Consider the following 288358-nt stretch of genomic DNA (forward strand, 5'->3'; position numbering starts at 1 on the left):
AAAAAGGAATTGGAACAAATTAAAACAGATGTAGAACAAACTAAATCAGAAATAAAAAATGAAGTAGAACAAACTAAATCAGAAATTAAAAATGAAGTAGAACAAACTAAACGAGAATTAAGTAAGGCATTGAATGAACACAAGGTCGAAGCTAATAAAAGGATGGACGAACATAGCAAACAGTTACAAGAATTATTTAAGCAAAATGAAAGATTTAACAAGCAGATAGAGGAACAGAAAGGGACAACTAAGCAAAACAAACAAGAGGTAGAAAAGAAATGTGTAGAGCAGAGGAGTGAGTTGTTGGGATTAATGGAAAAAGAAAGCAACAACACTAGACAGGAGTTAGAGACACAGGTGACAAGTATTAAAAATAAAGTTGAGATCCAACAGGAAGAAATAAAAGAATTTAAAGATCAGGTACAAAACAAGATCGATACCGTTAAGTGTATAATAGAAGACAACACTAGGGAACAAAGAGAAAAGTTTGCGATAGTAGAAGGCAATACAGTAGAAATTAAGACATTGAAAGAAAAACAGAACACTGTAGTGAATGAAATTGAAAGAAGAGATAAAGATGTAGATAACCGCATAGCGATGGCAGAAGCACGCATACGACGAGAAGTAAGAGAAAGGCAAGGTAACACTGAGAGACAAAGTCATGGAGGGATTTACAGTAAGGAAATCGAATTACCGAAGTTCAATGGGAAACAAACTAACCCATTAGAATTTCTTAAAATAGTAGAAAAACTGTTTGGGAAACGGATTGAGGAAGGGTTTATGGACTGGGAAGAGGTGATCGACATTATTGATCATGCTTTTGTGGGAGAGACGCGTTCCTGGTTTTCAGTCTATAAAAGTAACATGAAAAGTCTGGAGGAATTTAAGACGAAGTTCACAGACAAATACTGGAACGAAAACGTTCAAAGCCGTGAAAGAGAAAGGGTAGTATTTGGGAAATTCAAACATAATGAATGTGTCTCTATGACTGAGTATTTTTTGTCACATGTTATGATTTGCCAGAATTTAGACGGAATCACGGCTGATTCAGATGTAGTCAGATTACTGTTACGACATTTTCCAGACAGGGTACGCGAAGCAGCGTGTATGCAAAGTATAAAAACTATTCAGGAAATGGAGCAGTTATTAGGGAGTTTTGATGCACTAGGAAACATTGGGCATAGAACAGGAAACTCACATAATTTTGTTCCTCATAGTGAACCAAGGGACAATAGGAGACAGCCAAACTACGAGAATCGTAATCAGTTTCAGCCAAGGCATAACGGTAGGGGAGGCGCACCTGAAAATAGATCGGAAAATGCCCAACAAGTCAGAGGACAAGTTACTAACGAGCCAAGTGTAGGTACACGATCGCAACCTTTAAAATAAATGCAGGCTGTAATGATGGGTCAGAATTCCAGTCTTACCAGGAAGTAGTTAGGAATTGTGTTATGAAACTATTGCCATATGACCTAGATGTTAAGGAAGACCTTATGTGTGAACCAGATAATAATTATTTAGATTCGGGTGAAGAAGTGATTAATCCTGTGGTTCAATTAGAAGTTTGGGGGGCGTATGTTCACGCGTTAATTGATACTGGAAGTCAGAAATCATGTATAAGTTCAGAATGGTATGACTCTTTAGTTAAACAGGGTATTATGATAGAAGAGATGCCTGTTAAGTCTACATTCATTATTACAGCTGTTGGTAAAAAGTCGAAACAAATATGCAAGCAGGTTGCGGTGCCGATTTGTATGGAGGGTTTTATTTCAGTACAGGTATGTTTGGTTATTCCTCACCTTGTATTTGATCTCATCTTGGGATGTGACTGGCTGACTTTAAAATCGGCTCAGCTAGATTACGATGATGCGACGGTAAATCTGAAGTGGGATAATAAGTATGTCAAACTCGAACTGAAAAATGAAATTCAGAGGAAAACGAATGTTTGTTCTATGTGGAGTGTTATTGAGGTTTCTGGATATGAGGAGAAACCCAGTGAGGGGTTTAATTTATGCCAGTTGTGGTTGAAAGAGGATCAGAAGGATGCCTTATTTGAAGCTGCGAGTAACAGTAAATTAGAGGAAGTCCAGAGGGACGAATTGTTGGCAGTGTTATGTGAACACGCTGAGATTTTTTCTAAGAAACCCGGTAAAACACATGTTTATGAACATTCTTTTTCAGTGCTGGATGACAGTCCTTTCAGCGGGCCACGGTATGCTATCCCACACAAATATGCCAAGGCAGTTGACGATCAGATACAAGCTATGTTAGGTGATGGGATAATTGAAGTGTCTAATAGCCAGTATGTAAATTCTTTAATCGTTGTGCCTAAGAGTGATGGGAGCGTTAGAATTTGCATTGATGGGAGGGATATGAATAGACGTATTTGTACTGACCAGTTAAAATCACAGACTGTTGAAGAGTTAATTCAGGGCTTTGAGGGTAAAAAATAGTTTTCATCTGTTGATTTAAGAAGTAGTTTTTGGCAGATTCCTTTGAGAGTAGAGGACAGGCCTCTGACAGCATTTAGTCATAAGTACAGCTTGTATCAGTTTCAGCGCGTTCCCTACGGGACGAAGACTAGTTCTGCAGCCTTAATTAGAGCATTAAATATTGCATTAGGTGATGATACAGGTGATTTCGCCACGGTTTATATTGATGATCTGGTGATTGCGTCTAGGACCTTTGAAGAGCATTTGTGTCACTTAGAGAAGGTGTTTACTAAGTTAGAGCGTGCTGGTTTTACTTTGAAGTTAGATAAGTGTGTTTTTGGTAGACAGGAGGTCACATTTTTGGGACACCGTGTATCTGCGATAGGGGTTACGCCTGAGAGTACAAGGATTGAGAAAATATTGAATACCAGTACACCTAGAAATATCAAGGAATTAAGGTCGTATATTGGAGTATGCAATTTCTTTAGACGCTTTGTACTAAGATTTGCAAACTTACTTGAGCCGTTTAGAGACTTGTTAAAAGCCGGCAGTAAGTGGAAATGGACAGAAGGTCACCACAAAGCTTTTAATGATTTAAAGGAAGGTTTCAGGCAAGCAGTTGTTCTTAAGTACCCCGTGGCAAATAAGAAGTATGTGTTACTCACTGACGCATCTCACTATGGTCTGGCTGGTGTATTGTGTCAAGAGGATGACAACGGAGACCTAGGAATAGTGTCATTAGCGTCTAGAGGTTTAAGTGGACCGGAGAAACGGTATTCCATTACGGAGCTTGAATTCTTAGCTATTGTGTATTCCTTAAGTAAATTTAGGATGTATGTTTTAGGTGTTAAATTTTAGATTAGGACTGATCACCATGCTCTTTCATTTATACCTACATGTAAGCTATCATCCAATAGGGTTAGTAGGTGGATACTGGCCTTACAGGAGTACGATTTTTCTGTAGTGCATATAAAAGGAAAAGACAATGTCCTTGCTGATATGTTGTCCAGAGATCAGAAATTGTGTGATGAAGGAAGTTTCCTGAAAACACAGGAAGGCATTTTAATTTGTGCATGCCTTAGTAAGGACAATAAGCCTGCTCTAAACAGATTACGCAACCTGTTGGTGGAACAGTCTGTGGACGAAGAATGTAGGGAACCTTTGTCTGTACTTCAGGGAGGTGAGCAGGTTACTGTGACTCGCGGTAGACACGTTTTTAAATTGTTAGACGGATTTCTAGCTAGAAAATGTAGCGAACATAAATGGGCTATATGTGAACCCAAATCGGTACGTGTGGAGTTAATTTGGTTCATCCACAGGGAATTAGGGCATTATGGTGCTAATAAGGTTCTGTATGAAATCCAACAGAATTTTATCTGGGACAAGATGGGAAGAGAAATCAGAAAGGTTCTTGCCACTTGTGTTCTATGTCAGAGAAGTAAGATACCGAACCGTTACTTAGAGGGACCTCGTCAGGCAGTAATTGCAGAAAAATCTGGTGACTTGGTGTGTATCGACCTTTTCGGTCCTATTGTAAAAGGACAATACGGCTTTCAATATATTTTCGTTTTGATAGACGCTTTTTCTAAATTGGTCAGGTTATACCCTATGAGGAAAGCAACAGGAAAATCCTGTAGTCGTATAATCCAAGAGAAGTATGTCCCTGAATTAGGTACTCCTCAAAGAATATTGTCAGACAGTGGACCACACTTTACATCGAAGAAGTGGAAAGCCGTAATTAGAGAATTAGGTATTACTCAGGTCCAATTATCTGACGGTGATTGCATTTTAATGGGTACGTACAACATTAGAAGTTTACGTAAATATATTACGAGTCCTGTGGATTTTCCATAGTGCTGGAATATAGGTCAGTGAGCCAGGCCACGCTTATCTCTTATATAATATACACCTGTCGCAGCGTGGAGTGACTGCTCTCTGGTAGGTGGAGTTTCCCAAGTTTTGTTTTGCTTGCTACACGATGTGTGTGTATACGATTGACACGAGTTCATTACCAAGGTTACGTCTGTTCTCTTTACGTAACGCCATGTATGGGTAATTTAGTATTTGATTTTATATAACGAGGATCATTAATATTGCAGTTTAAAATTTGTAAATTCCCCGTAGACAATAAGAAGTCATCATAAAGACTTGCAATAATTTTACCCTAGGCTAAAACCACGTGAATGTGTTACCGTGTGTGAAGTGATAGTCATACAGCAAGAACGTATAAACACTTGAAAGAGTAATACGATGCATTTTGTTTATGTAAATTTTGTACAGATCTAAATTGAATTGTCAAGTGTTGCATACATTGGATTCATGAAATCAGCAAGAGGTGACGAACATTTGAGAAAGTGAGACATCAGAAACTCGCTAAGTTGTAATATTGTGTTTTAATGGAAATTTTGAAGTGTTATATGTTATTTGTTATTAAGTTGTAGGTGGAATCATCAAGTTGTAATTTTATAAAATAGTGTTATGTTGTATACAGTAATGAATGAATGTACAGTTGTTTTGGAAACAAGTGTAACGTAAGTGGCAAAGTGTGGGTGTGAGCCCTCAACGAAGTACTACTTGTTTCAGGCTCAGAGGGGCGAATGTGATGTTTGGGACATCACTGTACATTTTTAATTATTGAACTATATATTTAATTGATAAGATGTATATATTTAATCACTGATAGGTCATTTTAAATTAATATGTATATATATAGGGCTTTTATCATCCATTTCAATCATCATTTCATTTCTTTGTATCGCGGCTATAACGTATTCTGAACGAACAAATTATTGGGTAATGTATTTCAACATTACGCATATTTATAACTTGCAGTAAATTTTCCAATAGCCGTTGTGAGGTGACCAGAGTCAGCAGGCTAATTTCAGCCCAGTTCCAGGAAAAGTACGTCATCGAGGTTACGAGAGACCTTACCCTCTCCACCTCATGAAAAGACAGTTGATACATTATTAACACCCACTTTTCAAACTCAGCTTCGAGACGCTTTATTTCAGCGGGAAAGTTCAGCCTATGTGAATGAACGTAACGAAGCAACGTGATGGATCCACAGCAATACAAGGGAGAAGGGATGAGACCTCGAATCTTACTGGACCATGTGATATGGCTGATGGAAGGAGACTTGTGAACCGATAAATACCACCGACAAGGGCTGGAGAGGACATTCATTCGGACAGCCGGACTTTTTCATTTATATACTTATTCATTCTACGTCTACACATCGGAGAAGATTTTAACTTAGTTCACTTCGCATCTGAGTATATTCTACTCAAAAGTTACTCTCATTGGGACTTGTTATCTAAATGACGAGAGGTAGTCAACGGGACACCGGTTCTGACTGGTATAGGGGAGCAGAGTTTTTATTATGAGTTTAGCTACGCTACTTTTCCGTAATAAGGAAGAATACAAGTGTATTCTCTCCATGAACATAACCCATGGTGGTTTTGCACTTAAAATTAGGACTCATTACGACTTTATGTAAGGAGTACAGTAGGAAGTGCTAAGGACAGGAAATGTGGATGTAGGACTGGAATTCAACAACAGATGAGGCAGCCTGTACGAGAGATCCACCCATCTTCAGCTTCAAGACAACAGAGTCTACATTTGGTGAGCTTATGGCATAAGTTACTGCAAGTCTTCGCGCAACAGTTCATTTTCTTAAAGTTAATTTCATTCACTTTTCCTTTTGCTTCCGTAAGTTCAGATTTCGTTAATACGCCGTTACGTCACGTTTTTCATCTTAATAAATAGCTGTTTTAATTTGTATTTTATGAAATGATTATTAATGATCCTTAAATTCCAAGTTAGTGTACTTAATGATTTGTGTTCCGTTCACCTCACCCCTGGGAGTTTTTTGAGTCTCATTACGTATTTTTTATTTATTATTATTATTATTATTAATTATCTACTTTTGTTTTCAAGCCATAAACTTGAAGACTGGCGCCCTTGGGATACTGTTTCTGGAGAAACCATGACATATCATTTATTTATTTTAATATTAAAGTGACCCGCCACGTTATAAATTTGTCATTAATCTGTGGGCCAAGTGGGTACGTCACAACTTGAGACAGTAGAGATGGTGTGCTGGGGGCCAAGTCTTGTGTAACATGCTCATGTACTATATATTGTACGTTCAATCAGACCTATCTCTCATCTAAAGAATTTGGGCTGTCCAAACACACCTTCTGTCACAATGCTGGTCTTCTTCTTCTTCTTCTTCATATGCGATTTTCCAACACTGTAGGGGTCGCGGGTTCGAACTGTCTCGCACATGGGGATTTGACCCTGTTTTATGGGCAGGATGACCTTCCTGACACCAACCCTATGTCACAATGCCGGTATCTTGTTCAAGTATTACCATTGCCATGAACGTATGCTCGACAGATAATATGTGCTATTTCATTTGGCATGGAAAAGTCCTCCTAATGCCGATAACTACGCTGTGTCTTCAGCTGACAGCTGGTGGTAAAAGTCAACATCTCTTTTTGAGTCGTGGAAGAAAAATACAAATGAAACAAGGGAGTTTCTCATCTGCTTGATTGAAACACAGATCTATTGTGACTAACTTGCACAATCCGCCTGATTTTCGGAATGTCCCGCCAGCCCTGAGGTATCTCCATATTTATGTGCCAGAATATTGCTATCAGGTGGAAGCAGTACCAGAAGGACAATTAACACGTCGGGTTCATGGTTTATGGTGTTTTATTTCGTCTATCCTCTTCACCGCATATGCGCTTATTTCAACAAGTCCCTCCAAACACTGACTTTCAGCAAAAAACATTAGAGCTCTTCACTTACCGGCTAAAGCGCAATCTGCATGGTATACTTGGGGACAAAACATGACGACCTCACCTCACACCACTCTCCAGCTGCAGCTGGTGTCTTCTTTTTTCATGTATTTTTTTACTAGTATCTTTACGTCGCACCGACAGAGAGGTCTTATGGCGACGATGGGATAGGACAGGCCTAGGAGTTGGAAGCCGCCAATGCCATGCAGAGCTGTGGGAAGCATTAGGTGTGCATGGCATGCCCTATAGAACAGTGGCGAGGTGAGTGGAGACGTTCAAACGGGGTAGAGTATCAACTGCCGATTTGCCTCGCTCAGGCCGTCCAGTGTCTATGGACAAAGATGTACGGATAATGGTGATCGATCAGTGTTTACCAGTGGAGACCTGTCCTTTGTACGTAGTCTCATGCATTTGCTGTCTATACCAAAATAAAACAATGTTGAATTCAGAATTTGTCTTCAGGCACTATGCATAAGTACATGACCTATATTTCCAAATGCATATCGTCGCTGCCGGGACAAAACGTCCTATGTGAAATATTTTAGCTTAGAACTCTGGCTCGTAAGGTTCTGTCATCTAAGGTGCAATATTGTGTGAATGTGGTCAAGGCATTCTCGCTCTTCATAATGTATGTGCTACGGGTCAGTATATCTCCAAAAATATTATCACATAGGAGGTTTTGTCCCGGCAACGACGATATCTTAGATTTTCCGTGTTGTCTCCTGTTCGCGAAAAAAAAAGTTGCCATGACTTATGACTCGACCCTCGTATATCGAATGCGAGTCACTGATTCTGACTCCTGTTCACGTTGTGCTCTATACTTCAGATTGACCTCTTGTCTGAGGGTCAGACTAGTGTATCTGCAAGCCAAAACATTCCTTCAATAGATAAGATTCACAATTATCAGACAGGACCAATTTACAAGACTGGATTACCTAATTAACCTAAGGTCAAGTCACAATTCTACACTCTGGATAATTATACACATTGTCCATTTTATAGTGAATACTAAGGAACAGCTGAATAAGGAACGACCTTTACAGCGCATATGTGTAAAAAACAAGATGAAAGCTGGCTGCTTATGTAAACAACACCCCCGAAGGACCTTGGCCTACGAAGTAACTGCTGTTCAGCTCGAAGGCCTGCAGATTACGAGGTGTCGTGTGGTCGGCACGAAGAATCCTCTCGGCCGTTATTCTGGGTTTTCTAGACCAGGGCCGCCATCTCACCGTCAGGTAGCTCCTCAGTTGTAATCACGTAGACTGAGTGGACCTCAGGCCAGCCCTCAAATCCAGATAAAAATCCCTGATCTGGGCGGGGCCATCAGGTAAGAGGCAGACATGGTACCCATAAACTGCGGGACTTTGTAATAATAATAATAATAATAATAATAATAATAATAATAGTGTTATGGTACAGGAGTGCAGCAGGAATTGTGGAACACCTTACATACTCTAACGTCTCGTGTACCGAGATAAATCAGAACACAGTACAGTTACTGTAAGACCTGGTCTAGAATATTCTGTATAATTAGTTTGTATCATTTCCGAGGTATTAATAACATTTGAATATGGATCAATAATGAGTAATGAGTAAAGAGAATAGAAAAGATAATCAAGTCAGTATTGAAATAAATTTTATTTTAAAGCTGTAACATAAACAATGTGTAATTCAGCAACCATATTCATTCCAAAGTATGTGGGGGAAGCAGTGATTTCCATTCGAGCAATGAACCTTGAGCACGAGCAGATCATTCCAAGAACCTGACTGACGTAACACAATACTTCTCAGTATATCAGTGTTTCCTGTTATTCTTTGTTGGGGATATACTTTTATCACTGGTCAAGTTTATTTCCGGCGAAAAGAACTGTGTTGTGCTACGTTAATTTCCTCCTACTTAGCATCGCTCCGTGATGGGAGACAATTAACCTTGAAACGTACAGAGAACTTCTCGCTGGCGTGACGTATAGAAGAGGCATCAGTTACTCAGAGGAGTTCCCCAGTCTTCTTCTCTGGGCTGGGAAAATATTTTATTCACGCCATACCACGTACAATTCCTTTGCGCTTTGGTTAACAAATAAGACAAATGGAGAATTATTTCGTATGTAGATTCTACCCATGGCTTCGTCCGCGTGGTCATAATTTACAATATTGGAAAATAAATACTTTTCAAGCATGTTGGATAGGGCTCGGATGTTTAGAAAAAGTCGTATATTTTGTCTCAATTTTTTTTGTCTGATTGGATTTTGGTGCAAATCAAGCGATTATCGTCACAATTAAGTGTTTTTTATTGGTCGTATAAATGCATATTTTGGCTATTTTTTGTCATAAAAGTCATATTTTGAGGTATTTTCGTAGAAACATCATATTTCGGCGGTTTGACGACAGCTGTAGCTCTGCAAAATCATCTTCAAGCTACCGAATGCGAACTAATGTTCACAAAACTGAATCTCGGTATCACATCTGCAGTTAATACAAGTGGAACATTCTGACTCTTCTATCAAGATTGCGCGGGAATTGTTTTACAATAGTTGTCGGAAAGTCTGGATTAATGGAATCTGGGCTTAAACGTTCCAAAATATTTTTAAAAATAGATTGATTTCCAGTTTTCTTGTGTTTCAAACCACCACATGTTTTGACTTTTAAAATGTTGTGTGATCTGATAATCTTAGCGAAATTAGTACCGTACTTTATAAGTAGGTATTCACAAATGTTTGATAAGTGAATCAAGGACAATTGACTGAATATGAAATTAAGACTAAATAATTTAGTTGATAAATATGAATCAAAGGGGTTGCCGTTTCAATTTAAAATTTATTTTAAAATGGACATATTCAGATTTAATCACTTTCGGGTCATATTTTGTAATTTTTACGTCATACTTCGTCACTTTTGAGATCATATTCCGTCACTTTTGCGGTCATATTTGCTTGCTTATTTGGGCTATTTTTAGGTCTTAAACATCCGAGCCCTAGTTATTACAAAGAACCTGTGAAGAATTCATGGACAGGGCGTAAGAACCACTTCGATATTACGGGCTTTATACATGGATAGCAATGATGAAAACTACTTAGCATTAGGAAAGCGTAATTTATGATGCTATAATAACAATGTGTGCTTCGAATGAACTATATAGGTAAATTAATAAATCATCTAGCAAGATATATTTGTTTAAATAATAATGCCACTAACTATTGTACTTTTACGTCCGACTGCAGGACTATTGTCGCGGATACCAAATTAGGCGGGTCAGTGAAATTACGCTGTTGCCAAGGTTTATGTAGCAACTGGTGAAGAAATGTTTAATTGAAAACATCATTTTGGAGCGCGAGGCAGTTTGTTCTTTCCCAAGCTCCTGATGTTACCTCCTACAATGTTGCAACATCATTCTGAGGCTGCCCATTCCAAACCTCAATATATGCTCCACTTTAACAGATCAGACCGTTCTGGCTGTGAGTTCACTTTGAAGGATCATAGAAATACATGTTCGTCTTACTTGCTTCATACTTTCTTTCTCTGAAGTGCTCCCTTAACAGACAGAATGATAGTAAGTAGTCTGTATCTTATTCCAGGTCATATTCTAATTGCGTGTACATAATTAATCACTAAATAACTTTAAATTTACAAAATCCTTATGTGTGATATCTTTCTGAAATACTGTAATTCTAAATTAGCAGAGGATGTTTTAATATAAAAGTCTCCTTTGTATATGAGATGGTTTCAAAACCAGACGGTTTTTCCGTTTCCTGAAAAATTTTCAAAATGTCACATAGCCAGTTTTAGAATGCACCGCCCGCCTCATTTATCATTTTAACCATGTATGTACCACCGATGTAAACTGTACCATCCTCCTGCCTGTTTCACTCCATGCGCTCTGTTTTCCTTTCATTATTTCAGCTTTTATAGTGGAAAATATCAGGAGAGGCTTTTCAGGTGAAGTAGGTGAAGTGCCACTTCACCATTTATTTTTACCAGAATGAATTTTTTAAAATTCATTTTCTTATGACATTTGTTGGTTTTACGGAAAGAAAATGTTTTTTATACGGCGTATGGAGCACCATGTGCTCGCATCACTTGATGAGAACCAGGGGAACTCACGGAAGCGCCGGCTGTCGGCCACTCACAGTACGGCACGTGAGACTGAGTGAAGACGAGAGATTCCGCAGCTAAATCTACCTCCCAAGTGCCGCTTGGCCTTGGCGGTTGCCATGACAACCGTGACGTCACCCGCGTACTTTCCTCAAAGCGGAATGTGCAAGTGAAGTTGCCGGAATATCGGAATGTTTCGTCTTGCCTGCGTCATCCTGTGTGAAGTACGAGTACTTACGCATCGTGGTTCATTCGCAGTGTTGTGCTGTTTTATTTAAATATGTATCCTGTTTATGACATAGTGTGTATTTTATTAGAAACACCATTTTCACGTCGGAGAAACGAAGATCAGAATGAAGTTCTACGTTTTGGTCGCCCTACTGAATCACTGCAAATTTGTGCTACAAAAGAAGTGAAATATTCCGGTAAATCTTACAATCGTGGTTTAAGGAATTTCCATGGTTGTGCTCCTCTCCAGCTCAACAGAAGTTGTTTTGTTGGCCCTGCTTGCTTTCTGGCAATAAAAATAACGTTTGGAATAACGAAGGATTTTGAACATAACACGTTCTTTACATAAGCACTCAGACTCTGCAGAACATATAAAATGCCAGCTAGATTTGAAGACTTTGGAAAGAAACCAAAATACGATCTCTGATGCCCTGAAGGAAAATGCTAGACTGTATATTGTACAGTTCAATGAAAATGTACGTTTAAATAGGCTTTTCCTTCACTTGGTAATATAACTTTTCCGGTTTCTAGCGTCAGTAAACAGCTGTGCGTCGTAAATGAAAACACGACAAATGTCCAGCTCTTCCCGAGAGTGCCGCGCTTCCATAATTGTTAGAGTCCCGGTCAGATCTTATCTCTACTTTGCATTGTAGAAGAGCGCTATGACGTTACACAGCGCTCCGGTCCGTATCGTGACCACCGATAGAGGTCTATCGGTGGTCACGTCTGTATACAGTTTTGGTCACGTGCTGGACCCTCCGCCAGTCACAGGTACGAGTACAAAACAACACGTAGTTCCTAAATCTGTCGCTCGAAACAGAACGGGCCGCCACTGGAAAATATGTGTGAAAACATAGCAAAGCATATTTTCCTGGAAAATTGTTTGAGTAGGATGAAAATTCGTATGAACTTTTTTGTAGGAAATTGAATTCTAAGTAGACTCGGCAGGCTCCACTTTAATAGGTCAGACCGTTTAGGCAGCGAGTTCATTTTGAAGGATCACAGAAATACATGTTCGTCTTACTTGCTTCATACTTTCTTTCTCTGAACTGCTCCCTTAACAGAGAGTGTGATAGTAAGTAGTCTGTATCTTATCCCAGGTCATATTCTAACTGCGAGTGAAATTCAATCCAGATCCATCAAGTCGTTCAGGCGTGACAGTTATACAAACATCCAGACATATTTTTACATATATACAGTATATAACAACAAGATACGGCCATTACTCACACGTTGAAGAAGAAAATACGTCATATGGACATGGGCCCGGAAACGCTACCCTGCTGTAGAAACCTAGAGCTGACGTTGCCATGGTTACGGCAGTTCATTACTTTATCCGATTCCTAGAGCAGGGGTAGTGTGGTGCATACCGAGTTCTGTTCTTTGTGTGAAGGGAATTAAATTGAGCTTTGTCTCGTCCTTTGACGACAAATTCGATATTTTGCCTATATTAGCCTATTATTTTATATCTTCCCCCCGCCCCCGTGCCCCCACCTCGAATTGTTTTGAAAATAAAATTCAGCCCATGTTACTCACTGGCAATGTAGTTTCGATAGGTGAAGTAATTTTTAAAATCGGTTCAGTAGTTTTTGAGTCTATCCGTTACAAACAAACACACAAACCTTTCCTCTTTATAATATTAGTATAGATATATCACCAAAACCTAACATGATACAGACATGAAAATTGGTGTTTGGAATCCCATTTAAAAATAATAGAACACAAATATTCGTTTTCAGAAAATCCACTTAAGGGGCGGGGGACTGGGGTGAAAAGAAGTGAGAAAGGAGTTGAATGATTTATATGAGAATACATATATCTCAGAAAATGAAGATGTTACAAACGTTAAAATTGGTACTTGGAATGAGCACACTTTTTTTTTTGGAAAATCCACTTAAAGCGTGAAAAGAATAAAAAAGCGGGTGAATTTTTAAAATGAGTATCTTCTTCTTCTACCGCTTTACCATCACCTATGGAGTTGTGGGTGTGAACTCTGTCGCACAAATGGATTTGACCCTGTTTTACGGCTGGATATCCTTCCTGACGGCAACTGTCCGTGTAGGGATGTAATTACTATTGCGTGTTCCTGTTGTGGTTGGTAATGTGGTGTGTTGACTGAACATGAAGAGGAGAGTGTTGGGACAAACACAAACAACCTGTCCCCGAGCCAGAAGAATTAATCACACACGATTAAAAACCCCGACCTCGCCTGGAATTGAAGCCGGAACTCTGTGAACCGAAGACCTCAACGCTGACCACTCAGCCAAGGAGTGGGGCAGTGTTTATAATGAGTATATCTACATTATATCTCATGAACGTAACATGTTACAGACGTGAAAATTGGTATTTGCAGTCCCCTTTAAAAATAAAGAAACACGTACTTTTGTTTTCGGAAAATCAACTTAAGCTGGAGATCGAAAATAAGTGAACAAGGAGATGAATTCTCTTTATGATGATACTTATATCTTAAAAACTGAGATGTTACAGACGTGAAATTTGGTATTTGGTTTCTCCTTTAGGGGCCGATGACCTTTGATGTTAGGCCCCTTAAAACAACAAGCATCATCATCATCAGCAGCAGCAGTTTCTCCTTTACAAATAAAGAAAACTTTTTTTTGACACAAAAGAGGACTGTTTCTCACACATAGAGTTCGATGTCCCGTGTTCCAGATTTAGCTCTGCCAGAAGCCTGGTCATCTTAGCCCCAAAAGGCAATGCCATAAACGTGGTTTACGAAGAGGTTCTGGGAGAAATGAAATGCAATTTTTCGGTGAGTTTTTATACTTTAGAGATTTTCAGATAATGTCTTAGTGCAGTACCGAGGAACAAGTAATTGTTATCAACTTACGAAATCCTCGCGAACGATGCCGTAGGTAACAGCTAGTCTTATAAATAAAGTTGTAGGGGGTCCGCTGTCTGTAATTTCGTTTGTTTTGCCAATTTTTCAGATATTTATCCGTTTTAGGTCAACTCAAGACCGAATCGGTGGTTTTTACTTTTCGTGTCTGTCTGTTTGTTTGTTCCACCATCACGGCAAAACGGCTGGATAGATTTCAACCAAACTTCATATTTGGAGTATACTCACCCCGAGGAAGGTTTCGATATGCATTTCATTTTAAAATCTTTGATTAGACGGGGATTTATAGGAAAAACAGAACGGTTTTCCTCCGTTTTCTCTTATACTATTGATTTCCTGTAAACTCCGTGGACCGTATGTGAAACGTCTCTTCATTATAAACAACTTTCGTTATGTTCATAAATTACCTTAGTATTCAAATGAGGGAGAAATTTACTATTTTCTGCGGGTATCATGGTCTGCGTGTGTGACCGACAGACCGACAACGAACGTACAGGTTGCCATGGCAACGTCTCTGACTGCTTGCCAGCAGGGAAGTAACGTATTGCCATTTTCCTCATCATACCTTTAAATTCATGGTTGTTCCTTGGGTAGAAGGCAAGAGAAGGCGTCAATCGGCCATTCTACGGGATATTGGCGGAATATCGTTGGAGTTTATAACCGTCCTCGAATAGCTTAAGTAATAACACCATTAGTCATCTTATCTGTTGACCTAAGAATGCCTGCGCCTAAATTTCTCCTCTGTTAACTCTTTCTTATATCCATAACTCACACCAGCATATTTTATTGAGGGGCATTTGATTTTCCAATACATTCACTTGGTATTTACATATTTGTCGTCATCCGGCTGTCCTCAGTTTTAATCCATTTTCTATTAATTTCAACTTTCTTTACTGAATTATTTTCTTCGTTAATTACACCGTATGTATGCGAGTGCTAATCCCGAAAGCTTGACACTCTTTCCTTTGAGGAAATATTCTAAGCTATGCAAATCTATAACTTTCGGCCCCGGAAAATATCGAAATATGGATGCAATTTTAACGACGGTGCACACCTTCGTTTCGGGATAATTGGTGGCTAATCTGTACTGTAAGTCTTATCACAAATCAGAAAGCACAATCGCCTTTCATTTTGGAGAGATCTACAACTTTGGTCCTATGAATTTTTATTGTATTTCTATTCCTTATACGCTAAATCTGTATTTTTCGATTTCAAGTTAATTTTGTACTTTCACACGTATATGTTAACATTAATTTGGCACACTTATAGGAAAGATAGAATCATGACATTCGGCACGCACTTTGGTATGACCAGTGGCAATGTGACAGCCAAATTTTATGATTCTATCTGTCACATGAGTATCACAAATATAAATTAGTATGCGAAAACTGTACAAAATTTCACACCCAATGATTCTAACTCAATCTAAACCATAAATATAGGAGATACGAGAAGATGTCATGGGACCAACCATGTAGAACACTGGAAGAGGCGTCTGATGGTGAGGTCCGTTTGCAGATATGTCGCAGAGTTTCAAAGCAGTAACTCTCGAAATAAAGGTCTGCACTTCTAGAGTGTATCTGTACATTGACTATTTTGGCGACATTTCTGTACAGTTATCCGTTTCAGGTGTAATAATGACCATCTGCATACTTTTAGCTTTGGTGTCTGTTTTTCTGTTTGTCTGTAACTTGGAAACTACTGGATATATTTCCACCAAAATTGATATTTAGAATTCACCTGTCCTGGGGTAGGTTTCAGGGCAAATACTGTTTCTAAATCCATGAAATGACTGGGGGGGGGGGTTTATACGAAACCGAAACCGTGATTTTGCACTCCCACAAAATGTACACAACCAAACTTAATAGAAATCTACCTGCCTTAATGGAAATTAATTTTTAAACCTTTTTTCTCATGTGCATCCTTTCGGTAAGAGGATTTATAAGGGAGATATCATTAACCGGACTTAACTTAAAAACGGGCGCGTGTTGAGCGTATTTCTTACAACTTGAAAACTATTGAAGATATTTGAACCAAACTTTATATTTAGCATTCACCTTTCCAAAAGTAGATTTTAAAGGTCTGGCGGTTTATAGGGAACCGAAATGGTGAATTTACTCTTCCACAATATATACAGTACATGACCAACCTGACTGGAAATCGACCAAATTTGTTGGAAATCCATTTCTAAAACTTTTTTTCATGTGTATTTTCTCGACAGAAAGATTAATAAGGGAGATATCATGAATGGTCGGTTTTGCAGGGTAAGTCCAGCAGACATAGACCAAAAGGTGTTGTACGTGAAGCAGATTCCTTATTTATCTATATAAGTAAAATCCTAACGACTGTGTGCCTGTACATTGACTATTTTGGCGAAATGTTCGCACAGCTACGCTTTTAAGGGGTAATAATAACAACCATCTGCATAATTTTTTGTTTAGTTTCCTGAAAGTCCTAATTTTAACCCTTCTCGCCCAAAATCCACATTGCGGCATAATCTGCCAGACGAACAAGGAAACAGAAATTTGGCAAAATTATACGTTTTAGCCTGTAACGGACAGAACATTTCCAAGAGCTTTAAATTTTTCACTTTTTCCCCCGAAGTATATCGAAATATGGAGGCAATTTTAATGATGGTGCAGATCTTCGAGAAGTCCTATCACATAAGGGAAGGCACAATCTCCGTTCAATTTGGAGTGATCTACAACCTTGGTCTTATGACTTTTTGTTGTATCTGTATCCCTTTTACGTTTTATTTTTGTCTATTTCTCGATGTTAAGTAAATTTGGACTTTTCACATGCATAATTCATACTTTCAGTCACTTATAAGAAAGACAGAATCATCAAACCCTACACGAAAATTGGCCCACCCAGTAGCCATATGTGAGCCAAATGCTATGTATGTAGCTGTCGCATAATTACCTGAAAAGTAATGCAATGTGAGATAATCTTACAAAAATTTTACCCTATTCAACGTTTATAACTTAATCTGACCCATGAATAGATCAGATATCATACGACCAGCCATTTAGTCCGCTAAATCTGACGTCTTATGGTACAATTCTTTGTCGATATGACGTACCGTTTTGCAGCAGTCAATCTGTAAATGAAGGTCTGCAATATTTTAAGCATGCATATACTTTCGTATGTCGACCTATATATATTCACTGATGTCGTGTTGTAGCGATCGAGAAAGGGTGTGTCTGCTATTGTAATCAGTACTCCCCACACCGACTTTGACTGGCAGTAGAAATGGGGTCCTTCTCCAACACCTGTGTAACTGGCATTAGTAAGGAAGGCCTACCATTGTAGTGAATAATTCACTTCTCGATTTGACTTGCAGAAGGCAAGGGAGCATGCATTGTTGTTTAAAAGTCCCCTACCCGATTGTGTTTGGCTGTAGGGAAGGTGCCCGCCCTTATAAACAAATGTATCCATCTAAAATGTGACTGGCATTAGGCATAGTGGCCTGTTATTTTGATGGAAACTCACCAACTTGGTGTGACTGGTAGTAAGCTGGCTGGCTGTAGGAAAAGGGGCCTGTCATTATAATTATAACTGCACAACTCAATTTCGACTGGTAGTAGGGAAGTTGCCAAACATTCTAATGAAAACTGTAATCTGTCTGGAAGTAGGAAAGGGGGCCTGCCATTGTAACGAAAACTCCCAAATCAATTGTGACAGCGCAGTAGGCGATGGGGCCTGTAATTATAATGAAAACTTCCACACTCGATTGTGAATGGCAGTAGGCAAGTGAGCCTGCCGTTATCATCACAAATCCGTAACAAGCACTTTACATTGGAAACACCGTATTTGGAACCTCCCTATGCCGTTTCTCGGATAACGCTAAGAGACATGCCATTTTAAAATCTTATTTACTGTATGTACAGTATTTACTTCGATATTCGAATACAATGTAGAATACCGTAGCGAAGCACGGGTACATTTGCTAGTATTAGATAAAATCAAGGAAAGCAAAAACGATAAAATCATAATACTTGGGTAATGACGACGAGATAAATTTGATAAAATATTCAGAGTTGCGCGGCCTAGTCCAATTAACAATGTTGTCTGAAGCGCCAAGTAAATAGAAAAATCGTCATTACAAAGTGAGATGTAAATACGCCCCAAGAGCTTAACCCTTAAATGCACAGCATTGCACATGGGCAAGGGAGAATTTAGTTGCTTGTTATGTCTGCTTTATAATCTTACAAGTGTGTAATTGCTTCTACCTTACAGATGAACTCGCTAGGTGGCACTATTGTATTAAAATGAAACATATTTTATTTTATGATTTTTCTTGCTAATCAGCTGGAATGAAGTGTAAACTTTAAACAGTTGAGGTAAAACAAAGAAATGTTGTTTACCTCAGATAATTCGTGATCAAGGACATCCCTAAGACTGAAGTGTGACAGTAGATACAGTTTTCCATATACCCGTGCATAAAACATTAAAAACGTTTAACAATTTGATTAATCCATTTACATTAAATAAATAAATAAATAAATAAATAAATAAATGCTTTCTTGACAAAATGTTTTAAAACTATTTTTCTAATAATAATGTATTATTTCTGGAATGAAAAACCATAATATTTGAGAGAAATAAGAAATTGCGCATTTAAGGGTTAATTATTCATTGAAGTAGTTTTAGACCAAGTCCACCAACTTTAACCGAGTGACACGTGTACAGGTTAAACTTGGTGAAGGCGACACTGCTTCCACGTGGCGAGGACAAGGAAACGGCGTTCTGTTTGTGAGCCTTGGATGACGGGGTCAACAAGCCGAAGAGAGCCTTCGTACTCGTATTGCGGAAGGTAGTGAAACCATATGCAGTATGATAGTCCAGGGATAGATCAGCGCATCCGGGATGCAATGAAACAGCAGGTTAATGCGTGTATCAATACTAACGGAAGGCGCTTTCAACACTTCATTTAGGAACAAATTTGATTACTTGGGCATAACCCTCCAGACTTCAGCACGATCATTGACCTATCATATACAAGAAAGGTCAGGGAAAGCCCTCAGAACTGTCCATAAGATCAAAAATCTAACAGCCCTATCTCCCACTACAGCTTCGACACTATTCCATACGTCCAGCTCACTCATTGTGATATATAGTATATAAATAATATGGTATCACCTCACAATCAATGATCTCGAAGGAATACAGAGTGTCAAGTCGCGTTTCTTAAAATATGTCCTAAGATTTGGAAAAATGGCCCCTGCAAGGTTAGTTTAAGAGCTAGCGAAAGAATCCTTCTACATAGAGGACCTTAGGATGAAATTTTTATTGACAGCTACAGGACCATCTACACACCTACTAGAATGCAGACAAGCAAAGAGAAGGGAGATCGATCAAGACTTTTATATTACTGACGCCATGATGGACAGAACGTGGATCAACGAGAATTAAGATCAAAGGCACATAATAACGAGACTCGCCATTCATGGTTTCCACCATAAGATATGTTCAACCAGAACAATCCACTGCCCGAGTGACAAATGTCGATGCGCACTTTTTTATCAAAGATGTACCAAGTATCATCTAACGACGTGCCACAAAAGAACAAATTCTTTAATTTTCACAGTAATAACTAACAAATGTACTCGTGCTTCGCTACGGTATTCTACATTATACACGGATATCGTACATGCAGTGAATAAGATTCTTTCCAACTGAATGTCTCTTAGCGTTATCCAGAAACAGCATGGGGAGGTTCCCATACGTTGTTTCCAAAGTAAAGTGCGCATTGCGGAGTTGTAATGATAACGGCGGCTCACTTGCCTGCCGCCATTCACAATCGAGTAGGGAAGTTTTCATTGTAATGGCAGGCCCCATTACCTACTGCGCGGTCGCAATCGATTTTGGGAGTTTTCGTTACAATGACAGGCCCCCTTTCCTACTTTCAGACAGATTAGAGTTGAGGAGTTTTTATTATAATGGCAGGCACCTTACCTAATGCCAATCCAAATTGAGTTGTGCTGTTATCATTATACTGACAGGCCCCTTTTCTTAATGTCAGTCACAGAGAGTTGGTGAATTTCAATTATACGAGGGTGAGTCAATAAATAAGTCGCAAACATGTGTGTGCCTTATACCATTCGAAATTACGCGCGCAAGTATTGCCAGCAGATGGCAGCATATGTATGCTTGTCGTACGACATCTCGCAGTCACTCAGTCAGTCAGAGTTTGTTACTGTACGATGGCACATATGTTGCATGACTGTACACGAGAAGAACAGCGTGCAGTTGGGCGTTTTCTGTGGGCCAAAGAACTATCCACAGAAGAAGTGCATCGCGAAATGCATCCCGTCTATGGTGAAAACTGTTTCTCACGGAAAGCTGTGTTCAATTGGATCCAGAAGTTTAACCATGGAAGGAAAAGCATCAGAGACGGGGAGCATTCTGGTCGTCCTGCGGAGGTGTCAACTGCAACCACATTGTGGCGTGTGGATCCACTCATCCGTAATGACCGGCCCCTAAAAAATCATTTGGGTGGCCGTAATTTTGACACAGATGATGCCTTAATCTATGAAGTTACACGTTGTCTGCGACAGCAACTAAAGGAGTTCCTTGCTGCTGGCTTTCAAGGACTTGTAAAGAGATGTAATAAGTGCCTGAATGTACAGGGTGAATATGTGGAAAAGTGAAATAAATGTCAGAAAGTTACTTTGAATATTTTTGCCTCAATTCAGTTTTGCGACTTATTTATTGACTCACCCTCGTAATAGCAGGCCACTATGCCTAATGCCAGTCACATTTTAGATGGGTAAATTTGTTTATATTGGTGGGCACACTTGCCTACTCCCAAACACAATCGTTTAGGGGAATATTGAACAAAACTGCATGCTCCCTTGACTTCTGCCAGTCAAATCGAAAAGGGAATTATTCATTACAACGGTAGTCCCTGCTTACTAATACCAGTTATACAGGAGTTGGCCAGTCGAAGTCGATGTGGAGAGTAATGATTACAATAGCCCTCCTGCTGAGAGTCACTATCGATTTGTAAAATATTAAATATAATGGCAGACATACCCTTTCTACATCGCTACAAATCGACTTCAACGAATATATACAGATCGACATTCGAAGTATATGCAGGTTTTCAATATTTCAAACCTCCATTTACAGACAAATGATACGTGATATCGACAAACGGATTGCGCCATAAGACGCCTCATTTAGCGTTCTAAATGGCTGGTCATGATATTTTCTCCTATCTAATTATGGGTTGGAATGAGTTAGAAATGTTGAATAGTGTGAAATTTGGGTAAGGTTTTCTCACAGTGCATTACTTTTGGATACTTATGTGGCAGCTACAAACATAGAATTTGGGTCGCATATTGATACTGGGTGGGCCAATGTTCGTGTAGAATTAGACGATTCTATGTTCCGTATAAGTGATTCAAACTATGAATTATACGTGTACAAAGTGCAAAATGTAAGTACAATCAAGAAATAGAAAAACGAAGGTCTGCACCGACGTTAAATTGCCTCAATATTTCGATATTTGGGGGGGGGGGGAAAGTGAAATATTTAAAGATCTTGGCAGCATTCCGTCGGTTTCAGGCTAATACATATAATTTTTCCAAATTATAATATTCTAGCTCGTCTGGCAGATTGTGCCAAATCTTGCTTTGTGGGGACGGGGGTGGGTAAAAATGAGGACTTTCAGGAAACTAAAGCTAACTAACATGAAGATAGTCGTTAACCCTGCTCTAGATGCAAATCTTAGCTTGTTCCCTTGGCCACGTGGTCTGGGTCACGTACCTGTGAGGTTGTATTCAGGAGATCGTGGGTTAGAAACTCACTGTCGACAGCTGTACCATCTTCCTATTCCCAGCCCTTTCTTATCCCTACCGTCGCCATACGACCTGTCTTTGTCGGTGCGACGTAAAGCAAATATCAAAGGGTCTATTCCTGCACAATTATCATTCTTGAAAGCCTTGAGCGTCAATTCTAGATAGACTGTGTCCAGCAGCAGATAACTGTTCAACGACATACTGAGGGGAGGTCCCCCCACCCTAGATTCAATGGGATCGGCCGAACCCTAACGAGGAAATGAAACGTAATCTTTGTAAATAGAATTATAATATTTAGTCTGTACATTTAAAATCGTTGCATCAACTTTCATTTTATCTCGTATTAGGTTTACGAAAGTCGAACGCAAACTCAGTTCATTGTTAGTTAGTTGGTTGGTTGGTTGGTTGGTTGGTTGGTTGGTTGGTTGCCGGGCTGGGTGGCTCAGACGGTTGAGGCACTGGCCTTCTGACCCCAACCTGGCAGGTTCGATCCGGGCTCAGTCCGGTGGTATTTGAAGATGCTCAGATACGTCAGCCTCGTGTCGGTAGATTTACTGGCACGCAAAAGAACTCATGTGGGACTAAATTTAGGAACCTCAGCATCTCCGAAAACCATAAAAGTAGTTGGTGGGACCGACCTGTCTGCATTCTCACAGCATTTTTCAGAAGTATGTAAAAAAACTAGGCGTTGTCATGAATGACACACTAAACTGGAGTGACCATAAAACAAGTGTCTGCAGAAAGGTATATACATATATTCCCCCTAAACAATCCATTCCTTCACATAGCATGAGAATAAAACTGATTCGAACTCTCATTTTTCCAGTAATTTATTACTGTGATGTCGTATTATCCGATGCAAAATGTAGAACAAACTATGAAACTTCAAAGGGCAATGAACTCTTGCATACGATGTATTTTTTCTTTGAACTTTAGGACACATTTCCCCGTATTGTGAGAAGCTATCCTGTCTGAAAATCTTTCAACTAAGAAATCTGCATATTGTGACACTAATTTTTCGATTTCTGAATGAATCTACGCCTGAATACCTGTCCTCAGATTTTAACTTCCTCTCATCTATCCATGCACATAATACCAGATAGACTTCTACCCTTATGATAACTCTTAATCACTCATCTGTATACAGCCACTCTTTGCAAGTGTCTGGGACGAGGCTATGGAACACTCTCTCTGACAGTATACATAATAGCACTTCAATAGTCTCATTTGAACGTCTTGTCGAGATTTCCTCTTAAATACGTGATCAAACCAAACCAAACCCCATGGCACTACAGCCCTTGAAGGGCCTTGGCCTACCAAGCGACCGCTGCTCAGCCCGAAGGCCTGCAGATTACGAGGTGTCATGTTGTCAGCACGACGAATCCTCTCGGCCGTTATTCTTGGCTTTCTAGACCGGGGCCGCTATCTCACCGTCAGATAGCTCCTCAATTCTAATCACGTAGGCTGAGTGGACCTCGAACCAGCCCTCAGGTTCAGGTAAAAATCCCTGACCAGGCCGGAAATCGAACCCCGGGCCTCCGAGTAAGAGGCAGGCACGGTACCCCTACACCACGAGGCCGGCTAAATACGTGATCAGCTTGTATTAATGTTAGTGTGTATGAGTGCAAGTATGATTTAGAGCTATTGTTAGGTAATGTAGACAGATAATATAATTAATTAAAAAAACATTTATAACATTACTCCATTAATTTAGGTAGTTTATAGAGACTGTTAACAATGTTATTTTTCCAAATCATGTGATAATGTACTGAATGTTGTGGTTAAGTGTAAGAAAGGGCCATGAGCCCTAACTTCGCCGCATGCAAAGGCATAAAATAAATAAATAAATAAATAAATAAATTAAGTGCATAAAGCAAGTAACATTATTATTATTATTATTATTATTATTATTATTATTATTATTATTATTATTATTATTATTATGTTTGTTTGTTTGATTGGGTTTTTTTTCTTTTTTTTACGAAACTCAGTTCTTAAGTTCAGGCAAAGCCGGCTTGTGCACTAATCTATATATTATTGGATTGTATACAGAAGCGTAGTACTAATCTTCTTCTCCTTCTTCTTTCTGGTCTTTTCCTAAATTTATTAGTGTCGGCACTTGGTGCGGATTTGAATAGTTTTTCTACCGATTGCCCTTCCCGTCGCCATTCCAGTGTAGAGAGATGTATTCACTATAGCGTGTTTCTGTGCTGGTTGGTAGTGTGTTGTGCCGCTGAAGAAACGTATTTTAAGACAAACATAAACATCCAGTCCTCGAGCCAGAAGAATTAAGCATGAGCAGTTAAAATATCTAGTCCGGCCGGGAATCGAATCCGAGGCCCTCTGAACCGAGAGTCAATGAGCTGAACATTCAGCCAAAGAGCTGGGCAGTGATGTAGCAATATTCCTGAGTGTATACAGCGTGAGCAATAAGAAAGGACCGAGCTCGATAGCTGCAGTCGTTTAAGTGCGGCCAGTATCCAGTATTCGGGAGATCGTGGGTTCGAGCCCCACTGTCGGCAGCCCTGAAGATGGTTTTCCGTGGTTTCCCATTTTCACACAGGCAAATGCTGGGGCTGTATCTTAATTAAGGCCACGGCCGCTTCCTTCCCACTCCTAGCCCCTTCCTGTCTCATCGTCGCCATAAGACCTATCTGCGTCGGCGCGACGTAAAGCAAATAACAAAAAAAAAAAAAAAAAAACAATAAGAAAGGAGATACAGTACTTTTCGATTTTATTATATTTTTCAATCTAAGTGCGGCCAGTATCCAGTAATTGGGAGATAGTGGGTTCGAGCCCCACTGTCGGCAGCCCTGAAGATGTTTTTCCGTGGTTTCCCATTTTCACACCAGGCAAATGCCGGGGCTGTACCTTAATTAAGACCACGGCCGCTTCCTTCCACTTCCTAGGCATTTCCTATCCCATCGTCGCCATAAGATCTGTCTGTGTGGTGCGACGTAAAACAAATAGCTATATATATATATATATATATTTCAAAAATTTCCAAATATCTTCAGACGGAGCTGGCGTATTTGAGCACCTTCAAACACCACCGGACTGAGCCAGGATCGAGCCTGCTAACTTGGGTTCATAAAGCCAGCTCCGTAACTTTCTGAACTATTCAGGCCGGTAGAAACAGAAGAACTGACCTGTGATCATTACTATTTCTGTTAATAGAGCCTCCATAAGTCCTTCAAATCAATCATTTAACTTATACGTGGAAAAGTTATAAGAATCCTAAGATCGTTAATAGTAGCTTCTGAAACCGCGATCGAACTAGATAATTCCTCAGTTAACTTCGTGAACATGAATTTGCTCTGTCCCAACCCTTTAAAACTGTCTTCAGTATCTGTGGTAAAACCAGGAACCGTATCCTGGTTATACTAACCACAGTACCAGTAAACTCACACTGAGGTGGCACAGCTCTCTTCGGGCACACTTCCCAATGCAGGTGATCTGCATGCACCTTATTAACCACATACCAGCACTCGTGAAATTCTTAAATGCCTAGAAGTACCGGTTATTGAATCCGGGTCCCCGAGCACGGCAGCTGGTAGCGCGCAGACTACGGAGACGCACATAAGCCCAGTGAGACTCGAGTAAGAATGAATGAATCATAAATGTTACATAATTTAACTTATCTACATACTAATCTTAGTACACTGCCACTGACAGATCAGACAAACTGTACCAAGTTTTTTTCCCAATAGTAGGGAACAGTTATTCAAAGAACAGCTTCTCTGACATCTCTTCTCCAGCGAGGATTACATAAGAAAGTTGTCCTCTTGCGGCAAATCTGATATCAAAATAAAAAGTTCCATTGGTGGACGATCAAGTTCGAATGGCGTTTTGAAAAGTTTTTTTTTTTTTTTTTTTTTTTTTTTTGCCAGTGGCTTTGCGTCGCACCGACACAGATAGGTCTTATGGCGACGATGGGATAGGAAAGGCCTAGGAATGGGAACGAAACTGCCGTGGACTTCATTAAGGTATAGCCCCAGCATTTGCCTGATGTGAAAATGGGAAACTACGGAAAATCATCTTCAAGGCTGCCGACAGTGGGATTCGAACCCACTATCTCCCGGATGGAAGCTCACAGCCGCGCGCTCCTAACTGCACGGCCAACTCGCCTGGTGTTTTGAAAAGTGGGGAAGATCATAATATAAAGATAAATTAGGATAATATGAGGATAGGTTGGATCAAATATTCGTTTATGGGAAGAGAAATTAGGTATTGGAATAGCAAAATGTTCGATAAATTACCCACGTCTTAGAAATCATTAAAAATAGAAAGACTAGATAAACAACTGACAGGGAATATGCCACCTGGGTGGCAGCCCTTAATGAAAATCGCTGAGAGATGAAATAAATAAATTGACAGAAGACATCTCCCATTGAGTCAGCCTTGTGGAGTCTGCCTTCTGTTCAGAGGCTCCGCATTTAATTCCCCGCCATTCCAAGAATTTCAGTCTTAATAATAATGTTATTGGCTTTACGTCCCACGAACTACTCTTACGGTTTTCGGAGACACTGAGGTGCTGGAATTTAGTCCCACAGTAGTTTTTTGGGTGTCAGTAAATCCACCGACACGAGACTGACGTATTTGAGTACCTTCAAATACCACTGGACTGAGCCAGAATCGAAATTTCAGTCTTTTTTTTGTTTTTTTGCTATTTGCTTTACGTCGCACCGACACAGATTGGTCTTATGGCGACGATGGGATAGGAAAGGCCTAGGAATGTGAAGAAAGCGGTCATGGCCTTAATTAAGGTACAGCCCCAGCATTTTCCTGGTGTGAAAATTGGAAACCGCGGAAAGCCATCTTCTGGGCTGCCCACTATCTCCCGGAAGCAAGCTCACAGCCGCGCACCCCTAACCGCACGGCCAGCTCGCCCGGTAATTTCAGTCTTACGCCGAGGGTTAGAACGGGATGTGTGTCTAAGAAGCTGTCTGAAATGAATGAATGAATGAATGAATGAATTATCAAATAAATAAATAAATAAATAAATAAATAAATAAATAAATAAATAAATAAATAAATAAATAAATACTCTTCTCATCTAATCAGGTATAACCAGCACCTAGGGCGAGAGTATTCATTTATTGTAGTAGTTATTAACACAAGCAGTTAGATGTAATAGGGGCGTACCCGGTTCACCCAGAAGGTCATAAATTTGATTCCCAGTCAGGGAGTCGAACATAAAAAAGGATATTTCCAGCTTTGGAGAGGCACAGGGCTATGAGGTTCCCTCAGCCTACACCAAAATGAGTATCAGATTAATTCCAAGAGGCAAAGGCGGCCGGTTTTAGAGCTAACCACTCTATACCACTTGGTAAGAAGGTTACGGAAAGTGGGAGCCCGTTACCTTCTACTCCTCCAAGGGCCTCCTTATCCTGGTACTCAGTTTTGGTGTGGGATGAGTGAACCTCAGGACCATGTGCACCTCCGGAAGTGGAAATCGCATGTCTTAAATTTTTCGACTCCTGACGGAGAATCGAACCCACGGCCTTTCGGGCGAACCGAGCACGCCTTTACCGCCTCGGCAAGGCAGTCCCTAAAATGTTACAATGATAATTAAAATATATAGTTAGCGAAGTGGCCGCGCGTGTTATCGCGCTACGGCTATTAAGTCCTACTCTGCATTCGGGAGACGAGTGTGTTCGGACCCCACCGTCGGCTGTCCTGAGAACGGTTTCTGTGGTTTCCCATTTTCACTTCCAGGCAAATTCCAGGAATAGTTCCTATTTAGAGGCCACATCCGATTCCTTCCACCACCTCACCCAATTTCATTTACCATTATTTATTAATCTTTCTTTCTTTCTTTCTTTCTTTCTTTCTTTCTTTCTTTCTTTCTTTCTTTCTTTCTTAATCCATGTACCCTCCAGGGTTGGTTTTTCTCTCAGACTCAGCGAGGGTACCCACCTCCACTGCCTCAAGGGCAGTGTCCTGGAGTGTGAGACTTTGGGTCGGGAATACAACTTGGGAGGAGGATCAGTAGCTCGCCCAGGCGGCCTCACGTGCTATGCTGAACAGATACCTTGTGGGGGGATGGGAAGATTGGAAGGGATAGACAAGGAAGAGGAAAGGAAGCGGCCGTGTTCTTAAGTTAGGTACCTTGCCGGCATTTGCCTGGAGAACAAGTGGAAAACCACTGCGAGAATGGCTGAGATGGGAATCGAACCCTCATCTACTCAGTTGACCTCCCGAGGCTGAGTGGACCCCATCCCAGCCGTCGTACCATTTTTCAAATTTCGTGGCAGAGCCGGGAATCAAACCCGGCCCTCCAGAGGTGGCAGCTAATCACACTAACCACTACACCACAGTGGTGGAGATTATTATTATTATTATTATTATTATTATTATTATTATTATTATTATTATTATTATTATTATTATTATTATTATTATTATTATTCCAGCGGCCTTCGTTTCGATGTTTCATTTTTTAATGGCACTCTACCGGTAGAATTTCACTCCTGCTCCGTTTTAGTCTCAACCAATACTTACCAATTCGGGCAATAATATCTAAATATATTCATCTCTTTGCACATTATTCTCATTCCATCAGTGTATATAAGGCTATAAGTTCCATCATCTTCTCCCCATATTTCTGCTGCTTACAGAAACTTCCCTTTAACTTGTTCTTCCTCAGCATTTGTTCCACATACCAGTGGGGTCCACTGTTTTGGTTATCTTGTCACCAATCGGCACGATCGTGTGCCTAGTCAGGGTGCAGGCCTGTAATCTTAAGATCTTCGTGCAGGACGTCGAGGCAAAACTGCCTCGGTCGTATAACCGGTCTTTGGCACTGTTGCTGCTTCTACTCAAAATAAATGCCCATTGCAGCGTGGAATGTTTCCTCTCATCTTTTAACGGTTTGCTTTAACTACTGAATTAAATTTATAGTATAAGTTATCCTGCACACTCTGGTGTGGGAGGCAGTGGACCCAGACAAGAAAGATAAGCATTGCAACCAAGGACTTCTTCACATAGACCACGTGATGCACCAATATCTAAGCTGGGCAGCAGCTGTTTTGGAATGCCTAGGAATGTAATGGGCTTTAAGTGCCACGAGGTTTGGATTTCTTGCTATTGACAAATGTCGTAGTTTTACAGAATGTAATGCACCAGCCACTGCGATAGCGCAATTACTTCAAGGATAAAACGTAGCAGGAAAATAGATGAATATCAGGAAATAAGGATTAATGATATCTTCCTCGCCTCGTAAAGGAAGTAATTTAAGTTTAGTGTCCGTCTTTCTTAACGTCATACTAACACTTCTAGTTTTCCGGCGACGGTGTGGTGGGAAAGGGCTAGGCCTCAGAAGGTAGCGACCTTTTCCTTAATTAAGATGCTGCTCCGGCATGTGCCTGGTGTTAAAATCAGAAGCGACGGAGAATCATCATCAGGGCTTCTGACGGTGGCACTCGAATCCACCAACTCGCTCAGTCTTCTTGATTCAAAGACGGAGACAGGTGACACAACAGTTCGTATTCCGTTGAATGTTGTGTTACAATGTACGTGGTGAATATCCGCTACATCACTAATAACTTAAGCATACGCCTTGCTGGATTCCATCCACCCACGCATCAGTGGGAGATGCTAAACCGAATCAGGACTGGTCAGGGTAGATTCGGTGCTTTATTCAGCAAATGAGAATCGTGGACATCACCAAACTGTGAATGTGATGACCAAATTCAGGAAGTGGATCCCATAGTGTTCCAGTGTCCTTTCCAGGCTTTCCAATGTAATCTGACATTGTAGTTGTGAATGACGAAGCTATTCGGTAGATTTTCCAAGGATCTGGAGCTGTAATTTTATTCAGTTATCATTCACTAATTAAGTGAAACCCTTTGAGACATAAATCGAAAGCGGTGACAAAGCTAAAAGGGTAGCTGAGGTGTGATTTATCGCCAGCTTTGTAAAGGTAAGTGAGATGTTTGAATCGAGAAATCGCAACGTTATTGTCTGTCTTACAAGGGCTGCACCCGGCTAGAAACAGCCACACGATATTATTATTATTATTATTATTATTATTATTATTATTATTATTATTATCTTGTATTTAGATGAGAGTGGGTTCGAACCCCCGCTGTCAGCAACCTTGCATATGATTTTCCGTTGTTATCCTGTTTTCACACAAGAGAAATGCTGGGACTTTATTTCTTATCCCTGGCCCATTCTCATCTCAGCGTATTAAAGTGACATTGTCCAGCTTCATGGCTGACTGGTGAATGTCTTTACCTGCGGGTGTCGGGGCCCCGGGTGCTTTTGCTGTCTCTATGATTCTGGCAACTAACACACCACACACAACACAATCTTCCACGACAATAACACGCAGTTTCCCCATAACAGTCGCCGCCTACTTTCATCACCCGGCTGTAATGACCATAAGGAATTAACGTTAAACCACTACGTAATTAAAAAGAAGTAAGACAAGAGCTGTACCACGCTTTAAGATTTCCACCTGTGAGCTTGCATCCGGGAGATAGTAGGTTCGAATCCCACTATCGGCAGCCCTGAAGATGGTTGTCCGTGGTTTCCCATTTTCACACCAGGCAAATGCTGGGGCTGTACCTTAATTAAGGCCACGGCCGATTCCTTCCAACTCCTAGGCCTTTCCTATCCCATCGTCGCCATAAGACCTATCTGTGTCGATGCGACGTAAAGCCCCTAGCAAAAACAAAATCCACCAAATATCACGATTTGTTAGTAGAAAAGCAGTGTGGAGACTCGTCTCATTTAAATGGGATTAGTCGAACGTATTCGTTGAACACTTGTCGCTCTCCCAAGAAATCAAATCATGGAATTCCCTGGGGTATACTAAATACCCGGTGGCGTGTCAGATGCGACCGTGCCGCATGCGACCCGTGCCACTAGCGACCGCATAATCTGTAACCGTGCCGGATGCGACCGGCGTTGACAAGCAAATTGTCATTTGATAAGTTGTGTCATCACCCAAGATAAGCTAAGCTAAACGAAGTGCAATGCCATTTCAATAAGTCCTATAAGCAGCTACTGCCCCTACTTTACATAACACTTCTGGGGGAAACTCGTTTTACAACACAAAACATGGTGATGCGTTTACATCTTTTCCCACCGGGCGAGTTGGCCATGCGGTTAGAGGCGCGCGGCCCTGAGCTTGAATGCGGGAGATAGTGGGTTCGAATCCCACTGTCGGCAGCCATGAAGATGATTTTCCGTGGTTACCCATTTTCACACCAGGCAAATGTTGGGCTGTACTTTAATTAAGACCAGGGCCGCTTCCTTCCCATTCCCATTCCTTGCCTGGTGCAGGTCTTTCTACCTGACTCCCTTGGGCGGCCTGCGCGTCTGGATGTGGGATTATGATAATGAAGTAGGGAGAGATAAAACCCGGTTTCGGCACGTAGCCTACTCTTCTCGAATAATACCAAGGGGTCTGCCCAATGCTTTACGTCGCCATCCGACGGCCGAATCACCATCAACAGCATCATATCCCCTCACTCCATTTGAACACTGCGAAAAGGTTTGGATTTGAATCCCGGCTTTTGGCATGCAATCTAGTGATTAGAAACTGTCTACCACCAACTTTCCTACCCTGCCGGCCAACATCCTGATGGTGATTTTTTTTTCATCCAGGCTAAGTGGCTCAGACAGTTGAGATGCTGGTCTTCCGACTTCAACTTGGCAGGTTCGATCCTGGCTCAGTCCGGTGGTATTTGAACGTGCTCAAATACGTCAGCTTTGTGTCGGTGAATTTACTGGCACGTAAAATAACTCCTGCGGGACTAAATTCCGGCACCTCGGCGTCTCTTTAAACCATAAAAGTAGTTACTGGGACGTAAAGCCAGCAACATTATTATATTTTTCCTTTGACCAACGGCACTCGAACCTGCTAACAATGGTGTCAGACCTTTATTTTAGAAAAGACCAAGTTGGCTACTTATAAGCAATCTGCCACTTGGTGACAACCCTTAATGCAGATCAATTGTAAGTGATTGATGGGTCGCATGCGGCACGATGCTTATCCACTCGGTCGCTATTGGCACGATAATGGCCGGGTCGCATCCGGCACGGTCGCATCTGGCACGTAACCAAATACCCTGTACTTGCGGTTAGGTATACATCGACCAAACATGCCGGTCCATTGGTATCGGTATCAAGGAACATGATCGCAATATTCGTCTCAACCAGCCAGACAAGTCTACAATAGCTGAGCACGCTCTATCGTCAGGTCATGATGTCATGTTCCAAGATGCTCGAGCTCTTACCCACACAAGACACTACAGGTCGAGGATTATACGGGAAGCTGTGGAAATACGTAGAAATCCTAACAATTTCAACAGGGACACCGGCTGTCAATTATGTAATACCTGGTTGCCAGCCATTAAGGATTTACGTAGGTAGTTCCCTTCCCTGTCCCTTCACTATTGTTATTTCGTCTCGGTGTTTTCCAATTCGTACGTTCCTCATCACCAGATGTTTTATTCCAGGCTTGTGTCTATATCATACACCTATCAATGTCATATGTTACGTACACATTTATGTGACACTCTTCGACTGATTCTGATGGTTTGGTCAGCTTCCGCTTCAAACGCTAGCACTGTGCCACGTCCGGGGAGCCATCTGGTGACGAAAGAACGTACCATACCATTTCCACTCCTATTATAACGTCTAAATTTTAAAAGTTCATTATTTAAGAAGCCTTTCTCGTGGACAGTCGAGATTTTCTTCTGATGACGCAGAGCACAGTTCTCTGCGAAACGTAAAGAATTTCACCTTATTTTCTTGACACGGCTTAAGCCCCAAAAGCGTATACAGTATCACGTCTATAAGTACGGGCCGTGAAAGCATCAATGGCAACAAATCATGAAATCAATTAATACTGATCTGCATTTAGGGCAGTCGCCCAGGTGGCAGATTCCCTATCTGTTGCTTTCCTAGCCTTTTCCTAAATGATTTCAAAGAAATTGGAAATTTATTGAACGTCTCCCTTGGTAAGTTATTCCAATCCCTAACTCCCCTTCCTATAAATGAATATTTGCCCCAGTTTGTCCTCTTGAATTCCAACTTTATCTTCATATTGTGATCTTTCCTACTTTTATAAACGCCATTCAAACTTATTCGTCTACTAATTTCATTCCACGCCATCTCTCCGCTGACAGCTCGGAACATACCACTTAGTCGAGCAGCTCTTCTTCTTTCTCACAATTCTTCCCAACCCAAACTTTGCAACATTTTTGTAACGCTACTCTTTTGTCAGAAATCACCCAGAACAAATCGAGCTGCTTTTCTTTGGATTTTTTCCAGTTCCTGAATCAGGTAACCCTGGTGAGGGTCCCATATACTGGAACCATACTCTAGTTGGGGTCTTACCAGAGACGTATATGCTCTCTCCTTTACATCCTTACTACAACCCCTAAACACCCTCATAACCAATTGTGCTTGTTCTTGATTATGTATTTAACCATTATCATACACACTACACAGTTTAAACTCCTCCCCGTGTCTCATTAATTCTTCATATAGGTGATAAAATTCTCCTTGAGATGTCATTTTGCTTAATATGGAAATGATCCTATATTCCCTCTGGTTTCGCTGCATTTCTCTTCTCATGAGGTATGGATTTCCTAAGAAGAATAAATCATTATCCATTGTGTAAACCAACCAGTTCAGTTGGCCATAGAGGTGACACTGGCGGAGCGCTATTATATGTATCGGGTGGGATTTAATTCGGCTGCAGTGGACGAGGTTCATCACGGACGACTTGCTCGGCCTTAAGTTGGGCGACCATTTACTCAGACCAGAGGCGTCTCGTGTTAAGGATCATACCGTGGTAATCCCAAACAATTGCAATTTACACGATATGATGAGAACAAGATTTTGTACGTTGAGAAGGTATTTACGAAGTTTTTAGTGCCGATTCACTTTCCGTTTCCATTTCAATCAGCGCCACGCTGCGCCGTTTTGAGCTAAAAGAAGTTCGGCGTATTGCATAGCTACAACTTGAAGGGGCAATGCTGTGGGTATAGCGAAAATGAGCACAATTTTCTGTGTGATCATGGTCTGCTGGCCCGCTTCCAGTTCCTTCTCAAATCCCAAAGATGGCAGCATCTATCGCGTAGTTCATGGTAATGAGTACGGTAAAGGGATGCTTCCAAGGAGTGGCTAATTGTCATTCGCAGGTGTAGTATAATAATTGCTTAATGAACAAAAGAGGCTTTAAGCTAACTGCTTGCTAACAAAATATATTTATACTTCCAACTTGTGTACCTGAAAATATTAATTAATTAAAATTCCTACAATTATGCTGGCAGCCCTTCAGTAGGATAGGAGTATATATTCCTTGAAGTGGAGGGGAGGATTTGTTTTACAGAAATGTTACCGGTATGTAAGTTACTTTTAAATTTCTTATGTTATCTTCATATTTGTATTCATGCCCGTTTATTCTATAATATTATTGGCACCACACTATAGACTAAATAGGCTGCCGTTAACGTGTTAACCGACTGAGGGGAAACTTATAGTTTTTAATCTACTGTTTTCTCTATGTGAACACCCAAAGATTTTATGCACGTGACTCCACTGACTCGGACAAATATGGTTCCAGCATATAACTGCAACCCCTCAGTTACATATAACTACAAAAAACAGTCATGTTAGCTACCTGCCACATAGTCCGGAAGTTCCTGGAGATGGATCCTCCACCAAAGGTCATTAGAATCATCGGTAGAAGTTGTAAATTCAAGTAGCTCATTTGTAAAAGTACGTGCCCAGTGCGGCCTGGACCAAACAATGGAATTTTCAAGACAGAGATACCTGAATCTATTTAATGTTCTCAAGCAATAAATTAAAGTTTCCGTGTGAGAATTTACGTTTTGATTATCGGTAGAAGTTGTTTGTAAATAGCAAATATGACTCTTCATTGTAACTGGTACCGAAGATGTCCTGGACACTAATTGCGGTATTGTGAAACGTTGCGAATAAAATGGTAATACTAATAATGGCGTGTGGCCTCCGGAGATACCTAGTTGACGCCGTAAAAGCGACTTCAGCGTCTGTGAGGATGGGGCCCTACCTACGATGATTTTTTTTTTTTTTTTTTTTTTTTTTTGCAATTTGCTTTACGGCGCACCGACACATATAGGTCTTATGGCGACGATGGGAGAAGAACGGCCTAGGAATGGGAAGTAAGCGGCCGTGGTCTTAATTAAGGTACAACCCCAGCATTTGCCTGGTGTGAAAATGGGAAAAACACGGAAAACCATCTTCAGGACTGCCGACAGTGGGGTTCGAACCCACTATCTCCCGGATGCGAGCTCACAGCAGCGCGCCCCTAACCGCACGGCCAACTCGCCCGGTACGATGAATTCTAATGTGGAAGAAGGCACAAATACCCTGTCCCCGAGCCAGAGGAATTAACTATATACATACACATGCATACATTATAATTATATACCGTTATGCCTTTCAGCGTTCAGTCTGCAAGCATCTATGAATTTACTAAACTTCGCCACAATCCTCTATTTGCAACTAATGCTGTGGCCTCATTCAGTTCTCTACCTCTTGGTCCCGGGCTGAGTGGCTCAGTCCGGTGGTATTATTTGAAGGTGCTCAGATATGTTAGCCCCGTGTCGGTAGATTTATGGGCACGTAAAAAAACTCCTGCGGGACAAAATTCCGGCACCTCGGCGTCTCCGAAGACCTAAAAACGTAGTTAGTGGGACGTAAAGCCAATAACATTATTATTGTTCCTAGACTACAAAACTTTGCTCATCCTTTAACATCAACTAGAGTAAGATACATGCGTATTATCAACTGTCTTTCACGATTCATTAACAGGGATGCAAATAGCAACATATCACGCTTCGATCTTCTGCCACAAAATGATGGCAGTACAATTTAAACAGTATAGTGTATATTAATTTGAGTCATATTTATTTTTATGCAAGTTAGTATCACTAGTGCCTACAACAGAGGCTTGCAAGTTATCCTAAAATACAGTAAGGAAGTTTTGTTCCTGTCATTTAAAAAGTAATTTGATCTTGCCCGTGCTGAAAATAGACCTGACCACCACCTTCCCAGCAGTGTGCCTGGTTGTTAAGCAATATTCTACGAATTGTTCAGTAGGAGCTATTGCTCGTGTATTCCAAGGAAATCATGTCGGTAGACTAGAAAGATTTAGAACATTGACCATGTGGAAAACGTACTGTTTGCAAACAAAATATTGGCACTTTCATTCCCTCGTTTTAGCAATATTAGCTGCCGTCCACGGAGGCCAGGGTTCGATTCCCGGCTTTGCCACGAAATTTGAAAAGTGATACGATTATTGGAACGGTGTTCACTCAGCCTCGGGAGGTCAAATGAGTAGAGGAGCTCGATTCCCACCTCAGTCATCCTCGAAGTGGTTTTCCATGGTTTCCCACTTCTCCCCCAGGCAAATGCCGGGGTGGTACTTAACAGCGCTGCTGTTGTTAGCTTCTTTCTCACTAGTTTTCATCTGCACTGTCTCACCAAGATATCTGTAGGCTGGCCTTTGGTCCAGATGGTCCCGGGTTCGATTCCCGGCCGGTCTTAATTTTTAACCTTAAATGGTTAATTGCCTTGGCTCGGGGACTGGGTGTTTGTGCTGTCCCCAACATTCCTGCAATTCACACACCACGCGTAACACTATCCTCCACTACAATAACACGCAGATACCTACACATGGCATATGCCACCCACCCTCATCGGAGGGTCTGCCTTACAAGGGCTGCATCCGGCTAGAAATAGCCACACGAAATTATTACCGAGATATCTGAAACTGTCCACTTTACTATTTTACCGTACTCTGTTGTTAGGTGTTGTGGTGCTGTTCGGATATTGGTTATGTACTGTGTTTCCTTGAAAGAAATTTGGAGGCCAGCCTTCTCTGGTTGCTCATTCAGCATGTTTATTTGTTCCACAGCTGTCTCTATGTTTCCTGACAGGATTGCCAGGTCATCGGCGAAGGCAAGGCAATTAACTCTCACGCCATTTTTATTTTTTTATTTTTTGAGTCTCCAATGTGAACTTTGTTCAGTAACCCTTTTCCGGCTAATTACTTTTTCCATTCTCGGATGACCTTTTCTAACACGCAGTTGAATAGAACTGGGAATAATAATAATAATAATAATAATAATAATAATAATAATAATAATAATAATAATAATAATAATAATAATAATAATAATAATAATAATAATAATAATAATAATAATTTTTACGTCTCACTGCTCACTGACTCGTTTTAAGGTCTGTGACAGAATTCACCCAACTCGGTGTCTCCAAAAATGTTGAAATTAGTCAGTGGAGTATAAATCTAACAGCAGTATTATTATTATTATTAGTAGTAGTAGTAGTAGTAACAGTAGTAGTAGTAGTAGTAGTAGTAGTAGTCTTATTATAACCTCCCTGCCCGGCTACTTGGCTGAATTGTCAGCGTAAGGGCTTTAGATTAAGAGGACCCATTTTGATTCCTCTTTTTACGTCGCGCCGACAGAGATAGGTCTTATGGCGACGATGGGATAGGAAAGGGCTAGGAGTGGGAAGTAAGCAGCCGTAGCCTTAATTAAGGTGTAGCCCCAGCATTTGCCTAGTGTAAAATGGGAAACCACGGAAAACCACCTTCAGGGCTGCCGACATTGGGATTCGAACCCACTATCTCCCGAATGCAAGCTCACAGCTGCGCCCCTCCAACCGCATAGCGAACTCGCTCGGTACTAGGGAAATGAGGAGTGAGGTAGTTTCCCGTCGCTTTCCTCGCCGAGCCAGAAGTTGCTATTACATATCAGTCTGCCAAGCCCACTCAAGTGCATGCACCAGTCGAACAACATTTTCAAACCGTTCATAGCACGGAGTGGCTGCATAAGGAATGGTATTACTAGCATCGCTCATACCTCAGTCAATTTCATATTGTCAAGACTGAGACAGATCAATGAAAATAAAATATTCTAGCCCATACCAGAAGACATTGTGTACTGTAAACACTAGGTTTCGCCAGCAAGCCATGAGAAAACTAAGAGATCATTAAATAAGTGCCGAGAGAGTTGACCGTGCGGTCAGGTGCGCGCAGCTGTGGGCTTGCATTATGGAGATAGTGGGTTCGAAACCCACTGGCGGCAGCCCTGAAGACGGATTTCCGTTGTTCCCTATTTTCACACCAGGTAAATGTTGTTGGCTGAACCTTAATTAAGCCACGGCCGCTTCCTTCCGACTCCTAGAACTTTCATATTCCATCGTCGCCATAGGACCTATCTGTGTCGGTGCGACGTAAAGCAAATCGTTAGTGGGATTCGAACCTACTATCTCCCGAATACTGGTGCGGCTCGTGTCCAGTATTCGGGAGATAGTAGGTTCGAATCCCACTGTCGGCAGCCCTGAAGATGGTTTTCCGTGGTTTCCCATTTTCACACCAGGCAAATGCTGGGGCTGTACCTTAATTAAGGCCACGGCCGCTTCCTTCCCAGTCATAGCCCTTCCCCGTCCCATCGTCGCCAAAAGACATATCTGTGTCGGTGCGACGTAAAGCCAATAGCAAAAAAAAAAAAAAAAAAAAGAAAAAAAGAAAGGAAATAAAAGTGTACTGAGTGGCTTGTGACCTCTGGTCTCGTACACATCAGAGAAGAGCTAATTATGTCTGCGAACGGCGTCTACTCAATTACGGCTCTGTCACAGATGAGCGTCGCCTGCAGCATGATGTTCTGAAAGCGATCTACTCCCCCGAGTACGCGCGAGGCGATTGTTTCTTGTTTCCATGGTGCATCCAACAAGTGGCCAAGGAAATCACGGTATGTGTTGCGAGCGAGGGGGCTGCGATTGGTTGGCGAGGTATCGATTGCGTCAGGGTGACGTCACAAGCGCGCTGGTTATAACTACACTGCCGGCTGTAGAGACCTGCCTGTTGCCCCGGTGTGCGCGCGCTGTGAACGTTCAGTATCTACACTTAGTACAATATGAACGGAACCGTAGTGGAGGAGAGTAGTGTTGACAAGAAGAGTACCGCATCGCCCAAGAAGAAGCCTCCACAGCTGCGGTCCGTGTCATGGACGGAAGAGGCCGGAGAAGACGGCCTGGAAGTACCAGGAACTCCGCGAACCCCGCGCACATCTACCACTCCAGGTAGGAATCCTGTCATTCTAAAATGACATTTTAAGTTAGCTGTTTCAGCAGTTCTCCAATTATTTTTTACATATTTTAGCGATTGTCTTCTTACGTACTTTTTTCAAATGGTTCTTCGCGTGTAATTTAGTTGCTGTGACGTATGCTCTGCCTTATACTACATGAATTACTATGTTTCTCGTACCCAATACATGGTTATACAATATACCATTAGGTTTAAACAAATGGGGCTTAATGAAAAGAGGATTCATTTCACTTCTTCTACCAAATATATTCTTCATCGTTGGTCACGAGTCGCGATCAGTTGAACAATGGAAATTCTTTAGGGCACTAATATTGTAGAACCTACCAAATAATATGGTAAATATAGCAGTTTTGTTACCTGGAATTTAAGCCTCCAGCCTACTTGGATGGATTATGTGCCATTGGTAGTTTACCTGTACATTATAACTGCAGTATAAGATCACATTTAAAAAAAAGGGGGAATCGAAATATTGAATACATTGACCACATTGTTAGAACGCATGGATTCAGTAACCGGGTGGATTCGACTTTCGAGAAAAGGCCACTTAATACAATGTGTAAGCTATTGGTAGATCAAATAGATATCACAAAAAAGGATGGCGGTAATGTTTGCTGGTGACAGCTGTTTCAAGGAGTAGTTCGGCTCTTTGGCTGAATAATCAGTGAAGTGGCCTTCGGTTCATAGGGCCACGGGTTCTATTCCCCGCCGAGCCTGGAATTTAAGCCGCGTTTGGTTAAATTTATCTTGCTGGAGATCCGGGCGTTTGTGACATTCAACACATCATGCTACAGACCACCACAGAAACATGCAATAGTGAATGCATCCCACCACAGAGCGTTTGTATCAGGAAGGTCATCTGATCGTAAAACTGGGCTTAATTCACATTCTTGCCGACCCGAGTTAATTTGGGAAAAGACCAGGAAAAATAAAGTTGTTTTAAGGCGCAAAACAAGAAGTCCATAATTAAAAAATATGTCCCATTAGAAGAACGACTGTGGTCTTACAAAGCATGGACATTTAATTTTTTTTTTTTTTGAAACGTACTAGGCCCTACTGTTCTAAAAGCAAATTAAGGGATGTAGCACAGGAGAGGAAAGAGAATAAGCTTCACTCAATATTGTGGGAACAATACCAGCTTCAGCTCGAAGCATGTGATAGCTAAACGTTTTGAGTAGTGTGCCCTTGGAAACGGTGACATATTTCAGAGTAATATTATAAGACATACTATATCGGGTTCTCAAAGTAAAAGCCACTGATTTTATTTTCAAAAGTTAGCAGAACACGATTATCGAAAAATAAAAATACAATTTCCTGAAATATGTTGATGTAAGCTAAGCTTGTTCATTTCAAACTCCACCATTAACACTGTCTCTATTTTTAGAATATAATAATGTCATTGGCTTTACGTCCCATTAACTACTTTTCGGTTTTCGGAGACGCCGAGATGGCGGAATTTCGTCCCGCAGGAGTTCTTTTACGTGCTAGTAAATCTACCGACACGCGGCTGACGTATTAATTAGAGCACCTTCAATTCCACCGGACTGAGCCAGGATCGAACCTGCCAGGTTGGGGTCAGAAGGACAGCGCCTAACCGTCTGAGCCACTCAACCCGGGAGGATATTATGAACAGTAATATATTGTGCTGATGTCCACAATGCCTCAGGACTCGAAAATTAAACAATAGTAACGGCTTTTGAAAGAGTGGTAATGAGCGGTTGATCTTTGTTGAACAATCTTTCTTTCATTCGCTAGATCTTAAAGCGCACCCATCAATAAGCGTTCAACAACATTATTTGTCGATGATTAAACATAGGTTAAGTTTCATTCTGTTTTCTAAGAAAACGGTTAATGCCTTTCGAGTTACATAACTGAACTATGCTTGTATCCGGATTTTACGCTTGCTAATATGCTCGTCTGTGGAATGTGACCACTATTCGGACGCCAGTGAAAAAGCCTGGAGTGAAGTGCAATTCGCGAGGTTTTGTGTGTTTTGAATATGAACGCTAGATGAAGTTATAATTACTCCATTTGTGTACGTTTCGTGTTGTTATAAGATATTTGCCAACTTGGGCTCAATGGATATTTCTGCCTAGTTTTTGTGGGAATGGGACGACTGCCGTGTGAGAATGGTACACTTCTGGGAGACTGGAAATATGGAATCACATCGGACGTATCGAATCGGATATTCCATATTTGGAGGCGCAGAATTTGCGAGAGAGTTCTAACTCTTGTTGAGACATGTGACGGGGCTCGAACTCGACTGCTGGTGTTGGGGGAGGAGAGAATCTGTTCTATTTCTTGCGAGATGTGATCAATGTCAGAAAGATTTCTGGGGGCTAGGGAGCCAGAGCCTGGCTACTCAATCCACCGGACTTGTCCTGGAGCCTTGACATGGTGAGAGGGTGGGGGCAATTACTAAATGAAAAAGAGTGTTTGGAGTGGTTTGAGGATGTAGACCCGAAGAGTCCGAAATTCTTCCAGCTCCCATGTTTCATCTTTCCTGTCCGACATTAATTCCCTGCTAGTCCAGGACATCATCAAGAACATTTGAAGGTTGTCATGTGCTCCGTCGCTCACTGGTTAGTGTTTTTGTCTTCAGGGCACAGGGTGCCATTCCCGTCTCGGTTGTGAGATTTTGATCGAGTAAATTTACCCAGATGAACGATGTATCTGCGAACTGTGTAACAAGCATTGTGATCGTTACCACGTCATGATGTGTGAGAAGAGATAAATGTCCATAACAGAGTTCTGTACCAGAGACTAGTTATTATTTACCAGCTTATGCGCATTGTGCGACTTTCTTCTTAATAATAAAAAAAAATATAAATTCACATAGCTCGAGGACTGCGCTCCACGGGTTTAAATAACTACCCCCGCACCGTAAGAGTCTTGAGTCTACTGGTGCCGGTGGACAATTTGAGCTCTACGCCCAGTCTCTAAAGTTTGGGGTATACTTAAAATTTAAATATTTAGAGATTTAGTTTATTTTTGATTGGGTATTTGTAGATTAGTTTTTTTTCTCCTATCGGTTTAACGTCGTTCTAAAACATCGAAGTTTTTTCAGTGACGTAAGGATGGGAAATGGCTAGGGGCTAAAATTCGGAAGGTGGCGGCCGTGGCCTTAGTTAAGGTATAGTCTGGTGTGAGAATTGGATTCCACGGAAAGAAACATCTTCAGGACTGCCGAAGGTGGGATTCGAATCCACCATCCCCCTAATGCAAGCTCACAGCTACGGGACCCTAAGCGCACGGCAACTCGCTCGAAGAAAAGGAAGAAGAGTAAGAAAGATAAATATTAATAAATATAAGTTCAAGTAATTTTTAAGAATTTTCTGGTTTTGAGTTGAAAATGACGAGTCCCCCAGACCTCTGTTAACAGCACAGTGGTTATGAAGCATGACGGACACAGTACAAGCCAGCAGTATGTGGTGGATCTTTTTTTCGTTTTTGCTTTACGTCGCACCGACACAGACAGCCCTACACAAAGGCCTACGAATGGAAAGGAAGCGGCCGTGGCCTTAATTAAAGTACAGCCCCAGCCAGCATTTGCCTGGTGTGGTGGATCTGTGTGGTCACCCATCCAGGTACTGACTACGCCCAATGTTGCTGGAAATATTTGCAACGGAAATTACCATTGGCTTTCGTAAAATTAATTTAATAAATTGATGCTCGAAGTTTAGTGATTTATTAAATTTAAAAATAATTTCGCGTTAATGAATTTTGTGTGTCTACCATTCAGTCCCGTTGCTTGATACGAGGACGGAGATGAGGTGAGATGAATTTATATGGCTTGTTTTTACGACCGGATGGCACTCTTGACGCCAGTGTCAGTTGAGGAGCTAATGAAGATGAATGATGATGAATTAGATTGGGTAAGGCGTGCGTACATGCTATTATGCATTTTACAGAATGAATAATCTAACAAAGAATTGAAGAGATCAATTTGCTATAGTTATTTCTACTTCACAGACCTACACTACAGCATAGCCGCGAATATAATCTGGTGGCATTTTATAAAAAAGAAATGTACAGTAGTTATATTTCAGATGAGGCTGATAGCGTAGATGTCAACTCACTTAACAATCACTACCACCAATCATTTTAAAGGAATATTTGTAATGGACATAATAGTATATAGGCTTTAGGGCTTATGCCGTGTCAAGAAAATAAGGTGAAATTCTTAACGTTTCGCAGAAAACTGTGCTCTGCGTCCTCAGAAGAAATCTCTACTGTCCACGAGAAAGGCTTCTTAAACGGTATGCACATGGGATTGAAGATACGGAAATACTGAGGTCCGAATTTCTACTCCAGATCAGCCTCCAGGCGAACCGAATGCGATTTGATTTGCATTTTTACCCGTTCACTGTTCACAGATGTTGCACCTGTGTTGCCCGAAGGCCTGCAGATTACGAGATGATGCGTGGTCAGCGCGACGAATCCTCTGGGCCGTTATTATTTTCTTTCTAGACCGGGGTCACTATCTTAGTCAGATAGCTCCTCAGTAGTTCTTGCATACAGTAGGCTGAATAGACCTCGAACCAGCTTTCAGATTCAGGTACAAAAATCCTTGATCTTGCTGGGAATCAAACCCAGAGCCTCCCCTTAAAGAGGCAGGCTCTGAACCGAGGGATCGGAAACCATTTGAATGAGGCGCACATTATTTATGAATACACTTATACTGGTGTTTATAGGCTGTATAAATGAATTCACTTCCTATAACGGGCTAGATGAACATTAGTTTTGTATTGGTCATACAGATAATGAGCGTGTAGTAGTAATGATTTAATGAAACTAACTAGCCAGTATTTTAATTATTCAACTTGTTATATAAGCAGTACTACTCTAAATGTCCCAAATACGGCACTTGTTTGACAAGGTAGCGAGGGCAGCGCAATGACCTTGCCTGGGGCTGTTCCACTGTACTTATTACAACAGTGACTAATCAGCTGCATGTTGTGTCAACATTCTTAGCGTTGAACTGCTTGCATAATTACTGACAAATGGCTTAAAATACAACTTGTGAACAGCCTAATGAAGCCGGGACAACTTCGTTGCAGTGCATCTGCTAATCTTACATCTTTATGTGGATTGGGGATCGAGCCGTGGATATCAGGTTAGCTGTCCACAGTACTAACAGCTAGGTCATGGTGACCTGATTTTTAAGAATACTGCGATGTACCCTAATCGTTATAGAATATAGAACAAAAATTAAAATGTGCACATTGTTGAGTTATCTTCTTTTAATTAAAACATGACGGCGTCGGAGGTACAGTCCTGAACCTTCTGTTCCCAGAATATTGACTTCGATACTGGTTGGGGTCGTGGTATCAGAGGATGCTTAAACATAATGTGGGATGAAAATTTGACTTCTTGGCGTCTCCTCAAATCCATTGAAGTTGAAGGGCTCTAAATATAATTATGATTATTATCAGTATTATGAATATTGTTCCGGGGATACCGTGGAGTACAGAGGTGTAAGAAGGTGCGGGAATGAATGGGTAGACAGAGAAAAGACCAAAGCATAATTTAAAACTCTAAAAATTCGAAATGTTATTTCTTTCCTAGTTGTATGTGTGTGTTTCTTTTCAGATGTTAAACTTTGTTAAACAAGTAACAGTGGGATTGTCAGAAGAGGAGCTTTTCAGCTCTTATACAAATAGTTATTCAAATCAGGTACGATAGACATAATGCTTTTTAAGAGATGAGTTAGGTAGCTCAAACGTTACACTATTATCAAGAGCACAACTGCTCAAGTCAATTACAAGTCAGGAGACTGGGCTCCAGTATTTACAACATTAGAAAGAGCGACTTTGCTCCACACAATTAATTAGGAGACTACTCTCCAAAATTTACACGATTCAACCCTCTCCAAAGCACAATCTGATTTTTACAAACAAACAAAAAAACAGTAATCATTGTCTTATAAGCTCAACAGTCTAAGTTACATTTAGATAGGAAAATAAAATAAGAGTAGTTTAACAGGAGAAATAAGTACCCATTCTATATGACCTTAGTGAAAAGAAAAGATTAAAATTATTGGCTGTAAATCAAAATGTTACGAGGCGAACACTTGCACATCTTTGAAATTCACTTGAAAATACTTAAAACCCTATGTGGGCTCATGGCCCGAAATTACAGAGGCTAAGCCTGTACTACGGAGGTGACTAGATGGAAAGGAAGTTTTAAAATTCAAAAGGAAAATTTTAAAGTTTACGAAATCATAGTCTCCTTAATACCTACTTGAAGGGGAATACAAGAGGGTTCACACTCTTTACTCCCTAAGTTAGACTAAGGTCTTAGACCGGTTTGAAAATTTACATTGAATACATTAAGAAAGGATTTTAGAACCTTCCCCTCGAGTTAGCTTTCTGAGATTATTACACGATTTCTGCCATTATCTTGAGCTGGTGGCCCTTCCGGAGATGGACGAGGCAAGCCCCTCCCCCCCCCCCCCGCCATCTCTATGAACACACTCTAAACCTCTTGACTGGAGCGATCGAAAGACAACATGGCCCAAAAAGGTCCCAGCTTTTATAGCGAAGAGGAAGGTTCCAGAATTTTCTCGGTCAAAGCCCTATACATACCTCCAATTTCTATTGGTTACAAAATTAAATTCCCGAAATTTGTGATTGGCAAAATTTTATGCAGGCGGGAAGAGATAGAAGTGGTAGTAACCTTAGCACACCAAAAACAAAATACAAACAATTCAGTTTTGAAAACCTTGACACAACAAAATTCTCTTGAAATTTAATTGTCCATCTCTCACCAGAGGGAGCACATAAATTGACAGTAGAGTCATCTGGAAATAAAGTTCGAAACTTCTTCAGAAATGAGGTTTACTTTGAATGTACGGAATTGGCGTACCTCCGGTACAAATATTATTATTGTTATATTCTTTTTTCAATAAAATGCATTACATGGTATGTTATCAGTATCTTGGTGTAATTTTACCGCACAATTTTCAGTATGTCATCATTCATTTTGGAGCTAGACTAGATCGTGAAGAGTTTATGGTTGTTAATCATTATTATTGACGCGCAGTCCTATAAGAAAATTCTGGCAACAATTATTGTTAATACGGAATGTACCAGATGAGTCACAATTACCTAGCAGTTAATAATGTGGACTGCTGACTAGATGATCTTTAGTTCGATTCCCAGTCCTGATAAAGAATACCAGATGTATTGGAACGATGTTGTCCTGGTTCTCGAGTTGTGTAAGTTCCTATTTTGACGGATTTAGTACATTTAAATTAATAATAATAATAATAATAATAATAATAATAATAATAATAATAAAGTGTTTTAACGTCTCTTCTACTGCAGTAGGTCTTACTGGGATTCTGAGGACCCCTACCGAAATACTGGACCAAAAGTGACCCCAGAATCGAAACCGATATTTTTGGCGCTAGAAGATAATACAAAATTTGGAGCATGTGGTGACATCTGTTTGTCATGTACACCTGTTCATGTACGTTTGAATTACAACTCTTTTTTAAAAGTTTTCGTAATTATAATACGATTAAGCGAATAAAATGCATTTTAGTCATAAACGCCAGAGAATGTCTACGGGTAAAGAAAACACACAAAAAAAAAAGTGAACATGCTCGTTGAGATATTGAGAAACAATTATATAAGCCACCTTACTTCAGTAATATACATTCTGAATCGGAAATTAATGTTAATTTCAGTGGAAATTGACTGAAAGCAAGTTCATCTTGAGTTCAAAATGCTCCCTACTCAACAGTTTTAATCTGATTGCCTTCAAATTTGGCAACCGTATTCGCTCATAATTTTTGGTACCCATTTTAACAACAGCTGGTTAACTTCTAGTTACCTTTTTTTATAAAAAAAAAAGAGTAGCCTATATACATTGTATCCAGTATTAGGTCTGCGTAAGGATACAGTACAGCCAACTTGGATTAACCCATTGTCATATGTAGGTCTTCTTTTGATCAAGAATAGTTCGGTCGTAAATGTGTCGCCAAAGAGATGGGAGCTCAAAGAGAGCCGCACTTTATACGAGCGATCATATCTTGATATCTGCTCGTTAATGAACATCCCACATCCAGAGAATGACGTTGGGATAGGACAACGTTCGTGAACGTGGAAGTAACACGGATGTGATTACGTAGAAGACCGAGACAGTGAACAGACCACGCGGAATAACTAGCTGTCTGATACAGCAATGTGTGAGCTACGCTTGGAAGTGAATTGTATAAGAATACCGAGGTTCATTGTAAGATAGATGAGGCTTATATACATTAGTATTTATTCGAAGTACATCGGGGACACGCGAATAGGCATCTTGAGCCGGTTTCATCGTATTGTGGTGGTTTTCTTTTTTTTTCTTTTGATATTCGCTTTGCGTCGCACCGATACAGATAGGTCTTATGGCGACGAAGGGATAGGAAAGGCCTAGGAATGGGAAGGAAGCGGCCCTGGCCTTAATTAAGGTACAGCCCCAGCATTTGCCTGGTGTGAAAATGGGAAACCACGGAAAACCATCTTCAGGGCTGCCGACAGTGGGGTTCGAACCCACTATCTCCCGAATGCAAGCTCACAGCCGCGCGCCCCTTACCGCACGGCCAACTCGACCGTTCAGTACTGTATAGTAGGACCCCGCGAGAGTTATAATCTGACATGTAGCGCTAGCAGCGAGATGAACTTCACGGACGCTGAAATGGTCTGTTTCCATGGCAACGATCCCAATAATGCCGCATTTTTTTTTATCGCCACGTCGCTTACTTGCTCTCAGTCGCTTTTATGATATCTTTCGGAGTGGTATAGTTTTATTGCTTTACGTGTTTATATTCCGAATATTATTTTGCTGTTAGTTTATTGTTGTTAGCTAAACGGAGGCTTGTTTACAATTTTCCCAGTTTTAGTCCCGATGTGTACCATTAATAATGAGCGTTAAATATTACATATACCGAACGGAATGATCTAGCAAGACATGTAGACACGACCGAGTCATACGCAACGAGTAGTACTTAGAGAGAGCAGTAGTGAAGGAGAATGAATGAAAGATAGTTACTGGGGCTAACTGCTCAAAGATGCCAGTACACAAGGCTTGCGATGTATTTAGTATTGCATTAGTGCGAGTGTCGTGAAGTGTCGGCATCTTTTAATTACCATTTCATACTGAATGGTTAGCAAAATATAGTTTAGAGGTTTACCGCTGAGTGATACGTATTTTAAGGATGGAGGCAAAGAGTGAAGGCGGTAGGTTGAAAGGATCGAGTGTCACATGCACGGAACTCAAGTATATCTCTGCTACGATGTCCCCAGATTGCTTATTGTGTAAAATGAAAGGCATCTACAATGTTGACATTCCAGTATTAAAAGTAATATTATTCCGGTCAGTAAACACTAGAATGGAAATAGACACGCCAGTGAAACATTTCCATTATATGATCACAATCTGAGAGAGAATGATTAATCACTTGTTTTCTTCACGAGTTTAACATCCTACTAACGCTTCAGGTTTTTGGTGACGATGGCATGGGAAAAGGTTTAGGACTAGGAAAGAAGAAGCCGTGAACTTAATTATATTCATTACCGATACCTGTCAAAAAAAAAAAAAAAAAAACTCAACCATAGGTCGCCGAAGAGAAATGCATTTCTCTGCCATTCAAACAGCGTTGTGTACCCATTACCAGTTGGCTAAAGGGTAATCCATCATTAGGTTCCAAATTATTTCATGTTACCTAGCAAGTTGGCCGTGCGGTTAGGGTCACGCAGCTGTGAGCTTGATTCGAGAGACAGTGAGTTCGAATCCCACCGTTCGCAGTCCTGAAGTCAGTTTTCCATGGTTTGCCATTTTCACACCTGGCAAATGCTGGGGCTTTACCTTAATTAATGCCACGGCCACTTCCTTCCCACTCCTAGCCCTTTCCTATCCCATCGTCACTATGAGATTTATCTGTGTCGGTGCGACGTAAAGTCAATTATTAAAAAAGTAGATGTGCCAATTAACAAACCTTTTAAAGATCATATCCGCCGTCTTTTATACAGAATGGATGACGGTGCGTGATCACACACATTCACTCCAGCAGGGACGGTGCGTCATTAAGGGCTAAAGGGGCTTAACCCCACCATATTTTCGGGCATAAAAGAGTTTAGAAATGTTATATTATTTATATTTTAGATAATTAATTTAATGAGACCAAATTAATACCCGAGTACCACTGTTCTGAAGTAATTAGTGATATGAGCAAATGAAATTATTACATGTTTTCTACGTTTATCCTGACACTGGGGATAATTCGCTCTCATTCCTTATAGTGAGTATTGGTAACAGTTTTGAAGGTTAGTGTATCTTTGAGGGAGTGAAAGTTTCAATGCATTTTAAAATGTCAAGCTTGGGGCTAACTTTGACATGTCCGCAATCAAAAAGAATTGTATAGACGAAGCTGTAGAGGCGGGTGTTATGGCGATGTTATTGCAGACACACATGTATTCTTCTAATCTCATGTAACATGTTCTTGTGACCACAGAGTGAAGCTTCAGACACGTTTGGAATTTTAGTTTACAGTTCGCTTTTAGCAGTTGCGAAGTGGAGAGCATAAGTTCTGGATAGTTTTTCCTCAACAGTGTTTAATATGTAGCGTTGAAAATAGTGAATAGTTTGCACCGCAGAAGAATCGACGAGTGCAGTCCCTTTATAAATGAGGTAGGCCCTCACTTTTAGAGTATTTTATTATTAGCATGCATTACAATCAAGTATGCTTAACTGTACTGATACTGCTTATAAAAATGTTATTACAAAGTTTAATATGGGTGTATATACAACAGCAGAAGAAACAAAAACTAATAATTATGAAAATGAAAACCTACAACCTGTTTTCCAGTCATTGACCGGGTCAGGGATGTAATTAATGAGTCATATATAGGCTATTAGTACGATGGAGTCGCCACTCCCAAAGTGATAATAATAATAATAATAATAATAATAATAATAATAATAATAATAATAATAATATAACAATAATAATAATACCCTCATTAGCTTCACGTGCCATTTGAGCCACGAGCCGCTACTTCACTCCGGATGGCAAGATTCGGAGTCTTTCTTTAAAATAAATGTGGTAGTAGAAAGTAGGAAGCTGGAATTTAGTTTCGTATGAAATGGGTACGAAGAGGTTCAGAAAAACGGGAATATCCAACTCTCTGGATGATCTCGAAGATGAATGTGATGATTCATCATCATCGGAGAGGAATGTTAATATGTAGAATGTTAAGTTTGTCCAGCGTTATTTTTATAACATGCACCTTGCATTTTCTTGTACTGTTCATAACGTTAGCGGATGTAGACTACTACTATATTATCCAGTTTATAGTCCGGCTCCATGGCTAAATGGTTAGCGTGCTGGCCTTTGGTCACAGGGGTCCCGGGTTCGATTCCCGTCAGGGTCGGGAATTTTAACCATGATTGGTTAATTTCACTGGCAAGGGGGCTGGGTGTATGTGTCTTCTTCATCATCATTTCATCTTCATCACGACGCGCAGGTCACCTACGGGAGTCACATAAAAAGACCTTCACCTGGCGAGCCGAACATGTCCTGGGACACTCCCGGCACTAAAAGCCATACACCATTTTATTTTATCCACTTTATGCTTACAGATTTGTAGCCTTTCCGTAGCAGTGTACGACATCCTTGGGAAGTAAACTACGCTAGGCTTATTTCTTTTTAACAGATCACCTACATGAGGTGAAGAACGCAACGGGAAACTAACTCCTCATTTCCCTAGTACGCCTCTTCAGTGACGACTAGGCTATTTATGCCAGCTGTTGGCGGAGTTGCAGAGGATCAAACCAGCCTTCGGGCTGAATACCCAACATACCTACATGAAACAAGTGCTAAAAAGCTGTAGACCTACGAATAAACTGAAACCATATCAATCTGAGAACCTTCTTGCTGTTTATTTTCTGTGTATATAATAATCCAGTAATGATTTTATTGACTTTACCGGTGATTTCGGGGTAACTTCAAACCTTTGAGAAAAATCCATAATTTACGAAGCTTGATTTTAAAACAAAAGTTTGGTCAAAAAAGTACGAAAATTACGCGAGCAAATACGGTATGTAACTTAACATTCAGAACAAACCTTATACACAAAGACAACACACAACATTCGGAGCTGGATGTAGAGTTCGCTGGTCTACTTAGCAGTATCAGGAGTAACCATGATTACGTCATTCCAGTCACCAATCGAAGCTGATACTTTATACTCTCGTGTGACATGTTCAACTATCTGGGGGGGGGGGCACACTCACATTCCGGACTTGCTACATTTTTCACTTGAATAGTGAGTCCCTTTATCTTGTAGGTCTGAGTAGCTCAGACGGTAGAGTGCTGGCGTCCTGACTCCAAGTTGACAGGTTCGATCCTTGCTGAGTCCGGTGGTATTTGAAGGTGCTCAAATACGTCAGGCTCGTTTCAGTAGATTTACTGACACATAAAAGGACTCCTACAGGACCTATTCTAGCACCTTGGTGTCTCCAAAAACCGTAAAATTAGTTAGTGGGACGTAATATATAATATAATATATTATAATATAATATAAATGAAAACCTACAACCTGTTTTCCAGTCTTTGACCGGGTCAGGGATGTAATGAATGAATCATATATAGGCTGTTAGTTCGATGGGATCGCCACTCCCAAAGTGATTAATTAATGACTGATAGATGCTATGAAATGATCATGGAGAGTGTTGCTGGAATGAAAGATGACAGGGAAACCCAGAGTACCCGAAGAAAAACCTGTCCCGCCTCCACTTTGTCCAGTACAAATCTCACATGGAGTGACCGGGATTTGAACCACGGTATCCAGCGGTGAGAGGCCGACGCGCTGCCGTCTGAGCCACGGAGGCTCTATTATTATTATTATTATTATTATTATTATTATTATTATTATTATTATTATTATTATTATTATTATATCGTAGCAAACAATAGGGGCAGAATATAATTGAAAAAGAATTCTACTTTCTACATTACTTTCAATGAAGATATGGAAGTGGCACACCTTCTAAATGACTGTAAAGAGACAAAAAAATCAGAGAAATACAGTATTATGTAGATGGGAAAGAACATCCTTGCAGATAACGAGGCGAGCCGTGAGGAGTGTTACGAATCCTCTTGGCTCTCTAGACTGGGGTTACTATTTCACCATTAGATAGATCCTCAAATGTACTGGGGTAGCTCTAAGATCTAGGTAAAAATCTCTGATCTGGCCGGTAGTCGAACGCGGAGCCTATCAGTAAGAAGTAGGCTCTCTACCTGTAGAACGCAGTAGAATCTGAATATATTGTCAACTCTGTGTGCTGTGTTCCATCCCAAAACCATGAGCATAGGAATTTAGAATCTGGTCAGCTATGCTACGCAGTCGCCTTCTTCTTTATCCTAAGCCGAATAAATTATAAACACATTCATCTGTGAAGATAGCACAGACACCGGACGTCATTGACATCAACTACTCGTGGCTGTTGACCTTGATAGTTGTAAATCCTGTCCATATTTGGACCTTGGTGTATCAGCGCGCTATAAAATTGGGTCAGTTGCATGTTTAAAATAGGATTACAGTCTTGTCTTGGCAGAGATTACTCCTTGTTTACATCCGATGCTCTGTTATCCGGCTCTGTCGCCACGTACAGGAGCGCGCTAAATCTAAAATTCCTCACTTAATCAATCGATCAATCCTTGGTGATACTTCTATAACAAACACTAGCGCTGCCTCGCTCAAGTGCAGTCACATTTTGCATAAGTAGGCCTAATACTACTGAACCGTTAGCTGTTCCTGGAGTAAATTCGTGTGGTGTCATCTAGTGGAAAGTGCTAGGACGGCACCTTTCTTAAGACAACGGCCACTTCCATTTCAATATTTGTGAGTTCGTCGTTAAATTGACATAAGGTGGTCGTGATTGGAATCCCCATTAGCGCACCTGAGATGTTAAAAAGTGAAAAGTTACTGCAATATCGAAATCTCCATAAGCCGGTCTTCTTCTTATTTATTTTTTTACACCGGGCGAGTTGGCCGTTTGCGTAGAGGCGCGCGGCTGCGAGCTTGCATCCGGGAGATAGTAGGTTCGAAACCCACTATCGGCAGCCCTGAAGATGGTTTTCCGTGGTTTCCCATTTTCACACCAGGCAAATGCTGGGGCTGTACCTTAATTAAGGCCACGGCCGCTTCCTTCCAACTCCTAGGCCTTTCCTATCCCATCTCGCCATAAGACCTATCTGTGTCGGTGCGACGTAAAGCCCATAGCAAAAAAAAATTTTTTTTATTTGCGAATTGACCACTTAGGATCACGCTACAATTTCATTTTTTTTTTTTTTTTTTTTGCTGAAGTTTCTTCTTCCTCCAGTACTCCTTAATATGGACGCTATGCTGTTTCTTCTGTTCATCCGTCCAGGTTCTTCCTGTCTTTGCAGTTCTTTCGACTTCAAACCCTTCCAAATTTTGAATCATGGTCCGAAATGTTTTCCTGTCTAACATCTGAACTTCCTGGATGTTGGACTTCTCTAGATGTTTACGAACTTCCTTAGTCCATACCGTCATTGTCTTCTTGTTCCGTAGGTAGTCGATCACTTTTTGGTAAGTTTGGTTTTGTCCGTTCTGTACATTTGTCCGAGAAATGATAACTTCCTCTTTTTCATGGTCTCTGAAATTTTCTCCACATTTTTGTAGACTTCATTGTTGTTCGGAAGTTTCCAGCCGGGTTTATTATGGTTTGGGCCTAAGATGTTCAGTCTTATTATTATTATTATTATTATTATTATTATTATTATTACTATTATTATTATTATTCTGCTTATTATTACTGTTACCAGGGATTTTTCTCTCACTTTCGTGGAGCTGGCACTTCGTATGAATTTGGCTCGGTTTTAAGGCCGGATGCCCTTCCTCTATTTACCATTGCGTGTTTCTGTGGTGGTTGTTAGTGTGATGTGTGTAGATGAAGAGATCTGTATTGAAATAACCACCAGCACCCAGTCCCCAGGCTAGAGGAGTCAACCGTACGCCGTTGAAATCCCCGACTCGGCTGATACGAACCTAGGACCCTTAGAACCGAAAGTCACCATAATGACCATTCAGCCAAGGCAAGGTACGGAACTGTCTGTAAGCCAGTAAATATTTTAAAAATATTTGATGCTCTCTTTCTTGAAACTAAATTCTTTATTTATTTTTTTTTTTTTGTTGCAGTAATTAAGAAAATCAAACTACCTCCTCATCTATCATCAACGTAGTTCCTTGTTGCAAACATAATATATCATATTTGAATCTCAGAGATCAATTTAATTATTTGAATAAATCATACTAACTGGCTGAAAATGATTTTATATGTAATTTATATACCTTATCTACACTTCCTCACCGGGCGAGTTGGCCGTGCGTGTAGAGGCGCGCGGCTGTGAGCTTGCATCCGGGAGATACTACGTTCGAATCCCACTATCGGCAGCCCTGAAAATGGTTTTCCGTGGTTTCCCATTTTCACACCAGGCAAATGCTGGGGCTGTACCTTAATGAAGGCCACGGCCGCTTCCTTCCAACTCCTAGGCCTTTCCTATCCCATCGTCGCCATAAGACCTATCTGTGTCGGTGCGACGTAAAGCCCCTAGCAAAAAAAAAAAAACACTTCCTCAGCTCAAAATGTATTACTTTATGACTGTATTTAGATTCTTCGTTATGATTCTGATAATTCCGACGCTGTGGAGTTCTGTACATGCATCCATAGTTACATCTTCGTTGTAGACTGGTATGTCTTTCAGCGTTCAGTCTGCAAACCTCTGTGAATTTCCGCAAGGAATCCCTGGTCTGTCAGGTGGAAGTGGTACTCCATCACTCACACGAGTCTGAGACTTGCTTAAAACATTCTGAGAGTTCTCGATAAGTTTCTGTGAAGTAAGGTGCTAGCCGTAGTTACACGTAGGCCCAGTGACAATATCTCATCCAATGGTTTAGAGACCACGAGTGGTTAGGATAGTCCTAGCCGCCTGAGCGTCACGATTGTCACGACTCATAATACGTCCGAGATGCCCACTTGTACTCCTTAACAACTGACATCCCGACTCAGATAGGTTATTCAGCCATTGTCCGTGGTTTACGGATTACGACGTGATTACAGAAATCCACACTATGAATCGCTTAAATTCTACATATTTACCCAAGTGCGTTAAACAGTTATAACTTGAAAACAATATTCTCTCATCCATGGGTAACTAATGCAGATATCGAGCTCGGATTATTATTATTATTATTATTATTTTACGATCGAATTATTATTATTTTACGATTGTGGTTATTATTATTGCTTGTATGTATGGCTATGAAGGGTTACATCCATTGAGTATCAGTATTATCATTACATGATATGTACATACAATATGATCGCGCTGTTTGTGAGGTTATGTCATGAAACATGTGTTATATATAAATATTCATATCAGATCAGTTAATGAAAATACCTGTAAATTAAAATTAAAATTTATTCTTACCTGTATATATAAATTGTAATCCATAATTGTGAAACACACTGTAACTTCCAGAATGGTAATAGGCACGAGAACGATTGAGAATATTCTGTACATTATAATCTGTGTATTATGCACTCTAGAATATTCACAAAGGTATTGCTTGTAACTTATCTTTCTGGAAGCCTGGCCAGGATATAGGTATAAAGAGACGATCTTGACGGTGAAGTTACAGTAGTTAGTTATGGGAAGTTACTGTTAAGTGAGTTGTTGGAAGAGAGTTATTGTGTGTACCGGACGAGTTGACCGTGCGGTTAGGAGCGCGCAGCTGTGAGCTTGCATCCGGGAGATAGTGGGTTCGAACCCCACTGTCGGCAGCCCTGAAGATGGTTTTCCGTGGTTTCCCATTTTCACACCAGGCAAATGCTGGGGCTGTTCCTTAATTAAGGCCACGTCTGCTTCCTTCCCATTCCTAGGCCTTTCCTATCCCTTCGTCGCCATAAGACCTATCTGTGTCGGTGTGACGTAAAACAAACAACAAATAACAAAAAAAAGTTATTGTGTAACAAGGTGTGGACATGCTTTTAAGCAGTCAACTGTTTTATTTGCGTTCCAAGGTTATATTCGCGATGTGCAGCGATTGGCAGTTGTTATTAAAGGGCGGTTTGTGATGTGAATGTTTTGTTGTGACAGCAGTGATCTAGGTTGTGTGTGTTTAATATGTAAATAAATGTACCAATTGACAGCATCTCGTGTGCGTCTTTTTGGATACGTTAATAGTAATGAAAGTACCAAAATCACTTATCTCCGAAAACTGTAAACCTTAGTTAGTGGGACGTAAAAACTTATTATTATTATTATTATTATTATTATTATTATTATTATTATTATTGAAATCGCTTACAAGATATATATTATGCCACATTACTTTATCCTGAACGTTATGATAAATTTGAAGCCGTAGGGTGCAGTGGCAATGTTTGTCGCAGCCACGGTCTGTCCCTGCCATTCTCTATCAGCCTTTCAAGCGGAAGATTCAGTTACCGTCTCAAACAATATAGATCACAAAATGCAAATGGGAGCAGTGAAGGTGAATCTTAAACTAATTGAAGAGGCTGAAGACTCCATTCACTTGTTGAACCGCTCGCCTGCTGTATAGCTTAATTAAAGCGGAGCACGCACCTGTAAGTCACGTGATACTTTAAATTGGACGAGTCACAGCTGTTACCTGCTGTGCGATATCTCCCTCGCTGGCTTGGAATTGCTAACTAGAGATTAAAGTGGGAGTGTTTATCTACAGGATAACTCCCTACTTCCGACAGACAGCGACATTTAACTGCTGCGTCCCGGTGACCTGAATAGCAAGTGCATGCCATTCATCACATCTACAACCGAACAAGTTAGCTTAGCCCGTTGCGGCACGGCCAGTTACGGTTGCTAGCTCTGTACTCGGGAGACAGGTTCGAATCCCCTGTCGGCCATCCTCGAAGTGGTTTTCCGTATCTTTCTCAAGACTACGGCCGCTTCCCTCCCATTCCTAGCCCTTTAAGTAACACCTACACCCACGGACATCCTCGCACAGCGGTACATGTAGCTCACCACCATGGGAGTAGGCCCAGCGAGAAAAACAGCTACAACAGGCATCGTCAATTGAGAGCGAAATGCCTTCGGAGCCAGTTTGCTCCCTGTTCTCGAGGAAAGAGAGCAGTAGGGGAAGTGCATGACGTAGTATGTACTGCACGTCAGTGGCGCAAAGATATAGCACATCCTTCTGGACAGGTTAGATTGCGACACGATACGCGTGAACTCATGAGAGGTGACACGAGTGTGTGCCCGTCTTTATCCTCACACCACACGACGTTCAACTCTGGTCGGTTAATGTTGCATTTACTATGGAAGAGATTTCAGCACAGCGTTGGCCATCGACGCCAACAAGTTTCAAACTTTCTTGGGAAGAAGAGTATTTAATAGGTCAAGAAAATAACACTGCAAAATGTGTAATATGTAATAAAATATGAAATCACATTTCAAAAGATATTAGAAGAACATAGAGAGGTTTTAATGTTACTATGAGAGTAGGTTTCACAATATTCAAGCATTAGAAAAGGATCTGCAGGTGTTCGGTATTCCCTTCTCAGAGGATGTGCAAACTATTAGATCAGAACTGCAGCTGGAACTGATTGACTTACAGTGCGATGAAAAGATACTGTAGGTTTGCAAACGCAAACAGTTTGACTGAATTTTGTGTTCGTTTTCCTCGAGAGAGATTTCATAGTGTACACATTTAATGCTCATATTGTAAGTACATTCGGATCAACTTTTTTATGCGAACATATGTTTTCATTAATGAAGATTTGTAAATCTAGACACAGAAGTAGGCTCACCGATGTAAACTTGAAATGTCTTTTGCGACTTGACAGTACGCAAACGATAGTATCAAACATTGACACACTACTATCTAAACGAGCCCAAAGGTCCCGTGAAAGAGAAGTTACACAACTCGTATGTTTCAGTTCGTATGTTTAATTTGTTGTCGTAGTCATAAATGCCATACAAATATTGAAATGTATGTTAATGAGAGTGCAAAGATTATGTACAAATCACATGAATTGTATTTTCTTTCGGCAAATGTACGTGTCCCAAAGCTTCAGTTAATAGTGAAAATGTATTTATTCAGGAAATATTGCACACTGCTTTCCTTTGTCAATGAATAATTTTCTTGTCCTGTTATACTCCGTAATCTGTGTCCTGTTCGTCCCATATGATTCATGCTGCAAATTATTATTAATATAATATAATATATAATATAATATAATATAATATAATATAATATAATATAATATAATATAATATAATATAATATAATATAATATAATATAATAGAATAATAAAACTGTTGTTCATATGGTAACATTTCCGAACGGCAGGTACAGTACGGTCACAGTACGCAACCCGCCTGTCCGCTACTCTCTTGTCACGTGACGAACAACCGTCCCGAGCGCAGCAAGTAACACCGGCTTCCTAGAGCAACTACGTGATGACGTCTGAGCTACAGAACTGGCGAGAACATGCCCTCGGACGCTCCTGGCACTAAAATCCATGCGTTTAAAAAAAAAAACCTGACAGGTATAACTGTCGTTGACCTTTTGTTTCGAAGTTAGTGGGTTCATACTCAGTTGAATTGTCTGGTGCCAGCACGTTAAAGAACTCTTGTATGACAAAATTCGTACACTCTACAAATCTATAGTAGGGCGGGGAGGCGAGAGGGGTAGTTGCCCCCTCCTCACTTTGTGAAGAAACATTTTATTATTATTTAAAATAAAAAGCCATTTGTACAAGCCCTGTTGTCGTATCAGCTCATTCTTTCCTTAATTTTCTTTACTTATTAATACAATTATGAACGGAAATATGCACAAAATGTCGTTCGTTGTGGCTAACCGATTTGTATAGCGCCACGTCTAGTAGTGGAGACTTTACATGTGCTGTGAGGAAGGGTAGCAGGGGTATATTTTTTTGCCAAGGTCATGGACACTTGAGATATGATTCACCCACTTGTCGCGCGCATTCGTCAATCTGGCAGTCTCGTTAGTGTTAGTTTGATAGTGCGTTGTCAAATACTGAATGATTTTAATTGTATAATCGCGCCGTGCTTCTATATAATTGTAATACACGTGTAATATTGTTCCTTTGGTGAATGTTTTACTGTATGGTATGTATGTATGTATGTATGTATGTATGTATGTATGTATGTATGTATGTATGTATGTATGTATGTTTAGTCATCCCGAAGGCTGGTTGGATCCTCAACAGCTCCGCCATCAGCTGTCATAGATGGCCTAGGCATCACTGAAAATTCGTACGAGGGAAATGAGGAGAGAGGTAGTTTCCCGTTGCTTTCCTCACCGAGCCAGAAGTTGCTATTGCATATCAGTCTGCCAAGCCCACTGAAATGCATGAACCAAACGACCCTAGGAGCAACATTTTCACACAATTCATAGCAGAGACTGGCTGCATAGGAATAGCATTACTAGCATCACTCATACCTCAGTCACTTTCATTTTGTCAAAGCCAAGGATAAACTTGAGACAGATCAAACAAAGTAACAACATTGCTCTAGCCCATACCAGAAGACATAGTGCACTGTAAACACTAGGTCCCACCAGCAAAGATATTATATTGAATCAAAATCTCAACAACAACAAAAATCATATTATTACCGCACTTAAGTTAGTAGACTGTCAAAACATTCACCTCTCTGTCGAAATTCGCGCAGTGAGCGTCAAAAAACTTCCCATGTTGTAGCTTCTTTTTTAAGTTTTAATGTATGTTATCCCCCAACAATCCACCCCACCCGCTATATCCCGCAAACCCTGGTACTCTTCGTGTTTCTGTATATATATAAAAAGAACAGCCCCCCCCCCCCCTCCGTGCTTCTAAATTCCAATCGCTGCTACTGTGTGGGAGAGGTGTTTAAACAAACATCGAACATAAAAATTGAGATATAATATTTGTAGAGATCCTGGCAATGTGTGTTTATCATAGTCCACTGTCAAATATTGCACGAATTTCATCTTCTCTCTCTCTAAACACCCGTACGTAAAAGATGTGCGAGGCAAAATTCCGGCATTTTTGCTTCGCCGAAAACCATAAAAGTAGTTCGAGGGACGTAAATTCAATAACACTATCTCTCTACAGGTCTTATAAAATTAACTTTTGGACGACATTAATGTATGTATGTATGTATGTAATTCAGTGCGGTATTTTGACAAAGCTCTTTTGCCACCTGCCTGTAAACTCGCTCACTTCTCCCCATGCGATATTTAAAAGCTTGTAACAATAACGTAGGCGAAACTTTCAGGACACATTCCCCACACGTAGAAGAAAATATATTATATGGACATGGATCCGGAAACGCTTTATTAACATGTTAGAACTCATTTTCTACTGTTCGCGTATTTTAACCTTCATCGGTTAATTCCTATAGCTCGAGGACTCTATCTATCTATCTATCTATCTATCTATCTATCTATCTATCGCAAGTTTCCCATGAGGCGTCAACTCGAATCACCTCAATCAGGCCTTTATGGAGGCCATACGCCGCCATTATTAATAATAATAATAATAATAATAATAATAATAATAATAATAATAATAATAATAATAATAATAATATTTTCTGACTCCTTGGCTGAATGGTCAACGTTTGGGCCTTCGGTTTGGAGAGTTCCGGGTTCTTCGATTTCCGGCCAGGTGAGGGATTTTAATCGCGTCTTGTTAATTCCTTTGGTTCGGGGACTGGGTATTTGTATTTGTCCCAACACTCTCTTCATATTCGTACAACACACCATACTACCATCCACCACAGAAACACGTAATAGTGAATGCGTTCCTCCACATAAGATTGGCGTTAGGAAGGGCATCCAGTCGTGAAACGGAGCAAAGTCCAATGTGTTTTGCACAATTCGCACCTGCAACCGCACAAGGGTGTGGTATAAGCGGCAGAAGATTATTATTATTATTATTATTATTATTATTATTATTATTATTATTATTATTATTATCTCCTCCAATTTTTTTCAGTTGTACTTCCTCTTAAAATAAAAATCACCACCACCACCTTCATCTTCTCTGGCATGAACGCATATAAATACAAAGCTATGGAGTGCCGTATACAAAACTAGACGCTGTCAGCCAAATCTGAGCCGATAACTAGTCTTGGTGTGAGGATGGAGGTGGTAGGGAGCAGGGCTGCTCTTCCGATTCTTTCAGGTGAAGTTTACTTGCGGTAAATTCCTTTCTCCTCCTCCTCTTGCCAATAGCACTTGGGCTACTCGTCCAGCTGATTATTATCACGCCCATTGTTACTTCGGATATCTCGCAGAATACGGTGTTTCGCCGTAACGAGGCTGTACAGGGTCTCTCTTACAAACTCAGACCGTCCAGCGGCGTTTTTACTCTCCGAGACTTAAGCAGCTGTGCGGGAGGCGCGCGCATAGTTCTTGACCTTGTAAGGAGCGTTCACGTGTTCGACCTGGCATCAGTAGCCAGTCTGAATCTCAGCTGTTAACATGGTGAGACAGTTGTCATTGCAACACCGTATTTTCGTATGTAAAAGTTATTTTAAGAACGAGTCGGCTCGACGGGGACGCGATGCATTTGTTCAAAAATTTCCTGGTGAAGTGCCACCTTCACGAACACAGATTCACATAATTTGTGAATAAATTTGAAACTACTGGCTCAGTGCTCAATAAGACATGCGCGAACCCGAACAGTTTTAACAGAGGAAAAGCTGGATTACATTGGTGGGAATCTTTGAACTGTCATCGAATAAATCACTCGCTGAATTATCACAACAAATAGAGGTTTCGGTTTCTTCTGCACACAGAGCAACAAAGCTGTTACACATCAAACCGTACAGGTTTACACGGGCCCATAGTTTAAAACCTGCTGGTTCAGGCACAAGAGTGAGATACTGTCAGTGGTACCTTGCGTCACTGATTCGAACACCATGTGTTCTTTTCGGATGAGGCCTGATTTTATCTTAATGGTCATGTGAACAGTCATAACTGTCGCTATTGGTGTGTAGAAAATCTTAATGGTGTTTACGAAGTCCCTCATTGTGAAGGATGACACTTCTAGCATCTTTTATAAGGTAAGATTTTATATAAGATTGTATACACTCTTAAAGTAGGGCGGCTGCATGCGACGTAAGTTAGGCTGAGGCAGCTGCTGTAGCGCACAGTACAAACACTGTGCACTCGGTCTGGGCTTTTAAGAGAGACCCCTCTAGAAGTCAAATACCTCCTATCTGTGTGGATATGGTAGGTTAGAATATGTCATGCTGATGCATATCAATCTTACTATAGTTATGAAGCTCCGTATTGTTCACTCTAGAACGCAGAGAAATTCTCGGAGCACAGCTCATTGTAGGAAATTTTGCGGTTTTCAGCCCACAAGAATCCTGATGAAGGAATGACAATGAAACTTGTTCTTGCCTCCGAGAATTCACTCGAGGTCTGTTTCCTTAATACCTTTCGTATCATTTGTTATGTAATCTGTTCCACTCGCCGTTAGAGCCAGCGGCAGCTTGAAGGACGGTCCTTAGCGGCCGTGAGGCCTCTCGCAGCTCAAGAACGTCATGTTGAATGTACTGAATATGATGCAACAAACCCCTAGGTATTGCCTACAGTCTTAACTGGAAACTACCACAGAGTAATTTGAATGACGTAACACTTGGCCAGCATCCTGGTCTTCATCATTAGTGAATCTGTTTTTCTCATTCTCTTGGAGGTTATGGGTCAACACCGATCATCTTAATTTTCAACGCCGGGAAAGTTGGCCGTGCGGTTAGGGACGCGCAGCTGTGAGCTTGCATCCGGATAGTGGGTTCGAATCCCACTGTCCGCAGCCCTGAAGATGGTTTTCCGTAGTTTCCCATTTTCACACCTTAATAAAAGCCACGGCCGCTTCCTTCGAACTCCTATCCCATCGTCACCATAAGACCTGTCTGTGTCGGTGCGACGTAAAGCTACTAGCAAAATAAAAGTCAATAGATCGCGATAAGCCAGGGTCTCATACAACCTTGTCGGTCTGAGAGGCTCAGACGGTCGAGCGCTGGCTTTCTGAGTTCAAATTGACGGGTTCGATCCTGACTCAGTCCGATAGTGTTTGAAGGGGCTCAAATACGCTGCCCTCGTGTTAGTAGATTTACCATAATGTAAAAGAACTCCTGCGGGACAAAATTTCGGCATCTACCCTAATGGTAATTACCGCGGGCTATGGATAACGAGCCTGTCTCCTATCCGGAGGCCGCGGGTTCTATTCCCGGCCAGGTTAGGGATTTTCACCTGGATCTGAAGGTTGGCTCAAGATTCTCTCAGCCTGTGTAACAAAAATTTGAGGAGCTATCTGGTGAGAGTGCCCCGGTCTAGAAAGCCAACAATAACGGCCGTGACGATTCGTCGCGCTGACCACGCACCTTGTAATCGGCAGGCCTTCAGGTTGAGCAGTGATCGCTGGGTACGTTTTCTTTTTTTTAGTTGTACTTTGGTGTGAGATGCTAGATGAGTTCTCGTATGACCAATAACGCCTATAGACCTGACCTTCCTTAAGACGACGATTGCTTCCTTTCTAATCCTAACCATTTTCTTACCCACCGTCTCTTTTAAAAAAGTGTGAATCGGTGCGTCGTTAAACTGCTAGGAAAAGACTTAATCATCAACAAATATTCCTTTATTCCCCGATATAACTCAGCGTTATAATTTCCTGTGATAACATCCAAATCTATGACAATTAACGATGCCATCTTTCTTACCACACGATTCCCCTTGTATTTAATTATTACCTTTTAAAAAGAGTAAAAACTAAACGGATTTTATGAAAAAATGCATAGTATGCGAGTGGCCGCGTGGTTTGGGTCACGTAGCTGTCAACTTGAATTCGGGAGTTAGTGGGTTCGAACCCTACTGTATTTGATTTATTTATTTATTTATTTGATAATACGAAGGTACACAGGCTAAGTCCAATTACGTTCCTTCATGACATATAGACTTTAAAGTGTAAATACATCAAACAAAAATAATGACAATAGTAAAAATAATAGAAAGAAGTACAGCAGAAAACTAATAAGCAGGAAACATTTTAAAATTATTACTACAATTGAAAAACATAATAATATAGGCTATACATCAGCCATAGAAAATTACTAAACAAGTTGAAAAAGAACACAAACAAAAACTTATGAGTACCTAGCATTTCAGCAAAAAGGAATTTAATAATGATTTAATAAAACATGGCCTTTATTTGCTTATTGAACAAACTAGCGCCAGCAAATAAATCAACTTGTGCACTAATTGAATTATAAACTGACAATGTTTTGACTAGTGGTGAATTAGAGTGATGAACGCTTCTAGATCTTGGGATGTGAAATAATACTTGCTGTCTTGATGTTACTTGTGGTACATGAAATGGAATGAAGGTAAGTAATTCTTGACAGTCAATATTTCCATTCAAAATTTTCCTCAATATATGTAACGAAATTAATGTTCTCCTGTTTTTCAAAGACGTGAAATTGAATAAACTTCTTAAATAGTGGGTTGAAATGTCAAATGGACAAAATACATTGAAAGTTTTATAATACAAATATCTTAGAAATTTATTTTGTACAATCTCAATGTGACGTGTTTGGTCCTTATAAAGGGGGTCCCAGATTACCGACGAATATTCTAACTTGCTTCGTACTAAACTTGTATACAACTTAATAATAACTTCAGGTTGCGTAAATAATTTGGAATTTCTAATAATAAAACCAAGCATCTTGTTAGACTGCCCTATTACTTTTGCAATTTGGCTATTAAAAGTTAACTTGCTATCGAAAGTAATTCCTAGATCATTAATAGACGTTACAATTTCAAGTGTTGTTTCACCAATATAATACGTCGGATTTATATATTCCTTTTTCCTGGTAAATACTAGAACTTTACATTTCTTAACATTTAGGAATAATTTGTTGCTATCACACCATAATATAATATTATTAATATCCTGTTGCAAATCATTCACGTCACTGCATTTATATATGGTCTTATATAACTCAACGTCGTCAGCAAATAACAAACAATCAGAGGAACGAACCATTCCAGGCAAATCATTAACCATAATGAGAAATAGGAGAGGACCAAGATTGGAACCTTGTGGCACACCTGAAGAAGTTACAAAATTATGTGAAATTTCACTTTTAAAATAAACAGATTGCTGCCTATATTTTAAATAGGAACTTAATAGTTGAAGTAATGATTTAGAAACTCCAAACTGATGCAGCTTTATCAAAAGAATTTTGTGGTCCACCTTATCAAAGGCCTTTTCTAGATCCATGTATATTACATCGGTTCTTCTATTTGTGTCTAATGCATTGTAAATCTTTTGAGTAAAACCCAGCAAGTTAGTAATGACAGATCTGCCGGGCATAAAGCCATGCTGACATTGTGATAGCTCTACTTTAATATGGTCGAAAATCCTAGAGTACAGTATGTGCTCATATATCTTCGCTATAGCATTAATTACTGAAACAGGGCGATAGTTAGCTATCATCTCTGAGTTCCCTCCCTTTAGGATTGGAGTAATTTTTGCCATTTTCCACTTTTCCGGGAAGCTGGATGTCTTTAAAGAAAGATTGAACAAGAAGGTTAATTGAGCAACCAGTATGTCAGCACAGCCCTTGATTACGTATGGTGGAATGCCATCAGGTCCGCTGGATTTCTTAGGTTTTAACTTTTTATTAATGACTGTTCTTACTTCATCTACCAGTATATGAGTGATGTTCAATTTATCAACCCTGGGAAGAACAAAAACTTCATTCAAAGAAAGATGTTCCACATTATAAGTAAAATCCGTGTTCACATACACCGATGAAAAGTACTCAGCAAACCCATTTGCAATGTTTCCAGGTGTATAACAATTTTCATTCAGTAGAAATGTGTTGTCACATGAACGTGATTCCCGCTTACTTTTGACATATGTCCAAAACTGACTAATATTATTCTTAACTCCATTTTCTAAATTATGAATATAAACAGCATAAGCCACATGTAATTTCATTTTCAATTCCGACCGAATCTGTCTAAATCTCGTATCGTAATATTTCGAAAATCTCCTTTTTATAGCACATTTCTTCTTTATTTTTATGGACTGAATAATATCACGCGTGAACCAAACTGGATATTTGGATTTTCGAATTACTTTCTGCTTTGGAACGCAGTTTTCGAAACATTTGTACAGCGATGCATAAAAGAAATCAAGAAATGTACCGAGCTCGATAGCAACAGTCGCTTAGTGCGACCAGTATCCAGTAATCGGGAGATAGTGGGTTCGAGCCTCACTGTCGGCAGCCCTGAAGATGGTTTTCCGTGGTTTCCCATTTTCACACCAGGCAAATGGACCTTAATTAAGGCCACGGCCACTTCCTTCCATTTCCAAGGCCTTTCCTATCCCATCGTCGCCAAAATACATATGTGTCGGTGCGACGTAAAGCAAATAGAAAAATAGAACCCCACTGTCGGCAGCTCTAATTATGGTTTTCCCTGATGTTTCGCTTTCTTCCCGCTCCGAGCCCTTTCCTATCCCATCGTCGCCATAAGACCTATCTGTGTCGGTGCGACGTACCTCTTCCGTTTTATTTTAAAAATTGTCCCTTTCCGTGGCTTACTAATCTGTATCTTAACCTTCAGACTTCGGGGCCCCGGGTTTGATTCCCGGCAGGGTCATGGGATTTTAATGGACAACAGTAAATTCCCTTGCCTCTGTCCAGAAGTGTCTCTGGGGAAAAGCCAGGCACGGTACCCCTACACCCCCTGGATAGTGGTTTTTATAAAACTATTCAGGCTACACGATACGATCTATGAAGTCTCGCTGAATGCTTCTTTTCATAAGAAGATAATTAGACTCGAATATTCTCTATAGAACACCAAGTCTACATTCTGATTTACAAGTACGAGGTTTAATGCCTCTAACGGTTGCTGCAATAACATATTTCATGGCCAGAAATTTCTCAACAATATTAAGATTTAATTACTAATTAATTAGCTTGCAGGATATCTTAGTCGTATTTGGAAGGCTTGCCGTTCACTTTTGCTATGAAGAGGAAGTGGAAATTTTCGATCAGTTCTTTTGCCTGTTTGTGCACTTTCCAGTGGCCATGAAGGGAGGCACGTAGCCCCTTTCTTATGTGATAAACGTTGTACAGTATCTTGTCAGTTTGATACTATGCACTTACAGGCCATTACTAGAGGATGATAAGAAATGTAGAGTTCACTTGTTCGATTGTTAACAGTCCCTGATGTAGTATCCCTATCTCCTGTCTTCTGTTCCATATTCGCACGTATTCTACAAGTATGACTATGGAGGTAGTGATTTGTAGTCGAATAGGTTCTTGTTACTAGGAGTAAGTGCCATGGATCTAGCGAACGGTTGTCAAAGCTTGCTCGCTGTAAGAGCAGTGCCCATGCTAGAAATACCTGTGCACACAGGCCCTAGTATCTTCCCCTCAATCAGCTTGCACTTCCTCACGTTGCTGACTCAGTGCTGTGCCCGCTTATCATGATAGGCTCTACAGGGACTACAGGTAATGGTTGAAACGTAGAGCGCCGGGCTGAGTGGCTCAGACGGTTGAGGTGCTGGCTTACTGACCCCAACTTGGCAGGTTCGATCCTGGCTCAGTCCGGTGGTATTTGAAGGTGCTCAAATACGTCAGCCTCGTGTCAGTAGATTTGTTGGCACGTAAAGGAACTCCTGCGTGACAAAACTCCGGCACCTCGGCGTCTCCGAAAACCGTAAAAGTTGTTAGTGGGATGTAAAAACAATAGCATCATCATCATCATCGAAACCTAGAGGTATATTGGTTGAGGCATAAGGATAGAGGCAGTCATTTGTCGGTGTGTGTGTGTGTGTGTGTGTGTGTGTGTGTGTGTGTGTGTGTGTGTGTGTGTGTGTGTGTACTTGAGTACTTTTGTACCAACATGGTTGCTTGAAGAGGTGCTACTTTTATCAGAGCCTCTTTTCTTTTGTTTACATCTATACAAGTATGACGTTGGTAGCGGTATAGTATTCGGTATTATTCTGCTTCGTAATTGTCCATACTGGAATTGAGTAGGTTAACCCCTAAAAAGTAAACGCCTTTTTATTTTGTATTTAATTACTTATTGCAGCCTTTAAATTAATTATAGTTATTTTCGTAGCACACAATGATTACAGAGCATATTGTTCAGCACATTTTACACAAACGCAGTGTTGAACACATCTAATTATGTACGTCCTTATATGAAAGAATACATGCATGTATTGTATGGAGTACCGTAGTTACGTAGTTATTTCTTTCAATAAGTCCTTTTCATCATCATCATCATCATCATCATCATCATCTGTTTACCCTCCAGGTTCGGTTTTTCCCTCCGACTTAGAGAGGGATCCCACCTCTACCGCCTCAAGGGCAGTGTCTTGGAGCTTCAGACTCTTGGTCGGGGGATACAACTGGGGAGTATGACCAGTACCTCGCCCAGGCGGCCTCACCTGCTATGCTGAACAGGGGCCTTGTGGAGGGATGGGAAGATTGGAAGGGATAGGCAAGGAAGAGGGAAGGAAGCGGCCGTGGCCTTAAGTTAGGTACCATCCCGGCATTCGCCTGGAGGAGAAGTGGGAAACCATGGAAAAACACTTCCAGGATTGCTGAGGTGGGAATCGAACCCACCTCTACTCAGTTGACCTCCTGAGGCTGAGTGGACCCCGTTCCAGCCCTCGTACCACTTTTCAAATTTCGTGGCAGAGCCGTGAATCGAACCCGGGCCTCCGGGGGTGGCAGCTAATCACGCTAACCACTACACCACAGAGGCGGATAAGTCCTTTTATTTGCGTCAAATAATCATTTATTCGAGTAATATGATGCTTATGTCATTGCAGTTAACTGTATTCACCAGTAGATGGCTCTATGAAAGTTATCTCCGCTGAGCTTCTATGTCAGTCCGATAGAGCGCTCGTAACAGCTGTTTCTCGTGCACGTAGAGCTGTCAATCAGCTCGTGGCCTTGACATGACTGATCTAATGGATAACAACGTGCTACCGTGACTGTTACACTGGGAAGCCTCTTGCAGTGTATATCTAAGAACAGTTATCATTGGAATGTTAAATGTAGAGCACACCCCCCTTGCGTACAACTGATGGTAAAATCGATCTTCTATTGCGCCGGGCAGAAAGCAGTATCCAAGCAAAACCCCACGACATCTCGGTTCATTCAGTAGAGTATATCCTCTTTACCTACAACCACGGCAGAATCAGTTTTCGATTTTTTCAGGCAGAGAGAATTGTCCTTCACAAAGGACAGGCTCTCTTCCGTACAACCGATGTTGGAATCAATATGCACTGACTGACAGAGCAAATGCAACACCAAGAAGGAGTGGTTCGAAAGGGATGAAAGTTGGGAAAAAAACAGAGACGGCACGGACGAATAATTGATGTTTATTTCAAACCGATATGCAGGTTACACAATGCGCACGGCATCGACTCAGTAGGATGTAGGACCACCGCGAGCGGCGATGCACGCAGAAACACGTCGAGGTACAGAGTCAATAAGAGTGCGGATGGTGTCCTGAGGGATGGTTCTCCATTCTCTGTCAACCATTTGCCACAGTTGGTCGTCCGTACGAGGCTGGGGCAGAGTTTGCAAACGGCGTCCAATGAGATCCCACACGTGTTCGATTGGTGAGAGATCCGGAGAGTACGCTGGCCACGGAAGCATCTGTACACCTCGTAGAGCCTGTTGGGAGATGCGAGCAGTGTGTGGGCGGGCATTATCCTGCTGAAACAGAGCATTGGGCAGCTCCTGAAGGTACGGGAGTGCCACCGGCCGCAGCACATGCTGCACGTAGCGGTGGGCATTTAACGTGCCTTGAATACGCACTAGAGGTGACGTGGAATCATACGTAATAGCGCCCCAAACCATGATGCCGCGTTGTCTAGCGGTAGGGCGCTCCACAGTTACTGCCGGATTTGACCTTTCTCCACGCCGACGCCACATTCGTCTGCGGTGACTATCACTGACAGAACAGAAGCGTGACTCATCGGAGAACACGACGTTCCGCCATTCCCTCATCCAAGTCGCTCTAGCCCGGCACCATGCCAGGCGTGCACGTCTATGTTGTGGAGTCAATGGTAGTCTTCTGAGCGGACGCCGGGAGTGCAGGCCTCCTTCAACCAATCGACGGGAAATTGTTCTGGTCGATATTGGAACAGCCAGGGTGTCTTGCACATGCTGAAGAATGGCGGTTGACGTGGCGTGCGGGGCTGCCACCGCTTGGCGGCGGATGCGCCGATCCTCGCGTGCTGACGTCACTCGGGCTGCGCCTGGACCCGTCGCACGTGCCACATGTCCCTGCGCCAACCATCTTCGCCACAGGCGCTGCACCGTGGACACATCCCTATGGGTATCGGCTGCGATTTGACGAAGCGACCAACCTGCCCTTCTCAGCCCGATCACCATACCCCTCGTAAAGTCGTCTGTCTGCTGGAAATGCCTCCGTTGACGGCGGCCTGGCATTCTTAGCTATACACGTGTCCTGTGGCACACGACAACACGTTCTATAATGACTGTCGGCTGAGAAATCACGGTACGAAGTGGGCCATTCGCCAACGCCGTGTCCCATTTATCGTTCGCTACGTGCGCAGCACAGCGGCGCATTTCACATCATGAGCATACCTCAGTGACGTCAGTCTACCCTGCAATTGGCATAAAGTTCTGACCACTCCATCTTGGTGTTGCATTTGCTCTGTCAGTCAGTGTATTATCTTTCTAAACAAGGAGCAATGTCCAGAAACCTGCGATATCTGGTTTAATCCACTAGAGCCAGCTCCATGGCTAAAATTTTAGCGTACTGACTTTTGGTCCAGAGATTCCCGAGTTCGATTCCCGGCTGGGGCGTGGATTTTAACCTTCATTGGTTAATTCGGCTGGCTCGGGAGCTAGGCGTGTGTGACGTCTTCTTCATAAGAATTAATCATTGGTAGCACCGCATTCTCAGCGACGCGCAGGTCGCTTATACGGCGTCAACTCGAGAGAACTGCACCAGGCCTCTCCGGAGGCCACACGCCTTTATTATTATCCAGTAGAGCAAAACTTCCTTCTCTCTGGAGCGATGTCCAAAGAAACCTCGCGATATTTCACGTCAAATTTTCTTCTCTGCAAGTGATGGGAGGATCAAATCTCCCAGACAGGGAGTAATGTCCAAGAAGAAACAGATATCTCAGTTCATTCGGAGATCCCTCCTTCGTTAGCTGTAGTGGGCCTTGGAAACGGTCGCTGCAAATGCCTTATTTTTTAACTGAATCCCTGGAATCCTTCTTGTCAAGAGACTTCGCCAATTACTCTCCATGCAGAGACTGTCGACTTCTTGTACGGAAATTAAACCCATCCCACCTCATCCCTTTTCCATACTTTAATCCGTGTCCAGGCGTGGAGCTGTTAGAAAACTTTTAACTGACCTCACAGACATAAAGTACCCTCACTAAAAGGAAGAGAATCTGCTTTGTAGTTTAGTTAATCTCACATTATATAGCACTCATCACGCAAGGCTGAAAATGAAAACCTACAACCTGTTTTCCTGTCATTGACCGGGTCAGGGATGAAATCAATGAAGACCCCATCTTGCGGCGAGGATAGGAATTGTGCCGGCTGCCGAGGCCTGTCGCACTCCTCTGGGGCAATGATTAATGACTGACAGATGAAATGAAGTGATAATGGAGAGTGTTGCTTGAATGAAAGATGACAGGGAAAACCGGAGTACCCGGGGAAAAACCTGTCCCGCCTCCGCTTTGTCCAGCACGAATCTCACATGGAGCGACCGGGATTTGAACCACGGAACCCAGCGGTGAGAGGCACTCGTCACATAAGGCTATACACTAAAAAGCAAATATAGCCGCCCAATTATCCTTTATAATGACTTATCACTGCTGCCAATTTGACTATTTACATATTAAAATCAACAGACATAACCATAACAAAGTAACCTCAGTATACCTAGACATCAATAATGGAGTTCCCCTGACCCAAGTAAATGATAAAAGTTATGAAATAAATAAAGATATTGATAATTAAGTCTGTTTTCAAGCTCAATGTGGAATTAAGAATATAAACACTCTCTCACACCTTTACTTTGTTATATATTTCTACCTTCATTTTGATAAAGGCATTACTATGGCCGTATTTTTGGTTTATTCTAGCCTAGTGGGTACAAACCCTACTGTCTGCAGTCTTGAATATGGTTTTACGTAGTTTTCTATTTTTTTTCACCAGGCAAATGCAGGTGCTGTATCTTCACACTCCTAGTCCTTTTCTATCCCACCGTCGCCATAAGACCTAGCTGTGTCAGTGCGACATAAAGCGACTTGTAAAAGTATTCTAGGAGTATGTGGGTGATCCCTTCTTGAAACTTATTCTTTGTATTGAAGTGAAACCACGCTGTAATAGTAAACATAAGCAAATATATTTATATATTACGTATATGCCGTAAGTCAATACAAATACACAAAGGCTAAATCTGCGAACACCGGGCGAGTTGGCCGTGCGTGTAGAGGCGCGCGGCTGTGAGCTTGCATCCGGGAGATAGTAGGTTCGAATCCCACTATCGGCAGCCCTGAAATTGGTTTTCCGTGGTTTCCCATTTTCACACCAGGCAAATGCTGGGGCTGTACCTTAATTAAGGCCACGGCCGCTTCCTTCCAACTCCTAGGCCTTTCCTATCCCATCGTCGCCATAAGACCTATCCGTGTCGGTGCGACGTAAAGCCCCTAGCAAAAAAAAAAATCTGCGAACAGTAATACCACGAAGTCAATATAAGGTTAGGTTATGTTAGATTGACAGTTTTCTCCCGTCCGACTCGTTGGCTGAACGGTCAGCGTACTGGCCTTCGGTTCAGAGGGTCCCGGGTTCGATTCCCGGCCGGGTCGGGGATTTTAACCTTAATTGGTTGATTCCAGTGGCACGGGGGCTGGGTTTGTGTGCTGTCTTAATCATCATTTCATCCTCATCACGACGCGCAAGTCACCTACGGGTGTCAAATAGAAAGACCTGCACCTGGCGAGCCGAACCCGTGCTGGGATATCCCGGCACTAAAAGCCATACGACATTTCATTTCAGTTTTCTCCCCAGAAATTTTCACCAGCCGGGTGGCAGGGAAGAATAGCCCGCCGGTGAATACTACGTAAAAAATGAATATGATAAGTTTTCGATTTATTTCCCTTGGGTAAGACAAATAAACATTAACTGCAAAACTGGAACTATTTTAGTGTTATCACGAACAAGACAGAAGAGTATTTTGAACACCTAATGTCCTACTGTTCGTTCATAATCATGTAACCCGGGACTTACCACTCAGTTGCTGTGGAGTGCTATACGTGTTTGTGACGTCAGGCGCAATCGAGTGCTCACATGCGATTCCACGCTAATCCAGACACCGCTCACACACGACACTGCGTGATAGTCAAGCTAAACATTTAAACTCCCATGAAATTGCTGCATTTATGCTGATAATAATGAAGATTTATAATTTAAATAAACAGTTTTACAGTATTTAAATTTTAATTTGGAACACCTAATGACTCAAATATGTATTGATATTACGTAACTAGCACATATCTAGGTTATGTTAGCCGGGCGGTGTGCCCATTAGAAATGTCCTAGAGAGAACACTGGGTTGATAACGAAATGTCCTTCCATTTCAACAGATCCTCATTATGTCAGAAACTTATCATAGAAACAAGTTTAAAATACATTCTACCCCCGATAATGTTGCAACTCTTGGTATCATTGCCGTATCACTGCGGTATATGTCTTATGTTTGCTATATCTTCCTTTATATTCCTCGTAGATATTTGTGATAGCCTTCTGAAAAGAGCTTTGCAAAAGAGTCGGTTCCCTTTTCGGAGAAGTTCTTGCAGATTTTCCTTGCTTTTCAGACATCATAATTAAATTGCACATAGGAAGTGGACGAAATAAGACCGTAATTGATAAATTTGTGCATTCGTCATTTCGCAAAAACCACAATACGTTATTAAACGCATTATTCGAATATGCCACAATATTCTATCGTCTGATATTATCCAGATCGATTTAAAATCCTACAGAAAAAGAAGGTACGCATTGCTTATTCTCGCAAGTCACGACAAAATTATGACTACATAGTGCCAACATACCAGATGAACAGTAAGACGTCGTATCGGCGAGTTGGGTCCCCAAACTGTATGGTTAGCGGCATTGAATCAAACCCAACAGTTAGAACATAACTATAAATCACTACCTTTAATATTAATAGGAGAGAACGACTAAGGTTGTACCCTTGGTGTACGCGTTACATAACTAGCGTCACGCGGTGGCCCCGGTTTCGATGCCCTGCCGGATCAGGGGTTTTAATTGTAAATGATTAATATCCCTGGCCTGGGGACTGGGTGTTTGTGTCGTCCTTAATGTTCCTTTCCTCACATTCAACGCTTTACAATTCCACCATTTCTAAATACACGCAGGTTCACAACATATGGTGCAAAATAGGGACAAAAGATCTTCTTAGGTCGAATCCCGAATAAATAGCATTTTTAAAAAAATGTTAATTGTTTGTATCAGCAGCGTAGCCAGGACCGACCGACCGGGGGCGCGGATATAGTTTTAAAAAATGATTATGAAATGAAATGGCGTACGGCTTTTAGTGCCGGGAGTGTCTGAGGACATTTTCGGCTCGCCAGATGCAGGTCTTTGTATTTGACGCCCTAGGTGACCTGCACGTAGTGATGATGATGAAGAAGAAGAAGAAGAAAACACGTATACCTAACCCCTGCGCCATCTGAATTAACCAACGATGGTTAAAATTCCCAACCTTGCCGAGAATCGAACCCAGGACACTTGTGGCCAAAGGCCAGCACGCTAACCATTTAGCCATGGAGCCGGACTATAAAATGATACAACATTATGAAAGTGCTTGTGCGTGTGTGGTGCGCGCATGCGTAAGTGTCATAAAGGACAAAATGAAATGAAATGGAGTATGGCTTTTAGTGCCGGTAGTGTCCGAGGATATGTTCGGCTCGCCAGGTGCAGGTCTTTCGATTTGACTCCCGTAGGCGACCTGCACGTCGTGATGGGGATGAATTGATGATGAAGACAACACATACACCCAGCCCCCGTGCCAGCGAAATTAACCAATGATGGTTAAAATTCCCGACCCTGTCGGGAATCGAACCCGGGACTCCTGTGGCCAAAGGCTAGCACGCTAACCATTTAGCCATGGAAATGGACTCATAAAGGACAATGATAGGCCTACAAGTAAATTGTTATTCGGACTGCAGTACTGGTACACAACAAAAACTTAGATTAAAATACAAAACAAGAACAATATGCTCAAGGTGAATAGTTTTACGGCGAATGCTATGTTCAGATTACAATCTAAAATCCACATTTTGGAGCTTCTTTGAGTTAGATTCAAGAAATATGTTGCTTTTGCAATTATGCCTTTGTGAATGTTCAAAAGAATCAACCCCTTGAATCGCCTTCCACTTGTTTATTGTCAGTTTCTGTTTTTCATTTGTAAAAATTCCTTGGGGAAGGTGGTTCTAACCCCCTAGTAACACACCTCCCCCCTTCCTTGGCTACGCTCCTGGTTTGTATATACAGTATTTGTTTGTTTGTATGCTAAGTAAAATTGAGTCAAGGTACAACAAAACTAATGCAGCAATTCGCAGTTTTGTTCAACGGTTTCTGTAAGAAAGCGAGTTCTCGGACGATTCTGTAAGAAAGTGAGTTCTCGGACGAAACTTGTCTTTGGTCTGTTTTCAGACTACTTTCCTGTACGGGGTGAAAGCAAAGTGGACTCAGGATATTTTATTCATAAGTTAGAGGTAACAGAAATGATTGAAGTTACTGGAAAGTTTGATGGCATAAACAGGTGGGAAGAATAGCTGGAAGGTACTCAGAATTAGAAGATAAAGGATAAGTTAGGAATAAACTCGATAGATGCCGATGTACACTTAAACCGGCTTCGTTGGTGGGATTCATGTGAGGATAGGTTGCCTAGGAGAATAATGTATTCGGCGATGGATAATAAGAGAATTACCGACACCAAGTCTAGGATTAGACTCAGTGTGGAACTAAACCACCACAGAGGTAGTTGCAAATAGGATTGTTGAGGTGCTTAGTTAATTTAAGGGTGCTTGCAGACTGAATGCTGAAAGACGTAGCGGTCTATAATGAATATACATGTAGGCCTATATTTAATTTACAGTATTTGTTTGAAATTCCTCTAGATGTTTCTTTAAGAGGTCGCGGAGTTGGAATTTTGTCCCAGGTTTCCCCCCTTTAAACAACCTTCAGAGGACCCTGGTTTCGATTCCCCGCCGGATCGGAGATTTTAATCTTAGATGGTTAATTCCATTGGCTGGGACCGGGTGTCTGTGCTGCCCCCGACATCCTTGCAACTGACAAACCACACACTGTACTATGATAAAAGTATGTACACTAACATGCAGTTCCCTATACATAAGAGGTGGCGCCCATCTTCGTCGGAGGCTCTGTCTTACAAGGGTTGCACTAGGTTAGGAATAGCCGCAACGATTTATTTATTTGTTTGTTTGTTTGTTTGTCTGGTATGAAAATGGAAACCAGCATAAAACTACCTTAAGGTCTGTCGGCGGTAGGATTCGAACCACCACCACCGAATGTAAGCTCACGTTTACGCAATCTTAACCGCACAGCCAACTCGTATGGGCCACACGTATTATTATTATTATTATTATTATTATTATTATTATTATTATTATTATTCGTGAAAGGCTGTTCCGTTCAGCTTATCCAAAGAAAATTCCCGCACTATGTGTAAATTTACCACAATCAGTGGTCTTGTTACCATACCGATTAAATCGATTTCATGTTATACGGAGACCTGCAGAGTATAGCTACGGTACTGACTTATCTGTGGACTGTGATTCAGACATAGATAACGATGGACTGATGATTCAGACGCACAAAACGAAACACCGATGATAGTATTACCAGGTTCCCACGTGACAACATACGTGGCCTCTTGTGTCAGACTGTAGAACCTAACTAGAGGCGATAAGATCTATTCCACAATCCTTCACTCTCCAGAAGCAAGGGTATAATACTCACAGGGCTTGGACTATTGTGTGACTGGTGTGCTGTGTCCTGTTTCGGAGAGTGAACGTTTCGTCATCGAGTATTTGATCACTCTTGTGGTTCTTATTGTTAATTAGTTTCTTTTAGGAGGATATGGTCGAGTTTGTCAAGTTTGACAATTTTCAATTCCTCAATACTAAGTTTGGACGCCACAGTTAAGACATCCACTTGTGTGCTCTAAACCAATGTTTATCAACCTTTTCTGTAAGTGTATCCCTTTAACTTCCAATATTTGTGAAAAATTCCCATATTAAATATCATAATTGCAATAACAAGCAGAATTATGAATCGAAGGCTCTGAAAAATAAGCAGCAATCCAGAAAGGAGTGAGGTGAGCCTGCAGTTTTCCCCCCTCTCTTTTTTCAGTGTTTATATAGAACACGCGGTAAAGGAAATCAAAGGAGACTTTGAAAAGGGAATCGCAATCCAAGGAGAGGAAGTGAAAACCCTGAGATTTGCCCACGATACTGTTATTTTATGAGAGACTGCAGAAGATCTGGAGAAATTGCTGAATGGTATGGACACAGTCTTGAAGAAGGAATACAGGATGAAAAATAATGGAGTGCAGCCGAATGAAGTTAGGTGATGCGGGAAGTAAATGAATATTGTTACTGGGGTAGTAAAATAACTAACGATGGCAGAAGTAAGGAGGACATAAAATGCAGACTAGCAAAGACCTATGTGTCGGTTTGAACCGGGGAGTGTGGATTTGCGACCACGGGGGCCTTAGCTGAGTGCTGGCATTGCTTCTACTTTCTTGTGTCAGGTTCCTCACTTTCATGTATCCTATCTGACCTCCCTTGGTCAACACTTGTTCTTTTCAACCCTGACGGTATTAGGTTGCGAATCCTAGAGTTTTTCATTTTCGCGCCCTTTGTGACCATTGTTTTCCTTTGACCGATATCTTCATTTACTGAAGTGTCGGATCCCTTCCATTTTTCTTTCTGATTAGTGTTGTATATAGGATGGTTGCCTAGTTTTACCAAATACAGTAGAGACAATACACGACACTGAGCGAGATATCGAGGGACAGCTATTGGAACTCACTCTAGCGGATAGACCTGAACGGTACTGATTCTGTCATAAGAGCACGTGTATTTTTGTGTGAAGTTTTTGGTGTTATTTATGCGTTTTCAGTTGACATAATTAAATAGTAGCGTGTGTCATTCCTTGATATCTCCTCTCAACATGAGGGGAAAGGTATGTGCTGTGTTTTGGCTGCAGTAATTACGTAGTAGAGAAAAAATGCGTGCTCGTTCTTCAGGTTCCCTCGTGACAAGAACATGTAAGTAATATTGTGTTTGCATATAAATTCTTCCAGTGACAGAGATTTTTATAGTACTTCATAATCTTCTGACCTGCTCGACCCATGTTTTAACGGGTTTAAAATATAATACGCATATTTTATTGTATAGTGCAGCAGTTAACCTTTAATACTGATGTGTTGTTGTAGGTGTGATCTGTAGGTTGTGAAATGTCACAGTAGCGATTTGGATAAAGTGTACAAGAAAGAAGGGACGTTACGCTTGTATAAGAATTATAAGATCTGTTCAGATCATTTCCAGGCCAGCGACTTTAAAAATCCTCGACTATACAGCCAAGGGTATGTTACATTTTTACTCTCATTGTACGTAAATATTCCTCAAAGCATCACTATCGACAACATTTTCAAACTTTTCTTTCTTTTATCCCTCTTCTCAGATTAAAGCCGGGATTTTATAGATTTTCTTTCTGTTAGTAGGCTTCATGTTAAGAGGAAAATTGTCCAGCTATTAAATGTTCATTCATTGCATCATATGTGTAAGGAATTTGCCGATATTTTTATTGACAAATGTCTTAATGTGATGATACATTGTTTTTAAATGAGGAAAAAAGGCAAATCCAACCGTAAGATTTCAGGCAGGTATGCTAAAGCTAAAAAAGTAATGCATAAATGAAAGGTCAAGCCATTTCACAGCAGTCCATTTCACACCTTGTTTATATGTCTAATTTCAGTCTTTGAATAATAAACTTTTAAATAATTCTTCAATCATTTATCCAGAATTGCTTTAGCAACTTCGAAGTTAATACCTCAATACCACTTTCTTTCTAGACGTAATTTATTTATCCATTTCCGTATATACATTTCCATTGATATTTGAATTTAGCGCGATTTGTTCAGGTCAAGTCACTAGGAGCGCCACCGTCGAATTGTCTCCCATTTTAGCAAGGCGAAATCCGTAAGTGTCGTGTATTGTCTCTGCTGTATTTGGTTTTACTTCCTCTTAAAACAATAAACACCACTACCCCCACGCTCCTCATAATGCCGTGGTATGCTTCGTTATGGCACCGTCATCGGCTTTAGGCTTGCCCTATAACCGCATAACCACGGAGCTCGATAGCTGCAGTCGCTTAAATGCGGCCAGTATCCAGTATTCGGGAGATAGTAGGTTCGAACCCCACTGTCGGCAGCCCTGAAAATGGTTTTCCGTGATTTCCCATTTTCACACCAGGCAAATGCTGGGGCTGTACCTTAATTAAGGCCACGGCCGCTTCCTTCCCTTTCCTAGCCCTTTCCCATCCCATCGTCGCCATAAGACCTATCTGTGTCGGTGCGACGTAAAGCAACTAACAAATAATAATAATAATAATAATAATAATAATAACCGCATAACCCATAACCATTGGTAGAGCTCTTTGAGGATCCAACCAGCATCCGTGCTCGAGAAGTATAAAAGCAACTTCCAGTGCAAAATTCTGCACTGAAACCATTGGAATGATTACGATTCCGAGACCAGTTCAATTAGTCAGTGAGGTAGTGAAGTATTGATTAGCCCTATTATATTCCTCGAACAAATACGTGCTTGACTATCAGCCCTTTGTAGTTCCAAAGAATGTTACGAGACACCTGATTAAGTCTAAGTCCTAATAATATCGCCGGAACCAGCTATAGACAAACAAATACGAAGATGGTCATTTCGTCAACGGCATTCTGAAGAGTTAGAGAGTACGAAGACTAGCAGAGCCACAGTACATGGCCTCTCCAAGTAGTCTCTCTATCTGAGGACCTAGGAATGCATGGAAAAGCAGTGGTACATGCGGAATGGAATTACCTGTTGCGTAGTAATCACATTTTTGGTGTAATGAGAAATTACAGCGTGAACACCCAAATAGGTAGAGCGTCGCGTTTAGGACTCCGATAGTTTCTGTGTGCTTTATTTACTGGGAAACATTTTCCATGCTACCCTTCTGATGATAAAAAAAACATTCAGTACATAATTCCTGTTATCATTTATATCCCAATACAGGATGTAACAAAACGAAAGGGAAAAATTTCGAGAAAGGTTAATAGTGTCGCTGATCTTCTCCAGTATTTGGCTACCCTACAAATTCATAATAGCATAGCATCTGTCGATAAGCGAAAGGAGGCTATGCCATTTTGGTAGAGATTACTTGGAATTTAATTTGCAAAATAAAGTGCTGATTTGTGTAGAAAATTAAAAAATAGACAAAGTAAGGTGTGATACTCATATTTACTAAGATTGATAACGATATAGCCTATGTATTTCAATTGCAAAATATGTAGAGGGTGGTGAAAAGTCTCTACATTATTGCTTCACATACTCCTATCAAGAGAGCTTGTCAGCTGTTACTCTCCGTAGTGACTTAAAACTCCTGTTGTTTGGGTCATCAGTCCATAGACTGGTTTATGCCTACACTTCCTTCAAAAGCCAGCTGAAAATGTCCTGCGTGTCTGAAGATGTGTCCTATCATTCTATCTCGATCTATTCATTCGTGATTCGATCAACCCATCTCAACTTCAGCATTCTTCTATAACACACCACATTTCAAAACGTTCTATTCTCTTTCTTTCTAAGCTACTTATCATCCATGTTTCATTTCCATTAAATGCCACACTCAAGACGAAAGTCTTCAAAAACGTTCTTTCGAACTCCTATATGAATGTTCGAAGGGAGCAAATTTCTTTTCTTAAAAAGGATTTCCTTGCTTGTGCTAGTCTGCCCTAATTTCTTATTCATTTTCAAATCAGTTCCAGCATTTCCCCTGTCTGATTTTGTGTTGATAATTCTGTAGTATTCTGACCAAGAATCCTGCCCTTCACGTCAACGTACTTCGCTTATACCAACTGCATCTAACTTTAGTCTATCCACCTCCCTTTTTAGATTCTCTAATCTACCACAACGATTCAAACTTCTAACATTCAACTCTCCGACTTGCAGAATGGCAGTATCCATCTTCCTGATGATTGCATCCTCTCATGAGTTCCTACCCGGAGATCCGAATGAGCGACACTTTAACCTCCGGAATATTTTACACGGAAGGAAGCCATTATCCGCACATCATTAATACGGAGAGAGCTTAATGTCCACGGGAGTTAGTTACGGCTGCAGTTTCCACTAAGCCATGTTGAGTATTATTACAAGGCCATAATAGTCAATCATCTATCACCCTTACAACTTTCTAAAGGCTGCTACCCCCGTTTGTTTCGATGAGCCATTCGTTATTCTATTCTCTCGACAAAAACCCATCCAATATGGTTGCTCCTACGGCTCGGCTACCTGCTTCACTGGGACGCACAAACCTCCCCACGGGGGCAAGGCCACGTGGTTCACAGGAGAGGACTTAAAACTATGTTCTTATTATTTTCCCAAAACGACAGCTACACGCTGAGTCAAATTGCTCAGCAAAGTAGAACGTCTCAATCATCTTCAAAGATATGTTCGATAAATGCTTGGAAGTCACCCAGTGTTTTGGGGCATCGTATTTGTTTACGATTAGGCTCCTAAAATATGAAGTGAGAAATTAGAAGTGAGGTCTTGGGACCTTGGTGGCATTTCAACTGGTTCTGTACTTCCGACGATTTTCTCATGAAAAACTATTTACAAACTTTTCAGAGAATGGAAGAGTAATGCTTATTAAAAATGTATTGAATTTAAGAACTAATGGTATGTAAAAATGAATGCTATAAATAAATAAATAAATAAATAAATAAATAAATAAATAAATAAATTTATAAATTATTTATAAATATTTATTTAAATTATTTATTTATTTATTTATTTAACAATTACATTCATAAGAATACGACAGGATGATCTGGTTATTTTGTGGTTGCTGAAGAACCCTGTCTTGTTTTGTGTGTAGTCAGAGATTGAAGGCCGAAACCACTTAATTATTTAGGGTGAAAGTTCTACACCAGAATCCACGGGCATTCGAACCTTAGCCACTCTGAATGGAAAACAAGTTAAATCAGTGTGCCTCACGCCATACATACATACATACATACATACATACATACATCGTAGTCAGGCGTTCATCTCCTGCACTGAAGATCTTTAGAGATTGAAGAACATAGTTCCAGCGCAGTCAGTTGGCATTTAAGATTACTATAAACGTTATAATAACCCCAGAGTTGTTGACGAATTACTTACATAATGTAATAAACTGATGGCCACGGAACCCTTGGCCGTACTGAAGTAGCAACACACCTGGTTTCTTGGTTTAGTTTTGTGCAGTTAAAATAATAATGAAATCTGTCTCTACTTTGGTGTTCCTGGCGACTTGCGTTTTACTGTTGCACTTAAAGCTTTAACTTGAATCTAGAGAGATTTTATTTCTTTTTGTCACATGTCTCAGTCCTGCAGCGCTTGTTCGTTGGTAGCCACGCCCATCTATCGATTGTACCACCCTCCCATTCATGGACTTGGGATGAAGCTAATTATTGACGGAGATATCGCCTTTCTTTCTGTCTTGTACATCAATCCGAAAGAAAGAGAAAGTTTCACGATCTAGAGTGTTCGAAACGGTATGAGACGCTTCATTTCCTGACCCTAGAACATACTAAGTGGAAACAGTTCAAATATTTTTACAATCTTAAAAATTTATTTCACAAAATTTGATCGAAGCGTACTTTTGAACATTTATAATTTTCAAGCCTGCAATGCAATGCAAAGAAAAGAAAGATTTTAGTTTAATGTGATTGTTGGTAATCATGATTATAGACAGGGGACAGGACAGAACCGTACGGTGCGGTGTGCCTTTTATGTATCCTGTGGGTCAGATTTCACAACTGTTGCTAATTAAGTTCTACTAGAAGACTCGTGCTTCCCCGCAACATTCGTTATAAATAGGTCAGATAACTCGTCTTGGTATGTCTGTCGTGGTTATATTGTTCTGCCTGCCCTTTTCAATAGTTTTATGAACATTTAATACCGATACATAATAATTGATTGATTCATTCGTAATGTTGTTCATAACATTTTTCCTTTCTTTCTTTTTTTCTAATCTGCTTACCCTCCAGGGTTGGCTTTTCCCTCGGACTCAGCGAGGGATCCCACCTCTACCGCCTCAAAAGCAGTGTCCTGGAACGTGAGACATTGGGTCTGGGGATACAACTGGGAAGGATGACCAGTGCCTCGCCGAGGCGGCCTCACCTGCTATGGTGAATAGGGGCCTTGGTGGGGGATGGGAAGATTGGAAGGGATGTGCAAGGAAGAGGGAAGGAAGCGGCCGTGGCCTCAAGTTAGGTACCATCCCGGCATTTGCCTGGAGGAATAGTGGGAAACCACGGAAAACCACTTCCAGGATGGCTGAGGTAGGAATCGAGCCCACCTCTACTCAGTTGACCTCCCGAGGCTGAGTGGACCCCGTTTCAGCCCTCGTGCCACTTTTCGAATTTCGTGGCAGAGCCGGGAATCGAACACGGGCCTCCGAGGGTTGCAGCTAACCACACTAACCACTACACCACAGAGGCGGACCATAACCTTTTTCCATATAATATTCGCTATGCGTCGACCAATCCGGCGTATCTGTATCCTATCACTTTCAAACGATCTTGTCCGAGATGGTGCAACATACAATTGGCCGCGGCTGAATACTGGTTCGGGTAAGTAGACACCCACTTTTCCTTGCGCTTTATTAATGGTCATACAAACGGCTAGTCGAATTGATACTTTACCGTCTGTGCGTACGTCGACTGTTTTCTCTTAGAGGCATGTGAGTCATTAGGAATGTTCTGCCATCTGTTCAAGCCACCGTGGCTCAGGCGGCAGCGCGTCGGCCTCTCATCGTAGGGTTCAGTAGTTCAAATCCCGGTCACTCCATGTGAGATTTGTGCTGGACAACGCGGAGGCGGGACAGGTTTCTCACCGGGTAATCTAGTTTTCCTTGTCATATTTCATTCCAGCAACTCTCTCCAATATCATTTCATTTCATCTGTCAGTCATTAATAACTGCCCCAGAGGAGTGCGACAGGCCTCAGCAGCCGGCACAATTCCTGTCCTCAGCGTAAGATGGGAGCTTCATTCATTCCATCCCTGACCCGGTCACTGACTTTTCTTCTACAATCTATTGAGTATTTAGAAGCTGGAGAAGTCAGAGAATCAAATAGTATCAAACAGAGAATAGTATTCTTCCATGATCAAAGGAAGTGTAGACTCTCTGGCTTGACAGGCAGTAATCAAACATGGCTGCCTGCAATAATATATATTTTTTTTAAATATTTGTTCGTGGTGTCGACCTCTGGAGATCTTTTGGCACTACTTGCACCATATGATATGAACCTGCGTGTAATTGTTGTTGTTGTTGTTACGGAAGTGTAGAATGTTGAGTATGAGGAAAGGAACATTAAGGACGACACAAACACCCAGTCCCCAGGCCAGGGACATTGATCATTTACAATCAAAACCGCTGACCCGGCCGGGAATTGAACCCGGGGCCGCCGGGTGACAGGCGGACGCATTGCCCCCTACACCGTGGTGACGTACTGCAATCACATTACTAAGGATGAAAATCGTATATATCAGAATATTAATGAGTCTTAGTCGCTTAGCAACCTGCTAAGTACAGAATGTATTGCGGGTAGCGTAAGCCTTCGCCTGTAATTATCGGAGTGGTCATTGAGTGATTTGATTTAAGGATTACTCGAAGTTCAGTGAACTTAGAGAGTTATCATTGTCTAATGATTCACCGCCAGGTATTTCTGGAGATAATAAAAAATAGAACAAAGCACATCGGTCCAGTAGAACGGCCGGACGTTCTGAACGAAAATATTTTTAGTAAACTTCTTTAATATATAGATTATTGTCCTTTGAGGTTCAAACTATATCTGTTGATTCATGATTAATACAAATACACAAAACGAATTTAGGCTGGTGGTCACAAAATACCTTCTCCTGAGTTGGTAGCTTGCGGTTGGCTAGGGTAAAGTATATATTCAAATATTTGTGTGACAGCGCTTCTCAGTAAACTTCATAAAAACATTTCTAGGTTTACCTAAAACTTCCCATATCGTGAATTCGTTAACCATTTATATCCCCTGTATTGGCTCGAAGATAAGGGTAAATTACCAAACGTGTCCCAGGAAGAAGGTTCAACAATAATACTTACAATACCTTACCTTTCTCAGAAAATATCGAAAGAAATTTAATATTGTTCAAGTTGTTTAGGCTTTTCCCTTCCTGTTTTACACCATTATGCTACACCTCTCTAAGAGTACTGGACGCCAGTCTGCCGTTGAGACCCCACTGCAAGGACAATGCACTAGGAGAGATACGTACCTTCACATGTTGTAAATCCCTGGTGAACTCGCTACCACACCGGAACGAATCGCTAGTCATTTAAAAAAGGAAAAGGCTTCCTGATACAATATTCGCTATCTGTGAAATTAAGTGATATATTTTCCCACGGTGGAATTAATTTTTGGTAAGAAACATCACCGAGCAAGTTAACCGTGCGGTTAGGGTCGTGTAGCTCTGAGCATGTATTCGGGGATGGTGGGTTCAAATCACACCGTTGACAGTCCTAAAGATGATTCTAAGTGGTTTCCCATTTTCACACTACGTAAATGCCCGGACTGTGCCGTAATTAAGGCCAAGGCCGCCCCTTCCCATCCTGCATCGTCCAAAATCTTCCATGCGTTAGTGCGACGTTAAACCACTAGTAAAAAAGTTTATTTTCTTGAGGGAAGAATTTCTCCAGTCACCACTTAATGGTCAAAAACACAGGATGCAAAAAAACTTCGTTTTGTAAATTAAGGGCATGACAGATTGTATAAATAAAAGTATTGTCCCTAATTAAAAAAAAACAAATGTTTTAAAACACTGTAGTTTGTCGGTGAAGAAACCAGTCCTGGTATGCACTTTCTGTACATAATGTTCCTTAACCCTTAAGTGCGTGATTTATTATTTCTTTCAAATATTATGGTTTTTCATTCCAAAAATAATACATTATTATCAGGAAAATATTTGTGTCAAAATAAATATTTTTTAAATTTATTTAGATCAGTAAAATATTACGAGTTGTGAATGTTTACGTACCGGTATATGCAAAACTACGATTACCCTTGCTACCGCAACACTCCAGAAGTAAATGTACACTTGTAACTCGCAAATCTATATATATATAAAGTAACTTGTCCTGACTGACTGACTGATTCATCATCGCCGAGCAAAAACTACTGGACATAAAGAAATGAAATTTTGAGGATACATTCATAATAAGATGTAGATGCTCGCTAAGAGAGGATTTTTGGATATTCCGTCCCTAAGGGGGTGAAAAGGGGGGTGAAAGTTTAAAATGAGTGTATCTATATCTCAAAACGTTAAAGGTTTACAGATATAAAAATTGGTATTTAGAATCTTCCTTAAAAATAAGGGAACACGTATTTTTTTGTTTTCGGAAAATCCCAATGGGAGGGGTAAAAAAGAGTGAAATAGTGGTTGAATGCCTTTAATGAGGATACCGGTACTTATATCTCAGAAACTGAACATATTACAGACCTGAAAATTGGTACTTTTGATCTCTTTTAAAAATAAAGAAACACGTATTTTTTTGTTTTAGGAAAATCCAATTAATGGGAGGGTGAAAAGGGGGTGAATTTTTAAAATGAGTGAATCTATATCTCCAAACTTTTAAAGTTTGCAGATGTAAAAATTGGTATTTAGAATCTTCATTAAACATAAAGAAACACGTATTTTTTGTTTTCGGAAAATCGCAATAGGAGGGGTGAAAAGGGGTGAAAAAGGGGTTGAATGCCTTTGATGAGGCTACATATATTTCAGAAACTGAAGATATTACAGACCTGAAAATTGGTGTTTGGGATCTCCTTTAAAAATAAAGAAACACGTATTTTTTGTTTTTGGAAAATCCAATTAATGGGGGGGGGGTAAAACGGGGGTGATTTTTTTAAAATGTGTGTACCTATATCTCAAAACTGTTACAGTTTATAGATGTAAAAATTGGTATTTAGAATCTCCTTTAAAAATAAAGAAACACGTATTCTTTTGTTTTCGGAAAATCCCAATAGGAAGGGTGTAAAAGGGTGAATAATGGGTTGAATGCCTTTAATGAGGCTACTTATATTTCAGAACCTGAAGATATTACAGACCTGAAAATTGGTATTTGGGATCTACTTTAAATGTAAAGAAACACGTATTTTTTCGTTTTTGGAAAATCCAAATATTGAGGGGTGAAAAGGGAGGGGGTGAATTTTTTAAAATGAATGTGTCTACATCTTAAAACTTTAAAATTTACAGATGTAAAAATTGGTAGTTAGAATCTCCTCTAAAAATAAAGGAACACGTATTTTTTTGTTTCCTGTAAATCCCAATAGGAGGGGTGTAAAAGGGTAAAAAGTGGGTTGAATGCCTTTAATGAGGATACATATATCTCAGAAACGGAAGATATTACAGAACTGAAAATTTGTATATGGGATCTCCTTTAAAAATAAAAAAACACGTATTTTTTTTAGTTTTTGGAAAATCCTATTAATGGCGGTTAAACAGAAGTGACAAATTGGGGTGAATTGTTTGAAACATTATCTTGGAAACGTAAAATGTTACAGACGTAAAAAGTAGGTGTTTGGAATCTCCTGTAAATGTAAATAAACATATGTGATTTGTTTTTGGAAACTCCACTTAAGGGGAACCCAAAAGGGGTGAAATTTTAAAATGAGAATTCTTACAGTATATCTAAAAAAACTTAACATGTTACAGAAGTGAAAAATGGTATTTTTATCTGTATTAAACATAAAGAAACGTGTATTTTTAATTTTCGGAAATACCACTTGGGTGGAGGGTGGGTGAAAGTGACTGAAAATGGTGTTGAATTCTTTTAATTAGGCTACTGATATCTTAAAAATGAAGATGTTACAGACGTGAAATTTGATATTTGCAATCTGCTTTAAAAGTAAAGAAACACGTATTCTCGGAAAATCCAATGAAGCGGGGGGAGGGGGTGAAAGAATTGAAAAATTAATTGACTTTAATTGTATGAGAATATATACATCTAATAAAAACTAAAGTTGTTACAGACGTGAAAATTCGTATTTGGATCTCCTTTAAAAACAAAGAAAAATGCGTTTTGGGGGGGAAACCATCTTGGGGGGCGGGAGTGTAAAGGAGTTGAATTCCTTTCATGAGGACACATAAATCTAAAAGTGAAGAAGTTAGTCGTGATAATTGGTATTTAGAAGATCCTTCACTATTAAAGAAACAAGTATTTTTTGCGGGAAAATTCACTTAGGGGGGGGGGGGGAGTAGTTTGAAATGAAGTGACAAAAGTAAATTATATTTATGGGGATACTTATATCTCAAAACTGAAGGTAATAGACGTGAACATTGGTGTTTGGAATCTCCCTTAAACATAAAGAAACACGCCTTCTTTTAATTTTTTTGGGGGGGGGGGTGGCAGTAAAAACTAACGGTGGTGGGGTGTAAAAGGAGGTGAGACCAATTGATTTTACTGTTCTTAATGTACTTATAAGGATCCTCCGTTGCTCAGGCGGCAGCGCGCCGGCCTCTCACAGCTGGGTTCCGTGGTTCAAATCCCGGTCACTCCATGTGACATTCGTGCTGGACAAAACGGAGGCGGGACAGGTTTTTCTCCGGATACTCCGGTTTTCCCTGTCATCATTCATCCCAGCAACACATAATAGTAATAATAATAATACTACTACTAATAATAAGAAGAATAACATTAATAATAATAATAATAATAATAATGTTCCGGACCGTCGTCAAATATGCGGACCGCGCTGGAAACTGCTCCTGGACGGGTAATGACTAAGAATGCAGTCCGGCCGCGGGTTCAGTGCCGCCAAGGCACCCGATATGACACCACGCCGGATCTCCTGAAGGATTTTATCCAGATTAAAAATGATTATAGGAAAATACGGTATGGCAAAGATTTACGGACCCAACTGACCGGGAAGAATACCTGAGCCTAGCCCGGGAAGTACGAAATCGATTGCTGGAAAGGAAGATTGAAAAATGGGAGGAAACGTGCCGTAATCTAATAGAAAACGAGTCAGATCGCGAATTTCGGCGGATTATATATCTAAAACAATAAGCATTCAATTATAAATTTCAGTATAATACCGTAGCGAAGCACGGGTACCTTGCTAGTAATATATAAAAAGCAAGTACATTTTCCTTTACACATATGCAACGCTGTGATACCTTTATGTGAGAGACGCAATAGGTTTACGTTGCTTATGAGCAGTACCCATTTGTGAGGAACACCATGGGTCTGTGTTGCCTGGGAGCGGTGCCATTATATGTGACATACTGTACCCTATAGGGCATAAACAACACTGCAAGGTCGATCTTACCTTCTTACCTGTTATTTGATGAATGCGCCAGCCCAACTGCAGTCGGCAGGAAAGGTCGTTTACAGGGTTCTTGTGAACGAGAGTAGGGAGATAAAAAAAAATTGTACTATACGTATGCTTACGAAATGAGGAACACAAACGCATTTACTGACATATTGAGCCAAAGTTGTGTATTCTTAAACCAACATCTTCTTTTCTTTTATATTACAATTGATTGCACTAATAGTGCTAAAATGGATGCCCAAAAGGCTCACATCATAAATCCAAAGATAAACATCAAAAAAATATACACTGGCTGGTTGATGTCGTGCGGAAAATCGATAAGTGAACCAAGGAAACAGATGTGTCCTTACTCGGAACAGCATCGCTGTACCGACAAATAAAGTATATGATGCCAGGGTGAGAAATTGTCCTGCAGAAATAAAGCCACTAAAAGGTCCCCACACATATTTGGGAAAGTGCATACAACAAAGATAGTAAGTTTGAACCTACTACTACAGGCATATCCTTTCTAATCTCGCATGAAATATATTTTTTATGGATATGAACCAAGGTCCATTAAAACAAACGTTCTATTTACAAAATGTACTGATTAAGCGAGTTTTCTTAGTGCCCAGTTTCTACCTAATGCACCACCAATTACAAACAAATTAAAGAAAGTAAGAGAGAAAGAAAGGATGAATGAATGAAACCGCCGCCGCATGCCTGTCTCGCCTGCGAGAAGGAATTCCTCCCCTCCCCCTGACTATTTAAAAATGGCTGCGAGGCTCCCTGCTGTGCAGGCAGGGGAAACGACCTCAAAGTCCTGGGGCCGTGAAACGCACCCTCACAACAAACAAAAATAAAAACATAGCCTAGTTTCCAAGCATGCGGAACTCTGCTCTTGTCTCGACCTTGTCTCAACACATGACGAAAATCGCCACAATAATGAGTGAGGAATCACATACATTTCTGTAACTGTCCAATGCCCGTGACAGACCGCCCTGGGTCTCGATTATACCATATGGAGTATTCAACTCTGTAATACACATCAACCTCGCCGTCAACCCAATGCGACGTGTTCCTATTAACCCTCAAGTCTAGGGTTCAATCCCTTACTTGGCAGAGTACGAGGGGTCGCAAATATACGTGACATGGCCTACGATGTAGTTTCATTACACTCACAGTCAATCAAACTCAATACAAACACGAAGTAAACAATTAAATCCAGGCCGCATGCGTGCTCTACATTATGCAGACAGATTCCCTTCCCAACATAAGGGTACTCTATCATTAATAACCCATAATTACAAGCAGATATCGTCTGATGCCGGGCACTAAGAAACATTGATTTAAGCTCGTACATAAGCTTCCCTACGACTATGTGTACAGCAACACTGTTATTTAAACTACCTTAATCCTTGCTTTCTATAAAAAATAGAATAAAAATGCATATGCCTTACCCTAAAATATATAAAGAAAATACCTTAATAAATGGCCTAATGGGCCGTAATTCTATTCCCTACTATATTTACAAATTAATCACCGTATTTCTGCATAACAACCCCCCAACCCTACACATATATATTAATTATTGTTCACTTATCTATCATCTTGGAGACCTCTTCCTCACCGTCCGGGTTGACTGCGGATGCTTAAGCAGTCATGGCGGCAGCGTTGTCCCAGATCGATCCCTTAGGTCCCGTCCTCCAGTGTTCATGATGTCCTTTTCCGCCTGGGTAGCCCGTTGGTCGTCTTCTTGGGGTCGTGGACGGCAGTTCGTAACACCAGTCTCCTGCACGCCTCACCGCTCTTCACTAAAATGAAATACTCAGTTTATTCACAGCACAGCACCTCCCGATCCATTTATTCCATTTGACATGGGAATCAGTACTGGATATCTGGAATCTCGAAACTGACTTTACTATTCCTGCTCCACTAATCTAGTCTTCTACCTCTGACCGGAATAATACCAACTATCCTAGCTTATTGTTACGGGTATTTTATTTTTATTTTATTTTTACCCGTCGCTACTCCTCTCTCATCGCCTCATAATGAAAGTCTACACAGGTAGCACTCTTTGCGTCAAATACTAAAACACTCGTCGGTCTCACCGCACATGTCTACATATTGTCCTTTACTTAAATTGCTACCGGGAACTTTACAAATCTCGGAGCTACTGAATTAAATTATCGCCACAACACTTATTAGTCACAATCTTTGTCCTAGACAAAGGTTTCTGGCGCGAGTATCAGCAGAAACGCGACGTGCACGGACAGCGATCTTATCATGGACTGAATACCTCCTTCCACCTTTCTCTGCTCTTATAGAATCCAGGAACCCACGCGACTCGCTGGGAAGTCCCGGGAAACAACTTGAGATTGGCATGTGGCCTCGAAACATTTTCTCACGGCCGTCGGCCTCCCACGTAGTTATTTATTCGATTATATATTAATAGACTTTGAGGTATCTATGGCTTCGGAAAATTCTGGCACCGATTTCCATCCTATTACTTTCCTGTAAAACCTTCAAATATAGGAATTACGACTCAATTTCCGTAGCGTGGTGAGCCTGTCTGTTCCCGCTGAAAATCTCTGTTAAGATGGCAGGTCTCTCCCCCAGACAAAATCCCATCTCTCTTTCTTTCTTCCTCACATATTCTTTCTTCGGCACACATGACCACGCCTTGCCTCGGGAATCCCCTTCAGTTCCCGCGCTTGGTATAGCATCACGCCTCTACAGTCAGCGTCCTGTTGCGCATTATTTTATCAGCGTTAAATATCCATTCTTATAATTAACAGAATGGTACAATACCACGGGTCTAGATTACCTGTGATTAGTACTACCGTGCGAGGAACACCATGATTCTTCGTTACCTATGATTAGCAATAAACGCCCATCATCATCATCATCATCAGAACAACGTTCGTTGTGTTCATTTTCCTATCCTTATGTATCAAGGAAAATGAACCTTACTGTGTCGTACTTTCTTTCTTAATCGGTTTACCCTCCAGGGTTGGTTTTTCGCTCGGACTCGGCGAGAGATCCCACCTCTACCGCCTCAAGGGTAGTGTCCTGGAGCGTCAGACATCGGGTCGGGGGATACGGCTGGAGAGAATGACCAGTACCTCTCCCAGGCGGCCTCACCTGCTATGCTAAACAGGGGACTTGGGTGGGATGGGAAGATTGGAAAGGATAGACAAGGAAGAGGGAAGGAAGCGGCCGTGGCCTTAAGTTAAGTACCATCCCGGTATTTGCCTAGAGAAGAAGTGGGAAACCACGGAAAACCACTTCCAGGATGGCTGAGGTGGGAATCGAACCCACCTCTACTCCTTTGACCTCCCGAGGCTGAGTGGACCCCGTTCCAGCCCTCGTACGATACTACTCTTCAAATTTTGTGGCAGAGCCGGGAATCGAACCCGGGCCTCGGGGGGTGGCAGCTAATCACACTAACCACTACACCACAGAGGCAGACTTCCTTTACAATACCTGTGTAAATATGTGAATCGAAGCAAGGGACGAAAGCAAAAAACCTCATATTTTCCTTCGTTCCCACGAGCATATAACTACACCAAGGATGACTGAATGTAATGGTTTATGACTAGTAGATTGGGCAACAGTGAGGAACTCTTGAATGTCACAGGTCCTTTGGTAATGTGAAGTGTGATTGAATGATATGGACAGCACACGAACTTGTGATGACGTACGGTCACGAAAGTAGGAATCAGCCACACTGATATCTGTTCAGTGCACGTGCGTCTGTTTTGTTTCTCGAGTTTGTTTCATTGTCGTACAAGGTTCTGCTTAGCTTCACTGCACTGTAATTAGTGTTAAGAGATTATGGTTGCCCAGTTGTACGTCCTCTTAAAACAATAGCACCGGGCGAGTTGGCCGTGCGGTTAGGTGCGCGCGGCTGTGAGCTTGCATCCGGGAGATAGAGGATTAGAATCCAACTGTCGGCTGCTCTGAAGATGGTTTTTCGTGTTTTCCCCCTTTTTACACCAGGCAAATGCTGGGGCTGTACCTTAATTAAGGCCACGGCCGCCTCCTTCCAACTCCTAGACCTTTCCTATTCCATCGTCGCCATAAGACCTAAAGCCGCTACCAAAAAATAAAATAAAATACATACACCCTCAGAATTACCGTCCTTTGAGTATTTCCACCTATCTCCAGTAAAATGTAGCAGTGATGAGTCTTCTTTGCTTACCCGTGAGTTCGATTCTCAGTAATGTGGCAGAGAAATTTTACAAACCAGGCAATCATGAAACTGCGGTGCACCAACAACAGATGAGTGCAACACTAGTTATTCTTAGGAGAAAAGGCGGCTGGCCATAAGAACTGACTAATGTACAGTAAATATCGAGGTTAATCGGGAAATGCCTTTATCTTAAGTTCACTGTTGTACCTTTATATGGAATTCAAGGACGGCTAACGGCAAAAAGTAAGCTTAAATTTTCACGGTAATGCGCCGATGATTCGTAAAACAAATGAAAAGAATAATGTTTTACGAGAATGTCGATCGTAGCAACGTGATATCCACTTCCACGTGGAAATCAACCAAGGGAACGTGACTTTCTACTTCTAAACCTGCATTGGCCGGATTTGAACCACGCCCATCTTGTTGAGAAGCCAGTTCCATGACTAAAAGCTTGGCAATATTATTATTATTATTATTATTATTATTATTATTATTATTATTATTATTATTTGAGTCATCAGTCCATAGACTGGTTTGATTCAGCCTCCACGCCACCCTATCCTGTGCTAACCTTTTCATTTCTACGTAACTATTGCATCCTACATCTGCTCTAATCTGCTTATCATATTCATACCTTGGTCTACCCCTACCGTTCTTAACACCTACACTTCCTTCAAAAACCAACTGAACAAGTCCTGGGTATCTTAAGATGTGTCCTATCATTCTCTCTCTTCTTCTCGTCAAATTTAGCCAAATCGATCTCCTCTCGCCATTTCGATTCAGTATCTCTTCATTTGTGATTCGATCTATCCATCTCACCTTCAGCATTCTTCCGTAACACCACATTTCAAAAGTTTCTATTCTCTTTATTTCTGAGCTAGGTGAAGTGAACAAATTTCTTTTCTTAAGAAAGCTCTTCCTTGCTTGTGCTATTTTGCATTTTATGTCCTCCTTACTTCTGCCATCGTTAGTTATTTTACTACCCAAGTAACAATATTCATCTACTTCCTTTAAGACTTAATTTCCTAATTTAATATTTCCTGCATCACCTGCCTTCGTTCGACTGCACTCCATTACTTTTGTTTTGGACTTATTTATTTTCATCTTGTACTCCTTACCCAAGACTTCGTCCATACCATTCAGCAGCTTCTCAAGATCTTCTGCAGTCTCAGATAAAATAACAATATCATCGGCAAATCTCAAGGTTTTGATTTCCTCTACTTGGATTGTGATTCCCTTTCCATTTCCTTTACTGCCTGTTCTATGTAAGCATTGAAAAGGAGGAGGACAAACTGCAGACTTGCCTCGCTCCTTTCTGGATTGCTGCTTTTTCAAAGCCCTTGATTCTTATTACTGCAGACTGATTTTTATACAGATTGTAGATAATTCTTCGTTCTCGGTATCTGATCCCAATCCCCTTCAGAATTTTAAATATTTTGGTCCAATCAACATTATCGAATGCCTTTTCTAGATCTACGAATGCCATGTATGTGGGCTTGTCCTTGATTAGATCCTCTAAGATCAGACGTAAAGTCAGGATTAGTTCACGTGTTCCTACATTTCTTCTGACCGGGCGAGTTAGCCGTGCGCGTAGAGGCGCGCGGCTGTGAGCTTGCATCCGGGAGATAGTAGGTTCGAATCCCACTATCGGCAGCCCTGAAAATGGTTTTCCGTGGTTTCCCATTTTCACACCAGGCAAATGCTGGGGCTGTACCTTAAGGCCACGGCCGCTTCCTTCCAACTCCTAGGCCTTTCCTATCCCATCGTCGCCATAAGACCTATCTGTGTCGGTGCTACGTAAAGCCCCTAGCACCACCACCACCACATTTCTTCTGAAGACAAACTGATCTTCTCCCAACTCAGCCTCAACTTGTTTTTGGAAAGTCGCGTTCCCTTGGTTGATTTCCACGTGAAAGTGGATATTATTATTATTATTATTATTATTATTATTATTATCCGCCTCTGTGCTGTAGTGGTTAGCGTGATTAGATGCCACCCCCGGAGGCCCGGGTTCGATTGCCGGCTCTCCCACGGTATTTCAAAAGTGGTACAAGGGCTGAAACGGGGTCCACTCAGCCTCGGGAGGTCAGCTGAGTAGAGGTGGGTTCGACTCCCACCTCAACCATCCTAGAAGTTGTTTTCCGTGGTTTTCCACTTTTCCTCCGGGAAAATGCCGGGATGGTACCCACTTAAGGCCACGACCGCTTCTTTCCCTTTTCCTTGTCCATCCCTTCACCCCCGCCAAATGTCCTGTTCAGCACAGCAGGCGAGGCAGCCTGGGCGAGGTACTGGTCATCCTCCCCAGTTGTGTCCCACGACCGAAAAGTCTCACGCTCCAGGATACTACCCTTGAGGCGGTAGAGGTGTGATCCCTGGCTGAGTACGAGGTAAAAACGAACCTTGGAGGGTAAACAGATTAAGAAATAAATAAATAAATAAATAAATAAATAGATAAATAAATAAATAAATAAATAAATAAATAAATATTATTATTATTATTATTAATATTATTATCTGGAGTTTTATATACGGCATAAGGAACTGGTAGAGGAACCTGCCTTGCCGAGGCGTTAAGGACTTGATCGGTTCATTATGAAGGGACGTGGGTTCAATTTTGCGGAGGTGGCAAGGATTTTCAGTGCAATAAACCCACACCATAGATGAGTTCAAATTAATGGTGCGTGGCTTCCGAAGAGGCCTGGTGCAGGTCTTTCAAGTTGACTTCGTATAGACCTGTGCGACTATGATGAAGGGGCCTTACCTATGACGAATTCTAATCATGAAGACGACACACACTCCCAGCCCCCAGGGAATCAAACTCGTAGACTCTCTATCTCTATCTCACTTTTATTATTGAATAAGCTGCCTCTGTGGATCCGTGGTAGAGTGTCGGCCTCCGGATCCCAAGATAGCGGGTTCAAACCTGACAGAGGTAGTCGGATTTTTGAAGGGCGGAAAAAAGTCCATTCGACACTCCATGTCGTACGATGTCGGCATGTAAAAGAACTCTGGTGATACATTTGGTATTTACCCGACAAAATTAATTAAATCTCAGCCATAGACGCCCAAGAGAGATCTGGTTTACTCTAGGTCCGCTAGATGGCAGACAGAATAAACCGGAACGTCGAAATTGACGAGCAGACAGCCAGATGGCGTCAAATCGAAATGTCTGCAAACGGTAGCTGAGGCCATACGATTATTATTATTATTATTATTATTGAATAGTTGGAAGCCTTCCACTGCTCATGGAGCCTTCATGAACTGCACAAGATTGTTTCTCTCTGCAGTTTCCTCGGTGAAATATGGCAACACAATTCAACCTTGCGCTATTGTTGGCCTCATCCATGTCACACTTCTTTTTAAAATTGTCATCCCAGTGTTGGAAAATGGTAAAAGTCTGATAAAGTTTGTTTTTTTTCGTTGCAACGACACAGATAGATCTTATGACGACGATGGGATAGGAAAGGCCTAGGAATGGGAACGAAACTGTCGAAAATTTGCCTGGTGTGAAAATGTGAAACCACGGAAAACCATCTTCAGGACTGCCGACAGTGGGGTTCGAACCCACTATCTCCCGGATGAAAGCTCACAGCTGTGTGCCCCTAATCGCACGGCCAACTCGCCCGGCGAGAAGATGTTAAAGCTGAGGGCAAAAGTAGAAATTAAAGGACACTTTGTGTCCTACTTCTCGATGTATCTTTATGGCCTATATAAAGATGGTTTTGCCTCGCACAGCTTGTTTTAACTGAATAATGTGGAAGCTTCTTTTGTTGACACAATTCGCGAACATTCGGCGAGCAACATAGTGCTGGAGCAGCTGCGCTTACTGGTGCTATTAGATATCATTGTAGAACACGTGCTTGGCCCTCAGCCATCACACATTAACTAAGGACGAGCAATCTAGTTCAGCTGGAACTGAAAGACCTACACGTTTCTAAGTTTTTACATCGGAAGAAGTTCTGTATTCCACGTATTGAGAAAGCTTAAGACATTTCACCGCTCGGCATCACAGTTTCTTCTTCTTCTTCCTGACATTTTGTCGCCCCCTCAGGTTGTTCCTAAGATTCTGAGACAGTGGGTGGATATGGTCCGAATAGAGAGAAATTGAAGAAAACTATTAAATAATATAAAAAGAAAATTTTGCAGGGACCATACCAGCGTACCCCACATGGGTTTAGAAGGGCAGAATAGGATGGATTGTCTTTTTGCGCCACTTTACCCACATATTGATGGAGCCACAAGTATGGACTGTGAAATGAACTGGCGTATGGCTTTTAGTGCCGGGAGAGTCCGAGGACATGTTCGGTTCGCCAGGTGCAAGTCTTTTGATTTGACTCCCGTAGGCGACCTGCGCGTCGTCTTTTTCTTGCTAGGGGCGTTACGTCGCACCGACACAGATAGGTCTTATGGCGACGATGGGATAGGAAAGGCCTAGGAGTTGGAAGGAAGCGGCCGTGGCCTTAAGTAAGGTACAGCCCCAGCATTTGCCTGGTGTGAAAATGGGAAACCACGGAAAACCATCTTCAGGGCTGCCGATAGTGGGATTCGAACCTACTATCTCCCGGATGCAAGCTCACAGCCGCGCGCCTCTACGTGCACGGCCCTGCGCGTCGTGATGAGGATGAAATGATGATGAAGACGACACTTACACCCAGCCCCCGTACCAGCGAAATCAACCAATGATTGTTAAAATTCCTGACCCTGCCGGGAATCCAACCCGGGACCCCTGTGGCCAAAGGCCAGCACGCTAACCATTTAGCCATGGAGCCAGACAGTATGGACTGTTTTACGGCTAGTTGCGCTTCCTGGTACCAATCCTACGTGGAGGGATTTGTGGTTTATGACAAGAATATTGTATTGGAGACAAACACAAACGCCTAGTTCTCGAATCATAGGAATTTACCAAACACGGTTAAAATCCTAGGCCCAGCCGAAAATTAAACCCGGGATCCTCCGAACCGAAGGCATCTACATTCAGCCAAGGAGCTGGACGGTAAGAAGGATCTGCTTTTAATACCAGTCAATTTTAAGGTCACAAGCATCACCTCGTTTCTTTTTTGGCTTTAGCGGAATGCTCTTTCTGACGTTATGATATTTTAAAGTGAAAATTCCATCTCAGAATTCACCAGGAATCATTAACCAATCGCCTGGATGGAAAGTCAATATATGTACAGTATCACCTCCCCCCCCCCCTTTTTTTTTCCTCGTCTCAGGAAAGTAATACAAATATTACAGTAATGCTACATTAACGATTTAATGCCTTCTGAACCCATTAAATAAGCCATCATCACCATCATCATCATGCTAATGGCTTTCAGTGATGAGATGCTGGTATTTTATAATCTGAGTTTAAGTAGCGGCAAGACAGGTGGAAAACTGGATTTTTGGCTTCTATCCTTGAAAAACTATATATTTACTAAGGGCAACCTTAAAAGAATAGGATTTTTATTTCTCGAGGACTAAAACATATATAGTACTCTGTTAAGATTTCTTTGAGAAATGTGGTGAATGTTACATTTTTAACGTGACTCCTGCTTTGTTTTGTTCCAGGTCATGAACACTGCACGTTCCATCACGATTTGGAACTGGACCACCGCCCTCCTACTCGCGAGGCACTCCTCCCTGACATGTCGAGTGCCTACCGCCAGCTCCTCGCCTCTCTGGGAGAGAACCCAGACCGCCAGGGTCTGTTGAAGACTCCAGAACGCGCTGCCAAAGCCATGCTCTTTTTCACCAAGGGCTACGACCAGAGTCTTGAAGGTGAGTAATTTGTCAGATCCTCATATTTGCTCCCTGATACTGGTATGGTCTTTTATAAAAATGGCTGTCAAATTCTCAGCTGTTAACAGCTGACTCTTAGCAGTTAGTTCCGTAGTGAAGACTCTGTACTCTGATGTCTCTGTGAATATTGTAGAATTTTTAATGATTAATATGGCGTTCGAGTTAACAAGATCAAGTGTTGGCTCAATTTTTTTTAAGTACACACTATCAAAAAGTGTCGGATTTAAAATAGTTTAACAAGTACCTCACATAAAGAAAAATGTGATACATTTTGACAGGCCTGTACTTATAAGAGAATTAAGTAGAGAGTAAATCCACAAGGGATAGCTGCCCTAGAAACGTACGGTAAACAGCACCAGATAAATGGTAATTTTCTCACTAGTTATCTTAGGATAATAATAATAATAATAATAATAATAATAATAATAATAATAATAATAATAATAATATAATAATAATAATAATAATAATCGTATGGCCTCCGCTACCGTGTGCAGACATTTCAATTTGACGCCATCTGGCTGTCTGCTCGTCAATTTCGACGTTCCGTTTTACTCTAGGCCACCACTAGATGGCAGACCGAATAAATCGAAACTCTTTTGGGCGTCTATGGCTAAGATTTTTAATGAATTTTGTCGGGTAAACACCAAATGGATCACCAGAGATCTTTTACATGCCGACATCGTACGACATGGAGTGTCGAATGGACTTTTTTCCGCCCTTCAAAAATCCGACTACTTCTGCCGGGTTTGAACCCGCTATCTTGGGATCTGGTGGCCGACACTCTACCGCTGATCCACAGAGGCAGCTTATCTTAGGATTTAAAAACAAACAAAAAAAACTTACACGTGTTTAAATTTTGAAATTCCCCTGTTGTACAGCTATCCCCGATTAGGAAAATACTTTTCTTTACATATACCTATTTATTCATTTAGTGTTTGCATTCGTTTAAAATATTGAATCTTGTCCAATTTTAAGAGACATTCGACATTTGTGTAAATATAACGGCAAAAATATGTTCATTTTAAGGGGAAGTGAGACGTACTATCTAACAAATGTTGACAAGTTTATGCTCCTATATCTTTAAATTCTCCTCAGTTACAATCTTACAATTTGTCTTTCGCTAAGGCCCTGAACCTCGGGTTAATAAGAACTCTTTTTTCAGCAACTCAAAAGGAAAATTGCCGCATTCCTATACAGTATCATTCTTTGTCATGTTGTAGACAGCCTGCGAAACAGCGCCAGGCGTGCAATGATATTCTGGTATCCTCCATGATCATTGCATGGGGAAGATTAGAAGGGATAGACTAGGAAGAGGGGAAGGAAGCGGTCGTGACCCTAAGTTAGGTACCCTCCCGGCATTTGCCTGGAGGAGGAGTGGGGAAACCACGGAAAATCACTTCGAGGATGGCTGAGATGGGAACCGAATCCCTCTACTTAGTTCACCTCCGGAGGCTGAGTGGAACCGTTCCGGCCCCCATATCACTTTTAAAATTTCGTGACAGAGCCTGGAATCGAACCCGGGCCTCCGGGGGTGGCAGCTAATCATACTAACCACTACACCACAGAGGCGGACTATTTATTTATTTATTTATTTATTTATTTATTTATTTATTTAATGATTTATTTATTTAATGATTTATTTATTGATTTATTGATTGATTTATTTTCCAAAATAATGTATGTGCAATTTATGGACGGCAGATGGGTAAGGGGAAAACCTCACGTACCCAGTGTGTTCCCACCTCTGTTGGTTAAATATATACTGTACATGTTACAATCTGCATATGTTACATATATAGTGTTACACCTTCACATTGCCACAAATATTGTTCCTGTATATGACATAATTAACACATACAGTAGCTCATGAATAAATGGGATAATCACACTCGCTCCCTCACTCATTCATTCACACGAAGACACGCGCGCGCTTACATACATACATACATACATACATACATACATACATACATACATACATACATACATACATACATACATAAAGAACGGTTGCTGTTCATAAGTTTATGGCACAGCCGATTCCTTCACCTCATTACGCAATTGTATTCATGTCATCGTCATTGGCTTATCGACTGAGGTTGGCGACAAGAAAGGCATCCGGCCGTAAACATGCCTTATAATTTCATCTCGTCTCATCTCCGACCCCGCAGCAGGAACGAGAACCAGGGGGTGGACTTGGCTTTCGGTGGTATTACAGTTTCACACAGACTGGCACCGTTGGTTGAGTGGATGCGTTCATCTGCTAGGACGTCAGATACAGAATGGGTCTCGGCACACAAGTGGCCACGGCTGGTCCGTGGTCCGACAGCTCTGCACTCCGACCGGCCAACCTAGCAGAGGCTGTTCCATGGCTATACGCCTCTGTATTCGGGAGACGGAGAAGGGCTGGCCCCCACCTTCGGCTGTCCTGAGAATGCTTTCCCGTGGTTTCCATTCTACTGCATTAAGCGAATGCCGGAACAGTTCGCAGCATAGGCTACAACCACCAACCCTCTCTGCTCATTTCTTTGTCCGACGCAAATCTCCTGGCCTGAGGAAACGGCGTCACCGTCTAGGAAGCCCACCTCCCCCTTCATGGGAGGAATAAAAACTACTACTACTAGTAGTAGTAGTAGTAGTAGTAGTAGTAGTAGTAGTAGTCTGCTAAAGATCGCATGTTTGATTCTAGTCGAAATCCGTGGATGTTTGAGACATGTCGTTCATGTCGACATATAAAGGAACCCTATTGGATACATTAGGTGTTTGTTTTTCAAAATTCTCTCGGCGTTCCAAATTTCTGTTTACAGTTCTTGGTTTCGTAGTTAACTACGGTGTTAAGAAAAGAGAACGTCCAAACTGACGGGAACTCATTTGAATGGTGTCAACACAAAAAGAAAAACGGACTTGCATTTCGGCAGCTGATGCCATAAGTTGTTGTTGTTGTTGTTTTTGTTTGGGTCATCAGTCCGTAGAAAAGTTTGATTCTGCTCTCCTTGCTACCCTATCCTGTGCTAACCTATTCATTTCTGTATGACTACTACATCTACTCTGATCTGTTTGTCATATTCAGACCTTGGTCTACGTAGACATCTGCCGTTGTTACCGCTTAAACTTCCCTCAAAAACTGACTAAAGAAGTCCTGGATGTCTTAAGACGTGTCCTTTCTTCTTGTGGTGAAATATCACCAAATGGTTCTCCTCTCAGCAATTCGATTCAGTATCTCTTCATTAGTGTTTCGGTCTACCAATCTCACATTCAGTATTCTCCACATTTCAAAAGCTTCTATTCTTTCTTTCTGAGCTAGTTATAATCCATGTTTCACTTCCATACATTTCCACACTCCAGACGGAAGTCTTCAAAAATATCTGTTTAATTCCTATTTCAATGTTAGAAGTGAGGACATTTGTTTTCTTAAGGAAGGCCTTCCTTGCTTGTGCTAGTCTGCATTTTATGTCCTCATTACTTTCGTCATCGTTGGTATTCATCTACTTCCATTTCTTAATCTCTTTTCCCTCGGACTCAGCGAGGCATCCCACCTCTAACGCATCAAGGGCAGTGTCCTGGAACTTCAGACTCTGGGTCAGGGCTTAAAACTGGGGAGGATGACCAGTACCTCGCCCAGGCGGCCTCGCCTGCTATGCTGAACAGGGGCCTTGGTGGTGAATGGGATAGACAAGGAAAAGGGAAGGAAGCGGTCGTGGCCTTAAGTTAGGTACCATGCCGGCATTTGCCTGGAGGAGAAGTGGGAAACCACGGAAAACCACTTTCAGGATGGCTGAGGTGAGAATCGAACCCACCTCTATTCAGTTGACCTCCCGAGGCTTAGTGGACCCCGTTCCAGCCCTCGTACCACTTTTCAAATTTCGTGGCAGAGCCGGGAATCGAACCCGGGCCTCTGGGGGTGGCAGCTAATCACACTAACCACTACACCACAGAGGCGGACCTACTTCCCTTTACGACTTAATTTCTTATCTAATAATTCCTCCATCGCCTGAGTTAGACTGCACTCCATTACGGAATTTCTTTTTTTTTTCATCTTGTGCCCCTTCTCCAAGACTATGTCCATACCATTCAGACGTCAGCCTCATGTCGGTACATTTACTGGCACGTAAAATAAATTCTGCGAGACAAAATTCCGGCACCTCGGTTTCTCCGAAAATCGTAAAAGTGGTTAGTGGGACGTACAACTGTTATTATTATTATTATTATTATTATTATTATTATTATTATTATTATTATTATACCGTTCAGCAATTTCTCCAGATCTTTTGCAGACCCAGCCATAAGAAACAATACAATAATTAGCCTACTTAGATTACCGCACATATTGTAAGTCTGATATCACGTTTCTACCTTAATTTCTTATATGAAAATAATCAATGTCCATCACCGCTACCAACCCTCGAAGTTTTACAAACAAAACACAATCGCCTCATCTATTGTTAAGTCTAGCATCTCTCCTTCCTTGATGTGTGGGGCAAACAAGTGACGTTAGACGTATTTAGTTATGCCACTGATCTTGAATAGAGATCAGTAAGTTATGCATACGTGCATGCTTAACTGACATCAGCAAGGATAAATGAAATGGTGTTTCTGTTACGCTGGTTAGTACTCCGCCTTGATCAAATGACAAAACCGGTTTACCGCAACTCAGAATGTCACTGAACCATTTACTACCCGTCATTATGATTTTGATCTTGATACGTTTCAGGTTGTGTTAGGTTGATTCAGAGATAAGAAAAATTAGCAGCAATAAATTGTATTAATAATAAAACTTAATGAGACTACGCCCCATACAGTAGCATTAATTCTTAATCTGTTTACCCTCCAGGGTCGGTTTTTCTCTCAGACTCAGCAAGGGATCCTACATCTAACGCCTCAAGGGCAGTGTGCTGGAACTTCAGACTCTGGGTCGGGGATACAACTGGGGAGGATGACCAGTACCTCTCCCAGGCGGCCTCGCCTGCTATGCTGAACAGGGGCCTTGCGGGGGATGGGAAGATTGGAAGGGATATACAAGGAAGAGGGAAGGAAGCAGCCGTGGCCTTAAATTAGGTACCATTCCGGCATTTGCCTGGAGAAAAAGTGGGAAACCACAGAGAACCACTTCCAGGATGGCTGAGGTGGGAATCGAACCCATCTCTACTCAGTTGACCTGCCGAGGCTGAGTGGACCACGTTCCAGCCCTAGTACCACTTTTCAAATTTCGTGGCAAAGCCGGGAAACAAACCCGGGCCTCCGGGGGTGGCAGCTAATCACACTAACCACTACACCACAGAGGCGGACTCTTTATTATTATTATTATTATTATTATTATTATTATTATTATTATTATTATTATTATTGAAAATCTCTTCCACCGGCCGAGTTGGCCGTGCGGTTAGGGGCGCGCAGCTGTAAGCTTGCACCTGGGATATTCTGGGTTGGAATCCCACTGTCGGCAGCCTTGAAGATGGTTTTCCATTTTCCCACCAGGAAAATGCTGGGGCTGTACCTTATTTAAGGCCACGGCAGCTTTCTTCCCATCCCTAGCCCTTTACTATCCCATCGTCGCCATAAGACCTGTCTGTGTCGGTGCGACGTAAAGCCACTAGCAAAAAAAATATCTCTTCAATTACTGTAGATTTTAAGAGATATCGAGCGACGTGCGTGATAGCAGAGTGGCATTGTCACTGACTTCTCTTCAAGGTGGCCTCAGTTCGAATCCCAGCCAATCCACGTGAGGTTTGAGAAACGAAAATGAATACCCCATTGGTTCCCATTGCACGTAATACTGAAGGTCTCATGGCTATGAAATGAAATGGCGTATGGCTTTTTGTGCCGGGGCTGTCCGAGGACAAGTTCGGCTCGCCAGATGCAGGTCTTTTTATTTGACTCCCGTAGGCGAGCTGCGCGTCGCGATGATGAAATGATGAAGACGACCCAGACACCCAGCCCCCGTGCCAGCGAAATTAACCAATTATGGTTAACATTTCCGACCTTGCCGGGAATCGAACCGGGGACCCCTGTGCCCAAAGGCCAGCACGCTAACTATTTAGCCATGGAGCCGGACAGTAAACTCATGTCCTCGTCCCGAGGCGGCACAGCTCTTTTCAGGCATACTCCCAGTGGAGGTGAGCTGCATGCACCATTTCAACCACATATCAGCCCTCCTGCCATTTTTAAATTTCTGGCTGTACCGGGAATCGAACTCGGGACCCCGAGGACGCTAAGGAGGCGGACCTCACGGCTATGATCACGATATAAAATGCCACGTGAAACTGTTTGCTTGCTTAAACGCCTGCGTCTCGTTTATTTTTGTCCCCCAGGAGTTCTTTAATGTACTGGAAGCCAATAGCACGAAGTTGTTGCATTTTAACACCGCCCCTGCACCTCAATACTATAGACTTCAGTCAGGACCGAACTTAAGATTTTCGGAACAGAAGGACGATGACTAACCGATTATGCCACTAGCAAATTAAATTTAGAATATGTTCACTGATCATTCACCCAAGTTTCATTGACTGTCTGGTCCGATTATGTGAACGAATCCGATCCACTAAATGCCACTGTAACATTTGCCCCAAATAGAAGACAATAATTGCTTTCAGTTAAATGAAGTGTAAAATCTGCGGTAAATTAACAAATACCGTCGTTACTAGAGAAATATGTATACGTACTTACGGGCTGTAGACAGGACTCCCTTTGTTGCATTCCGCTGCTCGTGCCGTCTTTTGTTTCTTTCTTGCGGTCCAGGGCTAGCACCGACGAATGAGAGTACTATGTCTGTGAATTCTCATTATCTTTGTCCATATGACTAGCGCGTGCAGTTCAAACAGCAACATAGCACGATCCCTGGACCAATAAATGTATTACTTTTTGTTGAAAGGAAAATAGCAAGAACCCTAGACCAATAATACTGAATGAGTTAGGGCACAAAACGAATGAGCAACATGAAGACACCTAATTAATTCAAACAACTTCAGTGTGCAATGACATCACACACGAAAGTGTTAGACAAACAAAACACATACGGAAGCGCTGCGACGTAGCGGAAAAAATAGTGGTAATGTAGTGAATAGTATGTATCCATATTATTCTCTAAAAGTAAAATATTTCGTACTTTTTCTTAACTTACCGCAGATTTTACACTTTCCTTGAGTAAAAGCAATGATTATCTTCCATTTGGGACAAATAATACAGTGACATTTCGTGGATCGAATTCGTTCACGTAACCGTGTGGTCCAACTCAGCCCTTGTGAGTTAACCTGTTGTTTCATTATATATATCGAGTCAGCTAGTAGCTCTATACAGGCTGGTCAGAAACTCAGAAAAGTGGTGGCAAAAGGGGCTCTGGTTAAGACGCAGCAGGTCGTTATGCTACTTAGGTTCCAAAATGGGTAAAATACACTGACTGACAGAGCAAATGCAACACCAAGAAGGAGTGGTTCGAAAGGGCTGAAAGTTGGGGAAAAAACAGAGACGGCACGGACGAATAATTGATGTTTATTTCAAACCGATATGCAGGTTACACAATGCGCACGGCATCGACTCAGTAGGATGTAGGACCACCGCGAGCGGCGATGCACGCAGAAACACGTCGAGGTACAGAGTCAATAAGAGTGCGGATGGTGTCCTGAGGGATGGTTCTCCATTCTCTGTCAACCATTTGCCACAGTTGGTCGTCCGTACGAGGCTGGGGCAGAGTTTGCAAACGGCGTCCAATGAGATCCCACACGTGTTCGATTGGTGAGAGATCCGGAGAGTATGCTGGCCACGGAAGCATCTGTACACCTCGTAGAGCCTGTTGGGAGGTGCGAGCAGTGTGTGGGCGGGCATTATCCTGCTGAAACAGAGCATTGGGCAGCCCCTGAAGGTACGGGAGTGCCACCGGCCGCAGCACATGCTGCACGTAGCGGTGGGCATTTAACGTGCCTTGAATACGCACTAGAGGTGACGTGGAATCATACGCAATAGCGCCCCAAACCATGATGCCGCGTTGTCTAGCGGTAGGGCGCTCCACAGTTACTGCCGGATTTGACCTTTCTCCACGCCGACGCCACACTCGTCTGCGGTGACTATCACTGACAGAACAGAAGCGTGACTCATCGGAGAACACGACGTTCCGCCATTCCCTCATCCAAGTCGCTCTAGCCCGGCACCATGCCAGGCGTGCACGTCTATGCTGTGGAGTCAATGGTAGTCTTCTGAGCGGACGCCGGGAGTGCAGGCCTCCTTCAACCAATCGACGGGAAATTGTTCTGGTCGATATTGGAACAGCCAGGGTGTCTTGCACATGCTGAAGAATGGCGGTTGACGTGGCGTGCGGGGCTGCCACCGCTTGGCGGCGGATGCGCCGATCCTCGCGTGCTGACGTCACTCGGGCTGCGCCTGGACCCCTCGCACGTGCCACATGTCCCTGCGCCAACCATCTTCGCCACAGGCGCTGCACCGTGGACACATCCCTATGGGTATCGGCTGCGATTTGACGAAGCGACCAACCTGCCCTTCTCAGCCCGATCACCATACCCCTCGTAAAGTCGTCTGTCTGCTGGAAATGCCTCCGTTGACGGCGGCCTGGCATTCTTAGCTATACACGTGTCCTGTGGCACACGACAACACGTTCTACAATGACTGTCGGCTGAGAAATCACGGTACGAAGTGGGCCATTCGCCAACGCCGTGTCCCATTTATCGTTCGCTACGTGAGCAGCACAGCGGCGCATTTCACATCATGAGCATACCTCAGTGACGTCAGTCTACCTTGAAATTGGCATAAAGTTCTGACCACTCCTTCTTTGTGTTGCATTTGCTCTGTCAGTCAGTGTATAAATATGTAAATAAATTCAATGTTAATTTTAATCTTATACCAGTTGTATAGTATTATTAGAAGTAATTTCACATACCGTACTGTATATGAGTTGACTATGTTTGTAAGATATTATAAGTAGAATTTTGTAAACAATATAAATTTATTAAGGATGATGTGTGTGTTTAATAGAAATAATTATTAGCGTAAATTGTATAATATTGTATTCTAGGAAAATTTTCTTCGTCTCCTGTTAATTTAAAATTTAGTGCTTGACAATAATGTATTTTAGTGTACCATTTGCCACCGAGGTAGACACCTCATTTGCAAATAGAGATTTTCATTTGATTTTGAAACAACGTAAACCGGGTACCGGAGCGTTAGAGGGTTGGTCATACTGAAACATAATCTGAAAAAAATTAATTCGAAGCCGTTGTTATTTTGTCATCTTCTGCAGTTAGCCAATCAGATCGCTTCGCGGGCGAATTGAAATGGGCTTTGCGAGGCGATGTTGCTAAAACTGCACGTGACGTAGGACTGATTTGAGAGCCACGCCGAGAAATCGGCATCAAACACAAACACATCGAGGGTTTCAACCAGTATCACCGTAGCGCACTTGCCATGGCGAGATCCTGTCAGCTCGGAGGTCCGTGTTTAAATCCCTCCCGTGGCGAAAGTGTTTTCTTCGATTGCTGTTCTCAAGCTGGTCTTAAGCCAGGTGCAGATGTAGCATCACCACCTTGCAAAGTAAATTTGAATTCGGTGCTAAATATCGGACTATTATTTTCAAATAATTTATCATCATGGCCAAATCTCTTACTCATACACCCGGTTCACATTGCTTACGAACACCCTGTAGACCTGCTGCATGACTGAATTCTCCATGATTTTGTGGGGTTTAGTTTTCCTTACAAATTAAAATACTGAACTCTGGTTTTCTTCCCTGCACCATTCAAAAACAAGGAGGGACCCGAGAGATATCTTCAATAAGAACCACAATACACAAACAGTAACACGCGAGGCGTGGACAAATGAAGGTCGTCGGCAGGTGCAGAGACGGGATGGCCACGACTGGTTCGTGGCTCTACAGATCTGCATTCCGAGTGACCAACCGAGCAGAGGACCGGTCCCCACAGTCGACTGTCTTGAGATTGGTTTCCGTGGTTTTCTATTCTCCTGCATTAAGGCGAATGCCAGGACAGTTCTTAGTATAGGCCATGGTAGCATCCACCCCACCCTTCTCCAACTTACAAGTAGTAAAATGAAGGTGTAGTGGACAACTGTGTAGAAAATTTAGTCATCCCTTAGAGAGCTGGCAATAGTCACAGTGATATACCATTAGAGGGTTACGGTGACTGAAATTAGTGAAGTAATTCCTTCCTAGACCTTAATCTTCTTCCTACCGAGCTCGATAGCTGCAGTGCGGCCAGTGTCCAGTATTCAGGAGATAGTGGGTTCGAACCCAATTGTCGGCAGCCCTGGAGATGGTTTTCCGTGGTTTCCCATTTTCACACCAGGGAAATGCTGGAGCTGTACCTTAAGGCCACGACCGCTTCCTTCCCACTCCTAGCAATTTCCAGTCCCATCGTCGCCATAAGACTTATCTGTGTCGGTGCGACGTAAAGCAACTTGTAAAAAAAAATATCTTCTTCCTGTGGTGGCTACAGTGAAACTTCGATATCTCGAATCACGTCGGGAGCTAAATTTTATTTCGAGTTATCGAAATTTCGAGATATAGAGACTGCCGTTTTTTGAGCATGTATAGCAAATAATTGAATCCTAATGTATCTATGGGCTTATACTGAATACATTATTTTTGACAGTATTAAACAAACTCTATTTTACGGCACCACTTTAAATATAATCCTTATTATAGTAACTTTGTAGAAGTGTTGAAACACCGGATCCCGTGAGATCTCCGAAGTTAAGCAACATTGGGCGTGGTCAGGAGTTGGATGGGTTGCCACGCGCTGTTGGTTGGGGGTAAGGGAATGGAGGAGCGGAAAGGAACTGGCCACCCTACCGCACGTAAACTCCGGCTCAGGAACACCTCTGAGGATGTTCGGACCTGTCTTCGGGCAGAATAACCCTTACCTGTAGAAGACAGGATATAATACATACAATAGTGAAACAAGAAACATACTTCGCTAACACCTTCGGAAAAAAATCGTTAATCCCTTCTGTTTGTTACTGTTAATCTTTCCTCCCTTCACGTTGAAACTTCTCGTCAATACCACGCAGCCGAGATTCGTAAATGAAGCTTGTCATCCGCGACTTCGCGGGGTTGATTTCGTACATGACCAGTAATTAATTCATACCCGAGAAATAGCGAGGCCTTGCCGATTTTCCGATCACTAGAAGTTTTAGTTTTTTCGGTTTCCGTCATATTAGCTCCCAGCATCACCGTAACCGTTTATTTACCTGTTAACTGTCCCTCACAGTCCACAAATGCAATACTGCACAGTTAATGTTGCACAAAATTCGAGTTAGAGTATTTTTTGCTTCAAAGGAGGAAATGTTTGCTTCGAGAAATCGAGAAATTCGTGTAACCGAACTTCGAGTAATAGAGAAATAAGTACACGTGAAGAATAGAACAAACGGCCGGGAAATATAAGTTACTTCGAGATACTGAAAATTCGAATAATGCAGGTTAGAGATATCGATGTTTGACTATATTAGCAGTCCTTAATGTTATTTCCTCATTCTCTTTTAAGCCTATTGCTCACGGTAAAAATGTTTCGTAAAATTTGTTGTACAATTAATTTTATAAAAATTTGGTGAAAACAAGTTGTGTTGCTCACGGTAAAATTATTTTATAAAATACGTTGAAGCATCAGGATGGTCATCTATGAACTCACTCCTGAACTAGGATGTGCATGTGCTGCCATCTATCGATAAACTTTAAAACCAAGAATCAGCTGTTCAACTTACAGTGTGTTTGAGAGTATTGCTCCAACATACAAAGCAAAACTTGGTGCTTTAGCTGCAATTATATGTTGTACAGTGGTAAAAAGAAAGAAAAGAAATGCCAAGAAATGCTGGACTCGGGTTGGATCAAAAGAAAAGAAGAGAAGAAGGTAGAAGATTGCTGTCCTTGGTCGAAAATTGGTTGAGGTTAGAAGACCAGCATTCATTTAAGAATTCGGCGATTGTGTTTTCTGCCCCTCTTCTTTTATTTCTGTTGTAGTAAAGTGTATTTTTAACTTCGTACAAACAAGGATATTTCTGGTATTCGTCCAGTAAAATATTAACAGCTTCCTTAGTCCACCCGGATCCTGCCATTTTAGAAAGAGGTGTTTGTTTACAATCGAGCTTCACAATCTTCTCACGACGTAGCGCCAACATCATCGTGATGTCAGCTTCGCTGATTGGTTCGTTTCATAAAATTAATTTTACGGAATAGAATATGTCCTATTTTACGAAAAGTTTTATAAAAAGTTTTATGAAACTTGAATTTGACCGTGAGCAACAGAAATTTTATAAAATTAAATTGTTGTACAATAAATTTAACAGAAAATTTTACCGTGAGCAACAGACTTTATTCTTAGTAATCTATTCTCGTTTTAGTATCAGATATTGTTAGTAAGTGCATGCAATGTGCTGGTTTTCTTTCTTTCTTTCTTTCTTTCTTTCTTTCTTTCTTTCTTTCTTTCTTAATCTGTTTACCCTCCAGAGTGGGTTTTTCTCTCGATCCCAGAGAGGGATCCCACCTCTTGGTCTTGTCAGATTGGTCCCATGGTTTTAGGAATTTGTAGATCAACCAATTTGTGGGATCCAACTGGTCCGACGGTTCGCGCAGGGGGTGGGGTCGAACTGGTCCGACGCTAAAATATCAGAATCGAGGACTGAAGAAGCGTTATCTTCTGCTCGTACATTTTACCAACTGTGCCAATAAAATTACATAGGACAATATAGTGTAAATATATGTAGCACCTCTTCGCCCTTATCAAGTAACGTATAAATGCAGTGGCCTTTCGGTTAGGTTAGGATCGTCACTTTTGTCACGATTGTTTTTTTAACTTGCTTTACGTCGCACCGACACAGTTAGGTTTTATGGCGACGATGGGAGAGGAAAGGGCTAGGACTGGGAAGGAAGCGACCGTGGCCTTAATTAAGGTACAGTCCCAGCATTTGCCTGGTGTGAATGTGTGAAAACACGGAAAACCATCTTTAGGGCTGCCAATAATGGGGTTCCAACCCACTATCTTCCGAATGCAAGCTCACAGCTGCGCGCCCCTAACCGCACAGCGAACTCTCCCGGTGACACGATTGTGTCTTGTCATCTTTTGAATATTTAAATCCCTCTAAAAAGAACGACTAAATTAAAGCGCCTCTCGCTTAACACTGAAAACATTGTACACCTTTACTAGTACTACACGACACTGAGACTGAGAATTGACAGTGAGTCTAGAGAAATGAGGCAGTTGTTGAGGGGTAAGGAGTTAGGTTTGTAAACCATTCGTTTGGACCGGTTCAATAGTGACCTTTCGTTATGGTGCAAAAATACCTTTGGGATGTTTTGACCGTCGGACCAGTACCTCGCCTAGGCGGCCTCACCTGCTATGCTGAACAGTGGCCTTGTGGAGCAATGGTGAGGATTGGAAGGGATAGACAAGGAAAGTCGAAGGAAGCGGTCGTGGCATTAAGTTAGGTACCATTCCGGCAGTTGCGTGGAGAAGAAGTGGGAAGCCACGGAAAACCACTTCCAGAATGGCTGAGAAAGGAATCAAACCCATCTCTATTCAGTGACCTCCCGAGGCTGAGTGGACCCCGTTCCAGGCCTCGTACCAATTTTTAAATTTCATGGCAGAGCCGGGAATTGAACCTGAGCCTCCGCGGGTGACAGCTAATCATACTAACCAGTACACCACAGAGGCGCACGTTTTTTTAAATATGTTCTCATTCATTAGCGTTTCTGAGCATTACAGGAACTGTGTGCTTCGGTGATATTGAAGCAGCAGGTAAGACGGTGATCAGATAGCTTGCAAACTGTTCATTCTGAAGTTAAGCCGTTTGGAGTATAGCGACCAAAATGATGTCATATCTTAATCTAAATATACTCATTCCACAAGCTAGCGAAGTTTAGATCAAATTTTAAAGACAGTGTGTAGCCTAAGCCACTTGTGGAGAGATGTGGATAGCTCGTGAAATCTGTAGTTCCCAATGAGTAAAATATTTCTTTGTTGTTGATCCGTATTAAATCGTCACTTATCTCTTCGGTGAAAAACAAAGGCTTTCTCTACAGAGCACAGCGATGAGGCAGGCTCATCCACCGTCCCCAGCTGCACGGAGACAGATAACCAATATCGCAACTGTAAACGAAGACAAATGGAAGTTTCTTCACATAGACTGTACTCGGTTGTTAAGGTATAGAAAACTGTTACTTGCATGTTGCGGGGCTTGAGATGGTGAAGGAATTAGCCTGCATGAGACAGACCAAGAGACGTGTTTGAAAATATAGGTTCGTTTGGAACGCCCATAAATCTATAACCTATGAGATGTAAATTGGCAACCAAGTAGACTCGAGATGAGTCCACCATTGCGACTTAGGCTCCTCTGCATCCTATTTTGTCAGACCTCCCTTCGTCAACTAATGCATTCCCTCAGCCTCTGTAGTTTTAGTTTGCGGGGCACAACTATTTATTGTAAGTTATACTAAGTAATAATAATAATAATAATTTCGTGTGGCTATTTCTAGCAGAGTGCAGCCCTTGTAAGGCAGACCCTCCGATGAGGGTGGGCGGCATCTGCCATTTGTAGGTAACTGCGTGTTATTGTGGTGGAGGATAGTGTTATGTGTGGTGTGTGAGTTGCAGGGATGTTGGGGGCAGCACAAACACCCAGCCCCCGGGCCATTGGAATTAACCAATGGAGGTTAAAATCCCCGACCCGGCCGGGAATCGAACACGGGACCCTCTGAACCGAAGGCCAGTACACTGACCATTCAGCCAACGAGTCGGACAGTTATACTAAGTAATACACGTTTAAGGTGTGTGTGGGGTAGAAAAGGCTTAATATTGGAAAGTCAGTGGCCTGCCCTTAATTGTGATGCAGTCTCTGGTGTGAAAATGGAAACCACGGGAAATCAAATTCAGGTCTGTCGACGATGGTGTTCTAACCCACTACCTACCGAATGCAGGCATAAAGCTACAAGACCTGGAACGCTCCGCAATCAGGCTCGATAATCTGTGTTTTCTTCATCAGAAACTCAATAACAAAATCATTCCATTTCATGGCCGACTTCCCACGACTTATTTTTGGATTCAACAACTATTTGTTTCGCTCCGATTCTTTCATCTGCGTACAATTCCCCGTAAGCATCAGCCTTTGTTTGGAGCCATTTCTGATAAGCCTTCTTTTTACGTTTACAAGCTGCTCTCACTTCATTATTCCACCAAGATATTTGCTTTTTCCCATCTTTACACACAGTTGTTCCCAGACATTCCCTAGCTGTTTCTACTGCAGCATCCCTGTACGCCACTCATTCTCTTTCTATACCCTGAACATGCTTACTGTCCACTGTTCGGAACTTCTCACTAATCATATCCATGCACTTATGTCTAAATTCCTCGTCCTGGAAATTTTCTACCCTTATTCGTTTGCAGACTGGCTTCACTTTCTCTATACTTGGCATAGAGCTTAGTTCAATACAGATCAGATAATAGTCTGTATCATCGATAAAACCCCGAAAAACTCGTGCATTCCTAACAGATTTCCTGAATTCGAAGTCTGTTTGAATATAGTCTATTATGAACATGGTACCCCTAGCCTCCTATGTGTAGCGGTGAATAGCCTTATGCTTGAAGAATGTATTCGTAACTGCTAAATCCATACTAGCACAGAAGTCCAGCAAACGCTTCCCATTTCCATTAGCTTCCATATCTTCCCCACATTTAAGAATCACTCTTTCGTATCCTTCAGTTCTATTTCCAACTCTCGCATTGAACTGGCCCATTAGCACTACCCTATCCTTGCTGTTGACCCTGACTACGATGTCGCTCAATGCTTCACAAAACTTGTCAATCTCCATCTGCACCCTCACATGGTGAATACACTGAGACAATTCTCGTCCTAATTCCTCCAACTGCCAAATCTACCCACATCATTCGCTCATTTACGTGCCTAACAGAAACTATGTTGCGTGCTATAGTATTCCTGATAAAGAGTCCTACCCTATTGCTCTGTTCCTCCCTTTTTAACACCCGTCAAGTACACTTTATAATCTTCTATCTCTTCCTCGTAATCCCCCCTACCCGAACATCACTTACTCCTAGCACATTCAGATGCATCATCTTTGTTGACTTAGCCAGCTCCACTTTCTTTCTTCCATAAGACCCATTGATATTGATAATAGCTCCCAATCGAATTCCATTTCGTTCGTCAATTTGTTTCCAAGGAGTCCCTCCCCTGTCAAATGGGAGTGGGAATACATTATTCTCATAGGTCCGAGGCTTGCTTAAAATGTTCTGAGATCGGTCAATTCATGAAGCAGGATGCTACCCTACTTACACATAGCCTAAGTGAGGATCTCTCCTCTAACGGGTTAGAGACCACCGGTGGATTGTATAGTCCTAGCCGCCTGAACAATAGGAGGGCCATGACACAGAATATGTCCGTGATACCCAGGAACTGAGGCCCTCATGGTTTGTCCCAAAGTATTCTACGTAAATACAGCATGTCCACTCCCGTTCCGTAGCAACTGGTATCCCGACTCTCAGAACCACTTTCTAGGCAACTCAGTTGTTGCCCGTGGTTCACAAACTAGGACATGACTACAGTAAGCCACACCATGAACCAATTAGGAACAAAATGTAATAAAATACCATTTTAATCGTGTTAAGTGGTGGCATTTGCCACCGCTACCGTATAAAAGACAGCGCCTGGAACTGAAGCAATTCTACTGAAAGATTTATATGTTGACAGTTTAATGATCTGACATATTAGTGAAATGCCAGTGAACGAGTGAACCGAGGAGCATCGATGAATGTACGAAGTAGGGGCTACTTCAAGATGTCTTATATGGTGTTTGTCTGTAGATAAAGACAAAGTCATCTCCCGTACAATCATTAAGTTCTGAGACTTGACGCCTGGAGGATAGGCACCCACACGGCCCTATGTGTTGCACACGATGTCGCATTACAAGGCGTAGACCTACACAGAACCACGTCCACCCTGAACATAGTCGCCGTTGGCCGTTACGCACATTTGCCAACGTTGGTACACCATGTTTCATCTCCAGTTATTATCCGCTTGAGAAACGCAGGATCATCGTCAGCACTACTGATGAGGTCATGCGATCATCATGTTTGTCTTGCGACAGGATTCATGGCACTGTGCTGGGTAACCCGAGACATGTTGAGGTCATCCGTCAGAATTTTGTCGCAAGTACCATGGCTGACCCATATTGCTGCTGCGAGATCGTCTTCAGATTGGGAGCGGTTAGCACACACCAACATTGCAACTTCTTGGATCTTGCATTCCATTTGAACTGTTTGTGACTGACCAGTACGCACATCATCTTCCAAACTGTCCCTTCCTTGCACAAAACGTCGGTGCCACCTAAACACAAAACTGCCACTCAATGCGTCCTCGCCGTAAACCTGCATCATTTCAAACGTTTCGGTAGCGGTTTTGCCTAATTTCTGGAAGAACTTGATGTTTTCCCGATACTCAACTGTGACATGTCAAGGTAAGGTACGACTGGCGCATTCAAATCATCGTCACAACAACGACCGTACGTCTGCTTCCAGTGCTTGCACTCGACTGTCTCTCACAGGGTCGAGAGACTAACTGACGTGGTACAATTCAAATACTTTAATACACCAATACCGGTCAGCTGTATCTCAACAGCATTGAGTGGAGTGCGAACAGAGACGGTGGTGACATCTAGCGTGTTGGTGTGAACTGCATACTCGTCTATACTACAGTTGAGAGGAATGCACTACACTCACTGGGAATATATTTGTTAAAATAATTGAATAATCACAATAATTAAGAATGAAATTTTAAAATATGAAACTCCTTCATAAACCTCCAAACGAGCATTATGTTAGCCGTGTCTTTCTCTATGTCTTAAAAATTATAGAGCAGAATTTGTTTGAGGATCCACCCAGCCTCTGGGGAAATATTTAATAACTACACTCTCCTCTTCTTTCTAACCTTTTCTCAATTACCTAGCGCAGGATTTTGTATGGACTTAGCCTAGTTTTCCGGCCGGATGCCTTTCATAACAGCAATCATATGTGGAGGGATATATACCGTACTCACTATTGCGTGCTTTTGGGGTTGTTTTTTGCATGATGTGTTGTATATACTTGAAGATGCGTACGAATACGAACACAAACACGTAGTCCTCGATCTACAGGAATTAGCAGACGCGATTAAAATCTCCGACTTAGCCGGGAATCGTACCAGGGCCCTCTGAACCGAAGGCCAGTACGCTGACCATTCCGTGGTGGTGATTATTTTAAAAGGAAGTACAACTGGCCAGCCATCCTCTATTAACACTAATCAGAAGGGAAATGGGCCGGCCCCGTGGTGTAGGGGTAGCGTGTCTGCCTCTTACGCGGAGGCCCCGGGTTCGATTCCCGGCCAGGTCAGGGATTTTTACCTGGATCTGAGGGCTGGTTCGAGGTCCACTCAGCCTACGTGATTAGAACTGAGGAGCTATCTGACGGTTAGATAGCGGCCCCGGTCTAGAAAGCCAAGAACAACGGCCGAGAGGATTCGTCGTGCTGAGCACACGACACCTCGTTATCTGCAGGCTTTCGGGCTGAGCAACGGTCGCTTGGTAGGCCAAGGCCCTTCAAGGGCTGGTTTTAGAAGGGAAATGGAAGAAGTCCAACACTCCATCCATGATTTATTAAGATTTTGGGAAAGAGAAGAAGCTGTAATTAAGAAACAGTAGTTTGGTCCATTATGTTGACTTCTTTCTTCTTCTTATTCTTCGGTACGGCCGATCTTCCCGAACTCTACAGAGCAACTCAACCTCACGCTGCTATCTCGCTTTTGCCGTTCTTTGAATTTTCTGCTTTACCTCTGAAGACAAAGATACATAATATATAACACATATTGGGGTTACGTGAGTGAACTACGATGTTCCTGACAAAGATGAAGGGTCCAGAATATCTTAAAGTCTCTTTCACAAATTAATGCATGAAGAATTACCATACACATGTATTAAATTAATTGGACTGGTGCTCCAGCCTATGCCAATAATGCACTGAAATAATTTTCTTACGCCGGGCTGAGTGGCTCAGACGGTTGATGCGATGGCCTTCTGATCCAATTTGGCAGGTTCGATCCTGGCTCAGTCCGGTGGTATTTGAAGGTGCTCAAATACGTCAGCCTCGTGTAGGTAGATTTACTGGCATGTAAAAGAATTCCTTCGGGATTATAGTCCGGCACCTCGGCGTCTCCGAAAACCGTAAAAGTACATAGTGGGACGTAAAGAAAATTATTATTATTTTCTTACAGTAAAAGAAAAGGTGACTGGATTCGAAACTCATGGCTTTGAATTTTCAGTTTCAAGACTACCACGATAACCATTACGCTACAGACCCACAAGTTTTTCGATTGTGAAATTTATGGCACTGTTTAACAATATGGACCCTCAAGCTTGAGTATACTAGAGTTGCATATTTGTTAATATTATTGGTTTTACGTTCTACAAACATTTCAGTAGGGTATTTGATTGAATTTCTTAATATAAGGGGCATAGAATGTAACCTCAACACAGATGCGAGGTCATTACTTTTTGTAATACTTGCGGTCCTTATCATTTTCCCACGCCCATTATCTTGCTGGGTAATTTTTTCAGCGCATAACACAGATTATTTAGTGACAAACACTGATACATTATAAACAACACGGCAGTGCGCCAAGAATCATGCAGATGGCAATATGTTTTTGAAGAGTTGGTCACACCAAGCCATGTAGGTAGCAGCACTATCGACTTTCTCGCTGAAAACAGCAAGCTGTCCGGTATTATCATATTAAAGTATTTGTACAATTCCACGGCGCCACCTATGCTCTATAGTGTACCACAGCTCCATCATGCGGTCAGTCTCAGAACTTAATGACTGTACTACGTATTGTGTGTAAGCTCGGCACTTAGTTGGATATAATGGTTAGCTTCTTATTATTTGTTTTGCGTCTCATTGTCTACTTTTATGGTTTTCGGGAGATGCCGAAATTATGTCTCTCAGGAATTTTTATTTCTTCTTCTTCATCTTTATCTGTTTACCCTCCAGGGTCGGTTTTTTCCTCGGACTCAGCGAGGGATCCCACCTCTACCGCCTCAAGGGCAGTGTCCTGGAGCTTCAGACTCTGGGTCGGGATACAACTGCGGAGGATGATCAGTACCTCATCCAGGTGGCCTCACCTGTCATGCTGAACAGGGGCCTTGAGGGGGGATGGGAAGATTGGAAGGGATAGACAAGGAAGAGGGAAGGAAGCGGCCGTGGCCTGAAATTGGGTACCATACCAGCATTTTGCCTGGAGGAGAAGTGGAAAACCACGGAAAACCACTTCTAGGGTGGCTGAGGTGGGAATCGAACCCATCCCTATTCATTTGACCTCCCGAGGCTGAGTGGACCCCGTTCCAGCCCTCGTACCACTTTTCAAATTTCGTGGCAGAGCCGGGAATCGAACCCGGGCCTCCAGGGATGCCAGCTAATCACACTAACCACTATAACACAGAGGTAGACCAGGAGTTTTTACACACCGGTAAATTTATAGACACCAGGCTGACGTATTTGAGAGCGGTTAGCTCTACTTCTGACCGCCTTTACCTCCAGGAATTGAATTGGATTTCATTTTTGGTGGAGGCTGAGTTAACCTCAGGGCCAGATGCCTCTTTAGATGTGAAAATTTCGGTTATAAATTTTTTTACTTCCTGGTGGATAGTAGATGATCAAAGCACGCCCTTACCGCCTGCGCAAGGCTGTCCCTCCTAGATAAGGAAAGGGAAAGTAATTATGTAAGATGAAACGAAATGTCGTATGGCTTTTAGTGCCGAGATATCCCAGGACGGGTTCGGCTCGCCAGGTGCAGGTCTTTCTATTTGACACCCGTAGGTGACCTGCGCGTCGTGATGAGGATGAAATGATGATGAAGACAACACATACACCCAGTCTCCGTGCCATTGGAATTAACCAATTAAGGTTAAAATCCCCGACCCGGCCGGGAATCGAACCCAGTACGCTGACCGTTCAGCCAACGAGTCGAACATTATGTAAGATAGGAGAGTTCGCATTGTGCTGGGTCGATGATCTGCATGTTATGCCCTTTTAATCCACCATCATAATCATCATTTATATTCTACTATCATGTGCCCGCGTTTATTAATTCAACCGTTAGATGTTACTAAGCATTATACAGTATTTATTAACTCACATCTTTTTGACGTAAATTGCATGAAATACATTATTTTATTTTTATTATATCGTTACTTTCAATGCTTAATGGTTGACGGATAGTACAAATAATATAAAAACCATGTAAAAGACCATGTTATATAATACAAAATATATTGTTTCCTTAGAGCTTCGGAATAAACTATATTAATGTCCTTCCATTTGGAGGTAAGATGTATACTGTATTGTGTTTGCCTTTCGAACTCTTGATCAGTCCACGTACAGTTGACAATGGCAAAAGCACAGTTTTCGAAGCGTTGGCAGCTTCATGTCTTGGTGCAAGAATTACTCTCAGACACAGCCATGCGTCTTAGGTGAAAACCTGTGCCGACCTATGACAAACATTTTAGATCTTTGTTTGCCGTGGATTTGGCTGTGAATCGCACACATGGACACATACAGATAGACAGACAGACAGACAGATATCATGGATTGAAGGAAAATGGCTTCCTATTCCACGGACTTACAATGGCATCCTGACTGAAATATGTATTATTCCTTGTTTATTATTATCGTCTATCGTGTGTCATATATATTTCCTCTAAATGTATAAGTGTCCAACCCTTGTCCCCTTTCTCTACCGGGTTTGGATATGAAGTGAGATGAATCTTCGTAGCGAATTTTTACGACCGGACGACTTCTTTCATGACGTCAACCTAATCAGATGAGTTAATTAGATGAAATGAATGACATTATATGTGATGGTAAGAATGAAGAGGATGAAACCCGGCACCGGCACATAGCCCACTCCTCTCGAATAGCTCAAGACTTTACGTCCCGATCCGACGGACGAATCACCATCAATAGCGTCATGCCCTCACACCATATAAGACCAACAACGGCTTCCTACGCCCTGGACGTAAAATGGCTCCTTGAATATTGTGTTCTCTACATATCTTATGTACGTTGCCTAGCGACAGCGACTCTATGCATTTAATCTTGGTGACAGCACGTTGGATTGTCATATCCCAATACACGTTTTCCGATGGTTTTTCGTTCATAACTCACCAACGAAAGCGAAAATGAAAATTCCGGCTCCGAAGTGCATTCGGACCCCCTTCCATCTACCTATGTTCAAAATTTCAGATCTCTGCGTGCTGTAGATTTTGCTGGGCATCACGCACAGACACACAGCCAGACAAACACTTCCTTTTATAATAATAGACTAGCAAATATGTGTTATACTTGGGGACAAAACATGACGACCCCGCCTTACACCCCTACTCTCTAGCGGCAGCGCGGTGTCTAATAGCGGCTTATAGGATTTACTATGTCTACTGTAGCCGAAGTTGTCAAGTCGTCTACTGCACTCACTGAACTGTAGGTATTACCTATAGTTCAGTGACTGCACTCGACACGAAGGAAGGGTAAATACTGAAGAGGGTGGTTTGGCAACCTGTCCGCACCAAGCAAGGATCACTTAGAAGTCGTTAACACAGCAGGGTGTGGGTGTGATTGACAGCTGGCTTCCAGCTCGCTTCCAGGAACTGAGGCTCTAAAGTTTTGTCCCAATGTATACTACGTAAATACACTTTCCCTCCTTCTTCAGACCATTTCTGCGTTATTTTCTTACCACCAGTCTTAATGTTATGTGTTCGTCCAGTTAATTGCTATTAATGTTTTGGACACGCTGATTTGTCGGGGTTTTTTTTTTTTTTTGGCACAAGAGTTCTTTTACATGCCAGTAAATCTACCGACACGAGGCTGGCGTATTTGATCATCCTGAAATGCCACCGAACTGACAAGTGCTGTCTCCGAGGCTAAACACTAAAAAACGGACCAAACCTAACTCATTAATTTGAGAGCGCTGATTTTCTTGGTGGTAGTCAAATTAATCATTTAGCCTCCAGTGACCTCTACGAGTTCAAAAAGTCAATTACTCTTTTGATTTACTTTTTAACGGTAACAGAATTGGCAAACTACTTGTTTTTTCGTAACCAATAAGAATGAAAATGTAATTGGTTCTTACGTCCCACTAACTAACTAACTAACTAACTAACTAACTAACTAACTAACTAACTAATAAGATCCTTGTTTTGAGCTTTTAAACTATTTGCGTTTGAAGCAAACTGGCAAGTGTTTCATGTTCAATAAGAGGGTTCTGATGAAATCTTTAAATATTCATCGGAACTCTTGTTGTAGAAACTGAACCGCCTTCCATCAACGTCATAAAATCTACAAATCAAACTGCACGGGTATGGAATGAAGTTGACGAACAACAGCACAATCATATCTGTTCACTTCATCAACCAGTCTCGGCGTTGCTTGTAAATAAATACATTTCAATGCATGTGGGCATTTTGTCTTCAGTCAAAATGAACTTCACACTCTCAACCTACTCAAAAGACAAATGCTACGGTTGTGAGTTGTTATAGTCTAATTACTGCGATAAAACTGCACTCACACATTAGCATGTACTTTTCAAAACTGTAACGTGAGATACAGCCTTGTTGAATTCATTCAAAATAAACCAAAAGTGTCATTGAATCTTTGAATTTTATATGGTGCTGCAGATTTAATGATATACTTCACGTGGGAAAGACCTTCACCTCGAGACCCAGTGCTAGGTGTCATCTATAATAATAATAATAATAATAATAATAATAATAATAATAATAATAATAATAATAATAATAATAATAATAATAATAATAATGCCGCGTTGAGTGGCACAGAGGATTGAGGCGCTGGTCTTCTGAGCTAAACTTGGCAAGTCCGATCCTGGGTCAGTCCGGTGGTATTTGAAGGTGTTCAAATACGTCAGACTCGTGTCGGTATATTTATTGGGGTACCGGGCGAGTTGGCCGTGCGGTTAGGAGCGCGCAGCAGTGAGCTCGCATCCGGGAGATAGTGGGTTCGAACTCCACTGTCGGCAGCCCTGAAGATGGTTTTCTGTGGTTTCCCATTTTCACACCAGGCAAATGCTGGGGCTGTACCTTAATTAAGGCCACGGCCGCTTCCTTCCCATTCCTAGGCCTTTCCTGTCCTATCGTCGCCATAAGACGATCCCTCGCTGAGCCCGAGGGTAAAAACAACCCTCGAGAGAAAACAGATTAAGAAATTGCTGCAGCTAGAACATTCTGAAAACGGACCAAACAGATTTTTAAAATACCCTAATTTCGGAAATATTTTGCTCCATTCAGGTAAATATTTTCAAGCTATCTTAATTATAGTCACATTAATCAACTTCTACGTCCGGCTAATTGGTTGAGTGGTGAGCGTAGAGGTCGTAGGTTCATAGATTGCTGGGTTAGATTCCCGGCCGGGTCGGGGATTTTAATACAGTAGTATCTCATCAATTCCTTTGACTCGGGGACTAGGTCTGTGTGGGATTGTTCCAACACAATCATCGTATTCACACTACACACCATACTGCAAACCATCAGAGGAACATACTCAAGAGTGAATACTTCCCTGCACATAAGGCTGATAAATATTATTATTATTATTATTATTATTATTATTATTATTATTATTATTATTATTATTATTATTATTATTATTATTCAACTTTTAAAAGTTCTTGTAAATTGGACTAAGATGATAGAAAATATATATTTCAGACGACCCTCCCCTCAAATCCTGAATGCCTTATAATCCGTTTCATTTTTTCATGTTTCGTAAGCATATTATTTTTTTTTATTTTTTATTTTTTTGCAATACTTTTAATAAATCCTTTCTTTTATCAAAGAATTTATCCTTTTTTGTCGTGTATCTTTCACATTAACCAGTGTTCCAAGACTGGACTGAAAAAGAAAAGCTTTTGTTTTGCCCCAACAAAGGCCACCCATCAAAGTTTTCCTCAACATGTACAATACTTCAAGTAGACCGTGGCATTGCGGGAAACCTCTGGCTTGTCAAGTTCAGAAACTTTCTTCCTACGGTCATATACAGAGAATGTGGTTGTTATATAACAAACCTGCTTGCTCGCAGCACAAGTCTCTGTCTCATGAACTGCTACTACCTGCTGGAAGTACAGGTACAGTCAAAATCTCCAATATTCCCCTCTCCTTGCTACCTTACATATTCAGAGTGTCTTAGTGTTTGGAATATCTGTTTAAAACTTTTGTTCTCAGAGTGTCCAGTTCACTCCCGTCAAATATATAGTTTATTTCTATTAAAAAGGTAAATATCAATTAGCAAAAAGCTGAAGATAAGTTTTTCTTTTCTTTTTCTTACAATTGGCTTTAGCCTATGTCGCACCGACACTGATAGGTTTTATGGCGACGATTGGATAGGAAAAGACTAGGAGTGGGAAGGAAGCGGCAGTGGCCTTAATTAATGTACAGCCCCAGCATTTGCCTGGTGTGAAAATGGGAAACTACGGAAAACCACCTTAAGAGCTGCCGACGGTGGGGTTCGAATGCAAGCTCACAACTGCTCGACCCTAACCGCTCGGTCTAATGATTTCGATCTCAATAAATATGTCAACAATCTTATTGTTAGTAGTTCCTTTTTATTTATTTATTTATTTATTTATTTATTTATTTATTTATTTATTTATTTATTAATCCGTTCACCCTCGGACTCAGCGAGGGATCCCACCTCTACCGCCTCAAGGGCAGTGTCCTAGAGCGTGAGACTTTGGGTCGGGAGAATACAACAGGGAAGGAGCACCAGAACCTCGCCCTGGTGGCCTCACCTGCTATGCTGAACACGGGCCTCGTGGCGGGGTGTGAAGCTTGGAAGAGATAGACAAGGAAGAGGGAAGGAAGCTGCCATGGCCATGGACCATCCCGGCATTTGCTGACGGAGAATTGGAAATCATAGAAAACCACTTCGAGGATGGCTGAGGAGGGAATCGACCCCCCCCCCACACACACACACACACACACACTACTCAGTTGACCTCCCGAGACTGAGTGGACCCCGTTCCAGTCCTCGTACCACTTTTCAAATTTCGTGGCAGAGCCGGGAATCGAACCCGAGCCTCCGGGTACGGCAGCTAATCAGTAATCACACTAACCAATACACCACAGAGGCAGGAGTTCCGTTTTATTTCAATTAAAATCCGGATAATAAATCATTTTGTGAAGGTCTGATACATCTGTTCTTTTGATAACTCACGATTGCAATAGCTTCACACACAGTAGCAAGATTTTAACAGTATATTTTGCCTTTCTTAACACTTACAACCGAAAACAATTTTGAGACATCGATATACTAATAAATAAGTCCAACTCGTTGACTGAGTGGTCAGTATTGAGGCTTTCGGTTCAAAGTGTTCCTTGGTTAATTTACCGGCCAGGTCGGCGATTTTATCCCCGTCTGCTTTATTTCTCTGGCTTGAGGATCTGGTATCTGTATTCGTCCTCATTAACACACAATACACCATACTACAAACCAACACAGGAGGACTGTATAGTGAATACATCCTTCCACATGGCATTATTGCCACTTAATTGTGCCTGGCTCCTCACTTTCATCTATCCTATCCGACCTCCCTTGGTCAACTCGCGTCCTTTTCCGACCCCGACGGTATTACGTACGGAGGCCTAGGGAGTCTAATTTCCATGCCCTTCGTGGCCCTTGTCTTTCTTTGGCAGATACCTTCATTTTTCGAAGTGTCGTACGCCTTCCATTTTCTCTCTCTGAGATTAGTGTTATATAGAGGATGATTGCGTAGTTGAACTTCCTCTTAAAACGATCACCACCACAAGATTGGCGTCAGTAAGGGCATCCAGTCCTAAGTTTGGGTCAGGTCTTCATGTGCGACACAGATCCCACCCGTGTCCGCAGTACGGTGTGGGAAAAGAGGGGGACAAAAAATAAAAAAGGAAATAAAATATACTAACGAATCAGTGCGTTAAAATTTACTAGAATGTGGCGGCAGGCAGTAAGGCTGGACAGGGTCGGAAGCCAATGTCTTCATCATGACTGTACTTTCATTCCTGTAATTAAACCTTGACTTGAAAAAGATACCAATAGTAGGTATGAACATTGACAGACATAGTTAATAGACAACACGACCAAGTGTGTAGGCTGCGTGTCATTGTAAGGTTGTATTCGGAACGTGGTAGGTTCGAACCTCGGCGTCACCAGCCATGAAGATTGTTTTGCATGGTTTTCCATTTCCATACCACCTACTGTCGGAATATTGCCAGTCCTATCCCTTCCCCGTCTCATTCGTCGAAATCGTGTGTGTTCATGTGACAAACATACAGCGAAAGAAAGAATGAATTTCCGACAAATACGAAAATACTGTAAACTTTTGGCTGGGAAGACTTGGGAGTATGGCATATGGCTTTTAGTGCCGGGAGTGCCCGAGGACATGTTCGGCTCGCCAGGTGCAGGTTTTCTCATTTGACTCCTGTAGGCGACCTGCGCGTCGTGATGAGGATGATATTATGATGATGAAGAAGATACGTACACCCAGCCCCCGTGCCAGCGAAATTAACCAGTGTTGGATAAAATGCCCGACCCTGCCGGGAATCGAACCCGGGGCCCTTGTGACCACAAGCCAGCATGCTAACCATTTAGCCATGGAGCCGGACTTCAAGTATGCATATTAGTGGCGCAATGAATGCGAAGAAGCTGAGTAAATTTTATAAAACCTCTTTCACACAAAATGTACTCGTCCGTACTACTACTACTACTACGACTACTACTACTACGAAACGTTTTCATTCCTCCCCTGAAGGGGGAGGCGGACCTCTTAGACGGTTACGCCGTCTCTCAGGCCGGGAGATTTGTTACGTTGAAGGAGATGTCCGGAGAAGGTGAGGGAGTAGGCGGCCGTGGCATTCGCCTTAGTGCAGGAGAATGGAAAACCACGGAAAACCGTTCTCAGGACAGCCGACGGGCGAGGTCAGGCCAGAAATGCAGCACTGTGCCCCAGGCCCGTCTCCCGAATGCAGAGGCGTAGAGCTGTGATCACCTCTCCTCTTCTTGGTTGGCCGGTCAGAGTACAGAGCTTATGGGACAACAACCCACTCTGCATCTACCGACCCTCGTCCGTAATTTTCTCGGTTTTACGATTAAAAATGGGTGCGTATTACATTTGAGTACTGTAAATACACGGAGTACACGGGCCTGTTTACTTCGATGTTTCAGGCAACTCACGTATGCAACAACAAACTCATTCCCTCAACCACGTAATAAATTTTCTTTTCCTTTCATAATCGGTTTACCGTCCTGGGTTAGCTTTTCCCTCGGACACAGCGAGGGATCACACGTTTACCACCTCCTGCTATGCTGAACAGGGGCCTTGTTGGGGGATGGAAAGATCGGAAGGGATAGACAAGGAAGAAGGAAGGAAGCGGCCGTGGCCTTAAGTTGGATACCATCGCGACATTTGCCTGGAGAAGTGGGAAAGCACGGAAAACCATTCGAGGATGGCCGAGATGGGAATCGAACCTTCTCTACTCAGTTGACCTCCCGAGGCTAAGTTCCAGTCCTCGTACCACTTTCCAAATTTCGTGGCAGAGCCTGGAATCGAACTCAAACCTGGTAGGGAGGGGGGCAGCTAATCACACTAACCACTACACCACAGAGGAGACTTTGATCAATTTTTGCCTTTCATAAAAGCGGATAGCAGGTTCGAGTTTAATGTCCAGTCAGAAGACGCTTCTTTAAAAACTGGTGTTATGTAACAAAGTGATTCTCGAAGCAATCTTCACGTTTGTATACGAAGGTCATGGGTGCTGAAATTCAGACAGGTTCGCGACCCTGAACGTGCAAGGCATAATTGTCCTCTTTGTACCGACAGGTTAACGGACTATTGGCGTAAGTTGCGCCCACATCTGCAAACTTGATCCTACAAGCAGGTTTCTAACAGCAAGATTACATAACATCTTCACTAGACGAGAGCAAGACCTGAAGTTGTTGACCTTGAGGAGTCAGTAGTACTTCCTTTTTTTTTATTGGGAATTTGGAATTGGTAATTACAGTAGGCATAATTTTTGGAAATATGTAGCCTCCATGAATCTCACGAGGAGAACCCACCAAGTGTAAAAACCCGGTTTCCCAGAAATTTCTCTCAGCGAAAGAGGGGACGAAACAAGCGATCATATGTTTCGGCTTATCCGTAGACACTCGACAGTTTCAAAAAAAAAAAATACGGTCGAACTTTCCGACATGCTTTATGTGCCTAATCGCGCGAAAGGAGTTCAACTGACGTGGTGGCTCAGTGGATATCGCCGCGGCTTCACACTTCTGCGCCCCATGTTCAAATCCCAATTAACTGTTGTTGGTTTTCTCTTCATTGTTTCATTTGTCTACTATAGATAATGGCGTATGCCCTCCGGAGAGGCCTGGTGTGGGTCTTTTCTCGTAGACGGCCTATTAGGCGACCTGCATGCCTGTGAAGATGAGGGCCCCAGCTAGGATGATTTCTACTGCTGAATACGCCACACACACACCCAGCCCCCCGAGCCATTGGAATTAACCAATTAAGGTTAAAATCCCCGACCCGGCCGGGAATCGAGCCCGGAACCCTCTGGACCGAAGGCCAGCACGCGAACCATTTAGACATGGAGCCGGACACGATTTCTTCACGGATGTTTCTTATGAAGTTAGTGGATCCAAGGGCGTTGTGTTGATTGTAAAACTGTAACTTCATTTCACAAAAACTGTTATGCATTTATTATGTATAGCCTACATACACTGAGTGGCCAAAAGTCACCGGAAGGGGTGTCCCATTAGAATATGTGCCGTGCCGTGTATGACCCCTGAGCGTTGCGGCTAACTGCGGCGTAGCTGAACAGTCTGTTGCAGACACCACTGTCGTGAAGATGGCAACACGTCACGAGTTAACCGACTTTGAACGTGGGATGATCGTCGGCGCACGGCGCATGGGTCATAGAATCGTGAAGATTACACGCGAATTCGGGTTTCCGAGGTCAACAGTTTCGAGGGTGGATCTTCAATATCGCAGAGAGTATGTTACCACCCGCGTAAACCACCGTACGGGAAGACCACAGGTGTTTAACGAACGGATATCATGTCGCCTCTGCAGAACCATACTGGGCGTTCGTCGGGCTAATGTAAGTCACATCGCCGCCCAGTTGAATGTTGGGAGTCAAGAACCCATTTCTATAGGGCTGTAAGGAGGCAACTGCACCGCATAGGCTTCACCAGACGATGAGCAACTCGTGTCCCTTTGCTGACACCTCGACACAGAACTCGACGTGCATGGGCCCGCGAACATCGGCAATGGACCATGGAACAGTGGTGGTGTGTGGTATGGTCTGATGAATCCCCGTTCCAGATATATTGAGCTGACGGGCGCATGGGAGTGTGGCGTATGCTCCATGAAGCTATGGGTCCTGTGTGACAACAAGGTTGTGTCCAGGCGGGGGGGGGGGGGTGGCTTAGTTCTGTGGTGGTAGTAGTGAATTTTTTGTCTGGACGGCGTTCTCATGGTCGCAATTAGGCTCCACTGTCCAGTTGAAGGGAACGCTGACCGGTGCACGTTATGTGGACATTCTTTCAGACCATTTGCATCCCTTTCAGACCCTAGAGATGCCATGTTTCAACAGGATAATGCGATGTCATTCCTCTGTGACAGGCAGGTGGTTGGAGGAGCACTCCAGTGAAGTTACGACCATGGATTGGCCCTCCAGATCCCCCGATCTTAATCCCAACATGGATTGGCCCTCCAGATCCCCCGATCTTAATCCCAACATGGATTGGCCCTCCAGATCCCCCGATCTTAATCCCAACATGTATTGGCCCTCCAGATCCCCCGATCTTAATCCCAACATGGATTGGCCCTCCAGATCCCCCGATCTTAATCCCAACATGGATTGGCCCTCCAGATCCCCCAATCTTAATCCCAATCCAATCGAACATTTATGGGATGCTGTCGATGCTGGTGTATGCTCCATGAACCACACACCAGATAATTAATTTCCCTGGCAGAACATAGACGAATAAGGGCGACTACATTGAACAAAGCCATTCGCGTAGTAATCGTCAATGGACAGAAGTAAATATATGTAACAAAAAACAAAACAATCAAAACAATTCATCGGGATTTAAAGACGGGGTGCAAAACTGCGAAGCCGCGGCGAATACCACATCGCTACCGCGTCGGTTGAACTTTCTACGCGCTAATAGGCACATAAACCGTGTCGACCCTATTCCACTGAGCAAAGTTACTCGGAAATAGGGTTGTTACACTTGGCAGGTTCCCCTCGTCGACCATAAACTTAGCTAAAACGAGTTAACCCTGAAAACACGTCCTGCTGGTGTGGATGCAGAATTTTATGCTGACACGTGCTTATCACAGATACAGACTTGAAAATACAGTGTGTTTTCATAAGGTTTTCAGTCATTGACTAAAGCTATTCTGGCAGGTGGTTAATTAGAAAAAATGCCTTTAATAATAATGTTGTTGTCGTTTAAGTCCCAATAAATACTTTGACAGTTTTGGGAGATGCTGAGGTGCCCAGAATGTTGTCCCACAAGAGTCCTTTTACGTGCCAGTAAATCTACCGACACGAGGTTGACGTATTTGGCACTTTTATTTACCACCGGACTGAGCCAGTATCGAACATGCCAAGCTGGGGCCAGAAGGCCAGCCCCTCAACCGTCTGAGTCACTCAGCCCGGTATTTAATTTAAGGAGGACCACATAAGGACCACATAAGATCAGTAATGATTAATTTGAGTGACATAATGTAGACTTTTTTGTAATTTTTACTATCATATCTGTGTGTTCAGTTTATACACTACGGATTTAAAATACATATTATATTGTATGCGACTTCCGAATGTATGCTCAAAGTTTCGAAGTCGAGTAACTTTAAGTATTTTTACGGCAAAACTAAAAGAACAAATCGAATTCTACTTACAGGCCTATGCACTATAATTCATAACCATTCATTAATACTCATATATAAGATGTCTTTTCCTTTCCGTAGGACGTTTCATTTTAGCCACGGACTGTTTTATTTAGTTTTCTTGAAAATGATTGATTGATTGATTGATTGATTGATTGATTGATTGATTGATTGATTGATTGATTGATTGATTGATTGATTGATTGATTGATTGATTGATTGATTGATTGATTGATTGATTGATTGATTGAGGCCCTTTTAGCATGAGCCGAATCATTTGCTCTTTTTATAAAAGCACGACAGTGAGCCTTTTGGATACCGATCAGATGTTCCGTAATGTCTAGCAAGATCCAGAATCGCAGTTGCCTCGCATTAAGGGGAATGCAGTGTAATAGGCATACCATTTATCCCCAAAGTTAACTGTTAAATCAAAGTCGCTGTATTTTTTAAATCATTCCAGTTATAGTTATGGAATTCTTAGAGCTGCATTCAACATTGGTTTTTAAGTTCACCTAACTAATATTATACGAATGTTATAATTAAGGTAAGAATAAAGTTGGCTTCTTTACTTTGAGTATTATTTGCGGATAAGAAGGAAACTATATAAGTGTGCCTAATTCAAGACGTGAGTGAGTGATTTCTACAGTTGTGGTCCAGTATCTTCTCTAAACATACGAGTGTTAACTGTGTCATTCGATACGGCGAACTCGCTGAGAGATCACGGTTTCAGAGTGCACGAAGAGGTTTCTGGCCTAGCTACCGGTGGGAGTAACAGACGTATTGACATGATAGCCTTTCAAGCAGCTAGCAAGCAAGATTTTATCTTAGATCCCACAGTAAGCTTCGATTCGCACGTTTGCCAGCCTAAAGAGGTGGACGCCGAGAAGAAGTCGATCTACCAGCCAACCGTAAACTATTATCAAAGCAAATATCACCTAGACAACATCTCCGTCGAGGCACAATCCCTAAATTTCTTGTACAGCTGTGAAATCCTCTTGGTCTCAACCGAACACGACTTCGACATCGTTATGACCGCAATGCTAGGTTCAATAATTATACTCCTCAAACGTTGTATAGGCCTACCATTTATCCACAAAGTTAACTGTTAAATCGAAGTCGCTGTATTTTTTAAATCATTCCAGATATAGTTATGGAATTCTTAGAGCTGCAAATCTATGTGTTCAGCCACGACGGATTTAAAGTATATTTATTATTTTGAATGCAACTTCCGAATGTATGCTCAAAGTTCCACAGTAGAAAAGCTTTTGAGGAGCTGTAAATCATCCTAGATTTCCAAATTTATTTCTGAGCCTTGTGACTTTTCATGTACAAGCGAGATTTCCGTAACCGCAGCCTAGTTCTTACAATCTTCAAGCCTACACTGCGGTAAAGTGTGTTGCATATATTATAGGGGTTGTAAAGTTAGCACTCCTGTTAAGTACGCAATTTTAGAACGCTCTTCGGTTCTGTAAAAAGAGTTGCATACGCTGTAGGTGATTTTATGATTGTACCCCTACTAGGTAGGTAAAACATTTTTGTAATTTTTGGGACACTACGTCTAGCACTTTCATGCCCAGATTATATATATTTCGTACTCTGTCCGGCTCCATGGATAAATGGTTAGCGTGCTGGCCTTTGGTCACAGGGGTTCCGGGTTCGATTCCCGGCAGGGTCGGGAATTTTAACCATCGTTGTTTAATTTCGCTGGTACGGGGGCTGGGTGTATGTGTTGTCTTCATCATCATTTTATCCTCATTACGACGTGCAGGTCGCCTACGGGAGTCAAATCACAAGACCTGCACCTGACGAGCCGAACTTGTCCTCGGACACTCCCGGCACTAAAAGCTATACCCCATTCCATTTTAATTCGTACGCTAACTTATCATGTTTGTGTGGGGTTGGCGTAGCACCCAGGCTCAATTTAGGACTGCAGCTGTAGTTTTAAGAGCAGATCGTTTCCCTTCACCTTGCTCTTATCCTCGTGAAAATCCTTCCCAAAGTCATTGTGTTTCTTACCTAGGACACCTGAGCTGCGAATTGAGTGACTAGACCAATTCATAAGAGAATCCACTCCTACAGTATGAAAAGGTGGAAAATTAACTTAGCTGAAATAATCGTGGCAACATGCGGCATAATTAGAAATATTCCCTGCAAAAATTAATGTAAACTTCTTCCATTTCGGGGAGAAAACAATACGTAACTAAATAATCTGTAGCTTGGCTTAAAGTAGGTGGTGAATCTTGCCATGAATGTAAAAAGGAAAACAGAAGATAGTATATGATTGTACTATCCACGATACTTTCAGCGACACTTCGTTTTACGGGGGTGAGGAGTAAGGAGGGAGCTACACCGGTTCCGGTAATACTGCCAACTGAATGGAAATGAAATCTGAATTGAATCGATAGTATGATCGATCGATATGAATTTTCAATACCGTCGTTTCCGTGTAGGAGTTCTAGGTTGTTCCTGTGATGTACTTTGATCATTTCATCTGTCATTCATTGGTCATTGCCCCAGAGGAGTGCGACAGGCTTCGGCAGCCGGCACAATTCCTATCCTCGCCGCTAGATGGGGCTTCATTCATTCCATTCCTGACCGGGTCGAATGACTGGAAACAGGCTGTGGATTTTCATCTAAAGTGTTGCAATTACACCACCAGATGTCTCACGGCGATGCATAATCGATTCATATTTGTTTTGTGTCAGAGATTGCCAATACGAATCTCGAAGATAACCGAGGTCTACCAATTCAGCACTAGGGAGCCGAAGTATCACTAAAAGTTTCGCGGACAGTACTAGTACTTTATTTAAAACAACATGCAATTGCTACAACAAAAACATTAAGAAAATCAAAGCTTAAACTGTAATAAAGCTCTCATCTTTAGCAAAGTTCAGAAAATTAAACTTATACAGCAGACTTATTGTATCTCTGCATTAAAAGAAACATAATTGGGGATCTACTTCTTTTTCTTCTTCCAACCCCTTTTTTCCTCACATCTGTGTGGTTACGGGTGCGAAATATGTCACACGTGTGGATTTGGCCCTGTTTTACGACAGGATGCCCTTCCTGACATCAACCCTATTTTATGGTGGGATGTAATCACTATTGCGTGTTTCAATGGTGGTTGGTAGTGTAGTATGTTGTATAAATATGAAGAGAAAAGTGTTGGGACAAACACAAACATCCAGTCCCCGGGGCCAGAAGAATTAATCAGACGCGATTAAAATCCCCGACCAGGCCGGAAATCGAACCCTGGATCTTCTGAACCGAAGGCCTCAACCCTGACCATTCAGCTAATGAGTCGGACTGAAACAAACATAATGAGAGGTACATCTAAATCTCTTCTTAACTACTCATATACGATGAGATGCTGCAAATTGTTCTACAGCAGTTCTTTTGAGTGCTGGTGAATCTACCGACAGGAAGCTGGCGTATTTGAGCGCCTTCAAATACCACCGGACCAGGCCGAGATCGAAACTGCCAGCTCGGACTCAGAAAACCAATACTGGGTATCGTCTGAGCAACTCATCCCGTTGAAAAATGTGGAAAATCAAAGGGCAAAGTTGCCTGTTTGATGAGAATACTAAGCAGATTAGGCTCCTGATAAAAAAGAATGAGTTGGCCGAGCGCGTAGAGGCGCGCGGCTGTGAGCTTGCATCCGGGAGATAGTAGGTTCGAATCCCACTATCGGCAGCCCTGAAAATGGTTTTCCGTGGTTTCCCATTTTCACACCAGGCAACTGCTGGGGCTGTACCTTAATTAAGGCCACGGCCGCTTCCTTCCAACTCCTAGGCCTTTCCTATTTCATCGTCGCCATAAGACCTATCAGTATCGGTGCGACGTAAAGCCCCTAGCAAAAAAAATGAAACCTTCAACCCTATCGTTGCATTTTCCAGAGGTGAGGACAGTTCTGGAGCAAACGACTTACATGTTCATAGAATCAGTATCCTATGATCAAGATGGAAACTTTTCTGCTTCGTTTTTCTCTCGTCAAGCGTGTCTAAACTGCCTGGCTATAGTGTTTCCAGCTACAGGACTGTGAACATTCAATGCCCAGTTTAAATTCAATTTTCACTCCAGTGATTACCAGTTGAGCCGGACAGTTAACTATGTACCTCGAGTAATGGTTGTCTGAGGTAATAACGCGGGAATTAAATTTATGGATCAAGCAGCCCGTTTATATATTCTGCGATGAGAGAGTAATAAAAATGGAACCAGTCATACAACTCTGAAGATGTATAAATCACTTTCAATAAAACAAAAACTAGACATAATTGTGTAACAGATTGATAGGTTTGCGAAAAGGATTTATTACATCGTATTCGCAGCTAAGAGCAGGTATAGTCGTATGGGAACTGGAAAACAAAAACTTGAAGCTGCGGAAAATCATCCTTATCATGCAACACTATGGATCTACAGTGTGTATGCGTGATGATGTTACAAATTTTGAGGAATGATGGAGGACTGCATATGGATCAATTTGAGATAAGGAACCGTGGATCAATTTGAGATAAGGAACTGTGGATCAATCTGAGATAAGGAACCGTGGATCAATTTGAGATGAGGAACCATGGATCAATTTGAGATAAGGACCGTAATCGGGAAACGCTGGAGTCTAAACTTATTAATGATCAAAGTTTTTTAACGTCCGTCCGTTCTTAACAGACGCTGGGGTCTAGTAATTTCTTCCCGCGGTAGTTCTTTAACGTTCCGGAAGCCAACGACATGGGGTTGTCCCCTTTAAACACTTGAAAGCCACCGACCTCAGTCGGGCCTGAACCGGTTACCTTGGGATTAGTAGACCAACGCCTTATCTACTACGCCACTGCGGCCGGCAGTCAAACGTTAAATCAAAAATCTGTCTGATACCTCTGACTGTACTGTACACTACATGTGCTAAGAGTACAATAGAGGAGACAATCCCGACGAGCAGAAGAGGCTAGGATAATAACTCAACGACTCCAATGCAGTTGGCGTATTGTGTACTGACGTGATCGGTGTGCGATGTCTGTACTGTAGGCTTCAGACTGTGTTTACGGATTGAAGTGGTGCGTTGATCAGCCCTATCGAAATGGAGTTGTACCTGGTTACGGAACTTGCAGATATGGTGTTCGTGTATGAGCAAGCAAATGGAAGCAGCAGAGAAGCCGAACGGTTTACAGTACCAAATATCCGCGCAGGAGACATCCAGCTCACGCTATGTTTCCACGACTGTTCCAACGATTAAGTGAAACAGAGCAATTGGTACCATAGTACAATGACAGAAGAGGACGACGAATTGCACGGACTCCCGACTTAGAAGATGCAGTGCATGCTCGCGTGGATGAGGCGCCTGCATTCAGTACTCGAACAGCTGCACGTGAAATGAATGTTTCGCGTGTGACTCTGTGGCGAGTATTACGTGAAATGCAGCTACACCCCTACCATCCACAGAAAGTGCAGGCTTTGAGTCCTGCTGACTTCTCACCTAGAATCGTATTCAGCCAATGGGTCTCACTAGCGCCTTACAGTCGATCCTCCATTTCCTACGTATGTGCCTTTCACAGGTGAAGCCTGTTTCGCCAGAGACGGAATGCTAAATAGTCACAATAGTTATGTTTGCGCCGATGAGAACCCCCACGCTACAGTGTGAAGAGTCATCAGCTCAAATTTTCAGTCAACGTCTAGGCAGGCATAATCGATGATTATGTAGTAGCCCCACCTGACTTTGGACTGAGGGTTCGTGATGTGACATATTTATTACTAAAAACTAACAGGGTGTGGGGTAATAAGCTTACTTTTGACAACATACCATATAAGTTCTGGGAAAAGGAGATTGGCGTTCGGTTTCTCCATTAATTTTGAGGTTAAGATATTTACTTTCATTGAAATAAAACTATGAATTCGTTTGATAGAACAATATATATTCTTTAAATAATATATCAAAAATAGTGAGTCTTGTTGCAATAAAACAGATGAGAATATGAAATTATGACATTGCAACTGAAAGAAACTAGGCATGAATTTGAATTCTTCTTGACCGACCGAGCTCGATAGCTGCAGTCGCTTAAGTGCGGCCAGTATCCAGTAATCGGGAGATTGTGGGTTCGAGCCCCACTGTCGGCAGCCCTGAAGATGGTTTTCCGTGGTTTCCCATTTTCACACCAGGCAAATGCCGGGGCTGTACCTTAATTAAGGCCACGGCCGCTTCCTTCCACTTCCTAGGCCTTTCCTATCCCATCGTCGCCATAAGACATATCTGTGTCGGTGCGACGTAAAGCAAATAGCAAAAAAAAAAATCTTCTTGACCGGACATTTAACAATTTATACGAAATATTTCCCTCACTGATTCACTTGACTGTACCTTCAACACTTTGAGTGTAATTACGACGTAATCCATTGATCTGGTGTTTACTGTAGATGTGTCACGCCTAACTTGGTGATACATCCTTGTGACTGCTTCTTCTCCATATCATCTGACTTCTTTGTAAGCCAATATGGTATGACCTCTTGGCAGGTCCAGGGTTGCCCTCTCTGACTCCTTGGTAAGCCTTGCGTCCGTGTCTTCCACTAAGTGACGGACCAACCATTTGGTCTCACTCTCTCAATGACCAATAATTAATGGCTCACTGAGTCTTCACCATCTCTCGTTCACACTGGTTGACTGACCAACTAAGGCCTCTTGATCTAGTAGACTTCTTCACTCTACTGCTTCCGTTTAAGTAATGACTGACGCTACAATATGCATCCACCTTATATAGACGTTGGTTGACACCGCTACGTAATCTCCAGAAATAACAATGACATACTCCCACAACGCGGCAAATATTACATACAGTGGTGAAATAGCCCTGCGGCGGCCGACTCGCTGAGCGCATATCTAAATAAATACAATGCCGTAGCCATGAAGTGGCGATGACTTGGCAGAATCGCCACTAATCTTGCACAATGTCCCAACGTCACACTCAATCTCTGATATATACAACAATTCTCACTGTACAGGTATTGAGTGTCATTCTACCCATACGCATATATGCATACATCTAAGTACAATCTTGCAAGCAACAGGAAATTGCAAGATCGAATTAAATAAGACTGATAATTACAATAATAGTAACAATATCACAGATAACATAATAATAATAATAATAATAATAATAATAATAATAATAAAATACAGATAAAATCATACAATAATAAAAATAGAGATATCATCTTGTAACGGGATTTGGACCGTTACAGTGAACACCTGGATCAGACATTCCCAACAAAGTGAGGTCCTGTTTCCTGGCCCGCTCGTTCATCTGATCTCACCCCACTTGATTTCTTCTTGTGTGGCCATGTGAAAAGCGTTGTGTCTGAGACACCTGTCGAGACTGAAGAGGATCTCTTGGCAACAGTTCCCGCTGCCTGTGACACTGTTTAAACGACACAGGGGATATTCGAAGCAGTACGACAGAACTTTGTGCGAATATGCCATGCCTGCATAGACGCAGGGGGACAATATTTTGAACATTTATTGTAGATGAAACAGCTTGTCAAACTTGTGCAGCCAAACGGACTTAAATGAGTAGAATTTTGAATAACTTTCTTTTTGCTATTTGCTTAACGTCGGAGCGACACAGATAGGTCTTATGGCGACGATGGGATAGGAAAGGCCTAGGAGTTGGAAGGAAGCGGCCGTTGCCTTAATTATGGTACAGCGCCAACATTTGCCTCGTGTGAAAATGGGAAACCATGCAAAACCATCTTCAGGGCTGCCGACAGTGGGATTCGAAGCCACTATCTCCCGGATGAAAGCTCACAGCCGCGCGCCTCGAACCACACGGCCAACTCACCCGATGAACAAATTTTAACTCAATCGTTTCCGGAATATAGTTCCTTATCTCAAATGGATACATTTGGTGTCCTCCATCATCGCTGAAAGTTTGTAACATCATCGCGGTTATTTTGAGGGGCACATTTACATATTCTGATTTTTAAAAATTTGTACAATTCGCACCGACACGGACAGGTCTTACGGCGACGATGGGATAGGAAATGGCTAGGATTGGGAAGAAAACGGCCGTGGCCTTAATTAAGGTACAGTCCCAGCATTTGCCTGGTGTGAAAATTGGAAACCACGGAAAACCATTTTTAGGACTGTCGACAGTGGGGTTCGAACCTACTATCTCCCGAGTACTGGATACTGGCCGCACTTAAGCGACTGCAGCTATCGAGCTCGGTCTGATAAAAATTATCCGGATACCTATTCGAAGCCTCCTCCCCCCTCCCCCCCGTCTCCGATATACTGTGCAGTAGTAGGCATTAATACAGGGTGCCTCCCACTCTACGCCTGTATTAGAGCCTGAAAGACTGAGACGGTTGTCTATCAGGTATTGGGAACGTCTCTGGGGAAATGACAGAACATTCTTCCTGCAACGCTGTAGGAAGCGTAGTTAGAGATGTGGGTCATAGGAGTCTGGAGCCGAGTCGCCATTCTTTTTCATCCCACAGTTGTTCGATAGGATTGATGTCGGCCCTGTGGGCTGGCCAGGCCATTTCCAGAACCTAATTGTCGACAAATCACTCGCGTACATGTCCAAGGTTGAACCCACAGTGATCATCTCCGAACTGGTTTTGCACAGTACACAGCATGCAGCTGGTCCTTACATCCTTCCGACCTTAACGTGCTCTGTAATGTTACGAGAGGACTAAATACCCCTCCCATCAGAAAGTCTGTCATCCACCTCCGTACAGGTTGCCATGTATCGTTCGCCTGGCATTCACCACACCCAAACCTCCCTATACAGTATAGTGTGATTGACCACTAAGTTCAGGATATTTCGTAATATACCCGTCTGTGTCTGTAAATGATAAACATGGAGAGTTAAGCTAAAATTCAGTTTGAGGTCAATTATGACGAATAAAAGGTATTTGTCGGTGCTTGTTGTGCGATAAATACTTTTTTTGATACTTTGCCTTTCTGCATTGTAAAGTAAAAGAATCGGGCGAGTTGGCCGCGCGGTTAGGGTCGCACGGCTGTGAGCTTGCGTCTGGCAGATAGTGGGTTCGAACCCCACTGTAGGCAGCCTTAAATATAGTTTTCCATGGTTTCCCGTTTTCACACCGGGCGAATGCTTGGGCTGTATCTTAATTTGGAGCACGACCACTTCTTTCCCACTCCTAGGCCTTTTCTGTCCCATCGTCGCCATAAGACCTGTTTGTGTGGGTGCGGCGTAAAGCAAATTGTGAAAAAACGTAAAATAAACTCTTTTCCACCTCGAGGTGGTGCATCTCTCCTCAGACATACCTTTAATCGAGATGAGTTGCATGCACCTTTTGTAAACAGATAGCAGCCCTCTTGTTAATCTCTGGCAGTACCGGGAATCTAACCCGGGCCTCCGATGACGGCAGTTAATTGTGCTAATCGTTACGCTACGGAAGCTGACTTCTGCTTTGTCATAACATGGAACGCGTAGCAGTACTCTCAGCTGTATATAAGATAGGCAACATATACAGCCATCAACGAACAATGTGGTTACCAAGGACCGGTTGCGGTATCTCCTATGGCATTCTGTAAAATTCTTTCCACCAGTATTCATAATTCCATCCTGGATGATTTTCTGGCGTCTTATACCCTGCTGGGGTTTCCAAAACTTGATCCCTGTAGCTGTACGGCTCTGGTTGCGACAATAATTCCACTTGTCAAAGACTGTGACTATGAGCGCAGTGGATATTCACTAGGTGTGTGTGGCACGTAGCACCATTTTTGCGGAAAAGTCACTCCGCTACGATGCAATGTGCAGTCCTGTAAAAGAAAACGTTGCGAATTGTCTTCAATTGAACAATGAGTATAAGATTTCCACATTTTCACTCCCCCCAGAAAACGGTGATTTTTCGTAAAACAGCAGATCTCCACTGTCTCATGAAGAAATGCTTTGAACTTAATTTTAAAAGTACAAATTTTTGAAAATATCAAAGTCTTACCCCCAATGATATTATATTTGCTTAACTTCTGTTCCGTTGTAGATTTTAACATACGCTGGGTATCTAAATTCTGTCCCACAAGAGTTCTTTAAAGTAATGGAAGAGAACGACATTTAATTGTCGAATTTTAATATTTCCTCGAATGCCGCCGAAATTAGCTGGGATCGAACCCGCCATCTTGAGAACGGAAGGTCAGTGGCTAACCGGTTGTGCCACTGAGGTTGGCTGACTTGTAATATATGCCACAATATACGTGAAAACAAATTATTAAATTAGATTAAAATTAATTTCTGGGTTAAAAAATTAAATCTCACACAATACCCGGCTTCTTTCTGTGTTTAACGTCGTACTAGTAAGTTATTTTTCGAATTACGATACTTCAATTGTATCACAATTTCTTTTATAGTAATTGGCTTTACGTCGCACCGACACGGATAGATCTTACGGCGACGATGGGATAGGGAAGGGCTAGGAGTGGGAAGGAAGCGGTCGTGCCTTAATTAAGGTTCAGCCCCAGCATTTGGCTGATATGAAAATGGGAAACCACGTAAACCATGTTCAGGCTTGCCGACAGTGGGAACATGTGTTCGTTCTTCCAGGTGATGTGGCCTGTGGCGTTACGCACTCAGAGGTCACTCCCAACACCATTTTCTCGGGAAATGATTAAGATGATTCGGTTGTTAAATATACTGGCTTCTCCTAATCAAGGAAAACTATTAATTAATTGTAACGTAATTGTGAAGAAATGTGCACGATGTCATCCCGCCCCAATTCGTATGGCATTTAAGTGTTTGATCAGCGCTGAAAATAACTCCATAGGTACGGTTTTCCAAAAACCCTAGCGTCTCTGATGATGATAATTATTTAATGCCAGGTTATTTTTACTTCGGTTCCCTATGGGAAATAAACTCAGCAGTTAGTTAAAATTCAACCGACCTTGCCGAGTGGCTAAGACGGTTGAGGCGTTGGCCTTCTGACCCCAACTTGGCAGGTTCGATCCTGGCTCAGTCCGGTGGTATTTGAGGGTGCTCAAATACGTCAGCGTCGTATAGGTAGATTTACTAGCACGTAAAATAACTCCAACGGGACTAAATTCCGGCACCTCGGCGACTCCAAAAACCGTGAAAGTAGTTAGTGAGACGTAAAAACAAATAGCATTATTAAAATTCAACAGCTTTATAAAGGTGAAAAATTGATCATAATAAAAAGGAATATTTTTATACCACATGACAGTTCTTGAAAAAGAAAAGAAAAAACTGACCTACTTAGCACGTTTCCCCTGTGAATAACTTCCGGGCCTGTAATGTATTTTCGGCAATATCGAATAGCACACAGCACCTCGGCCCATTCGAAGAGTAATCATGATCTCTCTCGCACGAATACGGATATCTCATGTGTTTCCAAACTACTAAAACAACGGACTTGCATACAGACGTTAAAATGCCTCAGTAGTCGGTGGCTGTTAAAAGTTTTCAGACCGGGCGAGTTGGCCGTGCGGTTAGGGCCGCGCAGCTGTGAGCTTGCATCCGGGAGATAGTGGGTTCGAACCCCACTGTCGGCAGCCCTGAAGATGGTTTTCCGTGGTTTCTCATTTTCACACCAGGCAAATGCTGGGGCTGTACCTTAATTAAGGCCACGGCCGCTTACTTCCCATTTCTAGGCCTTTCCTGTCCCATCGTCGCCATAAGACCTATCTGCGTCAGTGCGACGTAAAGCAAATAGAAAAAAAGTTTTCAGTGCTTTTACTCTACCTTCTTACTGCCATCTCTCCTCAGTCTGTGTGCAGGGGAAAGGAGTGTGTGAAGACTCGGACACAATCGACCGTATGCAAAGTGCATGAACAAATCCTAACTCCGCAACGAATGGGAGTTTGAAATAAGACTCCCTACTCCTTCAAGTGAATGGAGTATACATGCTTTACACCTACCACTTCCTACACTTCATCTGACATGCCTCATACATCAGAGGCGACCAAGTGACGCATTGTAGGTATGTGGGGATGTGGTCGTCCGATATCAAATATTGCTGAAGCGGTCGGTGACTCAGAAGACACAGTTTAGTTTTAAATAAGATTTCAGGAAGAGGGAACGGAGGGCCTTAAAACTCGCAGAATATCAGGGCAACCTAAGAAGGCAACTATTTTAAATGCCAGAAATGAAAACCCTTTCCTATTAACAAAGTAATGAAGATCCATTCAGTTTTCGGCTTTCCCTGATTTTTTTTTTTTTTTTTTTTTTTTGCTAGGGGCTTTACGTCGCACCGACACAGATAGGTCTTATGGCGACGATGGGATAGGAAAGACCTAGGAGTTGGAAGGAAGCGGCCGTGGCCTTAATTAAGGTACAGCCCCAGCATTTGCCTGGTGTGAAAATGGGAAACCACGGAAAATCATTTTCAGGGCTGCCGATAGTGGGATTCGAACCTACTATCTCCCGGATGCAAGCTCACAGCCGCGCGCCTTTACGCGCACGTTTCCCTGATTTAGTTTCCTCCAATATTATTTGAGTGGCTATAAAATTATTATTTTTGTGGAAAACTAGTGCACTGTTTAAGATTGTACTCTACTTTTCATTTTATACAAATACAATTATTTTTTTTTTCGTGTGAAGGAGGCGTACGTTTTATTTACTTCTTTCTTGTAAAATGCCTTCCTTTGTTTCTTTAAGATATTTTACTATAATAATAATAATATGAGAATATCTTATTTTTTAATACAACTCACCTATCATTACCTTTCTTTCAGTTGTGAAGAATGTTATTCATTTACAAATATTTTAACTGTATGCATTATCTATCTTTTATCCCATTTCATTTCTCTCTCCCAGTTCCCATAGGTATATTACGAAAAAGCATGGTATGATATTTCAGTAAAAGAATATGTCCTTAAATTAAACACGAATAATTTTACTAAGTTCTTAGTGAACTTCTTGCCTCCAAATTTGATATCCATGCATATATTTTTCTTTTGTTATTTTGCTTTACTTCGCACCGACACAGATAGGTCTTATAGCGACGATGGGACAGGAAAGGCCTAGGAATTGGAAGGAAGTGGCTGTGGCCTTAATTAAGGTACAGCCCCAGCATTTGCCTGGTATGAAAATGGTGTACCACGCAAAACCATCTTCAGGGCTGCCGACAATGGGGTTCGAACCCACTAACTCCCGGATGCGAGCTCACAGCTGCGCGCCCCTGACCGCACGGCCAACTCGCCCGGTCATGCATATTTTAGTTCAAAATATATCACCTCTTCTATCGACAGTAATTGCAAAGTTATTATGTAGAGTAATGTTGTCATTGATGCTTTCACGGCCCGTACTTAAAGACATGATACTGTACAATTGTTTAAGAAGCCTTTCTCGTGGACAGTCGAGATTTCTTCTGAAGACGCAGGCCACAGTTCCCTGCGAAACATTAAGAATTTCACCTTATTTTCTTGACACGGCATAAGCCCAAAAGCCTATACAGTATCATGTCTTTAATGTAGAGTAATTTAATAGCGACTATATTGAAGAAAATAAAGGTCATTCTTTCTTACAATGATCGGGCGCGATGCCATTTGATAATAAGGTTATGGTCGAGAGAGCTAACACTCCAACCAGCCTTTGCGCAAAAGAATTGCAAAGAAATAGATTTTGACCGCAAATAAATTGGTATACTAGCCCGTATTGTTCCTGCCTTCGTTTCCATCTCTAGCGCATATTCAAGTTCGAGAATGAGAGTCGTGTGGGCAGATAGGAAAGCAAGTACTTTCCGCTCAGCACATATCTGGTTCATGTTTGATCTTCGTCATTCGCTCTTTCCACATCCCTTCGCACTTCGGGTGTGACCACCTGTTACGCGTCTAATGGATTTTACCAATGAGAGAGAATGTGTAAGCAGGTGCTGGGTGGTTCTCAGGGCTGTACTGATTTCTTGCCTGAAATGAATATTTCTGGCTACGAGCTTTTAATGAACACCAGTGTACATGCTACCAGAGAACTTAGTTACGCCCATTGCTAAAACAATTTCATACAAAGAAGGAACCGTTCTCCTCGGATGAAATTGTATTAGTGTAATGGTACCAGCAAATGAAAGTGATTAGAGTATCGTTACATCAGGACAATGTTCCCTCCACCTGCAACGCAAAATGAGGTCGCCTCATCATAATAAGAGTTCGTATAAATGTGATGCAATCAGACATGGAAACATACAGACGTTGTATATTATTAATAATGTTATTTGCTTTACGTCCCACTAACTACTTTTACGGTCTTCGGAGACGCCGAGGTGCCGGAATTTAGTCCCGCAGGAGTTCTTTTACGTGCCAGTAAATCTACTGACACGAGGCTGTCGTATTTGAGCACCTTCAAATACCACCGGACTGAGCCAGGATCGAACCTGCCAAGTTGGGGTTAGAAGGCCAGCGCCTTAACCGTCTGAGCCACTCAGCTCGGCTGTACATTATTATTATTATTATTATTATTATTATTATTATTATTATTATTATTATTATTATTATTATTTCACAAAATTGTGATACAATTTAAATTTCTAATTTCGAAAAAGAACTTTCTCCGAACAAAATGGAACATGAAAACAACGTATACATACGAGAAATGACCTTACAGGCCCAAAAATACAGCAGAAAACCTATAATTCGTTTAAAAAATTGCAATTGGTTTAAAGAAATGGTCACAGTAATGCACTTCCTATTTAAATATATGACGCCGGTTATACACTTCAATAAAGGAAAACGAATTAAATATTCACTTATCATAAAGATTTCGAGCTACTTTAGTCATGGAATGGGTTTGCTTGTATAACGCAGTGTATTGCTACGTGCAATAAGTACATCTAAGAGTAGTTACGACCAGAGCTTCTCTGATAATCCATTTTGACAGACAGCTATTAATTTCTCCCCAGCCTCTTCATGCATAGCCTATCATGGTAGCCTAGGGAAGGAAGGCCCGAAAGTCGTTAATATCGTGCTATATTGTAATTAATCTTACCCTGACGGCCCATGAGCCAGTCGCCAGTGAACTTCCCAGCAACTGGCGCAGAGTATTCTGATCGCTGTAAGCTACAGATAGGCCATGAAAAAAAGATTCATACTTATGATACTGGACTAAACTGGTTGAACTTCTCTGACTTCCCTAGTTTACCCGCTGGGAAATCTTAATTTAGAAAATATTTAATGTCAAGTGATAAAGGCAGCACGAGACAGTTCATTCCCGACATATTTCATTGACAAAGGTAGAAAATACTGTCTAAGTGTAAGTAAAAGTCAGGGGTGACAAATCGGGTTGTAACAAAAGGAATAGTTCTCTCCGTTTTAATTACCACGTTGATGGAGTGAAAGTACCCATGGGGATCATTGTAAACATCTAGGTATGAAGCTAACGATAGTTGTAAATAAAGATTACAGTTCTCTTTAAATGCTGTCAAAAGTATGTCGATAACCATTTGTCTCCAATCTACCTATTCCCATACGAAGAGGAATGTAATATGCCGTAAATGTGGATAAAAATAATGCAAAATGAAGGATACTGACATAAATTCTCTGATGCACATGTACTTTTTCAAATTTCCAAACGTTCTAAACTTTCTGGAAAACTCAACTTATTTTCGCAAAAAGTTGGATAAACCTCAAGTAGATAGAGATACATTGGTGTGTCAACTGGTGAGAGCTGTGACACACCTCGGGGATGGTGGCATGAATGTTTTTTCTTGAGTGAAACTGACCTGGAAAACCAGAGAACCTGCAATATCCGGTGAATTTTCAAGTGGATTCACCGAGTACTATTGATGCCTAAGAACCTGTGCCACTGCCGGGTAATTTATTGTTGAATATGACATTAAAGTTACTGCGTAACCGAACGATGACGTGACAGAGCTCAATAGCGACACCAGCAACTTGTTGCTAGAGCGCGCGTTTCCTTAGCAACCATCGGGAACTTCCGGTGCTGCTGAACTGTTCTCGAGCTCATCGATCTGTCGCCCCTGAGTGCTCTTGGCCATCAATCACAGACATCGAGAGGTATCCCTAAAACATGCCTCCCTCTATTGACATGGGGAGGGGGGATAGGTGGTTTAAACAACTGCAATATTGGTAGTCGGTGAGGACCTAAACCCTTCGTAAATACAGGATAGAATTGGCAATGGACATTATTAAACAATGTCTCTTAGTAGATGGTGAATATCTTAGAATATCTTAAAGTATTCGTTAATTAAACGGGTACAGGACGGCCTTCTTGAAACTTTGAACTGGCATTGGAAAGTATCCTTAAAACATTTCTGTATTTGTAGTCGGTGACGAGCTTAACCCTTTTACAGCACATGTGTTCCAATGTGAAATGGACTGTACATTAGAATCTAGTGGATTCCATTATTTTTAACAAACAAACCAAACCAAACCCCATTGCACTACACCCCTTGAAGGCCCTTGGTCTACCAAGCAACTGCTGCTCAGCCCGAAGGCCTGCAGGTTACGAGGTGTCACGTGGTTCAAACGACGAATCCTCTCGGCCGTTTTTCTTGGCTTTCTAGACAGGGGCCGCTATCTCGCCGTCGGATAGCTCCTCAATTCTAATCACGTAGGCTGAGTGGACCTCGAACCAGCTCTCGGGTCCAGGTAAAAATCCATGACCTGGCCGGGAATCGAACCCGGGGCCTCCGGGTAAGAGGCAGGCACGCTATCCCTACACCACGGGGCGGTACATTATTTTTAAAGAAAATATATTTCACTCGCTTTCACTTACTAATTTATAGTGATTTTGAAAATAATTTGATGTTTTCTACGGATATCAACTTACACTAGAAAAGAGAGAACGGTTTACAATTTAGATAGGCACCACAAATACTTAAACGTTCATGCGGGTTCTGCGGAACCACAGTGTGAATGTGAAAACCTTCGTGAGTATACAATCGAACAGGCAGTTGATGGCATTGGTAAAACATAATTATCTCCATTGGTACGCAGTGAGGAACTTAAAAACATCTCTGAGCTCAGCACCGAACATTGAACAATCTTCTTAAAACGTCTCGCTGTAGGTACACAGGAGAGGGCTTGAAATATATGACTGTTCATAAATGAATATCTTAAATAATTTTATTCTTAGGCAGTTGGGAGGTTAGAACACTAACTAAGTAATTACGCGAATGAATTAACAATGAGTCTTCTCTCACGTTCTTTCTAGCTGTGTCGTAGAAGTCTTTTTCAGAAACATATCTGTCCTACGATGTTCACTACTATTTTGGAGTTGATAATAATTTATTTAAGCCTCCGTGGCTCAGACGGCAGCGCGCCGGCCTCTCACTGCAGGTTCCGTGGTTCAAATCCAGGTCACTCCATGTGAGATTTGTGCTGGACAAAGCGAAGGAGGGGAACAGGTTTTTCTCCGGGTACTCCGGTTTTTTCCCTGGCATAATTAATTCCAGAAACATTCTCCAATATCATTTCATTTCATCTATCATTCATTAATCATTGCCCCAGAGGAGTGCGACAGGTTTCGGCAGCTGGCACAATTCCTATCCTCGCCGCTAGATGGGGACTTCATTCATTCCATTCCTGACCCGGTCGAATGATTGGAAACAGGCTGTGGATTTTCATTTTTATTTTATTTATTTATTTATTTATTTATTTATTTATTTATCGTCAAGAAAATAAGGTGAAATTCTTTTCTTTATTTCGCATCTTGAGAAATCTTCGTGAACAGTCGAGATTTTCTACTGGAGACACTGAGCGAGTCGGCTGTGCGCAGTTGTGAGCTTGCATTCGGGAGACAGTGGGTTCGAATCCCACTGGCGGCAGCCCTGAAGATGTTTTTTTTTTTTTTTTTTTTTTTTTTTTTTTTTGTGGTTCCCCATTTTCACACCAGTAAAATGATGAAGCTGAACCTTAACTAAGGCCACGGCTGCTTTCTTTCCCACTCCTAGCCCTTTCCTATCCCATCGTTGCCACAAGACCTATCTGTGTCGGTGCGACGTAAAGGAAATTTTTTAAAAATGTTCTGAAGACGCGGAAGAAAGTGTTCTGCGAAACGCAACGAAGTTCTGCTGACACGGCAAAAGCCCAAAATCTATAATATCATTCTATAATTACGGGCCGTGAAAGCATTAACCTAAATAAGTAAATAATGTTTTACACCCGTACTCTCTGATCTTTAAGGATCTTCCGTCTCGAGTCCTCTGGCCCTTCCCTTATCGCTTTCCTCCACACACCCAACCTCAGTGACGTAATCAGCTAGTCATCCTTCTATCATTATATGGCGTTCCGACTCGTTGGCTGAATGGTCAGCGTACTGGCCTTCGGTTCAGAGGGTCCCGGGTTCGATTCCCGGCAGGGTCGGAGATTTTAACCTTCATTGGTTAATTCCAGTGGCTCGGGGGTTGGGGTTTGTGATGTCCCTGCAATTCACACACCACACACAACACTATCCTGCACTACAATAACATGCAGTTACCTACACAGTGGGTTCGAATCCCACTGGAGGCAGCCCTGAAGATGTTCTTTTTTTGTGGTTCCCCATTTTCACACCAGTAAAATGATGAAGTTGAACCTTAACTAAGGCCACCCTCATCGGAGGGTCTGCCTTACAAGGGCTGTACTCGGCTAGAAATAACCACACGAAATTAAATTAAAATTTGATGGGGGGAAGGGGTTCGATGATATTTGAAGGTGTAAAGTGCCACAATTCCGCGTTGTTGCCTTCCAGCAGATCAAATAGCCCATGTGGGACAAAATTATGAAACCTCAGCTTCTTCTAAAATCCGTATCAATTGGAGAGGCCTTAAACAATATATTGATTTATGTTTATCTGTTCATTGTGTAAGGATATCATGAGATCATGGTTTTTCCCTTCACGCTGACTTTTTGAAATAAAAAGTAACGTCTGAGTAGTTCGATTCTGACGAAAAACTGGAAGTCCTATGGCCATGGCCACGATATTAAGTCGCTAAAAACTTCCTTTCCTTGCCTTTCAGGAAGTAGAACTTGCCACTGTCACTTTAGTACTTCTCTACCTGTATGAAACACATTTCTTTTTTTAATGTCAAGTTCATGTAAGGAGATGAATAATGGATTAGTTCGAATGCTGTGGAATGCAAGAAATATAAATATGAACTGGCCTTCCAAGTATCAAAAGATCCATACTTCAAGAAATCCCTTTCATGGGGATCCAAAATTAAATATTATAAAACGGTGATTACACCAGAAACACTAAACATGAATTTCAACCCTGATGGAGAAACTCGAGCTAAAAGAAAGGAAAATGTTAAGAAAGACCACAGGACCAAATTTTCAGAATAAGATAACATACATCAAGAATGAAACACTACAAGGAAATTGAAAAACTCTCAGATACTATGCGATAAAGGAGGATACATTTTACGGTCGTGTTCTCAGAATGAACTCTAATAAATTAACCAAACATCCGTAACCGCCAAAAGAAAATCTAGCTGGTTTGAAGAAACTGAATAAGACCTATTGCATTTACATAAAATTCACTATTCGGTCGAACAGATAAAGTAATAACTAAAGACGAAAATATAAGGTTCGAAGACAAATCTACATTAAAAGTCAAACCTGTTATCTCGGATGATGAGAGGAAACTAAGATCAGAAAGAATGAAGAGATAATGGGAACTAAGAAAAGAACAACACACAGAGAAATGACTGATTCAACGTACCTCAAAGAGGGTGAAGCGAGAAGAAATGAATAATAGGTAAAATCTAGGTCATCGGTGATATACGTTTGACCAGAATTCCCTTGCTATGAATCACCTATTTGCGAAGGGTTAACAGTTAATCCTCGCTCTGAGTAGTGAAATAATTCAACTTTGATCCTCATTCCTCTCTCAGTTAATGCTGCCAGAGCTGTAGACGACCTCGTTCGTAGCGACGAACAAGTCATTTCATACTGTTCAAGCAGGGGATTTACAGCAATATTCGAGTGTAGATTAGTTTCAGATACGTGACCTCTCGTCTAAGACGTCTATTGCGTTAAGTCTCCTAGTAAGAACTCCACCACAGTTGAGTAAGCTTGAGTAATCTACTAGGATTGAACATTGATACTGAGTTGAGTTGATAAATGTTCAGTTTAAAAGTTATCAACATAGCAATTAGCCCACATGCAGAAAAGAAAAAGTAGCGTTGCCACGGGCTCAAGAATGAAGATATCGGGGGAGAAAAGGAACATTTCCCTGACGAAGAAGAAAATTGAATATATCCCTTGGTAAATTATTTCAATCCCTAACTCCCCTTCCTATAAACGAATATATACCCCAATTTGTCTTCTTGATTTCCAACTTTATCTTCATGATCTTTCCTACTTTTAAAAACACCACTCAAACTTGTTCGTCTACTAATGTCATCCCATGCCATCTCTCCACTGACAGCTTGGAATATACCACTCAGTCGAGCAGCTCGTCTCCATTCTCTCAAGACTTCCCATTTTGCAACATTGCAACATTTTATTAACGCTCTCTTTTGTTGGAAATCACCCAGAACAAAATGTAGCTGCTTTTCTTTGGTTTTTTACAGTTCCCGATTTAAGTAACTACAACATCTAAATACCCTCATAGCCATGTGCAGAGATCTAAAACCTTTATTTACAATCCCGTTTATACGATTACCCCAATGAAGATATTTCCTTATGTTAATACCTAGGTACTTAGTGATCCCCATAAGTAACAATCACCTCATCAAAGCAGTAATTAAAACTGATAGTGTAAAACTCTGACATTAAACCCCGTTTATCATCATACCATCGTTCTATCGTCTACGCCTAGATCTCTCTGGAATGCTTTCTTCTCTTTCTTAACGACACCATGTCGTTATTTTCACGGGTATCACGTGACTTTTTAAAACCTTATGAAGTGGACATTTATCAGCGGGAGTGTAGTATTAGATTATTTCTAACTACGCAATCTTCGGATGGAAGAAGGTGATGAAAGTGTCATTTCTGGCGGGGCCTACTCCGGTCGATAGTGATCTGACAATAAAATATTGCACATTCTTCTCTGGGCATTACGATCTGAAGAGAGAACTTTACGGCTCTCACAGATGAAGACTCTAAACTAATTCAGATTTTGAAAGAAGTATTTTCTACATTACTCTGGAAAGTTCATTTCAATAATAGGCTATGTTCTATGCCGTAAATAAAATGAATGATTAGCCTATGAAATTTGTGATTATTTTTTCCAGAAAGCGTATATAGTTTTATTTGTGATAAAGGAGTCTTGAAGAAAGCAAAGTTATAAATAATCAGAGAATAGTCTTAACGCATTTCTAAAGTATTGAAAATAACAAAACTAGACAGACTTAGATCAGTGTTTAACAAAAATACCGTGTTAGATAAAATCTATACGTGCGACCGATCGCGTGTTGACAGACCGCTCATGAGTTAATACCTTTGGACCAATCCTCTCGTGAGGGTTCATAAAATGAGAGTGCATTGAGAAGATCACAAACAGCCACTCTTCGAGCCAGTGAAATGAACTGCTATGCAGTTAAATTCCGTGGCCCGACACGGAATCAAATCCAGAGCCTTCTGAACCGAAGGCCAGTACGCTCAATGTTCATCTAATGAGCCGGGTGAGCCGGGCAATATTAAATTATTATTATTCTTCTTCCTTCGTTATGCCCATTCATAGAGCGCGTTTGAACTTGTTAGTTGGTTTGATGGTTTGTGCCTTCTTATCCTCCCAAAATCTCTTCATGAATGCACTGTGTTGCATCTTGCGTTCTGTCGACCACTTCCTACCAGTTGTCTTTTTTGGTTTCTCCCTAAATTTATGATTAGCTACTTTGGTTCTAAAAGCTCCACGATTTTCCATGATGTCGTCTGTAATATTTATTTCTTGGAGGTCCGCCTTAGTTTCTTCTAGCCATTTTATTTTGACCTTCTTTGAGTTGATTACTTTGAATAATCTTTTAGTTAGTCTGTCGCTGTTCATTCTGTAGATATGGCCATAGAAATTAAGGCGCCTTTTCCGTACAGCATCAGTAAACCTGTCGGTGAAGGAGTAGAGGTCCGCTGTTTTCCTCTTAATCCACATTCCATTTTCTCTCGTAGGACCATAAATTTTCCTGAGAATTTTCCGCTCCTGCTTTTCAATTTCTGTAATTTTAGAGTGACCACCTAAGCATATGGTTTCTGAGGCATATAAAGCTTCGGCCAATACAACTGTCTTGTAGTGTCGTAATTTTGCATTACGCGATATGACTCTTTTGTTGTAGTAATTCCACGTCAGTCTGTATGCCTTATGTAGTTTGGTGTTTCTTTCTACATTGGCACTACTGTCTAATCCTGATGGTAGTATAATTTCTCCAAGGTATTTGAAGGAGGGCACCTGTGAAATTGTGCCGTTTTCCATCTCTAGCGGAGTTCTTTTGCTATTTTGACGTAGATTTTCCATGTACTTGGTTTTTCTCGTAGGATATCTGGAGGCCTGCCTTTGATGCTATATTGTGTAGTCTCTGTATGGCATACCTTGTTTCATCCTTGGTCTTAGTAATGATTGCGAGATCATCAGCAAATGCTAAACATTTCACATTGACCTTGCTTCCCAAATTTCCGATGTTCACACCCTTGATATCCTTTTCCCACTCTCTAATAACTTTGTCTAGAACTAAGTTAAACAAAATAGGGGAGATGCTGTCACCTTGACGAACGCCCGTACATATTTCAAAAGGCTCAGAGATTTCTCCAAGGAATTTCACTTTAGAGGTCGTACTTGTGAGGGTCTGCTGGATAAGTGCTCTGGTCTTCTTGTCCACTCTGAGTTCTTCTAGGGTATCAAATACTGTCTGTCTGTCCACAGAGTCATACGCCTTCTTAAAATCCACAAAGGTGACGATCGTGCTGGCACTTCGGCGAATCCCTAATATCGTCTTCAAGTTCCATATTATTATTATTATTATTATTATTATTATTATTATTATTATTATTATTATTATTATTATTATTATTATTATTATTATTATTATTATTATTATTATTATTGTTGTTGTTGTTGTTGTTGTTGTTGTTGTTGTTGTTGTTGTTTTTGTTGTTGTTGTTACAGTAAGCAACTGCAAGTAAGATTTGTTCAGAACTCAGTGACCGTGACCGAGCTCGCTAACTGCAATCGCTTAAGTGCGGCCAGTATCCAGTATTCTGGAGATAGTGGGTCCGAACCCCACTGTGGGCAGCCCTGAAGATGGTTTCCGTGGTTTCCCATCTTCACACCAGGCAAATGCTGGGGCTGTACCTTGTACGTAAAGGCCACGGCTACTTGCTTCTCACTCCTAGCCCCTTCCCGTCCCATCGTCGCCATAACACCTGTCTGTGTCGGTGCGACGCAAAGCAACTTGAAAAACAAACAAAGAAAAAATCAATATCCATGAGCACAGAGCATGAAAATTATTTCTATTGAACAATCTACAGAGTGTCATTATTAACGGAACGGTTTCTACAGTAATATACTTGTTGTTCCTATACGTGTAGTCTTTTCAAGACAATCAGGTCTTGTTTACTTAATTCTGCCTGGAAGATTTTCGGTTATAGTGAACTTGGAAATTCGGCTATAGTGAACCAAATATTTTAGTCCGTTCGGTAGAGGTTTGTTATCTTCTTCCTCTTCCTCTACCGCTTTTCCCACGGATGCGAATTGTGTCGCACATGTGGATTTGGCCCTGTTTACGGTCGAATGCCGGCCCCGCGGTGTACGATAGCGTGTATGCCTCTTACCCGGAGGCCCCGGGTTCGATTCCCGGTCAGGTCATGGAGTTTTACCTGAATCTGAGGGCTGGTTCGAGGTCCACTCAGCCCACGTGATTACAATTATTGAGGAGCCATCTAACGGTGAGGTGGTGGCCACGGTCTAGTGAGCCAAGAATAACGGCCGGGGGGATCCGTCGTGCTGACCACACGACACCTCGTAATATGCAGGCCTTTGGGCTGAGCAGCGGTCGCTTCATAGGCCAATGCCTTTCGGAACTATTACACCATAGGGGAAGAGAGGTTATGGTGGAATGCCCTTCCTGACGCCAAGCGTATGTGGAAGGATATAATATGCACTATTGCGTGTTTCTGTAGTGGTTGGTGGTGTGGAGTGTTGTGTGAATATGAAGAGGAGGGTGTTGGGAGTGACAAAACATCTAGTCCCCGAGTCAGAAGAATTAATCAACGATTAAAACCTCCGACCCGGCCGGGGATCGAACTCGGGACCCTCTGAACCAAAGGTCTGATTTTGACCATTCAGCCAGGGGCACGAATCCGGAGATAACTGTATATGCAGTTAAATTCCACGGTCCGAATGCTAATCAAGCCCAGCGCCCTCGGAACCGAAGGACAGCATTCTCATCATTCGGCTAATGAGCCGGAGAATAAGAAGAATAAGAAGAAGGCGCGCGGCTGTGAGCTTGCATCCGGGAGATAGTAGGTTCGAATCCCACTATCGGCAGCCCTGAAGATGGTTTTCCGTGGTTTCCCCATTTTCAAACCAGGCAAATGCTGGGGCTGTACCTTAATTAAGACCACGGTCGCTTCCTACCAATTCCTAGGCCTTTCCTATCCCATCGTCGCCATAAGACCTATCTGTGTCGGTGCGACGTAAAGCCCATAGCAAAAAATAAGAAGAAGAAGAAGAAGAATTCCTGTGCTTGATTACCATTCGGACCGTGGAATGTAACGGCACATACACTTATCTCTGGATCCGGGTCCTTGGTTGAATGGTCGGCGTTCAGACCTTTGTCTCAGAGGGTCCCGGCTTCGATGAGGATAAAGTGAATAAATCTATGGATGCAGAAAAACAAATGTAATGAAAGACATGAAAATGAGGCTCGCTATGTCTTGCAAACTGAATACGTTGAATTCGAAAGAGAGAAGAGCTGTCAGAGGGAGGTCAGATATGCAAGATGAATGTTAGAAGCAATACAGGAATCAGTAAAAGGTTTCGTGGTCACTTCTCTACTCTCCCATCTTGATAGCACATGGAGACAATCCTCTTCTACACACTGCGGCAAACAGGGGATACCATGAACACATTCTATCCCCCATCCACAGCGAGTGCATGAAGTTCGTAAGATCTATGGATTGTTTTTATTTTCCCATCTTCCTTGGCCCTTCTTCGTTACCTTCTTCCTTTCATTAACGTTGAGAAGGGCGGCAAATGATGTACATTCATTCCCTAAATTAGCAATAACTACCACACTTGGAGTGTCTGCCTTCCGATGCCGGCTCATTCCTGTGATATTTGAAGGTGCTAAAATGTGCCAGACTCCTGCCTGTTTCCAGTCATTCGCCGGGTCAGGAATGAATGAAGCCCCAATCTAGTGACGAGGATAGGAATTGTTTCGGCTGCCGAAGCCTATCGCACTCCTCTTAGGCTATGATTAATGACTGACAGATGAAATGAAATATTGTAGAGAGTTGCTGGACTGACAAACGACAGACAGGGAAAACCGGAGTACCCGGAGAAAACCTGCCACGCCTCCGCTTTGTTCAGCACAAATCTCACATGGAGTGACCGAGATTTGAACCGCGGAATCGAGCAGTGAGAGGCCGGCGAATTTCGGATTGGGAAAACATAAGGGGTAAGGCTCATTAGATCTTTACTCCCAATATTCTACTGATTGCACTAAAACTTTATGAAATCAACGTATAAATCATCTAGCTAAACAACTTAGCCTCTAATGAAATTATGTCATGTGGAAATTTCAGAAGAAATTCACGCACTCTTCCCATTATAAAACATTACGTCAATCTTTAAATCAATCTGTAAATCCCAAAGGCGACCGACAGAAGAAATATGACAAAGGAAGTCTCCGTCGGATAGAAAGTTGTTTATGTAACCTTTTGACTAACTTGCTGATGTTCTCTCTTTCTTGCTTCTGATGGCCTCTCCTATGCTCCTTATAGAAATGCAAATTGTAAGTAACAGCGCGTTTTACTGCGGCACCAAAGATAGATAAATCATACATTTGCAGTCATAAAACGTAATTAAATTGCACATGTTACTTGACAAGAAATGGCCGCGCTTCGTCACTGCAACATTTTGATGCTAGTAAAGAACGCTAAAGTGTGATTTAGCATCGACAAAACTTCATATGTCACATGTGTAATGAAATGAAATGTCGTATGGCTTTAAGTGCCGGGATATCCCAGGACGTGTTAGGCTCGCCAGGTGCAGGTCTTTCTATTTTACTCCCGTAGGCGACCTGCGCGTCGTGATGAGGATGAAATGATGATGAAGACAACACATACACCCAGCCCCCGTGCCATTGGAATAAACCATTTAAGGTTAAAATCCCCGACCCGGCCGGGAATCGAACCCGGGACCCTCTGAACTGAAGGCCAGTACGCTGACCGTTCAGCCAACGAGTCGGACACATGTGTAATAATCTTAGTTCTGACAGTCACGGGAAGATAATAAAATTGCTTGCTATCGTAAACAGTAAACATAGCAAATTCAACCTTCAAGAAATAAAATTCCCTGCCTGGCCGTGACCATCAAGGTGTGCAACGACTACCACGACACGGGCTCTCAGAATTATGTACACCGTTAGGCTGATTAACACAATACCCGCAACTGTCCAGTAACAAATATCTGGTTGATACAGTTCAAGAGGATTTTACAACAAAGGTACCAATCTCATGACTGAAGAGAGATGTTGACTTTTTATTTATTTTAAGAAATGAAGCTGCCGGAATATAGGAGTGTTCGGAATTGACGAAAGTAGTGAAGGTCTGTAAATACCGGTTTCGGGCACGTAAATCTTGTATCGTTGAGCTTGGAGAAAAAGGAATAGGATTGACGTTGACCAGGGAACAAATGTGAACTACAATATTGACTGTACTGGAGAAATAATGTCCAGAAATGCATTCATTAAAATGAGGAGAGTATTCTATAGAAGATACCTTAGTTACATCTAGAACTTAGATGTCTGAGATGTTACTTCTTCTCCGCCTTGTTCTATGGAGTTGAGAACTGGACCATAAAGAAAAGAGAAATGGACATATTAGAGAAATTTGAGTTATAGACTTACAGAAGGATACTGCGGTTGAGTTTTTCAGATAATGTCACAAACGATGAGGTAATGAGGCGAATGGGAAAGAGAAAGAAAATATTAAGTACTATCAAAATCAGAAAGCTGCAGTATCTCGGTCATGTCATGTGATGCGATGAGAGAAATATTTACTGCAGCTGGTCATTTAAGGGAAAGATACAATTCTAAAGATCAGGAAGAAGACTCATTTCTTGGACTGGTAATATGAACACTTGGTTAAACTGTTCCATTATTGAGCTGTTTTGCGCATCATCATCTGTATCAAGAACCCCCATGATAGTAGCCGATCTTCTGAGAGGAGATGCTACTTGAAGAAGAAACATCAGAGAAAAAAATTGCATCGCGCATGGGTATGGGAAAAGATCGCTCACAAGTGAGATGAGGAAATTCTACATTCATTTGGAACTCCACAATCATTGCATATGACCCTTCTTGGTGGGGAGGTGTGTGTGTGTGGGGGGGGGATAATCGGAATATCATTAACTGACGATATTCTAGATTCATCTGCGGATGCAGTCTCAAAATATTCGAACGATATCAAAATATCCGCGAGAAATGTGTGGCAGAGACAAGTAAACCAATGAGTCTAAAAGATGGAAGAAGTGTAGGTAGCTGCATAGGAGACAGGGACTTAGAAACAGTTTTTTAAGTTTGAGTGTACTGACTTTGCTACAGTGAGGATGAATTTTTATTTGCATGCATTTTATTTAGAAAATTTTTTCGACTTCTTCGTCAATCCACTTGAGCCGTGGAATTGTCATGGAAAACGACACCGATCAAACAATGCCGTTGAAGGATGAATTCTGTGTTCAGCGGTCTGATAAAAAGAGATGGTGTCTTATCTTTCAAAAAGCCAGGATGTATATGGTTCCTGAAGGTTCGATTAGAAAAACAACTATTTCATTTTCGACAAAAAGAACCAAGAGGTTTACAGATAAATATGACGAAACTGAAGACATCGAAAAGTTTTGAGAAAAATCTCTTACGTCAACAAAGTGGACTGAAAGTTGTGGCAAAGTTCTCGCTAAGAAATTGTACATATTTTCATAGAAAAATTTGTAAATAATAACGATTATATATATTACAAAGCAATAGCTGCATTTGAAAAAATGGGACTAAGCCTAGCTTTTCTCCGGTTCACTACGTCCGTGGGTCTACTGACCCTCTGTCGTATATTTTTGTCCAAGGCCATACGGCAGACCCACCTCAAGATTGAGGTACCATTTTGAGATCAGGACACGCAGTCCGGCTGATGCTAACAAAGAACCTTTCAGCGTCTTTTTGTATCTTTGTGTATGTTATAATAATATTATTATATAAATGCAGTGTGTTTTAAAACAGTATCGCCATTGGAAATTTGGATATTCTGAGATTCTTATATTTTGAGACGACACGTATCTGGGACCCCGAGATCGTCCTTTTCTACTCTGGACGGGGAAAGAATTACATATATCTACTCACTCTCCAACCATTCAGTCTTCCGGACGTCTTGTCAATTGGAACATTTAGGCGTTATTCATCCAACAAAAGATAACCAAGCATACTATGACAGTCACCGCGGCTGGGACTTGTAAAACACAGTAGATGAAGGTGGTACTTACTAAGAGGAAACTGTAGTTCACCTGTTGCTATCGTTCATGAGCGATGTGATCTTATCGACTGAGAAAGGAAGGCGTGTGTGTGAGTAAAGGAGAGAGTTCTCGCTCCCTCGAGACTTTTTTCCAAATTGCTCGCTTTCAGCGAGTAATGCGTTCTTAAAACCTCGCGGAGTGGAGTATAGTAGAGTCTCGCCACACAAAGAACTCGGAGATTTTTTAAATTTTATTTTCATGGGGAGAGAGAGAGAGAGAGAAAACACTGCCGGCCTTCCGGCAATTGAATAAAGGAGAGTCGCTTTTAGAAATGGTGAGAGCACGTCTTGCATCCGTACGTGCAACGAGGACTCATAAAGACCAAGTGTGAGAAAGGACACGCCGCTCAGAAGTAGGACATCGTTATCACAGAATTGTTATCCTTTTCTTCCTTATCTCTTCATTGTTCCGTACTAGATCCAAAAGGAGTTACCGAATCCTATATGTGTCTGGTAAGAAGGTTACCGTACGATGCATATACAAAAAATCCAAAACTGAACAGGAGGAACGCTAGCTATGGATTCTTACGGGAGGCGGTCAGTAGCCAACATAGCAACCTTTTCACAATGTAGGACAAAACAGTTAATATCTCCGGAACCGTGCGATTGATGTACATAAAATATTACAATTTGTATTGCATTTATGGAGCAATTGGTAACTAATTTGTGAAGTTACATCTTGAGAAATTATTCTTTCTGTGGTGTTGTAAAACTTATTTGTGTCGCATTATCTCTGAAAACACGTATGACACTCATATCGTATTCTTCTTGCTATAAACTCAGTGTGAGGAGTAATTTGATCTAAAAACATGATTTTGTTTCTTAAGAAATACATTTTTAAAGAATACATTTTAATCGAATATTTTACTATTTTAAAAACAATTATTGGAAAAATTGTAGCTACTATTTTATTACAGATTAATGCACAACTATGAGGGAACTTACGTTGAAAATTGTCATGTTAACGTAACCGACACTTCATATAAAATGCCCCTTTTTGGACGAAATAAAATGTAAATATTAGAAAAAGAAGGTATTCAAATGCTATGCCGATCTTACGAAAGCACGCAACATAAAACTAATAGATATACTGAAAAAGAAAGAATCTTATTTCAGTCGAGTAATGCACGTTTTTAAAAAAAAAAATCTACTCTGACCTGCACCCTCCATTAAAGTGACACTATTTATACTTCCGTAAAATTCCGGGATAGCAGGCCTGCCTCGTTTCAAGATTAGGAAAAATCTCTCTTCCCATGGAGCGTGATAATCGTGAGATGTTGTCATGGACTCCTTGCCTAGACTGCAGTTTGAATAGCAGCCAATATACAGCGAGATCAAAAAGTGGTGCACACCACAGTAAGCAATATTAGTTTAATTCACAAACTACATGATCTACATCACTTACTAATAGTGTTTATAACCTTACATCCAAATCCAAATCAAACCCCGTCTGTAAAACATATACTCGAAATGACTCCCCAAATGAGTAATGCACGCGCTAGCTCCTTTTACCACATTTGAAGCCACATTATGGAACACCTGTACTCTGATGTTGGTAATTCGCCTTCGTAATGATTTTTAAGACTTGTTTTACATCGCACTGACACAGATAGGTCTCATGGCCATGATGGGATAGGTAAAAGATAGGAGTGGGAAGGAAGTAGCCGTGGCCTTAATTAAGGTACAGCGCAGTATTTTACTGGCTTGAAAATGGGGAAAACACGGACAACCATGTTCAGAGCTGCCAACAGTGTGGTTCGAACCCACTAACTCCCGAATGCAAACTTACAGCTGCGCGCCCCTAACCATTTACCATTTATGCGGATGGTTTCTTATGGACATTTCCTTTAAGGTACCTTCAAAGGAAGCAATCTGACGGTGACAAATCGGGCCAACGCGGTGGGGGGGGGCGGCACAATCCTTTCAAAATGAGACTACCACCGAGAAAGAGTCTATTATTCTTGTTATCATCGAATTGTCAGGAACTGCAGAATATGAATATCTCCGATGAAACTCGTCTGCAACACGAGCCACTCAATAGGTAAAGCTATAGTCTACGCCGTATGACCGAAACACGACATATAGCCTTCCTACCCCTACAATACAGTCTAGCAGTAGGAGTTCTAATATCTGTGAAACAACACATAACTACCAACAAATGGAACACATACAAGTCAAAGTGCACTAAATGTCAAACTACCTACTTTGGGCAAACGGACAGGAGCTTTTCAATAGGGTACGCAGAACACGTTAATGTTATCAAGCATAATACATTTTCAGCAATGGCATTACATATGTAGATGCTAATCACGTTCAGTTTGATGTGCGAGACATTTTGAAAAGAAAAATTATGTTCATGTAGTTCAGAGCTCGTCTTAAACTACAAGTTTGGGGCTAGGATAACACAAAAACCATTCTCAATTAGTTCGATACAACAATCAACATAATCGTGAAAGTAGTTGAAATTCCAGGTGGAGTTCTTGCACGTACTTCCATACAATGGCTCGATAGTCGCGTTGCACCTAAATTAAGGGTGACTACGACAACAAAAACAAGAAATCCATATATTAAAATCAAGTAATTTTCTCTATATTTTGATGCGCTTGATTTTTTTTTACAACGGTATGCCTTACTCAGGAGCACGGTTGAAATTGCTTAGCTGATGTGTTGGTCTTCTTTTCCTTCCAAAATCTCTTCATCCTCTCGCTGAGCTTCTTCCTTCGTTCTTCTGTCCAAGTTATAGTAGCTCTGGTGTTGGGTTTGACTTCAAAGTGGTAATTGTCGATTTCGGTTCTGAATTTACATCTGTCCTGTACAATGTCTTCCGAGATGTTGATTTCCTGGAGATCTGTTTCAATTTCACGAAGCCAGCTGTTCTTGGTTTTTAATGAAAGGGCTGGGTTGAGAATTCTCTTAGTTAGCCTGTTAGTGTTCATTCTGATGTGTCCATAAAAATTCAATCGTCTTTTCCGAAAAGTGTGAGAATTTTTTTAGAATGACAATATATCTCCTGGGATGATTTTTTCCTCCATATTCCATCTATACATACTGGGCCAAAAAAAATTCCTAAAATTTTCCTTTCCTGTTTCTCAATGTCCTTGGTTAAAGATCCGCCACCAATGATTAAGGTTTCTGAGGCATATAACGCTTCAGGCTTGATCACTGTATTATAGTGTCTAAGTTTTGCATTTCGAGATATTGATTTTTTATTATTATTATTTTATTTTATTGTTATTAATCTTCACCTGGAAACTCACGTGTAGTCGAATGAACACCCTTCCTGAAAACCCTCACTGAAGCCCGAAATGAGCTTGGGTGGCGCGAGTGACCGCAAATGATGATGATGATGATGATGATGATGATGATGATGATGATATTGTTAAAATTAGTTTATGGGGAACTTAATTATCCAGTAACTAAGTTCTGAGGATTGATTGTTGATTTTTATTTAATATTGAGTCTTATAGGCTTTCTATCTGGGAAGCATTTTCTTTAGTAGATACTTCGTTGGAGAAACCGGAATAATTAAATTTTTCGACTAAAAATCCAACTTCCAACCTCCGCATAAAGGCTTCTATAATTATGATGTATAAAATTCAAAACAAATTGGTCCACTCAAACACATCAGTAATTACTAATTCACAGATTCATAATTATGAAACAAGAATTATTCATAATATTCACTAAAATCAGATTCATTCCACTAGTTATGGTCAAAATTCTCTTTGGCATTTTTCTATAACTATGTATAACTCGCTTCCAAAAAGTATAAAAATGTTACCAACTTTATCTATCTTCAAGAGTAATGTAACTAAATACTTGAAGTAGTATGGTAATTTTGGTTAGGAAGCTTTGTCCTATCTTATCTATTACATCATGTTAAATTATATACTTACTGTATTTTATTTTGTAATTACATTGTGAGTATAGCTGCCATTGTAATTTATTTGTATTGCACCAAGAAGAGCCTTGGCTCAGGTGCCTATATTGAAAAAAAAAATGAGTACACATTATTATTACCCATGAATTATATTGTTAAGCACCTTACCTGGAATTCGCTACATCTTTTATAATATTCATTGCTGGAAGCAACTGCGTTTGGAAGAATGTATGCCTTCTCATTTGTAAAACAGGCTCGGACATAAAGGTATAATGTGTGTCTTTCATCAATCTATTGCTTTAAAATCGATATATTTTATTCATGTAATGGAAGATGACCTAGGAAATGAATCTCAACAAGGTGAAAATGAAATAAATGAAAATCCACGGGCTGTTTCCAGTAATTCGACCAGGTCAGAAATGGAATGAATGAAGCCCCATCTAGCGGCCAGGATAGGAATTGTGCCGGCTGCCGAAGCCTGTCGCACTCCTTAGTCTCAACAAGGCATAGAGCGCATAGCTTAGGTATCGTACCGTGCCCCTAGGGGATAGGCTATTAGCTGGATGTATGCTACTGGGTTGCATGAAGAGTTGCCTGCGTCAAGGTGCTCGTGATAAACACATGAATAGCGCCTTCTAAATTACAGTTAAGTACTCGTGAGAACTGCTTTTCAAACTTTACGAAGTCTATATCTCTGTCTATTTGAAAACCAACTTTTTTCATTAATGAACGATGTTGCTTATTCATACAATTTGAAGATGGTGAAAAATCAATCCCCTAACATTTTTCGTTCGAATCTGGAGATACAGCTACTGTTGATTGCCGTTAGAGAAAAGGTCTTTAAACAATTTGACCAGTTGCGGAGCACAATTGGTTAGGCGCCTGGGATCGAAAACCGCCTCAGTCAATTGGAATTTGAATTTAAGTTACTCGTTTCAGGAGACAGATTGGCATATCGAAGGTTACAATACAATCGCCCAATGCTTCTCAAATTTGTTTGATCTATTGCATTGAAGGGACGCTCAGTAAATTATTATTATTATTATTATTATTATTATTATTATTATTATTATTATTATTATTATTATTATTATTATTATTATTATTATTCCGCTGAGTGACTTGGACGGCACAGCGCTGAGCCCAAATTGCTAGCTTCAATCCCGACTCAGTCTAGTGGTATTTTAAGATGCCTTATATCGGAAGATTTCCCATCAAGTAAAGGTAATCCTAAGGAACAACTTTATTCTGGCACCTCAGTTTCTCCAAAAACCGTCAAAGCCAATAGTATTAGTTTCTTTCTTTCTTTCTTTCTTTCTTTCTTTCTTTCTTTCTTCCTCGGATATTTCAAATGTAAAATTCAGTCCCCATTTAATTCCATGAAACTGTACTGATGATAGTTTACATTATGCTGATGTTAATCCACCTTCTAAAACCTAGAAAACCAGGCAAGCTGGCCGTGCGGTTAAGGGCGCGCAGCTGTGACTTTGCATCCGGGAGGTAGTGGGTTTAAACGCCACTGTCGGCAGCCCTGTATATGGTTTTCCGTGGTTTCCCATCTTCATACCAGGCAAATGCTGGAGCTGTACCTTAAGGCCACGGCCGCTTCCTTCCCATTCCTAGGTCTTTCTCTCCCATCGTTGCCATAAGATCTACCTGTATCAGTGCGACGTAAAGCCAATTGTAAATAAATAAAACCTAGAATATAGTTGCTCGTTGTACGTCCTCTTAAACAATAACCACTTCCAACACTACCATTTCCAAGACATAGAACATACGTCCAGTAATAACGAAGCATAGTCAATGTAGTTAGGGTCACGCACCTGTGAGCTTGCATTTGGTAGATGGTGGGTTCAAATCCCACCGTCGGCAGCCCTGAAGGTGGTTTTCCGTGGTTCCCCATGTTCACACTAGGCAAATGCTGGGGCTGTAAAACATAGAACAGATCAATATCGGGAGTATTGCACATTTCATATAAATTGCCTTGGTGCTAGCTATCATTCGAGACATTCATATAATTTTATAAATGTTTCGCTTTATTAAAGTCCAAAATAAATCTTTCTCGATTTACTGCGATCACCTCACAGCTTGTGTTAAACAGAATCCACAGATAACTTGTATGGTTTTTACACTCTTGGCTACTGGTCTAGTAGGCGCTCGAAGTAATGAATAGTGTATGTGTCTGCTTGCGGAGGAGGCGTACTTCCACTTCCGATGGAGAAACCGTGTAGCCCCGAGCTGAAATAAATCTCGACGATCGCTCTGAAGTCACGTCTCTGCTCCAGTCTGGAATACCATTACCCCGTTGTTCTTCACTCAAACGGACTCCCATTTACGCTCAACTTTTCCCTAGACAAGGGGATTCGAATCCCCTAATCTTTGCTTCACATGAATACTGAATACTCTAATCTGGATATAATGGGGCCTCTTTCCTCATGACCTATTATTCCTAGGAAATTGTGAATTCATTCTTTAATGCTCTACGTGCTCCCTTCTTCCTGAGTGACCACAGGGCCTCACTTTCCTTCTCTTCCGACGCTCAGTACAGGTAGATGTATGGAGGTATTTAATTTCCAGCTTTTCTTAGCCCTAACGTGTATGCCTTCGAGAATATAGAATCAGTTTCTAAATATGCTGCAGGATTTCTTTTGAGGCCAAATAGTTTCTCAGGTCCCCTAGTCCACATTATCGTGTAAAACATTAATGGGCAAACCTCGAACCACTTGATAAGCAAAAAGCGAGCAAATACCTCATAGTTAGGAACGAACTGGTAGATGGGCGCAAAAACGGATAGTGAGTGCAATGGCAGGTAATGACTTTTAGACAGATGCCGATTACGATTTATATATACACTGACTGACAGTGACAATGCAACACCAAGGAGGAGTGGTTCGAAAGGGATGAAAGTTGGGGAAAAAACAGAGACGGCACGGACGAATAATTGATGTTTATTTCAAACCGATATGCAGGTTACACAATGCGCACGGCATCGACTCAGTAGGATGTAGGACCACCGCGAGCGGCGATGCACGCAGAAACACGTCGAGGTACAGAGTCAATAAGAGTGCGGATGGTGTCCTGAGGGATGGTTCTCCATTCTCTGTCAACCATTTGCCACAGTTGGTCGTCCGTACGAGGCTGGGGCAGAGTTTGCAAACGGCGTCCAATGAGATCCCACACGTGTTCGATTGGTGAGAGATCCGGAGAGTACGCTGGCCACGGAAGCATCTGTACACCTCGTAGAGCCTGTTGGGAGATGCGAGCAGTGTGTGGGCTGGCATTATCCTGCTGAAACAGAGCATTGGGCAGCCCCTGAAGGTACGGGAGTGCCACCGGCCGCAGCACATGCTGCACGTAGCGGTGGGCATTTAACGTGCCTTGAATACGCACTAGAGGTGACGTGGAATCATACGCAATAGCGCCCCAAACCATGATGCCGCGTTGTCTAGCGGTAGGGCGCTCCACAGTTACTGCCGGATTTGACCTTTCTCCACGCCGACGCCACACTCGTCTGCGGTGACTATCACTGACAGAACAGAAGCGTGACTCATCGGAGAACACGACGTTCCGCCATTCCCTCATCCAAGTCGCTCTAGCCCGGCACCATGCCAGGCGTGCACGTCTATGCTGTGGAGTCAATGGTAGTCTTCTGAGCGGACGCCGGGAGTGCAGGCCTCCTTCAACCAATCGACGGGAAATTGTTCTGGTCGATATTGGAACAGCCAGGGTGTCTTGCACATGCTGAAGAATGGCGGTTGACGTGGCGTGCGGGGCTGCCACCGCTTGGCGGCGGATGCGCCGATCCTCGTGTGCTGACGTCACTCGGGCTGCGCCTGGACCCCTCGCACGTGCCACATGTCCCTGCGCCAACCATCTTCGCCACAGGCGCTGCACCGTGGACACATCCCTATGGGTATCGGCTGCGATTTGACGAAGCGACCAACCTGCCCTTCTCAGCCCGATCACCATACCCCTCGTAAAGTCGTCTGTCTGCTGGAAATGCCTCCGTTGACGGCGGCCTGGCATTCTTAGCTATACACGTGTCCTGTGGCACACGACAACACGTTCTACAACGACTGTCGGCTGAGAAATCACGGTACGAAGTGGGCCATTCGCCAACGCCGTGTCCCATTTATCGTTCGCTACGTGCGCAGCACAGCGGCGCATTTCACATCATGAGCATACCTCAGTGACGTCAGTCTACCCTGCAATTGGCATAAAGTTCTGACCACTCCTTCTTGGTGTTGCATTTGCTCTGTCAGTCAGTGTATATATATGATGGATTACAGTAAATAAATCACAAAATTCTACGTTTAAATACGGGTCTTTTACATTTGCAATTATTTTAGCACGAACTTGAGAACATGTTTAAAAGCATTCACGGTTACCATTGTCAGATAAAATACTCGTATTATAACTCAACATTGTGTACGTATTAAAGAAATAATCATTTTTAAAGCATATTTCCATAATAACATGTTACATTGGATGCAATTAAAATAGTTTAGGTAAAATAATAAAATAATAATAATAATAATGTGTGCCCTCCGGAGAGACTTGGTGCAGGTACTGTGTTGACGCCTTATAGCCAACGTGCGCGTCTGTGAGGATGGGCTATACCTATAATGAAATCTCATGCTGAAGACGGCGCACACACCCAGCCCCGAGTTATCGAGCGATTAACCAATGAAGGATAAAATCCCCAGAATGGCGCTATCATGAAGCCATGGAGCCGGACGTAATTTTAAACTAGATGTGTATTATATTAGGTAAGATAATAGTAATTTGTGATTATTTGTAATTTTACGATGCATCAGGGTTGCTGCTGTAATTGGGATAAGTCCTGTAGCATGCCATGAATGAAAAGAACTAAATTATTATTATTATTATTATTATTATTATTATTATTATTATTATTATTATTATTATTATTCTCATTTTTTCTACAAGTTGTTTTACGTCGCACCGGCACAGATAGGTCTTAAGACGACGATGGGATAGGAAAGTCCTAGGAGCGGTAAGGAAGCAGCCGTGGCCTTAATTATAGTACGGCCCCAGCAGTTGTCTGGTATGACCGGGCGAGTCGGCCGTGCGGTTAGGAGCGCGCAGCTGTGAGTTTGCATCCGGGAGATAGTGGGTTCGAACCCCACTGTCGGCAGCCCTAAAGATGGTTTTCCGTGGTTTCCCATTTTTACACCAGGCAAATACTGGGGCTGTACCTTAATTAAGGCCACGGCCGCTTTCTGCCTATTCCTAGGCCTTTCCTATCCCATCGTCACCATGAGACCTATCTTTATCGGTGCGACGTACAACAAATAGCAAAAAGAAGTTGTCTTGTGTGAAAATGGGAAACCACGGAAAACCAGATGCAGGGCTGCCGACAGTGGGGTTCGAACCCACTATCTTCCGAATACTGGATACTGGTCGCATTTAAGCGACTTCAGCTACCGAGCTCGGTCTTCTTCGTTTTTCTACAATTTAATGGGGTCAGCACTTCGTGAGAACTGGGCCCAGCTTTACGGCCAGATGCGGTTTTTGACGCCGCTATAGGCCCAAATTAAAATATTAATCAGACGTACAGTACACTGTATACTTTCAACATTAATTATAGGGATATGAGAAGAAATAATGATAAAGGGACTTGAAGCTCTTAGTAAATGATAATAGAATAATTAAATCAATCTTTAAGAATATGTGTGTAACACCAGCGTGAAGTTGCGAAGACCTCAATAGAGAATGTGTACACATCTACGCATGTTAATTTGGTGAAGTGCGTGTACGAAGTAGCCTGTACCATTGAAATGACCTTCACCGCTATTCCAATAACTGAAAAACAGTTTCTACACTTTCGCCATATCTAGTCTTGACCTGCTTTCAGTCACATTCACTTTCAGCTGCTCTGTTTACGGTCACGAGCCTGAACAAGACTTTCTTCTTCGTAATTGCGAGATCTTGTACGTTACTTACCTTGTGGTCAGTTCGTATGCGCCGATTACACTTATTTTAGCACTTTATTATTATTATTATTATTATTATTATTATTATTATTATTGTCTTTCACCTACGCCATCTATAACAGCTAGTGGTGGACCTGTTGAGTATCCAGCCAGCCTTCGGGCTGAATACCTAACATACATACATTATTGTCTCTGCGAAGCTTGCACGAGTCATCCATCTTTGCTGCTTCTACACGCCTCTTATCTTCTTTCTCCAACGTTCAGCTCTCACTACAGTTTAACAAAGTCCTCCAGACGAAAAGTTTCTACACTTCCCTCAGCTCCCTATCCGTATGTGTGCTGGTCAGTAAGTTCCTTTTACTTGATAACTTTCTTTGCTAGGGGAATCCTTCTTTTAATTTCGTAGATACTCTACTCTCGATCTTGTACATTTCTTTTTGATCTACGCATCAGTTAGTTTTTTCCCCGAGGTAGTTGATCGTGTGGTTAGGAGCGCGCAGATGCGGCTTGCATTCGGGAGATAGTGGGTTCGAACCTCACTGTCGGCAACCCAGAAATCGAACAAGTGGCCGTGCGGTTAGGGTTGGCCGCCCAGAAGATGTTTTTCCGTTGGTTTCCCATTTTCACACGAGACAAATGCTGGAATTGTACCTTAATTAAGGCCACGGTCGGTTCCTTTCCACTCCTAGCACTTTGCAATCCCATCGTCGCCATAAGACCTATCTGCAGACGTGCCCCCGGAGGCCCGGGTTTGATTCTCGGCTCTGCCACGGAATTTGAAAAGTGGTACGAGGGTTGGAATGGGGTCCACTCAGCCTCGGGAGGTCAAGTGGGAGACTCCCTATTTTTTGGTCCTTCCTCCCTCCTAATCGCAGAGCCTTAATCTCCCGATTTTGAGAACAGATTTCGTATTCCTGTATATTTTTAAAAAATTCCAGGTTTTTCTTTTAGTAGTTGGAGAGAATGGATGTTCCGTGGGCACTGACAAGACAGATGAAATCCGCTGGCGGTATTCTTAAATATGTCAGAATCTCTAACGTAATGCGTTTTATTTTATAATTTCGACATAGCAATGCATCCGCCTTTGTAGTGTAGTGCTTAGTGTGATTAGCTGCCGCCCACGGAGGCCCGGGTTCGATTCTCGGCTCTGCCACGGAATTTGAAAAGTGGTACGAGGGCTGGAATGGGTCCACTCAGCCTCGGGAGGTCAACTGAGTAGAGGTGGGTTCGATTCCCAACTCAGCCATCCTCGAAGTGTTTTCCCACCTCTCCTCCAGGCAAATGCCGGGATGGTCACTAACTTAAGGCCACGGCCGCTTCCTTCCCTCTTACTTGTCTATGACTTCCAATCTTCCTATCCCCCCGCAAGGCCCCTGTTCAGCATAGCAGATGAGGCCGCCTGGGCGAGGTACTGGTCATCCTTCCCAGTTGTATCCCCAGACCCAGAGTCTGAAGCTCCAGTACACCGCCTTAAGGCGGTAGAGGTGGAATCCCTCGCTGAGTCTGAGAGAAAAACCGACCCTGTGGGGTAAACAGATGATTATGCCGACTGTGAAACTTTTAAGCATATTTACAAGGAGAAAAACTCAATTCACTTCACAAAGCTTCCCGAAGATGATTTCTGGAACAAATTTTAACCTTAAAGCCCGTTTAACAAGGCCAGTGTTTTGAGCATAAATCTAGTTCAGAAATTTATGAAGAAGCCTAAGGCAATTATAATGAAGAATCATAAGTTCGAAAGCTTAGATACGTGCAATATTTCTGTATTTTATAAAAATATTTTTTTTGCTAGGGGCTTTACGTCGCACCGACACAGATAGGTCTTATGGCGACGATGGGATAGGAAAGACCTAGGAGTTGGTAGGAAGCGGCCGTGGCCTTAATTAATTAATTAATTAATTAATTAATTAATTAATTAATTAATGTACAGCCCCAGCATTTGCCTGGTATTAAAATGGGAAACCACGGAAAACCATGTTCAGGGCTGCCGATAGTGGGATTCGAACCTACTATCTCCCGGATCAAAATATCAAGAAGAGAAATTGTGTAATTTAGTAGTACAATATAACAACCTGCCTGGTGGCCATGCTTCTTAAGGCGTTGAAGTCTAAACGGCCTGACACTGAGGTTAGCCGGTTTGAATCCCGTTGGTCGAAAAAAATTTCGCCATCAGAATGTTGGCCGGCAGAGTAGGGGAGGTGGCAGTATACAATTTCTAATCACTAGATTGCGTGCCAAAAGCCTGGATTAAATTCCAAACCTCTCCGCAGTGCTCATATGGAGTGAGGGCTTATGACGCTGTTGATGGTGATTCATCTGTCGGATGGAGACGTTAAGCCTTGAGCAGACCCCTTGGTGCTATTCGACAGGAGTAGGCTATGTGCCTGCACCGGGTTTCACACTCTCTTCCTACTATCACATATAACGTCATTCATTTCATCTCATTAACACCTCTGACGAGTTTGACGTCAGGAAGGGCATCCCGTCATAAAAACCCGCCACGAGAGATTCATCTCACCTCATACCCGACCCCGCAGAGAAACAGGATAAGGGTTGGACAAACAGTAGTATAGTATAACGTGTTAAATATTCTTCAAAGTTACGTCATCATTTGTGTGTCATAAAATGTCGGGATATACCGCAAAAATATCTCCTAATTTTTGGTTTTTGAAAGTTGGCACGTCTGTATCTATGCCGGTGCGACCTAAAGCAAATTTGAAAAAAAAAACCTCTCAAAGTGGTTTTCCGTGCTTTCCCAAGTCTGTAATTGTAGAAGTTGCTTTGAAACTCCCGCCGTTTCAAGATGTTGCTTCTGTGGCCGAAGGTCACTGTGAATGCCCGAAGTTATCTTCTTATTGATCGCTATGATTGACTGAAGGTGCGTCTCTCACCAGCCGCCGTTCCCGTAGTCCTGTTTTCATTGGCGTCTTCAAGTGAAAAGTGAATATTGCAGTGTTCTTTTCCTCCCTTGTTTTGTATAGTGGTTTGTTTGCCGTGACGTGATTTTTCTTCTACTATGTTAACGTCGCACTAACACATTGAAGGTTTTCGGGAGACGTAAGGATGGGAAAGGGAAACGACCGTGACCTTAATTAAGGAATATTGCCTGGTGTCAAAATGGGAAACCATGGAAAACCATCTTCAGGTCTGCCAACGGTGAAATTCGAACACATCATCTCCCGAGTGCAAGCTCATACCCTCAATGAACGACCAACTGCTCAGTCGTGAGATGATTGTGAAGTTCAGGAGGTTGATCAGTGTGACTTGATAATCAGTTTTTTTTTGCAATTTTGCTTTTTAAAAGTTCATATTGTAAGAGCGAAGCCAGTGCTAGTTTTCGTGTTGTGGTTTGATTTCCCATATTCTTCTTCTTATTCTTCTTATTCTTCTCCTTCCTCTATCTGTTTAACCTCCAGGGTCGGCTTTTCCCTCGGACACAGCGAGGGTTCCCATCTCTCCCGTCTCAAGGGCAGTGTCCTGGAGCTTCAGACTCTGGGTCGGGGGATACAACTGTGGAGGATCACCAGTACCTCTCCCAGGCGGCCTCACCTACTATGCTGAACAGGCGCCTTGCGGGGGGATGGGAATATTGGAAGGGATAGACAAGGAAGCGGCCGTGCCCTTAAGTTAGGTACCATTCCGGCATTTGCTAGAGGAGAAGTGGGAACCACGGAAAACCACTTCCAGAATGGCTGAGGTGGGAATCGAACCCATCTCTACTCAGTTGACCTCCCGAGGCTGAGTGGACCCCGTTCCAGCCCTCGTACCACTTTTCAGATTTCGTGGCAGAGCCGGGAATCGAATCCGGGCCTCCGGGTGTGGCAACTAATCACACTAACCACTACAGGACAGAGGCGGACTGATTTCACATAATATTATTATTATTATTATTATTATTATTATTATTATTATTATTATTTTTAAGGTTTGTATGTTAATGAAATTCATATTTCTTTCTGAGCTCATTCTACCCGAAATCTGAAAAGTGTGAATAATGTGTCCTTGACCTCGTTTAAGGCAATTTGATGTTGCATATAAATGCATATATCGGCCATGTTTACTGTTTTTGTCATATGCTCACTCCAGTCATATAAGATTATATTTGGTTATAATTTGATCATTTTTGTTTAAAATGAAGCGTCGTTAACAAGAAGCTTGTTACCTGCGTCGAGTTTCAAGCACAGGATTTCCAAATAATTAAGTATAGGTAGATATGCAGGCTGTTAGGGGTATACGTGCAGAAATGTCTTTTAGCAAACAAGAACGGTGTGTCGAACCAATATATATCAATTTTTTAATAATCGTCAGAAGTTACTTTCGTGAGCAAAGGGATATGATTTTTTTAGAGTAGTTAATACGCCTCTTTGATGTGAAAGGATAGCCTTGCTCTGTTTATGTATATAGGCAGCCTGTCCACGATAATAACTAAAGTCTGGTGCTACTGCATCATGACAAGTTATGCTCCATACCTGCCAAAATGGTTTTGTTCATGTGTTTGGGCAGCCTGTCCAAGGTAACAGATGAAGGCTGGTGCTACTGGTTCATGACAAGTTACGCACAATTCTTGTCAAACCGGTTTTGTTTACGGGTATGTGCATCCTGTACAAGGATAACAGCTGAAGGCTGGTGCTACTGGTTCATATGTTACGTAACATTCTTCCCAAACCAGTTTTGTTTATTTGCGAGCAGCCTGTCCACGATAAATTGTTAGCATTTTTTCCGTTTCAAATTCTTCAGGAAGCCTCCGTGGCTCAGGCGGCAGCGCTTCGGCCTCTCACCGCTGGATACCGTAGTTCAAATCCCGGTCACTCCATGTGAGATTTGTGCTGAACAAAGCGGAGGCAGGGCAGGTTTTTCTCCGGGTAATACGGTTTTCCCTGTCATCTTTCATTCCAGCAACACTCTCCATTAACATTTCATTTCATCTGTCTAGTCATTAATGAAATGAAATTTCGTATGGCTTTCAGTGCCAGGAATGCCGAAGGACAAGTTCGGATCGTCAGGTGCAGGTCATTGCCCCAGAGGAGTGCGACAGGCTTCGGCAGCCGGCACATTCCTGACCCGGTCGAATGACTGGAAACAGGCCGTGGATTTCCATTTTCAAAATCTTCAGACGCCCTTGGTCATCGATCTCGGTTAATGGAGATGTATCGAATAGCCGGTGTTAGTGAGGTTTCTGTTGCTGTTATGTCCTTTAGGGGATTGGGATGTTTGTGGTCATCAGTCCCATGCTCTAGTGAGTGTGGAATTAGGATAGGTACTCCAGGACATGAAGTATGCTACTATACCCGTTTTGAATTGCGTAAATGGAGAATGAACAAGGCATAATCATGCTGGCGTACACGTAAACAACGTTTCTTGTGTCATGAAAATAATGCATGGGATAGGATATCCAGATGAGTAGTATTTAAAGTAAATTATTAAAGCACATCGAACTTTTTGCTTCAAACGGGCAATGTACATGTTATTAAACTACATAAATTAACGTACCTACAGTTCATCCTTCCTAACCAACAGAACATGTATAATGGTAGAATAAAGAATCATTAACTTATTGCTGCGTTTGCAGTGCTTATTAACCGCATCAAAATTAAAGTTTACGGGCTTAGTGGCTCAGACGGTTAAAGCGTTGGCATCCTGGCCCTTACTTGGCAGGCTTAATCCTGGCTCAGTCTGGTTGTATTTTAACTTCCTCAAATACGTCATACTCCTATCAGTAGACATACTGGCAAGTTAAAGAATACATGTGGGACAAGATTCCGACACCTCGGATCTTCGGACAAAATTCCGGCACCTCGGAGTCTCCGAGAACCGTAAAAAAGTAGTGGGACGTAAGCAAATAACATTATTATTATTATTATTATTATTATTATTATTATTATTATTAAGAGCTATCCGTCACACTCAAACTTTGTAGCTCTAATTTTTCAAAATACACGAAAAAGAAAATAGTGAACTGTCAACAACTCCGAATTATTATCCGAATTGTTAATCATAACTCTGAACACGACTTCGAAATTACTGGACTGTTCCTTCATAGGTGGTGCTCGTAACGTCGTCCGTTAACTCGACGACATACTTCCATGTGGTGACAGCATAAATCCCTCACCCACCTCCACACCTCCATGTCAGCTCTCACAGTTACTATGGCATCCCCAATACGTAGTCTTATAGTCAATTCGTCGGTATTTTCACGTGATACACCACGTCTTTGAGGTGCGCCCAGAAATAGAAATCTAGTGGACTGAACTCGCAGGAATTCGATTGGCAGCTGATGGGACTATACCGACAAACCCACCGATTGGGGAAACGGCGTTCCAGTGATCGACGAGCATAAATATTGAGGTGAGGAGGTGCCCCATCGTGCATGAGCCACATTCGCTTACGTATCTGTAGTGGAACGTCGTCCAGGGGCTCTGGCAGAGAAAACTGCATAAAAGGAGATAACTAGAGCCAGTCAGACGTGCAGGCAGCTGCAGTAGTCCAAGAAGCAGATCTTCCGAATTTACAGCCTTAATATTTTTAGAAAACCTGTGCTGCAAATGACCTTGGTGAATGGCATGAGGGTCGTCTTCTGCTCGTGTATGGGCATTGTGAAAAAATTTACCCCTCCTGGTAAAGGATGCCTCATCTGTAAGCAACTCACAGTGCGGGACATCTGCATTACATTCACATTGTTACAAGAACCAGGTACAGAATTCAGCTCTCAATAGGTAACCCGCTTCTTGGAGATGCTCAACTTTTTTTTACAATTTCCTATCCCATCGTCTTACTGCGACGATGGGATAGCAAAGGACTAGGAATGGGAAAGAAGCAACCGTGGCCTTAATTACGATACAGCCCCACCATTTGCCTGGTGTGAAAATGGGAAACCACAGAAAACCACCTTCAGGGCTGCCGACAGTGCGGTTCGAATCCACTATTTCCCGAATGCAAGCTGAAAACTACGTGACCCAAACCATGCGGCTACTTGCTCGGTGAGATGCTGAACTTTCTGATAGTGCCGTGGGTACAATAGCTGTTCACGCAATGTACGATGAGCAGTTTAATTAGATGTACTGTACCTACTTGTCTTGCCAAGCTCCATGTGCTTATAGTCGGTCGCTCTTGGACAAGTTTTCTTTTAAATCCTTGTTCCCGCCGAAGCTCCGAGGGATCGCGATGCGATCCACGGCATTCGATCCGAGAATGAAGCGAGCAGCCTTCGGTACACAGCGGCGAACGTTGGGTTATTGGAAATACGGCGGTTTGGAAATCTTTGTCTATACAGCTTCCTCGCCGCATGTGCAGTTTCTCCAGCTGCTCCGTGAACGAGGTGAATATCAGCTAATTAATTCGGCACACGTAAATGTTTCCGTTATGTAATCAATTGGCTGCAGTGATGTTAGCCCACGACTGCGGGACAGGCAGCAACTTGCCAGCAATGACAGTGGGTCAGGTATCGTGGAGCTTACATCCAGTGTCGCATTCATTTGTTCACGCACTACTACTGACAAGGGAGTTAGCACAACTTGCGATCGCAATTGCAGGTGATTTGTGGTTTGTATGAATATGTTTGAGGTGCTGATTACAACACTGTATAAATTAAGTGCCATCGCCAATTACACTGTAACTTACGAAGATTCGCTATTCCGCTCAAAGTAGACCATTTCTAACATGATATCGTGGATTTAGTAACTTCAGAAACCGTAAACGTTTTATGTAGCTACTTTAGTTATTTTCCCTGTATGCTATGGTCGACACACGCCGCACCGTGTCGAAGGTCACCCGACACAGTTGCCGATATGACATCTAGGGGGAACCAGACAGACATTCCGCATAAGAGCAAGGAAGCTAGTATAATAGGGACCTCCGTCTCTGTTGTATCTGCTTCGACCGTTCATTAAAAAATGGCGTATGGCTTTTAGTGCCCGGAGTGTCCGAGGACAAGTTCGGTTCGCCAGGTGCAGGTCTTTCTATTTGACTCCCGCAGGCGACCTGAAATGAATGATGAAGACGACACATACACCCAGTCCCAGTGCCAGCGAAATTAACCAATGATGGTTAAAATTCCCGACCCTGCCGGGAATCGAAACCAGGACCCCTGTGGCCAAAGGCCAGCACGCTAACCATTTAGCCAAGGAGTCGGACGACCGTTCAAAAAGTTCCTTCTGTTTGTGGTGTTTCCAATTTCGTAGCGAGTCACTGTCACCGTAATCGTGTGATAATGAATCCTGCCAATATAGTGAGTATAATTGTTCGCCATTGCAAACACAAACTAAGATCCAGAGAAATTACAGTAAGTGAGAGAAATGCAGCTGCATTCATAATCAATATGACAGACGAAACAGTGGCAACCAAGGGTTATACTTCAAGAAAATACAATAGACTATATTGAAGAATATGAATAAGCAGAGGAAGACGGATCTGATTGTGAAAACATTATGGACGATCCAGAACCTGACTGTGAGGAAGAGTCGTTAATAAAAAGTGATGGAAGTCAGTCGTTTGCGTATCTGCCAAGCCCACCGGAGAGAAAGAGGTGGGGTGCTGTATCTTTTGAAAAGGGAAAGGAGATAATTTCATTCCAGGATTCTGGGAAAACCAAACGATTAAGCTTCAATACAGTACAGAAACGATATCGTATGGTGCAAGACTTACATCATCTACGATATTTATGTCACGTAGTAGAGAAAGGGGAGCTCGGCCAGTGCTCAAAACTTCCCCTGCTTGACGATTATGTAACTGAAAAATTCACGGTGGTGAGAACTGTTCTAGGCGCTAATGTTCACGACAGGGATATTCGAGCTTGGGGTTTAGAAAAGACTCGAGAAATAGGACTTACTCGATTCAATGGATCTATCCATGGATGGGTTGCACGGTTTAAACAGAGACGCCATCTTGGTGTAACCACTAAAGTCTGGAATACAGATGGTGACGTGAAGGAACAATGTGACGAGTTTCGCAAAGAGGTAATGTCCTCAATGAATACCATGGAACGTGTACAGATTTATCATACCGATCAAAGTGGTATACGAAAAGAACTTCACTCACCACGAACTCTGCATTACAAGGGAGAGAAGTCGGTAAGAAGTTCGGTGCGCAGTGATCACGCAACAACTCCTTCTTACGCCATCCAGCCCGTTACTTCGGCAAGTGGATACGTGTTTCCCACGTTGCTGGTTATTTATCAGGAACCTAATGGTCAGTTTGGTGTGCGAGTAGCGCAACACATGCGGAAACCACAAAATCTGGTTAAAGTTGCTTCAAAGTCCGGCCTAATCACGAAACAAATCATGACGCAATTCTTTCAAGATGTCTCCTTCCCATATGCAGCACAGAAGTCTCTTTTTCTGGTTGATTCCGTCGGGACATGTCGTGACAGAACGCATATCGATGCTATCCGACCTCAAAATATGGTCTATACAGTCAAGACCATCCCTCCTGGGTGCACAACTTACATTCAGCCGCTTGGTGTGCTATTCTTCCGACAGATCAAGGCGGTGCTGAAGCGAATGAAAGATCACATTATCCTTAACGACTATCAGTTCACATCATCGTCGAGGGATTCCATTTCGTTGCTAATGTGCATTCTACACAATCAGTTCTGTTCTGCAGTCTTCGCTGACTTTGTTCAGTACTCCTGGACTTCAGACCAGAGAGGTTTCAATCACCACCCGAACGTATTTTTGATGCTCAAAAGCCGTGTGTCTCGGAAGAGTGCTTATTGCAAGCCTTCATGAAGTGTTCCTACTGTGTTAAGCAACTCTGTTTTCGGCACTTTATACTCTGTGGACTTGCTCGTCCTCGTAATGTTCTGCCAAGAGCTACCAACAGCCCATAGTTTGAACTCGGTGCCTGAACATGCACATGATGGTAAAGTGCAGTGTAATTATCCATGGCACATATTGTGCGCATATTTGTAATGTACGTGTAAAACACTTAAATAAAAACCAGAAAGTTTTTGCAGTTGCGATCGCAAGTTGTGCTAACTCTCTTGTGAGTATAACGTCACTCGGATTGCTTGCATAACAGCTGCGTAAGATCATTTCCTCATCTGATTGATATAAACATAGAATTAAGTGTCTTGAGATTCAAACATATTACATTTAAAATAAAAACAAGAATGCATTTTGGAAATAAATCAATGGAGTGAAGGCATTTGTAGTAAGAAGAAGAAATGACTACTCGTAATTAATGCTCTGCCTAGAAAACGCTCATCAACGTTTATAACTATGGATCTCAACGGGTGTATAATGTCCTAAATATGGTGAAACGGATGCTCTAATACCGCGTTGATTAGCTGGACGGTAGAGCACCCCAGCTTGGCAGGTTCGATCCGGCTCAGTCCGATATTTGAAGGTGCTCAAATACGTCAGCCTCGCATCAGTAGATTTAGTAGCATGTAAAAGAAGTCATGTGAGACAACATTCTGGCATCCCGGTGTCTCCGAAAACCGTAAAATCAGTCAGTGGGACGTGAAACCTGTTATTATTGCGAAAGCTAGACCGGTTTACGAGTACAGCATGACCTCGTCTCGCACGTGGGCTGTCACACCTCTTCCCCAGCGACAAGGGGAGGAGCACACCAACATGCGTTGGCCTACGATAGCAAACAGGTTCAACAACTCTTGTACTCTGCTACTGTAGCTGAACGCGTGACTCAACGACACGAGGACAGTGTGACATAACCACAGTCTGCTACTACGGCAATTCGAAACACATTAGGTCCAGAAATATTTGCACAAGATAATACGTACATAGTATGTGTTGTGAGATGTACTTTTCTTTACCGACTAGCAAAATATCTGCACGTATACCCCTAACATCCTGTACATTTCTTTCTTTTCCCTGAACAGACAGGTAGCAGGTTTGGAAGGCCTGATTCCCAGAAGGAGCTGCTGTACGGACCTCTCTTAGCACAACTTTCTGGACAGTTTAGACTGCTACACGATACCCGTGAGCTCCCGGAACATGACGATAGTGTGATTCCGCCTTTGAATAGGATGTCACTGCAATAGATATATTTAGCTCAGAAGCAATTATCATACAAGTGAATTCCATGTATATCTTACCCAGTTCTTCCTTGAAGCGTCCAGTTACAGCTCCTTGCCCTTTCACTACCGACGAATTTCAACAGATTGCCCTCAATAAACTTCCTGTTAAGCAGCGTCTTCTAGCTTGTTCCGATAAATACCATAGCGCATGCTAATGCTTCATTGTTTGGATTTACTTAGGAAAACCGAGCGAGAACTGCACCTCAACGCTATGACACTGAATTAATGTTGAAAGTTTTGGCGTTCACTGTAGCTCTCTGTCAGTTTATATGATTAAATGTGTCTGGTGTATTATAGCTCAGTGGCGCCACAGTGGGTAATTTCTAGCATCCAGCCGGCCAAAAATAATATTTTCAACCCTTGTCCTTGGTGCGCATTTTCTGTGAGTCGTGTCTATAAAACTCTGGGGTACAGTAATTAAGTATTGAAAAGTCGCGCTGTCTGATTATCTAATCTCACCGAAGGCCTAAAGTGGCTCTCCTTCGTCAGGGCATCATATTCTGGCGAGGCGAGCGCGCAGTTATTATTATTATGTGAGGGCTCAGTAAAGACATCAGAACTAAATATTTCTTTAGCTTGCAGTGTGATTATATTAGATGAAGGTATGCATTTTTATATAGTATGTAGCATTTTCTGAAAATTACTATATTGTTGTCCGAAATATGCACTTAAAATTCAGGTACACGGTGTCCAAGCGCTATCTAATTATACAAATTTGAGCTGACTTTCAAAATGGATTGCCTTTGATTTCCGCAATGAAAGTTTTTGGATGAGTTATCTATACTTTAGTGAATAGAAAACTGTGACTTTTTGCTGCGACCAGGCGCGACTATGAGAGTAATTAATTTTTTTTCAGAAGCCATATACTCTGTAACCCGGAGGTCGGTTTTCGAGCTGTTGAGGAACAGCAGGGAATATAAGCGGAACGATGATATTGCGAATGTTGTAATTGAACATTTAGGCTTTGAGGATTGTTCTGAGGATATATCCAAGTCAATAAGGAAATCTGTCAGTATTTTGTGTGCTGAAATTCGATCACGCTGGACAAAATATAGTAGAAAAATGGACAAATTGCTGAAGTACAATAAAAGTTGGTTCGGGCAGAGAATGAGCCTTGTAGAAGGACGCGCATCACAACAATGTCAGGATGAGCCTGCCAGTACTATAGCTCATTCCATGTTAAGAAAACTGTATTGCTCTTATGACAACAAGGTTGTCATATCGAACGGCTCCGCTCAGCGCCATCACGGGAAAACGGCGGCACATAAATTTGTGAAATTCAGTATGTAAGTTCAAGACAAAAGGCTGAAGAAACTAAGCTACAAATTACTTTTATGAACTGAAGGGGATGTGGGGTTTACAGGACTCACGGGCCACTTTTGGCTTGTACGGAATCAGAAGTAAACTACGGCACATAAGAAAACTCAGCAGTGAAATATAAGGCAAACTGCGGGAGAAAATAGACAATATTATGGACTCGAGGGGCGAGGGATATATTTAATTGCATATAATAAATTTATCCAGACAATGAAAGCTAGAAAACAGACGCAATAAATAAATACTGCAGATGACTACAAAATATCACAGTACTAATGTTAAAGAAATAAATCACACACATAGGCTTATCGCATAACTCTCATTCAACACAATACATTTCAAGTCTAAAATACACACGCAATAAATAAATACTGTAGATGACTTCACTACAGAAGTTCAGGGAGAAAACGCGTCTATTGGTTGATATCCGATGCAAAGTGCTGGCAATACCAGTGATGGAAACCGCTAGAAGATTCTTCAGAGAGGCTTCCTCTTCTGCGGATATTTCTGGAGTAGATATAAATTTAATAAACCAACTACGTGCCATCGTAGAAACTCCTTCGTGTGGGTATACTATTGATATAGTGACATTTGGCATGTACGCAAAGGAAACTATACAATTGTACTTACAAAAATATAAATCGTACTACATGCCGGTAACTTTGCGCAAACTCTTTTGAGTCTTGGAGAGGAGGTCATTAGGCACCGTATTATACCTGTTGTACAACTCTCCGAGGAAGCTCAGGAGACCAGGAATAAAGATAATAGGAAACATTCCACAAAAAACTCAAATACTGACCTTTTCCATTGGCTGCTTATATCATCGGACCCTTATATTACCAGCTTAGGGAAATCAAGGAGGAGGAAGTTGATTCCGCTTTCTCGAGAAGTGCTCAACTAACTGCCTGTGCCTCCTGTATCTGGTTCTGCCGAAGGAGATAATGACAGTGATGATAGCGATTCTGATGTAACTGCATCTAATGAATAAATTTTAAACATTCTAAACCGCATGTCCCACTATCAACATCTGTTAAAGCTATAACGAAAAATGGTTAAAATTACAAAGACTACTAATTCTATTCCTGGCGTAGTAATTTGTTCTTTGTACTTGATTGACCACACAGTTAATTATCTCCAATAATAGCAGTTACATACTAAGTTTTATGTAAATCAGTCCATTAGTTTCCGAGATACGATTTTTGGCCGGCTAGATTCCTGAAATTATGCACTGTGTGGCGGTGGGCTCTCAGGAGCGCATGAACACGTGAACATCCAATTCTAATGTATATTCACGCATTCATGGATAATTTAAAAGAGTTTTCTTTGTTTCGATTTTATTTCTTCAATCGATCACAAGCATTCGACTTATGTCGAAACTCCGTTACACTGACAGTTGTTCATTTCGACTGAAAATGCAGGAAGCACACGGGAGGTTGTGCTACGAGCCTGAAGACTATGCGCATGCGCATGCATGTGACATCATGGTTTATGCACATGAGCGAGGAGCAGGTAAGGTATGTGCCTTTCCGTCGACAACCATCCTAAAACCAGAGATAATATTACAGTTGACCGCAAGGGTCCGCCGCCTCCCCTGTGACTGCAAGCCACAGTTCCCAGAAGTTACTATTGCGTTACATCGCCGGAAGATTTCGCCGGTAATACTGAACAGGTGTTCGTAATCAGACCTGCATTCGGGAGGCAGTGGGATTGGTCTCCTGTCCGGTGCCCTGACAATGTTTTTCCGTGGTTTTCTATTCTCATCACTAAAGCGAATGATGAAATACATCAACAGTCCCTTTTGTAGGCTACGATCACTCCTCTGTACGTCCTTCTACTTCAAATCACCGCAGCAGAGGACGTCACCCTCTAGGAGGCTCTCCATCAGGGTACTGAATGAAAACATTTTAGTAGTAATCGTAATAATACTACTACTACTACTACTACTGAATGAAAACATTTTAGTAGTAATCGTAATACTACTACTACTACTACTACTGAATGAAAACATTTTAGTAGTAATCGTAATACTACTACTACTACTACTACTGAATGAAAACATTTTAGTAGTAATCGTAATACTACTACTACTACTACTACTGAATGAAAACATTTTAGTAGTAATCGTAATACTACTACTACTACTACTATTGAATGAAAACATTTTAGTAGTAATCGTAATACTACTACTACTACTACTGAATGAAAACATTTTAGTAGTAATCGTAATACTACTACTACTACTACTATTGAATGAAAACATTTTAGTAGTAATCGTAATACTACTACTACTATTGAATGAAAACATTTTAGTAGTAATCGTAATACTACTACTACTACTACTGAATGAAAACATTTTAGTAGTAATCGTAATACTACTACTACTACTACTGAATGAAAACATTTTAGTAGTAATCGTAATACTACTACTACTACTACTACTGAATGAAAACATTTTAGTAGTAATCGTAATACTACTACTACTACTACTACTACTACTGAATGAAAACATTTTAGTAGTAATCGTAATACTACTACTACTACTGAATGAAAACATTTTAGTAGTAATCGTAATACTACTACTACTACTAATAATAATAATAATAATGTTTTTGCGTCCCACCAGCTACTTTTACAGTTTTCGCAGTCACCATGGTGTCGGAATTTAGTCCCGGAGGCGTTCTTTTACGTGCTAGTGAATCCTCCGACACGAGGTTGACGTACTTTGAGCACCTTCAAATACCACCGGACTGAGCCAGGATCGAACCTGCCAAGTTGGGGTGAGAAGGCCAGCGCTTTAGTTTTGTTGTACACTCATTCATTTCTTTTTTGCTAGTTGCTTTACGTCGCACCGACACAGATAGGTCTTATGGCGACAAAGGGACAGGAAAGGCCTAGGAATGGGAAGGAAGCGGCCGTGGTCTTAATTAAGGTACAGCCCCAGCATTTGCCTGGTGTGAAAATGGGAAACCACGGAAAATCATCTTCAGGGCTGCCGACGGTGGGGTTCGAACCCACTATCTCCCAGATGCGAGCTCACAGCTGCGCGCTCCTAACCGCACGGCCAACTCGCCCGGTCACTCATTGATTAGGCTGGGGAAAAGGCATCCTCGGTTGCAGACGTTCTACCTTATTGTGAGTGGAGAAGGAACCGTACAAGGAATTTTAGTGAAATGATTAAAGTAAATTGTTTTGTACCGATTTGCGTTCTACTTTGGTACATTTGAGACGTGAACTAAAATGTTGCTGTAAACCTTCTGAAAAGTTTGTCACGAGCCGCCACTGGTATCGCTTATCACGTTTTGTTACTTAATACGTTTAGTGTTAGTAATACTCAAATAGTTGCTATATATTCCTAAAATTCATGTTATATTTCATCCTAATATTTGATAGTTTTTAGGACATATTTGGCTAGTTTTAGGGTATATTTGCTTGCATATTTTGTACTTCTTTAGGTCATAAACTTCCGAACTCTAATTATCATTACAGTACTTAATGGTGTGTTCATTCAAGTTTTGATGTTTTATTGTGATAAAGAAATATAATTCTGCTCCTCTGTAACAATTTGAAAACACTTTCCACGTATTAGAATCAGGGAAAGGTTAAAACCTTGCACTATCCGCATATCTTTTAGTGACACTTCGTTTTACGGGGGGTGAGGAGTAAGGAGGGAGCTACAACGGTTCCGGTATTACTGCCAACTGAATGGAAATGAAATCTGAATTGAATCGATAGTATGATCGATCGATATGAATTTTTCTAAACCATCGTTTCCGTGTAGGAGTTCTAGGTTGTTCCTGTGATGTACTTTGATTTTCCTCACTCATGTTCAAGCTTAAACCTACATTTTGACTTTGCTGTGTGAATAACAACAGTATTTAAAGTGTTGCAATTATACCGCCAGATGTCTCACGGCGATGCATAATCGATTCATATTTTTTTGTGTCAGAGGTTGCCAGTACGAATCTCGAAGATAAGGTCTACCAATTCAGCACTAGGGAGCGGAAGTGTCAGTAAATGTTTCGCAGATAGTATTGTGTATTGTTTGTTGGCATAATATTTCAAAATCACAGGGTGACAAAAGCGATGTTTCTGCAATCTCCCGATTCTGTAGTTGGCAGGTATGGGTACTTCATTGCTGATGACATTTCATATGAAAAAAGTAATATAGGCCCTAAAATGAAATGCCGTATGGCTTTTAGTGCCGGGAGTGTCCGAGGACATGTTCGGCTCGCCAGGTGCAGGTCTCATGTTTGTCTCCCGTGGGCGACCTGCGCGTCGTGATGAGGATGAAATGATGATGAAGACAACACATACACCCAGCCCCCGTGCCAGCGAATTTAATGATGGTTAAAAACTTCCGACCCTGCCGGGAATCGAACCCGGGACCCCTGTGATCAAAGGCCAGCGCGCTAACCATTCAGCCATGGAGCTGGATAATACAGGCCCTAATGAGGCTCTATTAGTTTGACGTATTCATCTGAATATCTTACGAAAAGCTTTAATGTACATTTCTCCCTCATTTCTGAATGAGCACAGAGCTTCCATTTCCACATGAGTAGGCCCTATTTCTTTCAACTGACAGCCATGGGTCTGTCTGCCTTGCTTCTCTTTAGTTACCCAGTTTGACTGGCTGTATGAATACTTTTAGTAAATTATGGTGCTAATCATAACCTTCATACGATTCATAGCAAACCGGTTTCCTGAATAGCACAATTTCCTTTCTCTTTTTTTTTTTAGTATGCATTTAATTTTTCTGTATGCATTTCATGTCCTGCTGCACAATGTAGTGTAGTGTTTCACAGCCAAGTCTGTTGTCGTTTTTCTCATCGATACGTTACGGATACTTACATAATAACCAGACTGTAGCAGTGCAGTTACATTGTAATATGAAGACAGGTTTAATCTGATCTTGAGAGGATGAGATGCTTGGGATACTCTCACCATATTGAGCGTGTTAACAAGTGAGGTTACGCAGTCATTCCTGCATATCTAACAAACCTGTTTTGTGCTTACTTTCTTGAATTTGACTGGGAAAATATCACTGTGAACACTATACTTCAAACGAATAACACACAATTGCTTGTTCTGTATGATGTCAGACCCCCTTGCCTGCTTCTATTCAGAATCGAGTTGGGGTGTATTCATTTTCATTATAATGGCAGGCGCCAAAACACAGCAAAAGATTTTTCTCGAAAACTATTAGACATAGGAAGAACATTGATATAAAAATATTCCGGGAAATAAAATTTTAGGTACACTTGGTGCACTCCTTTTTTCAATAGGACTGACCGTTTAGACAGCGTGTTCACTTTTAAGGCTCCGAAGCGTACTTTTTCCTCTGACTTGCTTCACATTTTCTTTCGCTACATAGCCTAATAATAATAATAATAATAATAATAATAATAATAATAATAATAATTATAATAATGTGTGGCCTCCGAAGGGGCTTGGTGCAGATATTTCCGGTTGACGCCGTTTAGGCGACCTGCGCGTCTTTGAGGATGGGGCCCCACCTGTGATGAATATTCTAATTATGAAGACTGCACACATCCCATTCCCCGAGTCATTGGAATTAACCAATTAAAGTTAAAATCCCAGACCCAGCCGGGAATCGAACTCGTGTTAACCAATGGTATCAGCTACAACTTTGCCAGATTTGAGTTCCATGAGTCAAGCAGTGTTTACGTAAAAACAAAAAACACAGACATGCAAACTTACAAAATTTGAGATTTAATATTGCTGTCATTTTTTCTTAAATCGCTGTTCTTACGGGAACCCCTTGATATTCCGGGATAATACGTAGCATGTTTTCACCGAAATTATATTACCTTTCAAATGGTATGAGAAATTTCAAAATCGGTCCGGTAGTTTCTGAGATTACAGGTTGCATATAAATAAACTCGGTCTCTGTTTATACCAGCTGGCAGTCCAGCCCCGCATGCACTAGTAGTGAATGGGATGCCTATTCACAGGTTTATAAACGTGCTCTATTTCGGATGTAAAACAAATAGCACTCATTTTACTACACACCTTCTGTAACAGGATGCATTTGTAAATACGGCAAAGATGCAGAAAATAAAGTTTAACAACTCATTAATTTATAAAGACATTTCACTCGCCGAGCTTGATAGCTGCAGTCGCTTAAGTGCGGCCAGTATCCAGTATTCGGAAGATAGTAGGTTCGAACCCCACTATCGGCAGCCCTGAAAATGGTTTTTCGCGGTTTCCCATTTTCACACCAGGCAAATGCTGGGGCTGTACCTTAATTAAGGCCACGGCCGCTTCCTTCCCACTCCTAGCCCTTCCTTGTCCCATCGTCGCCATAAGACCTATCTGTGTCGGTGCGACGTACAGCAACTAGCAAAAAAAAAAAAAAAAAAAAAAAAAAAAAAAAAAAAAAAGAAATATTTCACTCAACCAAAAAGTTGTTTGTATCTGCTTTGAGTGATCCATTAGTTCTTAACTGCAATTCCGTTCGGTGTAATACGAGCATAGAAGGTAAGTGGCTACTTGGAAACTCCTGCGCATACCGTCTGCGAACTTCTGCTGCATTCCGACCAGATTCTTCACAAATTAAAATTATACCTGTGTATTCGTCTTTGCTGAACACACCAGCCATCGTCGATATATTAACAGCAACCGTAGTGCTACTGTACCAATACCAGCCTACTACTACTATGCGTTCGAAAACGAGGCTCACTAATGCAAGGGGGCGTGTTAGAGATGTAGCGCTGAGGAACATGCAGCAAGCGGCCGTCCGGATGTTATCTCATCGTACCTGACGTCACCTACCTGCAAGCAGTGATACTCCTATGAAAATCAATTAATGATAATAATAACAATAATAATGGTTTTACGTTCAACTAACTAATTTTCACGGTTTTCGGAGACGCCGAGGTGCCGGAATTCAGGACCGCAGGAGTTCTTGTACGTGCCAGTAAATCGAACCTGCCAAGTTTGGGTCAGAAAGCCAGCGCCTCAACCGTGTGAACCACTCAGCCCGGCAAAATCAGTTATAAAGACATCTCACTCATCATTAGAGCATGTGGGGTAAGTTTTCTTTCTTTAATTTATTGGTGGTGCCATGGCACAAAGGCACTAGCCCTTGAGCCGCTCTGGTAATAATTAATAATTAATTTCTTATGGCTATTTCTAGCCGGGTGCACCCCTTGTAAGGTAGACCCTCCGATAAGGTTGGGTGACATTTTACCACGTGTAGGTACCTGTGTGTTATTTTTGTATTTGTTTTACGTCGCACCGACACAGATAGGTCTTATGGTGACAATTACTGTGTGTTATTGTGGTGGAGGATAGTATTGTGTGTGGTGTGAGAGTTGCAGAAATGTTGGGGACAGCACAAAACACCCAGTCCCCAGGCCAAGGAAATTAACCATTTAAGGTTAGAATCTCCGACCCGCTCGGGAATCTAACTTGGGACCCCTGTGACCAAAGGCCAGCACACTAACCATTTAGCCATGGAGCCGGACGCTTCTGGTAGTGAGAGTACCTCCTTCAATAGCCTAGTCATTCTGTATCTATAGAATATTTTTTTAAAAAGAAAACTGATCTGTCAGGAGATTTAGAAACTCGTAGGGACAAACTTTATTTACTCGACCTTAATCGAAACTGGTAACACACGTTCCGTTTTCTGTTCCGTAATCACGTCTATGATCAAGGCTGTATAGTTCTCAGCAACAGTGTTGAAAGTTATTTCTCACCAGGAGCCGTGACATAGTTTGAACAAAAAAACATAAAGATCTTACTTAGATTTGTCCCGGGCCTTAAACTGGATGGTGAAAGGTAGCGTGTGTGCACTGTCGCGTATTTCATAATCACCTCTAATCCTTACATAAACGCATTCTATTCACAGAGATCTGCTTTCGTGTGAATTGTGAAATTAACGCAGAAGTTCGAGCCTAGTGTGCATGCTCGCAGTCGACTCCAGTATACTAGTGGTTTTCAAACTGGGGGGCAGCGCCCCCCTTAGAGGAGGGGATGAGAGATTTAGAATTTAGAAATGTATTTATTTAAAGTTAATTACAAGTAGGACTAGAGGTCCATTTCGCTGTGCAACTGCCACTGTAATTTACATTTATCAATTAATCCTTGAAAATCTAATGACCATAATAACACATAAAAAAAACAGATCTCGACAGCTGCAGTCGCTTAAGTGCGGCCAGTATGCAGTATTCGGGAGATAGTGGGTTTGAACCCCACTGTCGGCAGCCCGAAGATGGTTTTCCGTGGTTTCTCATTTTCACACCAGGAGGGCCACGGCCGCTATCCTCCCACTCCTAGCCCCTTACTATCCAATCATCGCCATAAGACCTATCTGTGTCGGTGCGACATAAAGCAACTTGTAAAAAAGCACACACACATAAAATATAATACATTTTTATGAAAAATGAAAATCCACAGCCTGCTTCCAGTCATTCGACCGGGTCAAGAATAGAATGGATGAAGCCCCATCTAGCGGCGAGGATAGGAAATGTGGCGGCTGCCAAAGCCTGTTGCACTCCCCTGGGGCAATGATTAATGACTGACAGATGAAATGAAATGATAGTGGAGAGTGTTGCTGGAATGAAAGATGACAGGGAAACCCGGAGAACCAGGAGAAAAACCAGTCCCGCCTTCGCATTGTCCAGCACAAATCTCACATGGAGTGACCGGGATTTGAACCACAGTATCCAGCGGTGAGAGGCCGGCGCGCTGCCGCCTGATCCACGGAAGCTCTAAAACATTTTTATGCCAATGATAAATTAAGATTGAAACTTATCATCTTAAATATAATCTAGGAGATTATAATATTACTTTCAACATTTCAGAAACATAGATAAGTTACGTGAAATTCACTGTCATGGCTTAATACGAGGGCTGTAGATAAAGTAGTGGCAACGTAGGCCAGACACTGTCACGAGATGAGGCATGCGCAAATAAGACATGGGAGTGGTCAGATGGCGCTGTTGTCGATGTGCATTGAGCATTTGATGGGCGTCCAGTTGGGAGTGTTGTTGCTATGTGGCGATGAAGTGAAGAGTATCGATTTCACCGCTCTAAAGCATGTTTTCAAAAGGTGATCAGCGTTCGTGGATTAAAATCAAGGTTGCCCGTACATCAGAATGTTACCGAGGATTACGTGCAGCCTGTGGCGAGAATGTATTCCCGTATAGGATGGTTGCACGATGGGTCAAGGCGTTTGGTGCGGGTCGCGAACAGTGTTAAACTCTTATTGCAACAGTAGCATTGCGAGGTCTTGGAACACCCTCCGTACTCGCCAGACATGAGTCCGTGTGACTTCGACCTGTTTCCGAGGGCGCCGATTTCCTGAAGTGGCGTCTGTACTCCGCGCAGTAGGGCGCTCCGTCGCTGTCAACAGAGAACGCCTTGCCAACGGACCCCAAAGCCTTCCCGACATTTGGCAAAAGGTAATAGAAAACATAGAGGTATTCGAGTAATTCTTTGTAAGTTTTGACACTACTTATCTGTATTTCATACAGTGTAGGGCCAGTGTACTGTATAACTGAGTGGCAGTGACAATGAACGACTTACTGCACTTCACTGCACGATATTGTCGATCCTGAAGGGTGTTAGCAGTAAACTTACTGTCTCGATCATGGACTGGATTTCTGAGGCAGCATTTATTTTTAAATTTCTTATCGGTAAGCAAGTATCTGAGTATGATTGTCTCTCCCTAAGTTCCACCCACACTGTGGTCTTGTAGCAAAATGTTACATGACAATCTTTACGAATATTGAAGGCATTCTGAACTCATTGGAGCTTTGTATTATATTTCTAGAGATATCCCCGTAAATTACAGCACCGTAAAGTAAATACAATCAAGATATTTCTCACCGGAAAAAGAAAGTTTCGATGTAACATATGAAATATCCCATAAACTTTATTGACCAAATGTTTGGCGTGAAAGTACCAGACGTGAGGAGAGATTCCTCAATTCATAACACTTCCCTGATACTTGACTACAAATACGTTTAAAATTCCAGGGCACTTAGACAATTTACTCAGAAGGGAAAAAACATGTGACCGGGAAAATTAATAAATTACTGTCCATAGGCCTACGGCATTAAAACTCATGAGCGACTTACTAATAGATCTTTTTGCTGTGGGCACATACGGTACGACGGTGAGACAGGAAAGAGCTGGAAGTTGGAAGGAAGCGACCGTGGCTTTGATCAGATCTCTAGCATTTGCTTGGTGTGAAAATAGGAAACCATGGAAAACCATCTTCGTGGCTGCCGTGGGGTTCGAATCGACTATCTCTCGAACGCAAGCTGACAGCCACGTGACTCAAATCGCGCAGCCATTCGCTATGTATGTCTATGAACTGGAGCATCGGTTCAATTCTTAAAGACAAACTGTTTTAACACACATCGAGATAAATTAATGTAAGTGGAAATAATTCATTTTGTTAGATGTTTATTTAAAATTCTCTTCAGGCCAACTCTTTGGTAATGACATTTTGTTGACGTATGATTACACTGATTTACAAGGGTAGACATCTGACGTGATGTTTACTGTTTCTGCTGCAAATTTTCATGCTGATTTCAAATCCGCAAACTGTTTTGCTCTATCACGTCAGGTCTTGAAGATGTTGAGAAAGTTTTATTTTTCATGGAACGGCGTTCCTCGAGAATTGTTTTCATTGTTTTTCGTTTTTTATACAAAGCCGAACATTCTCACTTGCTTCTTTTTATTGATGGCGTCCATAGGTTGCGTAAATTCACATCTGTTTTGCTACGTGTGCGGCTATGTGCCATGTGGTGCATTTGTACTAATGTTCATTAGTATGGTACTCCATGTAGCAAATCAATGCTCTAGTGAAACTTCTGTCTGCGAGTTGTTTTCCTTGATACAATGTTAAACATATTATTACTCGCACACTTTTTAGTGATAGATGGACACCCTAGTGCTGAATCGGTCGACCTCGGCAATCTTCGAGATTCGTATTGGCAACCTTTGAAACACAAACTATGAATCGCTTATGCATCGCTGTGCGACATCTGGCGTACACTTTACGTACTAGTACTGTTGTTGTTTACACAGCAAAGCCAAATTGTGGAATTCATGCTAGGAACGAGATTCGCATCGAGAAATGTTATATAATGTTATATGTATGTGACACAGTTCTTGGATTAAGATAATAAAGGTTTGGAAAATTTATATCGATCGATCATATTATCAATTCAATTCAGATTGCATTTCCATTCAGTTGGCAGTATAGCCTTAACCGGGAAAGCTCCCTGCTTACTCCACACCCCCGTACACAAATCTATCACTAAAAAGTGTGCGAGTAATACATGTGACAAGCTTTAACAGTTGCATTTTAGATAAAAACCCGTATGGACTATAAAATCAAGAAGTGAATATTTAAGATATATATATTTAAGTTAAGAGATAGACACTTACCTCAGCAGAAGTGAGTCCTTTTCCGCGCATCGGGGCCAATAACAAGGAAACAGAACATTATTCAGTTGTACAAATAACTTCACTGCTTCGGCCTCGTGTTGACTTGAAATCCTGAAGCGTTCAATCTTAAATACAAATTAAGGAATTTTAAAAGATTAACGGATCTTTTATCAAGAAATATTTTAAATGAAGCGTTTTTATTCATAACGATAATTTTACGATTTTATGAATACAACTGTTAGTTCCCACAACTTCATCGTCAAGAGTTTAATGAACAGTTCAACAAGTTTTATTGACTATATGACTTCCAACTTTAACAAAGTTTGCTAATAATTTATTTTAAATGTCCTTATATAAAAGGGTTTTCATTTGTCTTTCCAATCTAATAATGTAATTTTTATATTCTGATATATTATTGTAGTTTATTGTCCGATTCATTGGCTGAATGGTCAGCGTTGAGACCTTAGGTCCAGAGGGTCCCGGGTTCGATTCCCGGCCGGGTTGGATATTTTAATCGCTTTTGATTAATTCTTCTGGCCCGGGGACTGGATGTTTGTGCTTGACCCAACACTTTCCTCTTCATATTCAGACAACGCACTACAGTACCAACCACCACAGAAATACGCAATAGTGATTACATCCCTCCATATAGGGTTGCGTCAGGAAGAGCATCCGGCCGTAAAACAAGGCCAACTCCACATGTCCTGCACAGTCCGCACCCGCGGCCTCCCAGGCGTGGAAAAAGCGGTAGAAAGAGAAGAAGATAAGTTTATTCTAGCTGATATCCCTTAGGAGACGAATGATGTACTAGATGTAATAAATTATATATGTATTGAACAGGCGGACCACTTAAATACAATATTTAAGTTAATCTTAAATATTCGCTACTTGATGTTAAACATATGTAAATAAATAAGGTATATCTCAAGAACTGTGGGTAACAGAGACAAATGGTTCGCATATTTTGAATCAACATGCTTCAGTCGTCTTAGAACGCCTGTTGAATGCCATGATATCCACCAAATGTCATTTTTTGTTGATCAGTGTTATTTTGTACTTTTATTGCAGGGATGGATTCAGTTAAGTGGAAATCTATTAAGCAGTGTGGCCTATGCCCACGACTTGGTCTTAATGATACAGTGCCGAAAACCTGCAGTCTAATATCATTGAACTTCAAAATAGGTTCAATAAGTGTGATATGAAAACCGGCATTTCCAAGACTAATTCGGTATCAATATGGAAGGAACCTGAGAAAACTGAATGTCAGGTTGAGAATACAAAACTGGAACTGGTAGATCATTTCAAATATTCAGAATGTGTATTATCCCATGGTGGTAGTGTAATAAGTGAGATTGAGTCAGGTTGCAGCAAGGCTAATGCAATGAGATCACAGTTGCGATCAACAGTATTCTGTAAGAAGTAAGTCATCTCCCGGACCAACTTTGCTGTACGATAGTGAAATCTCGGTGGACTCAGGATATCCTATTCATAAGTTAGCTTGACGCGTTGTGCAGAGGATTGGTTCGCAAGTTCGTTGATGTTATCTCATTTCACAACGTAGCATTCTTATTGAACAACACACTCCGTGATAGGTGCTTTACAGTTTTCCTGAATGGAAAAGCTAGTAAAGTGCAGAACTGTAAATAATGACCGCAAGGATCAGTTCTTGCCCCTATTTTGTTCAATCTTTACGCTTAAGACATGCCAGATTCAAACTCAAAGTAAATCCAATATGTAGATGGCCTAGTACTGATACTTCAAATTAATTGTCTCGTACATTTTGAGAATGCACTAACAAATTACCTTGCCGTATTAAAAGACTACTTTCATAGATGGAGTAAATCCATATAAGGCCGAGGTCATAGCATTTCGTTCGCATAACATGAGAGCACACAGCAAGCTTGAAAGTGACGTTTGATGGAATCTAAATTCCTCATAACTACAACCCATAATATCTAGGGGGTGGAGGGGTATCTTTGATCGGTTCTTGTCGTTTAAACAACACTACATTAATCTCTCTAAGAGACTCTGCTGAAGAGTAAATCTCCCCCAAAACTAGAAAGGAAGCAGCCATACGCTGCGCACTGCTACACTCGCCCGTGTATGGTCATTGTGCTCAGGTTTGGGAAAACATGGTCATGCAAGAAAAGTTGACGTCAGTCTAAACAAAGACACGCGTGTAAACGTGGCACTGTTTTCGGCCAGATGCCCTTCGTGGTGCAACCGTATGTGGGGGTGTGTAGGCTCTTCACTATTGCGTGTTCCTGTGGTGGTTGGTAATCTGCGTAAATGAAGAGATGTGTATTCAGACGAACACAAGCACCTTACCCCTGAACCAGAAGAATTAACCAGATGGGGTTAAAAGTCCTGACCCAGCCAGGAATATACCCGGGACACTCTGAACTGAAGGCCACGTCGCTGACTATTCACCCAAGGAGCCGAACGAACATGTATCTCAACTATGACCCACTAAGATTGAGCGACCAGACTTAGCTATCACCACGTCTTTACTTCCAAATCAACAGGCACCCCTGCAGTCGACGAAAAGAAAGATGAATATAAGTATTAAGATTATTCCTGGTATCGCCGTTTACACAATGTTCATAAAAATGTGAAGTGTGTTTCATTACAGAAAAGTTGAAAGAAGTCCCCACGCAGACAGTTCCTTATCGATTGCTCTACAGAAGAACAATGTAATATTGTAAAGAGGCACGTAAGAGGATTACTTTTAAATTCTGTGCCGTAATTCAAGTACTTCTTAAGCCTCTAGAACCAATCTTCCGCAGCATTCCATTGAATATCAAGCACTAGACAAGATATTTCAAGAGACTCTCCGCGCATTACCAACGGCCATTTGTTTTCGTTTAATGTGCTGATGACATTGTGGTTATCAGCGAACTGCGCTTTTGTGTTTCCAACTGCGGAACCAAGCTGTTGTCTCGTCCACGATAGATCTGGGACTCTGCATACTTTGGATATCGCTAGTTCGCATTCTAGCACTGGCATTGTATTGTTACCCCCTCGGTCTCTCCGTGAAGCGATGGTAGTAGAATCCATCTCAAATTCCCGGGCACTTTCCCAATTCTGTGGCACTCAGCTAAAAGTAGAGAATTTCAGTTTTCCTTAGTTTTAAATAATGTGACAAGTAATAATATTCATTTTACTCCATCAATTATTAAAGTTTCGTATATCCTACCTTTTTTCTTTTAATGTTATTTTTTTCGGGGCGTCGACCCTTGTGGATCTCTTTTTTAATGTTATTTGTTCGGGACGTCGACCAATGAAGATCACTCGCCCCTACTGGCACCATATTGTATGAACCTGCGTGTAATTGGTATGGCGGTAGTGTGGAATGTTGTATGTACCTAGGCCAGGGATATTAATCATCACAATTAAAAAACCCTGACCCGGCCCGGAATCGAACCAGGGGCCGCCGGGTGACAGGCGGACGCGTTTCCCCCAACACCGCGGGGCCGGACTATATCCTAGCTTAGTTCGTTTACAAGTTATCACTTGGTCAAAAGTACTCAAGTGGTACCAATGCATCATTTTGGTTGATTTAAAGAAACGTATGTTTCTTTATGCTACTTGCTACTGTCAAAATTCTCTGTGATTTGTTTGCGTATTTATAAATAAGAACTAACGAAAATACTGAAGATTAAGATACACCTTTGTCGTATAATTATGTATCATTGTATTATGTCTAAGGCAAAATGGAAAGTAAGAGAGGTGATAATTTGTGGACAGGATATAAACATTACTAGATTTAGGTATAATATTTAACGCAGTAATATAAATATAGTTGACAATTATAATTTAATGCATGTATCAAATGAATGAATGAATGAATGAATGAATGAATGAATGAATGTCCTCTCCCCAGTTTCAGGCCACCCGGAACTAAAGAATGAGAGTATTCTATTCTATTAGAAAATAGTTTTACTTACGTACATCTACATTAATTCTTATTCTGCATCGTGAATCTTCACGTTGCAGTAGTGAGGAAAGAGGAAAGCTTGCACAGCGGCTAGTGGTGATATATTGCCCTTATGGGACTAACTCTGGGGAGCTGATGCAGGACTACTGGGCAAGATAGCTGCTATACACTGGTCTTGTGGGACTGACTCTAGTGTGCTGGAGCAAGAGATAATGGTGATACATTGCTCTCATGGGACTAAGTCTGGAGAGCTATCTCAGGGGCTCACAACTTCTAACCTAGGATATGTTAGTCTGATCAACCTAACTTTGGGGAACTGGCGCAAGGGCTAATAGCGATACATTGCTCTTATAGGGTTGACTCTGGATAGATACCTCAGGGGCTCACGACTTGTAACTTGGCACCTATTAGAATTACAGAGGTGCCAACTGTTACGGATTATCCGTAATTATTACGGATTTGCCCTGACGATTACGGCATTACGGTCCAAGGGTAAATTATTACGGAAAAGCGACATTATAATGAAAGTATAATTTCTACGGAAAAAAATAAGGAAACAAGGAGAATTAAATCTTTTAGAGCATTGGTACTCGACTCTCTTCGTTTCAAATTTTGTGAGTTGGCAACAATACTTACTCGATCGTCACTTCCTTTCGCTACACGCGAGCGTCGTGAAATTCATTGCGAATGAAGTAACTCTACTCTCCTATTCACTAAAAAATGTAATCTTGTATTATTGCAGTATTAAGTGTACCTGACATTAAGTCTCCCACAGAAAGAGTTTTCAATGTTAATAGGAAAAAACAGAATGACTTCAGCCCTACAATAATCACATTTACACTGGAATCGCGTATTGTTCATGAGGTGAAAATGTTCTCACAGGGGGGAAGAATGCTACGAGAAAAATCCCACACAAAAGCACCTGCTGCGTGGGGAAACAAGTTACTAAGAATGTTTGATGACAGAACTCGTAATGTGCAAATTTATGGTGTAATAGGATATATCTTAGAATAGATTGTTGTTGGGAAGGGCAAAGAGGGTGTCATTATCCAGAACGGATGAGTGTGCTTTGGATTTGACTCCAAAATTTTTTCGGAGGGTAGAGGAGGGGAATTACGGAAAAGCCATTTCAAAGGTTGGCACCTCTGGAATTATCGCCCTAACTTTATGGGACCTGATGAAAAGGCTACTGTGCAAGATGGCTACTATACATTGGGTTTAAGGAACGAACTTTGAGAGCTGACGAAAGAGCTAATGGTGATACATTGCTCTTATGGGGATAAATTGGAAAACTACCTCAGGAGCTCACAACTTGTAATTTAGGACCCATTAGTCACATCGGCTTTTCAGCCAAGGAGCTGGATGGAAAAATAAAGTTATTGTTTCATAACCTAAAAGATAAGTGTGCCTGGGATACTGAATGATATTAATATATACCTTTCTGTCTTGTGATGCAAGGAGTGTAGGTGTGGATCGGGTGTTGATTTACGATTGATTTCGTGAAAGTCTATTGTGTTCTGCAGGGAAAAATTACGTGGGAAGTTGAGGTTTACTGATGCGGTGCCTAGAAGTGCTGCATTAATTCATGCCTATTTTTATTTTATAGATATACCTTTTTACTTCGTTTTTCATTTACCAAAGGGATCCATCAGAATACTGAGCCACCATGTACTGTACATTTATATGCATTTTCATGTTAACTCATTTAGTGTATATCAAATCACAAGTCTCTCTCTTTGTGGTGTCTATATTTCACTACTTTTCCTCATAACCGCTGTAGGATATTAATTTATATACTCGCTGTGGTATTCTGAGTCCTTGTGGCAACCAGTAATTACAGACTTCATCATAAACTTCTCATTTTGTTACAGAGGTCCTGAATGATGCGGTGTTCGATGAGGATCATGACGAAATGGTAGTAGTAAAGGACATTGAAATGTTCTCCATGTGTGAGCATCACCTGGTTCCCTTCTACGGCAAAGTCTCCATTGGTTACCTGCCCACGAAGAAGATCCTCGGGCTCAGCAAGTTGGCCAGGTATGTCACTGTGTAGCAATTCGCAACCCATTTAATTGATAGGAAAAAATATGTCTGAAAGTTACTGTGAAAAATCTGTTTTACACGCCAGTTATACAGTCGAAACCGTTTATAGCGACATCGCTTTAAAGACTTACTAGATATAACGGCGAAATCTAACGGTCCCATCTTAAGTTCTATATAAACACTGTATTTAAAAACATCGCTTAGTACGACGTCATTTATTACGCTATATCGTATACAACGAGGTATTTTGATCACATTTTCGGAGAAATTTAGCGGCTATAACGCCCAACATTTTAGCTGACAACAACGTAACGCTTATTATTGTAGACCAGGCATCGTCAGTCGAGAGCGAAATGCCTTCGGAGCTAGTTTGCTCCCCGCTCTCGAGGAACGAGAGCAGCTTAGCGGGCAAGTAGGGGAAGAAATAGGGGAAATGCATGACGTAGTATGTACTGAAGGCCAGTGGCACAAGTACAGTACGGCCTCGGTATGCAACCCGCCTGACTGCTGCTCTCTTGTCACGTGACAAACATCTGTCCCAAGCGGAGCAAGTAACACCGGCTCCCTAGAGCAACTACGTGATGACGTCTGTTGTAGACTACAGATCAGTCTTGTCTGCTAAACAGTCAAGGCAGTCATCACTGTAAATATGTCTCAAAATAAAAGGAAAGTGTTTAATGTTGAAGAAATGTCACATATGATATAGCAATTAGAAAATGGGGAAACAAATGTCAGCATCGCGAAAGAATTGTGTATTGTGTGTACCACACTGAATGATTTCTACAATTTGAAGAATAGAGAGAAAATTGAAGAAAATTCTTTAAAAATAAAGTGTGTCAGAATATTTGAGCACAAAGATATTGAAGAATATTTACTACTTCGATGGTTTAAGCAGCAAAGAACAAATAATAAATCAATCACTATTACTGATCTGCAGTTAGCGCAGTCGCCAAGGTGGCAGATTCCCTATCTATTGTTTGCTTTGTCCTTTCCTAAATAAATAATGTGCCGATCAAGTGAAAGCTAATTAAATTAATCGCAGTACCACTCCATAAATACTGCACTGTAAATGGAGTACTTATTCCAGTTACCTTCTTTTTAATTTTTCACTTAATTCTGCTAATTAACCGTGTAGGTGTGCAGCCTAGAACATACTGTACAGATATGACATTTATAGCAAGAAAACAAAAAAAATACCGGCTTGTGCGACTGTCGGTTTTAACGATTGTTTATTAGTGGTCCCTTCGAAGTCTTTATAACCGATTTCGACTGTACTTGCAGTGACAAAAAAAATTATTCTTTGGAACTGCACATGTTTTGTCATATTTTCCATTTTGAATCATATTTATCTATTTTAAGAGCATATTAATCTCCATATTTGGGGTATATTTTAGGTCCTAAACATCTGAACTCTATTATTATTATTATTATTATTATTATTATTATTATTATTATTATTATTATTATTATTATTATTTCCAATACAGTATGTATGACAAATTCAAATATCCACTCTTGCAGAACTAGAGGTAATAGTAAAATTCATATTAACTTGAATATTTCAGCAGTGTATGGGGTAACAAGTTTTCATGGCACTACTCTGCAAATGTATACAATTAATTTCCTGAAGAAGTTCGAATGTCTTCCTCGTTTTATTATCTTTCTTTTAAACGAACTTATCAAAAATCTAAGTTCTATCTAAAATACAATGATTGAATTGTTGTATGTCGACACTTCTCAACTACGTAATTTAAACTATAACGGCCAGTTTCTTCAGTTTGTCGAAAAAATAATTCAGGAAAAAATAAATTTAGTTAGTAGCTGAAAAAGAAAACATTAAATAAATTATATCTGAAAAAGACGTTATTAATTAAAACATAATGACACCTTTCACTCTTGAAACATCATTACAATCATCAGGTTCTATCAATTTAAGTTAATGTCATTTAATTAGTGGCATCTTTTTCAGGTATTATTTTTATTCATTGTTTTCTTTTTCAATGTACTATCTAAATGTATTTTATCCCGACAAACTGAAGAACCTTGTCTCTATACGGTATATTAACTTGGTCGAAATACGTTTTACAAGGTTTTAGAGCAACTGCAGAATGACCTCCATAATGTTGTGAGATGGACAGAGGCAATGGTATGTTGATAAACGGGGTTAAAAGTCAGTTTCACAAATAGGAAAAGTTCTTTTTAATTACTGCGTTGATAGGGTGAAGGTTCCCTTTGTGGATCATTGTAAGTATCTAAGTCTTAATATAAGGTAAGATCTTCATTGGGGTAATTACATAAATATGATTGTTAATAACGGGTACAGATCTCTGCACATGGTTATGAGGATGTTTAGGGGTTGTAGTAAGGATGTAAAGGAGAGGGCATATAAGTCTCTGGTAAGACCCCAACTACAGTGTAGTTTCAGTGTATGGGACCCTCACCAGGATTACTTGATTCAAGAACTGGAAAAAATCCACAGAAAAGCAGCTCGATTTGTTCTGGGCGATTTCCGACAAAAGAGTAGCGTTACAAAAATGTTGCAAAGTTTGGTCTGGGAAGACTTGGGAGAAAGGAGACGAGCTGCTCGACTAAGTCTCTGGTAAGACCCCAAGCTGTCAGCGGAGAGATCGCGTGGAATGACATCAGTAGACGAATAAGTTTGAGTGGTGTCTTTAAAACCAGGAAAGATCACAATATGAAGATAAAGTTGGAATTCAAGGGGATAAATTGGGGCAAATATTAGTTTATATGAAGAGGAGTTAGGGATTGGAATAACTTACCAAGGGAGATGTTCAATAAATTTCCAATTTCTTTGCAATCATTTAAGAAAAGGCTAGGAAAACAGATAGGGAATCTGCCACCTAGGCGACTGCCCTAAATGCAGATCTTGATTGATTGATTGATTGATTGATTGATTGATTGATTGATTGATTGATTGATTGATTGATTGATTGATTGATTGATTGATTGATTGATTGATTGATTGATTGATTGATTGATTGATTGATTGATTGATTGATTGAATGATTGATTGATTGATTGATACGTCGCACCGACACGGATAGACCTTATGGCGACGATGGAAGAGGAAAGTGCTAGGACTGCGAAGGAAGCGGCTGTGGCCTTAATTTAGGTACAGCCCCAGCATTTTCCTGGTGTGAAAATGGGAAACCACGAAAAACCATCTTCAGGGCTGCCGACAGTGGGGTTCCAACCCACTATCTCCCGAGTACTGGATACTGGTCGCACTTAAGTGACTGCAGATACCGTGCTTGGTTTAGTCGAAACTGAAGAGAATGGCTTCCAATAAAACAAACTTTGTAATTTATGTACATTCTTGTGTTGCATCACTAAGATCCATGGCTCAGGTGCCCATTATGCAATAAACAAATAAATAAATAAATAAAATGTTATTAATCTCGGCTGTGATAACATACATACTTCAGTATAATCGGAAGGACCAGGAACTAATTCAATATTTGGACCACTTGAATGGTAGCACTTGATCACAACCGGCAAACTTTGAAGTTTATCAAGCAAGTTAAATATGAGAATTTTTCAAACATAATGAATTAATCATTTAAAAATATATATTATGTGTTTTGTGCAAGGAGCCAAACATGGACGTCATCGGCCCCTCGATAAAAATGTATTCTAAAGATGATATGAATAATAATGTATATATGTCTACCTCTTAGTCCTGCTTCCCGATACGGGGTCAGGGATGAGGCGAGATGAAATTATCGCTTGTTTTACGGCCGAATACCCCTCCTGTCGTCAACCCTAATTGAGGAGCTAATGAAGATTGATTGATTGATTGATTGATTGATTGATTGATTGATTGATTGATTGATTGATTGATTGATTGATTGATTGATTGATTGATTGATTGATTGATTATATATTTATTTATTTAGTTAGTTAGTTATTTATTTGATACAGCCTATGGAGGGCAATTTTACACTAATAGCATGACGAATAGAATACCTAGTGTGATCACTCCGCTCTCTCAACATTGTCGTTAGAGGCCCCGCCGGAGTGTGGCGCTGCAGTCGCAACGAACCAGCTGCAACAACAAGTGCTCCAAATTGTTGACGAATGTAATAGGCGTTAAAATTATTACCCTACGCTATCAAGGGAATTTGTTTTGTGCTTTGTGTGTGCAATGAACAGAGTTTTCTGCTATTTCGAGGAAATGTCGTACTCTTTCGTTTCTGGTTGTAAATCGAGTTACGGAAGGATGTCTGATGGTAGCCGATTTTTTTACACCGCGAAATAAATAATCTTTTTGCGAAATGGACGAGAGTTATTCCACTGTAACCTCAACTAAAACAGCTGATGTGTAGCGTTGGTGATTGAACTTGGTGAGTGATCTCATTGCGTATTCTATTCGTCATGCTAATAAACGTAAACCAAACCCCATGGTGCAACAGCCCCGAAGGACCTTGGTCTACCAAGCGACCGCTACTCAGCCCAAAGGCCTGAAGACTGAGGCGTCGTGTGGTCAGCACGACAATCCTCCCGGCCGTTATTCTTGGCGTTCTTGACCGGGGCAGCCATCTCACCGTCAGATCAATGCTATTAGCATGACGATTAGAATACCTAGTTGAGATCACTCAACGAGTTCAACCGCGCACCCGCAGAGCGGCGCTAGTGGAGCCAATCACAAACGCTACACGGTCAGCTGTTTTCGTGGACGTTAAGGTGACACGCAAATAACCAAATAAAACACCCAATAATTGTTTAGACTTATGAATAATACTGTCAGAGAATTGTAAATAATATTCTCAGTCCCACGAAGAAATAACTTTGGACTTTAATAAGAGAACACACGAGATAAAAATGGAACATTTCGAAAAGCGGAAGCAATATTGTGATTTACATACTTAAAAATGACTTTTTAAACAGAGCACATAACACATTAAATATTCCATGTTCTTAATCTGCCCCTGTAAGAAATTAATCGTAGCTTTCACTGAAGAAAGGAACATTTAGTTCGCATTAAATTAAGAGTTCCATTCTTTAGTCGCCTTTTGAGAGACGCTATTGACTGGTCGTGAATTTCACTACAACTAGTCTGACCATGAACCTTACCGTTCACTATTGCCAACACTGCTTCACTCACATCGTGATTCTTGTTCTTTATCCTCTTGATACTGTCTTCATTCCTTTTCCTACAGGATGCCTTCCGTGATTCTACCTCATTGGATAGGCACTTCTGTAAATTTGGAAAAATATCAGGCACCGCTCCTGGTTTTCATTTTCACCTCACACGAGGAAGTTGAACGCTTTCACCGTTCATAACGAAACAATCCGCCTTTGTATGTTAATTAAATCTGCCGAAAACTGCAGGTCACATATTCTGCTTTTGGCTGACAATCGGTTATCTTTCAACGGAACAATTCTCGCCCACTTCACAAACAGATTATTTTGTTTTGGCGGTAAAAAAATGGTTACCATCAGGCTTCCTTCCGTAACCCGATTTACAACCAGGAACGAAATAGTACGATATTTTCTTGAAATAATAGTGGATTGCACACACAAAGCACTGCACAGATATTAATATAGACTTTCCGAAAATATCATAACAAACAAATTCCCTCGATAGGCGTTAAAATAGCTACCATGACTTCACTCACGCACGCTATTACCTTCGTCGACAATTGGCGCACGTGTTGTTACAGCTGGTTCATTGCGACTGCAGCGCCACACTCTGGCGGGGCCACTAACGACAATGTTAAGAGAGCGGAGCGATCACACTAGGTATTCTATATGTCATGCCAATAGTATAACAAATTTAAATGAATATAACAACAATCGGTATAAAGAACAATATTAAGTATGAATAGAAAATTCATAACAATAACAATGTAACAACAATGGCAAGGGTTGGTTACAGAGTTAGCAAGAAGTTAGTTGGAAGGGCGGAAGAAAATGGAAACCTGGGGAGAACTTCAAAGGAATCTTTTAATTTCGTGTTTGAACGATGCGAGGATGTGAATATGTCAATATCGGGTAGTGAGTTACCAAGAGTTGGGAGACGGTGGAAGACAGAGCGTTGTTGTATTGTTAGGCGCGGACGGGACACATGATGAGTATGCCGATTGCGTCCAGGGCGGGAGGGACGTGTATAGGGAAGTATGTTATATGTTATGGTATAGCCATTGATTATTTTGTGAAGGTAACATAGATCGGAGATTAGATGAAATGAAATGGCGTTTGGCTTTTAGTACCGGGAGTGGCCGAGGACATGTTCGGCTCGCCAGGTGCAGGTCTTTGGATTTGACATCCATAGGCGACCTGCGCGTCATGATGACGATGAAGTTATGATAAAGACGACACATACACCCAGCCCCCGTGCCAGCGAAATTAACCAAGGATGCTTAAAATTCCCGAGCCTGGTGGGAATCGAACCCAGGACCCCTGTGACCAAAGGCCAGTACGCTAACCATTTAGCCATGGAGCCGGATGGAGATTAGATTGTTAATGATGAATGAAATTGCGTAAGGAGGTGGGAGGAATCGGCTATGTCCTATGAATGGGAACTGTACCGGCATTTTCCTGGAAGTGATAATGGTAAACCACAGAAAGACATTATCAGGTTAGCAAACGGTGGCTTTCGAACCCGCTTGTCTCCCGAATGAGGAGATTGGCTCCATAGCCGAAGCCCGGCCAGTCCGCTCGGACATGAATAATAATAATAATAATAATAATAATAATAATAATAATAATAATAATAATAATAATAAAAGGAAATATAATTATGATTTTGTAAGGATGCAGTCATTTTTGTTAGTGTCTGAAAGTCATGCATTTAATTACTGTATAACTCAGTCCATTGAAATTAATTGTCTCTGTATTTGTTTTAGGATCGTGGAGATCTTCAGCAGGAGGCTTCAAGGTAATAAGACTTTTTTTTGTCATATATGCTGATATTTTCCTGCACACTTTTGCTCTTGGCTTACAGCCTGTGTTGTGTGTTACAGTTCAGGAGCGTCTCACCAAGCAGATTGCAATTGCAGTGACCAAGGCGGTGCAACCCGCAGGAGTGGCCGTTGTGGTTGAAGGAGTGTGAGTATCGACTCTACTTCATGGATTACGTTGTTCGTATTTACAGAAACTTCGTATCATCCTAGCCCCTCCCTGCGTAAAGAGAGAATGTTACAAATTTGCTTTTTGAATATATATATATATATATATATTGGTGAACTGTCTGGTCCACAAACCGGAGGCTGGTTAGATCCTGAAAGAACAGTGTCAAAAGTTCTGCGGTTACAAGGAAACCGCAAAAAACCATGGTGGCCCCATAATGAGGCGTACAAGGTTGATGAGGATTGAGGAAGTTTTTCCGTTGCTTTCCTCACCGGGCCAGAAGGTGCTATTGTAACATGACTGGGCCCAGTAGCGTAGCCAGGATCAACGGATTGGGGGGGAGGGGTTATGGTTACAAAATGATTATAGAACACAATGAAGGTGTTTGTGCGTGTGTGGTGCGCGCATGCGCGAGTGTCGTAAGCACACTGATAAAAGTGAATTATGTTGATATACAGATTGCAGTACACTACAAAATCTTAAATTAAAATGCAGAACGAGAACAATATGATTAAAATGAATAGTTATACGGCGTATGGTATGTTCTGATTTCAATTTAAAACCCAAATTTTGAGGCTTCTTAAAAAATATATTCAAGAGATCTGTTGGGTTTACAACTTTGTTATTGTGAATGTTCAAAAGAACCAACTCTGAGTCGACTTTCAATTGTCTATTGTCAGTTTTCTGTTTATTTTGTTTTGTAAAAATTCCATGGGGAGGAGGGGTTTCTGACCCCCCAGTAACTCTCCCTCCCCTTGGCTACGCCCCTGTGACCGGTACTGGGAGCACTGCCTTCGTAAGGTACAGGCCGTACCGTAGAAAGCGCGCTAAGCCCATCAGCTGATCAATTGAGGCGAACTAAGTGAATGTTACACATTGTACTACTTGTGAATGTAATTCATAAGGATTAGGAGAATTCTTTGAATAATTACGACTGTTGAAAGAACTTTATATTTAAGTATATTGAATGTTCATTATTTAAATTTACCACATCAGGATTTACGTAAACAGCTGTTATTAAGATAATGAGACCGAGCTCGATAGCTGCAATCGCTTAAGTGCGGCCAGTATCCAGTATTCGGGAGATAGCAGGTTCGAACCCCACTATCGGCAGCCCTGAAAATGGTTTTCCGTGGTTTCCCATTTTCACACCAGGCAAATGCTGAGGCTGTACCTTGACCGCTTCCTTCCCAGTCCTAGCTATTTCCTGTCCCGTCGTCGCCATAAGACCTATCTGTGTCGGTGCGACGTAAAGCAACTAGAAAAAATAAAGAAAAAAAGATAATGAGACCTCATAGTTTAGGTTAGGTATGGCATCTTCACGTGGTGAATTATATAAATTCAAGGGACTTAATACTTCTCGTAGAATGTATTAATTTAATTATTTTCGTAGCCTTAAACACGTTTTTTTGGGGTGGGGGATATAATGCGTTGCGAATTTAAATACAGTGTGTGAAAGTTCGCAATTGCCACAATGCTAAGAACTTGTGCGTACCACGGGGAAAATACAACTATACAAGTAAATATACACTAATATTTTCATTTTCTTTGTATGAGGGCAGGTTGTCTTCATGAAAAACGAAAATCCCAACCGAAAATATACCTATTCACTCACTTTCCCGAGCTGATGATGAGTTCTGCTTTTCATTTTCCTGTTACGCAGATTTACAGCAGGGCGTTTTAATGTTGATACAGAACAAGCATAAAAGTGGACAGTAACCAATCGAACCTACATATGGTTTTTCTTGTGTTAGTAATGTTGAGTACGGGCTGCCTTTTCTCCTCAAAATTAATGCGAGTAAAAACAAAACGCGCCCGCCTCTGTGGTGTAGTGGTTAGTGTGATTAGCTGCCACCCCCGGAGGTCCGGATTCGATTCCCGGCTTTGCCACGAAATTTGAAAAGTTGCACGAGGACTGGAACGGGGTCCACTCAGCCTCGGGTGGTCAGCTGAGTAGAGGTGGGTTCGATTCCCACCTCAGCCATCCTGGAAGTGGTTTTTCGTGGTTTCCCACTTCTCCTCGAGGCAAATGCCGGAATGTTACCTAAAGGCCACGGCCGCTTCCTTCCCTCTTCCTTGTCTATCCCTTTCAATCTTCCCATCCCCTCACAACGCCCCTGTTCAGCATAGCAGGTGAGGCCGCTTGGACGAGGTACTGGTCACCCTCTCCAGTTGTATCCTACGACCCAGGGTCTGAAGCTCCAGGACACTGCCCTTGAGGCGGTAAAGGTGGGATCCCTCGCTGAGCCCGAGGGAAAAACCGACCCTGGAGGGTAAACAGATTAATAATAAGAAGAAGAGAAACAAAACAGAGTTGAACCTTCTGCTAAATGATTTTAGCATTGTTATGCGTACATTTTAAAATGTTAAAATTAAACTATTGCTGGTAGATAACATTTAGATGTTGGAAGCAGTGCACCTTAATAATTAATTAATACTTAAGGGGACGCGGAACGAAGAAATGAAAAATAATTTGTTTCTATCATTTTTAATTTTGTATATGTGACTATTTCCCTTTGCAATGGTGTATAAATTATGATAATCCTCCTGTTGGAATATTTTTCGTAATATGATGCATAGGCTCCATGCTTCCGCAAGACAGGTAGTGGGACATGTCCAGGTTTCGGGATTAGCACTCAAATAAATACGGAGTAATTAAGGAAGTTAAGAAAGTTGAAATTAATAGAAAATAGGTTTATAACTGAGGACAGCCGGATGGGACGAATATGTAAATACCAAGTGAATGTATTGGAAAATCAAATGCCCCTCAATAAATTATGCTGGTATGAGTTATGGATATAAGAAAGCGGTAACAGAGGAGAAATTTAGGCGCAAGGATTCTTAGGTAAACAGATAAGATGACTAATGGTGTCATTACTTAAGCTATTCGGGGACGGTTATAACCTCCAACGATATTCCGCCAATATCCCGCCGAATGGCCTATTGACGCCTCTCTTGCTTTCTACCCAAGGAACAATCACGAATTCACAGGAATGATGACGAAAATGGCAGTACGTTACTTCCCTGCTGGCAAGCAGTCAGAGACGTTGCCATGGCAAACTGTAGGTTCATTGTCGGTCTGTCGGTCACTCAATGCAGAGCATGATACCCGCAGAAAACACTAATTTTCTTCGTCATTTGAAGAGTAAGGTCAATTATGAACATAAAAAAGTTGTTTATAATGAAGAGACGTTTCACATACAGTCCACGGAGTTTACAGAAAATCAATAGTATAGGAGAAAATGTAGGAAAACCGTTCTGATTTTCCTATAAACCCCCCGTATGTTCAAAGATATTAAAACGATATGCATATCAAAACCTTGGCCGGGATGAGTATACAATAAATATGACGTTTGGTTGAGATCTATCCAGCCGTTTCGCCGTGATGGTGGAACAAACAAACATACAAGCACGAAAAATAAAAACCACTAATGCGGCCTTGAGTTGACCTAAAACGGATAAATATCTATTCGTATGCGTTATGACCCTGAGGACGCGCGCTTGTACTTCGATATTGCGTGATAAATTCAGTAGCGGCTAGCCACGTCATATTTCACACCATTATGTACATATTTCATGCGTTATTCAACGGACGAATGATACGTTAAAAGAAACCTGTCTAGCCTCAGCCTTACAGGAAGCAGCAGGTAGCGTATTCCAAACAGTGAACGCCGAACTGCAGCGTATGATTCAGGGCAATACAAGGTGGAAAACCATACAATGATGGGTAGTATTTTAGAGGGAATTTTAGGAACTCTGCTAGAAGTAATTCCTGAAATGTAGTTTTGCTCTATTATTTCGTGTGAGGTAGAAATACGTTTCTCTCGCTATAAAAATATTCTGCATGGGAATAGGCAAAGTGTAAGTGGCGAAAATCTTGAGAAATATAGAAAATATTGTAACACAAATTCTTAAGTAGCAAGTTAACTCATCTCCGTACAGGCCACGATGGCCCTGGGAGGTGTGGAAGGTAACTAACCGTAATCTCGGCGCTTGGTGGGATAGAGTGTTTAGCTCTATGCCCAGTCGCCTTTGTCCTCATACTCATTTTTAGTGTAGGCTGCGTGAACCTCAGGCCCACATGCACCTCCGGAAGTAGAATATAGTTTCTTAAAATTTTCCACTTCCTAACGGGGAATCAAACCCACGTCCTTCCGATTGAACCGTGTACGCCTTTACCGCCTCAGCCAGGCAGCCCATAAATTATTCAGTAGACCGGAAACTAAAAGAAAGATACCGGTATAGCGTTCTGTTTGAGAGCTTTATATCTAACCTACTTTTTATAATTTTGTGGCTCTTTCTTAAAATGTAGTACCTTTTTAAGCATACATTTCTTTCATTTTTCTGCCTTTTTAAGTGCTTACTCCTTAAATTAGCAGTGCCCTTTTTGTCTGTCTTTTGATACATTTTGAATGCCTGTAGATTCACTCTCTATTTATGACTAAGTTTTGAATGTTAAAGGAAAAGTCATATTTTATCCCTGAGGTCATTTTACCGGAAATATGAAAAATGACTGAATGATGGATCCCTAACCCCGTTTAAAGCAATTTTATGTAGCATATAAATGCATGTTTCGGCCATTTTTATTGCTTTGGTCATATTTTGCTCATTTTAGTGATATAAGGTCATATTTTGCTCATGTTAGTGATATAAGGTCATATTTGGTTATATTTTGAGCATTTTTGTTTAAACTCAGGCGTCGTTTTTAACGAGGTACATGTTATCTGCATCGATTTATTTCAAAATACTGTAGTAGATGCATTTTTCTTTCTTTTCCCCGAAAGAGATAGGTAACAGGTTTAGAAGATATTATTCCGAGTAGGAGATGGTGTACGAATGTACGCTGACAGATACTAAAAATCATGCTAGTGCTTTTTTTTTTTTTTTTTAACAGAATGAGATTTATGATACTGAATGAATGTATAAAGTTTTAACGTACCTACTATAGCTCTGTCGGACTTAATGATTAAATGTGTCTCCTGTATTATCGCTTATCACTTGTTGGCACGTTTAATGTTAGTAATACTGATACTTGCTACCTGTCCCTAAAATGCGTAAGTCATATCTAGGGCCCGGATGTTTATGCAGTAATAGGTTAGAATGCAAACTAACTGAAGCGAGTAATAAGTCGAGTCTAGCTATGAGGTTTGCATAAGCACTACATTAAGTTAGAGCGGGGTAGTCGACATTTTCTACTAAGTAATTGTGTTCCTAAATAATTTTGTTAGTAGGAAATGTCGACTAGCCCGCTACCTACTGACGCTGGGTGTATGCAGGTGAACTTATCAGAAGCCCTTATAAGAGGTACAGTCTGATAACTGCACACGAGAGATAAAACTCCACAATGGAATTATTGCCCGCCTAGCAATTCCGAATGGAAATTCTAAGTTCTCAAGGAGGGAATTAGATATTTTTCCATCAATAGAGCATGTCAAAAAACAGATCAGATGTAAGGCTTTTCAGGCGTTTACTCTATTAATTGCCGTGCCATTGACACCAAGTTTGCTTTTTATATCTTCATTTTTTATTATTTCAAGAATGTAATGTTTGTTTTACAGAATAGCAGAAGCCACTAATGAGAGACTACTCCGAAGAGAACTAAGATCTTAAGTTATTATGTCACGTCTTTATAACTGAGGTTGTATTTTATGAATAGGGACTATTATCTTCCCCAAAATGTCCACTACTCGTGTACCTAGCGCCATATGACAACTTTTGTTTGTTCCAGGCACATGTGTATGGTGATGCGGGGCGTGCAGAAGATAAACAGCAAGACCGTTACCTCTACCATGCTCGGAGTATTCCGTGACGACCCCAAGACACGAGAGGAGTTCCTCAATTTGGTACACTCAAAGTAGTGTGTTCAGTTGTTTGTCTCCCCTAATAAGTGTCATGTAACATTGCTGGGACTTCATTATTTTAAAAAAATATTTTCTCTCTTTCAGTTTGAGATTATAAATCTACATTCCGTCTTGCCGTATTCTTATAATTTTATGCATTATAAAATACAAACATTTTAAGATACACGAATTTGAATTGACAAGTTATACAGAAATGCAGTAGCATGGACTGTTTCAAGTACAGAAAGCCATATAAAGGAGTGTACAATGTATACGGAATTACAGCTGTCTGTATGGTATGCATAAACTATTAAAGGTACACTAGAAACCTTCTAACGTATTTAGTGATGAAAAAATCCTACATAATGTGAAAACATTCAACCCAGATGATATGTAAAAACCTTGCACCATGGCAGTTCAAAACACATGACTTATCGATATATATTGATGCACAGACCTACGTCCTTTGGAAAAGTTCATAGTACATGTTGAAATATCCCTCCACTGACTTAAATGTTCATTTCAGCCCTTATAGCAATATTACATATAGCTGGTCGGAGGTCGTCTTGCCTTTCTTCAATGAGGGCAGAATTCTGCACAATTCGAACGGCGTGTACTTCGAATCTGTAGACTTCATCCATCCCTAAAGAAAACCTGGAGGAAAGCCTGGAGACCGTGGTGGCCAACGAATATGACTGCCACGCCTAATCCATCCATCATGGAGACTTGGATATAGATAATATCATCACTTCATGGCTCCGTCAATAGATGTATCTAATAAGTCATATGTGTGTAGTCAGTAAGTTTCTTAAGGTTGTTCTTATGCATATCATACAAACTGTTGTAATTCCACACACATGTTGCAGATTGGATATATGTTTACATGACCCTTTCTTTTGAAATAGTCCATTCTACTTGAAATAGTCCATTCTACTGCATCGTGAAACACACTGCATATGTTCATTGCTCTAAACGGTTTGTCTCGTTTTAAAATCGTAACTGTTTATCCCAGCAGTGACACTTCCATTTTATGTCGTACTGTGTTCATATGAGAAATACTCAATCAGTATTTATTACTGAATTACTTGATATAGTTCAATGCAGGTGGACGAAACTACTGCGTTACATTCCCAAAGGCCGGTCAGACTGCTTTATAGTTCTGTATACTGCTGAATTTAGAGAGCAAAATTAGCAAAACTCGGAAGCCACTTTTCTTCCTCGACCCCATTTCAGTGGTGGCAGTTACTGTCCAATGGCTTTTCTTGATGAGTTATGACCTGAAGATCATATCTTGATTTTTTAAGATCATTTGCAACGTGCTCTAATTCAACTACAGTATAGTTTTTATTCGTCCAGTAGCAGTCGATACGGCGCTGTTCACATAAACCCTGCCGCTTAGCCATCGCATCGCCCCTCCCTCCACGACTATGTCGTCAGCTTTTTTCAACGAAAGGTTGGGTTTTTTAGTTCAACGCCACAACGGTTATTTTTTAAAAGTATTTTAGAGTTTATGCGCGAGGAAGTATTTGAACATTTCAAGCAAGGTAGTGCAATGATTTTTCAAAAAAGAGTGAAATATTTACTTAACAAATTCAATTGCACGTACAAGAATATGAAGTATTTTTAGATAATATTGTTTCACGTTCATAAAAATTTCAGAGTCATTCAATGGGAAGAAAGTTTACACCAAAATTGACTATTTATCCATTGCGAAGTCACCGTAATCGAATGGCGTTGAGAAAAATCTGCTGACAAATAGTGCACTGCCTGCTGACTTCGAAATGTTGCCAATGAACTCTCGTGAACGTTTTAAATTATATTTTTATACGCTCGTATATTTCAGTTAAATATTTAGGAGCTGAACGCGAATGTTATAAATTGTTGGTGATATTAGATATATAATTATCAGAAGAACTGTTACCGAATCCATAAGAGATAGAAACAATTTTGTGCAAATGTATGGACCAAACGTTTAACAATATATTGAAGTTAAACATAGCCTCCATTTTTAAAATATGTGATTGCCGTCAAATGGCGGCTTAATGTTAGTGTTGAATTAAGTTTCTAGGGACCACAAGTATAAACTACCGTACCTTTCCATACTTATATGAGAAACTGTAACAATAATTATATGGTGCGTTCGAATGTTACTTGCAAATATTATTTTAAGTATTACAAAAAGAAATGTAAATGAGACAATCTGAAAATTAAATCGAAGTATTATAGGCCTATCATCCATGGCTATTGTTAAGGAAAAGGACTGAAGGAGGCCTACAGGAGAGCGAGCTTGAGATAGGACCAATGTTATTTCTTTTGTAACTTGAAGTATTTTACTACAAAAATAAATCTCTTCCGTCTGACTTGTTTTTTTTTTTTCCTTTCCTTGAAATAAGACATTCCATTCATTACCTAAGTTTCCTTCCTAGATATTTATACAGTACTTTCAGGTAAGTAGAGACTGTTTTTTTTTTTTGCTCGTTGTTGCTGAACTGGAGTCCAACCCAAGGCGGAACATTTATGGAGTTCATTTACTTATTTACAGTTGCTCGCTACCGGACTGGGAAGGGTGCAAACCTGGGAGATAGAAAATAGTGTTGGAGACACATCGGCTGAGGTTTCGTAACGGCATATTGAACCCTTGAACTTACCATTCCATCGTTGGTCGGCCACGGCTGCTACAGTAGAACAATATAGAACTCTCAAATCATGGGTCGTTGCGGGAATAAATTCGGTCACGATCTTAACCAAACGATGGGGTTCAGAAGAGAGCCTAACGACTTGAAATGAGGATCAAATATGTGCTTACTAACTTTTATTAAAATTGAAATGACACGACAACATTATTATTTTAATATAAATACTTGAAATAAAAAAATTATAAATTATTTATTATTGAATGTTTCAAACGCAGTCACATTGCATAGCGTTGATTTATTTCTCACAATATCGAAGAGTTGCTTCGGAGAAATTAGTACATTAGTGGACAGCGAAACTGAAAAACTGAAAAAGGAAAGACCTGAAAACCGGGCACCTATTACTCCAAACGAGAACTGAGAATTAATCCACACGATCCGTGGAAAATCTGACTTTCAACAAGTAGAACGCCTGATTTCCTCTCAATTAAGGTTATCCACCAGTCGAATACCCTTTTCGGATACGGAACACCCGCCGAATGGACCCTTAATCGAACCAAATTGACTATCAGTTGCTTTGGATAGGTTGCGAAATATTATGGGAAAGCATGGTGTTCACTACGAGTTAACAGCATCATTCACAATTGAAATAAAATTCCACCATGTATTTGTCATTCATGACACCCTTAAGTGATAACGTAATCCCGATGCTAAATGTGCATCACCCAAACAGCTGTTCGGAAGGAACCAACAACAACATGATCCGCGAGGATCTTACGTTACGTCGTTCTAAAGGAACAAAACTGCGAAATGCAGGAAACACTTATTCATCACGCATTTAGAAGAAATGCCAAACACTGAAGTTAATTAAAAAGTGGTAAATCACTTGAAAAGTATTATCAAACCGATTTTCAGGTTAGAAATGGTTTTGTTACGCTTAATAAAATTACCAGTCCACATTGAAAAATACTACAACTTTAAGGAATTCTTTCCTTTGAAAAACAATGACTACCATTACAGATCCATCTACTTATTGTCTGTCCCAACACACTACCTATAAAATGATTACTTAATCGAATTCAACTACGAATAAAATGAAAGTACGACAAAGACTGAAAGTAAAATAATATTACTGGCTGACGAATCGAAACCGCATTCGCAACTCAAGTCTCACACTAATACACTGAGTGTCAATATGCACACTATCAAAACGAAACGGACGTCAGAACGACAAAACAATTAAGTCCGTAAAATAAAATAACATATCGAAGTCATTAAAACTCAACACGCATGGAGAATTACAGTAAAAACATTTAATCTCCATCAGGTCGATATCCAATATTTGGGCAACCCTCATTCACCGATAGCGGCCCCGTTACCTTAAGGAACACCCTTCAGCTGTTGGAGCTACGCACTAGTTGGCCTCATTATTGTCGATCTAACCCTCTTCATATTTCATATTTTACTGTAGAGGCTACCTTCGCCCAGGTCACTTCGCAAAAACAAAAGAAATATCTAATCTGAGACTTGAGTATGTACAGCTGACATCCCAGACCTATCGTCGGGCTCACTTAAAATCTGTACATCCTAACACTAATCTCTATGTACACGATACCTTCCAAATTCTATCATCGGGCGTGAACTAGGACGTCTCATCATCAGTAACTCCAAGGATAACATGTGACATCCTAATTCTATGGTCGGGCGTGAAAATGGGTCGTACTACGCATCCCTTAGCATATCAGGCGAACTAACAATTTCAAACCAACTCTGACATTTCAATACACATGGAACCACGTCTCCTACTATTAAACGAATGCAAGTCGAAAAATGCAGTAAGTCTCCATCTCGTTACAATACATGAACTCGAAATTAAATATACGTGACGAACAATTCTCTAACTCAAACACAATCTCAGCCTGTGCCATGAAGTTTTTAGGGAAGCAATGATAATTCCCAACACACGTCTACCATTTAGTGGATGTATTCAAAATAATAATCATCACTACCGCATTAGAAACTCTCCAATCGCCTACCGTCAATTCCAAATATTTATACCAATGACATATCCAGTGAAACGAAATTCAATACAACACCAACCATGTATTCTGAATGCTCCTTTATCCTTGAGGTCACATTATCTTAACATTCGTACGGGCTTTACGTAACTAGTCACATCACTTTTACTACCAAGATTTTTAACCTTTTACTAGAGTCGTTTTCACTTGGGATCTTACTAGAAATCTACGATGCCCCACACAGTAGTCTTCTCAAATTTCGGATTGGTAGCGGAATACTCTACAGCCTGTCACAATACAGTCTGTTTCACAAATACTTCCTCGATAAACATAGCCTGTCTCAAACTCATTCTCCTCGGCTTATCCCAGCGGTATCACTTAAAATCCTGGCTTCATTTCATCTTCATTATTCCTATCCCTCTCATCTCCACATATATTAATTCTTCGCTCTCAATCCATTTTTCTTATATTTCCAAGACCCTTTTCATTTTCAATCCTCTAGTGAAAACAACAACCATTATAAAATACACCTCTTTATTTTACTATTACTACGACTTTCGGACCTCGAGAATCCAGGAACACACCGCGATTTTCCGTATCATTGATATACACGATGTCCCAAAATTTTACTTCCCATGAACAAATATAACTCTATCGAATTTCACTGAAATATTCTAAGTGCCTGCGACCCTTGTAAAATATACAGGTTAAATACACTTTTAACATAGAAAAATTTCTTTATCCCGCGGTAGACATTATTATTATTATTATTATTATTATTATTGACAAACATTTCTGAATTCAACTGATATTTCAAATTAAGACATTCGCCACGACTATTTTTACCATTATAGCTTTCCTAAATTTCCTCACTTTGGACAATATCTCATAGAACATTAACACCAGATTTAAACGTCGCATTTTACAGTTTCTTGACGTGAAATTTACAAACTAAAATTTTCACACGCTGACCAAAATTATAACACTTTTCGCCTGATAATTACAAATATCAACCCGACAATCATCTTGAAAAATTTTGGGACAGACAATAAAATCTAACTACAACATAATACAAATATAGACAGACCTGCAAGTGGCGTCATCTCCAGTATTCTGGCTACATTGTCGCCAGCTGACCTCGTGCCTTTAGCCGTACATTTGTACAAATAACATCATCATTTCCAACATATCACTCTTACAAACACTGCCTTTTTCACACGATATTAAATTACAACACAAAATCACGCACTTTCCTCGTTATAATTTGTACCACGAACCTCCCTCGTTCTGCAGTCAACTGCGACTGTCGGCTTTCTTCCCAGAGTTGTCTCTCTCTGTCACCCACACACGACAGGTGTTCAACAGATAGCGAAATCAGAACTACTCTGACTAGCTTCCCCAACTCTCTTACCACTTTCAAACGCACATGAGGTGATATAATAAAATCTGCTGTGTACTTTAACAGACGCCTATACTTTCACAGGTTGTCGGCAAAAGTTCAGAAATTTTCAGTCACCTTCCCTTTCTAACCGAATATGTGGACCTCAGCCACTAACATGTATTAAGTTGTTTGTAGATCAATCTGGTACAATTTTCTGCTGACGACGGGCATAAGCTACCGCCGCTTCAAAAACCAGATCGACACTGAAAAATATGCAATGGGGGGTTCCTCTTATAGTCTTAGGAGGGACGCTACACACACTACTAAGCTTGATTGCGTAATCTGCTAATTTCGCGTCCAATAGACCGATTTTTATGAGACTTGTCCCAGAATTCCGGACAGACTTGTAATTATTTTAGATGTTAATCTCATAGTTCTACCACACTCGCAACAGGTGAAATAAATTTTCTGCCCGGGCGTTTCGCGCGTTTTCTTCATCCATTGACCTTGGCACGTGGAGCTAGTCCACTGATCTGATGCTGACATGTACTTAGGCTTAACTGCATTTATAATTTACCCTGGGGTTCTGTCTTCACGTAGGGTTTAAAAGTAATTTAGATTATTTCTTTCTTTATTTACTGTATTGCCAAAATCCCATGTTACGCAGAATTCCGTGAATTTAAAGAATTATCGGGCACTCGAAGTCCGCCGAGGTGTCACGGTATTTCACGAGCTTGCCGCGGGTGAGATCCTTCCCACGCGACATCGAGTCTCTTAGGAACGCAACATGGCTGCCCTCAAAAATAAAAGTAGCTTGTAGATTTGAAATAAATATTGAGAAAATAAAAAATATTTTTCTCATCGTAGAATTATGGGTTCAGTATATTGGTAAAATAACACATATGAATGTTATCAGTATAGCAACGTAGTATACATAGCGTGCAGCTCTTCCATCCCCATTTAGACTGGACACCGCTGTTAATCAGCGCTGAAGTCTCAAAATTCTGTTAGTTAGTTAGTTAGTTAGTTAGTTGCCCGGTGGCAATGGTCACCTACAGTAGTGTGATAATAAGGTAAAGTTAAAACAGAATTACTCAACAACAAAACTACAACAGATAAGTACAAGCAATTCCATGGAAAGAAAATATTACAAGAAATACTACTAGTTTGACATTCTAAATCCAGCATCATATACAATTTCACACAAAACGTAAGTGTTTCCAGTGCTTAACACTACAGCTTACAATAATATAGGTTTAGCTTACTAATAGCTTAACATACAAGTGATAATAAAGTAAAGTTAAAAACATTGGTAATTACCCACCAACAACTACTGCTATAACATGAGTGCAACAAGCAATAGCCTGGAAAGAGAATACTACTAGTTCCCATTTATGCCCGTAACGTTTTTTGTTTTTTTTTGTTGTTTTTTTTATTTTATTTTTTTGCTAATTTTGATCATTTATGCTTATATTGTGTATATGAGACTCAAACATAACAATTAGTAAAAATTTTACGTTATTGCGTATTCTGTATGGTGAAAATAGCATGGGCCGAAAACGACCCAGTGGGCATGAACTCTTATATAGTTGTGATCAAGATTTTAGGGTTAAGTATTTTAAATGCAGGAATAATCTTGAACAAAATAAGTATATTTTTATGTAATAAAGTTACAAATAACACATGTTACTCACAGTTCACTTGTTCTGAATTAGTTTTAAAAATTGTTTCACATTCACTGTTTAAACTTTTTGAGGTTTCACAATACACAGGAATTACATATGATGGAAAGCTGCAAAAGACTTGTCATGCAGTGGAACAGAGCACTTCTTAAAGGCTTTCACTGTTTTGTTGGAGCATTGGGCACATCTTCTACGTAGCTGATCAGTGAGAATAATATACTGAGCTGCATTGGTCCGGATTGGATCTTCAACTCTCCTCCTAGACTGCAAATGTTGTTGAGGTCCTGGACTCAGGCATGGTTTACCATACATTGTTAACAAGGCTCGGAGTACAGCTCTTCGAAATCCTAGAGCATCCAGGAACAACCCTACCCTTCTACTCAGAAGCCAGGCGTTGTTCATCGACACATCCAGCAACCACAAAATAATTGGAATGTACAATTTTTTTCCTCTCATGGAGATCCTGTAATTTGAAACGTTGTTACCCAGCTGGTCAACACAGCCCGTTCCCTTGTTATATTTAGAAAACAAAAAGGATTGACTCACTTCGATCTTCTTCCTTTCAAGGCAGGAATATCTCTTTGCTCGCTGAAGTGGTAGTACCCCATGTTCATTAGAGAGCATAGTCACAACGTTATTGTCTTTACACTTCACTGCAATTATGGCATTGTCTTCATCCACACGAGAATCATATGTGCCTCTTGCTTCTTTTCCTAATGTCTTAGCGTCTGTCAAAGGGCATTTCTCAGTTCTGTTTTCTCTAACGGTCCCGGTTCCATGCAATCCCCTCTTGCGAAGCTCGGTAAGGAGCCTAACGGAAGTGAAGAAGTTATCAAAATATAAGGAGAACGTTGCGTTAGGGTAATTGGCTTGTCGAACATCACAAAATCCAAGAACAACAGACTCACCTAAGTTAGTGGCATGTGTTGTCGCGTCTCCAGTCTTTCGACCCTGATAAATATCCATGTGAACACCATATCCATTATGATTTACTAAAACCCATGCTTTGAATCCAAAGCGCACTGGCTTGCCTCGTATAAACTGCTTGCAGCCGTGCCTTCCAAAATAGGGTATCATGCATTCATCAGCTGAGAGATCTTTCTGGATGGGAAAGTTTTTTAAAAAGGACTCATTCAAAGAATTTAGCATAAGTCGGACTTTACCCATCTTGTCTCCTGCAGGAAGATTACTGTTGTCTGCTACATGAAGATGTCGGAAAATTTCTTCAAAACTGTTACGTCTCATTGCATTTGACACTAAATCATTATGTACATCATTCTGTGTCTCCCAATACATTCGTCGTCTGGGCAGTACTGCGTAACCACTTAATAACAATATACCAATGAATGTATGCATATCAGCAAGAGACACTGCAAAAGTTGGATTACTCTTAGAAACTGCATACATAACCGTGTGCTTCACTATATCAAGGATAAGTTCGTCATGTAAGTATAGTTCAAAATAAATTTTTTCACTCACAGTAAGCGGTGGTTCACAGCATGGTAGAAAGTTTTTGTGGAGAGCAGTTATGGAATTCCCTAATTTCCATATCCTATTTGTTCTTGCCTTTTTTGGATGCTGGTGCATTGGTCCCCCTTTGGATCCTCGTGTACCTGTAAAGACAGCCTCTTCGTCTGCCGAAGGAGCTGCGAAGCATGGAGGAATATTTTCAACAGTTTCATTCACACCACTGTTAATTTCTGCAGAGGCTTCCAACAGCTCACGACTCAAACGATCTGGGTCGTTGCATTCATCTTCTCCGGAGTCGCCATCTGTGTCGACTCCCTCATCATCTGCAGGCGAGATGTAGATATCGATATCACCTGGAATATATTCCTCTTCTAGGAGTGCTATTACTTCACGAGTCGATAGGCCACTATAAACAGGAAAAGAAATGGATTGGAATTAGGTCAGTAAATACGGCATGTAACAGATGAGATATTCAGAATGACTGATATTTTTTACTATGAATTCCTAAATACAGCAGTGATCATAGAATTCATATTTCTAAAATATTTGTTCTAATCTTACATAAGTGCTGCAATTGTGTAATAATGATATGGCATGATAAGAGTGCATGATATTCCTAACTCCCCAACTTCAACAAAAATGTTACTTTTACATCCTGCCCACTGGGTCGCTTTCGACCCATCCATAATTCGGCCATTTATAACCATTAAACCATAAGATGTGCAATAGATTTTATATATGCGAAATAATCTCAGTAGTATACAAATGCAAAATATATTATTCAATTATATAAGGCTTAAACAAGTTCAGCTGTACTTACGTTTTTCTGAGCTCGACATGCTGGCTGGAGAAGACTTTTCGACTCACCAACACACTTGCACATCTAGCTCAAGAATGAAGATTGCCTACAGTGTACCAAAAGTGACAAGGTGCGAAGTGCATTATAGAGTGTGCAGAAGACCGGATAACAAACGTCAACAATAGATATACAGTTACTAATATAATTTTAAAGTCACTGGGTCGTTAATGGGTTCATTCTAAATAAAGCAGAAAATCACAAATTCATTGCCCGTAATTTACAACTTTTACTTTACTTTCCCCACGCGAGAACAAAAGAAAGATCAAGGTCAGGTAACAATGGACATAATTACGCCATGGGGCAAAATGGAGGAAAGACAATACAATATTAAAGAAAAGAATTTAAACGCTAGAAACATTATACTAGAAACGCATAAATACCCACGAAATGTTAAGTAAAATATCACCCTTTTAAAAGTTACAGTTTAATCATAGGTTTCAAAATAAAGAGGATAGTTTAAAAAATCAGGCGTCCCAAAATATAACTAGACATATCCTCCTAAATGGCATTCATATGGATGAATATAATTAAACAATACTAAATTTTTAACAAATTAGAGATAGAATATCCATGAGAAATTAACATTTACAAAGCAAAGCAAAGCAAAGCAAAGTCGTCTCCGTACAGGCCATGAAGGCCCTTGGAGGTGTAGAAGGTAAAGGCTTCCACCATTCGTAACCTCGGCACGTGATGGGGTAGAGTGGTTAGCTCTACACCCGGCCGCCTTTGCCCCCAGGAATTAACCTGGTACTCATTTTTGGTGTAGGCTGAGTGAACCACAGGGTCATATGCACCTCCGGAAGTGGAAATCTCTTTTCTTAAATTTTACGACTTCCTCACGGTGATTCGAACCCACGTCCTTCCGCGCGAACCGAGCGTACCTTTACCGCCTCGGCCAGGCAGCCCCTAACATTTACAAAATTAATAATAATAATAATAATAATAATAATAATAATAATAATAATAATAATAATATTCTAGCACCTGCTCCGGGGTTATCAGTGGATGGGCTTCAATGGATCAATCTACGATATCAAAAATTAATTTAAAACTTTAAAATAAAGGTTATATTTCTTTTCAGATCTCAAACTTAACAAAATGCTTCAATAAGTGAAAAAACAATTTATCAGGTACAATGATACAATATTGATACAAGAATAGAATAGGGAATTTAACGGTTTTGGGCTTCGAGCTCCAAATTTACATGAACTGTGACACTCTGTATGCCGTTTAAGTCGAAGTTCGTTCCCAGTCTGTATGGTAAACATATTATGACTTACTGTTTGGGAAAGAGAACTGTAGGGTAAGACACACATACGGGTGGGATCGTACAGTATATGAAATGACTGTTATGACTGTCATGACTGACTGACTGACTGACTGGTTCATCATCGCCGAGCCAATACTACTGGACATAAAGAAATGAAATTTTGGATATAAATTTATAGTACGATGTAGGAGCATGTTAAGGGAGGACTTTTGGATATACCGCCGCTAAGGGGGTGAACAGGGGAGCGAATTTTAAGAATTAGTATCTATTTCTCAAAAACTTAACAGTTTAAAAACGTGAACATTAGCATTTGGAATCTCCTTTAAAAATAAGGAAACACGTATGTTTTTGTTTCCGGAAATTTTTTTAAGGGGGGTGTGGTGAAAAGAGGTTAAAAAGAGGTTGAATACTTTTTACGAGGATACTTACATCTTAAAAACTGAAGATGTTACAGACGTGAAAATTGGTATTTGGAGTCTTCATTAAAAATAAACATTTTTTTAATTTTTGGAAATCCAGTTTAAAAGGGCTGAACGGCATTGATAAAGTGGGTGAGTTTTTTAAAAGACCATACATATCTACAGTATTTCTCAGAAAGGTAACATTTTACGTACGTGAAAATTGGTATTTGTAATGTCCTGCAAAAGGAAAGAAACACAGGTAATTTGTTTTCGGAAAATCCGCTTAAGGGGAACTGAAAAAGGGGATGAATTTTTAAAATGAGCGTAACGACAGCACATCTCAAAAATTTAACATGTTACAGACGTGAAAATTTGTATTTTTAATCTCTTTTAAAAATAAAGAAACATATTTTTTGTTTCCGGAAAAGCACTTAAGAGAGGAGGTTAAAATGACTGAAAAGGGACTGGAATTCGTTTGATTAGGACGCTGATATCTCAAAAATTGAAGATTTTTACAGACGTGAAAACTGGTATTTGGATTCTCCCTTAAAACTAAAGAAATATGTTTTTTTTTTTTTTTTTTTTTTGTTTATCAGAAAATCCACTTAAAGGCGTGAAAGAAAGTTGAATTCTTTGTATGAGAATACCTATATTTCAAAAATTAAAGGTGTTGCAGTTGTGAAAATTGGTATTTGGAATCTCCTTTAAAATAAAGAAACACGATTCTTTTGTTTTCGGAAAATCCACCTAGGGGGGAAAAATTGAGACATTAGTTGAATTATTTTTACGAGGATAGTTGCATCTCAAAAACTGAAGATGCTATAAACGTGAAAATCGGTATTTGGAATCTTCTTTAAAAATAAAAAGATGTATTTTTTGTTTTAGTAAAATCTACTTAGATGGATTGGGGTTAGGGGTAGGACTGATAAAGGGGTTGAATTATTTTTATGGGGATACTTATATCTCAAAAAATGAAGATGACACTGACGTAGAAATAGGTATTTGGAATCTACTTTAAAAATAAACTTATTTTTTGGCTTGAGAGAAGACTATTTCTCACACCTACAGTTCTAAGTCGCACCTTAGCCCCAAAAGGCAATAGAACAAACGTTGTGTACAAAGACTTTCTGGGGGTAAATGAAACTGAGTTCTTCAGTGACTTTTTATACTTTAGGGATTTTCAGATAATGTCTTTGTACAGTACCGAGGAATGATTACTTTTATCAGATGACGAAGTTCACGCGAGCGAAGCCACGGGTAACTGCTAGTATTTTTATAATATAGATTAATATTTTAAATAATCCCTAAACGGGATACTTAAATCGGATTCATCCGACTCCTACAGAACTTTCCTTTATCTTGGCAGACGATGGCCGAGACATGGCCTAATGGTAGACAACCACTTTCAGAAAGCGACCGTACATGCGCTAGCATCAGGCGAGTTACGTGCGCTCTGGCGGGAGAGTTCGTACACGAGACGAGTAAGGGTACGAACATACCGAAGATGCATCGCAGCTCGCGGTCGCGGTCGAGGTTTACGTCGCGGTCGTGTTTTACGTCACGGTCGATGGAGGGTGAACATACCGGGGAGTTTTACCTTTCAATGTTCTGAGATGTGTTTACAGAGAGTGGACGTAATGTTAGATCTCCGCGTTCAAGTTAAAGATAATTTATCCTCTACTGCTGAGCTTTTACAAGTATAGAGTACATATTCAAGTGACAGTGGAGATAGTGATTTATTGTGCATAAGCACACGATGGTGGCTACTTTCAAATCAGTCAGCCCGCCAGTGGAATGCTCGTCCTATAAATCAAAGAAGAATTATTCGAAGAACTGGACACCACCCGGACAGATTCCATTCATACATGAGAATGTCCCTTGAGACGTTCCAGTACATATACAACAATGTGGAATCAAAAATTGATACTGTGAAGTACAATAACTACCACACTGATACATACGCGGGCTCTGTGAACACCTGGATCAAGGGCACAGAAGAACGGGGGGTATATATCACGTGGTCTCAATCTAGACAAGCCAATCAGGAGCAAGCTACATCGATGTCTCCCGTTCTACAGGGATGAGAACACAAACTTTCTTGTCATCGTGCTAGACCTCCTGGTAAATCACGATGGTGAATGGAAGCGAGCATCCTTGACATGAACTGTTCCATTTAAAACTGTGTGTTTGTGTTACCAGGAGGTGACATCGAGGCATCGACCGCGATGTAAACTGCGACCGCGAGCTGCGATGCATCTTCGGTATGTTCATATCCTTAGTGTATTCCCTGACAAATAGCGTCAGAGTTCACAACAGCCACACACAGCAGATACAGGTAGCAGCGAAAGAATTTTTCACAATAAACACATGACGAAGAGACGAAGATAAATTTTTAAATGGCCAGCAGAAAATGTAGACAATGTTCAAACACTTGGGAATTCAGCTTGATATTCCGTCCAGACACAATTTAGAATACCACAGTTTATAGTGGAAAGTTTAACTTCTTATGATTAAAATATCATGGGATTTAAATGTAAAATTACAATTGGCAAACAGAGCATTATTGCAGTAATAAATTCTTTGAATTCAGCGCAATAATTTCGTGACAAGAAAAAGAAACTCAATCCCTTCAATTTCAGTCATAAAAATTTCACCAAAATGACAAAAATATCGATTTTTATCCCCGGAGTGTCGCCTTAATTAAGGTACAGCCCCAGCATGTGCCTAGTGTGAAAATGGGAAACCACGGAAAATCATCTTTAGTGCTGCCGACAGTGGTCTTCGAACCCACTATCTCCCGGATGCAAGTTCACAGCTGTGCGCCCCTAACCGCACGGCCAACTCGCCCAGTGGATATGAAAAGAAAGAAAGCCGGTCGTACCGAGTGCGGTGACGGATCTTCAGTAGATATTGATGGTTTTGATTGTTGCCATGTAATTGTATCCAACAATCGAAATCATAGCTTCTGTGCTCTTAATATAAACCGGCTGAATTATTGAAACTCTTCGTAAAATTGATATCGTTCTTCGTTTGTGAGGAAGTAGAGTCTTCATTTAATTTGTCTTCTCAAAAATAAAAAGGTACCACTTTGGTACTACGCCCCGTGAAGGTGACTGCCTTCCAGGTCGTAGGTATTTCGATTACGGAAGACTCAAGGCCAACTCTACTGCACCCACAAACAAGGCTGTTTGCCTTTCTTAACTCTGGCAGTGCCGGGAATCGAATGCAGGATACCTTAAGTCAAAATCTAGAATAACGAGACCTAAAAGTAAACAGCCGGCCCCGCGGTGAAGGGATAGCGTGCCTGCCTCTTGCCGGAGACCCCGGGTTCGATTCCCGGCCAGGTCAGGGATTTTTACCTGGATCTGAGGGCTGGTTCGAGGTACACTCAGCCCACGTGTTTATAATTGAGTAGCTATCTGACGGTGAGATGGCGGCCCCGGTCTAGAAAGCCAAGAATAACGGCGGAGAGGATTCGTCGTGCTGACCACACGACACCTCGTAATCTGCAGGCCTTCGGGTTGAGCAGCGGTCACTTGGTAGGCGATGGCCCTTCCAGGCTGTTACACCATGAAGTTTGGTTTGGAAAAGTAAACTGAGAAGGAAGCGACATCCCTGCAAGGCTCTTTAGCTTCCGGCTAGTTCTTCCGTCCGGTCTCGTGCATTAGGCCAGTTGGAATACGTACGCCTTAATAAATGCTCCTCATAAAACCTTTGTAAAAATAGTAACTTCATCTATTTATAACAACAATCTCAAACGCCTCCTTTTCATGTGGCTCAGTTGGTTGAGTCGCTGTCCTGAGTCAGAGTTCGCAGGTTCAAATCCCGGCTCGGGTCGGTGGTCTTTAAAACGGCGTTGAAATGGCAACAGCTCCATGTCGTTGGTTTCTGGTACGTTAATAAAAGTAATACATACTAATATTAGCGTCACAAAACTGTAACTTTATACTACTATATTCTGTATCCCAGGCTTACGAGGGAAACTAATAGGAAGAGATAAATCCTACCTAGCATATGTTGTGACGTGTATTTTTCTTTGCCTTCTTCTTTATCTGTTTACCCTCCAAAGTCGGTTGTTTCCCTCGGACTCAGCGAGGGACCCCCACCTCTACCGCCTCAAGGGCAGTGTTCTGGAACTTCAGACTCTGCGTCGGGGGATACAACTGGAGAGGATGACTAGTACCCCGCCCAGGCAACCTCACCTGCTATGCTAACAGGGGCCATCCGGGGGGATGGGGAGATTGGAAGGGATAGACACGGAGGAGGGAAGGAAGCGGCCGTGGACTTAAGTTAGGTACCATCCCGGCATTTGCCTGGAGGAGAAGTGGGAAACCACGGAAAACCACTTCCAGGATGGCTGAGGTGGGAATCGAACCCACCTCTACTCATTTGACCTCCCGAGGCTAAGTGGACCTCGTTCCGGTCCTCGTACCACTTTTCAAATTTCGTGGCAGAGCCGGGAATCGAACCCGGGCCTCCGGGGGTGGCAGCTAATCACACTGACCACTGCACCACAGAGGCGAACGTATTATTCTTTACCAACTAACAAAATATCTATACCCATACCCCTTACATTCTATATTTATGCTCTGTGTGTGTGTATTTCTTCGCCACATTATTTGTATAAAATGTCACTTCTTTATAGCTTATCACATGACCATTATTATAATAAAATGACCGTATTTATTGTCCGACTCGTTGACTGAATTTTCAGCGTACTGACCTTCGGTTCAGCAGGTCCCGGGTTCGATTCCCGCCGGGTCGGGAATTTTAACCTTCATTGGTTAATACCAATAGCCCGGGGGCTGGGTGTTTATGCTGTCCCCAACATTCCTGCAACTCACACATCACACATAACACTATCCTCCACCACAAAAAAAATGAAATGGCGTAAGGCTTTTAGTGCCGGGAGTGTCCGAGGACAAGTTCGGCTCGCCAGATGCAGGTCTTTTGATTTGACACCCGTAGGCGACCTGTGCGTCGTGATGAGGATGAAATGATGATGAAGACGACACATACACCCCGCCCCCGTGCCAGCGAAATTAACCAATTACGGTTAAAATTCCCGACCCTGCCGGGAATCAAACCCGGGACCCCTGTGACCAAAGGCCAGCACACTAACCATTTAGCCATGGAACCGGACTCATCCACCACAATAACACGCAGTTACCTACACATGGCAGATGTCGCCCACCCTCATCGGAGTGTACGCCTTACAGGGGTTGCACTCGGCTATAAATAGCCACACGAAATTATTATTATCGCATTTATTTCTAAACCAAAATATTGCGTCTTTACTCAAACTATTTATTCTTGCATTTATTTCACTTATACTCGAAATAAATAAAAGTCTGCAGTTATGTTTGATGGGAATAACTGTGGCTGGCGAGGGAGGAGGGGGGGGGGGCTGTCGTCCAAGGAGTCCAGACACCCCAGGAGTTCTACCTAATGTACTTTTATTAAGCCTTTTATATATAATGTACTGTATATTATTATTAGCTTCTGGAATCCGCATGAATCCACTTTGATCCAAGGACACTCATTTCCTTTCTGGTATTCTATACCACCTAAACTCTGGAAGTCTGGACACCTATCAAAATAAAATTCTGGATGAAGAACTACCTTATTGACCCCCTCCCCCCCCCCCCCCAAAAAAAAAACTGAAATCCTGGCTCCGCTACTGAATAACGTTACACTAATTCTACTCCAGACAGCCCTTCCCGTAGGCCTATAGCTCTTATAAAGAGCACACAGGTGAGCTCTAGTTCTAGATTCAAGACTTTCCCAATTAATGGTATTCCTCCTATTCCCGGTTACGAAACGCATCGCTCTTCTTTGAACTTTTTCTAGGGAATTTATTAAACCTACCCTGTACGGATCCTAGCACGCAGATCCATATTCGAGAATCGGTCTTACAAAACATTTATAAGCTTTACTTTTGGCACCAGAATTAGCTTCCTTGAGATTTCGCATAACAAAATTTAACGATCTCCAGGATTTTTGAACTACATTTTCCACTTGCTTTGACCAGTTTATCTTTATCAATAAATCAATTAATCAATCAATCAATCAATACTGATCTGCATTTAGGACAGTCGTCCAAGTGGCAGATTCCCTATCTGTTGTTTTTCTAGCCTTTTCTTCAATAAACATCTCCCCTGGTAAGTTGTTCCAATCCCTAACTCCCCTTCCTATAAACGAATATATGCCCCAATGTGTCCTCTTGAATTCCAACTTTATCTTCATATTGTGATCTTTCCTACTTTTAAAGACACCACTGTCTACGAATGACATTCCACGCCATCTCTCCACTGACAGCTCGCAACATACCACTTAGACGAGCTGCTCGTCTTCTTTCTCCCAAGTCTTCCCAGCCCAAGCTGCAGCTTTCATTATTTTAGTGAGTACAATTAGACAAAAGCGCACACGCGAAGTGTGGTAAAGAAAAATATTGGAAAGGCGAGTAGAATTAAGTTTGGAGAGAACACTTATGTCAGAACTTTTAATTCATGATGCAGCAGACTTTCAAAATTTTCTTGACAATGCCCCCACATGACTTTCAGTTCTTGTTGACAGTAATTGAGTCTGAAATTGCAAGTATTGAAACCGATTATCGGAAAGCCGGTTCAACTAATGACAGGCTATATTTTTTATTGGTATAGCGTTAAGATAGGGGCTGCCTGACCGAGGCGGTAAAGGCATGCTCGTAAGAAATGAGATTTCCACTTCCGGATGTGCGTATGGCCCTGAGGTTCACTCAGCCTACACCAAAAATGAGTACCAGGTTAATTGCTGGGGGCAAAGGCGGCCGGGCGTAGAGCTAACCACTCTAGCCCATCAAGTGTCGAGGTAACGGATAGTGGAAGCCTTTACCTTCCACCCCTCCAAGGGCTTTCATGGCCTGTACGGAGAAGAATAGCTTTAAGATTCCTAGCAACTGGTGAATCAGACATTTCACTTATATACCTATTTGTCTAGACTATCAAAACAAACCATTTCAGTTATTGTGTCTGATGTGTTTGAAGCTTTATACAACAATATCAAGGAATTGGTAAAGGTACGACATAAAGAATATCTTCACTTAACCTAGTTAGGATAGTGTTATTTTGATGATATACAGGCGATTATGGGAGGTTACGTTATTCAGCGAGGAGCGAAGCTGGAAATAAAACTACATTAGAACACAGATAAAAGAATATCATACAGAATTAAAGGTGCTGTGCATTAGAACTTTCGCTTGTGATTTGACAGTTAATTTTTAGAAGTAATAAGAAATTATCGTATTCCACGCTACGAATTTGCGTGCTCTAATTGCGTCCTTGCGCATGTGCGAAGCGAAATATTAACAAAAACACGAAAAGTTAATGAAAAGTTTCATTCACAAAAGTTAAAAATACTTTGTTTGTTTATCAACATGCTCGAAAAGTTAATGAACACGCTATTTTGTCTATTAACATCCAAAAATGTTCATGAACATTGTTTATCAACAGTGTTTATTAACAAAGTTAATGAAAACATCTTGGTGTTTGCAATTTTTTAAGAAAAGGTTAGGAAAACAACAGATAGGGAATCTGCCACCTGGGCGACTGCCCTAAATGCAGATCAGTAGTGAGTGAATCATTGAATCTTTAGAAAGGCGATCCTAGCGGGAGAAAAGAAAACTAAATTCGGTGACCCCGCTTCTCATAGCTCATTTCCCAGCCTTGTATAATAACGTAGGCAACGGTCCCAACACTCCCCTCTTCATATTCAGACAACACACAACCAGGACAGAAACACGCAATAGTGGTTACATCCCTCCACATAGTTTTGACGTCAAAAAGGGCATCCGGCCGTAAAATAGGGTCAAATCCACATTGTGTGTCACAGTTCACAACCGCGAACCTACAGATGAAGAAAAAGCGGTAGTAGTAGAGAAGAAGATTAGAAGAAGATTAATTTACTTATTTGTGGTGTTTCATTGTCTGTGAGTAAAAAAAAAAGTTTCTTCTAAGATTAAAAATACCGGACGAGCTAGCCGTGCAGTTAGGGGCGCGCAGCTGTGAGTTTGCATCCAGGAGATAGTGGGGTGTTCGAAGCCCACTGTCGGGAGCCCTGAAGATGGTTTTCCGTGGTTTCCTATTTTCACACGAGGCAAATACTGGGGCTGTGCCTTAATTAAGGCCACGGCCGCTTCCTTCCCACTCCTAGGCCTTTCTTATCCCATCGTCGCCATAAGACCTGTGTCGGGGCGACGTAAAACAAATTCTAAAAAAAAAAAAGATTCAAAATCATAACTAGCAAAAAAAATGCTCCAGTGTATTGGGTAACTCGTATGGATGAGATCCATTTTTTATTTATTACAAACTTCCCCCATGCGGAGGCTGCCACAAGGACAAAGTATGTCAACTGCACGGTATTTTGTTTTCTAAGTTACTGTTGACTTTGCTACTGTGCCAGGTAGAAAAATCACAAGGCTCAGGAATAAATTTGCAATATTGTTGTTCAAATGCTATATAGATGATTGCGGAGTATGGTCACTGAACCTCGTATTGCGGCGATAGCGATGTCGTGAAGTCGTGTCCGGCTGAGGCCGAGAGAATCCCATAGCTGTACAAGAAATTTAGGGATTGTGCCTCGAGCTCCGATCATGAGTCCATGGACAGAAATATTTGATAAATAAATTATGATTATCCTAAAGATTTAACATTTTAGTATAATTATTAACTTTAGATGTATTCCATCTGATGTATCCGCGTAAGTCATACGAATACCCGCGAACGAGGAAGGATTCAAGGCCTGCCCTCTACCGAACCGTAAACAACCTACATACAGAAAGTTTCTAACAACGCCAGCAGAGTGCGGTAGCATGCAGACTGGTACTACAGTTGAAGCATAAGCGGTACTAGAAGGCACTACTAGTATCAGATCACGAAGAATTCCGCAAGCTAGTCACAAGGTTAGAGTTTTACGTACATCCCGATTCATAGAGCTGTCAGTAGCGGCGATTGGGAATTAAAAGTGAGGGGGCACAAAAATATGTAGACAACAAAAAGTACCGGGTCCAAAGGATATAGCCGGAGTAGGGGGTAGGGGTATTTGTTTGTTTTTGTTTTTTCTATTTGCTGTACGTCGCACCGACACAGGTGTCTTATGGCGAGGATGGGAGAGGAAAGGCTTAGGAATGGGAAGGAAGCAGTCGTGGCCTTAATTAAGGTACAGCCCGAGCATTTGCCTGGTGTGAAAATGGGAAACCACGGAAAACCATCTTCAAGGCTGCCGACAGTGGGACTCGAACCCACTATCTCCCGGGTGCAAGGATAGAACTGAACAGACACATTGGCCGAGTGAGACTGCGAGACTGACGAATAATGGTGACCTTGGTAAAAATATACCCCTGCTACCCTTCGTCGCAGAACATGCTACACATTGCTCCACTACTTGCTGTGGCGCTGTGCAATTTGGTTAGCCGCGACGAATGACATTTTATGCCTGTTTCCGCTAAATATTTTCTTAATAATAAAAGAAATGAAAGGAAAGAGTTAGCTGTAAAGACAACAGGGTTTGCACATTTTTGTCTTTCTTTCTTTCCTTCTTTCTTTCTTAATCTGTTTACCCTCCAGGGTCGGTTTTTCCCTCGGACCCAGCGAGGAATCACACTTCTACCGCCTCAAGGGCAGTGTCCTGGAGCGCCAGACTTTGGGTCGGGGAAACAACTGGGGAGGATGACCAGTACCCTGCCCAGGCGGCCTCACCTCCTATGTTAAACAGGGGCCTTGTGGAGGGATGGGAAGATTGAAACGGACAGGCAAGGAAGAGGGAAGAAAGCGGCCGAGGCCTTGAGTTAGGTACCATTCCGGCATTTGCCTGGAGGACAAGTGGGAAACCACGGAAAACCACTTCCAGGATGGGTGAGTTGGGAATCGAACCCACCTCTACTCAGTTGGCCTCCCGAGGCTGAGTGGACCCCATTCCAGCCCTCGTAACACTTTTCAAATTTCGTGGCAGAGCTGGGAATCGAACCTGGGTCTTCGGGTGTGGCAGCTAATCACACTAACCAGAGGCGGACTTGCAAATTAAAAAATAATTCCCAATTTCAGGCGGCTAAAATGGACTAAAAATGTCATTTTGGTTCTACAAAGTGGGGGGGGGGCACTCAACCTCCCTCCCTGCCCCCTCCCCCCAACCTAATCGCCGCTACTGAGAGCAGTAACCCGTTATTATTAAAACCTTGTAGTTTCAAGCCACTGTGACACTAATGAGAACCATTTTAATTATGTTTTTGGTGGAGGTTTAACGTCACATAAGTTTTCGGCAACGAGGGTGTAGGAAAAAGCATTCATAGATTTATGAAGGAAAACGTACCCCTTCCTTCCGCGATTTTCTTTTTATTTGACTTAAATTGGTTGGCAGACGCTTAGGGGCCTAATCTTCAGAAACGATACTTGTCACTTGATTTACTGTAGTCTATATCATTAGTAAGTTTTCTGTTATTATGTCAAAGGTGTTAGTTGAATTGTCAGATGATATAAAAAACAGAGAAAATACGGAGATATTATAAGAAATATACAATCCATCAATTCCAGGTGAACTACTTGCTTTTCAAACAGCTCTATAAAGTGAGATATCAAACTCCTCCGTGCATGACTTCACAGACCTTTTGTTTGAGAAGTATAGTACAATTCTGTCTAGCTTTTCAAGTGTGACTACTGCTTTTATTCAGTTTATCTAAGGCTACAAGACATCCCGATTTAGTCGCGATAGTCCTTTTTATACATAGGCTATATATTAAACCCCTGTTCCGACGGTTTTATGTAAGTCGAGAAGCAAAATTTCCCCGTTTTCAGTATTCGTAAATGAAAAAATGAAAAAATGAAAACCTAAACCTGTTTTCCAGTCATTGACCGGGTCAGGGATGTAATGAATGAAGCAGATATAGGCTGTTATTACGATGGGGTCGCCACTCCCAAAGTGATATATTAATGACTGATAGATGCTACGAAATGAGAATGGAGAGTGTTGCTGGAATGAAAGATGACAGGGAAAACCGGAGTACCCGGAGAAAACCTGTCCCGCCTCCGCTTTGTCCAGCACAAATCTCACATGGAGTGACCGGGATTTGATCAGTATTCGTAAATATTTATTTCAAATATCGTAGAAATGGAGCAGTCCCATCGCTCGCCTGCCAAGCACTTGAGCATCTCAGCGAGTAACTACTCTCATCATGCAGGTTTTTCCCGGTATGACTCAACAGCCCTGTGGATCCCCGATTTCCCTATCCTCTCCTTGGACTTCCAATCAGCTGACAGCCAGTGTTGCCAACCCTAGTGACAAGTCGCTAAATATGGATGATTCTCGTTGTAGCTTGACGACAACATTCTCTTAATAGCGACCGGTGACTTTTCTAGCGATTTTAACATTTATATAGCAACAATTCTGATGGATTTTGACTTATATCCGGTTTTGGATGCCAGATTGTTTCAGCTGAAAACGTACGAAAAACGCTCGTTGTAATTCATAGCAGAACTTTTCAAAATACTAAAACGAAAACTGACAAGTAAGTTTGAAGAAAGTGCCCCTTCGCTCATTATATAGCGCAACTACCTAAATTATGTCGAAAAGCACCATTTCCATCTTGGATGATTAAATCAGTTCCAATAACCCTGAACATAATAAAATTGAATAATCTTCCAAATAGGTAGCCTCCGTGGCTCAGGCGGCAGCGCGCCGGCCTCTCACCGCTGGGTTCCGGTGGTTCAAATCCCGTTCACTCCATGTGAGATTTGTGCTGGACAAAGCGGAGGCGGGACAGGTTTTTCTCCACGAACTGCGGTTATCCCTGTCATAATTCATTCCAGCAACATTCTCCAATATAATTTAATTTCATGTCATTCATTAATCATTGCCCCAGATGAGTGCGACAGGCTTCGACAGCCGGCATAATTTCTATTCGCGCCTCCAGATGGGGGCTTCATTAATTTCATTCCTGACCCGGTCGAATGACTGGAAACAGGCTGTGGATTTTCAATTTTCAATCTTCCAAATAAGTTGACTTCTGGACAGAAATTTATGGATATAAAAAGTGTCTAGAATTTAACCTTCTTATATAGCTGATTTTAATCTCCATTTTATCTTCTACACTCAAATATTGAAATTCAGGGACTTTTTAGTCACCTCAGAAAAGTTTAAAAATCAAAATTAAGAAACAGATTACTGTGTACAAAAGTTGAAGTAATACTTTACCGTACTAATTTCATTGATAGATTCGTATTGGATTAAACCTGTTTCTCTCACGAACTGCCTGAGGTGCCGGTATGGAATTTCTCTATTATGAACTGATTGTTAAGATCATCCCGCTTTTCAGCACTTCATTTTACTGTATTGAACATTTATATACGGTACGAAGTATTAGTAGACTATTTATACTTTACCGACTTTCTAACGATAATTAAGCTGATTTTTTATCGACTTATAAGCATGGTGTGTTGACAACACTGCTCACACCTCCTGCCTTCAATCGGTGATATATTCATGATGGGGCAATGCGTGTGCGACGCTTGACTGTTGTTGGTTCTTAATAGATGAAGTCATAAGTGTTTTTTTGTTTTTTTTATTTATTTTTTTTAAGAAAAGAGTGTTTTTAATACAGACCTTCAAACAGAATACCTGTATATTAAAAATGATATCTCTGATTCAGACGTTTGGTGCAATACCTGATCTTCCATATTCGGCGTTAGTCATGGGGATCGTTCGGATATCAATCATCATATAAGCAGTGATAAACATAAAATGTTGTGTGTGCTAGGGCATTCAGTACCTCTTTTATATCCTTCTTTAAAAGTGAAACTTAGGGTTATAATGACATTAAAATAGCAGCATCCGAAGGGGCTTTCGATTTTCACACAGTGCAACATAACCAGTCTTTCAAGTTAATAGATTGTACTTCAAAACTTCGAACCTAAATTCACATGCACCTGCACCAAAGCCGTACTAAATGTTTTAATTCCACTAGCGGTTTCTCAACTAGCGTCTGATATTTCTGAGGTTAATTTTATTTCAGTTATGACAAATGTTTCGAATCATGAAGACATTAAAATATTCACCATGCTTGTTAGATGCTTTAGTAATGTTAAGAGAGTTCATTTTTGAACTACTGAAACTGAAATCCTTGCCTGGAGAAAATGGTAGGGTTACTGGCTAGAAATGTTGACATAACGAAATTTGGTAGTACGATAGAAAGTTACTGGTGGATTAGTCCACCTGGTGGCCGTGATCGTTAAGGCACTAAGTCTTCATGATCTGACACCGTGGATTGATTGATTGATTGATTGATTGATTGATTGATTGATTGATTGATTGATTGATTGATTGATTGATTGATTGATTGATTGATTGATTGATTGATTGATTGATTGATTGATTGATTGATTGATTGATTGATTGATTGATTGATTGATTGATTGATTGATTGATTGATTGATTGATTGATTGATTGATTGATTGATTGATTGATTGATTGATTGATTGATTGATTGATTGATTGTGACCTCCGGAGAGGCCCGACGTCCACGGGTGACCTACGCGTATAATCTATGTACATAAAAAAAGTTTTGTCTGTACATTACTCAGAATTTACAAGAATTGGTATTTCTGTATCGGTCGTGTCCATCGTGTGTGTGTGTGTGTGTGTGTGTGTGTGTGTGTGTGTGTGTGTGTGTGTGTGTGTGTGTGTGTGTGTGTGTGTGTGTGTGTGTGTGTGTGTGTGTGTGTGTGTGTGTGTGTGTGTGTGTGTGTGTGTGTGTGTGTGTGTGTGTGTGTGTGTGTGCGGTATCTAGAGTCGGGGAATGATCACCACAATATCTGCTATAACTTTTTATTCGCATCGAGTGAAATGGCAGTTTAGGGGAAGGCCTAAAATGTAATTCTTAAATATTTCTTATCTGCATTATTAGTGGTCCTATCGGTAAATACTACATAACAAAACATATATAGAATTACATTTTCGCTCATTTAGTCTTAAGCTGCGTTTACACTAAGCGCAATTTCCTCGCGAAATAATTTCGCGAGGGAATTGCGCCTAGTGTAGACGCTCCCTCACCCCTGAGTAATTGCAGAGTGAGGGCCCTCGCTGCGATCCGGAGGTCAGTCGGTTTTTGACCGCGCATCAAAGGGTTTCGCTCATCGAATTGCTCTCAGTATAAATGTGGTTCCCGTAGTTGCGCGAGGGATGAATCAAGAACAGTGCTTGCAGCTCATCGAGCTCTACAAAAATAGAGATTTTATGTGGAATCCGAAGAACAAAGACTATTTCAATCGCAAGAAAAGAGAAGATGCGTGGAAGGAAATTATTTCTCAACTAAACTTTCCTATCTCTACAGTGAAAGCGAAGATGAAAGCGCTACTGGGATCATATCGAAGTAAAAGATCGAAAGAAAATAAGAGCAGACTCACTGGATCAGGTATATACTGTATATATAAATAATTTCGTGTGGCTATTTCTAGCCGAGTGCAGCACTTGTAAGGCAGACCCTCCGATGAGGGTGAGCGGCATCTGCCATGTGTAGGTAACTGCGTGTTATTGTGGTGGAGGATAGTGTTATGTGTGGTGTGTGATTTGCAGGGATGTTGGGGACAGCACAAACACCCAGCCCCCGGGCCATTGGAATTAACCAATGAAGGTTAAAATCCCCGATCCGGCCGGGAATCGAACCCGGGACCCTCTGAACCGAAGGCCAGTACGCTGACCATTCAGCCAACGAGTCGAACAATGGATCAGGTAAGCTATTACTATTGGTTTATAATGCAAAATTGTGTCATTTCATTACTTTTTTGAACCTAAAGAAAACCAAACCCCTTGGCACTACAGCCCTTGAAGGGCCTTGACCTACCAAGCGACCGCTGCTCAGCCAAAAGGCCTGCAGATTACGAGGTGTTTTTGAACCTACCGGTACCTATTTTGAAGCATTCTTGGGTCATTGTGAAGAACTTCCACTAGTGGGCAGACAACACCACATTCAGAAGGCACAAGCCCTGAACCTTTGGATTCGTCATATTTAGATGGGCTATTGCGCTTGTGGCTGATTTTACTTGGTTTGTGGTTTATTTTTTCTTCCATTATTGTATCTTTATTTTACATTTTCACCCATTTTGTGTATTGATCCACAACAATTAACAAATATATCAAACGCTATTTTTAAATGGGTGCGGTTTGGATACGAAATGTATTTCTAAATTGAATTAATATTGTGCTATTTTTTAATTATTAGCATCCCTATTTGTTCATTTGACTTTTTTAACACATATATAGGCTAATACCGAGTCGATTTACTGTTTTAAATGCGATTAATTATTATCCTTACCTTCACATAATCCTGAAGTGTTTCAATCAACGCATCACAAACTCCTGGGACGATTTTTGATATGGGGAAACTTGTGTACGAATCACAAGTTGTTAAGAAACGCAGTGTGACAACCAACCTTTCACTGTTACTGCTTCTCTGAATGTTGTGTCTTGTTTTTCAACTTTTTGAATGAAACGAGTTGTTCAAAATCTTGGGTACTCATGCGGATGAAATTCTTAGTTGTATCATCAATGGGTTCCTGTACCATTTCTCTCATAAGACTGTTTCCATATTGGCTTCTTCCAAGGAATAATTGTTTGCTCCACCATCGTCGAAGGCGCCGATTTTTCTTCTTCCCTTTCTTGATCAAGAATGACATTGATATGATGGAAAACGCGACTGCAGCGGCTGGAGGGACAAAACAGTTTCCATGTTGGCTGCAAAACCAGAACAGAAGCGTTCAGGCTTGTCGAAGGCGGCTCGCTCCACTCGCGCTATTTTTCGCTCTGAATTGCGCTCTGTTTTGGGTAGTGCGAAATTTTACTCGAAGCGAGTAAGTTTAACCCGAGCGACTTCCGCGAGGGAGTTTCACTAGTGTAAACGCAGCTTTATACATTTTTACCGTATGGGGTGTGATAACAGAGATATTCATGAACCCCGATTTTTGTCGCTATGTCCGTATCAACGTCGAACTACGAGAAAATGAATGAACTTAATTTAATGATAATCTGTTTGTAAAGTCAGGAAATAAGTCACTACAGTCTAGTAGTGATAGTTTATTGGAAGGCGCCTAAAATTTAATTTTTAAATACCTATATTATTGGTCCTATCGAAAAGTAATACATAACAAAAGTTATAGAGAATGCAATATCCGATCGTTTATGTTTTATACAGTTTACCGTACCGGCTATGATAATAGAATTCATGAATTTAGACTTCTGTTGCATAGTCCGTATCAACGCCGAGCATTGCTAACATGGAAATGTTATTAATACGTGTTAACTGGCGGTGATTTTTGTCGTCATTGTGAAACCGCATGGTCTTCGGTCCATATCGACAAGAAAAATTATGAAGATGATAAAGAATGAGGAAAAAATCGCAAAGGGACGATCGCTTGAAGGATAGGACAAGAGGGAGTGATAAAAGAAGGAAGGACTCCCTTTGCATTAGATGCTCTAATATCACAGTCAGAAGAAAACTAAATCTGAAGGCCTACAATATCGAAAGCTCATAAAAATAACAATAACATTACACTGACCATTGCTGTGATGTGAGTTGTCTCTTCTGCTGCCACTCATCTTCGATAGATGGAATTACTGCTGCGTCCCGAATAAAACAGCCTGCCTGAATATTGTCGGAAAGTAGCTGGGGCACTACAGCTAGTTAAAGTAATAATGATTTAAGGGATCTGGGATGTACTTCCTTTCTTAACCGCTCTTAACCTAATACACTCTTACTAATAACAAATACAGTAGAGACAATACGCGACAGTCTGCGAGATATCGAGGGACAGCGATTAGAGCTCTGTCTAGCGGAGTGACCTGGAGTTACTGATTCTGTCACAAGAGCACGTGTATTTGTTTGTCAAGTTTTTGGAATTATTTATGCGTTTGCATCAAGCTAACATAAGTAAATAGTAGCGTGTGTCATTCCTTTATACAGTGGCGGTCAAAATAATAGAGCCACCTCTATTGACGGGATTAAGAACTAGGATATCTATTACTTCGCAAAATCTCCATGAGTGCCGTGTTGTCAGTCCCTTTTAGATAACATCAGGGAAGACGTCGCTGCTATCTGTAGTCGTGCGAAAGGAAGCGTTTGAGCTAGACGTGCGAAAAGAGGCATAAAGGTAAGAATCTTATGGGTCAAAATAATAGAGCCGTTTTACAGAAGTCCCGTTCAAATTGATTTTTGCAGTTGTTTTGGGGGCTAGCGATATTATTTGTCAACAAACCTCCACTCAATATTATTTTGTATGTAAATTGACGTTTGGTTTTGTTTATATTCTTCCAGATGGGCAGAGCAAAGCATACAAGTGATGATGAGCGTATAGTAATGTTTGGGATGTTCAAAAGTGGGATGTCCATGAATCAAATAGCCAAAGATTTACATGTTTCGCGTAAACGAGTCCAGAACGCCATTAGACTGGCAAAACAAACAAAGCCGCAGGTGGAGAACAGGGGGCGACCTCGTGTAACTACTCCTCAAGTAGACAGACTCATCACTAGGAAAGTAAAGAAAGACCCATTTTTGTCAACACCACGACTGAAAGCCATTTTGTTTAGCAACAAAAATGATGTTCAACCATCAACCTCAACGATTCAAAGACGACTGAGATCCGCAAAATTGAATGGGCGCATTGCGAGACAGAAGCCACATGTTTCAAAAGCTAATGTTCGGAAAAGGTTGGCCTTCGCCCGGAGAAATGAACAAAAACCTAATATTTGGTGGAGGAACATCCTTTGGTCCGATGAATCCAAGTATAATAGGTTTGCCTCATACGGAAAAGTCTATGTGCGCCACCCACCAAACCAGGAATTTAATCCCAAGTACACTTTAAAAACTGTGAAATACGGTGGCGGAAGTGTTACGATATGGGGATGTTTTTCATGGTACGGCATTGGTCCAATACACCGTATCAACGGCATAATGAACGCAGAAATGTACAAAGACATCTTGGCAAATGTGATGCTGCCTTATGCTGAAGAGGAAATGCTGCTGAAATGGAAATTTCAGCACGATAACGATCCAAAGCATACTGCAAGGATCATAAGGCAGTTTTTTCAAGATCTCCATATCGAAGTATTAGAGTGGCCACCTCAATCCCCTGACTCATCATCCATTGAGAACTTATGGGAGATCGTAGACAAGAGAATTGACCGCTCAAAAGTACATCTTTAGATAAACTTTAGGAAGAAATCCAGAGAGCCTGGTATGCGATCAGCGGCGACGAATGCAGGCGTTTAGTCGACTCTATGGGTAAGAGGTACAGGGCAATCCTCAAAAATAAGGGTTACCCCACGAAGTACTAATGCACTCCTATGCAGAAACGACTGTTCCTGTAAATTTCATAAGACTGAGATCAAGTACAAAATATTTGTGTCAATTGGCTCTTTTTTTTTGACCCTGTGGTCTGGTATTCTTTTGAATATTATTGATTAGATCGAGTTGTGTTATCTATATAACTGACTGTGGTACAATGTGACTCTGTTGTAATGGTTCCTGTACAACGTAAAATTTTGTTTCCATCATAGTACAAGCATGTCTAGTAATAAATTTGCACTTAATTCCTAACCATTGCCAGGTGGCTCTATTATTTTGACCACCACTGTATCTCCTCTCAATGTGGGTAGAAAGATATGTGCTGTGTTTGGCTGCGATAACTATGGAGGGCAGAAAGATTCGCGGTCTTTTTTCTGTTTCCCTCGTGACAAGAAAATAAGTAAATATTGTGTTTGCATATATATTCTTCCACTTACAAGAGAATGTAACAGTGTCCGACTCCTCGGCTGAATGGTCAACGTTGAGGCCTTCGGTTCAGAGGGACCTGCGTTCGATTCCCGGACGGATCGGGGATTTTAACCGCATGTGAATAATTCTTCTGTCTTTCTCAACACTCTCTTCTTCATATTCACACAACACACCACATTACCAACCGCCACAGAAACATGCAATAGTTATTACATCTCTCCACATAAGTTTGGTGTCAGCAAGGGTATCCGGCTATAAAACGGGAGCCAAATCCACATGTGCGACACAGGTCGCATCCGTGACCCCACAAGGAGAGGGAAAAGCGGTAAAAGCTGAAGAATAAGATTCGGTGTAACAGTGAACCAAGTAACAAGTTCAATATTAATCCTTCAGAGTGCACGAGTCCACCACTGTGGTGTAGTGGTTAGTGTGATTAGCTGCCACCCCCGAGCCCCCGGGTTCGATTACCGGCTCTGTCACAAAATTTGAAAAGTGGTACGCGGGCTGAAACAGGGTCCACTCAGCATCGGGAGGTCAACTGAGTAGAGGTGGGTTCGATTCTCACCTCAACCATCCTAGAAGTTGTTTTCCGTGGTTTTCCTTATTTCCTCCAGGCAAATGCCGGGATGGTACGGTACCTAAATTAAGGCCACGGCCGCTTCCTTCCGTCTTCCTTGTCTATCACTTCCCATCCCCCCGCAAGGCCCCTGTTCAGCACAGCAGGTGAGGCAGCCTGGGCGAGGTACTGGTCATCCTCCCCATTTGTATCCCCGACCCAAAAGTCTGACGCTTCAGAACACTGCTCTTGAGGCGGTAGAGGTGGGATCCCTCGCTAAGTCCGAGGGAAAAACCGACCCCGGAGGGTAAACAAATTAAGAGAGTACTCGAATAAAATATATACATAGTTTTAACTTTGAATCATATTTTTTCAAAAGTGTAAAAAGTGGACTTTTGCTCTGAATTCCTAATTTAGTTCAAGTATGCGCGAACCGTACCACTCCAGACCAGCCGGCGCACGGGTAGGATTCCATGTGGTTATAATTTGTGAATCTGAAGTCCAAGAAGAATTCAGTCCTATTCCAATTCCTCTTTTCAATGATACCAAACACAGTTTCTTTTCCTAGCCATTTTTTAATTATCTAGTGGTGGTTGATTGTGTGGTATCTTGAACGTAAATGAAGACATGTATGAAATACCCAGTCCTCGAGCAAGAGAAATTAACCAAAGACGGCTAAAATCCTCGACTTAGCCGCGAATCGAACTTAGGGCCCAATGAACAGAAGGTTACTGCAGCCAAGGAGCCGGTCGTTAACAACACAGTAATGTTTCTACATATTTGGTCTCCAGCCCTTCTTCCGTTGCTTTGCAGGGTCGGCTATGAAATGAGCGAGATTTTACGGCCAGGTTGCGTTTCCTGATGTCAAATTCATGACAAGAGTCAATGACATGAAATGAATGACGTAATATATGATAATAAGAAGGGAGCGTGTGAAACTCGGTGCTGGCACACACCCTACTCCTGTCGAATAGCACCAAGGGGTCTGCTCAAGGCTTAACGTCTCCATCCGACGGACGAATCACCTCCATCTTTTCCAATAAACGTTGCGGAGATGTTTGGAATTGAATCCCGGCTTGTGCCACGCAATCTGATTATTAGAAATTGTATACCAGCATCTCTCTTACGCTGCCGGCCAACATCCTAATGACGAGATTTTTGTCCACTAGTGGGACTCGAATCAGCTAACCATGGTCTCAGACCATGTAGACTTCAAGCCTTAACGACCATGACTACCGGGCGGGCTCTTTCCAAATGAGTTGTAATTTTCGAAATTCCGTATACCATGTCTGCCTTAATTACCCTAAGTCTACAACAATTTTACCGGAAGTAACATTCTCTGTTCAGTGATACACAACATCATGGGTCGATATTTGTATTCAGAAGTCGATATGACGCACATTAAGAAATTCTCCCACTTATCTCGGGCACACCGATTTTCGAAGAAAAAAAAAACTCGTAGGGCCTACTTAAAATTTTGGCCTACACATTTCCCTTTTTAGATACTGACCATTATGGGGTAGTGGTTAGTGTAATTAGCTTCCACTCCCGGAGGCGAGGGTTATATTCACGGCTCTGTCACGGAAATTTGAAAAGTGGCACGAGGATTGAAACGGGGTCCACTCAGCCTCGGGAGGTCAACTGAGTAGAGGGGGGTCCGATTCCCACCTCAGCCATCCTCGAAGTGATTTCCCGTGGTTTCCCACTTCTCCTCCAGGAAAATGCCGGGATGGTACCTAACTTAAAGCTACAGCTGCTTCCTGAGTCTCACGCTCCACGACACTGTCCTTGGGGTAGTAGAGGTTGGATCCCTCGCTGAGTCCGAGGGAGAAAACCAAACCTGGGTGGTAAACGCATTAACAAAGGAAGAAATAAAGAATATAAGGTGTTAAATGCTCTATCTTTAAACATCACAACTACATTCGTTAGCCTTTTGATTTCGAAGTAATTAATTGCAAACAAAATCGCATAAGTCAAAATCTCCTGGCCCGTGCATTAAGCTGAAGGCTACACAGTGTCACATTTTCTCTTCTGTTCCGCATATCTAATCAAACTGTACCTCAACCATTCAGATTAGATCTTGAACTCCAGAACTGTAAGCCCAAATGCGGCCACATGATCTCGTTACACGATGGTTCAAATACATGTAGCATAGTCATGCCAACATGCCACTGTTATTCTCTAGTTCAATAAGTTCCTTGAACGGCCTTCACTCTTCTGCGTCACCGGTGAACTATCGAATCACGACACGGTGTAATTCTGTGGTGCGGTGAGTACCGCCTGCGGTTACCGCATATCGCAAGTAACTCCAACAGATGGCGTTAAGTTCTTAGATAGGTATGCGAATGTAAAGACACCCAGTTATTTCTTTAATATAAGTTATTACCATTTGGCGTGAAAACAATACGTAGAGGGATTCATCAAAGCCTTCAATCAGCTTTGAAGTGGAAATAATAATAATAATAATAATAATAATAATAATAATAATAATAATAATAATAATAATAATAATAATAATAATAATAATAATTTAACACGAAATATGTGAAGTATGGAATAACTAAGAAAGTAAACAAATTTAAGTACCTCAGATGAATGTTGTGCATATGGCCCTGAGGTTCACTCAGCCTACACCAAAAATGAGTACCAGGTTAATTCCTGGGGGCAAAGGTGGCCGGGCGTAGAGCTAACCACTCTACCCCATCACGTGCCAAGATTAACAATGGTGGAAGCCTTTACCTTCCACTCCTCCAAGGGCCTTCATGAACTGTACGGAGGTGACTTTGGTTTTTGCAGATGAATGTTGTTTGAGTCGTCAATCCCTACCCTATGCTAACTTTTATATTTATACGTAGGTCGAGTCATAAGTCATGGCAACTTTTTTTTTTTCGCGAACAGGAGACAACACTGAAAATCTAAGGTATGCATTTGGAAACGTACGGTATGTACTTGCGTACGATGCCACTAGATGGTGCATGTTAACAACAGTGTGGGTCTAAGCATGCCCCCAAGTTCAGTGTGTGAGTGAGAGCGTCACAAACTAGAAGTCAACAAGCAGGAGCGACGATCGTACTGTATATGAAAATAGCAGTTCTCCGCGGCAGAAATGCACGCCAATGCCATGCTATGTGACTGTGATCCAATCGCCAAAGTCAAGAAGTCATTACGTGGACAACGGTTTGCTAACAAAGAGAACATCGTAACAGCATTTCGGAGAGAGGTGTCACACGTTAGTGATACACATGCAGCGAATGATATTCAGCGCCTGTCCCACCGCTGGCAACGCACAGTGGAAGCCTTGTAGGTCTGTAACTAGTGTAGACCTGTGCTTTGTACGTAGTCTTGTGTATTTGCTGTCTATACCATAATAAAACAATGTTTACCAATGGCCTGTGTTCTGTCACTTTCCTACGGGAATCTCCTGAAGTCAGAATTTGACTTCAGGCACTATGCATAAATACATGCCCTATATTTCCAAATGCATATCTTAGATTTTCCGTGTCGTCTCCTGTTCGCGAGAAAAAAATTAATTGCCATGACTTATGACTCGACCCTCGTACGTATCTACTTCATCCTACATCTACTCTAATCTGCTTGTCACATCCAAACGTTGGTCTACCTCTACCGTTCTTACCGCCTACACTTCCCTCAAAAACCAACTGAATAAGTCCTGGTCGTCTTAAGATGTGTCTTATCATTCTATCTCTTCTTCTCGTCAAATTTCGCCAAATTGTTCTTCTCTCGCCGATTCGACTCAGTGTATTTTCATTCGTGTTTCGATCTACCCATCACATCTTCAGCATTCTTATGTAAAACCACATTTCAAACGTTTCTAATCTCTTTCTTCCTGAGCTAGTTATCGTCCATATATCACTTCCATACAATGTCACACTCTTCAAAAACATCTTTCAAATTCCTATATCAGTGATTGAAGTGAGCAAATTTATTTTCTTAAGAAAGTACTTCCTTGTTTGAACTAAACTGCAGTTTATGTTCTCCTTATTTCTGTCATCTATAGTTATTTTACTGCCCAAGTAACAATATTCATCTACTTCCTTTAAGACTTCATTTCCTAATTTAATATTTCCTGCATCACCTGACTTCGTTTGACTGCACTCCATTAATTTTGCTTTAGAATTATTTATTTTCATCCTGTGCTCCTTCTCCAAGAGTGTGTCCATACGATTCAGCAATTTCTCCACATCTTCTGCAGACTCAGGTAAAATAACAATATAATCGGCAAATCTCAGGGTTTTGATTTCCCCTCCTTGGATTGTGATTACTTTTCCAAATTCATCTCTAATTTCCTTCAACGCCTGTTTCCTAATGGTCTTGATAAAAAATCAAACGAAATAAGATCACAAAAGTGGAATTAGTTTACCAGGTGTAGGCCTACGCGTAAGTCTTTTCCCGTTTCACTAAGAGATGGCGCCAGCGAACAGTACACAGCGCATGAATTTGACACATACGTCAGTTTGTTCGTCTGACATTAACCTACCAACTCACACAAGATGAGTTCGCCAAACAGTAGCGTCTGTGTTGTATCGTTCAGTGATCAAGTCGACGTTTGGGCCTGAAAAAGAATATTTGCGGCACGCAATGCTTTTCTTATTTAATCAAAAGAAAAATGCTGTGGAAAGTCATCGTTTGCTGGTAGAAACATATGGTGAAATATGGTTTCGACAATTTAAACGTGCTGATTTCAATGTGAAAGACTCGACGAATGGTTTGTCGCAAAAGACAAGCCGTTTTTTTGGCCTGGTATTCATAACTTACCTGAAAGATGGGCGAAGTGTGTAGAAGTCCTGCAAAACCGTTAATTCACAACGCCATCGTCAACAATTGATTAATTTAAATCACGCATTGATCGAAAGACGACCGGAATGGGCCAGAAGACATGGAAAAGTGATTTTGTTACACGACAACGCGCCGTCTCCCACAGCATAACCAGTGAAAAACACCTTGAAATCACTTGTATGGGACATCCTTCCGCACCCGCCGTACTCTCCCGACCTGGCGCCATCTGAAGATCACCTCTTCGCATCAACGGGGCACGCGCTCGCAGAGCAGCACTTTAGCAATTTCGAGGAAGTTGGAAAATGGCTCGACGAATGGTTTGTCGCAAAAGACAAGCAGTTTTTCTGGCATGGTGTTATTAACTTACCTGAAAGATGGGAGAAGTGTGTAGGAGCTTATGGCCAATATTTTGAATAAACAAAAAATGAGTTTGCTTTGAAAATTACGTGTTTCCTTTACCACAAAAACCGGAGAAACTTATGCATACACCTGGTATCAATTAACTAAAGATATTTACAACGAAATGATAATGTCAATATAAGCGAAACTTCGTCATTACAACTTCGTCATAAAAGCGGAGTGCCTGTATGCGGGTGTATGTTTGGTCTTAAACAAAAGAAGAAGAAATTGATGAATTAGAAACAGAAAGAAACTAAAATACAATAATAATTATTATTATTATAATTATTAAGGAATAAGTACGCACAATGTGCATTACATAAAACTATTTACATAATTGTGTTATCGACGACAACCTCTTAGAACACACAAGAGCGTGATATCTATCACATGTCCTTTTACATAATTTACAAATGCACTGTGGTGTGGGCACATGGAACACCTCTGTTTCAAATATCCTATGGTGAAAATCGTGCACCGTGAAAAGGGTCACTGTGTGTCTCAGTTCATAGGCAGTGCCCTTCCATTCTGTTGACGTCATGGCCGTTGTGGAGTAGAAATCAATTGGGATCTCCTTTTTTGCTAGTAGTACTTGCAGTACCTCGCTGTACTGTCTTGTGGACGGTAGTTGGTGATCCAGCCGATCGAAGTTCTTCGATAAAGAAAGGTTCTCGTGCTAGTTCATATGACAACCTCGAAGCGGTGTATTTCGATAGGCAAAGCAGTTTTTTTAATATAGCTTTCACTTTCTCTCAGATTACTTTTGCTTAAATTATCCCATATTATATCCAACCCATACGTTGCGATAGGTGTAATTTTCGCTTTAAAGAGTCTCATTGCCGATTGCAGAGACATGTTCCTGAGATGACTAATGTCATTCATTGATCTGACAGCACATACCACCTTATCTTTCACATGACGTATGAATATTTTCCCTTGTGCCTGAAGAGTAATTCCTAGGTATTTGAAGTGACAGGTTTGAATCAATGGCTCATCTCTGAGATAAAGAATGCCATCCTTGGCTGTTCTTCCGCCCTTTCTAAAGATCATTGTCATTGTTTTCTTAAGGTTTATTTCAAGATCGTTGTTTTGGGCCCATATTGCTAATTGATTCAAGTTTTCCTGCAGATCCTCTTTTGATTTCGAGGTCAAGACCATATCATCAGCATATAGAACGACTTTAACTTTCTGAGGATGTAAGAAATGTACTACATCCGCAGTAGCGACGTTAAATAGAAGAGGGCTTAGAGGGTCATCTTGGAGTACTCCGTTTGTTTGATCAATAGGGTCATATCTGGTTAAGCTGTTTTCTATTTCTATCTGGTTGTTATGTAGAATATCCTTAATCATGATGTAGTGGTGTTCCAGACCAATCATTTCTGTGAGCTTTCTCACTAGTATGCTTCTATTGATTCGATTGAAAGCTTTAGTGAAGTCTATGAAGATTGCGTATACCTTCTGTTTAGGAAATCTTAAAGTGTCCTGGATTTTGTCTAGCAAGTAGTTGACAGCTTGCAATTTCGATCTCTGCTTACGGAAGCCGAATTGTTCTTCCGGAATTTTCTCATCTACCAGTTGCGTCAGTCTTCTAGTAAGTATCTTCATCATAAGTTTGAAGAGATTATTTTCCAAAGCAATACCTCTATATGCATTAGGATCACCGGAGTCGCCTTCCCCTTTATACAACATTTTAACTCTTGATCTTCTCCAAGTCCGCCTCTGTGGTGTAGTGGTTAGCGTGATTAGCTGCCACCCCCGGAGGCCCGGGGGTATGAGGGCTGGAACGGAGTCCACTCAGCCTCGGGAGGTCAACTGAGTAGAGGTGGGTTCGATTCCCACCTCAGCCATCCTGGAAGTGGTTTTCCGTGGTTTCCTACTGCACCCGTCCCTACACATAATGGCTCCGGCATGATACCTACAGGGCGTTAACGGGTTGGAATAAAACAAATAGGCGCTTAACTAGACTAAACTTAAAGGCCTACAGGGTAGGAGACGGATCATACCTAATTACAATGAGAACACATTCGGGTTAAAGTTTAGATTAATCCAAGTGGTTTATTAGGCCTTAATGATGATGATGGTAATGACGCATTTATATACAAATGAATTACATGGATTATTATCAATTGTTGTTGTTTGTTATCGACTCTCAGTCGTTTGTGATGGATCCGAGTATTATCTATCGCAGAGCGATCCATTATGACGAGATTCGAACGGGAAAACACTTATCATAGACACTTAGGCTATGTGATATCATTGACCAATAGGATTAACATGCATGCAACGAATCTGAGCAATCCCTATACTAAACACACGACTATTCCCTCAACGAAGTACCACGAAGGAACACATAAAAAAAATGTGGAACAAACGCCCGGGTTTGAACCGACCCTCACTTGTATACAATTCACCACCCCGATGGTCAACACCATCGGCAACTCAATTATAATCACAACAAGATACATAAACCCTTAAAGAACACAAATTATATACAGTAAACACGTGAGACATCCAGCCTTCGGTTGAGCATTGGGGTACCAATGCCGCTGTCGGGAACTGAACTGACACCCCTTTGGATGGAAGTGGGACTCTGAAAACCCTAAGCTACATTATACTCAAGTGTGTAATGACAGTAAACTAACAAGTACTGGTAACAATCGCCGTGTCATTTATTAGCGACTACATCATTCTGGCGTGTTGAATATTCCATTATTAAGCGATTCTTCTGCCCTCGTTCTATTTAACTCAAGGCTTCCCCTTTTACGAGCAGACGAGCATACAAAAAAAACCAACACTTCTCCTCACTAGGTCAACTGCCCCCAGCCCCTTTGCACGGCGGGTGGTCAATGGCCTCGGCCTTCACAGGCATAACGCCCTTTCTTAACAAAACACCCCATCTCGGGGATCGTTCACTAATAAACTGAACTTCATTGTTCATTAAACAAAATTACATCGGCTCTCAATACTTCACTTCAATTCAACACACACATTCGTTTACAATATCATGATCCCGCGACGCGACACCGGTTTCTCTGATACCAATACTTGCATGATTACCATAACTACAATTTATTATTATTATTATTATTATTATTATTATTATTGTTATTGGGTTCATCATTACACTATCTCCCTACACGACTTACCTGGAAATTAGACCATACTGCATGATCATAATTAACTTCCTCGTAATAACGGTGTAATTAATCCATATCTAAATTGTGATTTCTCATAAAATCGTCACACGGTAATACAATTATGAATTAAATATTCCTCAATTTGCACTTAAATTGTGATAAGCCTTCCAATTAAAATCGTACACTTCCTATCTAAATATATGTCAGTGGAGGCCTGGGTGTCAGTTCCGAAGTCATATCTCGTAGTTCTGGGTGCTCACGGAATAAAATTACACTATTTACCAGCCATGCATTATCAACGCTGGACTACAGCCTAACTTGAATTACTCTGAATTACTAAAAATTAGTCTCCTGACGCATCAATAATTACAAGTTTTCCCAAATAAAATGATTAAGTCAATCTACTACTGCATGCAAACTTATCGTATTACCCCTTTATTTACAATTGATTGCTCAGACGTGTTACTAATTAAATAAAGTAAATAGAAGCTACGTGTATCATGGTAGCACATCTACATTACTGAAGTTACAATCTTTAACATTATAGCGTCAGGTAATGATAACTGTTCCCCGCCCAATCTGATTACGTCATATTAATTATGATTTATACTCATCTCCATCTCGATGACCCGTTGTCAGCTCAGGGAGTCTATTGCTGGTTTAGTGCTGACCCATAGGCACCAAAGCAGTTACTGGAGGCACCATTCTTCTTTCCAACCGGGAGTCCATTGTTCTAGGTTGACGAAACCGCTGGCAGTATTCCTGAGGCACACAACACGTCACTATTTATTCCAAGATTTGTTTAGTTACATTCAGTGTGAACGTCCAGCCACGATATCGGACCTCACTCCGCAATCCGCGATTCAGTATCGGATTCCGCGTACCTTTGTTACTACTCGACACAGTAGCGCCGTAGTAATAATAATAATAATAATATTATTACAAGTTATATTTAATGTTCGCGACGCGTCCCTGATCTTTAAAGTTTAGACACTAGCATCGCGTCTATCCAATCTCTGCAATATTTACGCACAGTACGCGATTTCACTTGTAAATTAAATTGAAATTCACTCAAACAAAAGATCGCTGGAAGCTCGACGGCACGTAGCTTCGCCGTCTGTAAGCCACAAATCCCGACTGACTCTTCTCCCTTCCTGCAGTAGTTTTTACTAGGGAGCGTTACCCCTTCCACTAATTTGTGTAGCCCCTATTCCCGGCGTACTCGAGGTAAAATAGTGCGGGTGACGGGTGACCAGTATCTAATTGGTGCGATTGAGACATAACCACTCAATTATCCTTCGGTGAATCTCTTTAAATTAATTAAAATATGTTCTGCTTCCCCTACCACACGGGGTGAAGTCCCTCCGTCGAGGACGTGTCATGAGACTAACCAGATGGCCCCAGTACTTTTCCACGCAGAAACAACACAGTATTCTTTCTTCTGCTGAAAGTTATCACGGAAGAGGACATTAAACACTCTAAATAAATGTCCCAGTAACATTCATCCCTTTTAAATCGGGAGATGATCCCCTAATTCGAGTTTTATTAATTTTCTACCTCGTAGGTAATTAAGTTGGCCAGTCCGATTCCAAGATGGCTCCTATATTCCGTTTCGAAAAAGTTAGTTCCCCCTCATTCTGTGAGCCTTGAGGAGGGATGTCTTCTCTCGAGTGATGTCACAGGGAATCCCCATTCATAACCCCTCCCGGGTCTAAGTTGGCTTGGCTTCATCTGCGGGGCCCCCGCTACACAAAGGATAATACTGCGCAATAAGTCGCAGACAAAGAAATCTCGTAAAATAATTTTAAAATACACAATTTATCTATCTCAATGGTATGAATATTAATTAGTTCCGGTATGACCTCTATTAATAATATGAATATTAATCATTTTCTGCGTTCTTTCCCTTTAATAGCATTGCGTGCGTAATTACGGAGATCGATATCAACCTAAGGTCCTTGGATCATGCCCCTGTCGGGTTCATATTCCCCCCTCCCCGAGAAGAAATGGGTACAGGCACTGGACACATTTCGTCGCTAAATATTCAATTGGCAATATCGATCTACAACTGTTTCCAAACCTTTGCTTTCTGGCGAAGTTCCTGGTTCTCTCTTTCCAAATAATATGCTATCTGACGCAATGCTTCTCTGTAGTTCTCCAGGTACTGACATTCTGGACATTCTTCATCCCCAAGATCTCTCTGTGAAAACAAATTCTCCAAATAATAGACTTCTTCGGCTTCCTCATTTGGTCCCGACTCTTCATCTGACACGTCACGTCGATCTTCTTCTCCGTCTTCCTCATTGTCTTCTTCTTCCGTTGCCCCAAGTTCTTCAGCGTTGTCCACGTCTTCTAAGTTGCCTCCGGACGTATGGTACAACTTCAGATTTGCCGCGTTGTAGATGGTTTCGGTCGCGCCGTCCATGCTTTGCACCTTGTACGAGTTGTTGTCGAGGTTCTGGATGACTCGGTAAGGACCGATGTACAGTTCAGCGAACTTGTGGTAGAACTTGTTGGGTGGATCGGAAACTGTTGGTCGTTTAACGAGAACAAGTTCCCCTACGCGCAGTGGTCGATGGTACCTCTTGTTACGGAGACGACGTAATCTTCGTTCTGCTTGGGCCTTCAAATGTTTTGCTGTCTCCTGTATGCATAGCTCAACCGATAGCCTAGGATCCTGTGGACATTTTAACACCTCGTGCCATGGTCTCTTTGGAAAACTGTCGAAATGAATCACTGACGGAATTTGGCCGGTGGATTCGTGGATAGTGCCGTTGATACTTTCTGTGATGACAGGAATCACGTCCACCCAACGCCAATGTTGTCTAGGACAGTAAATACGGCAAAATTTTGCGATTTCTCGCATTATCCGTTCTGCGGGATTCGACTCCGGATGCCTAATAGAACTTAGATGATATTTGATGTTTAAGTTGTCGATGTCTCGCTTGAAGTTTCCCGATGTGAACTGCGACCCATGATCAGTAAGGACGCATTCGGGCTTGCCCATACGTGGTATGATTTTAGTCTTCAACTGATTTATAACGGCTCTAGTATTTGCCTTCTGGATTGGACAGAGAGTGACGAATTTTGAAAACACATCCACGCATACCAAAATATATTGAAGCCCTCTCTTTCCCTTGGGAAGTGGTCCGTAAAAGTCTAAAGCGAACAGTTCCTGAGGTTTACTTGGCAACAACGGCTTCGGTTTTTGCTTAAGTAGGTACGGATTGGGTTTTACCCGTTGGCAAATGTCGCAAGTAAGGAGTACCTGCTGAACAGTTTTTCTCAAATTTTTCCAGATAAAAGTTTCCCGAAGTGTAGCAATTACTTTATCTCTTCCTGCGTGACCTGTAACGTGATGAGCGAGCCAAACTAAATCAACCTGCGACGTCGTTGGAACCACGATCCTGAATTGCGTGTGGTCCTCGTCCACGAATTTATGCAGCATGCCATTAAAAAATTGGTACTTCTCGGATCTTTTCTGAAGTTCACGGTATTCATCCGTCCCTGGCTGTATTCTACGTTGGAGGAAATCGATCAACTTCTTCATATCCGGACATTTTCGCTGTTCTTCACCAATAGTCCGCAGCCTTTCTATGATTTCGCGGTCCCCTTGTTCTATCAACTGTATTTGGTTAACCACGATAGGTTCCGGATCTGGATTTCTACTGAGGGCGTCTGCAATTACATTTGCCTTTCCGGCGCAGTGCTCAACTGTAATGTCGAATTGCTGCACAAACAAGCACCACCGGCTGACTCTCTCGCTTGTTAATGCCGATTTCATCATGAACGTCAGAGCTTTGTGATCCGTCCTTAACACAATTGGATACCCATAAATGTATTTCTTCCAATGGTTAAGAGCGGTCACGATCGCGAGCATCTCCAGTTCGGTCACGGTGTATTTCAACTCATGCGACCTTAATTTGCGACTCATGAAAGCCAAATAGGTGATCCTCTGTTCGGGTTCAGGCGTCTCTTGATATAGGACTGCCCCAACTCCTATAATCGACGCATCAGTCTGCACGATAAACTTTTGTGTATAGTCCGGATATCCTAATTTTACACTATGGGCCAACAGATCCTTTGCTGTAGCAAATGCTTCATCGCAGGCGATGTCCCATTTCCACCTATTGTTTTTCTTAAGGAGATCTTGTAATGGTGCAACTATACTGGTGTAGTTCGGACAATGATCCGCGAAAAAGTTACAAATTCCTAAAAATTGCCTGACATGTTTCACCTTCGTCGGCTTTGGAAAATTTTGAATTGCCTTTAATTTAACAGGATTGGGCATAATTCCTTCTGAGTCGATCACATGACCTAAGAATAGGATACTCCTTTGGCAGAAATTAGACTTGGGTAGGTTTACCTTGAAGTTGTTCCTTTCCAAATCAGCTAATAAATTATCAAGTCTCTCCAGGTGCTCTGGCAAAGTTTCAGATGCAATAAGGATGTCATCCACGTACCTCACCGTAAACTGTTTAACTTCGTCACTGAGGTTACGATCTAGTGCCCTAATGAGCGCTGACCCTGCTGTTTTCAATCCAAAGGGTAACCGGTTAAAAACGTAGTTTGGCCCATCAAACAGAAACCCGGTCAAAATTTTGGTGGCTGGGTCAAGTTCAACGTGATGAAATGATGATGTCAGATCAACTCCACTAAATAATTTCATTCCCCGGAATTTCTTAAGGACCTCTTTTATACACGGGGCCTGGTCATACTCTGGGATTAATCGTTGGTTTATTGCTCGCGCGTCGAGGCAAACCCGCAACGAACCGTTGCCCTTCTCCACCACGACCAACGGATTCAAAAATGGTGTGGGTGATTTTGATATAATTCCGTTATCTTCCATCTCCTGTATAATTTTCTTCACCCCAGCGTGAAACTTTTCAGGTATCGGATATGGCCTTTGCCGAAATGGCTCCCAATTGTTGACGACTAAGGAATACTTGAAATTTGGAATTTTCCCTGGACGTGAACCAAATACATTTTCGTGTCTCTCTATGACTTTCTGTAATGTGCCTTTGTCTTCCTCCCCTATCTTCGCTTCGTCGATCTTTTCTCGGACTACCTCCGCCAATGATGGTCCTTCATTCTCCGCCTCTAACTTGAAAATCATCCCTTCAAACTCCTTGATCATCTCGTCCCGATAGGCATCCCAGTTTGGGAAGCAATCTCCTCCTTCATGTTTCAATCGTTCTACCTCCATAGTCCAAATCTTCTCCTCCCCGTGTTGTCCCTCGAAGTCGTTTAACCTTACATCTCCCTGAATTGAATCGTTCCTGAATCTAATTTCATTCTTGTCCATGTCAATGACCGCTTTGAATTCCCGAAGAAAATCAGCTCCAATGATGATATTATATTCCATTCTAGTCAAAATTATAAATGGATGTGATATGAGGTTGTTCCCAATTTCCAAATCTAGATAGGCCTGGCTATTGCATGTAGTTGTGCGGTCCGGAATTATTCCTCTAACCTTAATATTGGAAATCGGAATGATTGGAATATATTGCTTCGATTCCAGTTCTTTAACTAATACTTTAGATACCACGCTGACGCTCGCGCCTGTGTCTACGAGGCAACGAACCAGCAACTGGTTGACACGGACATAAATGACGGGTAACGCTCTGATTGGTTTTGGACATGCCTGAACGGGATCTTCAACGAGGTCACCGGGCTGAACTATCCAAGATGCGATGGTCACGGACGTCCACGGTTCCCCCTTCGCGTCGGTAGTCCTCGAAAATCCGACTATCTCCTCACTCGGTTTTCCTAATTTTTTTAAGCTGACCTCCGCCTCCACTTGAATATGGTGGTGCGCGGGGATCAAGATTACTGGCCCGGTTTGCAGCATTATGTGCCTGTAGTTCGAGGCTCTCTGCCCCTCGACACTCATCCGACTTAGCAAACTGCTGCATCGAATCTTTCCACCGATCGTTTCCGGCCTGGGTATCTTGCAGATCTCTGACGTAACGGCGTGACTCATTCCTTCTGTCGTTGAGGTCACCCCGATAGTATTCTCGCGGTCTGTTTTTCTGTCGACCACGGTTACCCCAGTAGGAATTGGGTGTTCTCTCGTAAGGTCGTCGCCCTCGTGCGCCGCTCTGTCCGTGGTTGTACCTCCCTGACTGGTACCATTGACTCCTACCCTGGTCATTTCGACACTTCCATTGGTGGTTTTCCCACTTCGGAGATCGCCAATCCCTACTATTCCTGTTCTGGTTGCCTATCTGAGCATCAGTCTGAGTACTTATCACCTGAGTACTCCGGTTTACCGACTGATCTCCCTCTCGAACATTTAACGTGTTGATGGCTTCTACGTTTCTAGCTCGACCGTGCCCGACATGAGATGTCTGATCCAACTGCCTTAACACGTGCTCGGCTTCCACTGCCGTACGAATGTTCGCCGCAATCAACATGCGCTGGACGTCAGCTGGGAACTGCTTTGTGATGGCGGTTATTAATTCACTTTCAGTCGGCGGGCTGTCCAGTTCGCGCATCTTCACCAGCTGGGACGTGAAATAATCGCAGAACCTTGTGGGTCCTCCCGAAGCGTACCTCCTCGAGTAAAGCTCTAACCTAAGCCCTTGCTGCGTGTCCAAACCCCAGTATTTTTCCAAAAATAGCTTCTTAAAGCCTTCGTAGCTATCGAAACAGTAGCGGAAAGCTTTAAACCATTCAAGGGCCTGGTCTTCCAAGAATTTTTCCACTACTCGTAACTTCCTATCCGCCGGTACCCGATGATCCGCCATATAATCATCTACCTCGCGGAGGAAACTTTTTGGCGTAGTCCTAGTGCCTGGTTTGAACTTCTTTGGCTTATCATCCGCCGAACGTAAGAGGCTATACATCGGTATTGAATTTTGGCCAAGCAAGGTCGACGTTCTCTCGTCCATCGTCGGTAATTTATACTCTACATTGCCGGGTAGTTGCTCCTTGAACAGACTGTAGCCCAACTGATGTGATCCGCTACCTAATTCCATTTTCTTCATTCCGGCCGTTTCCATTTTGAAATGTGGTTCATCCCGAATGTCTAATTTCTTCATTCCCTCTATTTCTTCGCGAAGCGCGTTAATTTGTTCTTCGTGGATCTCCAATTTCACCATCATTTTCGAGCCTTTCTCTTCGCTCCATTCGTGGATCTGTTTAGCAGTCTCTCCTACTATTTGTCCTGACACTTCCTTCCGTAACCTGGCAAAAGTTAGTTTCGTATCGGACTGCGCTGCTTGCGATACTGACGTAATCTTTTCGTCTAGGGCCTCAATTACCGCCAAGGCTTTCTCCGTCCTTTCTTCAACGATCCTGATATTTATCTGGTTGTCCTTGACCTGCTCCACTATCTCTTCGATCTTCGTGTCGCGGTCATTCGCTTTGGACCTGACCTGTTCCATCTCACCATTCAGCCGATCGATTTCCTCTTTAACATCCACGATTTCGCCATTCACGCGAGTTATGTCTCTCTCGATACCGGTCTCAACCTGACCAAGCCGCTCAACTATTCCCTCGACCTTTATTTCAACAACGGCATTGAGCTGAGAAACCGCGTCTATTTTATCGCTTAGTTCCTTAGCCCCCTTTTCGCATTGTTGTTGAACCTCCTGAATTTTGTTCATTAAACTACTGCATTTCTCCTCAATCATCTTACTAGTCTCGGTTCGGTTTTCTTCCAATTTAACCTCAAAATGTGTCAATTTACCGTCAAAGTTCTCTAATTGGTCTCTGACCTCCGCACGCCCCTGCTTGCATTCATTCTCAAGCGTCTTAATATCGTCCTTCACACTGTCCCTAATCTGCGCACTGTTCTCTTCCATCGCCTTCCTGCTCTCCCTAATTTGCGCACTGTTTTCCTCAATACTTCTCTTTAAATCGTCCTTCACGCTGACCATAATCTCCTCCATCAAAGCCCGCATGGCTTCACTATCCATGTCGCTATCCTTTGAGATGACAGGACCCCCCCTCGCTAACGTCGGCGTCAACAAACCACAACAATATATAATTATTATTTATTTTAAAGGAAAAGATTCCTCTATCCAAACTTTACGTTCTTCCAGCTTCAAAAGGAAATTTTACTTTAATCATCATTGCAAATTAAGCCTAAAAACGGCTATCATTGAAGCTGCCTAACCGCCTAACATCATTAAGGTTCATGAAATTTATATAAGAAGGCAACGGGAAATTTCCGAAAATGATTATAATATTAGCCCTCAAATTCAGTTAATACAGTTGCCGGTTGACCTGTAATTCTAAAATCGGGCTCGATTTTAAATACTAACACATGTGGTATAGTGCCAGTAAATCAACCCATGCCCTCAGCATTGAGGTCCTTCAAACACACAAAGTCATCAGAATCTCAAACTGAACCCATGAAATCAACCTACTGCCACTCGAAAAAGAAAAGTAGGCGTGAGGTTACCTCTTCTCATCCACGGTTATACTAACGTAAAATATATTTCCTAATAGCAGGTTGTTTGGTGAAGAAACACGCACCATTGGCTGATATCCGTGAATAAATAGGCACTAAGAAAAAGTCACTATTCACTTCAAACCTCACTTATGGGAAATTCATTTTATAGTTTCCCGGGATTCGAACTAATCCCCTTGAATTTTGGATACGCCCCTGCTTACGCGAATGTCGTGGCTCTGCCCATATCATTGGACCATGACTGTGTTCTCATTCATAAAACGATTTAATATTGACATCAAGGTATCACTTATTCAACTATAATGAACTGGGCCTCGCGTGGAAATGTCAGAAGCAGACCTGGGTTACCAAATAATCGTGCCCACTCCTGGAAGCCGCACAAGTATGCCTTGCCTAATACATAACACAACACGCCCCTATCTTCGCATTGTTGTTGCGATAGGTGGGATAATTATGCGCCTATTAAACATGAAAATACGTCCATTAAACCGTAAAACATGTCCCACCTGGAGCGTCATTCTATATGGCAGGTAAAGTAAATATGCGCCCCTATTTAACAGTAAAACACGTCGGACGTTGGGCCGACATTTTATATGGCGCTATGGTACCCCTTTACGGAATTTCGGGCCACACGTTGCTCGGCTACCATGTCTACTATGGCGCTAAATTTCCTAAATCTGGGTAGCCCTTATTTACGGACATATCGAGCCCCCACAGTTCACTTGCGCCCTTTTATCTCGCACCACGTTGGACTGACATTTTAGTATGGTGCACAACGTGTAAAAGTCATGTAGAATAAATATACGCGCCTATTTATCTAGCACCACGTTGGAAGCGCCATTTTAGTATGCACCCGTCCCTACACATAATGGCTCCGGCATGATACCTACAGGGCGTTAACGGGTTGGAATAAAACAAATAGGCGCTTAACTAGACTAAACTTAAAGGCCTACAGGGTAGGAGACGGATCATACCTAATTACAATGAGAACACATTCGGGTTAAAGTTTAGATTAATCCAAGTGGTTTATTAGGCCTTAATGATGATGATGGTAATGACGCATTTATATACAAATGAATTACATGGATTATTATCAATTGTTGTTGTTTGTTATCGACTCTCAGTCGTTTGTGATGGATCCGAGTATTATCTATCGCAGAGCGATCCATTATGACGAGATTCGAACGGGAAAACACTTATCATAGACACTGAGGCTATGTGATATCATTGACCAATAGGATTAACATGCATGCAACGAATCTGAGCAATCCCTATACTAAACACACGACTATTCCCCCAACGAAGTACCACGAAGGAACACATAAAAAAATGTGGAACAAACGCCCGGGTTTGAACCGACCCTCACTTGTATACAATTCACCACCCCGATGGTCAACACCATCGGCAACTCAATTATAATCACAACAAGATACATAAACCCTTAAAGAACACAAATTATATACAGTAAACACGTGAGACATCCAGCCTTCGGTTGAGCATTGGGGTACCAATGCCGCTGTCGGGAACTGAACTGACACCCCTTTGGATGGAAGTGGGACTCTGAAAACCCTAAGCTACATTATACTCAAGTGTGTAATGACAGTAAACTAACAAGTACTGGTAACAATCGCCGTGTCATTTATTAGCGACTACATCATTCTGGCGTGTTGAATATTCCATTATTAAGCGATTCTTCTGCCCTCGTTCTATTTAACTCAAGGCTTCCCCTTTTACGAGCAGACGAGCATACAAAAAAAACCAACACTTCTCCTCACTAGGTCAACTGCCCCCAGCCCCTTTGCACGGCGGGTGGTCAATGGCCTCGGCCTTCACAGGCATAACGCCCTTTCTTAACAAAACACCCCATCTCGGGGATCGTTCACTAATAAACTGAACTTCATTGTTCATTAAACAAAATTACATCGGCTCTCAATACTTCACTTCAATTCAACACACACATTCGTTTACAATATCATGATCCCGCGACGCGACACCGGTTTCTCTGATACCAATACTTGCATGATTACCATAACTACAATTTATTATTATTATTATTATTATTATTATTATTATTATTGTTATTGGGTTCATCATTACACTATCTCCCTACACGACTTACCTGGAAATTAGACCATACTGCATGATCATAATTAACTTCCTCGTAATAACGGTGTAATTAATCCATATCTAAATTGTGATTTCTCATAAAATCGTCACACGGTAATACAATTATGAATTAAATATTCCTCAATTTGCACTTAAATTGTGATAAGCCTTCCAATTAAAATCGTACACTTCCTATCTAAATATATGTCAGTGGAGGCCTGGGTGTCAGTTCCGAAGTCATATCTCGTAGTTCTGGGTGCTCACGGAATAAAATTACACTATTTACCAGCCATGCATTATCAACGCTGGACTACAGCCTAACTTGAATTACTCTGAATTACTAAAAATTAGTCTCCTGACGCATCAATAATTACAAGTTTTCCCAAATAAAATAATTAAGTCAATCTACTACTGCATGCAAACTTATCGTATTACCCCTTTATTTACAATTGATTGCTCAGACGTGTTACTAATTAAATAAAGTAAATAGAAGCTACGTGTATCATGGTAGCACATCTACATTACTGAAGTTACAATCTTTAACATTATAGCGTCAGGTAATGATAACTGTTCCCCGCCCAATCTGATTACGTCATATTAATTATGATTTATACTCATCTCCATCTCGATGACCCGTTGTCAGCTCAGGGAGTCCATTGCTGGTTTAGTGCTGACCCATAGGCACCAAAGCAGTTACTGGAGGCACCATTCTTCTTTCCAACCGGGAGTCCATTGTTCTAGGTTGACGAAACCGCTGGCAGTATTCCTGAGGCACACAACACGTCACTATTTATTCCAAGATTTGTTTAGTTACATTCAGTGTGAACGTCCAGCCACGATATCGGACCTCACTCCGCAATCCGCGATTCAGTATCGGATTCCGCGTACCTTTGTTACTACTCGACACAGTAGCGCCGTAGTAATAATAATAATAATATTATTATTACAAGTTATATTTAATGTTCGCGACGCGTCCCTGATCTTTAAAGTTTAGACACTAGCATCGCGTCTATCCAATCTCTGCAATATTTACGCACAGTACGCGATTTCACTTGTAAATTAAATTGAAATTCACTCAAACAAAAGATCGCTGGAAGCTCGACGGCACGTAGCTTCGCCGTCTGTAAGCCACAAATCCCGACTGACTCTTCTCCCTTCCTGCAGTAGTTTTTACTAGGGAGCGATACCCCTTCCACTAATTTGTGTAGCGCCTATTCCCGGCGTACTCGAGGTAAAATAGTGCGGGTGACGGGTGACCAGTATCTAATTGGTGCGATTGAGACATAACCACTCAATTATCCTTCGGTGAATCTCTTTAAATTAATTAAAATATGTTCTGCTTCCCCTACCACACGGGGTGAAGTCCCTCCGTCGAGGACGTGTCATGAGACTAACCAGATGGCCCCAGTACTTTTCCACGCAGAAACAACACAGTATTCTTTCTTCTGCTGAAAGTTATCACGGAAGAGGACATTAAACACTCTAAATAAATGTCCCAGTAACATTCATCCCTTTTAAATCGGGAGATGATCCCCTAATTCGAGTTTTATTAATTTTCTACCTCGTAGGTAATTAAGTTGGCCAGTCCGATTCCAAGATGGCTCCTATATTCCGTTTCGAAAAAGTTAGTTCCCCCTCATTCTGTGAGCCTTGAGGAGGGATGTCTTCTCTCGAGTGATGTCACAGGGAATCCCCATTCATAACCCCTCCCGGGTCTAAGTTGGCTTGGCTTCATCTGCGGGGCCCCCGCTACACAAAGGATAATACTGCGCAATAAGTCGCAGACGAAGAAATCTCGTAAAATAATTTTAAAATACACAATTTATCTATCTCAATGGTATGAATATTAATTAGTTCCGGTATGACCTCTATTAATAATATGAATATTAATCATTTTCTGCGTTCTTTCCCTTTAATAGCATTGCGTGCGTAATTACGGAGATCGATATCAACCTAAGGTCCTTGGATCATGCCCCTGTCGGGTTCACTACTTCTCCTCCAGGCGAATGCCGGGATGGTACCTAACATAAGGCCACGGCCGCTTCCTTCCCTCTTCCTTGCCTATCCCTTCCAATCTTCCCATCCCTCCACAAGGCCCCTGTTCAGCATAACAGGTGAGGCCGCCTGGGCGAGGTACTGGTCATCCTCCCCAGTTGTATCCCCGACCAAGAGTCTGAAGCTCCAGGACACTGCCCTTGAGGCGGTAGAGGTGGGATCCCTCGCTGTGTCCGAGGGAAAAGCCGACCCTGGAGAGTAAACAGATGATGATGATGATGATGATCTTCTCCAAGAGTCTGAGATTCTTCCCTGTCGCAAGCATTCATTCATCAGAGTGGTCCACATTTTTGGAGCATCGGTGCTGCATCTTTCAGATATTCATTATATATCGAGTCAGGTCCACACGCCTTCCTGTCTTTACTGTTTCTTATTGCAAGTGAGAGTTCCTCTACTGTGATAGGATCGAAATCACTTGAGTGATGGTCTATTCCTGGTCTTGTGTCTTTCTCTTGCAAAACCAGGCTAATTTCATTATTATTATTATTATTAATTATATACAGTCGTATCAGCACACACTTTATTAAAACATAACCGGTTTTCGGACACTAAGGTCCATCATCAGTGTTAAAATTTAGATTTACCGGGCGAGTTGGCCGTGCGCGTAGAGGCGCGCGGCTGTGAGCTTGCATCCGGGAGATAGTAGGTTCGAATCCCACTATCGGCAGCCCTGAAGATGGTTTTCCGTGGTTTCCCATTTTCACACCAGGCAAATGCTGGGGCTGTACCTTAATTAAGGCCACGGCCGCTTCCTTCCAACTCCTAGGCCTTTCCTATCCCATCGTCGCCATAAGACCTATCTGTGTCGGTGCGACGTAAAGCCCCTAGCAAAAAAAAAAATTAGATTTAATTTCACATAAGTGTGTCGTCAAAACTGGTTAAAATGAGTTTAAAATGTAGCCCTGTTGATATCAACTGTAAAAAAAAACACAAGTGTCAAAGTATGAAAATAATACATATAAACTTACAATGTTGTTGTAAAAGGTATGGATATACCATAGACCATAGACATGGAGTGTCAAAAGGACTTTTTTCTGCCATTCAAAAATGCGACTACCTCTGCCGGGTTTGAACCCGCTATCTTGGGATCCCGAGGCCGACACTCTACCACTGATCCACAGAGATAGTTAATACAAACAACAAATCTCGACCCAAAAGAAACATGAAAAGCTTTCAGACAGAATCAGGGAAGGGTGGATTACCCTTTATGGCCATTTGGTACGGATGAATCCAGAGAGGCGAACGAAGAGAATATTTGATAATTTTGATACAAAATAATTTCCAAAACACAAAATTCTGATAGTTCATCAAAGTTAAACAGCACGTGAATGACCTGGATATCACAAGAGCGAGATATTAGACAGAGCTATTTAAGAAAAAATCAGTAAGGAGTTTTGAAGGGCTCCAAGAGAAAGAAAGGAAGAAAGGGAAATCTGTCTGGACGGAGGAAAGAACGAGGGAAGAAAGTGAAAGAATGAAGCAATAATGAAGGTAAGGGGAGGAAGAAAATCGTACCTGACCAACATCGAAGACAGAAGAAACAAGAAGAAGAACCCTTAAGGAGAAGAGTGTGAAGTAAATCTGTAAAAACAACGGTGGGAAATAATGTTTTGGCTTAAGCCGACGTGAAGGAACTTAAGTTTCAACGTTATTCAAAGTCTCAGCCTACGGTTACGTCGCGCATTCCTATCTATGAAAAGTCACTGTAAAATTTGTCAAAAATGTAACATAGAATTGTCTTAACACAGTTGAAGTCTAAAATCTGCGGTAAATTAAGAAATATTTTATTTTTGGAGAATATTATGTATACCTCCTTTACTACTTTACAAGTACTTTTGGTGCTACGCTCGCAATAACACACGTATGTCTTTTGTTTGTCTTACAATTTCAACAATTTCGTGTGTGATGCCTGTGTTCACTGAAGTTCTTTGCTTTCGTTTCATTGCTTCAGTTGTCAATGACATCATTTCCTGAATTGTATCGCGATATGCAAGATTTAATAGGCGACGAAAAGCTATGGCCAATGTACATAAGAATAATTCTGTGGACTAGTGATTTATTGGTCCAGGGATCATGCTATTTTCGTTCGAACAAAAAAATATTTATTGGTCCAGGGATCATGCTATTTTTCTGTTGACCTCCATTTTGCTGTTTGAACTGGCTCCTCTAGTCATATGGACAAAGAGAATGAGAATCCACAGACTCCCATTCCTCGGTGCTAGCCCTGGACCTCAAGACGGCACCAGCAGTGGAATACGACATAAAGGAGTCCTGTCTACAGGCCTTAAGTATGTATTCATATTTCTCTAATAACGACGGTATTTCTTAACTTACCGCAGATTTTTCACTTCATTTAAGTTAAAGCAATTAGTATGTTCCATTTGTGACAAATTTTACAGTGACATTTTGTAGACGGGAATGCGCGACGTAACCTCAGCCCACAAATATAACAGAAAATTCATGCTAACGGTTTTTACATATCATAAGCACAGAATCCGTAAATCTAAAATTTCAAACTAAGGCACGTTAAATGTAGCTTTATTTTAAGCATTACGGAATATTGTTTACCTTTCTTAGTTTATGTTACATTGTGCCAGGTTCGTTGGCTGAACGGTCAGCGTACTGAGCTTCGGTTCAGGGCGTCCCGGGATCGATTCCCGGCCGGGTCGGGGATTTTAACCTTAATTGGTTGATTCCTACGGCACGGGGGCTGGGTGTATGTGTTGTCTTCATCATCATTTCATCCTCATCATGGCACGCAGGTCGCCTACGGGAGTCAAATAGAAAGACCTGCACCTGGCGAGCCGAAACCGTCCTGGGATATCCCGGCACTAAAAGCCATACGACATTTCATTTTTTGTGTCAGGTTATTGCTCGTACTGACGAATAACCGTGTGTGAGATCGGTCGGTCGGTCAGTTGGTTGAAGAAGGGGAAAGAGAGGAATGTGGAAGAAGGATCAAGAAAGGGCGAGGGGAAAACCAGGAGGGATTAGTGAAGCGGAAGCGCTCATACGCAAATACAGAGGAAGAACGATATGCACACCGGTGCCCCCGCTCAGGGACGTACTCCCTGCCTCACAACTCATGAGTCGCTGGGGACAGCTTGATGTGTCGATATATTTGTGTGATAGTAGGGTAGGGGAGGGGGTGAGGTGCATGTGGGAATAATGCGACCTACCATTTGTTATGATATCCACCATGTGGCCTGCCCACAAATTAAGTTGAGTATCCCTGTTTAAAAATGAAGTACGATTAGGCAACCATCCTCTATAAACACTGAAGTTATGTTGTTGAGTTCTAAGTCCGAAGGCTCTTTGGATCGTGTCGTCCCAAAACTCACGAGTTTCAAAACTCACGAGTCCCAAAACTCACGAATTCCAGGAAAAGGATTTATAAGAGCAAGTTTCTCTACCTTGGCCAGTCTCAAAACTCACGAATTCCAGGAAGAGGATTAGTAAGAACAGGTTTCTCTACCTGGGCCAGTCTCAAAACTCACGAGCAGGGCCAGTTCTTCTTTGAATGGATAAATGTCCACCCTATTAGTGATGGGATAATGGAATACTTTTAATAATCCAATAACTTCTATCCGATTATTTAAATAATCGAATGAATAATCAAATCAAATAATGTAATGAGTTTCAAATATCATTCAGTTATATGCGCCATGAATAAAATTTTCTCTTTAAGTGTGTCGGATAGATAATCGACTGAAATAAGCGAATAGATGAACTCTTACGAAAAATAGAAACGCGCCTTTTTTTTCAAATGAATCTCCAAATGTTGAAACTAAATGAGTGAATTAACTGTCTTGATGTATATCTCTAAATATAATTCCTTATTGAAGTAAATGCCGCCTTGGCCGCATAATGGATCTAAGTCCCAGTACTACCAACTGACAGTTTCTTTTTACTGACAGCGGACAATATACCTACTTTAATTTGATGTCGTCCGGCTTTATTCATGAAGAGTTAGCATGCTGGCCTTTGGTCCAAGGGGTCCAGGGGGTCCCGGGTTCGGTTTCTGGTCGGGTAGAAGATTTTAACTTTGATTAGTAAATTCCTATGGCTCGGGGACTAAGGTAGGGCCTCATCCTCACAGACGTGCAGATCGCCTGTACGACGTCAACTCTAAAGACCTGCAGCAGACCTCCCCGGAGGCCACACGCCATTATTATAAATGTATGTGAAAGGGAAAAAATATATTATATTAGCTTTAAGACAACAGCAAAATATCTTTTTTTAAAATAATAATTATACACCTCTGTCTCTTTCATTCATCACCCATTATTTTACCCCTGTGGGTTGGGGAGGCAGAATAACATCCACAGTACCCCCTGTCTGTCGTAAAAGGCGACTAAAAAGGGGCCCCAGGAGCTCTTAAATTATTTAAGAGAAGACTAGATAAACAACTGATAGGCAATCTGCTACCTGGGTGACTGCTTGGTTGATTGATTGACTGATTGAGCAAGAGAACGTGGGTTGGCGACCTCGGGACCCTTTGCTGAATCCGGACATTGCTTCCACACACTTATGGCAGTCTACTTGCTTTCATCTATCCTTAGTCAACTCTTGTTCTTTTCCGAACCCCGACGGTATTAGGTTTCCCGTTAAAACAGTAATAACCACCACCAAGTCCGGTTCCATGGCTAAATGGTTACCGTGCTGGCCTTTGGTCACAGAGGTCCCGGGTTCGATTACCGGAAGGGTCAAGAATTTTAACCATCATTGGTTAATTCCGCTGGCACGGGGACTGGGTGTATGTGTTGTATTCATCATTAGTTCATCCTCATTACGACGCGCAGGTCGCCTACGGGCGTTGAATCAAAAGACCTGCACCTGGCGAGCCGAACACTCCCGGCACTAAAAGCCATACACCATTTCATTTTACAGTACCACCACCAACATTCATTGTTTTCAACCCTTACTGATTTGTATTGACCATTTACACTTTTTCTTGGCGTGGGAAAGAACCAAAATCACTAAATATCACCATCATCATCGATCTGGAGTCTCTTTGAAGTCATTTAGCGAAATCATTTCAAAGATAGCGACCAACGACTTCGCCATATTTTATAGAAAATTCTGACGCATTTTAATTTACGACTTGAGAAATTTGGTGAGCCAAGTAGCCAATACTATAGCATTGCACTTCGCGTAACCGCGTGGGCGCGTGATGCAATATATTAATCTTTGCATTTTATGTAATGGCATCTGAGTGCACGACTCATTCATACGTGAGCAGCATGAGTTCGCTTTATTCTCGGAAAGCTTATCAGAGACCGTTCGTCCTACCCGTGCACTTCCTGTAAGGGGGTGGAGATAGGTGATTTTAATTTCCCTGTGATGAGATTGATGAGTTGATGACGTTAGGATTACTTTTCGTGCCATTATTTCGAAAGCGTTCACTGTCTATTTGCCCCAGTCATTCGAATGGAATTTCAAATGAATAATCGAAAAAATAATCGAATCGAAGAAATACTGTAATTGAATAAACCAAATGGATTAATAGAATAAAATTAAATAATCGAATAAGCGAATAATTTGTATTCGATTTTTCAATCACTACAACCTACCCACATAACGACTGTAGATATTTGAAAATTTAATCGGAATTGTGTGACAAGGTCCATTGTTAGCGCCAGCCGGAACTGTGTGCCCTCTTGTAATTGGCACTTCTCTCATCAAGAGGTGGGCCTGTCGTGTAGCCTCATACAAAGTATACGCGACAGGGGGTTGAGAAACCCACGGATGCCATGGACCCGCGCGGATAACCGCACTCGGCCTTTCAAATGAAGGCCTAGTTCCATAAGCCGCTGTAAAGCTTTGTCTTTTTCAATGCTTTTTATTTTTATGTATTTTTATATATTTTTTACTATTTATATATTTTTGTCAATTGGTTTAGTATACTTAATTTGGTTCAATTGGTCTTTTTTTCACTATTTCCATTACTTTTATCTACATATTTACATGATTAATTTAACAAGAAAAGATTTACTTTCTGTCTAACCCATCTTAAAGATGAAGGAAGTGACTCTCAGAAATGCACCTACATCTCTTGTCTCCTCATATTTTTTTGTGTTTCGTTCGATCCTCTTATCAAGTTGGTAGTATTTCTTTCTTCTTTTTAAACCCTTAAGGTTCAACTCTATCCTCATAATCTTCTTATCTGATTTCTCAGCTTCTTGCTTAAGCCCTTTTATTAAGTCTTTTATTCGAGGGTGAGGTCTTCCCAGAACATTGTTTATTTGGTGATTCCACCCCTCCACAGAACTGTTTGTTCTGTGTCTTCTGTTACAGCAGTTCCACGTTTCCACTGGAACTAGTGGATTTTGTAGCCAATGATAGACAAAATCGTCAAAAAATATCGTCAACATTTGGTCTTCGGGGGAGTTACTATGAATGTAGATCCACCCCTCGTCTACATCCTCAGGCGGCAGGAAGGCAAGTGCCGCACACATTGTAATTGTTTGTCGGACTTCCTGATTCGTTTTGTAGGCTTCAGTGAGGCCGACTTACTGAACCTTTCGCCAGAGACTTTGACATAAATGGAAGAAGCATCCTTGCACTTTGATAGAAGGAAATACTTCTTTTACTGCTTTGATAGCGGCTGCCTTAAAGTCGACGTTTATTTCATTTGGGTTCCATTCTGGGATCTCATGTTTTATGATATTAAATAATCTAGCTTATGTTCCCGTGGTCTTATTAGGGAGAAGAGCAAATATGACAGGTGTTGTTAGTTTCCTCGCTGGTGCTTCCAAGATCAGCATGTATTGTATATAGCTGTGAAAACTGGCTGCTGCAACTTTTGAAAGTACCATCCATTAGAAATGTCCTATGCGCTTTGAGACATTCTCTTCCCTTTGCGCTTGAAAATACTAATATTCTTTCTCCATCCCTGTTGTCTGCAAGAAGAAATGTACTGCCATCGGTCATGCGTAGAGTGTCTTCACCTAAATTAATGTCGTTTCGATGTTTTGGCTCTTTTTGGACTCCCTGGGCTTTATTTCGGTGCCTGTAGAGTGATGATTTTACACTGGAAAATTGAGGTACCCTGGTGATAAATTCATATCCTCTTTGCTGCAAGGATTCAAATTCTTCTGTGTAGACCTGTAACAAAGAATATTATCCTTACCTTCTTGTACCTAACTTATAGTAATAACCAATAGTACCAATATGTCTTAGTACTCACTTACTCGGAACAAATATAATTTATAAACCATTTCTATTAATGCTTGTTGTTTGAAAGGGCCTAACACCTAGGTCATCGGCTCAATTTCTATTGAAACGACACAGATAACAGGCTGTTACCTACAATGCACGAGCAGACACGCACGCGATTTTTAACGGTCTTTAATTTCGTCTGCGGACTCTTCAAAAATAAAAACGAGTGAGTTGGCCGCGAGTTCAGGGGCAAGCAACTGGGTTCGAACCCCTCTGTCGGCAGCCCTGAAGATGGTTTTCCGTGGTTTCCCATTTTCAGACCAGGTAAATGCTGGGGCTTTACCCTAATTAAGGCCACAGCCGCTTCCTTCCCACTCCTAGTCCTTCCCTATTCTATCGTCGCCATAAGACCTATCTGTGTCGGTGCGACGTAACCAACATGTAAAAAAAAAATGTTTAACTTACCTGTGTAACTGATGTTCCATGCTCTTCGCGAACTCGTTTCTTGGCCTGGCTGACTGCTTTTTACACATCGAGGCTTGCTTCATCAGGTACACACTGGTGGACTGTTTCATTAAAAACACTATTGTCACTTGCAGTTATCACTTTACCGGCATACGCGGATGACAGTCTTTTATAGCAAAACCGTACTGTTTCACCCGACTTGTTCTCTCGTTGCTTGTAAAACCTATAACCATTGTATACTAAATTTATTTTACCCTTTTGTGAAGAAATGAATTGCATGTTGTGCACTGTTTGATGGCACCAAGCAAAATAACTGAATAAAGATCAGTGTTACACTTGGGGAATTTGATCTTTGGTAGGATGATAATTCCTGTTAATAGTACATGGGAAATACCATTCTAAAAGTCGGTGGAAAAACATGGGTTGAAGGGAAGCGTGATTCATCGCACAGCTCGTCCCTCCTGCGGTCATCCCAAGCACCTGCTGTCCGGAGTCGTGAATTTTGAGACTCATTAGAATGTTTACTTTAGTGACCAGTTTGTATTCGTGAGGTTTGGGACTCATTAGAATGTTTACTTTAACGACCAGTTTGTGTTCGTGAGTTTTGAGACTATTTGTTACTAATTTTAGCCCGTGAGTTTTGGGACTCGTGAGTTTTGAGACATAACCCTTTGGATCCTCATCAACGCCACCATCAGCTGTCATTGACAGTTAAGCGTCACTGAAGAGGCGTACTTACGAAGAAGAGTGAGGTAGTTCCCCTTGCTTTCTTCTCCGAGACAGATGGTGGTATTACCAAATACAGTAGAGACAATACGCGACACTTACGGATTTAGCCTTGTTAAAATGGGAGACAATTCGATGGTGGCGCTCCTAGTGACTTAACCTGAAAAGTCGCGCTAAATTCAAATATCAATGGAAATGCATATACGAAAATTAATAAATAAATTGCGTCTAGAAAGAAAGTATTATTGAGATATTAACTTCGAAGTTGCCAAAGCAATTCTGGATAAATTAATGAAGAATTATTTAAAAGGTTATTATTTAAAGACTGAAATTAGACATATAAACAAGATGTGAAATGGACTGCTGTGGAATGGGTTGATCTTTCATTTATGCATTACTTTTTTTGCTTTAGTATTCCTGCCTGAACTTTTACGGTTAGATTTGTCTTTTTTCTCATTTGAAAGCATTGTATTATCACATTAAGACACTTGTCAATAAAAATATCGGCACATTCCTTACACACATGATGCAATGAATTAACATTTAAAAGCTGGACAATTTTCCTCTTAACGTGAAACCTACTAACAGAAAGAAAATCTATAAAATCCCGACTTTAATCTGAGAAGAGGGATAAAAGAAAGAAAACTATGAAAATGTTGTCGATGGTGATGCTTTGAGGAATATTTACGTACAATTAGAGTAAAAGTGTAACATACCCTTGGTTGTATAGTCGAGGATTTTTAAAGTCGCTGGCCTGGAAATGATCTGAACAGATCTTATAATTCTTATAATATAAGCGTAATGTCCATTCATTCTTGTAAACCTTATCCAAATCACTTCTGTGACATTTTAAAACCCACAGATCACACCCACAACAACACATCGGTATTGAAGGTTAACTGCTGCACTATACAATAAAATATGCGTATTATATTTTAAGCCAGTTAAAATATGGGTCGAGCAGGTCAGAAGATTATGAAGTACTATAAAAATCTCTTTGTCACTGGAAGAATATATATGCAAACACAATATTACTTACATTTTCTTGTCACGAGGCAAACGGAAGAAAGACCGCACATTCTTCGCTAATTCATAGTTACTGCAGCCAAACGCAGCACATACCTTTGCCCTCATGTTGAGAGGAGATATCAAGGAATGACACACGCTACTATTTAATTATGTCAACTCACTGAAAACGGATAAATAACACCAAAAACTTCACACACAAATACACGTGCTCTTATGACAGAATCAGTAGTTTTCAGGTCTACTCGCTAGAGAGAGCTCCAATAGCTGTCCCTCGATATCTCGCTCAGTGTCGCGTATTGTCTCTACCGTGTTTGGTATTACACACTAGTCTGCCAAGCTCACTGATTTCACACATCACCGACTCTACTCTACTATATGAGTGATATTTTCACTGACTGTATAAGGAATGGCATTACTAGCATCACTCATGCCTCAGTCACTTTCGAACTGACACAGCCAAGAATGAGCCAAACGTAGATAAATATTAGAGTAACAAACTTTTTCTAGATCATACCAAAAGACATAACGCACGAGATTGGCATGAGGAAGGGCATACATGTATTCATTTTCTGTGTAGGTTGAGTGAACCTCATTGCCAAGTGCACCTTCGCAACTGGAAATCTCGTTTCTTAAATTTTTCGACTTCTTGTCGTTGAATAGAACCCAGATCCTTCCGGGTGAACCAAGCACGCCTGTATTTCCTCGGCTAGGCAGCGCCATCAGAGTCATTAATTGCAAACGCGTTCATATATGTCAAAATCGTGCGTTCTTTACAGCCTTTATTCGAGGTCCATCGAGTGTCATATTTCCTCTCAAATCTCACACTTGCAATGAAACTATATACCTGAACCATTCGGATCGAATCTTCAGCTTCGGAGCTTTAAGCCTAAATGTGAACACATGTTTCCGTTGCACTAAGGTTCGAATGTATAAAGCCTGATTTTATAGACATCTTAACGTCAAAAAAATATCTAATAAGCACTACTCCGTGTTGACTGTCGTACAGAAGTGTGATTTGCGTAAGTGAAGATTATTTCCTCTCTGATTGGCATGTCTCCGTATTACGTGACGTAAAGGAGGGATGTTTGCAAACCGCGGTGCGGCGCAACCAGCAAGTCAGAGGAAGGTGAGAGCTGGTAAGAGAAAGGCCAGGAGGCAGCTCCGCGCCAGGAATGCGGACCAGCATGTCAATGAAGGTGAAGAGGTGGGGGGAAGGGGGCCGCTCGCTGGAGGGGGCACAACATAATCACGGAGAAACAAGTGGTCCGTGTGCACTCAACTTGACAGCACAAAAACAGGTGTTGTTTACCAACAACGTCACTTTACAGACTGATCACTTCTGTGGTGGTATTGGCCTCCGGATCCCAAGAGCGCGGGTTCAAATCTGGCAGAGGAGGTCTGATATTTTAATGGAAAAAGAAAGTCAATTTACATTTAGCGTTTTTCTTTCTTTCTTAATCCGTTTACCCTCCAGGGTTGGCTTTTCCCTCGGACTCAGCGAGGGATCCTACCTTTACCGCCTCAACGGAAGTGTCCTGGAGTGTGAGACTTTGGGTCGGGAGAAGAAGTAGGAAAACCACGGAAAATCACTTCGAGGATAGCTGAGGTGGGAATTGAACACCTCCTCCCTCTACTCAGTTGACCTCCCGAGACTGACTGGACCCCCTTCCAACCCTCGTACCACTTTTCAAATTTCATTGCAGAGCCGGGAATCGAACCCGGGTCTGCGGGGATGGCAGCTAATCACAACAACCACTACACCACAGAAGCCGACCCTTAGTGTTTACTCTACAGAAGTAATTAAATCTCAACCACAGATCACCCAAAAGCGATCTGTTTCTTTGTCATGTGGTAGAAACAGCCCTGTACCTGGATTTGATCTACCAATGAAAACATCGACAAATCTGCGCTGAAGGGGGTAAAATTATATTTTCTAAGTGCGATAGTGGAGCTCCCATATAGACTATTGAGCAGATAGGGTCCGAATGCAAGACAGACATATCAAGGGAACTTGCCGATTTTCTGTTGACAACACCTGCAGCCATTAGATCTGAGGCTATAAGCACGGCCTGGTCCACACTACCTATCAACGACGCAGAGGGAGGTAGTCACCGTCCATGACTAGACAGATGAGGATAAAATCAAGAACTATCTACTTGAATTTTAAAATAATTATGAGCGATCGTTGACCCATCACTGTCAACATTGTCTTGTAAACTTAAATTGAATATTTAAGAAGTCAGTCAAGAATACAAATACGTACATACAATGCCATTAAAACATATATTCCTAGTTTACCTGATAAAATTCCGATCGCACTATCTGTAATGTTAATTTGCTTTTTACACTGGTATGCCTTTGCTGGCGAGACCTAGTGTTTACAGTTCACTGTCTTCTGGTATAGGCTAGAGCAGTTTTGTTACTTTCGTTGACCTGTCTCAGTCTTATCCTTGGCTTCGACAAAATAAAGGTGACTGAGGTATGAGCAATGCTAGTAATGCCATTCCTTATGCAGCGAGTTCCTGCTATGAATGGTGTGAAAATGTTGCTCATAGGGTCGGTTGGTGTATGCATTTCAGTGGGCTTAGCAGACTGATATGTAATAGCAATTTCTGGCTCGACAAGGAAAGCAACGGGAAACTACCTTACTCCTCATTTCCCTAGTACGCCTCTTCAGTGATGCCTAGGCCATCTATGACAGCTGATGGCAGAGCTGTTGAGGATCCAACCAGCCTTACGCCTGATGTCCAAACATACACACACATTTTACACTGGTCTAAAAATTAATAATAATAATAATAATAATAATAATAATAATAATAATAATAATAATGCTATTTGCTTACGTCCCACTAACTACTTTTACGGTCTTGGTCTAAGAATTATTTCCAAACGAATCATTTTAAAAATGTAGATGCAATTATAGGACGGTCTCGTGGTCTCCGGGTAGCGTGTCCGCCTCTTGCTCAGACACCTCAGGTTCGATTCCCGCCCAGATCAGGAATAGTTTTTTTGCTAGTTGCTTTACTATACGTCGCACCGACACAGATAGGTCTTATGGCGACGATGGGACAGGGAAGGGCTAGGAGTGGGAAGGAAGCGGCCGTGGCCTTAATTAAGGTACAGCCCCAGCATTTGCCTGGTGTGAAAATGGGGAAACCACGGAAAACCATCTTCAGGGCTGCCGACAGTGGGGTTCGAACCTACTATCTCCCGAATACTGGATACTGGCCGCACTTAAGCGACTGCAGCTATCAAGGTCGGTCAGGAATAAGGCTGGTTGGATCCTCAACAGCTCTGCCATCAGCTGTCATAGATGGCCTAGGCATCACTGAAGAGGCGTACTAGGGAAATGAGGAGTAAGGTAGTTTCCCGTTGCTGGTTCGAGGTTCACTCAACCTACGTGATTACAATTTGAGGAGCTATCTGATGTTGAGACAGCAGCCCCGATCTAGAAAGCCAAGAATAACGACCGTGAGTTTTCATTATGCTGACCACACGACACGTCGTAATCTGCAGGCCTTCGGGCACACAGTTATAGAGAATAGAAGTGTTATGGGACAATATTGAATGTGAAAGAAGGTACTACTTCCTGAATCTTCAGTAAGTTCATGAAACATTAGTCGATTCAGTCTATTATTGCCAGTTATGATGTTTCCCATCTACATAAATGTATTTCTCGTAACACATTTTTGCTAAGTCTGCCCTCGTTCAATTGGAGTAAGTCTTATTACCTCTCTGAAATGACCAAAGAAAGAATGAACTAATAACGTTATTTGATTCCCGACAACACCAAACGATCTTTTACTTTTTTAAAGTCTACAGTCCCTTTTACACGTTCATCAACTTGAAGATTCACGATTTCTTTTTTTTTTCTCTTAGAAAGCAATAAATTAAATTAAATACGTATTTCCATTTTCTGATAGAGGAAATTCTTCAGAGGAGCGGATAATACATGATAAAATATTAATTATATGAGGTCATATCACGTCACGCTCTGTATATACATTAAAGAGTAACTTATAACTATCGAAAAACCACACTTCGCTTTTTTTTATAAATGTGAGACCAAACCGATTCCGTAAAATATATTTTTTTACCACCTGTCGTTCGTTGAAATTAGTACGTGAGAGGAACCGAATGAATCCATTTACTATGAAGATCAGAATTGTTAGGCAATCGAAAACAATTGTGTATTCTAATTTTAATGGCATATCGTAGTTCCTTCCATAACCTGGCACTGCACATCTATCTGGCATGGTTATATAATTTTTATATCAACACAGACACCGCAGTAATGGAGCTATCGCATGGAGAGTGTCTTGCATTCATACTGCACTCTGGTTAACTGAATGGACGAGCTGCGGCGTTGCCACATTTGCCACAACCCCGGCCATGGATGGACACAACAATTTGCTTTTACGTCGCGCCGACACAGATAGGTCTCATGGCGACGATGGAAGAGGAAAGGACTAGGAGTGGGAAGGAAGCGACCGTGGCCAGAATTAAGGCACAGTCCCAGGATTTTCCTGGTGTGAAAATGGAAAACCACGGAAAACCACCTGTAGGGCTGCCGACAGTTTGAATCCACTATCTCCCGAATGCAAGCTGATAGCTACGTGACTCAAACCTCGAAGTCACTTACTCTGTGCCATGACTAGAGACAGCCGTACAATAAGCTCTCTTATCAAGTGCCAATGTCAATATTTGACATATTTCCATACGATAAATAAATATACATGCATCTTCATTATAGTCTGTTACGGCTTTCAGCGATCAGTCTGCAAGCGTCTATGAAGTTACTAAATGCCTCCACAATTCTGTACTTACGACAGGTTCTGTGGCCTCATTTAGTTCCACTCCTTACCTCTTACCTCTAAGTATGTCCGGCTCAATGGCTAAATGGTTAGAGTCCTGGTCTTTGGTCGAGAGAGTCCCGAGTTCGATTCTCGGTCGAGTCGGAGATTTTAACCTTCATTGGTTAATTACAATGGGTCGGGGGCTTTGTGTGTCTTCAGTATTAGAATTCATCACTGGTAGGGCCCCATTCTCACAGATGCGCAGGTCAACTCGAAAGACCCATACCAGGCCTCTTCGGAGGCCACACACCATTAAATTACTTCTAAATATAATCATTTGTGAAGTGGAATACTTTAGTGACATCCTAGTTCCATGAACAATGGGCAACGGCAGAGTGGCCTAGTAAGTGGTCTTGAGAGTCGGGATACCAGTTGCTATGAGATAGGAGTAGACATCTCGGACATATTCTGAGTCATGACCCTCTTGTGCTCAGGCAGCTAAGACTATACAATCCATTGGCGGTCCCTAAACCGTTAGAAGAGAGATTCTCATTGGGACTATGTATAAGTGGGGTAGCATCCTACTTCACAGAAAATTTACCGAGCACGCTCAGAATAAATAAATAATCAAAGATTGATCTGAACATCGAGGGAAGGTAGAGACGTTTATGAGACCAATTAGCTTCGTGCGCTGCCCAATAATTAACAGTCCAATAATAACCACTGATCACCATATGTGTCAAATTCCAACTCTTCCCTTGACATCTACATCAATTAGCATGACCAAAGGAAACACTCCAAAACCTCTACTTCTAATAGATTAGGCCGTGTATGCAGCTTTGCCCATGCCCTCCGAATTCCAAATTTTTAAAATATTCCCGAAAGTACAAAATTAGATGAAAATCTTCCGATTTTTCCGTCCTCGCTTTATAAATACAAGCTACTTTGTTACGAAGAAGTATTTTACACGGCTCCACATCAGTACAGCATCATGTGTTTAACTTCTCTTCATCTTCTTTCAGTTTTAGGAGAATATGGAGCATGAGGATGAGTTCTTTAACGTACGAATGGTGCGGATTTCTCGCACATAACAATTCTATAGTGCAAATACTTTGTAAACGTGCTTTTGATTGACCGGTGGGACGTGGTCGTGTTGGTAGTGTGGGAAGTCTGATTAGCGCGTTCTCTCTCCTCCTGGTTCGCTATCCCTTAACTCGCTCGTTGACACGTTGTATTCAGCAACTGCGTGCAGTTCTTAGCATGGTGTGTAGATGAAGACTGGGCAGCGAGAGGAGTGGGAAACGACCCTCCCCCTACCCTTCGATTGGCACATGCACGGCCGATTCCCTCGCAGGAGGTTTACTAAGTATTTGGACTTTTTTTTTTTTTGCTAGGGGCTTTACGTCGCACCGACGCAGATAGGTCTTATGGCGACGATGGGATAGGAAAGGCCTAGGAGTTGGAAGGAAGCGGCCGTGGCCTTAATTAAGGTACAGCCCCAGCATTTGCCTGGTGTGAAAATGGGAAACCACGGAAAACCAGGGCTGCCGACAGTGGGATTCGAACCCTCTATCTCCCGGATGCAAGCTCACAGCCGCGCGCCTCTACGCGCACGGCCAGCTCGCCCGGTATTTGGACTATAATACGACAGCCGATTGTGCTGGAATATCAATGTATTGTCTATCACATAACTCCTGGGGCAATCGAAGGGCAAATTTCTGCTTGGATTTCCAAATTGGTGTGGTCTTTTTGTGTCTGACGAAGAGCCATATGTTAGAGGGCAAGGAGAGACAGGAAGAGTAGGGGACGATGACCTAGATGTTAGGCCAATTTTAACACAACAATCGTCATCAGAAAGAGGAAGATGCTGAGATGAAAGACTGACTGAATTATCGCCGAGTGTTCATTGTATTATAATTTAATTCTCAGTAAAATAATACAAATTGACACATTTCTGAACATCTTTCTACATTTTGACAATATTTTCTGAAATTTTCGAACCCTATCTTCCGAAATATTATTTTTTGATCTGGCAACACTGCGCGTGTACTCTTGTAAAGGTCGCTAGAAAAGTAAACCCATGGTAAGTTATTGTCTAAGCTCCTTGCAGATACATTTTTCTCAGAAACATTTGAATCTATAGTCTATACGAGGGTCGAGTCATAAGTCATGGCAACCATTTTTTTTTCTCGCGAACAGGAGACAACACGGAAAATCTAAGATATACATTTGGAAATATAGGGCATGTATTTAAGCATAGTGCCTGAAGACAAATTCTGACTTCAGGAGATTCTCGTTGGAAAGTGACAGAACACAGGCCATTGGTAAATATTGTTTTATTATGGTATAGGCAGCAAATACACAAGACAACGTACAAAGTACAGGTCTCCATTGGTTACAGACCTTCGAAATGATCACCCAAGGTTTCCACTGTGCGTTGCCAGCGGTGGGACAGGCGCTGAATACCATTCGCTGCATGTGTATCGCTGACGTGTGACACCTCTCCCCGAAATGCTGTTACGATGTCCTCTTTGTTAGCAAACCGTTGTCCACGTAATGGCTTCTTGACTTCATCGCTTCATGGCATTGGCGTGAATTTCTGTCGCGGAGAACTGCTATTTTAATATACGATCGTTGCTCCTGCTTGTCGACTTCCATTTTGTGACGCTTTCACTCACACACTGAACTTGGGGGCATGCTTAGACCCACACTGTTGTTTACATACACCATCTAGTGGCATCATACGCAAGTACATACCGTACGTTTCCAAATGCATATCTTAGATTTTCCGTGCTGTCTCCTGTTCGCGAGAAAAAATATAGTCGCCATGACTTATGACTCGACCTACGTATAATGTTTGACGTGGGGTCCACAACGTTTATATCTACATGGGAGATACATTATCTACATGGGAGTTGAATTAAATGTTGATAATAATTAAGTGTGATAAATATTAAATGTGAGCCTCCGTGGCTCAGGTGGCAGAGCGCAGGCCTCTCGCCGCTGGGTTCCGTGGTTCGAATCCGGTCATTCCATGTGAGATTTGTGCTGGAAAAAGCGGAAGTGGGACAGATTTCTCTCCCAGTACTCTGGTTTTCCCTGTCATATTTCATTCCAGGAACTCTCTTCAATATAATTTCATCGGTCAGTCATTATTAATTGCCCCAGATGAGTGCGACAGGCTTTAGCAGCCGGAAGAATTCCTATCCTCGCCGCTAGATAGGGGCTTCAATCATTCCATTCCTGACCCGGTAGAGTGACTGGAAAGAGACTGAGGATTTTCGTTTTCAAGTTATTAAAATAAAATGTGTGTATTCCTTGGCTTCATTCACATTATGCAGTGTTTCGTTGCCACCTCCTTCCGCCAAACTTTATCTCACAGAAAAAGAAAAGGATTATTGTTGGACTTGAACCACTAAAGGCCAGAAACTACGATTTTTCACCCTTAACCACCCAGATGTACCGCGTTCGATGTCCGAGCGCCCAGAGCCTCGTACTGAAAATGCTCCTTTATTTCTGGAAAAGTGATATTTTCTGTCAAACCATCAAGAGTTACGCAGAAAATGCATATACATAATCCTGTAGTATATTGAATTCTAAATCCTGCAGAGAATTGTATATTGACTTTTATCGGATAAAACATGCACTAATAAACGAATATACGGTAAGCATATTTTTCCTGAAAAATATTGTTAGAGTTAGGAAAAATTTCACACGATCTTGAAGTACAGTTGATGACCTCCATTTGAAAGGACTAACAGTTCACTTCTAACGCTCCCAGACGTACGATTTATCAAACATTGTCTACCTTATTTTAACACATAAGTGTCCAGTATGAACCCATGACCTTTACGCTTAAGGGGATAAGTAATTGTTTGGAGTGAAAATATTTTCATTACATTTAACAGAAATTTTACAAGTTTTAAAATGATTTGTAGTATTTAGAATACCTTATGTAGCCTATGTGTTTTGCATTCAAGTACATTTTCTGATATTCAGGTATCTACGTCTTTTTTGTTTCGTATATTCCATATCATTCAGACTTTGGCAGATTATAAAAACTTGTAAGGGAAAACGTCGAACTTAGAATACGTTTCTCAAAATAATTTTGAGAAATATTTAAAATATATTCCACTATTTTTTGCCTGAACATAAACAGGAAGTCAAATTCATTAACATCATAATCTACCTTCCCCAGAAAAATATTTTTATTTCTATAAATGCATTCTCACTTGGTACTCTCTAACACAGAGTTAGTAACGAATTTTCCATTAAGCACGTTGGGCCTATTACACACATACGTGTACACACTGGGCACTATTGAGAACTGATTAATCCGCAGAATAGCTAACGTTATATATCCTAGATCAGGGATGGCAAACATTTACCGACTAGCGTGTCAGTTAACGTCTTGTTTACTACTACTTTATTACTCTCTAGTGTGCCATCGATTATTTTCCCTTAAAATCATCATGAAACCCATCATCTGACTTCATTTCGGTATTATATTGCATTACATATAAATCCATTCGACTGAATTTTTCATTATTATATTTTGTAGACATCACTGAAAATTACACTTATAAAAACAGAATGAGGTATATTCTTGCTTTAACTTAATAAAATGTGTAATAAATATGGTCATAGAATTAATTGAGACATGCTTTTCATTAAAGCGTAATATTAACGTATGTTATGTCGCTAGGTTTCCCACCTATTTATTACATGTTAAAAAACATTCAAATATGCTAGTTTGTTCTCTGACGTTCCACAGAGGTCGTGTTTGCGTGTCATAGCTTCGCTTTCCCTGTCCTACAATAATCTGGAAGAAATACATTTCTAACACCGAGCTGGGCTGAGTGGCTCAGGCGGTTGAGGCGCTGACCTTCTGACCCCAACTTCGCAGGTTCAATCCTGGCTCAGTCCGGTGGTATTTGAAGCTGTTCAAATAATTCAGCCTCGTGACGGTAGATTTACTGGCACGTAAAAGAAATCGTGCGGGACTAAATTCCGGCACCTCGACGTCTCCGAAAATCGTAAAAGTAATTAGTGGGACGTAAAGTCAATAACATTATTATTATTATAAGTTTCTAATGTGGAAAGAATTACTGCATTCGTTTCGATTATTACTGAGATCAGCCTCCATATAGAAACAAACTTACAAACATTCTAACTCAGTAATTCCTATCCTGCCTCGAGAACGAAGGACGTCGGTGAGTAGGCCAAAGATCCGTATCACCGACTGTAGAGTCATGGATTACTTCCACACAGTACTATACTGTACATATTTTCTGTTCTTTAACATTGTCCCTAGACAATGAACACTGGGAGGAGGAGCGTTAAGCTCTCATAATAGATCGTTAAGCCCACCTGGGAATAGTGCGTTGAGTCTTTCCACTTCACTGGTCTTCATATACGAAAAGGGGATACCATTAAACTCGAGACGATGTAAGGAAGATATGAAGAAAGCACTGTATAATTTCATGTAAGGTGTTTATAATGTTACGAGATTCATCTGTCATTATATGCAGCCCTGAAGTACAATGGTAAGCTCGTGCTCTTTTCAAGACATTCTACGGTACATTTCAGGAGATGTGCCTGGTGCAGATATGCAGTCTGGTAACATGAGCACCGAGCTCGATAGCTGCAGTCGCTTAAGTGCGGCCAGTATCCAGTAATCGGGAGATAGTGGGTTCGAGCCCCACTGTCGGCAGCCCTGAAGATGGTTTTCCGTGGTTTCCCATTTTCACACCAGGCAAATGCCGGGGCTGTACCTTAATTAAGGCCACGGCCGCTTCCTTCCAATTCCCAGGCCTTTCCTATCCCATCGTCGCCATAAGACATATCTGTGTCGGCGCGACGTAAAGCAAATAGCATGATGGTAACATGAGCACTTCTCAGAATTTCGAAATACTGATACAGTTCTTATGAAAAGTTTGTGACAAAGTTTTTTGACGATTCACCTGAGTGCTTATATCTTTTCCAGTTTTGAATAATAACAAAGAGTATGTTGGCGGTCTGGCTTTCGTGGACGACTTCACCATATTTGCCAAGAACGTCAGAAACAGCAGAGAAAGTAGGACTACAAATCTCCTTTGAGAAGACGAAATACATAACAAACATCAGTGATGGATGTTAACAGACCGTGGAAAGACTGGAAGAGTCAAGAAGTTCAAGTATCTTGGTGAAGTAATCCAAGAGAATGGGCGAGAACACGAAGCGACCAGTATCCGCATCCGGAAATTAGAGGGAGCGTTCCACTTGACTAAAAACATCTATAATAATACGATGCTGAGTATCGGAGTCACATTAAAACATTACAGCACTGTTGTTAGAGCAAAAGGCTTATATGCTTCTGAGACCATGTGCATGAATTGAAAAGGACCAGTCAATCGACCAGTTAGAAGAGAACGCAGGCTACTACGGAAAATCTTAGGCTACAGATGGGTTGAGGGGTAGGATCGACTGTACAAAGATGTATACAGTAAGATGGAACCGATAACAACAACAATTAGAAAGAGAAGATTGTTGTTTTATGGGCGCATCTCCCGTATGAATAACGGCCGGCTCACTAAGAAAATTTGGAATTTTCTAAAACCAAAGGCATCTAAGTTGAGATGGTCCCAAGAGTGTGAGAAAGATCTGAGAGAGGTGGGCATTACCGAGGATGAAATCAATGACAGGGTTAGTTTCACAAGGATGGTGAAAAGCTATCAGGGTTTTGTGGTGGAGACAGAACCCAGAAGACGGAGAGGCCCTTTACCAGAGGAGCGGAAAAAAGTGCTGATCTGTGGACTCAAGAGATACTGGCAGGATATCAAAGCCGGCAGACGAACAAGACACAGACATTGAAAATGAGATTGGTTGTTACACGCAGTCCATAGAGGCTCAATTCGAAAAACAACACACAAAAAAAGTATTTTGAGACATTAACAATTATCTATTCTATTTAGTCTTCCGAAGTTATAATTTTGCAAAAATAAGGAAGTTAAAAAATCCGCTGATTTATACACAAAATACGCTGCTCATATTTCATGTTCCATATCTTTGGTGAAAACTTTGGAGAATTGGCTGCGCCTTTCAGGTTACGTGGCTGTGAGTTTGCATTCGAAAGATGATGGATTTCGATCCCACTATCGGAAGTCCTGAAAATGATTTTCCGTGGTTTCCCCATTATAACACCTCAATTTAGGCCACTGTAACTAGCCCTGCTCTATCCTATCGCCGCCATAAGGCCTATCTGAGTCGGCGCGACGTAGGCCTACAAGAGAAGCAGCAAACGTTTAGTGGACAACATAGAAGACTTAAAACATTAGAAGGGTAATTTTGTCCTAATTTTCCAAATTCAAAGACATAAGAAATGTTCTTAACATGAGTTTTTCAAACAGGAAATGGGTCCTCAGATCTACCACATCATGTAAGAAATTACAAGCTCAGTTTTATCAATTATCCATCAAATATTTATCATAAACTAATAATAATAATAATAATAATAATAATAATAATAATAATAATTTCTACCACTTTGGGATCGCGGGTACGAACTGTGTCACACATATGTGGACTTGGCCCTGTTTTACGGCCGGTTGCCCTTCCTGCGCCAACCTAATATGGAGTATGTGATCACTATTGCGTGTTTCTGGCCGGAAATTGAACCCGGGAATCCCTGAATCGAAGGCCTCAACGCTGATCATTCAGCAAAGGAGTCGGACGCAATAATAATAATAATAATAATAATAATAATAATAATAATAATAATAATAATAATAATAAAATCGTGTGGTTATTTTAGCCGGATACAGCCCCTCTAAGACAGACCGATGACGGTGGGCACTCTCTGCCGTGTTTGAGAAAGTACATGTTATTGCGGTGGAGGACAGTGTTGTGTGTGTTTGGGACGACAGCTCAAATACTCAGTCCCCGAGCCAAGGGAATTAACCATTTCAATTTAAAATCACATCACCCAGTCGTAAATCGAACCGGAGACCGCCGAGGCCTGAAGGTGAAGACACTTACCTCTCAATTATGAAGCCGAAAATAAACCAATACATCCTGTGCAAAATAAATATTTTCAAGTTCTTGAATATTTTTCATTTGCTCTTAAAAATTCAATGTTATTTGCTTTACGTCTCACTAACTACTTTTTAAGGTCTTCGGAGACGCCGAGGTGCCGGAATTTAGTCCCGCAGGAGTTCTTTTACGTGCCAGTAAATCTACCGACACGGGGCTGTCGTATTTGAGCACCTTCAAATACCACCGGACTGAGCCAGGATCGAACCTGCCAAGTTGGGGTTAGAAGGCCAGCGCCTTAACCGTCTGAGCCACTCAGTCCGGCACTCTTAAAAATTAATTTTGAATGAATTTATTAGGTTATTTCTTACCAGCAATTTCCTCCCCTGCGAACCATGTCACCTCGCTGCGGTGGGGAGGTTTGCGTTCGCCAATGAAGCAGATAGATGAGCCGCAGTTGCAACCGTATGGGATGGGTATTTGTCGAGAGACCAGACTAACGAATGGTTCATCGAATGGTGGCGGGGGAAGGGGGGGGGGGGTGTAGCAGCCTGTCGGAAGTTGCAAGGGCGGCAGTATAGGTGATTCACTGATATGGACTTGTAATAATACTCAGCATGGCTAAGCGGTGTTGATTCTGCTACACGGCCGAAAGCAACGGGAAACTACAGCCGTAACTAACTCACGAGGACATGCAGCTCTCTCTGTATGAATGATGTACTGATGAGGACTTCCTCCCGGGTAAAATATTCCGGAGATAAAATAGTCCCCCATTCGGATCTCCGGGTGGGGACTACACGAGGGGGGGCGATCATCAGGAAGATGGATACTGTCATTCTGCGAATCGGAGCGTGGAATGCTAAAAGTTTGAAAATTTGAAGCCTTCTCACAAGTATCATACCCATAGAGGTTTTTAATGTCGCCATTGATGCTTTCACGGCCCGTACTTATAGACATG

At 41.5% G+C, this 288358-nt stretch overlaps 1 protein-coding gene across 1 annotated transcript; it reads left to right on the forward strand.

Moving 5' to 3' along the window:
- Positions 1 to 39122: 39122 nt before the first annotated feature.
- Positions 39123 to 215596, forward strand: Pu (GTP cyclohydrolase punch). Its single transcript, XM_067150869.2, has 6 exons — positions 39123 to 39331; positions 99886 to 100095; positions 200133 to 200298; positions 207174 to 207205; positions 207291 to 207375; positions 213125 to 215596. The coding sequence occupies exons 1-6, from the start codon at positions 39166 to 39168 to the stop codon at positions 213252 to 213254; spliced, it is 789 nt and encodes a 262-aa protein (XP_067006970.1). The 5' UTR covers positions 39123 to 39165; the 3' UTR covers positions 213255 to 215596.
- The last annotated feature ends 72762 nt before the right edge of the window (positions 215597 to 288358 follow it).

Source organism: Anabrus simplex, chromosome 7 (assembly GCF_040414725.1).
Source record: "Anabrus simplex isolate iqAnaSimp1 chromosome 7, ASM4041472v1, whole genome shotgun sequence".
Lineage (NCBI taxonomy): Eukaryota > Metazoa > Arthropoda > Insecta > Orthoptera > Tettigoniidae > Anabrus > Anabrus simplex.

Excerpts from the sequence above, each read along its gene's own strand:
- Pu (XM_067150869.2), top strand. The coding sequence starts at position 39,166 with ATGAACGGAACCGTAGTGGAGGAGAGTAGTGTTGACAAGAAGAGTACC. Across the intron at positions 100,096-200,132 it reads CTACGACCAGAGTCTTGAAG|AGGTCCTGAATGATGCGGTG; the intron begins GTGAGTAATTTG and ends ATTTTGTTACAG. Across the intron at positions 207,376-213,124 it reads GCCGTTGTGGTTGAAGGAGT|GCACATGTGTATGGTGATGC; the intron begins GTGAGTATCGAC and ends TGTTTGTTCCAG.